This window comes from Struthio camelus, chromosome Z (genome assembly GCF_040807025.1).
Source record: "Struthio camelus isolate bStrCam1 chromosome Z, bStrCam1.hap1, whole genome shotgun sequence".
NCBI classification, from domain to species: domain Eukaryota; kingdom Metazoa; phylum Chordata; class Aves; order Struthioniformes; family Struthionidae; genus Struthio; species Struthio camelus.
In genome coordinates this window covers 10,357,453-10,641,738 of record NC_090982.1, presented here as the reverse complement: position 1 = coordinate 10,641,738, position 284,286 = coordinate 10,357,453, and the positions used below count along the sequence as shown (strand labels likewise).

The 284,286-nt window shown below is 46.6% G+C and overlaps 7 protein-coding genes across 20 annotated transcripts; 2 read left to right on the top strand and 5 right to left on the bottom strand.

The window, feature by feature from the left end:
• Positions 1-57,903: 57,903 nt before the first annotated feature.
• On the bottom strand, positions 57,904-118,537 carry LOC104144373 (neuronal acetylcholine receptor subunit alpha-7). Its single transcript, XM_068927437.1, has 10 exons — positions 118,151-118,537; positions 102,663-102,802; positions 87,393-87,437; positions 86,268-86,377; positions 83,749-83,828; positions 81,447-81,614; positions 78,798-78,992; positions 77,396-77,482; positions 63,701-63,810; positions 57,904-59,509 (listed from the first exon to the last, which is right to left on the bottom strand). Exons 1-10 carry the CDS (start codon positions 118,227-118,229, stop codon positions 58,985-58,987), a joined length of 1,539 nt encoding a protein of 512 aa, XP_068783538.1. The 5' UTR covers positions 118,230-118,537; the 3' UTR covers positions 57,904-58,984.
• Positions 118,538-132,130: 13,593 nt separating this feature from the next.
• Positions 132,131-189,488, bottom strand: CORO2A (coronin 2A). 9 transcript variants are annotated; one of them, XR_011137656.1, is made up of 12 exons: positions 189,324-189,488; positions 150,818-151,018; positions 145,578-145,694; positions 144,714-144,863; positions 143,556-143,735; positions 142,654-142,770; positions 140,875-140,979; positions 140,409-140,505; positions 138,412-138,524; positions 137,118-137,255; positions 136,595-136,866; positions 132,131-134,861 (listed from the first exon to the last, which is right to left on the bottom strand). XR_011137656.1 is itself a non-coding variant. In XM_068926793.1 (12 exons), exons 2-12 carry the CDS (start codon positions 151,016-151,018, stop codon positions 134,730-134,732), a joined length of 1,575 nt encoding a protein of 524 aa, XP_068782894.1. In that variant the 5' UTR covers positions 189,324-189,447; the 3' UTR covers positions 132,131-134,729. The 9 variants fall into 9 exon arrangements, 6 of the variants coding, with proteins under 6 accessions (XP_068782894.1, XP_068782893.1, XP_068782891.1 ...); XR_011137655.1 differs by lacking the exon at positions 189,324-189,488 and adding an exon at positions 189,079-189,170; XR_011137654.1 differs by lacking the exon at positions 189,324-189,488 and adding an exon at positions 188,510-188,885.
• A 6,796-nt stretch (positions 189,489-196,284) lies between these two features.
• Positions 196,285-218,317, bottom strand: TBC1D2 (TBC1 domain family member 2). 4 transcript variants are annotated; one of them, XM_068926785.1, is made up of 15 exons: positions 216,300-218,317; positions 215,381-215,514; positions 213,168-213,680; positions 212,353-212,485; positions 211,444-211,585; positions 209,166-209,302; positions 208,328-208,515; positions 206,805-207,191; positions 205,847-205,957; positions 203,889-204,076; positions 202,187-202,657; positions 200,939-201,059; positions 198,782-198,967; positions 197,999-198,120; positions 196,285-197,285 (listed from the first exon to the last, which is right to left on the bottom strand). In XM_068926785.1, exons 3-15 carry the CDS (start codon positions 213,576-213,578, stop codon positions 197,084-197,086), a joined length of 2,799 nt encoding a protein of 932 aa, XP_068782886.1. In that variant the 5' UTR covers positions 213,579-213,680; positions 215,381-215,514; positions 216,300-218,317; the 3' UTR covers positions 196,285-197,083. The 4 variants fall into 4 exon arrangements, with proteins under 4 accessions (XP_068782886.1, XP_068782888.1, XP_068782887.1 ...); XM_068926787.1 differs by having other exon boundaries at positions 213,168-213,606; positions 215,376-215,514; positions 216,300-216,775; XM_068926786.1 differs by having other exon boundaries at positions 213,168-213,606; positions 216,300-216,775.
• Positions 218,318-218,427: 110 nt separating this feature from the next.
• On the top strand, positions 218,428-251,959 carry ELP1 (elongator acetyltransferase complex subunit 1). Of its 2 annotated transcripts, none has more exons than XR_011138068.1 (36): positions 218,428-218,661; positions 220,134-220,286; positions 222,082-222,163; positions 224,030-224,110; positions 224,465-224,550; positions 225,768-225,867; positions 226,732-226,822; positions 227,336-227,459; positions 228,164-228,257; positions 228,693-228,923; positions 229,214-229,384; positions 230,008-230,107; positions 230,365-230,547; positions 231,340-231,446; positions 231,962-232,065; positions 232,887-232,940; positions 233,036-233,141; positions 233,823-233,938; positions 235,610-235,683; positions 236,351-236,429; positions 236,682-236,761; positions 237,680-237,820; positions 238,896-238,981; positions 239,601-239,749; positions 240,631-240,754; positions 241,188-241,285; positions 242,625-242,826; positions 244,138-244,199; positions 245,317-245,379; positions 245,504-245,564; positions 246,413-246,491; positions 247,265-247,376; positions 248,632-248,759; positions 249,168-249,322; positions 250,366-250,444; positions 251,819-251,959. XR_011138068.1 is itself a non-coding variant. In XM_068928831.1 (36 exons), the coding sequence occupies exons 1-36, from the start codon at positions 218,503-218,505 to the stop codon at positions 251,884-251,886; spliced, it is 4,017 nt and encodes a 1,338-aa protein (XP_068784932.1). In that variant the 5' UTR covers positions 218,429-218,502; the 3' UTR covers positions 251,887-251,959. The 2 variants fall into 2 exon arrangements, 1 of the variants encoding a protein (XP_068784932.1); XM_068928831.1 differs by having other exon boundaries at positions 218,429-218,661; positions 246,378-246,491.
• A 2,012-nt stretch (positions 251,960-253,971) lies between these two features.
• LOC104144366 (actin-like protein 7A) lies at positions 253,972-257,414 on the bottom strand. Its single transcript, XM_009675343.2, has one exon. The coding sequence runs from the start codon at positions 256,355-256,357 to the stop codon at positions 255,101-255,103; it is 1,257 nt and encodes a 418-aa protein (XP_009673638.1). The 5' UTR covers positions 256,358-257,414; the 3' UTR covers positions 253,972-255,100.
• A 295-nt stretch (positions 257,415-257,709) lies between these two features.
• On the bottom strand, positions 257,710-269,185 carry APTX (aprataxin). Of its 2 annotated transcripts, none has more exons than XM_068928833.1 (8): positions 269,072-269,185; positions 268,665-268,801; positions 267,654-267,700; positions 265,149-265,478; positions 263,508-263,567; positions 259,330-259,556; positions 258,367-258,470; positions 257,710-258,066 (listed from the first exon to the last, which is right to left on the bottom strand). In XM_068928833.1, the coding sequence occupies exons 2-8, from the start codon at positions 268,792-268,794 to the stop codon at positions 257,912-257,914; spliced, it is 1,053 nt and encodes a 350-aa protein (XP_068784934.1). In that variant the 5' UTR covers positions 268,795-268,801; positions 269,072-269,185; the 3' UTR covers positions 257,710-257,911. The 2 variants fall into 2 exon arrangements, with proteins under 2 accessions (XP_068784934.1, XP_068784933.1); XM_068928832.1 differs by having other exon boundaries at positions 268,926-269,096.
• Positions 269,186-273,998: 4,813 nt separating this feature from the next.
• On the top strand, positions 273,999-282,699 carry DNAJA1 (DnaJ heat shock protein family (Hsp40) member A1). The gene is made up of 8 exons (XM_068928689.1): positions 273,999-274,447; positions 274,734-274,911; positions 276,068-276,172; positions 276,290-276,517; positions 277,983-278,097; positions 279,996-280,111; positions 280,693-280,793; positions 281,414-282,699. The coding sequence occupies exons 1-8, from the start codon at positions 274,316-274,318 to the stop codon at positions 281,630-281,632; spliced, it is 1,194 nt and encodes a 397-aa protein (XP_068784790.1). The 5' UTR covers positions 273,999-274,315; the 3' UTR covers positions 281,633-282,699.
• The last annotated feature ends 1,587 nt before the right edge of the window (positions 282,700-284,286 follow it).

Below are 284,286 nucleotides of genomic sequence, written 5' to 3'. Positions count from 1 at the left end.
CAGGGCGAAGCCTGTCGGTGTGATGGAGGCGGAAAGAGGCTTGATCATCTCAGCTGGCTTACCATTGGTAGGGAAGTGATGCCGTTAATGCACTTTCCGCATCAGAAAGGGGATCTTGGCCAGCGGGGCTTGCAGGCTGGTGGCAGGATGCTACTTCACCTGCTCGCCAGGTCAAGGCTGAGGTGACCTGGCTCATAGCCTACGTGGGCAAACCGTTGGCTCAGAAGCAAAGAATCTAACCGCTGCCCAAAGAGCATTCAGCGTACTGTCTGTGAAGGGCTGCGCACTGTGGGGAAGGCGATTTGTCCGGCCTTGCCCGCTCGCCGACCAGAGGTGTGTGGCGTTTTCCTAGACAAGTCCGTCGCTGTTTTCTGTTCCAGGTGTCAAGTATCTGTTGCAGTAGATGGTTTCCCACTGTCAGGAATGCCAGGACCAGCACCTTCATACAGTCTTCTTCCTCTTCCCTGTGGTCTTCTTCCCAGGCGTAGCAGCTTGAAGCAAAAGCACTCTTAGGTCAAGCTGCTTCAGAAGAGCAGGCCCAAGTCCTTGAAAGTTAAAGAGAGCCCGGTGGGGCAAAAAGAACTTGGTGTTCTCTGCCAGGAAGGAGGCTGCACAGTGCCTCTCATGACTTCTTCCGCTTTGTTTTCCTTTTTTCTGCTTTCAGGAAAGAAGATCCTGTCTGAAACTTGGCAGGACTGGGCAATAAGCACAGGCAATTTGGTTAACAGGAAAAGACGGCTTGGAAATACCCAGGAGACACATTGCTTTTCCTCTGAAGACCTGTTAGGGCCTTTCTGCCCTCAATCTACCTGGCTTGGCATGGGAATGCCACAAGAATTTGATGTGCTCTCCGAGGAGAGAGGACGTGTCAAGCGCAGGAGCTGGAGGATGCTGAGGAAGGAGAGGGTGAGACATTTGCTGAGGGGAGAGAAAGGCAATGCTCTCGCTGAGGCATGTTAAGGAGAACAAGTCTGTAGAGGCCTCGGGAGACCTTAGGAGGTGGGTCTCTACAGAAAGGTGCAAGGCTGAAGAGGAAATACAGGCTGTGGGCCTGAGGGGTTGGAAGTCCCAGCACATGAAGGAAGCAGCAAAGGAAGCAGCAGGCAGAGGCTGGGAAAAGCAAGAGAAGACCGCTGCTTTTCCAAAGAAATGCTGAGGCAAGCAGGATGAAATGCCCGCGCTCGAGAATCCACTGCAGAGGCGAGGCACGTGGGGTGGGGGGAGAAGGTGCATGTGAAGAGAGCAGAGCAGGGCTGATGGATGTTCTGCTGCTGAGGAGAAGGCGCCAGGGCGAGGCTAGAGGGAGCGGAGAAGGTGGCAAAGCCTGCGGGAGCCCGCCGAGGAGGAGAAAGAGGCTGACCAAGAGAAAGTGCAGAAGCCCGACTGATGCGAGCCAAAGGAAGACGCCGCCGTTTGGGAAGAAGCAGTGAGAGGCACGGCAGAAGGAGGCGAGAGCAAGCGCCTGCCGCTCCCGTTTGCGACCTTGTCCGTAGGACAGACTGGAGTGTAACTCATGCTCTTGCAGCCCCTAGCCAGGAGGTGGCATGAGGAGCCCAGCAAGCATCTCTAGCTTCTAGGAGCTAGGAGCGTCTCTGTGCTGAAGGGGTCAGCCATGGCAGCCTGGAAGAGCCACGGAAAGGAAGCCCTTCGAGGTGGGCTGACTGAAGCGGCAGTAGAAGAGGCCCCTAGAGCTCACCTTGCACTTGCTGTCTTCAGAGAGCTAGACGAGGGAGGGAGGAGAGACTTGCGCATGGAGAAGTGCACTGCTGGCATCCAAACCACCAAGCGTCCTCCAGAGACTGCCAAAGGGTCACAAGTGGCCACACGGCTTGGCTCCTTCTCCAGTAGCTGTCATGTTCAGCTACTGCCTCCCGAAAGGCTCCAAGCTACTCCAAGCTCCGAAAGAATTCATTCTCCTCCTCAGAGGGATTTGTCCTCAAGAAATGGTGAGCTTTTGAAAGGGCACGTCCAGGGGACAAGGATCAGGCTGCGGCTGACCACTGAGGAGCAAGAGTGGCGGTAGGTGCCAGCCTGGGCTGAGCCCAGTCCTTGGAGTTCTCCCCAGAACTCCTGTCATGGGGCGAGAATCGGGCTGGCAGAAGACGGGAGAAGAAAACTGCTGGCAATGCAACGCAGCAAAGACTCTTTTGGCAACCTGGAAGAAGTGCTGCCTGGGCCAGGCTGCGGCTCTTTGCTTCGGTGCTCTTAGCAGAAGGGTGCGAAGGAGCAACTGCGGGCGAGGAAGGACAAGCGGGCCTGTCCCTGGGGGGCCCCTTGCCACAGGCTCCTGCCTGTTGCTTGGCAGCCAAGCTGGAGGCCGGCCGGCCGGCTCAACAAGGATTCACCTTGTCCTGCTCTGGCGAGGACATCCTTCTGCAGGGCCTGTTTTTCTCCTGTCCCGTCTCGGGGCTGGTGGGTGCTTTTGGCCACGGGCCCAGGGCAGCCAAGGGCCCTGCGTGCCCAGGTCACAAAGGCAGGCGGCTGTCACCGGGGCGCCCGCAGGCGCTGTCCCCGCCGCATGGCCGCCCCCACGGCAGTGCAGCCTCGGTCAGCGCGGGCTGCAGCAGCCCTGCTAGCATCCCTCAGCTCCCCACCTGGCAGAGCTACTGCTCCGCACGGCAGCCCTGCAACCCATTGCACCTCTGCAGCTCCACGGCTGCATGTCGGAGACAATGAGAGAGCAGAGCACTCAGGGCACTCTTGTGCTTCATGGCTGAACACCGACACGTCGGGCCAGTGTTGAACTGCCCAACACTGCACCTTCCCGAAGCTGCTCCTTAGCAGCATGCTTCTTGCTCTTGCTTGGCTCATACACATTGGCGGTCATCACCCCTCCACATGCAAAACCCGGAGGCTTGAACAGGCGCACCACAGGCTTACTGGCAGTAGGCAACAGCAGGGAGCTGATGCCGTTGTGCTGGCCCAGATGGCTACGGGGCTTGGGGAGTCCTCGTGCGAGGCGTTCAGGTTGCTGGGCCTTGAGAGGTCTCTGAGAAGCGAGCTCAGAACCAAGGGGAGCTTGTCGCCTGACTTGCCCCATGTGCCTTGCTCGTGCCTGCTGACCTGATGCTCTTGCCCAGCATGCTGCGCAAGAAGGCGGGCCTCGTCGGGTCCTGCTGCAGATGTTGAGCGTGAGCCAGCAAGGTGCCCTTGCAGCTCACAAGGCCAAGAGCCTGCGGGGCTGCCGGAGCAGCGGGGCAGTCAGCGCGTCGAGGCAGGTGACCCTTGCCCTCTGCTCAGCCCTGGGGAGGCCCCACCTGCACCGCTGCCCCCAGTGCTGCGCTCCCCAGCCCCAGAGAGATGGGGCCTTCCTGGAGGAAGTGCAGTGAAGGGCCCCCTCGTTCGAGGGCCTCGAGCATCTGTGCTAGCAGCAGAGGCCGAGAGAGCTTTGACTGCTCAGCCGGGAGAAGAGATGCTGCAGGAAGGGATTGTCCCCCTGGGTCTAAGTACCTGACGGGGGGACAGGAAAGAAGAGGGAGCCAGGCTCTCCTGCGAGGTGGAGTTAGGGCCAAACTTTCTCTCGAGCAGAAAAAGAAAGCTCGGACGTAGAAATTCCACATCCCCCAAAATCGGGGATCAGCTCCCTCGCGGCTCCACCACTTTGCCACAGACGTTGCTGTGAGCGTGGCTGACCAGCTGAAGAGCTTGCCCCGTGTGCTTGCGGAGGCTCCCTGCTTGGAGATGTTCAAAACCCAGCTGCACACGGCCCTGAGCAACCTGCTGCAGCTGAGCCTGCTTCCAGCTCCGGCTTGGACTCCGTGGTCTCCACAGGGGCCTGCCAGCCGCAGCAGTTCTGTGCTTTGGTGACTCTGCAAGCACGGCTTGCCTTGCCCAGGTTGCCCCAAGCCGCACAGAACTTGTTTGGCACTCCCCTGCGCTTCCCGACTTAGCCCCTAACTTGCTCTCGGGCAGAAAAGCCAGAAAGCTCAGACGCAGAAATTCCACATCCCCCAGAATCGGCGCCAGCTCCCTTGCGGCTCCACCACTTTGCCACAGGCTTTGCTCTGCACTGCAACAGTTGCTGTGTGGATGGGCCCAGGGCCCCAGGGCTACAGGAAATGCTCTGGTTGTTCTTGGAATCAGGAGGGCTAAGGCTCACAGAGTGTCCTCTCTCACACAAAAGGAAAAGGCCACAAACTCCACCCATCCAGCATCTCCTGCTGTGCTCCCTGACAACTGGCATCGTCTGCCAGGTGATGCTTGTGTGGCCAGGCAGAGCCCACTTCTGCTAGCTGAGGGGCCTCTCTGCCACTCAGAGGCGTAGGCATACCATTCGTTGCTTACGCTCAGCACTTTACGCCGCAATGGCTTTTGGCCTTCCAGCTGCCTCACCTTGCACCAAAGCTGCACTTCCCTGCTGCACCAGCACGGTGTCTTTATCTATTGGCCTTTGTTTGCCTCCGCACCTTCAGAGAACCTGGCTGCTGCAGGTGTCCTCCCAGAAAAGAGCAGCCTGGATGCGGCAACGGAGCCCACGAATAATGTGGCTCGCTCTTTCCTTTGGCGGGGCGCTCTAGCTAGTAATGGCCCACAGAAAAGGGCTGCTGTGCCCTCACTCAGTTCCCCTCCCGCAGACACTGTGCTAGAGGAGGGGCTGGCAGGCCTGGGGACTGGGGGAAGGAAGGCACCATGGGAAACCCCGTCTCCTGTGCTCGTCCTGTGCTGGTCACAGCCCAGAACTGTGTGAGTCTTTGTGCTTCAGTTGTGGAGCGGAAGACCTTTGCTGGAGCAGCGAGGCTTGATCATTTCGGGGTGATTCAGTGTACTCCAAGAGGGCTGCTGTGGCTGTTTGTGTGCATAGAGAGACTACGGAGCGCACTTTACGGTTTAATTCAGTGTTGAGGGATTTAATCGGCAATGTCGGTCATAGGACTAGAAAGCGGCCAAAAGGCCTCTTCCATTTGGACAGTCTCGGAAGCGTTTTCCAGCACTACTTTCCTGCCCCAGGGAAGCGCGTTGGGAAGGCGGTCAGTGATTTCCTCATGGGCTGCGAGGGGGCAGCCTCTCCCATGGCCGCATGGCAAGACTTACTAGAGGAGAACACGTTGGTCCTGCCTGCCAGAAGCAGAAGGATTGCTCTCTTCAAAGCTTCTTCTTTGCGCTTGTTCAGGTTTCTTTTAGTCTCCGTACTGGCCTCAGCCCTCTAGTCACACAGCCCCAGCCCCCGGCCGCACCCGGCTAACTCAGGAAGCTAGGTGGTCTTCCGATCCACTCCGCGATGAACAGCTACACCACCGGTCGCGTGCCTCAGCTGACCCAGCCGTTTCTCTCAAGCAACGACGGCCGCCCTCTGCTTCCCTTTGTGCTGAGAGGAGTTGGGCTTCCTTTGCAAGCGCTGTGCTCAGTCACTCCAGCCATTCTTCCCCCGCCATGCGGAGGACACGGCCCTGGCCTCCACTGCGGGCCTTCTTTCCTCAGACACCAATGGTACTAGGAGAAAAAGGTTTTGCAGCGCCCGTCTCCACAACAGCTGGCCTCTGTTGCACTACAGGCAGGTTGTCCACAAATGTTCTCGCTCAGTCCACAGTGTAATGTCAATCTTCATGGAAGCAATTCCCATGCAAAGCAGGCACAGCCGTTGAACCTGGCCGCTCGGTGCTACTCCTAAGTGTTGCTGGAGAGAAGAGAGAACGACGGGAGACCAGGGCCACAAGAAGAGGGCTACTCCTGCCCCCTCGTTATGGCTTTAGCGCTTTCTCACGCCTTGGCCAAAGGGCAACAGCGCTAGTCGGACGCTCTTTGCGTCTCACCTCAGGCCATTCCGCTTTCCACATGGCTTGCGGAACTTGGGAGAAAGCTTAGACTCCACGCGGGCAGTCGGACCGAATGCGACTGTTGCTTTTCTCGAGTGCGGCAAGCAGGCTAAGAAATGCCCAATGTTTCTGGGAAGGAAAACCAAAGCCCAATCCTTTGGTTAACAAACGGTCTCCAGAGAGCAGATTCTTTGTTCATCTCAGGAAGCCGTAAGGTCTCTTCTGCTAGTGAAGAAGCCACGCTGGCAGGTTGCCTCTGCGAGGTCTGCCCGGGTTCCTGCAAAGCTGGAGCGGTGATACCCGTCCTTCAGGTGATGCTTCCAGTGAGGAAAGAGGAGCTGCTGCCCCCTTTCCCTCTTTGCACGTCTTCTATCTTGCTGTGAAGAGTCGCCTCCCTTCGCCGCCGCCGGACGGCCACTCCTTGCCTTGGCTTGCTGGTGTCCACAAGTAGAGACCCACTTTTAAAGTCGCACACAACTCCTTCCTGTTCGTACTTGGAGCACCTCGCGAGCAGGCCATGCTCCCCTCCGGCCCCAGGAGCTCTCCTGCAGGCAGTCTCACAACATCACGAATCCTGAGTCCACGGCACAAAAATCAGGAGACTTCCCTGGGACTTCCCAGGGGAATCCTGGGACTTCCCAGGCCGGATTCCACACGGGCCTTCTCACCCGTTTCTGGTGATCCGCTGCTGCTTAACGAAAGCCGACGGCTGTTTCCACACCTTCTTCCGGCCCACACAGATTCCCACAGCCAATGCTGTGGTAAGCATAGTAGGGCCAGAAAGAGCTGGGAAGGTGAAGGGGAGAGGAACGGCAGGCATGGATTCCAGTCTGCCTCTCGCTGTCCGTAAGAAGGAAGCAAAACGTGGCGGTCAACAGGAGCGCTCACTCGCCTACTGGTGAGGTTGGGAAGAAACATGAGAGCCAAGGGTGGCTGCAGCAGCAGCTTAGCAAATACAGTTGTCAGCAAACAAACGAACGGCCTTGTCTCCTGAAAAAAAGCCCCAGCTGGTGTTTGCACAATTGCTTCGCAAGGGCCATGCCACTTGCTGCAGCTCGTCACATCCGAGCTGCAAAGCTGGGAGTTGCACAGGGCGGCGAACAGGTTCGACAGGAGGAGAGCGTCAAGGATGTGGCAAGCGACAGTTCAGCCAGCACAGCCAATGTGTTGCTGGCAGCTGCTTGTGGGGCCTACTGTGGGGTTTGGCCCGCGCTAGGCAGCAAGCTGCTGAGGGCGAAGAATCTTCCTGTGCTTTCTGCCTCCAAAGTTCCCGTGGAAGGTAGGCAAGGTCCGTTGGTAGCACTTGAACAGGAACCGTTCCGTCCCCAGGCCTGGGCCGAGCAAACTAAGCAGGCCTGCCCAGCTGAGCCGGCGCTGCTCAGCGTGCTGTTCCTTCTCATTCAGCCAGCCGCACACAGCTGTCTTCTCTGACCTGCGAGGAAGCCACCAGCTTTTGGTTTCCTGCTGCAGGCCAGGGCCTGCCCATGGCAGTAGCTTTCAGTCCCCACGAGGTTTATCTTCAAGACCCTCTTGTCCGCAAGGCGTCTACGCAGTGCCTTGGCCTCTTGTTCAACAGCCCTCTCTCTTGTGCGGCCGAGAAAGAGAGAGACCCTTGGGTCAAGAAATGGCCAAGCTGAGAGCCTCCAGAGAGTCGAGGCTCCGCTCCAATGAGCATCTGGGGAGGTGCCTATGACATTCCGCAGGGGAACACAGCTGGCTTGCCACAGGGCAATGTCTCTGCAGACAACAGGACCCTTGTCACTGCGGGGGTGGCGCTGCCCATCGACGACTGAGGCCCACGCCCACCCGAGCAATACGGGTACACAATACGGCTCGCTGGCTATGGCGAGCTTCTGGAAGTCGCGGGAGAGCAGATCGTCGCATGTGCTAAGCTGGCAGGGAAGTCCCGGGAAGTGAATTCAGCTCTGGAGATGGACATCAGCTGCCCTTCCTGGTCCCTACCCTTGAAGTACTGGAGGTGGGGTGAGGGGAGCTCAGCAAGCACGGTGACATGACTGACAGTGAACACAGCTCTCTGGTACAGCTCTTATGTTTCCATGACTCCAGACGCCAGCCAACAGAAGTTCTTTCAGGATCCAGTGGTGGGCCCCAACAGAGCAGCGGCGCGCACTTTTCACCATTCAGCTCCACAGTCCTGGCTCCCCCCCTCTCCCACCTTCCCTCTAGCGGGTCTGCCATCTCTTGGCTTTCCGTTGGCCGAGGGAACTGCACGCTGCCGGCTGCCGGCTGCCAGAGCGAACTAGCTTGGGCGACTCTGCTCCCATCCTGCTGGAGGTGCGCGCACGCCACTTCTCTTCTCGCATGAGCTCTGTGCTGGCACTTGCACCACCTGAGGCTGCGAATCAGCAATCCAAAGCAAGCTGGCTCTTCCAGGGCTCAGGGCGAAGCCTGTCGGTGTGATGGAGGCGGAAAGAGGCTTGATCATCTCAGCTGGCTTACCATTGGTAGGGAAGTGATGCCGTTAATGCACTTTCCGCATCAGAAAGGGGATCTTGGCCAGCGGGGCTTGCAGGCTGGTGGCAGGATGCTACTTCACCTGCTCGCCAGGTCAAGGCTGAGGTGACCTGGCTCATAGCCTACGTGGGCAAACCGTTGGCTCAGAAGCAAAGAATCTAACCGCTGCCCAAAGAGCATTCAGCGTACTGTCTGTGAAGCAGGGCTGCGCACTGTGGGGAAGGCGATTTGTCCGGCCTTGCCCGCTCGCCGACCAGAGGTGTGTGGCGTTTTCCTAGAAAAGTCCGTCGCTGTTTTCTGTTCCAGGTGTCAAGTATCTGTTGCAGTAGATGGTTTCCCACTGTCAGGAATGCCAGGACCAGCACCTTCATACAGTCTTCTTCCTCTTCCCTGTGGTCTTCTTCCCAGGCGTAGCAGCTTGAAGCAAAAGCACTCTTAGGTCAAGCTGCTTCAGAAGAGCAGGCCCAAGTCCTTGAAAGTTAAAGAGAGCCCGGTGGGGCAAAAAGAACTTGGTGTTCTCTGCCAGGAAGGAGGCTGCACAGTGCCTCTCATGACTTCTTCCGCTTTGTTTTCCTTTTTTCTGCTTTCAGGAAAGAAGATCCTGTCTGAAACTTGGCAGGACTGGGCAATAAGCACAGGCAATTTGGTTAACAGGAAAAGACGGCTTGGAAATACCCAGGAGACACATTGCTTTTCCTCTGAAGACCTGTTAGGGCCTTTCTGCCCTCAATCTACCTGGCTTGGCATGGGAATGCCACAAGAATTTGATGTGCTCTCCGAGGAGAGAGGACGTGTCAAGCGCAGGAGCTGGAGGATGCTGAGGAAGGAGAGGGTGAGACATTTGCTGAGGGGAGAGAAAGGCAATGCTCTCGCTGAGGCATGTTAAGGAGAACAAGTCTGTAGAGGCCTCGGGAGACCTTAGGAGGTGGGTCTCTACAGAAAGGTGCAAGGCTGAAGAGGAAATACAGGCTGTGGGCCTGAGGGGTTGGAAGTCCCAGCACATGAAGGAAGCAGCAAAGGAAGCAGCAGGCAGAGGCTGGGAAAAGCAAGAGAAGACCGCTGCTTTTCCAAAGAAATGCTGAGGCAAGCAGGATGAAATGCCCGCGCTCGAGAATCCGCTGCAGAGGCGAGGCACGTGGGGTGGGGGGAGAAGGTGCATGTGAAGAGAGCAGAGCAGGGCTGATGGATGTTCTGCTGCTGAGGAGAAGGCGCCGGGGCGAGGCTAGAGGGAGCGGAGAAGGTGGCAAAGCCTGCGGGAGCCCGCCGAGGAGGAGAAAGAGGCTGACCAAGAGAAAGTGCAGAAGCCCGACTGATGCGAGCCAAAGGAAGACGCCGCCGTTTGGGAAGAAGCAGTGAGAGGCACGGCAGAAGGAGGCGAGAGCAAGCGCCTGCCGCTCCCGTTTGCGACCTTGTCCGTAGGACAGACTGGAGTGTAACTCATGCTCTTGCAGCCCCTAGCCAGGAGGTGGCATGAGGAGCCCAGCAAGCATCTCTAGCTTCTAGGAGCTAGGAGCGTCTCTGTGCTGAAGGGGTCAGCCACGGCAGCCTGGAAGAGCCACGGAAAGGAAGCCCTTCGAGGTGGGCTGACTGAAGCGGCAGTAGAAGAGGCCCCTAGAGCTCACCTTGCACTTGCTGTCTTCAGAGAGCTAGGCGAGGGAGGGAGGAGAGACTTGCGCATGGAGAAGTGCACTGCTGGCATCCAAACCACCAAGCGTCCTCCAGAGACTGCCAAAGGGTCACAAGTGGCCACACGGCTTGGCTCCTTCTCCAGTAGCTGTCATGTTCAGCTACTGCCTCCCGAAAGGCTCCAAGCTACTCCAAGCTCCGAAAGAATTCATTCTCCTCCTCAGAGGGATTTGTCCTCAAGAAATGGTGAGCTTTTGAAAGGGCACGTCCAGGGGACAAGGATCAGGCTGCGGCTGACCACTGAGGAGCAAGAGTGGTGGTAGGTGCCAGCCTGGGCTGAGCCCAGTCCTTGGAGTTCTCCCCAGAACTCCTGTCATGGGGCGAGAATCGGGCTGGCAGAAGACGGGAGAAGAAAACTGCTGGCAATGCAACGCAGCAAAGACTCTTTTGGCAACCTGGAAGAAGTGCTGCCTGGGCCAGGCTGCGGCTCTTTGCTTCGGTGCTCTTAGCAGAAGGGTGCGAAGGAGCAACTGCGGGCGAGGAAGGACAAGCGGGCCTGTCCCTGGGGGGCCCCTTGCCACAGGCTCTTGCCTGTTGCTTGGCAGCCAAGCTGGAGGCCGGCCGGCCGGCTCAACAAGGATTCACCTTGTCCTGCTCTGGCGAGGACATCCTTCTGCAGGGCCTGTTTTTCTCCTGTCCCGTCTCGGGGCTGGTGGGTGCTTTTGGCCACGGGCCCAGGGCAGCCGAGGGCCCTGCGTGCCCAGGTCACAAAGGCAGGCGGCTGTCACCGGGGCGCCCGCAGGCGCTGTCCCCGCCGCATGGCCGCCCCCACGGCAGTGCAGCCTCGGTCAGCGCGGGCTGCAGCAGCCCTGCTAGCATCCCTCAGCTCCCCACCTGGCAGAGCTACTGCTCCGCACGGCAGCCCTGCAACCCATTGCACCTCTGCAGCTCCACGGCTGCATGTCAGAGACAATGAGAGAGCAGAGCACTCAGGGCACTCTTGTGCTTCATGGCTGAACACCGACACGTCGGGCCAGTGTTGAACTGCCCAACACTGCACCTTCCCGAAGCTGCTCCTTAGCAGCATGCTTCTTGCTCTTGCTTGGCTCATACACATTGGCGGTCATCACCCCTCCACATGCAAAACCCGGAGGCTTGAACAGGCGCACCACAGGCTTACTGGCAGTAGGCAACAGCAGGGAGCTGATGCCGTTGTGCTGGCCCAGATGGCTACGGGGCTTGGGGAGTCCTCGTGCGAGGCGTTCAGGTTGCTGGGCCTTGAGAGGTCTCTGAGAAGCGAGCTCAGAACCAAGGGGAGCTTGTCGCCTGACTTGCCCCATGTGCCTTGCTCGTGCCTGCTGACCTGATGCTCTTGCCCAGCATGCTGCGCAAGAAGGCGGGCCTCGTCGGGTCCTGCTGCAGATGTTGAGCGTGAGCCAGCAAGGTGCCCTTGCAGCTCACAAGGCCAAGAGCCTGCGGGGCTGCCGGAGCAGCGGGGCAGTCAGCGCGTCGAGGCAGGTGACCCTTGCCCTCTGCTCAGCCCTGGGGAGGCCCCACCTGCACCGCTGCCCCCAGTGCTGCGCTCCCCAGCCCCAGAGAGATGGGGCCTTCCTGGAGGAAGTGCAGTGAAGGGCCCCCTCGTTCGAGGGCCTCGAGCATCTGTGCTAGCAGCAGAGGCCGAGAGAGCTTTGACTGCTCAGCCGGGAGAAGAGATGCTGCAGGAAGGGATTGTCCCCCTGGGTCTAAGTACCTGACGGGGGGACAGGAAAGAAGAGGGAGCCAGGCTCTCCTGCGAGGTGGAGTTAGGGCCAAACTTTCTCTCGGGCAGAAAAAGAAAGCTCGGACGTAGAAATTCCACATCCCCCAAAATCGGGGATCAGCTCCCTCGCGGCTCCACCACTTTGCCACAGACGTTGCTGTGAGCGTGGCTGACCAGCTGAAGAGCTTGCCCCGTGTGCTTGCGGAGGCTCCCTGCTTGGAGATGTTCAAAACCCAGCTGCACACGGCCCTGAGCAACCTGCTGCAGCTGAGCCTGCTTCCAGCTCCGGCTTGGACTCCGTGGTCTCCACAGGGGCCTGCCAGCCGCAGCAGTTCTGTGCTTTGGTGACTCTGCAAGCACGGCTTGCCTTGCCCAGGTTGCCCCAAGCCGCACAGAACTTGTTTGGCACTCCCCTGCGCTTCCCGACTTAGCCCCTAACTTGCTCTCGGGCAGAAAAGCCAGAAAGCTCAGACGCAGAAATTCCACATCCCCCAGAATCGGCGCCAGCTCCCTTGCAGCTCCACCACTTTGCCACAGGCTTTGCTCTGCACTGCAACAGTTGCTGTGTGGATGGGCCCAGGGCCCCAGGGCTACAGGAAATGCTCTGGTTGTTCTTGGAATCAGGAGGGCTAAGGCTCACAGAGTGTCCTCTCTCACACAAAAGGAAAAGGCCACAAACTCCACCCATCCAGCATCTCCTGCTGTGCTCCCTGACAACTGGCATCGTCTGCCAGGTGATGCTTGTGTGGCCAGGCAGAGCCCACTTCTGCTAGCTGAGGGGCCTCTCTGCCACTCAGAGGCGTAGGCATACCATTCGTTGCTTACGCTCAGCACTTTACGCCGCAATGGCTTTTGGCCTTCCAGCTGCCTCACCTTGCACCAAAGCTGCACTTCCCTGCTGCAGCAGCACGGTGTCTTTATCTATTGGCCTTTGTTTGCCTCCGCACCTTCAGAGAACCTGGCTGCTGCAGGTGTCCTCCCAGAAAAGAGCAGCCTGGATGCGGCAACGGAGCCCACGAATAACGTGGCTCGCTCTTTCCTTTGGCGGGGCGCTCTAGCTAGTAATGGCCCACAGAAAAGGGCTGCTGTGCCCTCACTCAGTTCCCCTCCCGCAGACACTGTGCTAGAGGAGGGGCTGGCGGGCCTGGGGACTGGGGGAAGGAAGGCACCATGGGAAACCCCGTCTCCTGTGCTCGTCCTGTGCTGGTCACAGCCCAGAACTGTGTGAGTCTTTGTGCTTCAGTTGTGGAGCGGAAGACCTTTGCTGGAGCAGCGAGGCTTGATCATTTCGGGGTGATTCAGTGTACTCCAAGAGGGCTGCTGTGGCTGTTTGTGTGCATAGAGAGACTACGGAGCGCACTTTACGGTTTAATTCAGTGTTGAGGGATTTAGTCGGCAATGTCGGTCATAGGACTAGAAAGCGGCCAAAAGGCCTCTTCCATTTGGACAGTCTCGGAAGCGTTTTCAAGCACTACTTTCCTGCCCCAGGGAAGCGCGTTGGGAAGGCGGTCAGTGATTTCCTCATGGGCTGCGAGGGGGCAGCCTCTCCCATGGCCGCATGGCAAGACTTACTAGAGGAGAACACGTTGGTCCTGCCTGCCAGAAGCAGAAGGATTGCTCTCTTCAAAGCTTCTTCTTTGCGCTTGTTCAGGTTTCTTTTAGTCTCCGTACTGGCCTCAGCCCTCTAGTCACACAGCCCCAGCCCCCGGCCGCACCCGGCTAACTCAGGAAGGTAGGTGGTCTTCCGATCCACTCCGCGATGAACAGCTACACCACCGGTCGCGTGCCTCAGCTGACCCAGCCGTTTCTCTCAAGCAACGACGGCCGCCCTCTGCTTCCCTTTGTGCTGAGAGGAGTTGGGCTTCCTTTGCAAGCGCTGTGCTCAGTCACTCCAGCCATTCTTCCCCCGCCATGCGGAGGACACGGCCCTGGCCTCCACTGCGGGCCTTCTTTCCTCAGACACCAATGGTACTAGGAGAAAAAGGTTTTGCAGCGCCTGTCTCCACAACGGCTGGCCTCTGTTGCACTACAGGCAGGTTGTCCACAAATGTTCTCGCTCAGTCCACAGTGTAATGTCAATCTTCATGGAAGCAATTCCCATGCAAAGCAGGCACAGCCGTTGAACCTGGCCGCTCGGTGCTACTCCTAAGTGTTGCTGGAGAGAAGAGAGAACGACGGGAGACCAGGGCCACAAGAAGAGGGCTACTCCTGCCCCCTCGTTATGGCTTTAGCGCTTTCTCACGCCTTGGCCAAAGGGCAACAGCGCTAGTCGGACGCTCTTTGCGTTTCACCTCAGGCCATTCCGCTTTCCACACGGCTTGCGAAACTTGGGAGAAAGCTTAGACTCCACGCGGGCAGTCGGACCGAATGCGACTGTTGCTTTTCTCGAGTGCGGCAAGCAGGCTAAGAAATGCCCAATGTTTCTGGGAAGGAAAACCAAAGCCCAATCCTTTGGTTAACAAACGGTCTCCAGAGAGCAGATTCTTTGTTCATCTCAGGAAGCCGTAAGGTCTCTTCTGCTAGTGAAGAAGCCACGCTGGCAGGTTGCCTCTGCGAGGTCTGCCCAGGTTCCTGCAAAGCTGGAGCGGTGATACCCGTCCTTCAGGTGATGCTTCCGGTGAGGAAAGAGGAGCTGCTGCCCCCTTTCCCTCTTTGCACGTCTTCTATCTTGCTGTGAAGAGTCGCCTCCCTTCGCCACCGCCGGACGGCCACTCCTTGCCTTGTCTTGCTTTAGAGAGAAAGAATGAATTCTTTCGGAGCTTGGAGGTCTGCCTTTCGGGAGGCAGTAGCTGAACATGACAGCTACTGGAGAAGGAGCCAAGCCGTGTGGCCACTTGTGACCCTTTGGCAGTCTCTGGAGGACGCTTGGTGGTTTGGATGCCAGCAGTGCACTTCTCCATGCGCAAGTCTCTCCTCCCTCCCTCGCCTAGCTCTCTGAAGACAGCAAGTGCAAGGTGAGCTCTAGGGGCCTCTTCTACTGCCGCTTCAGTCAGCCCACCTCGAAGGGCTTCCTTTCCGTGGCTCTTCCAGGCTGCCGTGGCTGACCCCTTCAGCACAGAGACGCTCCTAGCTCCTAGAAGCTAGAGATGCTTGCTGGGCTCCTCATGCCACCTCCTGGCTAGGGGCTGCAAGAGCATGAGTTACACTCCAGTCTGTCCTACGGACAAGGTCGCAAACGGGAGCGGCAGGCGCTTGCTCTCGCCTCCTTCTGCCGTGCCTCTCACTGCTTCTTCCCAAACGGCGGCGTCTTCCTTTGGCTCGCATCAGTCGGGCTTCTGCACTTTCTCTTGGTCAGCCTCTTTCTCCTCCTCGGCGGGCTCCCGCAGGCTTTGCCACCTTCTCCGCTCCCTCTAGCCTCGCCCCGGCGCCTTCTCCTCAGCAGCAGAACATCCATCAGCCCTGCTCTGCTCTCTTCACATGCACCTTCTCCCCCCACCCCACGTGCCTCGCCTCTGCAGCGGATTCTCGAGCGCGGGCATTTCATCCTGCTTGCCTCAGCATTTCTTTGGAAAAGCAGCGGTCTTCTCTTGCTTTTCCCAGCCTCTGCCTGCTGCTTCCTTTGCTGCTTCCTTCATGTGCTGGGACTTCCAACCCCTCAGGCCCACAGCCTGTATTTCCTCTTCAGCCTTGCACCTTTCTGTAGAGCTCCTAAGGGCTTGCCTTAAAATTTTACTTTCAAATTTTGTAACCCAAAAAAAATGCAACTGCAGCAGAGACCGAAATATATACAGAACTGTAAACACCTACCTGAGCTAATAACTTCAATGTGAGTATTTCTGTGCATAGTCTTTGTTTAAATAACTTTGTATCTATTTCTCCACAGGATTAAAACCTTGCTTTATCTTTTGATATCAAGTTATTAAAGAATATTTTCTCCTGTCTGTGGACAGTGGTTCCTTCTTACACAACACAAGGTTTTTAGCCCTGTGATAATTTGTTTTGTTAACATGTCAACCATACTATAAAAAATGCAGAGGGGCTTTAGTAAATTAAAAATACAGAAAAGAGTAGGGGAAGGTATATGTTAAGGTATATTTATGTTTTAACAGCAACTTTTCTTTTCTTGCCACTTACCTTTTGACCTGCTTTCTGTTTCTAAAGATTCATCAAACATGGATCCTGCCTTTAAGCATTTTCTTAGGAAATTCACTTTTATTTCACATAGAAGAAGGTTTATTTGCTTTGGAGATTTTGATGTCCATTGCAATAAAAACTTCAGGTTCTGCATCAAATCTAACTTAGCAAATGCACACTACTTTCCTGAGATATAATATAGTATTGTCCCTTGAAGGTGTCTGGTCTCATCATTTTCGTCTGTCTTTATTAGAAGGACATGGAGGTCTTTTGATTCTGCTGATCCATATTACTGGATCGTTAACCTTTTTTTATATATTTTTAAGTATGAACAGCAGGGACCACTCCACCTGGTTTCTCCAAACTCCACCCGCTTTCTCCTTGTGCAGTCCATATTTTTAAACATATATAATAAAGGATATGTCCTAAGTATGTGTTCCTCACAGAAGAAGATGGAAGGAGATTGTCCTCAGTCAGCGTTATAACAGGACAAGACTCACGTCACTATATAAGGCCTATATTAGATCATTTGAAGTGCATTTCATTGCTTTAAATTCATACTACTGATTTTTAAAATGTGTCACTTACACCTTACTTTTTGGTATCACAGTATCAAATACATTTGTAACAATAACGTGGAATTAACAGAAGGTGTTAGTCTTTCATACGTAATCCCTGAAGCCCTCAGTTCATCACATAAATATGTTCTTAACTTTATACATACTTGTTAAACTGAAAATAATGGGACTGGTCATGTAGCTGTGTTTAAATATATATTGAACTTCCTTTCTGGATCTGTGCTCTAGTTTCTGTTCCGTTTGCACTTGCGAAGGTTGTCCTGTTCCTTCCCATAATCAGGGGAAAACCAGGTATGTCATAGTTACCTCATTATTTATATTATCTAGGTAGTAACAGTTAGCTAAATGTGATATTTTAGCATGTGCTTTTGTGGACTCCCTCCAAGAGGCTGAAGAAGACTTTGCTGCCTGAGACTTTGGCTATTTTAAGGTTTCAGGACACGTATAGTTTCTTGAAGATGCAGAACTTTTATCTCCCCCAGCTCATCTTTGTTTACCATATGGCTGAAAAGGGAAGTAGAGACTCAGACAGGACAAGAGCTGTTATAAGCCTCAATATAACGCAGGTCAGCCAAAGAGGCGTCAGCACCTTTAACCAGGTTCCCCCTGCCCCGAGAACCAAGCCGCTAACGTGGACGCTGAGGACATGGTCCCTCACCTTGCCTGAAGTACTCATCCCTCTGCCCCTTGAAGAGTCCAACTTTACTTGTCAGAGCAATGCCTTCGTGCCACTGAAGATGTGGAAAATAGGAGAGAGGCAAACCAGAATCTGGCTTTGTTTTCCTAGGAATGAGCAGGAGCTGCTGGAGCACTGGAGAAAATGAAGGAAGAGCAGTGGGCACAAGCGACAGAGCAGCCCACCAGAAATTCAAACCTTCTCCAGTGGTGTTGTGCACCTGGAGAAACCAGAGCATAAAGATCAGGTATTTCATCTCATTGTGTGCATCAGTGCTGATTAAAAAAGAGATGCTGTCCAATGGATACAGAAGTCTCAGTGTTATGCTACTTGCTTCTCAGGAAAACATCCTGGACAGTGAAGAACTCATCAACACACTGCTGGTATCAAAGGCAGGAAAAGTGCTTGCAGTTCCTTATTAGACACCAGAAGAAATGCGCCAAATGTAAATCTGTGCAGGATGTTGTCAATAGATTTTTGGTTTTATGTCTCACCAGAATAGAATTATCTTTTAAGTAGTATCCAGCTTTGGAAAATGTGGATTAATACTACTAGCCTAAACTACAGTAAAGCTATTTTTAAAAATTGAAATGAATTGCACACAGACTCTTCCCATCATTTATTTTATTAGTGTTTTCAAATCATTTTAATATTCAAGGTTTAAAAAATTTTGTTCTAGTGGTTGTTATTAAAACCACTATTTGTCAGTGGATGCAGAAGCTTATGATATGCAGCAAGACTGCTTTTCCTTGGAACAGAGAAAAGAAAAATCATCCAAAACATGTTAGAAAATAAAACACGTTTGATACTATCATTCTATCTAACTTGCCGTTTTACATTATCTGTTTATCTGTAGCAATGGTAAGATTTACTCTGTGGCCTCATTTGGCTTAGTAAGTATTATGCTTGCCATGCTTGTTCATAATTCGCTGTATTTTATTGGTCAAACAGGGCTTTTGTCAAAATAAGGACAAATGTGAAATTGTTGTGATGCTTGTCATATACAGCTACATTCTTTTTGTTGTAGGATTCTTACACTGACCTACCTCTTAATAGACCAAAGTCTGCATTATAAAATAGATCATCCCAATTAAGAAAGATAGATACCTAGTATGTGGTCTCCATATAACGAAGGGATCCCTAAGGAGGACCTTTCTGTTTCTCAGAAAATCCTTACACATTTATTTGCATACAGCTGTAAGCAAACTTCTCCATGGAAAGCATTCCTCAGCTGATATAACCTGGCATAATTCAATTAATATTTGCATTTCTAAAATCCTTGAGAAATTAGGATGCCTCCCTGCTGTGACAAAAAGCTTGAGATCTCCACACTGCTCAGAAAACAAAGTCTACAAGTTGTTTTGCTTGAATAACCACCATCATTTAATAATTTTCCAAACATTCTGAACACACTTTTCGCTTTTCTTTTTTCTAGTCAGAATTTTTAATCCAAAAGTCAGACTCAGTTTTCATGATCTTCTGGGAAAGTGTCTGTAGAATAAGTTTTACTCCTTTTTCTTGAGATTAACTTTGTGTGACTCTAAAGTCACAAAATGCTGCACAGTTCTCCTGTTTTTTTAAGTTTATATTATTATGTGATTGTATTATATTATTATATTATATTATTCTTCACTAAAGTACACAGAATCTAAGACCAGAAATATCCTTCAGTGTTGAGCTTCCTGTCTGTGGCAAACAGAACTGCTGTATAGCTCTTTGAAATGGTGTAATGTCCCTTCAGCATGAGATATCATCTACATATCACTGGAGAGGCATGACCCAGAGCAGCTATCCTTGCAGCCACTGGAGCCTTGACTGAAGGAAGTTTTCTTCCTTATTCCCAGTATTCAGTTTTCAGTTGCAAAATTGCTGATCAAAAATGCTGTTAAAAATGTTTTTTCTTTCAGGTTACATCAGGTGCCATTACAACAAGGCTGCAAGAGGCAGAAGAGGAAGAGAAAAACTACTAGTGAAAAATACTGACCTGTTGCTAATCAAGGATCTATCATGTACTCTGTAATTGCAAGTCTATCAGAGATAAATCCCATGAATCAGTTTTCTTTGAAGTATTTTAAGCAGGTTAGTTGAATATAGCTTTTAAGAAAATACCATTTTGTATCATCCATATATACCTAAAGTGCACTAAATATGATATTTATAAAGTATACACTTGCAGTTTAATACTCACAAACTAGGACATTGGTAGAAAAAACATGAGAAGTATTTCTCAAAAGATGGGATCAGTATGCACCTTTTGAATTTCCCCTGAAATGTAGACCAAAACTCATTTATTTTATACCCAATGGGAGCATTGATTCTATTTGTAAATATATTGCAAGGAATTCATAGAAATGATTAAAGTCATAAAAATATTTATGCGTTATTCCAAGTACACATTTGGTACTGAGTCTCACATTTATGTGGCAGAGAAAAATTGCCCCATTTCCAAAGGATACGTATATGTAGATTTCTTTTTAAGGTCAATGTACTTAAATAAATCTTAGAAAATAGGCTAGAAACTTGAGTGCACCTCCCTGTTCCACAGCAGGGTCAGCAATGCCTAGGTCTCTCCTTACAGACATTTGCTTAAGCTTTTATGTAAAATCTGCAGTGACAGAAATTCTGCACCATCTATTGCAATCCCTGATTAATATTCATCACTTTTTAAAATCAGGTCATTTATACTGTGAGGTGGCTGAATTTAAGCAGCCAAGGATCAAGCAATATTTAACTAAACCATCTTTCTCCAAGGTCACACAAGAACTCTTGTAGAAGAGACCAGAGCCTTCTCCTCTGATTATCCTGTGTTATACCTGGGACGCAGAAAGGACACAACTCTCGCTTGTGTGTGGCTCTAGCAGGGAGGTTCATGGATCTCTGCTCCTCTGCAGAGCGTTTCCCAGCATTTCACACCGTTTCTCTCTGATGTGATAGAAGGTCGTCACCATCAAAACAAAAATACACATACACAACGTTGCACCTGTCCCCATCATAGTAAAATGAGTTAATTTTCTTGTCATCTTGCCTTCTTAATGGTATTCTTATAAGAGTTTGGTGTCAAATGCACTGCTGCTTCTGCAGTGAGTAAGGGAGTCCCTAGTGGGAATTTGGGAGGGCATACACGATCTTTAGTTTAAACTGTTATCTATCATATGAAATCAAATGAGAACAGTGATTCTAGTCAGTCTATGACTACAGCCCAAAATGAGCCCAAAATTCTGCAATTATTAAGTTAATGAACTCATCTAAAACTCATCTGTTCTTCTTGCAGCTATTTAATAAAACTATCGAGACTTCTGAAAAGAATGATAATTTGGAGCAATGTTTGGCAGTACTGCTTAGTCAGACTCTGCACAACATACAGCAATGTTTCTCAAGGCCTTTTTGAGTGGCACAAGTTTGTGGATAGCTTCATGCTGTGCTCTGAAATTCTGCAGCAGAGAGGAGCCCTTACAGATGCAAAATGGAATTTGTTCCTCCAGAGATCTGCTGGATTCGATAAAATACCTTTACTGAAGTCAATTCTTGTCAAAGAAAACCATAAGAGATGAATATTAAAGATGTACAGTGATGCTTGTAGATAGGGGAAGGAGGTTGTTTTCTAGATTTTAGTCTTCAAAGTATTGATAGATGTGACCACAATTAACATTTTTCAAGATGTGGCATCCTCTAAGGTATGAGTGATCTTAAGCTATTTGCTATGTATTGGCCAGAGTCCAGGAAAGTATATTCAGATTAGTGCTTCAACGTGCCAGTGGAGTTTAAGAACATATTTATAGATAGGCTTAAATGGCCTCTTGAGCAGAGGTTAATTTAAGGATATGTTTAAATGCCTTTCTGAAATAGGGTGCCGTTCATCTTACTCCATGCTATTCATCCTATGGTGTGAATAACGTAATGCTGTTTGTTCTATAGCTCTTGTGTTTTGCCTGTTCAAAGTCACAAGTTTCTTGAGTTTTTCTTACCTCCTTCTCATAATTTCATTTTCCTCTACTCACTAGCAACATCCTGTTAAGCCGAATGTTCCATGCCTTGAAGACCCCATGTGCTTTATGTCCTATGACTTAGGAGAAGCACTCCCAGCTCTCAATGGAATTCAACAGGACATAATTTCCACACCTATTTTCATTAAATTAGGTAACAAGAGAAGTTAGAAGTTACATTGGAAAGACCCTTTTATGACTACCAATTCACTGTTTCAAAGTGGATTTTTTGTGCTGATACCGCTTCATTTCATTGAATCTATTCTTGCCATTTCAAAAACAGCAGCTCAGCATTTCTCTTCATTTGCTCCCCTTGGGTGGAAGGCTCTTGCTGCACACTTTGCTGGGAAACGCCGAGTGTCCTCTTCTGCCTCAAGAGGAGCGGTAATGAAAAGCAAGGGGAGGACTTCTTGCCTCCTGCCCCTTCCGATTCTTTCCTGTTCCTACTCTTCAACTCAGTCCCATAACAGTGTTTGTGGCCTGGACTGATGAAGCCTGCTGCAGTATGCTGTCCCCACACAGGATTTCCTGTAGCAGAAAGCAGAAAAGGGCCCTGAATCAGATGCCGATCTGATTCATATCTCCTTTAGATTACCGGGGAGCAAAACAAGTAAGCAAAAACTGAAAACGTAACAAAAGCTCCCAGGGACTCAAGGCTGACCATGTTTCAGAAGTCATGGTGAGGTGCTTTATGCAAGAAAAGGCATGTGTCCCCCTGTACTCCACCTGCTCTAGAACGGCAAGAATTCTCTTTGAGAGCAGACGTTTCTGGGTTCGGGCATAGGCAGCGCAAACACAGGCTCTCCGCAAGGCAGCTCAAACTGCGTGGAGAGGAAGGAAAGAACCAGCTTGAGGCTTCACAGCTCACCGCACACCGTACCAAGCGGTGTGCGTCTGTAGCGTATTTCCCGGCTATACTTTCTGTGCAGGGGCGTATCTGGGCTCTCTGCAGGTTCAGATGCTGCTAGTGCCATTTACAGTCTTTTGCTGTGAAGGCAGTGGGAATTTTGAGACTACTTAGACTGCTCTGTTGCCGTTTGGTCATGTGTTAAGGAAATGTTCTGACTTCTAGAAGCTGATACCAGTTTTTGGAAGTGGTCCTAGAGTAATGTTAATCTTCTTAGATTTAGTAGTTTGCAGAGAGCTCTTACTTCCGTTTGGGGATACAGGGAGGCAGCTGCTTCTAGACATCAAAAATTTTCAGATTAGTCCCCTAGGAGAATGATATTTCTTTTCATTAGTTAATTTTTATTATTTGTATCCTCATGAAAGAATAGGAGGGGTCTGATTGTGTCAGATATTGTACGAACAGCAATGGCCTGGAATTACGTCTAATGTGAAACACTTCTTTGTGCTTTTCCATCATATATATCACTGTATCTTTATATCTTCAGGTGGCATCTGCCCTTACTGAGTGTGTAATAGAGCATCTTGGATCACAGTTCATAGGGAAGCCCCCAGTTGACCTTGGAACCCTATTGCAGGACTTATCTTCCTCAGCTCTGCTAGAGTTTTTCTTAAACACAGGATGTGACCCAACAGGAGCTTTCTGGCAGTTTGTAAAAGAGCGAAGATATTCAGGGCAGTACGGATTATGCTGTCTCAGTGCACATGCCATTTGGCTACGCATGCCTGCATATTTGGGTAGTAAACTCCTTAGGCTTATTTGAAAAAAGAATTCCTGCAGGCCCTTTTGAAGTACCAGTCTCTTGTAGAACTATCTTTTTGCTGTTAAATTATGTAATAATTCATGCTGTGCGCTGTGCACAAAATCATTGCCCCATAAAAACTGGTGAGATTTTACTGTTGACTTAGATGAAGCTTGGTTTCAGCCTGTCTGCATAATATAACTGTAGATATACACTTCCTACTCCAGCTCATGTGTACTTTGTACGTCTTTATATTTGTATGAATAGTGAAAGTTTTCTAACCACACTTCTAAATAAACATATAAAAATTAGGCATTTGCCTAATGATGCCATAATGTCTGGCCTTTATATCAACATAGGCAAGAAGACGGTCTTATAGATTCAGCGGCGCTTAGCTGTTCAGAAAATTAAGTCATTTTCATTTGGGGTCTAAATATGACACTAAGAAAACTGATTTCAACACTCAACAATTTTCATCAATGTTTTTAAAAATAACAAATCCCAAAGCATCTACCATTTTAAAAGTGTCTGAATATTAAATTATACTTCAAACAAACACTTTATAAAATTTACTCTGTATTGCAGAGTGGGTTCAATTCTACCAGGGCAAGGCCAAGGACCTGTGGCAAAAAAGATGGTAAAGGATGCAGTAAAACTGGGAAAGTGGGTATTTCTGCAAAACTGTCACCTAATGGTTTCATGGATGTTAACTCTGGACGAGCTTGTAAAAAGTTTTACAGAGCCAGATATGTTATTTTCATGCTGCAGTACAATGTGTTTTCAAGAAGTTGGTGCCAGAACAGAGTTGTGCTTTTGTGTTTGTTATTTATACTAAGTAATGAAGAGAAAGATGCTTCAGAATTAAGAATTTGCTATTATTTGTTATATTATTATGCAAAATGCCTCCCAAGCTGTAGTGGCCTTTAGTTCCTTGCCATTTTTACCTTTCCTAAGGACTTACCACATCATGTGCCTGTGATTCTTTTATTAAAGAATAAATGATAAGACACTGAAACACTGGGAAGTTTCATCCTGTGTTAAAGATGGAGAACCGAAATACAGGAGGGCTTACTTCACAAATACCAAATTGTCATTTGTGCCAAATCCAGTCTTCTGCCAAAATTCATTCTTCACTACTGTAACAGGTGCTGTTTTGCTTCACAAGGTCACCCCAGTTACACATCCAAATCTCTGATTCTTTTACTATTACTTACAAAGTTTTGCACTCCCTTCAAATTTTTTTTTAACCTTCAGAGGCATCTGAAAGGGATGTCAGTATTCAAGCTGCAGTGATATAATTACATACAAAAGAAAGAATGCATATATATGCTACTTATACATACAGCCCCTAATTACTATCTTTGCTATTCTGACTAATTGTTTCCTGATTTTAAATTTAATTCCTATCTTCTCCCCTAAGTTTTCTATATTTCTTTCCATCCTTTGTTTTTTCCCCTGGAGCTTGAATCAATCCAAAGTGTCGTTTTAAAGTGCAGTTACAATACTGCTCATTCTGTCTTCCAGACCTCAAAGAGAGATATTACTGTATCTTGCTGAAGTACTCTAGTCATTTAATAAATTAAGTTTTGAAACACCGTATTGCTTAAAATTTGGTTAATTACTAAAGTGAACTTAACAAGAGAGCAATAAATATCCACACTAATTGCTTTTCAGATATTTCAGCTCATGAGAACTTTTGACTCTATTTAAGTTCAATGGCCTGAAAAATTGCCTGTCACTGCACTTCAAAACTTTGCCAAGGTAATCTGTCTGGCAAATCCAAAGCAAAATACAAAGCAAATTCATTATAGAATCTGCCAAATCAAATATTTACATTGTCTTTTCTAGTTAATACACTCTTGGATATTGATTTTATACACCGGAATGTTTGTGTCTTTGGTTCTTTTTCCTTTTTTTTTTTTTTTGGTAAGGCACAGCCTGTTCACTAAATACGGGAAAGGAATTAACTGACTGATAGCACTGCTGGCAGTGAAGACTTGAGGAATCCAAAATCCCAACAAGTCACAACATTTCCCAGATTCCGTGTCTCCTTTACGTGCTGGTACCAGTAAATACGGCTATTTAGCAGCCACCAGCATCCAGCCTATGGAGTGGAAGTGCATATTCTCAGGAAATGCAGAATAAACAAAGAGAATGACCTCTATCAGCCTTTGCTTTTCACAACCATGTACCACAGAATAAATTCCAAAGGCATAAAAATTACTAATAAATCCTTTTTCAAGTGCATCAGACGCCAGAGGCTGAAGGCATAGTCTAATAGTCATAAAAGAATAAAAGAAGAGATAAAGCCATGACAGAAAAAAAAAAATGCGTTTTTCACTTCTGTTTATGGTAGATAAACGCTGAGCAGTTCCCACCACGAAACCTCTTCTGCAGTTGTATGAGATGATCTGTCTTGAATGGTAATTTTGGCAGAAGTGATGTGGACAAAGCCCATGGGTGTATTTGACAGTCACAGGTAGCAAGGGTAGGATAGTATTCACTCAAATATTGTAGAGGAATTCAAGGATGAAATAACTGAACTACTCACTCTTGTGCTAACGGCTCACTTTGAACTGCCTTGGTATCAGCGATTTGATGTGTGGCAAGTGTAATTCCAATTTCTAAAAGGATTCGAGGGGAGCTCGGGGGAGCTACAGATCAGAGAGAATTTGAATAAATTATTCTAAGGAATGGAAGTAGTGGGAAAATGGGTAAATACGGTCTGGTGGGGAGGAGTCATGGCGGCTTTTATAAAGGGAGGTCGGGAGGGTTCTTTAAAAGAGTCAGCGGGTGGACAAGAGCAGTTGGACTGTAATTCAAAATAGTCGGCAAAGTCTTCCACCCAAGACCTATGGAGAAAGAAATTTTCCATTGAATAAGAGGGAATGTTTGCACTTGGCTGAAGGCTGGAAACCAAGGGCAGAAGTAAATGGTCAGTATTCACAGCGATGAGAGATCACTAGTGAAATCCCACGGATCTCTTCGCTGCGTTACGTGCTATTTAACACACCTGTAAATGTTCTGTAAAAGAGATAACCAATGAGGTCACGTTACTGAAGGTATTCAGAGAAGTTAAAACAAAAGTGAGCTGAAGAACTGCTGAAGAAGCTCATACTGTAAAATTCCAGGTGCAAATCTCTGTGGATAAAGAGATGCATGTGGGAAAATAAATCCTGACTTTAACTATAAAGCAATGTGATCTTAACTGCCGTGCATGAAAGAGATGTCAGTGTTGTGACGTACATTTCTGTGAAATGTCACATCTCTTACATCTTTTGTGGGAGATAATTGAATAGACTAGGACGCTTCATCATAGAAGAAATGGCTGAGAGGGCAATAACAGAGGTTTTCACGAGGAAATTAGGAAAATCATGAGAATCATAGGAGAAGTGGCGGACTGCCTGAAAGGAGGAATACTTTTCCCCCCAAAAATGGCATATGGACATCACATTAAGCTAGCAACTGGCAAATTCAAAACAAAAGACAATGAAAGTTCTTATCTCAAGACATCGTAAAGGCTAAAAGTATGCATGGCTTCAAAAAGCATTTGGACAAATTCCTGCATAAAAACCACCTCTTGTTTAGGAAATCATAAGCTACAAATCCTGGGAGCCTGGAAAAATATTCTGAGGAATGAACATTGTGTGATCTCCATGATATTTTACTCTTTCGTCACACTTTACGGCACATGCTTATCTTTGTAACCCTTATTATTTTAATCCAGATACTTGCCTCTCCTGGCTGGCCATTTTTTAGCCAAATATCAGAAACTGCTGCTTAACCAGCACTCGAAAATGGAATTGTATATCTAAATAACTCACTTAAATTGCAATATAGTGTACTCATTCTCCTTCCAGCTAATCCATTGCACAGTTATAGCCATTTTTGCAAGTCCTTTTTTTTATATTTTTCATTGTTAACGTTTTCATATTCATAGGTCACTAATATTTTTCATTTCCCCAAATTTTGGGGGGTATATAATCAGTGTGCTCATGTGACAAAAACTAAAGCTTCTTGTAAAAGAATTTCTTCCACATAAAAAATATAGTTTACATGCTGGCAAACTCTATCTATTAGCTTCACAGCACTGCAGCAAAAAAATAGAAAGCAGATTTAAGGATATAACTAGCAGTGTGGGCAGGGTTTTTCTGTTCGTTTGTTTTTGTTTTTTAATGTTGGCAATTAATGAATCTCCAAAAGGGCTTTGTGCAAACAGCAAACAAGTATTCACAGAAATGACAGCTAAATTTTTTGAAGAAAATATCCTTGACAAAAAAAACATGGAGAAAAATTACTTTTGGTGTTTACTTCTTTCATGCTGTCATCCAGGTATATCTGATGGTACTGGGGCACAAAGAAAGGAGACTGAAAAGCAATTACACAAAATAGTTGTTGTGTCTGTATAACATTTTAAGGATATTTATTTAATAACTATTTCATATTATTTTCTGTAAAGCTTATTTAGCCATTAATTTACAAGCATCAGAACTGTATTTAGTTGGTTACTGCAAAGCCTCTCCTCAGTTGGATCAATTGTGATTCATCAGAAAGGTCCATGCAAAACGTATCACTTGTTTGTTCCAACTTAAAGTTCATTTTTAGACTTCTGTTTCATATAAATTAGAGGAAGGTAAGTCTCTCTCCTGTTTTTGTCCGTACAAACATTTCATGCATGGAAAATGTCATTCCTGTATTTGCAAGCAGTTCAATGAATAACTTCATATTTCAAGTTTAAGCTTACAGATTGTGAGTGAACCTACAGTCATATATGCTTCTATGAGTATTCTGTTTTCATCTCAGTTGTTAGATGCATTGTATAAATAGAAATATAACTAATATCCCTTTAGTGACTCTGCAGTAAGTCACCACTTATTAAAATTTCTGTTAAAGCCAACAGGAGTTTTCTTGTGAGAGAATCAAATTGAATTTTACTAAGGTTCATCCTATCCTGGCAGGAATTTCCCTCTTAATCATTCTCATAGTTACAAAATTATATGTCTTAAGTGATGTAATAAAAGCTCACTAAACTAAAATACCAGTTTTAAGACAGAAAATAGATATTAAAAAACCCTGGCTGCAGCCTAAATTGTCTTCCTTCTTTCAAAACATTTCCCATTGCTTAACTCATTGGGCACTGAAACCTTTAAAAGCTTGAAGCAAAAATTATCTCCTTTCTGATTTTTTTTATTTTCTTAAAAAGAATGTTGCTGTCAGATTATTTATGAATGATTATTCATGAATTAATCTATTTTGAAAAAGTTGTATTATTTGATTTAGAGAAAAATTTTCAAAAAAGGTATTAGAAATTTTACAAAAAACAATTATTAAGAATCCTCAAGAATTATCTCAGCGTCCAATCCAAGAGACCAAAATTCATGCTTTAGCCTTTGATGTACAGGAGCAGGTAAAGATTTGAGGGTTCCAGAGAGCTGATGTATTTAAGCAGGTGTTGCAATTTTGCTCATGGTGAATCATTAGCTTCAGCTTTATCAAGGCTAAACGGGCGTGTGTAATTCAGAGAAATTTTTCTGAGCATCAGTCTTCAGCTTCTGCACGTAAAGAGACCATCATATATACCACTTTCTGGCTTAGGGGACAAAGCATAATCTAGCTTTTTTTCACTATATATTTTTAGAATTATAGCATGGAAACAAATACACAGAACAACTTGTTACATTTTACAAAAAATATGCAAGGAGAGGAAGAAGTTTGGACCTCTTGACTGGAGCATCTCCTTTGAATTTAATGACGGTGATATTGCACCTTACGGAGTTTAAACCTTTATTGTCAAGAAGGAGAGATACCCTGGGATGCCCTCACTTACATAACAGGTACAGTAGTGGCATGTTGGTGTCCATGATTATCTGTTTCTGGTATTTCTCAATAAACAAATGTTGTATAGGCCATATATATATTACATAAAATAGCTCAGAAGCTGTACGGCTCACTGGCTGTCGGTTACAGCTGTAAAATGCTGCAAAATTCGAACACTTTTGAGAAGGTTCCCAAACTTGGCCTATTATGGCAAACCAAGGGGGATGTGAGTGTTAGTAACTGATGGGGACTATTTCACTTAATTTTAGTCCACTACAGTTAAAGGTCTAGTCTGAGCTAATCCTCTAGGATCATCGTAAGATGAAGGAGAGGGAGAGGAAGAGGGAAAGACAGGTTCTCTGCAGGCACAAGTGTTATTTCATCTGTCTTAGACACCTATTTTTTGCCAGAGAAATCATCCTAGGGAGGTGTCCCTTCCACTCCACTGACTGAAAACAATTCTAGAGAACAGGGTACCAGAAGGTAGCTAACTTCCTGATGCCTAAAATGCAGGTGAGATAAATACCACTAACTCTCACTAATGGCTTACCTTTAAAACGGAAGCATCTAGTGAAATGACTGAGCTAATAAATGAAGGCTTAGGATTGTGATCACCGGAGATCGCAGAGCTGAAGATTAATGGGTGAAGACTATGTGGCTTTGAAATATTCTGTAGTTTTTTCAAAAGTTTCGTGTTTAAAACTCTCCATGCTGAGGAAGAAGACAAGCCTTCTAACCTAAAGAATCAAGTCAATGCTGATACACAGACTTCATACACAGAGCAGTTCAAGGCTCTTCCATGTTGCCTATCAACGCATATGTACTCCTGTTGAAGTCTGCTATTCAGAAATACCTATACAAAAAACCTCCTTAATTGCTCACTTTGACAGATAGTTATCCTTCAAATTACATCCTGCTCCGTCTTTTCCCAATAAGAAAAGCAAATTCCCAGTTTTCACCTTCAGCCACAAAACGGAACATCGCTTTCCACCTTACACTTGGGAGCTTTGATAGCCCACGTCTTTCAGTCACCTCCCAAGCTATTGTCCTCATCGAACTCCGTTAATATCTTGTTCACAGAGTGTGTTTACGACCTCCCAGTGGATCTGCTCCTTTCTGCTGTCACTGAAAGAGCCATCTTCTCAGTAGAACCTCAGACCTTTGCAGACCGCACAGCAGCAGTACCCCCTTACCCACTGCAGGTGGAGCAACCTACAGTCACCTCACTTCCTTTCCCCATTGCATTTTCTAGCAGTGAAGGCCACGTATCTGTGTGCCTCAACACTTCCTTTTCTGTAGTGGAGAAAATATTAAGTTTTGGGGTGTCCCCCATACCCCCAAGCAGCTATTCCTTGCTTATAGTTGTATAAGCAAGTAGCTATGTTCTAAGACAGAGTCAATGTAGAGATTGAACAATTTATTTCATTGTCTTTTCACGGTAGAAAAATGAGCTGTAACCACACAGTCAAATCTGGTGCCACAAGTCACTGAAGAAGGTGTTGATAGGGCGGCAGTAACTTCTGCAAAGTTATTACATTTCTTAGCTTTCTGAACACGTCTGCTTTAGAACTGGTAAGGCATTACTTCCCCTAGTTAGCATAGTCTTCATACCTGCCAACATTCACACCAACTTCAGCCTGCTCAAAATTGTACCACTAATGCACAAAATTTTTCTGTTAACACTCTCAGCTTTCACCTGTAAGAGCAATGACAAGAGAGCCTCATATCCCCAGGTGACCATAAGCTCTCTCATGTCATTCATGAAAGCTACAGAAGGCCTCAGTATTGACTTCAAGAATATATCATCATTTACTGTATCATCTACTGTAGCCCCATGTACTTCTGATATTACAGAATCACAGATTCACAGAATGGTTTAGGTTGGAAGGGACCTCTGGAGATCATCTAGTCCAACCCCCCTACTCATGCAGGGTCACCTAGGCCACTTTGCACAGGATTGCGTCCAGACGGCTTTTGAATACCTCCAAGGATAGAGGCTCCACAACCTCTCTGGGACTTGTGCCAGTGCTCTGTCACCCCACAGTCAAGAAGTTTCTCCTCAGGTTCAGATGGAACTGCCTGTGGTTCAGTTTCTGCCTGTCACTGGGCACCATGGAGAAGAGATTGGCCCCATCCTCTTGACACCCTCCCTTCAGATACTTATACACGTTGATCAGATCCCCCCTCAGTCTTCTCTTCTCCAGGCTGAACAGGCCCAGCTCTCACAGCCTTTCCTCCTATGAAAGATGTTTCAGTCCCCTCATCGTCTTGGTAGCCCTCCGCTGGACTCTCTCCAGTAGGGCCATGTCTTTCTTGTCCTGGGGAGCCCAGAACTGGACACAGGACTCCAGGGGAGGCCTCCCCAGGGCTGAGGAGAGGGGCAGGATCACCTCCCTCCACCTGCCGCCAACACTCTGCCTAATGCACCCCAGGGCACCCCATTGGCCTTCTTGGCCACCAGGGCACATTGCTGGCTTTTGGTTAACTTGTTGTCCACCAGCACTCCCAGGTCCTTCTCGGCAGAGCTGCTTTCCAGCAGGTCAACCCCCAGCCTGTACTGGTACCTGGGGTTATTCCTCCCTAGGTGCAGGACCCTGCACTTGCCTTTGTTGCACTTCAGGAGGTTCCTCTCCACCCAAATCTCCAGCCTGTCCAGGTCCCGCTGAATGGCAGGACAGTCTTCTGGTGTGTCAACCACTCCCCCCAGTTTAGTACCATCAGCAAACTTGCTGAGGGTGCACTCCTTGCCTTCATCCAGGTCATGGATGAATACGTTGAACAAGACTGGAGCCAGGACTGACCCCTGGGGGACACCACTAGCTACAGGCCTCCAACTAGACTCTGCCCCACTGACCACAACCCTCGGAGCTTGGCCATCCAGCCAGTTCTCAATCCACCTCACCATCCACTCATCTAACCCACACTTCCTGAGTTTACCTAGGAGGATGTGATGGGAGACAGTGTCCGAAGCCTTGCTGAAGTCCAGGTAGACAACATCCACTGCTCTCCCCTCATCTACCAAGCCAGTCCTTCCGTCATAGAAGGCTATCAGATTGGTCAGGCATGATTTCCCTTTGCTGAATCCATGCTGACTACTCCTGATCCCCTTCTTGCCCTCCAGAAGCTTAGTGAGGACCTCCAGGAGGAGCTGTTCCATCACCTTTCCAGGGATGGAGGTGAGGCTGACAGGCCTGTAGTGTCCTGGCTCCTCCTTCTTGCCCTTTTGGAAGACTGGGGTGACATTGGCTTTCTTCCAGTCCTCAGGCACCTCTCCTGATCTCCAGGACCTTTCCAAGATGATGGAGAGTGGCCTAGCGATAACATCCGCCAGCTCTCTCAGCACTCGCGGATGTATCCCATCAGGGCCCATGGATTTATGGATGTCAAGTTTGGACAAAAGATCTCTAACCTGATCCTCCTCCACCAAGGGAGAGTCTTTCTTTCTCCAGCCTTCCTCTCTTGTCCCCAGGGTCAGGAATTCCTGAGGACTGGCCTTAGCAGTGAAGACTGAAGCAAAGAAGGCATCATCGACGACTTCTTCCTGATCAAGTGGCCCGTAGTAAACTCCCACAGCCATGTGACCCATGCTAGCCTGCCCTTTAGTCCACACCCATAAGCTCTCAACTTGCTCTTCATCTACCCTTAGGCAGAGGTAGACACGTTCTAGTTGCTCCCTCACATAAAGGGCAACTCCACCACCTCGCCTTCTTGGCCTGTCTTTCCTACAAAGCACGCAGCCATCGATGACAGCATTTCCAGTCATGTGAGCTATCCCACCACGTCTCTGTAACTGCAATGAGATCATGGCCCTGTGACCACACACAGATCTCTAATTCTTCCAGCTTTTTCCCCAGATATGAACATTACTTTTTGTCTTACACATTCCTGACTAAGATGGATCTATTCTACCATTACATTTGTCTAGCTCTTTATGTTCATATTTGTATGCCTTTGGCAGGTGTGCCGTAGCATTAACAAACTGCAGCCTTCTGTCTGTGAATTTTCTCAGCAGGAGTGCATAGTGTGTTTAAGGTGTTCACAGCCCAGGACGAAACCCTTCATCCATTTCAAATTCCAGGAGTTCCACTGAGAACATTTTTAACAATTTTTGAATAGTCTGAGATGGTACCTTCCGTGAACAATAATTAGTGCTCATTATGATGCCTCCTGTATATTCAGAAACAGACATCTCAAAGCCTTCACCCCGTTCACCCCCAATTTTTTCCCACTTGAAAAAGACTGTAAAGCTGATGAGATATTTGACGCTGTTTCTTCCTCGATCTTCAGTGCATCTCCTGACATCGAACCTGGCCAAAGCTGTTCTGCCTTTTTATTTTAGTGAGCATTCCCGCAAACTCTTCCATTTATTGGAATCACCTATACCTCTTTTTAGCATTCTTGTTCCTAATTTCTCTCTCAGCTTTCATTATTCATAATTCATTCAAAATTATCCCTCCACTTGTTATTAATCAATTTGCCATTGGTTTACAGATTTTTTTTCTTAATACAAACCTCCTCTTTGCACTTTTATTTTTATTCACTGTGGAGCTTTGATGAGTGTGTAAAAGGATTTTTCCTCCTTTGTCAGTTATACAATTCACTGCAGGCTACATTGTTATCCACTGTTAAACTTCCTTTGACATAATTTTATAAGTTTTTGTTTATCACCTAGCGAGATAAAAGTTCACAAGCTCTTCTTTAACAGTGGAGAAAACAGTTAATCTTTTCACATTGCTGTTATTTGTTAACTTATAAAATAGCAAATGTGCTACCAAATCCTCTCTTTGGTACCATTCCTTCTAGTGCTGTAAAACTTTGCAGTAATTCATAGAGTCCTGGATCTCCCTGGATAATTATGTGGATTTCACTGTAGTCACGGTGGTGTGAACCTGTAGTAACACAGTTGTAGATAGTCTCCATGTCCAAGAATAGAGTAGTGAACTGTACACTCCTGGCTCTGTCAGATGGAGATAGTCAGAAAATCCCAAGCCAAAAGTGAATGTAATTGAAGTTTTAGAAATTTCAGGCTAGTTATGAGTTCCCTTTATGTTTCATTTGTTTTTACCATTCTGATTAGCTGTGATTAATAGATATTGGTCTGTGTTATTATCTATGCAGGAAACAAAACTGGTGGCTTGTGATAAGAGGAGAGTATTGTGTGGTATAAAGGAATTAAAAATATTTTATAAAGGGCATTTCTTCAAAATGGAGTTTACTATAAGAGACAGAAACACTGTTGCAAAGATTTAGGGCAATGCACGCTTATCTGATGAGTCAGAGCTTTTATTCTAATATGTCTCCTGGATTGCTGTTGAAATATGAAAACACTGTGCAAATCTTTTTTGTCATGTTTTATAGCTTTCTGTATAATCTTATATTTATCAGAATCTCTGTAATTTATCTCCCATATTCCATTGCACAGAAATTGCTTTTATCAAAACAAAAATACTTTACAAGGTAGATACAGGAATATGACACTTAAGGTTCTCTGTGTGCTCAGTCTTAAATATTTTATATTAGCTCCTTTCTGTGTACACTAAAAAATTATTCTGCAATACAAATGAAAAATAGGCACATTATTCTGAACTGTTTTGCCAAGCTGAAGTTTAAAACTCCTATAAATCAGCTGAAACAAAAACGAGAGCTTTCAAGCATCTCTCCTAAGTGAAATCTTTTTTGTTCTGCAAAGTGTACCTCAAAATACTCTGTCAATATGCATTATGAAGATATGTTCATTCATCAACATATGGTTGTTTGCAGATGGCTGATTTTAGTTTAATGCCAACAGTTCAAAGGTTACTTAAAAAGTGTGTGTGACCACATTCATGCAATCTTCACCCAAGCTCTGGCTGCTTTTCACATTCTTTATCACTATATTATAGAGGGTGTATGCAAGAATATTTGATTTTTCTAATGATTTTCTCTGTGCAGAATGAATTCTTACTTCATTTCAAATTTTGAATGGTAGCATTTTTCTTCTTTTCTTTTCCTTTCATTCTATCCTTTCACCTTCTGAAATATAACTTATAGCCTATCGTGTTACTTCGGTGTTCTGCAATCCCATCGCCTAAGATGCCGTAAGAGAAAAAGGACAGCGTTTGTTCTTAGGTAATACCCATGGATTTCAAAGATATGCTCCATCCATAAGAATGTAGACTCTGTTAATCTGCTTTTATGGTAAATGCCAGGCTCTGAAAATAGCAAAAGCCAGTAATGCCAGAAGGACCAGCGGCTGGGTGGAAAGGCAAGCGCAGGAGGCAGCAGAGCGCGAACTCCGAAGCAGCAGACGCGTCAGCCCTCAAAGACAAACTCTGCAAAGCGTTTGCTTATTCATTCGCTCTAAGCCGTATGAAGATTTTCTTGGCTTGGTTTTCATTCCACTTCTAGCACTGGTCTTAAAAATAGATTCACTCTATTAAATTTAGGAGACGTAGCACACTCTTAGCCTTCATCTACTCACTTCTTTATTAACTGTTCCTTTTTGCTTACTGCTGTGTCACAGACATTTGCACTTTGAGGTAAAATTCAGAGCAGTTTTAGTTTTTCTCTTTCCCCTGAAAACTTCCCTTCTTTTAACTTGGCAAGCTAAATGGAAATCTTTTTTGGCCTCTTTGACAGGCTCCTTTCAGGTACACATACGTATTTAAGCTGTGATGAATGAAGCATTAGTTTTATAAGCTTTATACATCTGCCATCTATAAATTTTATATACCTACTAGTAAAAAAACCAGTATTTCTGCATTGCATTTGAAATCTTTTTTTCTATGCTCATTATCTGATATTAGGACAAAAACAGTTAAAGAATTTTGATGATCACACTAAGCACCAGAGGTTGAAATTACAAGTATAAAGTGTGAGGAAAATTATTTGGTTTACATGTGCTGTTACTCTGTTTACTCAGCAAATTTAGCGTTTCTGCGTATGGATGGGTGAGATGTGTTGTCCATGCAGCTGGCTAATTAGGCAAAGGATATGCAGTATATTATGCACATATGCAGCTGCAGCAACGACCATAGTCAAATCAGGTATGTAATTGCCTATGTATGATGTTGAAAATTCAATATTTTCATTATTTTTACTGCTTGACACAGATACATTCTAGTGTTACTTTTTATTATTTATTACTTTAACAACTAAAAGGAACTGATTATGATACATAGACACTCCCATTTCAATGTGCATGACAGCAAAAATCATTCTATTCTAGATTCTAGAGACTAGAGATTTGGAAATATAAAATATTGCTTCTTTATGAATTATAACATACAGCATTAATATGTCAATACTGTAGATGAAATTAACTGTGGAGGGTGATTTACTGACAACTAGGGTCAGAGATGTCTGCATAGTCTTAAAGAGATTTCTTTTTGCCACAGACACATTGAAAGAGGACTATAAATATTCAAAATTGTGTAAATATATTTCAAAGTAAGGATGAATATCTTTTAGTTGGATGAAAAATCTGAGCAGAAGAATGTATTCAGTCTCTGGTATTATATTTGCCTACTGCAAGTATGAAGGATTGTATATTTTCATGAGTATTTTGGGTCATACACAGAAACACTAAACTTTCACTAGGGCTGACTTCATTCCATGCATGTAAAAAATATGCTCAAATTCAGTGCAAGTCTTTATAGATATTTATAGAGAAAACTCTTATTTCCCTCTCAGTGAGCAATTGTGGTAGTGTCTGCATTCCCACATACAAAGCTTTCTGATCGACAGGCAGAGCTGGAAGGAGGCACTCTTGAGTCAAGTTCTGCAATATTTAGTAACCTTTTATTGTAAATCTTGCTTGTAGATTCTTTTAACATCACTTTCTAAAGCATTTTCTGCATACAGCTAAACCAATCTCACTGTTTTATCTAATTCTTTCTTCATGTCAGGGATTGGAGGAGGAATAAGTGAGCCCTTTCCTTTTCAGTGATGGCAAATTTGGCTCACCTGCACTGTGGGATTGCATTTGTCAACTGGGGAGTGGAGAACCGGGACAAAAACCTTCATTTCAGATCGCACTGAGAATATCTCTTCTAGAAATCTCTCAAGGGTATGGGACTGGTGTGAAACTTCACTGATAATTTTACAGAGTAACTTTGCAGATCAGAGTGATCCTAGCTAGATTTGCTGCTGCAAGTTAGCAGATTTTTAGGCTTTAAAGATAGAGTACTAAAGAGATGACCATATATTATTATGCATTCTGCTCAGATCCTGGAGATCCTGCTAGATTTAGCACAACTGTAAAGATTTACATATTCCTGCAAGGTTCAAGAACTCCCTGAATCCTCCTGTCAGTTCAAAACACTCCTTAGGCTTGGCCAGCTTCAGAGAGCAATGATAGCTCTAGAGCATCAGGGACCCATGAAACACCAGCGTGATGTAAAACCCCCACATTCAACAGCCAGCTGAGGTGGATCCCGCTACCTAGGGTTGGCCAAAACATGAAAGCAGGACTTCTGGATCATGAAGGCTGCAGCTGGTTTTGGAAGAGCTGTAGTGCGTCCTACTGCAGCTCTCTACCCACCCCATGGCGATAGCTGCTAGCAGGAATGCCTGCTGCAGGGATGGGCCAGATACTTGGGTGCCAGTGGCTGAAACACTGCTGTTTGCTGCCAGGAGAGCCGATGCCTTTTTTTTTTTTTTTTTAATACTTCAGGCTTTAATAGTAGCACAGCTGTACTGGCACAACAGGTAAACAGTGGTGTGGGAGAGGTGAAGAAGAGGGAGAAAATGAGCTGTCAGAGATGATGGAGGTGGGAACTCCATCATCTGGTTTGGCTGCTGAAAGAAACCATGTCTCCTGAGAGGCAGAAGTTGCCCAGGGTGTCTGGATGGAGCAGGTTCAGACCCATGTCTCCAATGACATGGGCTGGCACCCTAAACACCCCTACCCACGCTTCAAAATATCCAGCTGTGACAGAGGCCTGACCTTTACTCCTGTATGTTTGTGTCCTCCATAATTCTTTCCTTCAGAAGAAAAAAAAAAACCCAAATTTTGTTTCAGCGTGCTGAATGTTCCCCAGAGGACAACATCAGACTCTGCTTGTCACCTCAACCATACGAGCTGTTTTGGTCACTGCAGGGTTGGCTGCTAAGGGGCTGAAAACTGGCGATTAAATGTCACATTGCCCGCCTTGTGCTTGATCTAAGCCACCAGGAGAGCCACCAAGCAAAAGGATCGTGGTCCTCCCCTACAAATCTGGAAGGCAGGCCAATAATTAAGATATTAGTTGAATCTTGTCAGGCTTTCAGCTCAGTAGCCAGGCTTTGGGAACCTTTTTTGTTCTTTTTACTTAGTGTATATTTTTTTCCAACTAAACAGTATCATAAGCCATATCTTGTATCCTTCTTTTGTTTTCACATTATTTCCTCAGGCAAAAAGTTGTTTTCCTTTCCAAAGCGTAAAAGGAGGAAGGAAATATTCTGCTTGTCTCAAAATCTCTTCTTCCTGAAATGCTAGCGTGTATTAATTTAATACATGTGAAAGTGATTTTTTTTGGCAATTTTTAAATGCTGCTAAGAGGAGGCTGTCAAAATCTGTTAAGGATCTGTTACTGCCTGTGAAAAAATTTGCTCCATATGCCTAGTTGTAAAGACCCTCCTGCAGATGTTTTCTTATAGTGAATTATGTATATCTTCAGATATTTTAAAGATAATCCATATTATAGACATGATACGTAATATGTATAGCCGATTCTTCGTTTTCACCCATTCAAGTCACAAGAACATATCTTACTATGTCTGTCATATATATATTTGTGTAACAGGTATATATTTTGTTTCTATGTCTGACGATTTGCAAGATTTTAAAGAATATATTGAAAATTTTACTCTGATTGATGATGCAGAAATGTCTGGAATGCAGAAAATGCCCATTTAGTATTTCAGGTTTGCATTTTTTTCATTAAATACTTCTCTACGCTATTCATGTTAAATGAATTATATTTTGTAGCTTAGATGGCAGATTTGATTAAACGATCACAGTTTGTTAAGCAGAAATAACAAGGAGGAAAGGCTATGCTAGTCATTAGGTTTAGCTTTTGCCACATGGCTATTGTGCAGAGGATTCCACGATGTTTTCTTTAACCTGTTTCCTAATAAATAGTATTTTAATTAATTGTTTACTATTACTTATAAAGTATACGTTATATACTATCATATACAGTATATGTTATATACTGACGTATATAATATCTGTGGTTTTGCACAAACCAATCATTTTTCATACGTGAATGGTCTTATACTTTCTGACAACACAAAGGAGTACTTTAAAGGAATACTAAGAAGCTGTTCAGATCCAAGCTCTCAATATTGTATTAGTTAAATCATGTTCATTTTTCCTAGAGGGACCCCAGTAATCCTCTAAAATCTTCTTAAGCAGGACATTTATAGCAGCTGAACCAAAATAATAGTATTATGTGCTTAGCGACATGGTAAATAAGTTTGAGGGTTTCAAAACAAACCTACCTATGTGTGTACAGGAAGGAAAATGCTTAAGGTTTTGGAGGAGAATTGCAATGATTTTGTTCAGTTCTTGACTGAGCCGCAGACCCCCTGGGTAGGCAGGGGCAAGTCATTTGAGCTCTTTTTGTCTTTGCTTCCTGTTTGCAGAATGGGAATGAAATGCTTCTTTCTTCTCTTCCTACACATCATCTACTCAATCTGAAAGCCCTTCAGGTTGCTAGTACAGTGCCAACCGCATAGGAAACTGACTCTGGCTGGTTTCTCAGGCTGCTTCTGCATGTGCAATAATGACCAACTGTAAGTTTAAAAGGACGTGTATGCCCATATTCCCTGTCTCATTTTAGAAAATCTGATCTACAAATCACACTTTTACCACTTAGTTGCCAGTTTCTACAATATTTCTAATTCTTTCCTTTTCGATTCTCAAACAATTAAACATCAAAACACATATCAATCCCTTTTAGAAGATGGTAGCAACTTCAGCTTTCGGAAAGCAGTTTTTGAACCTCATCAGTTTGCTTACATCATAACTCTCTGTTAAGGAAAAAAGTTTCCACTTGTGTCTGTAGTATAATATTAATTACCAACACTAGACTGCTATAGCAGTAAGCTCAAGTCCTAGTAGAATAAAGGAGGATATCACACCTCCTAGAAAACAGTGAAGGCAGATAAACTACACAATATTTAATAAGCTTTGGTCTTCAGGAATTGAAACAAGGATTTCATAACATCCAATACTAAGATAATTAAGGATTTCATAACATCCGATACTAAGATAATTGAGTAAAAGCATTAAAATTGTAACTGTTTTCCTTATGTTTAAAGTCTTATTCAGTAACACATGTAAGGAATTTAGTGGCGCATTTAGAAACATACTGAGAAGAATAAGCTTCTTTATGTAGGAAACATTGAAAATTATCTTTTGAAAGATTCACAAAAAAGTGATTAATAAACACTTTAACCCAACTTTAAACATTTATCTTGAATTTAAATAATATTTCTGGTCTAGAATTCCATGCAAACTAATTGGTGCTGTGCAGAATTAGAAAATATATACATTAATTACTGGGAACAAAATTTATGACATGTATTTATTTCTTGCAACTTTATTTTTGTACTAAGCACAATACTTAAAATGCATATTCCGTGGTCACTAGATCTTCTTCCATAGTACAATAACTGTGAGCAAGTTGAGAGTTAAAGCTGAATTAAATTTTGAAGTGAGCCATTTAAATAAGTCTGGTACTGGGAAGTATTTGCTGTGAAGAACAGGAAGAAAAGAAGACACTTGCGGTGGAAAGTGTTTTAAAGAATCCCTATTTTTCTATTCTCTCTCTCTATTCATCATAAAGAGACGAAATACTTCAATTACAACAGTGCATGAGGGGCAACCATGATCAGTACAAAGATCAGAAGAAAGCAGTGATGAAATTTTTCAAGGGCTTGCTAGCTTCCTGTCCAAAGTCCCTGTTATGACGTTGTTACTTATGTCATTCTTAGTGCTACTTTTCTATATGATAGTGATCAGTGGTTAAAGAGTAAAAATTGGTTCAGTCTTTAAAGAACCCACTTCTAGAAAAAATGTACTTGTGATGATGCCAGTTTTTCACAATGAAACAGTAAATACACATATAACTATATGTTAGCAGAAGCTTTTAATGCTCATTATTTGTTTCTATGTACTTTAAATACTAAAAAGGGAAAAAACTGATTATAATTGACAGCTAACTCATTGCACTTTTTGCATGAAGTATCTTTGGGCAAAAAAATTCTCATATATGCTTTTGAAAATCTTCCCAAAGGTATTTTGGCCAGTGAATGTAAATTGTGTAAGAGTAACCAAAATGGCCAGATGTTTTCTTTGCTTTTACTAAGCACTAACAACTACTATGCAGCATAAACATTTAGGAGTAACAATCTGGACCTCTAAGTAGCCATCACTGTTTAGGGCAATGATTAAAACTATGTTTTCGGAGCAAATTATAGATCTGAAAGCCTCTTCTGAAGTACCCTACACACAATGTTGTAAACAGGATATCTGACTAGGCAGGGTGGTGAAAACAGATGGGTGGGATAACGCAGCGTGGTGGTTCCTGTTGTCCCGTTGTGCTTGGAGGCGCGATATATTCAGCAACAGACCACAGCTCAGGAGAGGATCAGGAGGGTGTTCAAGCGCGTGTCACATTCAGTTCATTGAGTACCTACTCTGGGGATTTCCTCAGTTTGCTTAATCAGGAAAGTGTCTGATATACAAGAATAGGGTTCTTTGGAAAATCAAAATGAAATGAAAAATACGGTTAACTCAGGGCTGAACTGCCCTCTCTGGGGTCTACCTGAGATTTTCTGATCTCTTCTGAGGTCTATTAAGCACTTTTGGGTGGCCCTGCTGATTAGATGGAAAGAGAGAAGTGGGAGCTGACTCCTAGGGCCAGAGAGAACAAAGGACATTTTATGGCACACTGGTAAAAGCCTCAGTTCTGCGTTCAAGCAAGATGGGCAAAAACAGTGCTTGCAAAACTTCTCACTCAGTTCAGAGGGAGTGGATGCTGGCAAAGTGGAGGAACATTTTACCACTGTAATTCTGATTGCTGGATGAGCACATAAACTGATGTGAGATTTATGTATTTTAGATAAACTGAGTATTAAAATTTTCTCCTAGAAAAGAAATGAGTTAAAGGAACGTGTCATTTAAGCTGTACACCAAAGAAGAATGAAATTTCCCTTAGCGGAACAAAGGATGTACATTATTGGCTTCACCAGCATTTCGAAGGTGTTTAATTTGTTCCTGGTTTGTAATATGTTTGAAAGAGTGTAATCTTAATAGTTCAATGTTTTCTACTTAGAGTGTGTTGAAAAACACGGATGTCAAGACTTCTTTAGGAATCCTCCTCTCTCATAGCTGTCTTTTATTTTGAAAGGAAATCATTTATGCCAGTTCTCTAGTCAGTGAGCTGTTTTCATGCTTACAGTATAACATGTTCAATGAAGTATATATAGTATATATACTTATAGACTTCAATGAAGTCTAAGAACGGCCAGGTCATCCACTGATGTAAACTGATATAATCCCAAGAGCTGCCTGAAACAGGTTGAGAGATCCGGTTTGGGGTCTTTTGTCTGATTGTACGTACTCTGAGAGAGATCACTGCCTCTCAAGGGAGATTTTTCCTCCTCACAACAGTATAGTTCTGGGTAGTCCCACGAGCACCAGGTGGCTGCTGTATGCAGGGTCCTGCAAGCAGATAAAATCAAACAGTGCCATGCAGCAGCTGCTCCCAAAACTGCCTGGAAAAGAACACTGAATTTGTTCTAAAGCAGATATCCTAGCCCGTGTCAACCTGGACATTAATCAAACTGGGAAGCTTACAGTTTTCTAGTGAATGGACCCTTCCTTCCGTCCTTTCAAGAGGGACATCAGTGACCTGAGAGCACAGATAAATGTTTTTTGTAGTAAGTTAGTCATAAATCTTTCCGAAAAGTAAACAGGAAAACTGGAGCTTTCTTCAGAAAGTCTTTTCATCAAGGATGGCAAGGGATGACTAGACACTAACTGCTGTGCTTGGGCAGGAACAGTTTCAACAGTCTGTTTAAACTATTAAAAGTATGGCACTAAACCAGCTCATTTTGCATGAGGTGGCAGAGTGGGTGGAGGTGTCATGCTCCGAAGATAATTCAGCAAATCCTAGTTTTGAGCTGCAAATAATGACCTGTTAAATACGCTTATGCCCATTTGCCCTTCTTTGAAATGTTAATTGTTCCATTAAAACGTTATTTTAGGAATTCATACCACACCAAAAAGAAAATCTGAATTGTGAGCCAGCCATTTTAATTCACTTGAAGAGAAGTCCTCGGAGTATTTGAATATTTGTGTGTTGCTTTTAATATGGCTTTCAAATATATGGAAAATAAAACTGAATGTGGAAGACACTTTCATATTATTCGACCATTATACACAGCTTTCTGCTACCAGCAGTCATTTGAACTCATTCTCTTAGCACCTTCTGTGCCCGATTGCTATGTTGAAGAGGTCCTTTACCCAATCTCCGTGAGTGAACAAGCATTCAGTCTACCGCTTGCAAACCATGCCGCTGTCTTTTCATTTGTGCTTCGCAATGGCTCACTGGATGTTCCTGGTTAATTCTGCTAATGTGAGCTTGCACTGGGTCCATAAGCTGCTGTTGCAAATGGAAGATGAATATTTCTGGGCAAAACTGTAAATCAGATCCTATCTCACTTTTTGGTCCCGAGTGCTTGCAGCATTAGTTTAGACCTGAGGAAAGCAAGTGTTCTGCAGATAGTTCAAAACAAAGACATCTGCATTTAAGTGCTGAATGTGAATGTAGACATCTGAACTGAGGCTCCCCATTTGAAATCACTCTTTTAACACCCTTGAGGAAGAAAAGCAAGGACCTGCCTTTCACTCAAGATATGTGTAAGCTATGGTAGCTAGTCCTCCTTGATCTCAAGGCTGCTTTAGCTATGCTGTTTATAAACACGAAAGCGAGCGAGGTTTCATTATCTCCGTGTGATCAGAAGTAATCACAGAGAAGATGTGCCGTTAAGATTTCTTATAACTGAAAAGTATAGGTACCAACTAGCTGGTATTATGAGCTTAAGAGTTTCTCACTGTGCAAGTCACTTCTTTGTCCTTCCTTCACTCAGTAAGGAAAAGTGATGCTTGCAGTGTATTACTTTTGCTGAGATAAGGTCTGACTCTGCCTAGACTCTGCATAGACAGCACTGTCTCTCTTTACCTTGAATTTACCCTCTCCACTTTTGTAGCAGCCAAAAGCATCAAATCTGTGGATGTAGCACCTGTCTTCCACGCAAAACCTTTAGATGCAGCAGGGAGGAGTCAGCAGCTGTGGACTGCCCTTCCCTTTTCTGCAGGCCAGCAACGGCAGCACTGAAAAGCTGGGATCTACAGGTAATGGGGGAATCAGAGGTGAAGAAGATAGGTCCACATACAGTTCCTGTTTAGCCCAGCAGTCAGAGAAGATCCTGCTGAGAAAGCTGAGGAGCTTGAAATTACCTTGCTTGCTCCAGTGGGGTTTCTGCTTTTGTGCATACTGGGGACATCAGCTAGCAGCAAGAAAGATTTTTGTGAGCCTTGAAGACACCCTGGTGACACGTGCTAAACTTGCGAAGCTTCAGGTTTGCCTTCAAGGTCAGCAGGGAGCCCTTACAGTCTGGAGCCTGAGCTTTGTCTTTGTGCTTCTCTGAGACAGTACAGCTCAAGAGAGCCTACACAGGGTTTTCATTCCTTTAGCATCAGTTACTTTAGCTTGGAAAGGGACCGTCTGGACGGAATTTCTTGGCCATCTGACTGCTTTTTGACCCTCCACTCAGGTCAATTTTTTGCAAATTTCTTAGCTGTAGTTTTCTGGCATTGTCTATCATCGGATAGAAAGCTTATTGTTATTAATCAGTGTGTATCAGGCAGCTCTGGGGATGGGAGGGTCTGTCCACATCAGTACTTCACCAAGGGTCACCTTGGTAGAGTCTTTCTGAGTTACCGTTTTCATAATAAGTGCAAACATAGCAGCACACATGCCAGCACCAAGTCCTGCATTGCAGTCACAGAATAAATACAACCTCCTTGTGCAGTACCTTTCTGTGTTTATGATATGGGGAGGGGAATACCCCACCCAGCTAAAAAGAATTGAACCACCGCTGGTCTTCATTAGACTCACTCCTGGGAATATTTCATAAACTCAGTGAAAGGGTGAGCAGGATGGCTGAATGGGAAAAACAATTTAATCACAGCTCACCCTTTTTAGAGACATGTAGCTTCTTAATGGATTTTCCTGTCCGGAAAATTTCACCTTTCCTCCCCGAAAAATTTGCAGACACTTGGTGATACTGGCATCAAGCTTGGTTATGGATAAATTGTGATGTCAGCCAAAAGAGCTTATCACTGCCTCGATGGGTGCAGGGATTTGTGAGCCAAGAGAACCACCCAGTCCAACATTTGCTTCTAAATATTCAGTAGATGTGCCTCCATCCTTATGATGTTCACTGCGCAGCAGATTAAGGCTCTTCTGCCAGGTACCTGCCATCATCTTAGCTCTGCACTCAGGATAGTGCAGAGTCGGGAGTGAGATTTTCTCCAGATGCAGAGGAGAACGTCAGGAACACAACAGGGAGTTAGTTGCAACAGGGTTAATATGCTGAACCACAGAAAAGATGTAATAAATTATTTGCTCTCTACTCTTTAAAACTGGAGAACAGTATCACAGCATGGTGCAGGTAACGAACCCTGAGCCCCAAATAGGTGGCTGTGCAATTGGCCAAACCCCCGCTTTTACTTTTTATGTTTGGGAATTCCATTAGATAGACTTCAGCTGTGACATTTGGAAAAATATTTCAGCTAAGAGGGACTATACAGCCTGTCTGACAGCAAAATCCCTTGTCATTTTGCCAAGAACACTTTACTAATATGTGGTAGAAAGTAGAAAGTGCACAGTCACTGAACACAAAAAGCTAGAACTCGTTTGCGGTGCTCAGTCAGTGAGAGAAAATACAAGCTCTCTTGATGTGTCTGTGGGAAGGAAGCACATGCCCAAAATTAGTATCAAAAGTAATGACAAAAGTCACTATGTAGTATTTTTACATTAAAACCTGTATAAAATAACAAATAAAGCTGCTACTGCCTGAAACTGACCATCTGCAGTGCCTACTGCTTTTCTCTTTCAACAGCTACAGAAGAGAAGAAGTGGGCAGATGTGCAGCTGTTTTTCTGTTTAATCCAGTTTTGGAAGCTCAGTGACTCTTCCCTCATGCCCTGCATCCCAAGGAACTGCGCAACAGACACTTCTGCTGCCAAATAGGCCTCCTGCTTTCTCCCTTCTGGACTCTGCGAGGTTCACAGGGCTCTTCAGTGCTATGCAGAGGCTCACTATCTGCCATTTCCTTTTCTAAAAGCCCAGGTTTTAACTTGGCAGTCTTTGTTGCCCATGATGAAGTGCATCTAGCTGTTTCTCTCCATGTCAACTCATCCTCTGACGAATACCCCAACACCAAAAGTAAAGACCCTTTTATATATGAAAAGCATGTTGTTCTTATCCTCCAGAAGCAACCATTACAAAAAGTAGCTATGAATAAAGGGTGTGTGGTTCATTTTGATTCTGTGACAGCATTTTTAAAATATTTGAGTTTAGAGTACTCTGGAAGCATTCAAAAAAGCTATTACTGGTTTTTCAGTGATGTCACAGGAGATGGAGAAAATCTACAGTAGTTTTCTAAACAGCCAAGTTCCTGCTCTGTGGACCAACGGAATATATCCTTCTCTGAAGCTTTTAGGAGGCAGGGTAGAAGATCTTGTCCTCAGGATAGCCTTTGTAGATGTAAATATCCTGCTTTTCTTAGTTAAGGATAAGAGAATTTCATGCTGAACTTGATCCTTCTCAGCTATAGCTGCAGGAGTTGCTCAGAGATGTGAAGGCAGAGTTTGGCCCAGATTTGCTGCATAATCCTTTCTCGAAAGGTCATTTGGAATTAAGATGTAAAATTCACACAGCACAGCTGCTGAAAAGACTGATATTAGTCCTTACCATTATGTTAGTCAACTCTGTTTCTGGAAGCTTGGTTTCATTCTGCTGGTACTCTTCAAGGCGAAGGTACTTCATAGCAAGGCCACCATACTGCTGGGCAGGGGTAAAGATGGTGCTGAAGAATGACTCCTGTGGCACATTTGAAATACTGTAGCCACTACCTCCAAGCTGGAGCCTCCCAGGACTTTTAACTGTGTAGATTTATGAAATTAGGTCATTCTCCTGATCTGTCTGGGACTACTGGTCATATCCAGCACAACAGGTTTCCCTTTCTTTCTCAGTACTTAATGCCCTTTTCCTAGGTGTGCTATCTAGCCTGTTTCTGGAAGCAGCACTCTTTTTTCACTTGAAGTCGCTTTAGGAGCGTTATGAAGCCCTAAGCTTCATTTTAGCCTCCAGCTGCCCTCTTCATTCCCGCACGCAGCTCTTGCCTTTCAAACATCCCCTACTGAGAACCTGAAACTGGCAGTCTTTCTGCGGATGTTAAATCTGTGCTGGACTATGACGGCTGACTTAATCCTAAAGCACGCTCAGTTTAAGATCAGTAGCAGCATGGGTATAGCAGATAGTCTGCTAGGGCAGCAGCATCTAGTGACAGTATCTTCAAAGATAGCCAAGGGACTTTGAGAGACAGGGAGTTTCAAAAGTTTGGTTTGGAGCTGAGCAAGTACTTGAGATTTTCGGTGCTACATAGTCCTAAGATCTTGACTTCTTCTCAGGATGCTCTCCTCCCTACCGCTGATGTAGGAGCTTCTCTTTAGCCTCTTCCACTTTATTCTGCTTATTGTTATGTGCCTGCACTACTTAAGATCAGGCTCGCTTTTTGGCAATGAAAAATTCAGCAGTTTTTTACACATAATTATAAAGCTGGAGGCTTCCAGAACTAACCAAAAACTTTGTACCTCTTCAGTAATTTCCTAGCAAAGTCAAGGTGTTTTAGGATTCAGAATGCTAAGAAAAACAATGCTAGAAATGCTCTGGTCACATGCAAAACTGACTACATTAACCGTAAACATGTTCTGTATCCACAATACTTCCCAATACCTACCATGAGACCTGTTAATTCATCAAGGGCTATTACTTACAAAGCTATGGATGCAAACTTCAGCTAAGAAAACCCCTAAAATGCAGTTTAAAGGCATAGTCAGGTCACAGTGTCAATACTGAAACTGGACAGGGATTTGATACCGGGCTGGAGGTCACACAATGCACCTTGGCCTTTTAGAAATGTCTTCAGCTGGGCTGAACTTAGCCGTGAACTTCTAAGTTAAGAGAATAAGATTTAACTGGACTGTGTTAAACTTCATAAATAACATTCACAAAAATATGCAGGATTTTATCTTGGATCAAAAGAGGTTAGCCAAAGTCTTTCTGGATCTCTGATTTCCTTTTTCTATATGGATTTTTGACAGGTGAAAAGGGAAAAAAAAAAAAGGGTTGTATGGATTGTATGTGGAAACATATTTGTTTGCCACACAGTTACCAGGTCATGGTGCTACATGTCTGCATTGTTCTTCTGACGGGATACTTCTTTTTCGTTGCCCCCAGCTACTGAAAATTATATTAGAAAGTGAATAGCTAGTTTTCTGGATCATCCTTGTAGTGTAGCAGACTCTTCAGAGATGTGAAGTATATTTTGTACCACTGTTGTGCTGAAGAAAAAAAAAAAAGGGGAAACTTTAGCTTTTTGCATAGAAATTAAGAGGGGTCTTTTTACAGGAAAAATACACATTTGCAGCTTTTCCTATCCCTTTATCTTTGTTCTTCTTTCACCTTCCCTAGCTAAGACATGCAGCCAGCAGTAGTGTCACCCTTCAAGAAAGAAGAACCACCCACAGCAGCCAAGTCTCCTCTCATTGCCATGCAAGGATGCAAGAGAGCCTTGCCACATCCGTTTTCCTCTCCAGGAGAATCCCAGTTGTATTTGAACTAAACATCAGCAAGGAGAGAAAGTCTATGTAAATAGCTATATTTAGTTGCATCAGACCAAGTAGCCAAAGAGAGCTTGCAAGGAGCATGGTGATCGTTCTAGTCAATAAATATTGTTGAAAGCAATTTTTTTTATTGTTGTCTTTGTTTATTGCAGAGTAGCCTTGGTTATAGTCATACCTGAGAATTCCATATACCCATTTTTGTCACTAAAGATACAGGGATTGTTGTAACTGTGTGCAAAATGTTATGCTGCCAGAATTTCAGTACCTTTCATGCACTAATCTCAGCTAATTGTGATGACACAGTATAATCCTTGGCTTAGTCCGAGGATTGGTATTTAACTATCAGTTAAACAGAGAGATCTTGGTGCAGGTACACTTTATTTTGTACAATTATTCTTTTAGGCTAGGAGGACGTACAGCAGACAGGTCATTCCAGGCATATTTATCTGTCATATCCCTTCTTGAACAATTATGTGTGATCTCTGTCAAAAACAAGATAAAGGGCTAAATGGATTTTTGGTTTGACCTGATGTGCCAGTTTTGGGGTTTTAGTCATACGTGAAACCAGTTTTTCCTTCCCATGGCAATATCAAGTGCTGCAATACTTGTGCCCGATACAAATTTGAAATATCAGGACACTTCACAGATCATGAAGTTCTGAAAAATGTCACTTGGCAAAGTTGAAGTTCAGCATTTAATTCCACCTTGCATGTGTTGTCCCCAAGGAGCTGTAGTTCAATTTTTCATTCTATTATCCCAATTTTTCTGTGTAAGTTAGGAAAGACTAAGTTCCTATGATGAATCAGTGGTCTCGATTCTTGTCAGGTGCTTCGAAGTTTGTTTGGGTGCGTGTGTGCGTTGCATAGCATGAGGCGCACTAAGTGACAAAGCAATACTCGCTTTCTGACACCACAGCTCTCTTGGGAGTCCTCTTTATAGCACATTTTAATGTTAAACTCACAAAATTTGTTAGTTCAGCATACCAACCCAAATCAGTCAGAGTTAGACTGAGCTGCAATTATATTTGTGTTATTTTGTTTTGATTTACCTTGTGGAAATTTGAAAAGTTTGCATGAAATCAAAATAACTCTAATAGAGGGTACATTTTCAGAAATTTTCTTTTTCACAAAATAGCCATTTAGATGGAAAATTGTAAACTAACTTAACTGTAAAATTCAGCTTAGTTCTCTTTTAATTAGTGTTTAAAATATATATTTTTTATTATTTTTTTTAACTAGCAACTCCTCAAAATCATCCTCAAAAGTACAACCTGCAGATTCATGAGCTTCATTTTAGCTATAATGTCATCTCAGTATATCGAGACCAAGCACAGGTTACTGAAGCATTAAAAATGTGGCAGTTTGGACAAGAAAGCCCTATAGGTTTGCAGGCACTTTTGACATTTATTACTGACAGAAGAAAGAATCCCTATATTAAAAGTAATTTATTCTAAATAAAATAAAGCTGACAGTACTAATCAATTAAAAATACATTCTTAACTCCAGGTTGTGTGTTTTCTTTAGAGCTCATAAAAAACATGGAAGGTTTTTCATCACATTTTTTTCAACAAAAATAAAATTTAGAAACATTCTAAACAGGCTACTTTTAGGGTTTCCTTAGCCTTTGGCTCATTCTCTGTCCTGATGAAACTAAGTATTTCATGGCGAGCAGAAATTTTTCTGATATGTAACATTTTAGTCATGTTTTCCCTTTTGGATGTTCTTGTCAGTTGCCATCTCCTGCAGACAGCGTCCTGGTTCATGGTATGTTTATGGGTGCAAGTCGCTAGGCTTTTCAGAAGCACAGGGAAGTGTGCAGACAATTTCCAGTTTTAAGATCTGTTTTCCATGAAATGACTAGTTCTAAGTAAACAATTTTAGGGATCGAACTTCATGGCCACATGGCGAGTGCAGTGGGGCCTTATGCTTTTCCTTTAACACTGGGTTTAATGAAACTCCGCTGTGTGAAACCAAGTTAAAACTTCAGATCTCTTCTACATGAGCTCTACTGGGAGGCGCACATGGGTCTTGCCAGCAGTGCAGTGAAAAACAAGTGGAAATCCTGACTTTATTGGATGATAAAATAAAGCTTTATGATAGACAGGAGTGGATTTTTAAGTACAAATGAGTGTTAATGTGATATAATTTTCATGTAGTACTCAATGTAGTCCTTAGCATGGTCCTATGCACCACTTGCTTAAAAGGAGGGAAATGTTGTGAAAGTTGCTTTGAAGACGTGCTGAGAAGGGGAAGAGTTACAGTTACGTCTATGTGTATTATAAATCTGTACTTCATAGATCTCAGAAATCTCAGAGTGAAATACCTTAAATCCCGATTTCCTGTTTTCAGAAGCTACATAAAATATTACAAGGCAATATTAATTCGAGGGGGGATGGGGTGGCATGGATTTTCTAAGAAAGGGTGTTATATGTTGGCTTTTAACTGAAAAATAAATGATTCTTGCAGAAATAACTGATCATGCAGCTTTGCTTTATTTTATATTTATTTTATGCCATCATGTACTGTAGGCAGTAGAGGATACCGTGATTCCCAAGTGCTCCTTCCTTTTGTTATGTATATTCTATCATTGAATAGAATTCTATCACGGAGCGCAGCCAACAGAGGCAGCCAACAGAGGCAGCAGTTTGCGCAGCAGTGTCTGGGCTCTGCCTGGGCCTTTTGTGGGCCTTGTTGGAAGTTGTGCAGACTCTCTGGGGACCCCCGAGGAACTAGACGGTGCTTGCTGCTAGCAGGAAGGGAGAGCTGGGCAAGGACTCCTGCAGGGGACCTTGACTTAACTTCTCCTGGGAAGTTCTAGCCAGGTGGGGCTGCTGCTAACCAGCTCTCTGGGCTGGCCTGGTCAGAGGGAGTTGGGGCTTTTGTTTCAGGTGGCTCCTGACTGGGTGGGTCAAGCACCCTTGTGAGTCACTGCTAGGCAGAGGCCCATATAAGAGCCAGGCCTAGAGCGCAGCTCCCAGAGCACAGCCAACAGAGGCAGTGAACAGATGCAGCAGTTTGCGCAGAAGGGCGCCAGAAGGCAAAGAAGGCACTGCTCCATTTTGCACAGTGGTGTGTCCTTCCCCGGGGCATGGTCATGACACGCCGCAGAGCACGTTCCCCAGTGGCTGCGGGAGGTGCTGCATCGGTTGTGGCTGTGTCTGAGGCTTCAACCCAGACAGACCCTCAGACAGCAGATGCAGCTCTGCAGGTGTCAGGCTGCAGGGAGTGCCTGGGGCCTCTCCGTGGGGCCTGGGCTGACAGTCAGCTCTCCTGCATGAGGTGTGCTGTGGTTGACCAGTTGCGTCACCAGATAAAGGAGTTACAGGAGGAGGTTAGTAGGCTGCGTAGCATCCGAGAGGATGAGCAGGAGATTGACAGGGTATTCTCGGAGACTGTGCAGCTCCAGGAGTCCCCACCGCCCCACTGCAGCGGAGTTGTCAGAGGGCTCAGCACCGTGTGTAAAGGTGCATCATAACACTGTTGAAGAGGGCTGGAAGCTGGTGACCTCTCGTAGAAGGAGAAAGGCTCTTGCTCCTCCTCAGGAGTTGCCTGTGAAGAACAAGTTTAGCGCCCTCCAAGCTGAGGAGAGGCTGGGCATGGCTCCAAGGGAGGCAACTAGCCTGGCAGACCCTGTGCCGTGCAGGAACCCCCGGAACAAGCGGCGAGTGATTGTTGTGGGTGACTGCCTGCGGCAGGGGACAGAGGCACCTATCTGCCGACCTGACCTCTTGTCCAGAGAGGTTTTCTGCCTGCCAGGGGCTCGAATAAGAGATGTCGTGGAAAGACTGCCAAGGCTTGTCCACGCGTCGGGCTACTACCCTCTGCTGCTCTTCCATGTGGGTGCTAATGACACGAAAGGCAAACTGGAAACCATCAAACAGGACTTCAGAGCTCTGGGAATGGTGGTCAAGGGTCTGGGAGCCCAGGTCGTTTTCTCCTCAGTCTTGCCTGTGAGGGGAAAGGACAGGAGGAGGAGTAGACGAGTTTTCCAAGTTAACAACTGGCTGCGCCGCTGGGGTTGGCAACAGGGCTTTGGTTTCTATGACCATGGGACCCTGTTTGAAGATCAACAGCTGATGGGGAGCAATGGGATCCACCTTACCAAGCGCGGCACGCGTGTCTTTGCCAACAGATTGGCCAGCCTGGTAAGGAGGGCTTTAAACTAGGCAAGATGGGGGAATGGGAGTGGTATAGTGGCAGGAGAGTCAGTAAAACACCGCTCAAGTCAGGATGCCTCCAGCGGGTGCATTGAGCCAGGGGAGACAGCATGGAACATGGCTATGGAAAATCCTCTTGCACCTCTCCTGGGAAGCTTGCATGCTTGACCGGCTCTCTGAAATGCCTGTATACCAATGTACGCAGCATGGGGAATCAGCAGGAAGAGTTAGACATCTGTGTGCAGTCACAGGGCCATGATCTCACTGCAGTTCCAGAGACATGGTGGGATAGTTCACATAACTGGCATGCTGTCATGAATGGCTATGTGCTTTTTAGGAAAGACAGGCCAGGAAGGCGAGGTGGTGGGGTTGCTCTTTATGTGAGGGAGCAACTAGAATGTATGGAGCTCTGCCTCGGGGTGGATGAAGAGCACGTTGAGAGCCTATGGGTAAGGATTAAAGGGCAGGCTAACATGGGTGACACTGTTGTGGGGGTTTACTACAGGCCACCTGACCAGGAGGAAGTCGTCGATGAGGCCTTCTACAGACAGCTGGAAGTAGCCTCACGATCACAGGCCCTGGTTCTCATGGGAGACTTCAACCACCCTGACATCTGCTGGGAAGACAGCACAGCGAGGCACAAACAGTTGAGGAGGTTCCTGCAGAGCACTGATTATGATTTATTGACTCAGGTGGTGGAGACGCCAACAAGGAGAGGTGCAATGCAAGACCTTGTACTAACAAACAAAGAAGGTCTAGTTGGAGATGGGAAGGTTGGGGGCAGCCTTGGCTGCAGTGAGCATGAGATGGGGGAGTTCAGCATCCTACGAGGAGGGAGCAGGGCAATGAGTAGGATTGCAACCCTGGACTTCAGGAGAGCTAACTTTGGCCTCTTGAGGGATCTACTTAGGGGAATCTCATGGGGTAGGGCCCAAGAAGGAAGAGGGGTCCAAGAAAGCTGGTTAATATTCAAGCATCACCTCCTCCAGGCTCAAGATGGGTGCATCCCTCTGAGGAAGAAGTCCAGCAAAGCGGGCAGGAGACCTGCCTGGATGAGCAAGGAACTGCTGCCAAAACTCCAACAGAAGAAGGAAGTGTACAGAATGTGGAAAAGGGGACAGGCCTCTTGGGAGGAATACAGGGACGTTGTCAGAGTGTGCAGGCATGCGACAAGGAAGGCTAAGGCCCAGTTGGAATTCAATCTGGCAAGGGATGTCCAGGACAACAAGAAGGGCTTCTTCAAATACATCAAGAGCAAAAGGAAGCCTAGGGAAAACGTGGGCCCGCTGCTGAATGGGGCCGGTGCCGTGGTAACAAAGGATACAGAGAAGGCAGAGTTATTGAATGCTGCCTTTGCTTCAGTCTTCACTGCTAAGGCCAGTCCTCAGGAATTCCTGACCCCGGGGATAAGAGAGGAAGGCTGGAGAAAGAAAGACTCTCCCTTGGTGGAGGAGGATCAGGTTAGAGATCTTTTGTCTAAACTTGACATCCATAAATCCGTGGGCTCGGATGGGATGCACCCGCGAGTGCTGAGGGAGCTGGCGGATGTTATCGCTAGGCCACTCTCCATCCTCTTGGAAAGGTCCTGGAGATCAGGAGAGGTGCCTGAGGACTGGAAGAAAGCCAATGTCACCCCAGTCTTCCAAAAGGGCAAGAAGGAGGAGCCAGGACACTACAGGCCTGTCAGCCTCACCTCCATCCAGGGAAAGGTGATGGAACAGCTCCTCCTGGAGGTCCTCACTAAGCTTCTGGAGGGCAAGAAGGGGATCAGGAGTAGTCAGCATGGATTCAGCAAAGGGAAATCATGGCTGACCAATCTGATAGCCTTCTCTGACGGAAGGACTGGCTGGGTAGATGAGGGGAGAGCAGTGGATGTCGTCTTCCTGGACTTCAGCAAGGCTTCGGACACTGTCTCCCATCACATTCTCATAGGCAAGCTCAGGAAGTGTGGGCTAGACGAGTGGACGATGAGGTGGATTGAGACCTGGCTGGATGGCTGAGCTCAGAGGGTTGTGGTCAGTGGGGCAGAGTCAAGATGGAGGCCTGTAGCTAATGGTGTCCCCCAGGGGTCAGTCCTGGGTCCAGTCTTGTTCAACGTATTCATCCATGACCTGGATGAAGGCAAGGAGTGCACCCTCAGCAAGTTTGCTGATGATACTAAACTGGGGGGAGTGGTTGACACACCAGAAGACTGTCCTGCCATTCAGCGGGACCTGGACAGGCTGGAGATTTGGGTGGAGAGGAACCTCCTGAAGTGCAACAAAGGCAAGTGCAGGGTCCTGCACCTAGGGAGGAATAACCCCAGGTACCAGTACAGGCTGGGGGTTGACCTGCTGGAAAGCAGCTCTGCCGAGAAGGACCTGGGAGTGCTGGTGGACAACAAGTTAACCAAAAGCCAGCAATGTGCCCTTGTGGCCAAGAAGGCCAATGGGGTGCCCTGGGGTGCATTAGGCAGAGTGTTGGCAGCAGGTGGAGGGAGGTGATGCTGCCCCTCTCCTCAGCCCTGGGGAGGCCTCCCCTGGAGTCCTGTGTCCAGTTCTGGGCTCTCCAGGACAAGAGAGACATGGCCCTACTGGAGAGAGTCCAGCGGAGGGCTACCAAGACGATTAGAGGGCTGGAGCACCTCTCCTCTGAAGAAAGGCTGTGAGAGCTGGGCCTGTTCAGCCTGGAGAAGAGAAGACTGAGAGGTGATCTGATCAACGTGTATAAGTATCTGAAGGGAGGGTGTCAAGAGGATGGGGCCAATCTCTTCTCCATGGTGCCCAGTGACAGGCAGAAACTGAACCACAGGGAGTTCCATCTGAACCTGAGGAGAAACTTCTTGACTGTGGGGGTGACAGAGCACTGGCACAAGTCCCAGAGAGGTTGTGGAGCCTCTATCCTTGGAGGTATTCAAAAGCCGTCTGGACGCAATCCTGTGCAAAGTGGCCTAGGTGACCCTGCATGAGTAGGGGGGTTGGACTAGATGATCTCCAGAGGTCCCTTCCAACCTAAACCATTCTGTGAGTCTGTGAATAAAAGTCATGGTTGTACCTCGAAATGTTTGGTGTGCAATGTTAGTAAAAGGAGAAAACGTCACAAGTATGGTCATAAAATTTACTTCTCCTTTACTGAAGGATTCTGTGGACATATCTTCACTGACTATACTATGTATACATTCGTTGTTTGGCTATTGTGCAACCATGCAAATTATTTCAGCAAATTATTTTCTATATAAAGAGATACTACTAAAATCATACTGCTGTATTCCTATCCTTGGACTGAAATTTAGACCCTTCTTTCTCTGATAAATGGATTTAAAAAAAAGATACAACTCTCATACCAAATAACTATGCATCTAGGAAATGCTCATCTTTGAAAGTCTTCTTTCATGCAAACAATATCTCTTTTTAGAGTTTACCATGGGAATAACTGCTTCTTTTTTTCCCCTAGTTTTATGTCCTCCTTGTACACTATCATTGTATTTGCTTTTACCTTTGTTTAAACATTGGTCTTCCCAAAGTATTTTCTTTTTGTCAGACAAATCTATGTGGTGTGTCTTATAACTATATTTTAGTTAGGAAGGTCTTCACCAATTCTTTACATTAAGCAAAAATCTGCATGGGCAGGGTGCCGACGGCCCGTACTGAATATCTCCGTATGGGAGATCTGACATGTCTCCTGGGAAATACAGCGCTCCTCAGCAAGAGAACAAGTTCCAGGATCTTTACTAGGATGTTCACGTTGCCTGCAGAGGATAGGGTGACCATCACTCTTAACGTGACGTTTGTTTAAGCACCTGGATTTTGTAAAGGATATTGTGGGTTAGTTCATCATTGCCATTTGGCCCTTTCTGATTATTTGTAGAAACTTTCTCTCTTTTGGAATCATGCGAGACCTTGACAGATGCTGTGTGACACTAAGGGGTGGTGCAGCAAAAATCTGGGATTCAGTATATGTGAGATGATGCATCAGCCTTTCCAACCACGCCGCATTTCGCAGGACCTGAATGCGTGGGTGCTTCATTCTGCATTGCTCTGTCTGCACAGTGGCCACTTTTCCTCTTCCGCTCTAAACTAGCTCATTCCAGAAGTTTTGCGGTAGCAGTGGTATTACCTTCCAAAAGGCCGAGTGGCTACTGGCTGTCAAAGGGATCTGCCTCACGTTGCCAGTTGAACCAGTAACCAGAAAGCGGTTTCAGTCTACTACAGGGTTTTGTGAACTGCGTAGCACTAACACAGTTTGAGTCTTAGGATATTTCTTTAAGAGAGGACTCAAACGTTGGTGGCATAGCAGTATAAAATAGTAATTTATAAATGCAATTTTTTATTTTTGCTAGACATTATAAATTAAAATTGGATTGAGCTTATTTTTCCACTGTTGTTTCCGGACAATTTCTGTCATCCTTCTGATCCTAAGATTTATGCATCTCTGCTCCGCTTAAAAATACTCTCATACAATAACCGTGTTTCATGTAAAGAAACATGCTTCGCGTTAGGATGTTAAGTTATTGTGACTGGGTGCTTTAACATTAGCTTTTATCCTTTTATCCTGTCACTGGAGATTACTTTCAAAAATGGAGATTTTCAAGAAAAAATATTAATGATCCTTGAGCAAGTGTTCTAAAGGTCATAGAGCAGCCTGCATCACAAGCTGCAGAAACAAATGAATATTTAGACATTTACTACATCTGTTGGCCCCATAATCAAAGCAATAATTTACAGTGAGCACTTCAGCTGTATCCCAGGAGCAGAGCCTGCCGATTGCTAACCCAAGCCCCCAGACCTGCACTTCTGTTAAAAGTTTCTAATAGGCAAATTGCTCTTGAACTGCATCCTGCACCTCAGCAAGGCCAGCTCCGTGAGCAGAAGCAGTAAAATGGTCAAGGGACAGAAGCAGAGGTCCTGCCAGTTTTCGGCTTCTGGTTGCACGTGCCTCCTTCTAAAAGAAATAGTTGCATGATTATTGAGTCTGTGGGGCTACCGGCTTCACCATCACAAATGAAAATACTTTCCCATAAATAATAGTTCTATGATCTGCTTCTTCCCCTCTACCAGTGATGGTGGGAAGGATCCATCAAGGAAACATTGATTTTGGTACACTAACACTGACTGGAAGAAAATCAAGCTGGAAGTCAGTCAGAGAAGATAAGGTGCTGTTTTTTTCTTTTAGAAGACATTCAGAAATGTGCTGTGATACCCAGAGAGGAAAGATGGCTACCTCAGATCTGCTATAATCAGCTGGCAGAATAAAATCACACCAAGAAAGGTGTGATTTCCACTCACATAGCTAGCGGAAAGAAGGTGCTTTTTGCGAAAGATGCTTTTCTGATATTATCTTCAGGGAAGCTGCATAATAGGATTATTGTTTATTAATATATAGACATTACATTACTGCATCTGTAGACAACAGAATGATACAAATGGAGATTAAATATTGCTACATTACAATTTAGCAAAACAAAAATATTCTTTTACACAACTCTTTCAACCAAGCCACATTGAGCAACTTTGAAAGTGGACTGTAGTAACAGAATTTAGCAAAAAAAACCCTCAAAACAAAAAAGCGAAACCAAAAACAAAACAAAACAAAAAAAAACCACACTTCAGTGCTATAGTATAGGCTGTGGGCTCTAAATGTGGAATCTGACCCCAGTGAAATCAATGGCGATATTTCTACAGACTATGTGGAACCAAGATTTTTGCCCTAATTGCGCAGAATTTGTCAGTATTAGGTTGGCAGCTGCGATCCAAGAGATCAGAGATGTTCCAGATTAGGCAGGGTCACAAAATGACGGCAACAGTTAAGCAGCAGGAGAGCTAAGGAGGCGATGTTAACAGTATGTCTTAATGCCAGCTTGGAGAATTAATTTTCTTTCGTTCCACAACAACTACTGTTTCCTACATGAAAAAGAAAAAGTTACATTCTGGCAAAAATGCATTCTGTTAACTGAGAAAATGCATTCTGTACTGAGAAAACATTCCAGTCACTGCTAGCATGATGACAGATTGTTTTGTTAAGTGCAATACAGCATCGTAAGACTGTGAAGAGATATCTGTCAAATCTGAGACGTGAGTGTCATGGCCACATTAAACAAAAAAATAAAATAAAATAAATATACTGAAAACAATAAAGTACTGCAGAGGTTATAGTGAACAATATAACAATAGTTAAATGTTCACAGATGCTTTGTAGTGCACTGATACTAGTTAACCTGTAACAAATATATTGTATCTTGTCTATCTGCTTGTCACAAGATTGTGACATAATTACATGTAGAAGTGGTCTAGGAAATAAATAACAACATATATCTACAACAGGTATACTATTCAGTAATTATAGTCACTAACATGAGGAATAAATTAGGTCTTCAAACTAATTGCAGCTCCTTTTCTGTGTGTTAGCACATAAAAGCACACTTCTCTCTTTTGAGTTAAATTATCTAGCAAAATTACTGGCAACCTTTACTTCTAAAGTACCTTTCCCCTTACAATTTTCATCTCTAAAAGCCTCACGCAAAATCCTTTGAAACAGCTTCTATAAAATTTGGAGCAGACATGAGTATTGTGAACGTGCAGATGATGGCAAAAAGGGTAAATGCAACCAGGCACAATCTGTCTATAACAGCGGCTGCAAACTTCCACTCACTGCAGATTTCCTCCCCCTCATCCTGTTTTCTGAAGCGCGTTGCGATGAACTGGACCTCCTCCAGGATCTTCATGATCACTGGGAGGGTGTCCATGAAAGCTTTCTTCTGAGCGAGCTCGATGTCCTCTGGCAAGGGGCAAGTCATCTTTCCGCTCTTGCTGCCCAGATCATTGCTCTGGGGGCGGCAGCGTGGGCTCTCCATGCCGTGGTAGCTATAGATCAGGTTGCCGTTGCTGGACTGGTGCCCGGGCAGGATGTTCATCTCGGTGTTGTTGACGCTTGGAGGGTGCTTGGGATAGCTGTATTTGCAAGAGAGGGGCCTTATGTTTTCCCCGGGTTTTTTCATTCGCAAAAACCACGCGCACCAGTTCAGCAGGATGACACGGACCTGAAAGAGAGCGACCACAATACCAATAACGGGAAACCTCTGAGGGTTTTAATAGTTTCTGAAGAATTTGGTGGATCCCTGTAATCCTCCCTTATGTTCAGCTGGAAAGCGTGGCTGTTTGCTGTGTTCTCCAACTATCTGATTTCAAGTGGAGTTTTTCTGGATCTGGGCCCTTCCTCAAAATGACATTTTTCAGGCGTGTTTTGAACATAGAGATGTTCAATGCCCACTCAGCTTAGACCGCAAAGGAGATTTAAGATCTTCACTTTACAGAACGATTCTTGAACTCCTTATTTTGCAAATTATCCTGGATCCCTGTTGGCTGAGCAGAGGCCGCAAAGTTGGCTGCATTATTTTACAACCATTTCTCAGTTAATATGGAGAGAGATACACTTAAAGATTTTGGGGGCAAATGTTTAAATTATGCTGAAATAGGCTATAGGACAGACTAAGTGAAGTTTTTAGCATATACCCTTCCCCCGACCTCTGCTGTTTAAGTCTGTATGAACAGCCTTGTTTTTTAACTTAAAAGCTGTTGCAATTCTGTTTTAGTCCTGTGCTGAAGAGTCCAGGCACATATATATGTATAACACAGCAGGCCTTTTCTCAAAACAACAGCCGTTGATCAGTTAAATTGGGCAGTTCAAAATCTGAGTGTTGTTAATAACAGCTGTCATTTCCTCGTGCTCGGGTACAAAACTGCTCTGACAGTGGTGAGAGGTTTCTAACCTGCATATGGACATTCGTGGGGCAAATATTTCCTATTAAGGCTGTCAGATGAGGTAACTCAGGAGACTACATCCAGCATTTTTTCCCCTGGGAACTGATCTTCAGATCCCTTGTCCGAACTCTGAGCCTGCTAGATGTCTCAATTTTGGTACCGATTGCTTTGGAAGGGGGACAGCAGCAAACTAAATCAGTAAAAACTTATAATTGTAATCTTATAATTGTAAAGTCCTTCCTATAGTATGTATGCAGGGGCAGATATTTGCGAGGAGCTGGTGAGAGTCACTCTTGGAAGATAGGTGGCCCCTTCAAATACTTGCTCATTCTGGTTGCAGCCAAATAATCTGCCTTTCAAGAAAAAGCGGAATTGACCTCTGGTTTCACCCCTGTGTCCAGGACTGCCTGTATGATGCTGCCCCTATCACTTTGGCCCTGTATGCCTCAGGGCCAGCCTTTGTCCCTAAGGTGCTTTCAGATACAGGTTGAGTCATCTCCTGCCTTTGCACAGTGCAGATGTGCAGGTGGGGGAGTTACAGCTAGCACTTTGCGTGGCTGCTGTAATAACAAGCATAATTTTAGAAAGGAAGAGGCGCTAATTACCACAGCGGGGAGTAATAATAGTAAAACCCGAAAGCCCTGACTGGTGGAAGATGGTTATACAATTTTTAAGTTTTACAGTGCGCGTTCTTCTGGCTCGCAGCTCTGTGCCCTTTTCTCTGGGCCATTCTGCCTCACTCCCTCTAATGAATCTTTTATTCCTCACCCTGAAAAGCTATTTGCCTGAATTTCAAATTATTCTGCTTTCATCGGTGGCTTTAAATGTTTCATTATTTCCTCCATGGTCACCACAGACAAACACAAAACTATAATGTAGCAGGTTAAATAATCCATCCTGGATTTAATTGAACTTCCTTAATTAAAATGTCCTCTGACTGCATAGGGACACAATGATTTTGTATCATCATGAAACAATATAAAGGCTTTAACTGCTAACAATATTTCAACAGCGTCAGTGGCTAGGATAGAGAGAAATTCATTCTCCTGTGATGTGAAATTTCAAAATACTAGGCCAGGGAAACTTTCTTATTAGAAAATGTTAATACGTCTGCCCTGGGTCTTCAAGGAGATATAAGAGGAAAAGATCTATTCTGCAGAAATGTTACTTTTTCTTTCAAGATGGTGTGCTTATTCCTTGGAGATTTTACATTTATGATTTCAGATGCAGACAAGCCCATTCCCTACAGGCAGCTCAGTACGTGCAAGACAGCACTACAGCTTTTCATTTGTTTGGACTAATGCCATATTTCCTAGAAAGCATAGACATTTAGGCATCAGTCTCTTCCTGGCATGTCAATTAGTTGAGGTTATCTACAAACAGCCTGGGTGTAAGCCCCATGCCCACCAAGCGGCAAGGCTGAAGCTACTGCCCTCTTTGTGAGGAGATCCAGCTCCCCGGCAAACCTCTGTGCACCAGCCCAACGGCATCAGCCAGCCCAGGATTAACCTACATCCAAAGGGAAGCCTGAAAGCAAACAACCTGATGTAGGCACAGCAGAGGGCCGGAGGGCTTCTGCCTCTGCGTTGGAGCTGCTTGCAAGCAAAGCCCGTGCCTTCCCCTGGAACTCACTCCAGCAGCCAGTTCCATTGAAGGTGCAAAAAAATCCTATAACAATATCCAATTAATTAGGGCTAGAGCTTTGCCGTATGCTGATGTCTGACTCTGCCAGGGTGAGAAGTGTGGGGGAAGTGAGTAGTTAGAGGGAGATAAGCTGAGACTGGAGTTGCAGAGAACGAGTTTTGGGTAAGCAACTTCCTCCTCTCTGCAGACCATCTTAATAGGTTCCTGTTTTTATGCAGCAAAAAGTTATACAGAGGCCTCTGAAAAAAAAAGGTAAACAGGCCCTGAAAGAGATTGACAGGGAAAAAATTAAAATGGGTACTGTGCCATAAATCCTAATGAGCGAGCGATGGCCATGGCTTGCAGGGAACTTGCAAGCCATGTTGTGGCTTCTCTAGAAGTGGGCTGAGGCATGTACCTCTCCCAAACATATATGGGGAAATGGATGTTCTCCAGATCCCATGATTGCTCAACCTTTGTTTAATTTGTTGCTGCATCTTTTGCTATGGGTCTGTGGGATTCACTCACTTGGAGGAAAGTCCTCTTAGCTCTCCAGGATGGGGTGACAGTGCATTAGGTTGCCCCAAATCTTGCAGGAGCTCCAGGGAGCTCCAAATGACCAATATGCAAGAAGAAAGTCTTTTGTCCAATAGTTTTCAGATATGCCATTTCTATGTGCTGCTAAGGTGTGAGAGAGTGAGCAGAGAGTGAGCAACAAGCCAGGTCTGATAACTTGTTACAGAAGAACACAGTTCTTTGTCCTACAGAGCAGGTGATTCATGTGATAATGGGCTGGTTTCATGTGTCTGGTTAGGCCTAATGATAAATCTGGACATATTGTAGAAGCAGTTATAAAAGTCCTGTCTTAGCACGTAACATCCAGCTGTCACAGGGCTTTCCAGAACTGTTCTCTTTCCCAGGAAACTTCAAAAAGAATCCTGAAGGATTATTTCCTCCAATGTCTCATCATCATAGTGAAGTTTCCTTCGCAAAATAATTGAGATGGCCTCAGAGAGTCTCTTGATGAGCTGCAGGGAGCGAGAATTGACTGGCAGAGTCTGTGAGCGTATTTAACATGACCCATTCTGCCCAGGCTCCACAAAAGACAGAAGACACAGTACAATTTCCCAAGGGGCCATTATGCTGCTACATGCTCTATGCAGTTGGACATCTGAAGCATGTTTATCCAGACTGGTGTCCTCAAGTCTTGCTCACAGGGAGGTTCATCCAGAATTCCCCTGCTATGCTATCTTGAAACTAAGATGATCTTGAATTATGCTGCATTTTAAAAAGTAGTTATTAGGTATGCTTAATATCTACTTATCTTTTTTTTTAATTTACATTGACTCTGCAACTTCTTTCTAGAGAACGTAGATTAGAAAACAGTTATGTTTCTCAAGCTGATGTTGGTAGCTATGTGAAATTTCACCTCACTTCAAGATAATTACAGACAAACTGCCAGCAGAGACTAGTAGATGTTTGCTTAGTGCTTTGAAATGTCAAGTTTTATCAGTGCCAGTGACTGCTGGATAAAAAATCAAGGCTGTTGCCTTTGGGATCAGCATTTGCAAAGTGGGTGCAGAGTAAGATTGCCCTACAACAAGATTCAGCTGTTCCCTGGTTTAAGTTTAGAAAGAAAACCCAAATAATTTATGCTATTTTTAATGGAAACCCCAATTTAGTATATCTGTTCTCTCATGGCAGCAGCAAACACAATAGTGTCACACATACTGCCTGTAGGTGACACTTGACATTAATGGAGAACAACTTCTGCCCCTCATTAGTTCACTATGTATTTTAGATTTTTTTTAGTAGGTTGTGGAATATTTGCCACCAAAGCTGCTTACCCATCTGGGCATCTTTCCTGCTTGAGGGTCATGATGATGAAACTGTAAAACCAGCACTGTTACCACCACAGACAGACCAACGATCACCATGATGCTTGCGAAATATTGAGCTGCAATTGAAAGGAGGATTTGGTTAGAAGAGGAAGAAAAGAAAAGGTAAATAATTTTCCTCAGCTGGGCCCTGAAAGCAATACTGTGTCACATCCAAACAGCCTTTCCTCTGGTGGTCCACACTGTACACTGCGCACTGCACACTGCTTGAGGCCTTTGCGGCTTGCAGTGTGTCTGCTCAGCCCTCTCTCCTCCATCTCAGGGAGGGCTAGGACCACTGAAAGGATTATTTACTTGCTTTGCTTTTATTCCTGCTGCAGGAACGGCACGGTACCCATGGAGCTGATGAGACACGGTGCTCACATGGTACCAGTCCTGGGAGCCTCCTGGTGGTACCAGCAGTGCCGAAGGGACATGCTTTGTTTGTTGGGTCACTGGACCCCTTGGCAAAGTGTAACCGCGACACTGTCTCTTATCTGTTCTCCCCATCCCTGCCCACAAGAGGTTAGGCATCTTCGTCAGCACCCTCCTCAACCCTCAAGCCCACCTCCTCTGGGTCCTACGTGTGCTTTCGCCTTACTGCTAAATCTAAGCCTGGCCATTCATGACAGAAATCAAGATCCTTAAAGCCAGAGCTGGGACTTGAAACCAGTCTAAGTCCCAGCACAGCCTCCTCATGCTGGGAGTTAGGTTGAGGCGCTGGAGTGAAAAGAAGAAATGCCCACAAGGCTGACGACAGTTGAAGACTGCTGTGGGAAAATACTAGGGAGCATGACAGTTGGGCGATAGGGAGCAACGTGGGACAACACGTGACGCTGCCAGAGCTTGCAACCTCCTCCCATGCCTCCCCCACTCTCTGCCAAAGCTTGCAGGAAAAGTCAAGGATTTTAATAATGACTCCAAGGCAATTTTTGTACCAGGCTCAGTTTCCTAATAATGCTTTCCACTGCCTTAGCAGCAAAGAGCACGTCCATAATAATGAGGTACTGGGGCCTTCCTGAAACCAATGCTAGAATTGCTTCAAGAGGCAGGCATAGCTTTCCATGGCAAAATGAATTATGCAGCTGGACTAGAAGAATACTCCTGAGGGTGAGGTAAATTGAAAGGTCTCTATTACACTTACTCACGGAGGAATAAAGCCAACGGCAGTGCAGAAACAGAACAAACCACGAACTCAAGTTTCAGAGAAGGTGACTGATCTGACTCTGATATGCGTCATATAATAATGCACAGCTGTGTTGATATCACTAGAATAATAAGTGCTATAAATCACTAAATCCTGCAGTAAATTCTGTGCATTTGGATGCCACTAATAAGACTTCCAGGCCTGAAGTGACCAATTAAAATTGGCTAGGATTTTTCATAGAGCCTTGGAAAATTAGCCTCCTGGCTGAATTTGAAAAGAAGCTGGTGTTACCTGATTCTTGAAAATCCCAGCCAAGGATTATCTGAGGAATTCACGTTATTAATTTCTTGTCCTGTGATCCCAAGAACAGAGGTCAGGTAATTGCTGTGGAGGTCTGGATTAAACAGGGAAAACAGTTCTCTCAAGCAGAGACTTGTGGGGGGGACCTGTGATGCCATGAAGAAAGATGCTATCTGTTTCTGCCTGATGGTGGGAAAGGAAGAAATGGCAGAAAAATATTCTCCTCCTGCAGCTCTCAAGAGAGCTCTGGTGGGAAAGACTTTCATACTATCTCTCACGCACCTCCCCAAGAGCATGCCTTAATCTTCCTCCAGTCTACAGGCCTGGCATCTCTGTCCCTGGCAGTCTTTAGCCCTCACCCCAGCCAGATCAAACCCATCATTTGACAAAAGCTTCAAGGGTTGCAGCCCCTTGTCACCTCCAACACCTCCTCTGCCATAGCCACAACTCTCTCATCCTCCTCCAGCAGCCCTGTGGGCAGAGTTGCTGAGAGGATCAACCAGCAATGAACATAGACACCACTTTCCTCAGAGCTGTGGCACTGCTACCTCCACTACCTTGGCTCCACACCATCAATGAACTCCACTCCTGTGGAGTCTCTGCTGATGTTGCTGAGCATGGTTACAGGAGTAGAGACGCTAACCTAACAGATGTGAAACAGGGAGCAAGCAACGGAGTAAGAACTGAGCTTTAGCAGCTGCAGTCCAGCCATGGGACTATCCTCTTCCCCCCTAGTATTTTAGAGTCCATCCTAAATCTCACAGCGCAGGCGCAGTTAGGGCTTTGAAACTCCCAGGAAGTCTCTCTCCTGATGTGTATCTATCAGCAGTGGGCAAATGTGAACCCGATTCTGCAAAGAAGCTCAGCCCATTTCATTTAAACACCTGAAGGAGAATGCTCAATATCTGTCACTGGGCATATTGTTGTCTTATCTTACCCAGGAGCTCCTGGTTACCACGCTCTTTCCTAGGCTAAATGGCTCCATGTGGTGGCTTTAACAAAAGTCCCAGTCGCGGACAGTGTCAGCCCCCAGTCAAGGCGTAGCCAGCCCAGTGTGGGGTACGCTGGGAAGAGCGCGGGCCTGGGTGCTGGATGAGAGTTGCTCTGGGGCACAGCTGAAAATTGATCAACATACTCTGGAAGGAAACTGCTCTCATTTTCTCCCTCTGTCCTGGGTAGCTGCCACAGGGCAGGAAAAGAGACCAGGATACCAGCGTTTGGAGCCCCTGTATGCTCCTGCCTTGCACAACGATGTTCCCCAGGGACACAGAGGGCTGCACTGGTCACGATTAGCTGTTCTTGGTGTAATTTCAAAGCTGCATGCTGTTTCTTCAGCAGCCACATGTCAATGAAACAGCTGCTTCTTGCGCACAGGAGCGGATCTCTTTCAGACATGAGGTGTTTGCTCTTTTACTGTTGATTTTCTTCCCTTTCTTTGCCAGAGGAGACATGATGTAACATGCTACCTGGGCAGCTGCTTAAACATCTGGGAGCTGTCAGCCTCAGTCTCAGCACCATCAGAAGATGACCAGGTGCTGTTATCACGGCAGATATAGATCTAATACAGCCACAGAGACCCGCTAAGTCTTTTTAAATGGTAAGTGATGACAACAGCTGTTTATTCTTGCAGACATTCTCTGACATTATAGAGTAAAGCCTGTATCAAAAGGATGGCATTGACTTGCAAGCCAAAACTTGAGGAGCTTCCAGCACCAACTTAGGGTGTTCTCCAACATTACCCAACATCAGGGAAGCACCTTAAGTTTACTTTGGAGATGTTTTGGAAGATCTCCTGCTTGAGTGGAACTGGATTAACTTTAAGGACTGATTAATAAAATAAGGTAAATAAAACAGAAACCTTACGAAAGGCAAGAAGATCCCAGATGGATGCTTTGATTTGTTGAAATTATTACTGAACACTCGCAGGGAAGTCAGTGTATTATCCAAATTTATTAACCCAGTTAATCATGGAAAGGCAGAGCTTCCCCACTGTGGCAAGTTACAGTCCAAGTTTTATAATGTAGTGGTGGGGGAGGAAGGGGCATGTCTTACTCAGCTATTCATAGTGACTGAGCTGGATACATCCCACCGGAGTCTGTATTCCTTCTCTGTAAAAAGTGTCAGTTACTACAACTGAAATGCTAGAGTGGTTTACAGCTCCTACAACTCAGGTCATGTCAATCATTTGAGGTCAAATACCTCCATTTAACTGTCTGGAAATGGCAGAAGCGTCCCAGAACATGCACCAAATGAGTTGTGCATTGCTACACCTTCTGCAAAGGCTCCCAATTAAGAAGTTGCAGCCTGTGGAGGACTCAGGAGACCTCAGAGGCCAGCCCAAGGGCTTCCAGCCATTCTGTTTCTCTCCTCCTATGGCAGGGACCAGGGCTGGTGCTAAGCAGACGGTGCCTCAGTGCACAACAGCTGGTGCCAGGACCAGGGCACCAAAGGTGCAGGAGGGGATTCCCTTGCTAGCTGATTTACTGGGGTACACAGAGCGCAAAGAAACAAGGAAAAAGATGTGGGCAGGAATATGTTGTCCGTTACTGATAAGACCTGCCCTAGCTGGGCCACGCTGTGCCATCCATTATGTCTCGCTGATGTTAGAGAGCAAAGAGCGTCATCAAGTTCCTGAACTGTGAGCTGATGCCTCATAAACACAAAAAGTCTTCAGAGAGTGAGAAATCTAAGGATTACACTCTGTGTTTACCTTTTGGTTATGATACTTGAGGAGGGCACAGGAACAGTGTTTTCAAGCTCTTCTCCCAGATGCTTTTGAGGACCATCTCCCAGATGCTTTTGAGGACAAGGCATTTGAGAAAAAGAACAGCTGGAAGAAGCTGAGCAGAGGCCTGGAGTCAGCAAGGTGCCAGGCAGGAGCATCAAAGGGCAGAGTGAAGAGCACTCCGCAAAATCAAGAAGAGACAGAGAAAAATGAAAGGGCGGATGCTAGAGTGACAGCAGCTGAAGAGATACAGGCACATGACAGAAAATATAATGAGACATTCATCTGATTTTCTTTATCCAGTCAGAACCGCTAATGGCTTTTGCTCTTCACTTAAAACAGTCCGTAATTCTTGGAGGTGGTAAAGCACTATGCTGCTTCCTTGTCTCAGCAATTTGCAACTTTGTTTGCTCTATGGCTGAACTTCAAGAAATCACCCCAAGCACCTGGTGCAAACGTATTTGTTCACAGCTTAGAACCTTCTTCCTTACTCAAATAAAATATGCATGAAAAGAAGAGCAAGAAGGGGACAAGTGACAGTTCCTTGTATTCATGAGTCCCAAGTTCTGTTTTGGAAATGCTCTGTGAATACACCATTGTTCAGGTGTTCCACAGTTTCTGCAATGAAACACCTTTTAGAGCAAAATACAGGTTCTTGATCTAAAAGTGGTGGTACTGTTCTGAAGAGAGCTGGCAGGAGATAATGATTTGCACTGTTCTGGAGTTTACTTAGGCATATTTAAAAAAAAAAAAAAAAAAAAGCTTTGTTTTCTGCGCTGAATTACAGTGCATGATGGCAAATCCAAAATGGTTGAGTATTTCCCATATTCAACAGGACGCCTTGAAGTTCCAGGCCTGAAGAGTTTCTGCAGGAGAAACAAATCATCTGACTGGTTTGAAAGGTCTGAACACTTCCGTTTGCAATTTCGCTTATGGGCAGAAGCATGCCTTATCTGACACGACAAAGTACTCTGAAAGCAATATTTTCTCTGTGCGCTTACTGGGGCGGAGGGACAGCAGCCAGCTCTGAGCTTGTAGTCTTGGCCGCAAGCTGAAATCTGCCTGCTGCGGGTGCTCCTGGCTATTTGGCTGTGTGACTGTACTTTCTCTGCCATCTGGGTCCTGATCTGAAGGACCTGTGGTCTGCAGTGAGCTTTGGATCAAGAGGAGAGAAAGAAACAGCCAGTCAAGGTTTGCTAAGTAAACATTTTAGGGTCATTTCTGCACCCTTCTCTTGCAGTAGTGGGACTGCAAAAAATTGGAGGTGCAGTCAAGGTGGATGCAAGAGGGTGGACGGGGATCCCAAAGCCTGCGTCATGCTGCACGTCTAGAGGAGAAGCAAACCTGCCATTGACTAAGGCCAGGGGTTTAGTGGTGTTTCTTTAAGAATAAAACATCTAAAAGAAGCTATATCACCTAAGGCTGGAAGCAGCCAGGATCACGGAGGAGGAGAGAAGAGCAGGGACCTCTGCAACCCTTTTCATGCCATGCCATGTGGCCCAGAGTGCTTTTGCCCCTGACATGATATTGCAGGCAGGGGAATATGGGGGGAGGGATCAGTGTCAGTTACGCTTATAACTGCATTGCCTTGAATTTGCCAATGTCATCGCTTTGGTCATATCCGACTACAATAGGCAGTGGATTGATCTGATTTTCTGGAAAACAGGTTGATCTTTGGTAGGTAACTAAACATTACATTAGAAGTTGAACTTTTTTAAGGTGTTTAGTCTATGAGTCCAACCTTGCAGCCCATCCTGAGATACTGATCTTTGAAAACATGCCTACAGCAATGCAAGATTAATGATATCCTGGTGACTGTTTTATCAGGTACTGTTGGAAGTGCGTAAGCATGCTCACCAGTTGTATAATCTTAAGGAGGCCCTACTCAAAGGAAAATAGTGAAGGGGCAGAGTTACAGTTAGGAAACTGACTGGATCTGGGGAAACTTCCTTCCTAGTTACTTCTTAATGCGTGATTTGCTAACCGTAATCACAAGATTGCTTTCAAATGGAAAATACAGTTTAATGACACACATCAAGGATATGGAGACTGCAAACAGGGAGGCACATTGCTCTTTAAAAAAAATAATTCAGGCATATGTCTTTTGCCTAAGGAATGGATTGATTCTTTCTTCAGAGATGGTCATAAAACCATAAAACCAAAAATAGACTTGATTATCCAGTAATGTTTACATGAATCATGCTGTCTTGTTCAAAATAAAAAAGCCCGTGCAGTTTATGTCTGGATGCCTCAGATACATTACCTAAGCCTCTAGTTTGAATGGACAGAACAAGAACTTGTACAGAAGCTCTAATTGAAATTATATTATTGGTGTAATTTCAGTTTGGTCACTGAACTGGGACCGTTGCACACCCACATGGATCTTCCTCCTCATATAATGCCCTCAGTTGGTGCACAACTGTTAGGGGCAGGATATCTCCATGAAATTACTGGCTTTTTAAGTGAGAGATAAATCTGTGTGCAAGTGAATAGGCTTATAGAAATGTAGAAAGCAATGATTATCAGATACCTGAGTTGCATGACTTTAGGATTTCACCCAGTGATAATGCAGTCAGCCGAGTAATTTCAGGTGCATAACACATCTGGAGTTCTCTGCATTTCTGTATGTTTCTTCCTCATGTGATGAACTCCAGCTGTCTACCTACATCAGTTCTTGACAAAACCATTTTTTAAAGAGAGAAATTAAAAATAGATCAAATCATGAGTGCAGTCAGACACACTGCCCATGAGGCAGGATGAAGCCGTTCCCAGGCTGGGTAAGTTTAGGACACAGTTGCTGCTGTACAATCACGGTCTGAGAGCCTGTTCAGGAGCTACGCTCCAGAGCTTTCAGCGCCAGGAGGGACCTCCAGGGCCCAGCAGTAAAACAAGCCTTGCTCGTATAGTCAACTTGTGTTGAATTCTGGCCAGATCATTGTGTTTGTAGATGCCATGGGACATAAATACTCTTGATCCAAATGACTGAGCTGGTTTCTGTTGCTATGGGTGGTTAATTTTTTAAACACAAACAGAGGCATGCTTGCTCTGGTTCCCGGACTTTTCCTTTCTTTAGCCTCACAGATGAGTTTGCAGAAGGATCGCAGTGCCTTGTGTGGCACGTATGCATGCTGCTGAAAAGTGGGCTCTGGAAATTTCTTGTCCCCCCAAATAGGGGAAATCTCTGGAGAACAGGAGCAGAGGACAAATGCTGCCACCCAGACTCGTAGCTGTAACATTTCTTGGCACAGGAAGGGCCTGGCTCACTGGGGAGAAGAAAGCTCAAGCACATGTCACCCTGCAGTGTATTGGAGTGGCAGAGTCCCAGTGTTAAAAGGCACTGAGCAGAGCAGTGTGCCTTTGATTTCTAGGCCAGGCTTTGCCACTTGCTCTTTACAGATGAAAAAAAGCCTGCTTGTTGTTAACGTGTATTAACACAGCATCTATTGGGCTGCATAGAAAATGGGAGTCCATCTTGTGAGAGGCTGTACATGATGGGGGAAGAGAAAGTCTTCTCCAGGCAGCTCTATGAACAGAGAGACAGCAGAGGACCTGCCAAGGAAGGGAGGGAGGCATTTGGCGGAGAGGTTACAACAGGAAAAAGCAGGCGCCCTGCCCCGCTTGCTTCCCTGTGCTTACTTAGGCTGGAAAGTGCCTCATTTATTGTAAATATTAGCTGAGGTTATGAAGAACTAAGATACAGTTTGCCCATATCTTTGCAAATAGACCAGATATGAGAAGCCAGTTCTTTTCTTCATGTTATATCAGGGCAGCTTTCCTGTGCCCCCCTGAAGAGAGCAACTGCAAGCAGCAGCCCTGAGAATTTCTCATGTTCTCACAATTAAACAGTTAAAACTGAGGTCAAAAGGCCAGGAAAAGTAAGACATTCAGCATGTTAGGGACCAGTGTTGTTGGACTGGTACAAGCTGGCAGTGTTCATACAGGTCCAGGTGGCTGTGGATGCCCATTTAATTTTAAAAACCCAAATCCTAACAATACAAAGCAGATTTTTGAGAGTGTATGAGTCAGAGCATCTTTACTCCCACGCGCATAAAGACCAGCAACAGTGGCTTTTCCTACAGACCAACAGTTGATCTCTCCACATCAGGATCAAACTGCTTGCATCCTTTTAAACCACATGCTGTAGAAGATTCATGTATTCCTGTAACCTGGTGCTAGTTATGGCGATTCTCCAGGAACTGAACAAGCTGTCCAAGCGCCCACCCCTTTTTCCCTGAAGATTTTCAACTGGAAGAGAGATCCTGCTGAGGAGCTGCATTTATCACCTGGTATACTCCTTCTGGGATTGCCAGCAAGATCATTGTGGGAAGACTATTGTCTTCTGTGTGTTTCCCCGTTGGAGTAGGGAAAAGATTTTCAGAGCTCAGGGTCTGCCTATACCACATAGTCCAGTGCTGACTACTTTCTCAACAAGATCTATTTGGAATCCAGCAGCCAAATGGGAGAGCAGTCTTTCCCCGTTTGTTGGGCTAGTGCCTGGAGTGCAATTAGGAGTGGGGATTTAAACTGAGCATGCTCTGGGAGAGTGATTACAACCCGCATCTGAGTCAGGGAACAGTGGACAGCGGTGGAAAGAAAATGATGCAGGGAGGGCAGAGCAAGAAAGGTCTCAGAATGGCAGAACAGGATGGGGCAGAGGGGGAACCTCCAGAGTGTGGGCACAAATTCACACAGCCTGGGAAACAGGCAAGAGCAACTAGAGTCCCGTGCACAGTCACAAAAATTCAGCGTAACGGGGATAACTGAGACATGGAGGTAACCAGACACTCACACTGCTGGAGTCCTCTGATGGATAGGTACAAGCCTCTCAGGGAAGGCGAGGTGGATTGCCCTCTATGTGCAGGAGCAGTTCGTACGGGTGGGTATCTATGGGACAGGTGACAGCTGGTGGAGAGCTTGTGGGTTGGGGCCAGAGGAGAGGCCACTAAGGGTGACACTGTGATGGGAATGCATTACAGCTGATCATTGTGGGGAAGCGGATGGGGTCCTGTTTTGGGCAACTCAGGGATGCTTCTGTGTTGCAGACTTTAATTCTCATAGGAGACCTGGACTTCCCTGTTATCTGCTTAGACGGCAGCACAGTAGGATGCAAGGTGCCAGGAAGACTTCTAGAGAGTGTCAGGGATAGCTTCTGGATGGAGGAACAGGATGGGTCAACTAGAACTAGTGCACAGCTGAATCTGCTATTTACCAGCAAGGAGGAACTGGTTCGGAACACAGTAATGGGAGCTTGGGCTATAGTGACCATGAGATAGAGGAGTTCAAAATCCTGACGGGATCCAGGGAGGAAAGCAGCAGAGAATAGACCCTGGACTTCAAGTGAGAAGACTTCAAATTTTTCAGGAATTTGCTAGGTGGGATCCCATAGGAGGTGGCTCTGAAGGCTAAAGCAGCTCAGGGAAGCTGCCAGGGCTTTAAGGACAGCAGTCTCCAAGTGCAAGAAAGGTCTCTCTCAATACTCAGAGAAACAAGCAGACACATCAGGAGACCAGCATGGCTAAGCAGAGAACTCACAGTGGAGCTCCAATGCAAAAAAGCAGCATACGGGGGATGGGGGGGTAAGTAGGGATAGAACGCACTGGAGGAATTTAGAAACTTTGCCTGGGCATGCAGGTTGGTGTTAAGAAAGTTAAAGCTCAGCAGTTGAGATTGCTGAGGGACATGAAGGGCAAAAAGAAGAGCTGCTACGATAGCATCAAAAAACTCAAAAAGGAAAATACGGGCTCCTTGGTGAATGGGGTGTATGATTTAGTGAGAGCAGACAGAAATAAGGCTGAGGTACTCAGTACTTTCTTTGTCTCATTCTTCACTGTCAAGGTCTCATAGGTCTTTCTGTTTACAGAGAGAGTTCAAGGAGAAGGAGATCTACCAGCGGTGGATGAGGATTGAGTCAGGTAGTACTCATCAGATCTCAACCCATACAAGCCCATGGGATCAGACTGGCTGCACCATGGGTGCTGCTGCTGACGGGGCTGCTGGTATCCTTGCAAGGCCACGGAGATCAGGGAAGACACCTGACAGCTGGGGAAAGGCAGATGTTGTGCTCATCTTTGACGAAGGCCAAAGGAACAATCTAGGGAACTACTGGCAGGTCAGCCTCCCTTCGGTCCTTTGGAAAATCAGGGACCAAGTCCCTGGAGAACGTTTCTGGGCACTTACGTCAGAAGTTGGTAACTGGGAACAGTCAGCCAGAACTTACCAAGGGTAAATCAGGCCTGACCAACTTGATTGTCTTGCATGTTAAAATGAAAGGGGACAATGCCTTGGCTGGACATAACCCTGAGCAACCCAGTCTGACCCCATGGCTGACCCTGCTTTGGGCAGGATTTGGGTCTCTAGTCCTCCCCAGGTCCCTTCCCTTACGAAGCAGGAGCTCCCATTAAAGGGAGAATGCGAAGTTTCAGAGCATGCCAGCCTGGACTGCCTGGTTAAACAGCAGATCCCAGTCAAGGCTCAGTTTGCTTTTGGGCTGTAACAGGGGAGCATGAGGTGAGAGTAGCCAGGGAGTGTTTTAGACATGCCTTTTCTGAATAGCTCAGGTTAATCTCTCGGGTCTAACAGACTGTTCATGTATTAGAATTACTCTTTTCCAGCGTTTTACCGTATGAAATTTGTTTAATGAACAGATAAAAGGAACAGACAGTCTTTGACCTACATGACAACTTTGAAAGGTGCATTTCTAACATAGTTGACGTGCTCCAATTATTTAGGCATTATGAAAAAATTTGCAGTAATACAAGCTGCCAATAAGGCATATTTCATATACTAGTGGTAAGAAGAGAGTTCCTTATCATCCCCTTGATTTTGTGACCCAAAAATGATGAAAAGGTGTGAGAGGTCCTAATACTTGAGCCAACAGTCACCTGGAGGAGAGAACTTGACCCAATAGACTTCCCCACCACTCTGCTGATATTTGATGTCCACACATCCACACTGGATTAAATAGTAATTAGCTGAAACCTCTTATTACAGCATTAAAATCTGTAATGATACATAACTCTGCATAGCTGTTCTTGGTACAAATCTTTTTATCTCCTCTGGTAGGGGCCTCTATTAGGAGGAACTGGTCTACCTAAAGCTACTGCATTGGGCATAGGCAAGCATATCCCTTCACTAATTCCAGCTGGCTTTTGTTACATATTATGTGAAGCAAAATGATGTAGAGATCTGTCAGATGCTTTGTCTCTCCCCCCTACACACCAAGTTTCTCTAAAATTGTAGCTGCCGCTGCAGAGTCCTAGGTATTTGTACAGAAGGGGGCCTTCTTAGCTTTTTAGAGGCCCATGTGACAGGGCAAGAGTCATGCTGACTTTCAGTAAGGTACCCAGTTTATCTGGAGGCTGTCAGAAAGTCTTGCATATGGGCATGCTGCATAGCCCTGTGAGTCACCATCCCTCCCAACTGTTCGGTCTATCTAACTCCCCGAACTTAGATGATGATGTTGTCCGACTAAATTTCATTTTGCTCTTTTTATGGTATGTCTCATGCTAGGCTTTAGTTACACAGTGGTGAGGCACACCCTCCATCAGCACCTCGATACATTGTGGAATATTTTGCTTTATTCCTGCTATCCTTTGCATGTACCTCAGTCATGATTTGGACAAAAATATTGGCATCAGCTCGGGAGATAATATAATTAATTAGTTCCTAGGTCTTCCTATTATGTTCATACTTGCTTACTCTTTAAATCAGAAGAGGTTTACTTTCCCTACCTTGCTATGAGGTCAGGGAATTATGCTTACCCCAGTTCAAGTGCAGCCTCCCTTAGTCATGGTGAAAGAGACTGTCATTGGTGGCTTTGCCCCCACCAACACGACATGCTTATCAGTGCCTTCTCCCTTCAGAATACCCCAATACTAATTCAGGCTCTGCACCCAGCCTCACTTGCAAGCAACACGAAGGCCTCATACAGGCCTGTGCCTTTACTGATCACACCTCGCTGCCTGGACTTACTTCCCTCTCTCCCGTATTTAGCTGTCCCAGCTCTGATGGGTTTGTGTATGCGGCAGCTGCTGGCAGTCCAACCTGCCTCGATCCCTTCACTTCTCCCTATCTTTCTCAAATGGCAGTTTCAGAAATTTCGTGCGGCCGAGGCTGGAGTCCGTGATGCGCATAGCCCATGGGACCACAACCTGAGATCTCTCCTTGCTCCTGTCATGCCGCCGTGCGGAGCTGTGTATGTATCGCGCACAGAGGTGACCTTCCCCTTCTGTAGTTTGTGTCACACTGAACCTCAAAAACAACCTGTAACCAAGACCTTTGTCTTTGCTGTGCCCAGCAATGTTCATAATACCCAGCCAGCATCTTTGTGTGCCAGCTTATTGGTATGACAGCCCCATAACTTGCAAGCAATTTCTCCTGACGCCTCAGTCTGTCTTGTGGAACAAGAGTGAACCCCTCATCTGCCTCCTTATCTGACCATCCAGAACGAATGAACTAATGAAGCAGGTGATTAGTGCACTCTATCTTTCCCATATGACTTTGAGAAAAACATGTAATCCTTCACAGCTTCATTCCTTGTCTAGAAAAAAGGAAGAATGATACTTCTTCCAGCTCCTTCTCTACCCTTCCCATCCATGTCTGCCGTATCTGCTCAGTCTGCCAGCTTTCTGAGCCAAATACAATCTTTAACTGTATGGGTGTGTGTGTTCAGCACTTCGTATGATAAGCTTTCACCCGGAGCCTTCTGATACCACCGCTGTAATAATAAGAGAAAAAATCTACCATTCTGAGTCCAGGTCGGGTCTTTTAGATGCTTCCATGGCTACCTCCTAGGCTATAATAAAAAGGCTTATCTTTCTTGTACCATCTTCAGGGGTAGTCATAGTAGAAGTTACCAAGAAGATAATCTGGTCAATAACTTTCATCCAATGTTAAATGTTAAAAATGCACCACTGATGTATTTGAATTTTGACTGCACTCTTGAACAGCAGATAGGTAGACAGAAGAGAAGGAAAACTGGGCAGGGAGGAGGGAGATGCATAAAAGGAGGCAGGGCAGGTCATGTGGGCAAGGAAAGGGGAATTTTATCCAGCCAGAAGCACTGAGATTTTCGAAAGCTCTGTGTGGGACCTGCTCCATTCGAAGAGCTGTCAAAGCAACTTTACAGCCAGGTGCAATCAATCCAGAGCAAGAGATGAGTATTATTCCAGTCTCCAGTCTCCACTATCCATCAGGCCTATGCTCTGAAGGTGCCGGGCCTGGAGCTTTGCCATCTAAGCTTTTTTATATTAGTCCTGTGTCCCCTGCACCTTGCAGTTACCAGTTTATCTGATGTTTTCAAAGCCTCTTTACATCCCTAATGAGGGCTCTCTTCATATGCACAAACAGTGAAGGCCCAGACAAACATTTACTCCTGAGACTGCTGAAATGGAAAACTCTATTAAAAAAAAAAAAGATTCCATCCTCAAGTAGACTTTGCACAGCTCTTTGGGAGTATCATAGGGTATGCACAGAGCAAACCAATGCAACCTACCTATCAGTGGGACCGAGTCAGAAGTTGCAGGCATGATCTCAGCCACTAGCAGCATAAATACAGTCAGGGAAAGCAGGACAGTGATACCTGCAGGGAATGAGCACAGAAGGAAAGGATGAGGAACATGATCTCTGCTGATCCTCCTGTTGATGTCTGTGCTGATAAATATAGCCTTGTACTGATCTACAGCTAAGACAAATGCGTGATTTTGTGCTTGTCAACACAGATGAGAGCTTCTACCAAGCGAAAATATCTTTGGATGCATCTTAATCCACTCTTTCCCTTTGTCTGAGTTACTCCCAAAACCTTGTTCCTCTTAAAGTAGTGGAGAAGTCTTTGCTGCTGAATGAAATGAAGCCTGCAAAACTTGTGAACTATGCTGTCCTTGCAAAACTGGGCTCAAAGAAAGCCCAGACAGTTTTTAAGAGCTTGTAGAGACTTCACAGTCATAAGTAGTTTTTGTCTATTGCACATTGTATAATGTCGTCCGTATAGCTGTGAATTGATTTAAATGTAGCGCTCTGTTTATTTGCTCCCTCTGGAAAGACTGTTGCAAAACCTCGCTGTCCTGGTGCTGAGAAATCATCTTCCATTTCACAGCCTGCATGAACATTATCCCCTATTTTTTATGTCAGTATTGCCTTTTAGCTCAAATAATTCTTTTCTTTGCCTTCCCCTTATTTCTTACAGACAACAATCCTATTCCCCTTGGCTCTTGTTTTGCTTTGTGTAAGCCTGGCCACTCAATTCCTCCATTGTTCTACGGCTCCTCAGTGCACTTGTTCCCTTCTAAATGTCTTTGTCCTGATCAGTTTTGTGAACCATATGAAAATTAAGGTCTCACCTGGGCTGGTTTTGTGTGTTTCCAGCTTTCCCTTGTCTTCTGCTCTTGGAAGCACATATGATAGTAAATCACATCTAGTTCTTTGGCCGCCACTTTTTTGTTTTTATGGGGAACTCATGGCTTGCTGATGTGGGGGCTTGGGGGCATGGAAGATGAAAATCCAATGCCCGGTCACTGCTGCTCCTGACCCTTCAGAGAGCCACTCCACCTCTCTGTATCTTAGTATATCCTAGCTGAAAAACGGAGCTAATCAGCTGTGCAATGCGTTGAGATGCACTAAGCAAAAGAGCTGCAGGGGAGACACTGTTATCATTGCTGCCTGTGCCAGTGAAAAGTTTTGCCTCATCCCAGGATAAAATCAAAAGGATGATACCAGTAGAAGTACTTAGCATAGTATGTGTGAATGCCTTGCAGAAAGTTGTTGTTACCCTGCTTTCTGCAACTAAACAAGTGCTTCAGCTGTTCTTCCAGGAAAATCTTTTTTATCAAGCACCATGATGTATGTATTTGCATGTTAAGGGAAAGACTTAGGAAGGAAATGAACTTTTTAGCACTTACCTAAAGAAATCTTCTCTCCTGAATCAGCTGGCAAGAGGAAAACAAGCAATGCCAAGGCAGATATAAGAACGCAGGGAATCAGCAGGTTCAAGCCGTAGTAAAGTGTGCGTCGGCGCATGGTGACGGTGTATGTCACATCTGGATATGGTTCTTTACAGCATTCATAATACAGCTCGTTTCTCTTTCCCGGGACACCTGTAGAGAAGAGAGATCAGAGCAGAGGGGAGAGCTGCAGGACTCCCAGGTATCTCCTGGGAGGTAGGAAGGTTTATTGCACCTCTGACCATATTGGTCTCTCCCCAAAGCTGAAAGGACCTCCAGGGATCACATGGTCTATCCCTGGCCACAAACAGACCCAATCCTACAGAGGATGTTCCTGGCACAGGCAGCAGCAGCCGTCTTGGTGCTTTAGCGTCTTTCCCTTTAAGCCTCAGGCCAGCAATGGAGAGGCTGTGGAGGAAAATCAATGGAGGGAAAGGAGACAAGCTGAGCCCTGTCTTGGCCACTGAACCATTTGTTTCCTCACAGGGGAGCTAGTGTAGGGGTCTGACCATGCTACAACTACCTCCAGACAGTCTAGGTTCAAACCTTAGCAGGTAGCTTATGCAAGTGCTGAGGTTCAGGCTGAGGGAAGGGGAAGGGATTTCTCCACACCCCAACTTCTGTGGGATCTCTTACTGCTCTGTGGGATCTCTTCCAAACATCAAAGTAGGAGTGCATTGCAGTGTCTTGTGGCAACTGATAGGGGAGAAGAGAAACCCCTAAGGCAAAAGTAATTTTCTGACACCATGGCCAAGGATGAAAATGTGGTGGACAGGTTAAGGGGTAGAAGGGACAAAGTGGGTCTTTTTCCTCAACTTGATGTTGTTTGAAAGCTGAAATGCATCACTACTGGATTAAACCAGCTGTTGTAGCTCTTAGTCTGTCAATGTCTTCAGCAACTTCTGAGGCAGCTGTGCAAGATTCCTTCTGTTCCTAATCCCACTTCTGTGTTTTCTGAGGCTTATTTTCATGCCTTCTGAGTAATCAGAACCGGGCTTAGCCACAGAGGCTCATCTGGGCCAGAAGAACACCGTTCTGACCACCCCAATCCCAACAAGGAAAGATTTGTGAACAGTGGCCAAAGGATAATGCAGCAAAACATACCTTCTGCCTCCCTGCACTGAGGGAAGGGTGACAAAGGGCTGATGTCATATTCACGAGCCCATGCAGCAGATTTTCTGCAGGACAGGTGCCACTAATTGCTATTTTTCTGTCATTCTCTTATACAGTACTTGCAGAAAAAAGAAATACGATATGATGTCCATTTTCAAAAGGGGTGTCGAGTTAAGCTTAGGGTCTGTTACCTCTGAGGGTTAAGAGACATAGCTGTCCAACGCAGCTGTACTGTGGGGTTAGCCAAAATGACCAGGCTGCAGAAAATCCTGTTTGGCAAGGACATCTAAGACCATGCTAGGCAAGGATGGTGGCAGCACAGTAAATGTCAGGGGAAGACGGAAGAGCTCAGCATCTTGTACCTTTCCTGCCACCACTGCTTACCTCCTTTTTGTTTCTGTCCATATGACAGAAGATGCTATGGCGTGTATATTCTGGCAGGAACGTTAACAAATTCTCCATAAAAGACATGGCTGTGGCTGGCTTGCGGTGTTAACTATCACTATAGTTGCATGGACTAGCAAAGGCTCAGCTCTGTCCACGCCTTATCTCAGATGAAGGCATATAAATCACAGGCCAGTCTCTTCATCAGGTACACAAAGCTATTGGACAGAAATAGTTACTAGAAAGGAGTACATGAGAGCCAGTCCTGCTCTGAAATGGACTGACTTTTGAATGTCTTCCTGTGAAGTCCTTCAACATCTCAGGAAACTGAATACCAATTACACTTGTAATTTTATTATTTCTCAGATTCCCTGAATGATAAAGCCAATGTATTCAATTAGTCAGAGACTGTGTCTCCTTGACTACACATCTGGACTAGCAGATGAAAGGTCCTGCTTTCATGTTCTCTCTAGGGTGGTCTAAGTTCTGTCGTTTTCCATAGCACTGCTTCTGATGTACACTTACGTTAATGAGTTCGTAATAAGGCACTAGGATTTAGCTCTAAATGACTAATTCTGGGCATAGGATCCTCTTTTAAGAACATAGGTCTCTTCTGAAGTGCGGAAGAGAACGGCGATATCCTGAGCTGCAGTTATTTGAACTGATAGGCACTTTGATCTTTTTGTGGGCAAGAGGCATTCACTTCTCTAAAAGTTCATTCCAGTTTTGCTGAAATAGTGTTTTTTAAGCCAATCAATATTTGGCTGATGTGGTACAGTAGATGTGACATTATGTTCAGTGAGCTTGTATCAGACACAGATCCAAATTTAGTACTGACAAACTGCTCAAACACATCAGGACCAACAGATTCCTTTTACGTACAGGTTCCCTTTAGTTTCACGGTGCTGCAGAACACAGTGTTTTCAGACACATTTCAAGAATGTGTTTGAAAAATTGTCTCTGATCGGTGATTGGTTTTTTTTTGTTGACTGATACGTAAGAGCTTTTAACACCTATATTTCAAACTTCCCAATAGGATTGCTCGTCTCCGTATACTTGGGGTTTGCCTTTGAAAATTAGGCTACTGAAGTTTTTAGTCTGTCAATTTACCCACTAAATCCCATTCTCCATTTGAGATGTAGTTGGAAATATCAGCCTCAAGCATCTGCAGGTCAAGTAACCAACCGCTGTGGGTCCAGGAGCCAAACTTCAAATCACACTTCTGCACGTCAAAAGGGAACCAGCGGACGTCAATATAACACGTGCTCTTCAAAATGCCTGTGGATAGAAATAGATAGAATCAAATGTGTGCAGGGTGCAGTCCATCAAGGAGTCCATCAAACGAGGAGGACAGGGCAGGGGTACATAGTGCATGGGTGTCTCAGTGCTGTTGCTGGGAATACCTTGACGGGCTCTTTTAAAGGAGTTCTTCATTAAGCTTACCCAGTTTCTGGCGTGTACAAAAGCCCTGAGTTAGACCTATAAGCCCTTTGAACCATGTTTTTATGCTAAACCTTGCTCACTGGTGGCCTTTATCTTCTGTATGCTAATCTGGGCCTTTGTTTTTACTCTGACTGTGTCTGGTTCTCTCCCAGGCCTGCTGCTCCACAGCCTTCACCTCACCTCGCGTGCTCACCATGCCTTTCCAAGCTCAGAGGAGAGGCAGCTTCTGCTTCATCAGAACATCATCTCAGATGCCGAGCTGACCCTAGCTATTTGGAATAATTGTTTCTGCCTGCTCCCTAAAACACCTACTAATGTGAATCCCACTTTTGAGTCATCTAACTGAAGAGAGTTCCATGCTTTTCAGACAGTGCTCAGGCTGTGCCTTTTGAAAATGAAATCCCCAAAGCAGAGGTTCTTTACTATTGTCTCTGTCTGCTGTTGCAAAGGCTGAGGATGTTGTGGCATAACTGTGTGTGCATGATCATTTCTCTGCACACAGTGCTGCTCTGGGGTGCTCTTTATCCTGTTACACTCGGGTAGGTCTTCCTTCTGCTGTCATGGCCCTTTTTGGACTGGCTACGGGGAGTCTTTTCTCCTATTTTCTCCCACATCTTGGCTCTGTTCCCTTCCTTAACAACAGACTGCTGTCCCATTCTTGTGCTTCATCTCCACTCCTCCGCCTAGCCATGTGTACAGGAGCTCGTTTCTCTAATGGACAGCAACAGTAAGTATAGCCTGCTCTTGGAGTCAAGGGAAATAAAACTTTCATGAAGCTTTGGGAACACTCTCTTTCCCCCTCTATAGTATTTTGCAGCTTCTCAATTAATCTAGCTGCTTCTGAGAGCGTTTGGTGCTCTTAAGTGGGCTGATTATGAACATTTTCCTTCAAAAGTGGATTGGAGAAAATATTTTAGCAGCAGTTAAATCCCAGTAAGCAAAGATTTCCTGTGCTTTGCACAACAGATTTCCTTTACTCCTTATTCCTTAGCTTCTTCTCCCTTGGGATCTTAAGTAAGCAGTTCTCCACCACAGAGCTTGCAGCTCACTCTAAATGCAGTCTGCACACATAGTACTACTTCTCCTACTCTATCGGCAGAAAGACTAGCCAGGCACCAGATCTGCCTGCTATAGGCACTGTCTGAACGATCTACCTAAAGAGACCCTGGAGGGATGGCGAAAGCTCTGCCATGGTGAATGCCAACCTTTTCACGTTGCTATTGCTCCCTGGAGAATAGCCTTACCCACAGATCTGTCCCAGAGAAACCACACGGGTCCTTTAAGTGATCTCAGGAATAGGGATTACTAACAAACCTGTGGACATGCTTGGGGTTTGTCTGCCAACCTCTGCCTCATCTGCTTCATGCCGTGTTTCTTGTCCACTGAAGCAAGTGGCTGTGGGAATAGCCTGGATGTTTGCTAGTAGGTCCCAGCTGCTGGAACCCTACAAGAACTGGAGTCAGCCATATACCTGAAAAGCAGGCCAGACCCCCAGCATCTGGCCAACTCTGGAATGGCCTCAGTGCCTCTTTGCAAGAGTTACAGGCTCAGCCTAAGACTGCCATACACAGAGGGCTTTGCTGGGGAAGCAGTGCTGCTCCTGGGACACATCTTATAGTTACACCTCTCTTCACTCGCAGGAGAGAGCTAACTGGGTTGCACGTAAAGCCTCCCTCTGTTATAATGAGCCAGGAGAGTGCACACCGCCTTGCTTTAGATGGTACTTTCTCTAGGCTCTGAATGTTGGAAGCAAACTGCTCAGGAAAGATATTTATTCATTTATGAAGTGGAAATCTGCCACTAATAACAGACCTAAATTACTTCAGCAGATTTGTCCCATAATAGACGGCTGCAAAATTTCTGCATACAGACTGCTTCCAAATGCTTGGATTTCATTCATAAAGGAAAATTGTTTGTAATTATATAAAAATACACATTGATTTAAAGCAAACAAATATGCTTTGCATACCTGGAGGAATATATTGGCAGGATCCAGAGTAATTCACCAGTACATTTGTGTGAAATGTACCATCAAATCTTTCATCCGCGCTACAAGACAATGAGAACAAAACAAAACAAAGAAAGAGCCAACAGACAGATGAGTTCAGGTATAGTAACTGTCAACAGAACAATAATCTTCTGTTAGAATTTAATGTACAGGACGTCTGAATTAAGGGCTGTCGTACACCTAGCTAAATGGCCAACCCCCATCAGTAGCTCACTTTCTCATAGACGCTGTTGACATGTGCCTGGGTACGCTGGATGCTTGCCCTAACATCCTCAAAGAAAGGAAAGGCAGAGCTGGTGATGTCTCAGGGGAAGGGCAGAAGGGAAAGGAGCAGGGGTAGTGTCCCGGCAGGAGTCTCTAAAAACCAGGCAGCTGGGAGGATGCAGCTTTTCTGGGACTGCTGTCAGAATCAGGCAGTTCCCAGGGTAAATTAAGCTATTTGTTACCCAGGTCTGAAGGAACAGTCCTGCAGTCTTTCAGGAGGCACAGGGCCAGAGCTTTGCTTCAAGCAGTTGAATAAGGCACTGGCAAGAAGCTGTTTTGGATCTGGGGCTTATAGGGGAAGCCTGACTGAGACTGTAAGAGCAGAAACCAGTGAAAGGGACTGAGAAAAAAGATTTCTTTGGGATTCCAGCAATTCTGAGGAAAAGAAGCAGTCTTCAAGGGAGCAAGCCTGGGGGCTCGCTCCAGAGAGTCTCTTGGGAAGAAGTTACATGCATAGGGTTCCTACAGCCTGTGCAAAGGCTTTACACAGCAGCCCCTTGCTTATCACGGCGATATGCAGGTCTGTCATGTTGGAGCATGAGTCCATTGTGTTAGTGGGCACATCCTGTCTCACAGCCAGACACGAGTCCATCACACGGTTGGGCATAGATGCAGCCCATTCCTTGGGCTCCCGGCAGATGTCACACAGCAGCATGGAAAATTTGGATCCTTCGTTCCCCCTATGACCTGCTCTTTGCTCGTGTCTGAGGAGTTCCTGCACGTGACAGTTAACTGTCAGGAGATCTCTGCGGACTTGAAAAACAAAAAGAAATTACAAAAATACGGGAAAAAGAGCACATGATTCAAGATGAACATAAAAGAAACAGCACAGACAAATGGAGATAAAATAGAAAAAGCTGAGGTATTAACTAGCAATAGACATAAAGGGCAGCAGACTCAGTGGCATGAGTGCAGACCAGAATAGGTTAAAAAAGTGTGCATACAACAGACTCCCATTGGCATGACTGATGAAATTTACCGTGGAGTACTGAAGGAACTGGCCGAAATACTCTCTGAAGCATTAACAATTATCTGTGAGAGCTTGTGAAGAGTAGGAAAGAGCTCAGTGAACTAGAGACGATCAAAGAGAAATCAGATTTTCTTTTAAAGGGGGAAGTTATAGACAAACCAACCTAACTTCAAAGATAATAAGGTGATAACAGCTGGCATGGATTTGTCAGTGCATTTGGGCCAATTGCACCAAACCAATCTACTTTTCTGCTTTCTCAGGATGATTGACTTACTGATTAAGAGGAGGCAGAAGCCTCCCACATAATGTTCTTGTAAACAAACTAGAAAAGTATGGACCAGATTACATGCCTGCTGGTTAGAGGATGAACCTGGTGAGTTGTTATCATGGGCTCACAGTCAAACTGTGAGGAGTAAAGCTGGAGCAAAGAACAATCCTTATACAACTTCCAGGTGACTGCAAGTTTCCTTCAGACACCTTGGAGTGAGGGCTTGGAACAGAAAATGGACGTTGGTAATTTGGAGAGACCAACAGAATGAAATTCAGTCCAGATGACTGTGAAGTATTCCCCCTGAAATTGACAGAGATAGACAAATCTAAGAAAATCTAATAAGGCAGTAAGTCTGAAGGACAAGGTCTGGAGTTTATGATGGATCAAAAAAGAAGTCCAGAAATAAGGCATTAGTGAGAGTACAAGCAAAAAACCCTGCTTCAGGAATGCATTAAAGGGAATGTGTGGGTGGATGTGGAGATTACTACTATAACACTCCATTGCACACTGCAGAAGTCTTGGTTAGAGTGCTGCCTCCACTTTTGAGAAAAACACAAATTGGAGTGTTTAGAGGAGAACAGCAGTGATGGAAAGCGATTTAGAAAATGTGAGTGATGAGGGAAGCACAAAGAAATTGGGTTTGTTTAGTCCAGGCAGGAAGACTAAGGCAGAAACATGATAATAATCTTCCAGAAGAGGCACGGTAGTTGCAGGAAGAATATGGATTACTTGTTCTCTGTATCCACCGTGCAAATGGAAGGAAGACATCCACGAAATTGTAGCAAAGGAGGTTTAGTTTGGATATTAGAAGAAACTATTATCTGGCACTTGTCTTCTCTTTTTTGAATTGTTTCAAGAGAAGGAGGCAAAATCCCCAGGCAGCAAAAGCCCCAGAGTATTAGTGGAGCGTGGCTGATTTCCAGCATCGAGCGCTCTATTTCTACATCTCTGTTGGCTGTTGCATATCTTGCTTACCTGTTATACAGAAGAATATCTGGCACCCAAATCTGATCAGCTGGGAATCGCAAGTTCTGCACCCCCGGGTATTCATACTGATCCCAAGACAGGTAAACATCAACCCAGTACTGTGGGAAAATGCATGTATCAGATCATATGAGCTGGGAAAAATCTTCTAGCCTCTTTGGAATGCTAGGGGAACAGAACGGCTGTTGGTAATAGTAGTGCAGAAATGTGACAATAGTTATTACATATCTTACAGTGATAGGCTTTAATGATTAAAGAAGGCTGGCATATATCTTAAAGAATTCAGAGTCGTGACTGGATGTTGTGTGCCATTATATTGTCATTTACTGTCTAACCCCTCCTTCCTAAGACCCGAATACAGATATTTCAAACCTTTTCTTGATGGATTGGCAGAAACTCTGGCAGTAGGCTGGTAGGCAGCCTGGTTTGCAGTAGTTTGGGTATCATTAGACATGATACGGGGTACATAGACCACTGTCTGGCAATTTCTGATGAAAATAATTTAATTTGTTGCAAAGATCTGAGGATGGAGAGGGTTAATAACCACCTCACTGGGAGAGGTAGGCAAGAGGACTTTGTATCTCAAGGGATTGCTTCTGATTCCCTTTTCCCCCCACCTCAACACACACACACTTAGTTCAAGAAAGATGCAGGTACAAGTTGTGCGCTGAACGCTGTCACTTGCAGCAAATCTCTAAGGCAGGGCTATCAGGGAAACAGTCACCGGTGCTATAACCATAGCCAGCCTCTCCAAGAGACAGCACACACACAGGCTCTCTCCTGACAGTCCCATAATCCTACAGGATCGTCTGGATTCTGGATTTTTGTAGTAGAAAAGCTCATTTCTGTTGCAAATCCCAGCAGACAGCTGAGGAAGAAGCAGCCGGTTCTGCTGTGCCCATTAACATGTTGCAGCGTTTGGCTGCTAATGACAAGGCAGAATTAGCTCAGTCGTTCAAGTCTCCCACCAGATTTTTGCTCCAGAGCTGAGCAACTCGTGCTCAGGAGATCAGTTCATGCCTCTACAAGAGGAGACGATATCTGTAACCTTAAGGGGCTAGTGACAGACTTACTGTTAAGGAGGTTTTTCACTCTTTATTGACTCAGATTACTCACCATCTGCAGCCAAGCATTTGTGATCAACACCTGATTCTTCTCATCCTTTAAATAAAAAGGGGAAGGGGAGAGAAGAGAAAAAAAGATGATCCTCAAAATACAGTTCGATCACAGGTAGAAGCATTACTCTCTTGTTCCTTTCAAAACCCTGATTGTTGCAGAAAACGCATGCAAGCTTTGTGTAGTACACTGTGAGCTCAGTACAAAATCACTAAATTGCACTATATGGCCCAGACAATTATGGCTCTCTTTGACCCTTAAAACCTACAAAACTCTTGCATTTGTTGCAATTGAGCAACATCAGAAGTGAAAATAACAGATAATGGCTATTATTTTGCTGGAGACTCCTTCCCAAAGGCACAAGATTTTCCTTTTAAATAGGTGGGCAAAACAAGATGATTTCTACTACTATAAAGCATACAGTAATTGGAGAGCATTTACATTGTTTTTGCTACCACTGCAAAACAATAGCAAAAGGATACGGAAGGCCCTGTTCCTTTAGAGTCTTAGCATTACGTAACTTAGCTCATGCTGAAAAGGAAAGGCTGGCCTTGGGCAAAAGCAAATATAGGCAGCAGACCACAAACACCATCTGATGGGGGCTCATCGTTTCCTACTGATACATTGAAATAGACTACCGTCTTGGCCTCTGACACCTACTCTTTTTTAATTAGAGATAATCTTTATGTTCCATCCTTTTCTTCCTATTCTCCTCCATCCAAAGAGAAGCATCAGATACAGAGTTCACACAGAGAACAGAGGGATTGTTACATTACAAGGAGATCACTGAAGCGGAGAGTTGTATTTTAGCACCAGATAAAGCTGCTGTGAAACTCTGCAGTTAACACTGTGCGCTGCAGCAATCAAACCTCAGGCACCCACGCAAAAAAGTATCAGTGCAGGAAAGTGGAGTCATCAACGGGATGCAGTAGAGAACATTCATAACAGGAGTACAGTAAGAACCGCCAGGCAGAGAGCTTCACCGAGACATGACATGATGCACGAGCCTATTGAGTTTCTAAGCAGGATCTCTTCTGACTTCCTTGGGTCCAGACTTTCACCTGATGAAGTTGCTTTCCAGGTATATGGTGTTAACCCTGTCATGCTGGTGCCTAGCTGTAGGAACATCTGGTCCTCTGCAGTGTTTAAGGTGGGAGACACTGCGTTGTCAGCTCTGCAGAGCACCCTGGGCATGTAAGCACTGTGAAGTCATATTCAGAGGCAGCTGTCAAGTCCTGCAGATAGTTAGGGCTATCAAAGTCTCAGCCAAGTCCCAAACTAGCTCTTGAAAAAGTAGTATCTCCAGGAAGCTCTGTTTTGCTACTACTGCTGGTTCAGGCATCCACTTGAGCTTGGACATCAGCCTGCCTGTTGTATCTGTGAGCTCCATCCCTACTGGCCCCAACTCACGGCATGCCTCCATTTTTGGTGGTGTCTTCCTAGAGCTGGCTGATATTTGCTTGGCCCAGCAGCTCACTGGATTTGAGAGTTTAGAGACAGTCAAAGAGCTCCAGAGGCTCTCTCTGACACCCTGGTGCCTGCAGAGGCTAACTGAACTTACTGCAGACATGTAGAAAATAAGTGTATATGCGGTTGCCAGAGTCCTCTATGCAAAGCTGTATGTTACACCATTATTTCTCCTGCTCCCCTGGAGTCCACGCCACCTGTACTCTTCATTGGCACGCAACATCCAGAAAGCCTGGCCTGCACAACCACAACATAAACCGCATCCCTGAAAGTAATCTGGGCTTTTGGATTGGTCTGACCCTTAACTATGTTGCTTTTTGCAATATTCTTTGGTTAACAGAAGGAGTAAAGCCAGAACTGCCTAATTCACTTTGGAAAGATTACTGATCTGGTCGCCTCAAACTGCGTTCATGCTCTCCTCTCCCTCTCCCTCTCCAGCACTACCCCCATAGTAGAGATGCAAAACAGTTACCCATGAATCATCAGGGAAGATGCGAGCTGCTCAAAAGCAGACCGCCTTGTATCACACTCAGCTCCATCACTGGATGAGCGTTTTCTTTTTTGAGGCCTGTGGGTTTACTTCTTGCGCGTGCCATGCAGAAACCACTGTATGACTGCAAACTCCAAGGCTAATGCATGCATGAGGCTTGAGGTAAGCACCTAGTCCAACCACCCTGCTCAGACAGGGTCGCCTAGAGCACATTGCACAGGATTGTGTCCAGATGGCTTTTTGCATATCTGCAGGGAAGGAGACTCTACAACGTCTCTGGGCAACCTGTTCCAGTGCTCAGTCACCCTCACGGGAAAGATTTTCCTCATGTTCAGATGGGACTTCCTGTGCTTCAGTTTGTGCCCAGTGCCTCTCATCCTATCACTAGGCACTACTGAGAAGAGTCTGGTCCCATCCTCTCAACACCCCCCCTTCAGATACTTGTACCCATTGATCACATCCCCCCTCAGTCTTCTCTTCTCCAGGCTGCGGAGTCGCAGCTCTCCCAGCCTTTCTTCCTATGAGAGGTACTCTGATCCCTTTATCGTCCTAGTAGCCCTTTGCTGGACTAGTTCCAGGAGCTCAGTGTCTCTCCTGTACTTCCTGAGAGTCACACGGAGATCCATTAGTGTGCAACATACACCTGGAAGGCTAATGGCTTTCCTGCATGTGGAGAGACTTCTGGTCAGCAGCCTTTTACTCATGGCTCTGTTTTTCACCCACATAACCACTTTATACTTGATAGACTCCATGTCTGCAAAGAAAAACACCTAAGACTGACTTCTGCAGTTCACAAAGCAGTCGGCTGCCCTAACCTGCTCACCCATTACACTTCTGGGATCTCCTTGCTCTGACTCAGAAGCTAATGGTTCTGGTAACCAGCTCTCACTGCAAACAATGCATCAGCCACTTAAATGCATAACTTAAATGCACTATCTTAGGTACGCTTTGCCTCCTTGTCACAGGATTGCTATGCTCAGCCCCACCATGTTCGTCCTGCTTCTTAGGAATGTTTTGCAGTCGAAGGTGAACTTTTCTACTAGGGTTGCCACAGGTTTATCTGCGGTGTAGCCATGCTTTGCACGGTCTTTCTGCCTTGCCTTTTAATAACAGCAGTCAACAAGAGCACAAAGTCTAACCAGGGCTTTGGACTTCTTACATCTCTCTTAGCCTTGGGGGGAAAGAAATGTCACTTCAGGCTGCTTTCATGGCCATCCAGAGTCTATTCTCATCCTTGCCTTCAGGCTGCTGAGCTTTCAAAGGGAGTTGACTTTATGGACAGCAAGGCCCAGAAAATGTTATTTCTGTATTCAGTGCTGATCAACACACAGATGACAGCACAGATGCAGCCTGCTGGGACCTTCCTATTGCAAGGTGGAACAGAAAGTTCTCCCAGGAAGGATGTGAGTTTGCCTAGAGTGCCTGGTTTGCAGCAATAGCAAAGCCCACTTTATACTGTATTCTCCCAAGTCTGTGGGCTGTGCTAAAGACCTTTAGCATAGCTAAAGACGGTAAATATGAGATTGACAGAGAAGGAAATCCCTTGCCTTTTAGTGGAAGGGGCTTCTATGGGCGCAGGTGCTTATGGAGCCTCTCGTTTATGGAATTGTGGTGGTTTACTGAGCCGAATAGCTTTGCATCCTGTAAGGAAATGGTTTAGTCTGGAAGGGAGGGGGCTGGTGGTCCGACCTTTTCAGAGCTGCAGAGGAATCACAGTTCCCACTCTCTTCATCAGGAGCTGTGGGCCCTCAGCATCCCTGAGATACCTGGGCATGGCATCGGCAGCTTGCTAGGCAGCATTTATCTCTAACAGAAGTACTTTCAGACAACCTTGCGAGAAGGTCTGCCTTACGCAGTCCCAAGAAGTCACTGGTTGGTACTGCTTTGCCTAGATAAAAGCTAATTCTCATGGGAAGCACTGGAGGAGGTTCCCGCACTGTGTGTTCTGGGCTCATACGGGGGGGCTTAAGGATACCTTTCTTCCTAGGAGAAAGCTTGAATAATCACAGCACTGCTTTTTGTGTGCCAGTTCTCTGTCTCGCTTTGCTTCAGGATGATCTTCCTTCAGTGTTGGGCAGACTATCTCCATCGTGTTCTCTCACTGCAGTGCACAGCCATCCCCTTCAGGATCCCAGGTGAAGCTGGAGACTGGAGATGACAAGTTCCCCAGAGCCTCTTTCCCAGCACTCCTTTGGCAGTTCCCTCAGGCTGTAAATGTTCAGCTCAAAAAAATCAGTTTGCTGCTGGTTTTTACAAAAGCCGGAAAAGCTAGTGCTGTTGTCAGTAGGAAGTGCCACAGTTGTGCTCTAAATCCTTCCTTTCCTTATCTGGGTCACTTTCTCCCTTTTCTATCTCCATCCTCACCCTAGTTAATCCTCTGTGCTGGGCAGCTGCCTATTCTTATAGTCACCCTTGACCTACGGAAAGTGAGATACTTACTTGGGTTTGTTCCAGCTGAGAAGCCAGTGCACATGCTGGAACATGTGAATTTTTTTGTTTCGTTCTTTTTTCCCTACTGTCAACCCAAAGCTTACAATGTGCACAGGTCCACTTTGTTTTTGCACCAGGGTCTGTCAGGGACTATTCCTTTGTTAGGGCCGCCATTCAGATAAAATATGACTGCCCTTGGCCACATAAATATCTAGGTCCGTAATACATGGACAAAAAGAAACAAAGCCCTTGCTGGTTCAGTAGCCACATCGTATGGTAATGTGTCATCTCTGTAGCAAGGGACCTGCGAGCAGGTGGCTGACCAAAATCGTTAATCCTTGCCCTCTCGCAGAGCGATAGCCTTGGGAGCTGATTCAGTCATTGACTTACTGGAAGATATTCAACTGAAAAGTCCTAGACTGGACAGGTGACTATCAGAGGTCTCCAAAGGCCATCAGTGACTACTCTATTTTGCTTTTCTGTTTATTTGATTTTTTTACCTTACCAACATGCCTCAATATATAGGAGGGATGTGTCAAGGTTTCTGCCATGCAAGAGAGAGTTGCATTGACCTGGACATTTTCTCTCAGGAAATTTTGCTGGTAGAGACACCAGTCTCTGCAATGGATTTTGCTTAAGAAAATCAAAAGCAATTGGTGAGGCTTTCAAATGCTTGTAAGATCAGTCTGTGTCTGCAGCATGCAGTCCCTTCCTTTGCTGAAGCACCCAACAGGCCACAGCCTGAAGCTAATTAACTGAAGCAATTCCCTGACCCAAAGGACTTAAATAATTAGGGGGGACTCAGCTTTAATGCACTGTATGGTTGAGTACCTTAAAACCAGAACTCTTCAGAAAAAAATGGGTTGCCCTGGTAACAGCTAGTCAGCATAGCTGGACAGCCTTTACTTTTCAAGGGTCTGGTTAAATACAAATACTCATGTGTTTAAGGTTTGCCATCTGAAAGAGTCTAAAAAGTTGGAATGTGTGCTTCCATAGTAACATCAACTTTGAAGAGATACCTGATGTTAAAGCACTTCATCTCACTACCGTTAACAAAGCATCCTTAGGAAGAGGGTGGGAATGCGATGAGAGAGCCTAGAGACCAGCAAAGGGCCTGGGAAAGATACAGACACACACTGGAGCAGAAAAGAATAAACAAACATCCACTGATGTCTGTGGAGCATTTTTGTACCCCTTAGGACGGAAATGTGGAGGGGCTGGTTTGGTCAAGCCAGGGGGGTCTAGTTAAGAGCTCGCGGCTGAACACCATCTCCCTCCCACTTTTCACATTCGGATGCTTTGGGCTTTTTCTGCTATGAAGGGCTGTAGGCGTTTTCTCAAAATCACCTAAGGGTGGTCCACATTTACACAGCACAACCTGACTCTGGCCTCTGCACCGGGTCTCAGTGCAGAGGCTGCCAAGCTTGCCAGTTTGTGCCTCATCTCCCTTATCACCTGCTCTTCTCAATCTTCACTGGCACTGTTGTGAAAAAAGCCACATCATGCAGACTTGTTTCCTCCCTGCACACGTGACGTGACCATCAGCTACAGCACAGGGCTATGGGTGCCTGTCTCAGGACACAGTTTTTTTCCAGGGCACAGTTCCTCAGCAGTGTCTGCAGATCAAAGCTGATGTGAAGTGTGTCACGTTATAGTCTCCAGTGTTGGCTATGAGCCTTTTTGACCTCCAGCCCTTCACCAAAGACCTGCAAATTCAAGGGATCCCCTCTCCCCAAGCCAATACAAGGTCCTGGGGAGAGCTGTGAAGCCACCAGATTGTTCGGTTGCTTCATATAAGTTTGTCCAGGAAACCTCATAAGCTGGAGAAGAGGGCTCACACGGCTTTCCAGCACAGTGCTGCTCTCTAATCGACTGCTTGGGTGAACTGGCATGCACTCTTGGGGAAGGGGTATTAAGTCATAGTCCAAAACCACTTAGTCCTCTGTTAAAATCTCAAGAAAGTGCCAAGAGAAAATCTGTTGTGGAAGGAGGGAGGGAAGGCACGGCTGCCTCCAGAATCCCTGCCCGATGCTCTGGTGGTACCATGGGGAAGATCTGGATCCATAGGCACCACCACGAGAGCTCTCAAGATCCCATGAGGTTCCCCACGGTGACCTTGTCCTTCTCAATGTGTTATATCTTTGCTAGACTCCAGTGTTTTGAGTCAGGGTATTCTAGGCAACACAAACCATTCCGTGAATAAAGGAAGGGAAAAATACATTTTCATCCAAATTAAAAAATTCCAGTGACCTTTTCTTTGAGATACTGTAGTTGTTAGAGGCTCTGAAATTTGATAATGGAGTGTTACTTTTTTTCTGTTAGGACTGGCTAGGTTAAAAGGGCAGGAATGAGAGATGGAAAGAGAAGGAAAAGGTTTTCGCTTAGTAACTACTGCTGCAGTCTCAGAAATTATGCACAGAGAATATAGTGTTAAAATGCTAACCTTCCAGATGCTGAGAAGCTAAGAAATACCAGATTCAAGGTTGCCCAAACAACTTTCCGCAAGCGGTTGGCAACGGTCAGGCCAACCTGGCCAACCATGGTCAAGAGAAGTCTCTTGTTTCTGGGACCCTGCTGCCTTTGTGGCAGGAGGCTGTGCAAAGTGTCTCATGTCAACCAGCTGCATGCTTCTGCAAAGGACAGGTCTCCTTCCCTGCCACAGCCACCAAGCTCTGCAGCGAGGCCAGGAAAAGTTCACTCGAGATAAATCGCATTCCTTTGTACCTTGGAGAGCTGGTGTAACAAGTAGGAAGGACTCAGAAAATGCACTGAGCGAGTCCCATCCACTCTCTGCCCTGAGTTGGGCAGGAGCCGGTGGAAAAAGCAGTGGCTAAAAGGCAGGTAATTAAGACTTCATCATAGTGCTTCATGTTAGCATGTGGGCTAAGTAGTACTAAATGGGAAACCGTAAGTCCCATGATTCCCAACTTCATTGTGCTAGCGAACTCAAGTGTCATACTTTCAATGGGCTTAGTAGGACTGACATTTGAATAATGTCTGACACTTAGAAGGCAGCCAAAATAACAGTTCATGACTCAGCTAGCCTCAGCATCCCCATTTTTCAAGCTGCTTCCATAATAACGAAGGGGCCAATTGATTTAATTTTTTTCTTCTCACAATTCAAAATTGGGCACAGTAAGTGAGCTTTATGAGAGGGAGAGAGAGTTTAGGATTTAACTTTAGTGAATCTACTGATCTGTCAACCTTTCTGAAATTTTTCTGGTCAGAATTTTAATAACTACTTCTAGTGATCACTAGGTACTGATTTTCAGAATATAATAATGACTTTCAGCCTGATTCCCATCTCAGTTACTCCAGTTAGCATCGGTTCTAGTTTCAGTGAACTTGCTCTTGCTTTATAGCAGGATGAGGCTGCAATGCCTGGTAGAGAAAAACTTTCTGGAAAGAGAAACGTTTGGTTTCACAAGGAGAAACAGAGCGAGCATACCTTGCAAAGCCTACTCAGTAAACGCACAAATAAATGGGGAGAGGGGGAAGATACTTTTAGTCCAGAAGGGCTGAAACAGTCATGCTTTATAAATATATTTATAAATGCTTTATAATGCTTTATAAATACATAAAATACAGAATACCTGCTTAATGCTCCTCTCATTATTATGTCTCTTTCATATGCTTTGTGTGTTTCAATCTTAAGTGGTCAAGCTTGTGTTTTGGAAGTTATCTATGCAGAAAAGATTTGTACAGGATGTACTGTAAGGATTATGGTTTAATCTAGTGAATAGTGATGCTATATTGGGAATAATATGTGAATGGCTGCATATGTGTACTGGCATATTTATATTTGTTTCTCTGAATCACTTATGTGTTGACGTGGGTTTGCTGCATAACATCCAGTGCAGATATCTGGACACATGATGGTGCAGGGATGAGGGGTGGAGGAGTTGCGGGGGTGACCTAGCCGCGGTAAAGCCAGTTTGGGGATGAAACAGAGAATTGGAGCTAAAAATTTAACCCGAACTTATTGGTCAGTCAATTCACATGCAATGCCATCCCTAAAATGCCTATTCCCTAGAGAATAGGATTGTTTTGAGGGTGAATGTTATAAATAAACATATCCAGCAGCCGAAAGGTGCCTCTTGCCTTCAGCCACGCTATAAAAGAGAGCCCAGGCCTGCTCTGCATTAATGTTTCCCATAATGAAAAACCCATTTTCAGATGAACAGGCAGAGTTTCTTTCGGAAGTCACCTGGCTTCAACAGGACCCTTCTCTTACTCACTCTCTCTCTATCTCTCAGTAGTAATCTGGGGCTATGAGGGCTGTATCAGACAGCAGGTGCCATATGGCTCTTCCCCCTGCTTTTTTACCTTTCCCTTAAGCTCACATGCAAGGAGAGGACAGGCTTGTAGCACAGAGCCTACTGACCGGCAGCCCTCGGCTTTGGCAATTTTTGATCAAATCGTGCAAGCTCCAGCAAAGAGGCTGCTGCTCGCCAGCCCTCCCAGGCTGCGGTCGAGGGTGCTGCTAACCGAGCAGCACATCGCCTGGGAACCCAAGGGGGCAAACTGAGGTGTCTCTGATGAAGACAGCTGCCTGCTGTCAGAAACGGTTCCCCCTTGATCACGTCCTTAATGGAAAAAAAAAAAAAAAAACCTCAGAACTGAGCTGTAGTCTCTGATTTAGGGAAAAACAGCGCGAGCTAAAGCCTCAACCCAGCAGTCCGGTAAGTTCTCAGTAGAGAAGAAAAAAGCTGATGCGCTAGGTTAGACTGGCTAACCTTATAGTCTGCTTAAAACAGTAATGACTGAACCTGAGTGTTTAGGGCAAGTATGTGCAGATTTTTTTTTGCTGGATTCCCTATACAGCAACGTACAGACTTGTTTTTCAGGAGATAGATCAAATCTTTGCTCTTCATAGTCTCAGTCAACTCTTCCATGAGTTTGTCTTGAGTTTGTCTTGCCACTTTCCAAACCTTCAGGAGCTTTGCCACACCGTTGCAGCAAATTCTGCAGTTTAAATGGGATTGTTTGCAAGTATGTGATCACATGTGGGATAATCGCACCGTCAGTAGGATGTGCAATCATGTTACCCACTGCGCAATCAAAGCGAAACAGGGCTCACTGAATTTTCCAGTTGTAGCATTTGCCTTGGAGTTGCAGCTACAGTAAAATAATGTATTTTTGGCTTCTGGAAGTGCAAAATGAACAGCCGTGGGAGGCTGAGTTGGGGTGGGGGGGGTCTGGTATTCTTGTGGCTTCCTACTGGAAACTTGCAGGCCCCTTTTCTAGTCATGATTTCCTTCGAAGCAGTAAGAAATTCCCACAAAAGCACCTGAACAGCCATACTCTGTTACGTTCCTGGGCAGCCTTGGCATCTGCTGAGGTGCTTTCTGGATCAGCGGCAGCGGGGCAAGTGAACAGCAAGGAGAAAAGCGCTACCGGACTGAGCTGTGCGAGGGGAGAGGCACAAACCAGCCTCCTGAGGTGACTCTGCCTACACCTCCTCCATCTCGTGAGCAAATAAGACCAAAGGGACTTTCAAGCTCAGAGGCAGGTTTCATTAGAATTTAAACTGGAATAAATCTTTCTAAAGAGAATTCAAAGAGACTAGATAACAGAGGATAGAAATAGAAAGGGTTTATAAATGAATCTTCTCTCACCCACCGTGTCTCCGTAGGCAGGCTCTTGTTTCCTGGATCAATTCCTGTCCATTCAGGAGCTTTCTGGGTTGCAGTAAGCTCTGTGCAGTCTCCTCTTTACCCAGAGGAGCCTTTTGTTTGCGTCCTCTTGGACGCCTGCTCATGCCACCTTTTTGTTATGATTTTGTCAGGCTGATACTTCTCTCTTCCTCTCCCAGCTGTGCCCCCATCTCTCTCTTCTGCCTGCCCCCTTCTGCAGCCTTGGAGATGTCCCATCCCTGAGCAGACCCAGCTCCCGCACCCGAGGTGCTCCTGCTGCCGCTGGCGCTGAGGGACCCAGTGCCCAAATACTCTGCCTGGCTGACCGGTGCTCGACATCGGTGGCCACAGCTTCTGCTGAGGCGCTGTGCATGAAAGGCTCAGTGCCTGAGCTGCAGGGGATGTCACCTGTGCTTGGGCTCATAGCAAACCCTGAAGCCACCACCTCTGCCGAGCAGAGATGGCGTTGCCCTTGTCCCTGGACTTTGCAAGCACTCTGCGCACCAGGCTCCAGAGATCATACACTGAACGTGCTTGTTAGTGTATGATCTCTGCAAGACTGAAAATGCAGTAATTACTGGAAAGCTCAGTGGTGTGTCTGCTTTTGGAAAGGGCTTTTCAGGAATTTATTACCTCTGCAGCGTGGTGCAGTCCTCTTCTTAAAATTAGACTCTTTATTTAGAGGGATCTTTGAAAACGTGCGATAGACTTCCAGTCAGGCTGGGGTTTTATTCTTGATACTCTTCTGTAGGTTGGCTGGTTGGTTTCTTTTTCTCTTTGTAGATTTAAGCTTAAGGTTTGGGGAGGCATGTGGCCTAGAAAACTAATCACACTCTCTCCTGCAGAGAACCAAGTGCAGTAAGGCTGTTGTTGCAGTGGTATTGAGGCACTGACCCAAAGATAACAGTGAATAATATCCCTAAAAGAAGGAAAGCTGGAAAATAAAAACTGTATTTTTTTTAAGTTCCTCATTAGTGATTCTGCATAAAGGATGTAAACCCCTTCAGATAAGATCCCCTGCAAATGCCAGCAGGAGCAATCAAACCATCATTCACGATAACAAATCCTAGCAGGCTCCCATCACATTGAGCCAAGGAAAAATGGCCTGCTTTTCCTTTGCTGTAAAAAATGTCCATACCTCGTTGCTTAACTGCTCCAACCTGATAGCCTGGGGCAGCTCTTGGACAAAGCAAGAACAGGAGTCTCGTTCCTGGTGCTCTTGGGGGTGCTGCATGCTTGCTGGGGCCATCAGGGCTCGGTGGGGCTCTCTGGTAGCGATCACCAGACAAATCCCTGCTGAGGCAAGGGAAAGGCAGGGGGCAAACCCTAGCTGAAAACAGCCCTCAGCAACTGTATATGCATGAGGCAGCTGCAAATGAAGTTGCTGTTACACTTAGAGGACAAAGGGCAAACTCTATCAGGCGCTGCTGTGAGGTGGCTGCAATAAGCCATTTCTGCTCCCTGTGTCTCTGCTCCCATGGGCCACTCGGGTTCAGAAGGGGGATCGTTGTCTAGATACTTTCTTAAGGCATAGGTGGAAAAAAGCGTGCAGCTACACTTCTGTAATGGACTTTGTCTCTTGAAGCAAGTGTGTGGTGCACCTGGCGGGAGGTCTTGTGGCAGTTCAATGGGATGCAAATATCTCAGATATCTGGCAGAGCTGATCGTACTGGTCTCCTTTCTGCTCATTTCTTCCCTGAGTTTCCTGGAAGTGAGAGGCCTGTCTTGGCTCTGGTTGTGAATTAAGACCATTTTGGAAACAATTCTAACTCCAATGACAGGAATTCTGACAGTCGTCTTCGCTGGAGATATTCAAAACCCGTCTGGACGTGATCCTGGGAAATATGCTCTAGAGGACGCTGCTTGAGCAGGGAGGTTGGACTAGATGATCTCCAGAGGTCCCTTCCAACCTCATCCATTCTGTGATTCTGTGAATTCCTTTACCTGCCATTCTACTACCCTTTTTGCCTAGGGTCTATCTGACAAGCAGAGAACGTGTTCCTCAAAGCTTTAAGTGCAATAGCTGGCTTTGGGCACTACAAAGTAAAAAAGATCCCTTGCAAACAAATATATGCTGGTACCAGCAGGAAACCTGACTTAAGGAAGCCATGCTTGGAAACTCACTTTGAATGGAGGGGAGAAGAGGAGGTGGTATTTTAGGTCATGTCACTAGTTGTTACTATTTGTCAAACTACAGGCACCTCAGAGGTATCTTCCCACTCAATGAAGCAAAAAGAATCCAGAGTGTCATAAATGCTATTTTCTGCAGGCTGGCTGCAGAAGATGACTTTAGGTTTGATTACGTTATAAGAAAGTATGATTAGGAAACAGACTTCTTGGAGTCACTTCATGGAGCTTGTCCTAGTGTATGGTAAATATGCTTTCAGGCCTTGGCAAGAGTAAAGAGCGAGTTTCTGTGTGAAGAGAAAAGAGTGAGTCCCCCTGTGTAAGGAGGGTGCAGTTTTTTTCTTTAGGCTTTTCTTCTTCATATTTGTTCCTCTCACAGGGAAATAGTCCAGGCCCCACTTTCTCATGCCCGTTGTGGAGAGTACTTGTAAAACATTTCAATGAATCCAGCAGTAACGTTGTACAGTATCGCGTCTTCTTTAGACCTTAATATCTGTATTCCCCTCAGAGTGGCATTCTTTTTTCCTCCACTGGGGAGCGTGCCGCACAAAGTCCCGTCGGGCTGGGACCTTGCCTAGCACCCTGCACTGTTACAGTCCTGCAAGGAAACGCTCTCCTTGGTCCCACCAGGAAATATTCCCCTGGCTGCAAGACTTCCTGCAGTGCCGGGGAACGCTGTTAGCAATTCGTTCGCACATTGAACCACTGCCTTCATCATAACCCTTGCTTGTTCCTGTTTCTGATGAAGTTACAATCAGAAAAGTTGTGCCCAGCCTACACTTAGCTTGCAGATTGCTGCTCCTATTTCAGATCCGTGTCTGTCTGAAAATTTGTCCAGCTGGTTTCCCTCCCAGTCTGTCAGCTAAGAGAGATTACTGACTGCCAGCAGCACAGGCTCTAATGTCCTGAACAATGTTTCTGCTATTGGAGTTGGTGCATGGTGCACCTACCAGAATGGCAACAAGGAGAAAGGGCCAACGCAACACCTTGTGCAGAGGAGAGAGGAACATTCTCCCTCAGTTAGCCTCAAACTAAAATATTTCCCAGACCAGACAGTTGTCTAGGACACTACACTTCCCTTGTAAATGTGCCCACACGGCTCAGGAGACGCTGAGCAACCTGTGCTGGACTGGAAGTATCCCTGGTATGGACTCCTTGTAAAACTGTTGGTGTATGGCAGGAAGGAAGAAACTGTAGTTTAGCCCCTGTAGAGAGGATTTTCTGTCACTTTCTTGAAGAGAGAGGCACCTTTTTTTATGTGGTATAAGATACACAACCCAGGTTACTCCAGCTGGCTTTTAAAGACATCATGACTGCGGTATGCAAGCCCATGAGTCTGGAACGAGTCATTACGGCTTTGAGCTGATGAACATTTAGCACCTGTAGTGTGTGCAGAGATGGAGGGAAGCAAAGCATCGCTTCTGGTGCGTATGTCTATTTTGGTGACCTGTTTCCTACTCCGACTCATCAAAAGGGAATACAGAAATCAAATTCATTGGAACAGACAACCACGACGTAATGGAGGTGAAGAGCTTTAAAAAAACGTTGTCAGTTCAAAGGCAATATTTCACGCAGGAACACGAAAATTGAGCTGCAGTTCTATCATAGTATCCCTCAAAACACGTTATATGTAGCTCTTTTTGCCTCCTGATTGACTTTGTAAATGCATACTCCCATACCTAATGCTAAAAAGCCCTCTATACTACCCCAGCCCTCAAATTGCTGCACGAAAATGCCAGCAAAAAAGGAAAATGCCACGAGTTTTTACAAAGGCCTTTTGAGTTGAGATGCCTCTGCTAACCCTGGAGTCACCCGGTGAAATTTACCTAAAATTAGCTGGGGAGTTTCTTTGTTCTTTCATTCAAGTTAAGGAGTGTGAGCTCCTGCTATGAAGGTGAGTGACTTCAGTTAACGCTACTGACCTCCTCTCTCTTCCAGCTCCAAGCAATAGCTAACATTTCAAAGCAGAAAGCTTCTTATCCTGCTTGAGTGGCTGTTGCCTGCTGCCAGGAGAACCACAACTAGCTGGTCCTGCCACTCATGCTCATGTGGCATCTCTACCCAGTGCTAGGGGGCTGCACTTTCAGGGGCCAGCTTTCCCTTCTGGGGAGAGAGCCTGATCCCCTAGGGACTTTCAAAAAGATTGTGATTGTAGCAAATGTAAAACTTTGGGACCTCTGCCAAATTGGGTTGAAGCTATCCAAAAGCTTGAAAGTTATTCTGTCTCTTCCTTCTTCCCTCTTGACAGTGAGACTATATGGGAAAACAGCCTACACCACTGACTGCAAGAATGGTAGGATGGAGAAGGAAAGGGATACTGACATGTTCAGTAGTTTGTTTTATTGACAGGTATAGGTGGTCAAAGCTGTTCTTTCGGCTTGGTTTTTGTATGTACATGAATGAAGTGCTCTCTAAAGACAATGAGTTGTCATATAAAATCCTCTTCATGATGAAAAGGGGATCCTGGCTTCAGTCATTGTATTAAACTTTCCATGGGTCAGATCACCAGTTCTGCAAAAGCATGTTGCAAAGGGACATGGCGGTGTGCCTGAGGCGAGACAATCGGCGGTGTGTGCCTCCAGGTTTTGCTCTATGCGTGCTCTTGTGGTTCCTAACCTCATCACCAGGCAGGCTCCTTCAACCTCAGTGCATGGTAAAGATGTGATGGGTGAAGAGCACAACACTACTATAATGTCTAATGAAAAGCAGCAAATGCAGTGCTGTCAGCTCTGAAAACTGTACACGGTCTCCAGTTATTGCATCCTAGATGGTTCTGGGAATAACATGCCATTAATAATTTGTAGTAACCCATGGCTTCTAATTTATTGAAATGGTTTGGGTTTTTTTTTTTTTGTCTCTCTTTAAAATGAATGTAAAAGCTGCATAATTAATCTGCTTGCAGTTCACGTTGTATCAGAGGTGGCTTTGAGTTTAGAAGGATATTTACTCCTCCAAAGTGACAAAGCATGTACTCTAGCGCTTAGAGAGGATGCTTGGCTAAAGCCAGTCTGCTTTTATCTCTCATAGGCTGGCTAAGAGGAAATGTTTGGTCCTTACACCAGAGATCACATTAGTGACACTGGAAGGGTGCAATAGAGAACAGAACTGCCAGGGACTTACCACATCAATTATCTGCAGCAAAGAAAGCTGAAGCTCAACTACCACGGGTTGGGAGTCGTTCAGCACAGGTCGTTCAAGACGATTGTAGTTTTTCAGCAGCTCTCTGTACAAGCGTCTCTGGCTTTCACCCTGCTGAGACACTAGGGGAAAAGAAAGACAGTTAACATCTGTCATTCAGATGGTCACACAGTCCATGTTGTTTGTTTGCTTGAAAAATCTCTCTTAATATCTTTTTAGCTTGAAACTGGTTTCCCAAAAAGTAAGGATCTCTAATCCTGCTCATAGGGGTGTTAGACAGAGCTTTTCTGGCACGTGTCAGCCACACTGCGACTGACGCGCTCTTTAGAAAAAGCGGACCACTGAGTGTCATGTAGGAATAGCCTTCTGGGCTCCCAGTAAAAACCCCCCTCAGCTGGGAGCCTTCCTGCTGATGGTGCAGGGAGACACAGCTCTGAAGCCAAAGGACACCTTCCTGGAAAGTGGCCAGAGGGCCCTTTTTTAAAATATTTTTGATATTTTTTAATTTTAAAAAATTTTTTTAAAATTTTTAATTTTTAATTTTTTTTAATTTTTAATTTTTTTAAGTATGTAAAAATATTTACGTCCTCTGTCATAACTTTAGTACATGCTTTCTGCTGGCTCAGCAGACCCCTGCATCCCCCGTAAGGTCCTTCTGTGGGAAAGAAATCAGTGAAGATAACATCACATTGTCCTTTGGAAAGAGGGTCCATGCTCTCAGCCGACACGCTATCCTCTCCCTCTGCTGCACCACGTCACTTTCCTGTGCTTTAGGGAAGGGATGACCACCTGCACCACCTCTCATCCTTAGCACATACATCGTGTTCACCTTTAACCTCCCTTTTTAACAGTCTACCTCTGCTTTTACTATCAAAATATGCCCTTTGCCAGGCACTGGATGTCGCCAGTGCTGCTGGTAGCATCGCTGGCAGAGTGCAGTAACTCAGGCACCCCAGGGGGCTGACCAGGGAGATTTGGGCATAACGCTTTGCTGTGTACCCCAGGGAGCTGACTTTGCGCTGTGTGCTCCAGCCATGCTGTAACCAGGCCCCTTGCCCTGTTAAACGCTGTGAGCTGAAGAAACCCTGCACTAGATTTTTGCAGCTGGCTCTCCATCCGTTCTTCACTTCTCCTTTCTGCAGTGTGGTCCCGCTACTTGCTGACCTCTTGTATCTGCAATTGTTAACGTATCCCCGCTGATCTATTCTTAGCCTACTGAGCTGGTACCCATCGCCATATGTTTGTGTGCTCTTTGGTTTTGTTTACAAAATTGTGTAGATTCAGAAGTGGTGAAGCCTTGGGGTCTCCTGGCAAATTGCCATGGCAGCTGTTGGTGTTGCAAAGGCTTCATTTGTCTAATCAGCCTGTTAAAACCCCATTGCAGTAGCTCTGGAGCAGGAACAGAGATGGGCAACGGGTCAAAATTGTATTTTCATAAAGTTCTTTAAATCTTCAACTACTTAGTGTTTCATACTCCAGAGAGATTACAGCTTTTTATCCCTCTAATGCCTGTGCTAATGCTTTGTGACAGTACATCTCTGAGTGCTAAGTGGAGTGTTTGTTGGTGATGGGGAAGCCTGGGTCTCTTGGGAACAGCGACAGGATAAGCATTACTGCTGCCCACCCTGCAGCCACAAATCTAACCTCAGTCACCGGCACCGTAAGCTCAGTGGTCCCTGAGACAAAATTTTAAAATAGGCTGGAAGTTGGAAGTAATTTATTAAGCTTGCCAAATCAGTCTCTCAGACTGATCAGACTTTTGCGAGAGAGTCTTCATCTGCAAAGAACTGCTGGTGGGCATTAGGAGCGATGCTTGCTTGCTGCAGGCTGCTGAGTGACAGAGCGCCACTTATGACCCACAGCTTCATCCACTGTCCCCCTTATTGCCGAATTAGCTTTGAATCAGCAGAAAAAAGTACTATCTCATTAAAAATTCAGCGGAGAGTAGTGAATGTTGTTTCTCTCAACTTTAGTAAGGCTTTTGACGCTGTCTCCTGTAACACCTTCTTTGATAAACTGATGAAGCATGGGCTAGATAAACGGACAGTGAGGTGGAGTGAAAACTGAGCAGCTCCCAGGCTCAGAAGGTTGTGATCAGCGCCACAAAGTCCAGCCGGAGGCCAGGCACTGGGGATGTCTCCCAGGGAGACTGGGGCCAATACTGTTTAAAGCCTCATCAATGATCTGGATGAACGGACAGAGGGCTCCCTCAGTATGTTTACAGCTGATACAAAACTAGGGGGAGTGCCTGATACACCAGAGGGCTGCGCTGCCATTCAGAGGGACCTCAGCTGGCTGGAAAGACGGACAGAGAGGAACCTCATGCAGTTCAGCAAAGGGGAGCGCAGAGTCCTGCACCTAGGGCGAAGTAACCCCATGCACCAGTACTCGCTTGGGGCCAGCCTGGGAGTCCTGCTGGAAAACAAGTTCAACATGCACCAGCAACGTGGAGTCAAGGAAAAGAAGACCGATGGCATCCTGGGCTGTGTTAGGCAAAGCATTGCCATCAGGTGGAGGGAGGTGATCCTCCCCCTCTACTTAGCACTGGTGAGGCCTCACCTGGAGTGCTGTATCCAGTGCTGGGCTCCCCAGCACAGGACAGATATGGACATACCAGAGCAAGCACAGTGACAAGAGATGAAAATGATGAAGGGACTGGAGCATCCTTTATATGAGGAGAGGCTGAAAGAACTGGGACGGTTCAGTCTGGTGAAGAGAAAGCTAAAGGGGGAACTTCTCCGTGTTTATAAATGCTTAATGGTGTGATGGAAAGAAAATGGAACCAGACTCTTCTCAGTGATGCCTGGGACAAAAGGCAATGAGCATGAATCAAAACTCAAGAAATTCCACTTAAACATAGGGAAAAAGAAAGTTTTTTTACTGTATGCGTGATCAAACAGTGGAACAGGCTGTCCATGGAGGTTGTGTAGTCTCCACCCTGGAGATATTCAAAACCCAACTGGACACAATCCTGAGCAACTTGCTCATGCTCATCCTGTTTTGAGTATGGGGTTTGGACTGGGCAGTCTCTGGAGGTGCCTTGGATTGCCTTCCAACCTAAACCCATCTATGATTCTGTAAAAATTGTCTTTTGGTGATGTCTCCCAGCCTTATGCCATGGGAGTCACCCGAGTTCTGGTGCTTCTGAAAACTGGAGTCCCTGGTCTTGCAGTGGAGAGATTCATTAGCAATGACTTACTAAGGTCTGATAACTTGAATGTAAAGAGAAACTGAAAGAGAGAAGATGAAGAACCAGAGTCATCCCTGGCAGAACATTAACAGGGTGGAAACCCAATCCTGTAACTTTCCACTTGAACTAAAGAAATAGCTGACATTTAATACTAGATCTTTTTCTTGGATAATGGTTGTGAAGGTCGCAGCAGTGAAGGCCAGTCAGTAGGAACGGGTCTAGTCTGATACAGGTTTCTGACTAACGTTACCTTCCTCTGGCCGTGGGTGGTGATTGTTGCTGTACTCCTTTTGGACACATGGTACCACAAGGTGCATGAGCTGCTGACAGCAGAGAAAGCCTGGGGAAGGAGCTTTGCTCAGCATAACGCATGGCCAGTGTGGCTGTAGTAGTGTCAAGACAGCGGGCATCCTCAGAGTGTTTGTTTATAGCAAGCCTAAGAGGTAATGAGCATGTGTAAAAAGGACCTCATGTCAAAGAGGGGATGAGTGGGTGGACTTCCAAGCTCTGTTTCTAGTGGGAAGAATAGCAAGTATGGATGACATACTCTGCCTTGACGTGCACTGGATGCTAAAGGGCTTTACTTTGTGTAAAGGGCATCAAAGCCATCTGTGATTTGGAGCTGAAATAAAAAAATTAAAAAAAAAAAAAAAGCTGGAAATGAAGCAGACATTTCATTTTCTAGCAGGAAATGTAGTAAACCTCTAGAACAAGGGCTGCTCCACCCCGAAGTCCTCATATCAGGGATGCTGGATGTCTTTCTTCAGAATTTGCTTAAACCAAAAAGCTGCTGGGCTGGATAAGGGGTGATTAGGTGAAATGCAATGGCTTGAGATAGGCAAAGCATCAGGTCCCTCTAGCTTTACTCTCTGATTAACCTGAGTGGTGGCTTCCCTAAACTGCTCCTACAGTTTGCAGGCAACTGGAAGGCACGAGGCCAATTAATTAATCCACAGCAGGAAAGGGGTCCCCAGATAGCTACCACTTTAGTCATATGAGATTACGGGAGCTTTTTTGTACTGAAAGTTTTTTCAGTTCAAACCTTATATTCTTTCTAAAATACTTTACAGTTACACATATGCATGCTATCAGGTCTCTGAACTGTAAAACGTGTTTTTGTTCCTCTTCCCTCCTCAAAAACAATTCCTAGAATCATTTTGCGTAAAGCAGTACAGATTGCAGTGCAAATCAGCAGCATATTCCTTTTCCAGCATATTGCTACTTTTGAACATTTTTTTCCTTTTCATAAACTTCATAAAACTTCCTCAACTCCTGTGATATCATTTTTGTGGTGTTATTCACTCCCCTTATGCAGATACTTTACCACATTTATGTATTTTTTTTCTCTCTCTGCACTGTTCTTGTGCCACATTCCTCCTCACCCTCTTTTCTTTTTTATTACTGTTTTCTAAAAGAAATTGAGGGGAGTTCTGGCCTAGTATGACTGGAACATTTACACGGCAAAAAGCATGAGGAAAACTTTTGAGTATCAGAGCTGTCTAACTCCTAGAGCTTCATATATTTTCCTAAAAGCCTGCAGGCTTTTATGAAGTAGCTAGCCCTCTATTATTTACTTCCTGCTTAGTTTATTACTGAACTCTCAGATTGTAGTTATTTCTTTGGGAATGCATATGGAATGATCACAGAAGGATAAACAGTATATGCAATGATCAATCATAGGGGGAAGTAATAGGGGTAATATCATTGAAAATGCAAGTTATTTCACGGGAAACTTCATCAGCACAAACAGTTGAAATCGCAATATCTCTTACCAAAATATGGCATGCTTTACTGCTTTGGTAGCTATAAAAAAGCATTCACCTTAGTTGTATATTTTGCAGATTTCTGAGAATGTAAAGCGTATCACTGCCATATGTCACTTAATCCCCAAAGACATGGATGTGTCCCACCTGCTTTTGTTCTTATGTGCAGGTTGTTACTTTTATCTGTGACTGCAAACGCATTATTTATTTCAACGTCATTAGCTTTAACACGCATGCCATCATATTAGGGGAAGAGTATTCAGGCAGGAAACAATGGCACTGCAATAGCTGCCTCAACTCTCTATGTGGGTAGCACATGAATGTGTTTGTGTGGTGTGTAGATGAATACTTCTCTCATTTAAAAGCTCCTTTTAATCTATTTACCTTCTACATAATCTTTGAATCTAATCTTTGACTCTCAATACGCAAATTGTTTCTGTCCTACGCTCAAAACTCATTAGATACCCAGAGGAATGTAAGAAATGCCATGTTTTCCTAGGCAAAAAGGACCTAATCTTCCTGATACTGGCCATTTCTGTTTTATTACACCAGTTAAAGGACTGCCAGTAGAAATGGGTATTGAAGGGTATGTGATGAAAGGTTTCAACTCAGAGATTTGAGGCACATGACAACATGCTGAAAAGAGAATACAGGCCGTTACAGAACGAAAGAATGGATTATTTCTTTGGTGGCCCTGCTGGCTTGGTGCAGATGTTTTAAGGGCTAGGATACACGTGTGAGGTGAAGAGACGTGCATTAAGCTACCACTCATTTTGGCTTACCTCTCCAATATACGGTAGTTATCTAAATTGCTTCATTGCTCTGGATCAGAAAGAAGAGAGGAAAAAATCTGCATTTTTAGTGCAATGCTTTTTTTCTTTAGCTCCATACAACACAAGTGTAAGTGCCACAGTACTAGATGTACAGCAGCACGGGAGCAGGAGATGGAGCATGGGAGAGGAGGGGGACTCACCTAGCCAAGACATGTTTCAGCAACCCCTGCCAGCCATCCTGGGATTTGAAGGGAGGATCAGTAAATGAAACAGCACAGGCCACACAATCAAGCATAGTTCTCCTAGGTAATACACTTTAGTCACAGACTTGCTTTTACTAGCTAGAAAAAACCATTTCTTTCTTCACAAGTCACCAGTGAGGGACCTTGCCTCAAAACCCTTGCCTCCGTGCGATGTTCCTGAAGCAGTGGTGATAGCGTTGAACAAATCCGGGTGATGCAGATGACAGCTCAGAGTGGAAATGCTTCAAACAACCATGTCACAGGAACGAGCCACCCATTGTGTCCAAAGGTGTTGCGGTGATTTTTTTTTCCCCTCCACTTCATGACAGTCAGTTGCAGTGCTGGTTGTCCCAGAGCTGGCTGCTTGCTGAGTGATGCATTTATGTCTCTGGAAGGGCAGCCTTGTCTGCCTGCAAGTTGCTCTGCATAGCAATCCTCAGTAACAACAGTACTGAGAATGAAATAGACAACACCATCGGTGGTACCTCTTGCCCTCTCTGGTGTCACCTGAGCCCTGGCTGTTGCCTGTGAGCAAGGTCAGAGAGCCGAGCCGGCAGCAGGGTAAGGCACTAATGGTCAGGTGAACATGGACCTGCACATGTAGAGGGAGTTCCAAATTTTGTCTATCCTTTGTCAGAAACTCATGATGACGTAGATGACATGACGACGTTAGATGACGTAAAATATGGTATAAGAGCCCTAAGTGAAGGGTATGTGGTTCCCTGATGGAAACCTTGCCTGCATCTTGACCAGCTGCTCATTTCTCCTCTTTTTCAGTGCTGAGTACCTGCTGTGGGAAATGTGAATAGACACCTTCCCAAGACCTGAAACGGTTTCCTGCTTAGGGAGCAAAACTTACATTAAACACCTCTAAACCAGATTCAGCCCTGATATAAGTAGCACCACTGAGCTTCCCCGAGCCTGGCCTAACATGTTGTCAGCCTGCATGGCAGGCTATCTGCCTGCTGCCAGGGGAATTGTCTAAGAAGTCTGTGGCTGTGGTAGTCTAGATCTTCAATGACAAGGTCTGAGCACAGGCATTAAAATTCCCAGCAAGGAGTCTGAATTTATTTCACTCTGAAAATGGGAGCTGCTTTTAAGATAGTCTTGATGAGTGAAATTGATGGCTCTGAGCAAATTAGACTTGTGGCTAGTCAAACAAGTGTCTGCAAAGACCTGACCTAGGGTGCTTGCAATCGTAAGAAGTGCTTCGTTTTGGCTTATTCAGCCCGGATTTGCTTAGGCACATATCTGGTGGCTAAATATTGGCTGTACCATGAGGTAAGGGCTTTTTTTTTCCCCCAATTTCTGAATGTTACAGGGTCTCGGTGATACCTCAGTCCTTGTTAGCTTTGATCTGTCCCTTTTTTCAGGATACCAGAAGCAAATATCTTTTCTTCAGGTACAAGCTTTGAGTCCTCGTTTTGCTGGAATCCATGCGGGCAGGAAATATATGACTTTCTTTGCTGTACTCTGCCAGCCAAGCCTGTACTGACCGATTGACTCTGACCCTGACCAAGAGGAGAAGTGAACCACAGTGAAAATAAGGTTCTTTCAGGCAGTGGAGGAACTTGATTTTGACTTGACTTTATCTTTAAAGCTTTGGTAACTCCACTATGACAGTGCTGTTTGCACTGCCAGTGCAAACAAAACAAAATTGATTCCCCAAGTGTCCAGGTGGAGTACAACCGTCATCTTCTGATTCGGGAGCAGATGTCTGCACGTGTGGGAAGTTTGCTGCTGTAAGAGATCAGAACGAGCCCAAGAAGTGAAAAGTGGCCCCATGCTGTCTGGCCTGCCCTCTTGCATGCCCTCCTGTCCCCAAAAGGCTGGTGACTTTACTGACTGGCAGCCAGCTTAGCCCCTGAACAAAACACTGCTGCAGAGGGCGTTCTGCAGAGGGTGTGCTGCAAGGTAGTGACGTGGCTTCGTTAGAAAGGCAGGTCTTTTGCCTTGAAGTGACCAGCTATCCGGCAGAGTTGAAGGATAGAAAGGGAGAAAACCTCATTCAATGCAGAAATATAAATCCTGAGCTTTGAAAGCCTGCTGGGAGAACCTAGCTGTAATCCCCATTCACATAGATATTCCAGGTAGCTTTGCATACATTAACCAAGCTATGTAGACTGGAGTGGCTACTAGTTAGCATTTGTGAGGCACTTTAACTTTGGGCTGTGATATCAGCCAGAAGGTCCCAATGGAGATCAGACCCCCTTTGTACAGGTGCTTGGTGGGAAGGTGCTGCAAACTGAAACGGGGAAGAGCAACTGCACGGCAACTTAATCTGTAGGAATGAACCCAAGAACCAGTATCAAGTCTGTGGAAAAGCTGGGAAGGAGCTTGGATTGGCGAGGAGGGGAAGGGTCTGCTTTCTGGGTTGTTTCTGAGGACCTTACAGATTTCAATAAGTAATCGTGAAAGCATCATGAGTAATTCTTTCTAGTCCTAGCCTTGGCTGGACTTGGGGGTTACTGAAAATTTCCTAGATATCCTGTGGCTCCTTCAACCCAAAATCTGCTGCAGTGGAGCGAATCTGTAGCAGTGAGAGATGATTTTAGCTGTGCGATTTGGCAAGCCCTCTGCTTTGTTTACAAGTTGTGCTTGCTGGGATCCAAAGGCAAACCTGACTTTGTCTCTCTAGGAATTCATAGGTACATTTTGACCTTGGAGAGGGGTTTTTTTTTTAATTAGCTTTCTATCCAGCTGCAGTGGAACTGAGCCCTTGTAATACCCGTGAATTGTCATGACGGCTGTGCAATGTATTTGGCTCATAGCATGTGCCTTTAAGCTCCTCCTGTCCTGCCTGGAGGACTACCTTCGGGGCTGCCTAGGAGCCTCTGACCTCCTGAAATGCCTAGGCACTTTTATCAATGGTGTATGATGCTTGTACGAGAATGGGTCTAATTCAAAGGTGCTGCCTGTTTGCCAGCTCTGAAACTCTCAGCTTGAAACTGACAACTGCAAACCACCTGACAACTATTTCTTTCAATTTTTTATTTCCTCTTCCTATTGTTACAGCTGCTCCTCCTTGGGCTAGATTTGAGTGTGCTGATGACTTTTCTAAAGTGGCACAATATTCAGGGGGAAATAATCTGTCCTCTGACATGCCGTGTTTCACCACCCTGCAGGTTCAAGATGAGGAATTCACTCTCCAAAAAGGGCACAATGTGGCTCAGAATTATAGAATGAATTTTCTGGAATTCAATGTGATCCCCTACATTAGGCTGTTTTTTTTCCCCCTAAACCTTCTGACTCAGAGGAGATGAAAACATTAAGCAGCAACTTCCTTTACAGCCAGCCTATGTTTAGCCCCATTGAGCCCCACCACTTCTGGAGTCCTCTGTCCAGCTGGGGCTCCTCAGGGCAGCACAAGGCAGACACTGTCCCGTGGAGCAAGTCCAGCAGAGACCACCAAGATAGGGAGAGGGCTGGAGCATGGTATGTCCAAGGAGAGGCGGACAGAAATGCTTCTGGTTTTAGCCTGGGGATGAGAAGGTGAAGGGCAACTTCCCTGGCTCTCTCCAGCTCCCATGTGAGAGGGCACTGAGAAGATGGAGCCAGACTCTTCCAGGAGGTGCACATGGACAGCACCAAATGGACAGAAGTCACCGCACGGGACATTGCCAGGAGACCAAAGGAGAGCTTGTCTCCCAGGAGGGTGCTCACTGCCAGAAAGAGGGACTCAGCAAGGCTGTGGCATCTCCACTGCTGGAGACCTTCCCGTCTCACTGCACAAGGAACAACCTAACTTGAGCTCCCCCTGCTGTGAGCAGGGGGGTTGGACCACGTGACCTCTGGAGGTCCTTTGCAGCTGAATTATTCTACAAGTCTATATGTCTATATAGATTCGATCCTCTCTCACCCCAGCTGCCACAGATGTCTCCTTTGCAATTTACCACTTTAGTTTCTCTCTTGACATTGTGGGGATCAAAGTGACCGGTGACTCTTTCCCACATAGTCACAGCTGAACTTCAGGGAAGACAGTGTGCAGTCTTGTCAAGCCCACCTGCAAACTGGGGCTTTAGGCTGTTGTTTGAGTAGCAGTAGACTTTCCAGGTGTTGCTGTATTAGCTTCAAAAGCACCTGCTATTAATAATTCCCATGGGGAATTTGGTCAAAGGAAGCAGGCAGAGGTGTCTCTTATCCTAGAGGATGGCACAGAAAGGAAAGCTTGACATCTCTCTCAGGGAATCAGGTGAGAAGGTTGGGCTCCTCACCATCCTCAAAGGGAAATGAGCTCTCCTTAAAGTCTACCCTTCCCTGTAAATCCTTTGTCCAAATCCAGTCTGTATTAAGGAGAGAAGTGAGAACTGATAACTGACCTGTCCTCACTCAGCTTTCTGGAAGGTGATAAGGACTGCAGATACCCATTTCAGCACTGCGGTCACCACAGTCTCTGCAGCCGAATAAGGCCAGCTCATAGCAAGTAATCCAGCTAACTACAGGTTATCTTTCCATTGCAACCTACTGGCTTAGTTATGAGCCCTAAGTGGAAAGATAATGTTATTTCCAAACACACCATCTGATTCTGGTCTCTGCCTTGTCATCTACTGCTTTCCTCAATGCAGAAAGTACTTAATAAGCATCACTTTTTCTGCAAGCCAGATTTGCTCCAAACCAGCAACAGCCTCCAGTCTACCTATTTTATTCCCATGTCCATTACTCTTTTCTCTCTTCCTCAACTGGATTATACAGTGTCTCTGTGTAGTGACCATCCTCTGATAACCATGCTAGGAGTTGCGCGAACGTTTCAGATCTACTTTAAATGCATCCTAGTGTTGGGGAGACATTATCTCTCCCTCCATGCTTCTGGAGGGACAAGAGGGACATGTTCTGTTCAGACAAACAAATGAAAAATTTGTGCTAGTCCTTGGTTCAGGATGTGCAGTGAAACTGAAAGGGTTTGGGGTACTTAAGTCCCCTTGCAACCACAGCCATCATATTTAGATGGAAATATCCCCTGCTGTGTGATTGAAGTAGCCACACTCTCAGGTTCTGGGAAAAGTCACTTCACCACGCAGGCACAAGAAGCGAACAAGCTGTTCGTTGTTCCCTCTGCACCGTGGGGACATTAAATGCCTCTTTCATTGCTTGGAAAAGTTTGCAGCTGCTGACAAAATCATGCAATATGCTACTGCCATCACTAACTCATCCTCTTCCCTCATCTCTTAGGCAAACAGACCAGAGGGAGAAAAAAAGGTCTGCAGCTGTCCTTAAAACACTGAATCTTGTACCTGAAATGGGAACTTCTGCTCTCAGACTGTCAGATGGGCCCCATGCTGAGGCTGGGCTGAAGGCTCCTCAGGCACTACCTGGCATTGTCCCAAATATCACCTGAATATTACTTTCCTGTGTAATGTTACCTTTGTGGACTCTTAAACTCAGAGCACTATTCCAGTAAGTGAATATATAGTCAGGGCCCAGGTGCTTTTCCTGGATCCTCTCAGTCTTTCTAGTGAAATTTGGAAACAGCTAACACAGAAAGATGAAGCCCGGATCACAGTCAGCTACTGCGCATGCAAATAGCTCTAACTTTCTTGGAGCCTGGCGACTTCTCACAAACACGACTCAGGCCAGTCCTAGAGTTTCACCTGTGCCTACAGTAATGCAAAGCAGTAAATGCAGATGTAAGATTAGTGAGTTGACATGAAGAACATAAAGTCTGCTTCACTGAACTGAAAAGTCAATCTCAAGAGGCACACATGCACAGCAACTTACTGCGGCAGACAGTAACTCGCAGGAAATCATCTCAAGAGACTTGCCTAAGACTCTGCCTGCCCATCTTAAAGGTGTTGACCCATGCCTCTGGTCTGGTGCTCTTGATCACCAGAGCACCAGTCCTATATGTGGACTTGTGCTGTGACCAGTCACATTCAGCCCTGTCCATGGGATCCTGCGGCTCTGTGACCCCTGAGCAGGCACCCAGCATTGCTCGCTGGAGTGACCAGACTCTGGTGCGCGTGCTCTCAGGGGTTATAGTGATGGCTATAATGGGAGTTAACAGTAATTTCTCCTCTCTGCAAGGTGCATGTGTGGCATCTTTTTAAACAATATAGAAGAAGTTATCTACTTGTTCAAGCAAAGACCTTTCTTTTATCTTTCTATTTTAGACTTTTTGCAGATACTTTGTAATCCTGTAAACTCTGTTATCACCTCAGTAACTCAGAGGATCTGGGGAACTGGCATTAGTATGCCCTTCAGTCTTCAAATTAAGGGTGCGAAAAACTCTAAATGATCTCACTTTTATACCTGCTTCTCGTCTGGTAACATGCGTGAGGTCCAAAGGTAGAGCTCTTCCACTGACCAACTGAATTCACACGATTTTACATGGTACTCTGCTAAGGCACAGGACTTCTAGCATCTGTCAGACTGGGTTTCTTTGGACTAAACCGGTTTGCTCTACACAGTTCAGTGCAATTACATCAGTCCTACCCAGTTAAGTCTCAAAGTTTAGGCTCCATGTATTTAAATACCAGCTTTGATTCTTCCCTCTACAGAGATCCCTAAACCCCTGTTACCTCAGTCTAACTAGCTCACACTAAACAAATTGCAGCCTGGCAGCAGAATTGGGCTTTTCAAGACTGTCTTGCCAATGGTATTGCAAGCACCTGCTTGCATGGAAGTGAACCAAGGACAACATCCCAGTGAAGATTTGCTCTTAGAGGTGACCAGTTGTGGTCTAAGGTGATCAACAGGGCTGGGTAAAGTCCGCAGAGCTGTAGAAACCAGGAAATGAGCATGGCATAGGAGTTCAACCCTGCGCTGTGAATGAGCCAAAGACAAGCTGTTTTGCACAGGCTGAAGGAAACCACGCCAGGCTGAGCTACTTCATCGCTTACAGCTGTTAGCTGGCTAGCTCGCTTGCAGCCTCCTTGGCTGCGGGATCTGCCCCGTACTGCTTAGCTCTTCCCTTCCCAGAGGAGCCGCAGCAGGGGAGCTCTGCCCTTCCCTTGTCTTTGCGTGGCTCGGATGTTAGGCTGCACAGAGCAAAGAAACCAAGAGGTCTGAAGATATCTGAAGTCGTTTCCCAAGGCAAAACACCACACTGGTACTGCCTCTTGTGCTGGCGCAGGAACCTGCCTGAACGAGCGGATGTGGGGGCAGAGGGACGGTTGTTCTCGCCGTTCAGGGGTGCTGCAAATGTAATTCTCAGATTTGCTGTTCAGTGTAGAGAGTATTGGCTCATTGGGGAAATAGCTGGGCCTAAATACACTTGATTTGTAGCTCAGTTTAATTCTTCTTTCCCTGTGGCAAAGTGAAGGTTTGACTTCCCCGCCCCCCCCCCCTTAAATATAGAGGAATAATTTCTGCAGTGCCCTATTAGCTCCTCTTCCTTCTCACTTACAGCTTCTCCAAGGAGCCTGGGAAGTACTAGGTGTCGTCAAATTTGCCTTCCTGACACTGCTGTGCTTCAGGCCCGCCTATGTTTCACCTCAACTTTGGTCCTGTAGGTTAAGCTGGTGAGTAGTCTTGGTGCCAGGTAGCTATGAGGAGCGGTTGTTTGCCACGACTGGCAGCCCAGGACGGTGCTTGGCTGGAGCTGGCATTAGGACGTGTTTGGGAAGGAGGGCTGCAGTGCCCTGGCAAGAAGGGGATGTCTGCCAGGGCTCCCCACCATGGTGCAAGTGGAGCTGGCATGAGGCTGTCAAAGTAAAAAGTTGTAAAAGGACTAAAAAAAGTGATGCAGGGACATTATTTCTTTTCTCTCTCTTCTTGCTTATTTCCCACCCTGCTCCCCTGCAGCAGCCTCCCTGTCAAATGGCCTTGGAGGAGATCTCAGTAGGTAAGAAATTGTTATGAGTTCTGCTGGAGCGAGGCAGCACCGTGTGAGGGTGATGTTGGTTACGATGGACTCGCTGTGACTTCCACTCATGGGTGCAGCAGGTGATCCTGGGGGAGTTTATTCACAGCGTGCTGTCAGAAAGGCTCTGCTACTGATAATTTGCTAATATCGTCTTTGTTTTTGTCTCTCCTCACCCCTTGTCCAGTCCTTGGGGCTTTTCTTTTTTTTCTTTTTTTAAAAAGAAAAAATCCTCTATGCCTAGAAAAGGGGGCAAATACAGACCATCCTGATCAGAGATCCATTTTGGTGTGCTGGCAGCTGCCTGTAAAAGTGCATGCTTATAAACAGCTGGTAAAAGCACCTAATAACAAACTGTCTGAATTATTTATAAAAGCACTTTGTGTCTTCACAAGCTGTTCAGAAAAACTGAGCATGCCCCTTGATGAATTAGTGATTACACCGTATTTGAAAGGCAGTATTTTAATCACTCCGAGTGGGACTGCACACAAACTGAGTTATGTCATAACTAGCTGCTATCACCTGGCTGTCAGTTCAGCTCCTGGAGGAGCACAGAGATGTCTTACAAAGATAGCAAAGCTCTTGATTATGGGAAGTGGGGGAACCCTTCTCTGCAATACCGGTGCCGCTCTAGGCAGCTGAAAAGTGAAGGTGCAGTAGTGAAAGGTGAGGATGTTTTGCAGATTCAGATGAACTGACGAGGTGCAAGGTATATGGGTGCAAGGGACACGTATGGTCCAGCGCAACATCACATAGACATTAGCTTCCTGTGCCCCTGGGCTTCTGGAATATGTGGACCACGTTACACTCTCTGCTTTAAAGAGACAACCCTCATTTCTCTATGCAGAAATTGTGAGTAACAGGACATAGTCCTACACATCTGGAATACTCAATTTTAGAACTCAGAGTTACGGAGCACAAGCATGTTTCATATAAAAATCTGACCTTTATAGGGAGCAATAAAAGCACACTTTGTGCAGGATCCTGAATATCATTCAGGATTGTTGCAATATCAACTTCTCTTCTCATTTAAAAATTCTTTATTAGCTTTGCAATCTTCCATGTTTTGGAAGGATCATACAGTTCCTGCCTTTGTTTGTAACACACTGCAACTTCAGGATATACACCTGGTCACAGTGACACCTTAGACTACAAGACTACAATAATTTACATTATTCTGCAGGTACAAGTCTTACAGAATGATGCTGAGAAAGTAAAGAGTTAAGATTTTTCTTCTGGTCATATTTTCTTAGTAGAAAAACACCATTTCAGCCCCACATCTACAAGGCTCTAATAGCCAGCCTGTCCAGCCAGTAGTTATAATTTCTCATACCTAAAAAAGCACTGGTAAGGTAAATCTCTAAAGGAGAGCAAGAACATTTTCCTCTTGAAAATCATTCAATACATTTCTACCATTTCAATACATTTCTGAAAGTGAAAATAGCTCTTTTCATTAAAAAAATACACCTTTTCCCTTCTTAAGAGGAGAAGGTTCTCAGTAGCATAAAATCCAAAGACTTAGTCAAACTGTTTACTAAACTCCCCTTAACTTGAGTGGGACCAGGACGGGACTCTGACAGAGTTTAAAGGACACACAGAGGTAAATCTCTCTAAAAACACAGCAGGGGGTGGAAGTTTGGCCGGGGTTTTGTGAAAAAGAAAAAAAAGGAAAAAAAAAAAAAAGACAACCACAGCTGAACTTACCTTTAAAGAAAGACAGGAACAAGGATGCCCAGAGATACAGTCCAGAATAAACAAATCCCAAACACTTCCCTGCGAGCATTGTCAGAGCAGACCGGCTGCCCCTCCGGAGCAGAGGCTGAAGCAGGACCAAGTCTTGGAGGCAGCCCGCGGTGACTGATGGATTTGGCAATTACAGTAATAAGGCATTTAGCCAGCTTCCCGCTGGGTGAGAGAAGTGCATTTGCTCATGTGCTTGTCTAGATCCCAGGAGCAAAATCAGCTCAGTGCCAGGTGTGTAAACCCCAGCTACTTTGCTGGGGACTCACATGCCCAGGCACCCCAAGCCTTTCCTAGTGCAGCTGCAAAAGCCAGGGGTCCCCGCAGGCAGCCGCCTGCCTGCGCCCGGGGAGGGCAGCCGTGTCGCCGGGAGATGCTCTCCGCATCCCGCCACCGCCGCTGCCGGCCCGGCTGCCGCACTCACTGCCTGCGCGCGGCTGCCCCCAGAGCCGCTGCCCAGCACAGGGTGATGTGTCTTGGCTCTGCTCCCTGCCCCCTCGGCTGCCCCACCACTACTTTTTCCCAGGGAGGTTTGCATGCATGGGGTGGGGGTCTCCAAGGTAGCCCCCACTTCCTGCTCCACTTCATTTAATTCATTTAACAGCCAGGCAAAAGAAAGGTGAGGGAAAGGCTTGAATGCTTTGCACTGCATGCACTCTTTTGGCTTTTTTTTGCTCTTTTGCCCCTCTTTCACGCTCATCCACTTCTCTTTCTTTGAATAGCACGGCCAGGACAAAGCTGGCACTTGTAACTCTCAGAGATGTTTTACCACTCTGTGGTCTCTGTGTGTGTGTGTGTGTGTGTGTGTGTGCGTGTGTGTGTGTGTGTGTGTGTGTGTGTGTGTCTGTGTGTGTGTGCGTGTCTTGCACCTTTCTGCCCACTTTAAGCGATACCAGCTGGGCTGTGTGGCTGGGGCTGAGATCTTTCCCCCAGAGCTGGGGCAGTGAGTTACTCCTGAGTGCGCTGACCCAGTCCCTCTTGTCCCCCTGCAAGCGGAGAAAGGTGCCACAAATCTCCCCCGTCCTTAGTTCTTTCACTGGCAGTGACAGGATGATCCTGGTGAAGTGGTTGCCAGGCTGAATTAGCTGCCATGCCTGTTAAATCAAATTCTGGGTTGTGTTACTTTTGAAGTGGAGATAGAAGGGTAGAGGGTTAATTTTTCTGTGCTTCCTTTTGCTTAGGTGAAATGAACTGGTTCACCCTCATATGTAGCTGGCAATTGGCACTCTGGCTCCCTTCTTTCTGCCCTGATGCCTCCTTAAGGAAATTCCGCATTGACACCTCCCAGCACTACAGCTCACTCTCTTTGAGCAGGTCTTGGTAGGACATGATCAGGAAGAAGTCATCAATGAGGCCTTCTACAGACAGCTGGAAGTAGCCTCACGATCACAGGCCCTGGTTCTCATGGGAGACTTCAACCACCCTGACATCTGCTGGGAAGACAGCACAGCTAGGCACAAACAGTTGAGGAGGTTCCTGCAGAGCACTGATTATGATTTATTGACTCAGGCGGTGGAGACGCCAACAAGGAGAGGTGCAATGCTAGACCTTGTATTAACAAACAAAGAAGGTCTAGTTGGAGATGGGAAGGTTGGGGGCAGCCTTGGCTGCAGTGACCATGAGATGGGGGAGTTGAGGATCCTACGAGGAGGGAGCAGGGCAATGAGTAGGATTGCAACCCTGGACTTCAGGAGAGCTAACTTTGGCCTCTTGAGGGACCTACTTAGGGGAATCTCATGGGGTAGGGCCCAAGAAGGAAGAGGGGTCCAAGAAAGCTGGTTAATATTCAAGCATCACCTCCTCCAGGCTCAAGATGGGTGCATCCCTCTGAGGAAGAAGTCCAGCAAAGCGGGCAGGAGACCTGCCTGGATGAGCAAGGAACTGCTGCCAAAACTCCAGCAGAAGAAGGAAGTACACAGAATGTGGAAAAGGGGACAGGCCTCTTGGGAGGAATACAGGGACGTTGTCAGAGTGTGCAGGCATGCGACAAGGAAGGCTAAGGCCCAATTTGAATTAAATCTGGCAAGGGATGTCAAGGACAACAAGAAGGGCTTCTTCAAATACATCAATAGCAAAAGGAAGCCTAGGGAAAACGTGGGCCCGCTGCTGAATGGGGTGGGTGCCCTGGTAACAAAGGATATAGAGAAGGCAGAGTTATTGAATGCTGCCTTTGCTTCAGTCTTCACTGCTAAGGCCAGCCCTCAGGAATTCCTGACCCCGGGGATAAGAGAGGAAGTCTGGAGAAAGGAAGACTCTCCCTTGGTGGAGGAGGATCAGGTTAGAGATCTTTTGTCCAAACTTGACATCCATAAATCCATGGGCCCCGATGGGATGCACCCACGAGTGCTGAGGGAGCTGGCGGATGTTATCGCTAGGCCACTCTCCATCCTCTTGGAAAGGTCCTGGAGATCAGGAGAGGTGCCTGAGGACTGGAAGAAAGCCAATGTCACACCAGTCTTCCAAAAGGGCAAGAAGGAGGAGCCAGGACACTACAGGCCTGTCAGCCTCACCTCCCTCCCTGGAAAGGTGATGAAACAGCTCCTCCTGGAGGTCCTCACTAAGCTTCTGGAGGGCAAGAAGGGGATCAGGAGTAGTCAGCATGGATTCAGCAAAGGGAAATCATGCCTGACCAATCTGATTGATAGCCTTCTATGACGGAAGGACTGGCTGGGTAGATGAGGGGAGAGCAGTGGATGTTGTCTACCTGGACTTCAGCAAGGCTTCGGACACTGTCTCCCATCACATTCTCATAGGCAAGCTCAGGAAGTGTGGGCTAGATGAGTGGGCGGTGAGGTGGATTGAGACCTGGCTGGATGGCCAAGCTCCGAGGGTTGTGGTCAGTGGTGTAGAGTCAAGATGGAGGCCTGTGGCTAGTGGTGTCCCCCCAGGGGTCAGTCCTGGGTCCAGTCTTGTTCAACGTATTCATCCATGACCTGGATGAAGGCAAGGAGTGCACCCTCAGCAAGTTTGCTGATGGTACTAAACTGGGGGGAGAGGCTAACACACCAGAAGACTGTCCTGCCATTCAGCGGGACCTGGACAGGCTGGAGATTTGGGTGGAGAGGAACCTTCTGAAGTTCAACAAGGCCAAGTGCAGGGTCCTGCACCTAGGGAGGAATAACCTCATGCACCAGTACAGGCTGGGGACCGACCTGCTGGAAAGTAGCTCTGCCGAGAAGAACCTGGGAGTGCTGGTGGACAACAAGTTAACCAAAAGCCAACAATGTGCCCTGGTGGCCAAGAAGGCCAATGGGGTGCCCTGGGGTGCATTAGGCAGAGTGTTGCCAGCAGGTGGAGGGAGGTGATGCTGCCCCTCTCCTCAGCCCTGGGGAGGCCTCCCCTGGAGTCCTGTGTCCAGTTCTGGGCTCCCCAGGACAAGAGAGACATGGCACTACTGGAGAGAGTCCAGCGGAGGGCTACAAAGAGGATCAGGGGACTGGAGCATGTCTCGTAGGAGGAAAGGCTGTGAGAGCTGGGCCTGTTCAGCCTGGAGAAGAGAAGACTGAGAGGTGATCTGATCAACATGTATAAGTATCTGAAGGGAGGGTGTCAAGAGGATGGGGCCAGACTCTTCTCCATGGTGCCCAGTGACAGGACAAGAGGCAATGGGCAGAAACTGAAACACAGGGAGGTCCATCTGAACATGAGGAAAAACTTCTTGACTGTGGGGGTGACAGAGCATTGGAACAGGTTGCCCAGAGAGGTAGTGGAGTCTCCTTCGCTGGAGATATTCAGAACCCGTCCGGATGTGATCCTGGGCAATATGCTCTAGAGGACCCCGCATGAGCAGGGAGGTTGGACTAGATGATCTCCAGAGGTCCCTTCTAACCTAAACCATTCTGTGATTCTATGATTCTGTGACATTTCCGTTGGGCAATCTTTGATTGCCCATAAATGTAGACAACAGGAACCTGCAAGGCTTCTCTTCTTAGGGGGCCTAGGAAAAATGACCCCAGGTAGTGCAAACAGCGCCATGCTGGCACTGAGCAACGTGCACCAAGCTCAGCATCATGGGGTGGGGTTTGGCTCTGTGGAGAAATTACAGGTCTTGCTGGAGAACAAGCTGATGATAACTGGTAGGATATCCTAATGATTAACGCAGGCCACAGGAAGGAGCACAGGGCCTGAGAGAACAATAGCAGGATTCAGACATTTCTCTGGTCATACAATCACAGCACCCTGAGGGCTGGCAGGGACCTCCGGAGGTGACCCAGTCCAACCCTCTGCTCAAAGCACCCACATAACTATCGTGGTGTGAAGAACAGCCTCTTTCCAAAACCCATTTTGGCTACAGCTGCACCACTAAGGGATCCACTGTGTGTTGTGTGCCAAAGTCTATAGCCAGGAGAGCTGTTTATAGTTGGTCTTCCCGCAACCTTCCAAAGCAGGCATGCCTGCCATGCTGTTTTTCCCATTTAATTTTTGAACAGCTTGCCTCTGTCCCTGACACTTACAGGAGAGAAGTGCAGTAGAGAGAGAAGGAACAGCTGCTTTAAATGGTAGACTGGGGGGTTAACTCTGCAGCAACCATAACTAAAGATTGTTGTTCTCCTTTCTGTAGAGGCATTTTGATGATTGCTTTTGTACTGAGGATAATTGCGTCTTCCTCTTAGAAAACACTCCTAAAATGTGAGATGCACTGCAGAGTTCTGAAAAGTTCAAGCCTTCAGATGGCGCATGCTTTTTTTCAGGCTACTGACAAAGGGGATTTTGATGACAAGGAGAAGGGTCTGACATTATTATTGCTATTAGTGTCTTTCCAGTACAGTAAAGAATGTTCCTGATGCTCTTTATGACGCCTATGTGAAAATGTCCTTACTCTAAAGAAGTTACAGGCTAAATATGCCAGGCAGGGTAATTGTTGCTTGGCAATTCATAGATTCATAGACTGTGGCCAGAGTCAACTGACCCAAATGGTCAAGTCACATAAGGTGGCAGACCAGGGCAAAGGAGATCTGGTGAGAGCTTTGAGATACATACAGCTATTTCCTCCTCGCTGACTCTCCGTGTCCCGACCAGTCTAAACTTTCCCTTCATTCCCGCTCTCCGTTTTGCTGTTTTGCTAAGAATAGGTTGAGCATGGCAGCTGCCTGGTGTATGGTTGCCTCCAGGCTACACGCTATAGTGTTCATTGAGAGAGGAGGGAGGTACTGTTAGCTTAATGTCTGTACTAAAACCCCTCTCTCTGTTACCATTTCTTGGTTTGGAGCGTGCCAGAAGCCTTGCATATCACAGTCGGGAATAGGCTATCTGACCATGCTCATCCCCTAGTCAGGCCTATGACCTCCTGCCCACTAGGAAAGGTGCATACAGGCACAGCCGTAGTAGGAAAACCTCTTGAGTACAGCATACCTAGGCAAGATTTCAGCTCCTGAAAGAGCTAAGGGATCGTGTTCATGCTGGCACACAGCTACCTCCAGTAGCACTTTTGAGACTCTTGACGCTGATGCAAAAAATATGACTGAGCGGTTTGTTGTTCTGCAGGCAAAATTTCAAATGCTGCCAAGGGCAAGAAACGAAGACGAAGAGAGAGGACAGCAAAGAGTCAGAAGATGTGAATAGCTTCCTTGAGTTTTGAAGAGTCCTCTCTCTCAGTGAACAGTTTCTGCATTTCCCAGGAGGAGAAATGGGCCCATATCCGATGGTCTGATGTGTGGGCAGGGCCAGACTGTTAACTCTCATTCTGACAGGATTTGCAGCCAGCAAAATATCCTAGCCTGGAAATCTAGGCAGACATTATGCATCTGGGTAGAGGTGACATGTGGGATTCTCAGCTACATCAGGCAAAAGCTGCTGAGCATCTGGAGAAAGTTCTGGGTTAGGATGTATGCTCCTTGGCAGTTCTCATTTAACAGCCCAAAATTAACAAAGGGCCAGTCTGCAAGTGCTTACATTTATTAACAGCAGCATTGTAAAGAGTCCTAAAGAACAAGAATCAAGCTCCTATTTACCTGAAGGAGGGAAAGCTCTGATGACATTATGTCCTGCATTCAGGGCACAATCAATGTGCAGAGCCTCTACCTCTGAACTGCCTCCAGGGCGGAAGAGCAGGCGAGTGCCTTCTGCACACGTAAGAGAATCCAAAGTACACCAGATTTAGCTCAATTTGAATTCATCACCTAAACCGTTCTTCAGAGCTGAGCCTCTGAGACCTCCTCACTGAGAAGCTGCTGTCTCTAGCATCCTAACACCACAGGTATCACATGCGACCTGTTGGGACCCACGTCAGAGCTGGAATTGTGCAGGCGTTAGGACAGTTCCTGCCAGGCCTGAATGCTTCTGCAGAGATCCAGACAACTGCTTTCTGGTCACTGCAGTCCCCTCTGTCACGCTGTGGGTGAAGCTGAAGCCAGAGGTTACATGGAGGATGGATGAGGTCGTAGTTGCAGAGCTAAATCCTGCTCTGACAGGTGCTGTAGAAAAAGATAATCAGGGGAGGACTGCTGGTGCAAAGACACACAAAAATTGAAACCTATACATATTAACATGGACAGCAAGTTGAAAGGGCAAACAAACAACTGATAGTCCAAAGATGATGATCTGTACTCTGAGAAGCAGCTCGGATCCAAACAGATGAAAGCAAATAATGTGATATGCTCCGGAGGGATTTGCTGAGAAGCTCTTATGAAAGGAATCAAAGCACACATTCCCAGGGCAAGGGGCACTCTGCTCAAAGGAGACAAAACTCAGAAAGCTCACAATTGAATTAAAAAATATACAATCAAATAGTGACCTTGGGATGGGGGCAGCTCAAGACAAAGGAGCACACTGTGCTCTAATTTTCAGGGAACGATTAAACAAGCAAACTCCAAACAGAGAGCTATAATAAGGTTAAAAAAAAGGTAAAGATACTTTCATAATGGTATGGAGGATGCATCATGGCAGGTATTGAGATAGCTCACAGCCTGCACAAAAAGAGCTACTGTTGTTAGGAGAGAAACTCCCAATCAAACGAAACTTAGAGATTACAGCCGGGAAATAAGCAGCATGAAGTGTCAGTCACGTACAGCTATTTAGTGCGACTGCTGGGGGAGCTGATGGCACATGCTGTAAAGATTGGGCTGGGGAGGAGTAACACAAATGTCAACATTTGGGAATGCTGTATGCTGATGTCAGAGACGGCAAGCATATGCTCTTCTAGCAGGCCAACCCCTCCACTGCCTGGGCTGTGCTCTCCATCACTCATTTGGCAGTTGGGGCTGAGCAGTGTGTGGTGATAATGATTTAGGACCAGTTCGGTAAAGGGACTGACATTTTGCACTGAAGAATTTTGCATATTGATGCACATCACTTGTGGGGACTTCTTCAATGCATAGACATAAATTTTACTGCACTGAGCACAGCTTTGCACAGCAATGAACAGCCGGTGGCACTGGCACAAGCTTAGCAGTGGGCTGTGCACTTACTCCCAAAAAGCGCTGAGCTCTTTCTCTAGCTACATTTCCGGAGGAGCTGTCAGTGTTGACCCTATGCAGAGCCTTCCCACTTATTTATGAAGAAGTAACAAAAGAGATTCGTTTCCAGGGAATCACATTTTTCCTTCCTGGAGAAGTGCTTCCTAGAAAAGGAAGATCTTGGCACGATGACATCAGCAGTGTGTATTTGTAAAAATAAATGTCGTGTTTTAATAAACAGTTTTATCTATTTGGTCTTAGTTAGGTGGATTACAACATTACCAGCTTAGTAGGCCATGCAGAAAGTTGTCATAAAAACACAAATGAAAAGTCGAAGGTCATACTCATTGATCCTAAACTCACCATTGGTCCTCTCAGAGTCCATTGCATAGCAAAATCCAAAGGACATCTCAGTAGAACTAGGTGTCATTAATTGCTTCCTGATGACTCAGCCCTAGGTATTTTGCCCAATACAGATTTGGGTTCTACTTCCTTGGTGGGTTTTTGGTGTAAGCACATTGAAGAGTATTGTTCGTGTTAACCAGCCTTGCGGTCAGGAACTTCAGGATCTTCCTCCCCCTTCTGCATGGAGTTCAGTTCAGACACATTCCTGTCATTTCCTTTGCCTGCGAGCTTTTACTCTAAAAGACACATTAATGTGTCCTGCTCCTCAGTTCTAAGTAGTTTCAGCAGTCTGGATAATCTGTTAGATGCAAGATGGAAAGATAAATGAATAGACCAAATGAAGGGATGATGGAGCTGATGAAAGACTGTTGGGTCTCCATACAAGCATCTCCAAAGGCCATAAGCAGAAGACCGTATCTTGACTGATTCCTGGAGTTAACTGCCTCTTTTGAAGCATAGTCACTTGCTTTGACAGCCCCTGTTCATTTTTAGTCATTATTTCTACATACCACTAATACATCCAGCACAAGCCAAACTCAAAAAGTCTGTGAAGTGCTAGACCAGGACAGGGGAAGAGAGCAGCTCTGCCTGCAGGTATGTGCACTAGATGGGCAGCCTTGGCTATTCATAAGACTATTTAAAATCAAGTTACAACATGTAGGAGACTTTCTACTCAGGCAACAGTACCATAGCAGGACTAACGATGCACTCTGGACACAGGCCTTATACATACCGGCATCCCCTCTTAAGGACAAAACTAATGTCTGGTAGGCCAGACCCAGAGAGAGATGAAGACCAACTTCTTTACCACACGATGGCAAATCAGGCAGGTTTTTGAAGGATTACATGAAAAAAAAGTAATGACTCAGAAATTACATCTTTGGCCCAATGGATCATAGCGTGCTTTTGAATCTCATCAATATCTGGAGAGAAGGAACTCCTTTGCCATGTGAGATGCTCAGCAGGTCTAATGCTGCTAATGGAGTTACATGAAAAAGGCTTTTGCTACTTCAGGAGAGAACCCTAGCTCTCTTTATTCATCCAGTTGAGACTCGAGAAGTATACTTGGCTCAGCTTTGGTCAAGGTCAAATTTATTTTCTCCTAATCTCACCATTGACCTTGGAGCTGCCAAATGGGGTGGATGGTGTAAATTTGCAGCACATCCCCGCCTAGGGAGGCTGGGAGATGACTCCTGCTAGGTGGCACGCATCTGTGATTTATTTCCACACTTAGGGTATTTTGCCAGAATAATAGCTTGAGTTGTCAAAAAGCTATGCTCTAAGCTATTCCGAGCTGATTTATTCTCTTGTTTTGATCTTGGGCTTCCTCTTCTATTCCCTTATCAATAACTACACATCCCTGGACAGAAGACCAAGCATTTAATCAGCAGCCTTGGGCTATACACACGTCTGAGGGGCAACCACAGTAACATGAGAGGTCTCACCAATGCACGGAGATATCAGATCTGATCCTGGAGTGTTTACAGCTTGAAAAAAAAGACAGCCATGGCTGGTCCCTGCAGGAGGAAGAGGAACAGCCTCTGCACTTTCCTGACCCAGGGCTAGGTGCTTCCAGACCACAAAGGATTATTCGCCTTCTAGGTTTAGCACCACCACATGTCACGTCTTCATCCTGCGCTCCAGGCCTCTGCTTCTCAAGGGGCAGGGGGTGTATCAGGGAATCATCTGCTTGCAGGGCTCAGGGGGGACTGGCAAGAGGCAGGAAAGATACTCCACACTTTGTAGGAGCTGCAAATACAGACAGTCCTGTTGGGGCTACTGAAAACGTGCAGGGGAACAAGGACTGGTTTTCTTCAGTAAGGTCACAGTGTGCTTTTCAGTCAGAAATGGTTTTGCACTTGGCAAGAAAACCACATGGCAGAGTTGCAACCAGCCCCTTCCTTCGCCTAGCACCGGTCTTTTTTCCAGAAAAGCTACACGTATAAGCACTCTTAAAGCAATGCCAAAACGTGTCTCCCAACCTCTTTGCCAAGGAGGAGACAACCCCTTGCCCTCTACCCACCCCTTGTTACCCACAGGAGGTAGCCACAAAGAGCACTGCCTGCTTGCAGCTGCTCCCGCCTTGGCTCCCCAGGGATTTCTCAGGGTATTGAGGTGCGGAGCTGGGTGACCAAGCACCCTGCAATGTCCAGTTTCCTGCTGCCCTCACCTCCTGGCAGCCACTCTCCTGGGCTGTGGTCTCCCTTCCCGTGCAATGCAGGCGCTGAACTGATATGGGGAACTGGATCTTCCTTCCACATCCCAGAATATTGTGCCCACTTTTCATTTTGCATTCATCAGCTCTGAGGAATTAGGTGGATGGGGTATTCCAAAATACCCCATCTGAAATACCCCAGTCTGATTCCCAAAAGAGGCTTGGATTTTGCAGGGGAAATATCAAGCCCCTGCAACAGCGTGCACAACAGGAAAATTGCAGAGAGCTGCCCAGCGAAGCCCTTGGTCTGCAGATGATCTCCAACACGGGTATAGGTGGCGAGCAGTGACAGTTTTGTCCATGGAAATCCAACCATTCAGTCCTAGTGGAGCAACCAAAACTTGCCACCCCAAAAGCTCAGTTGTTTCAGTTCCTTTCACCAGAGCTCTTCCTGAAGCAGTTGTGACAAAGCAGCAAGGCTCAAGCCAAGCTCAGCTGAGGTTTCCACACAAGATATTTGAAAGACTATAGCTATCCATATAGAAAATGCCCCTTTCAAGCAGCACTGATGGGGACAAATCCCATGCCGGCCCAAGAGAAGCTGCTCAACAGTGACTAACCTGGCTCTTTGGCAGTGGTTTGTTACGGCCTTTTCCATTAATCACTAGTTGGCAGCTACAGCTAGTCTCCATGCAGCCAGCCTGCCCAGAGCTTCATCATAACATTTGTACAGGAGTGTGTATTTCAGTAGAGGAAGGCGAAACACAAAAGGCAGCTCCTGCCAAAGCCTACACTATCAGCTTGGTGGCTGGGGCACATGCAGGGAGATCTTTGTCTCCTCCAAGCATTGTTTTCTGAGGAGACCTGAGGAGGATGTTAGACAAGAAGTGGAAAGGCAGCATGACAGGAAGGATCAAGAGGCAAAAGGTCAAGGGGGAACTGACAACCCGAGGCCCATAGGCAAAGGAATCAGCCATATGCTGCTGGCAGCATCCAAACTGAGGTGGCAGCCACCCTCAGGGTGAGCGTGGCCGCACAGCCCCCACCTGGAGACCCCCCAAGGAGTTTCAACATAAAGGTATTTATATGGGGGAACCCACATGAACTTCATGATTTCCCACAACAGACTGGGGTCCCCACTGGCATCAGGAAGATCTGAGCACTGGAGTCCCGCCTGACTTTCCCTCCGAGACCACCAAAACAAAGCCATCTCCTTTCAGCCCATCTGATTTCAAATTCACAACTAGACAACAAGGTGTCAAATTGAAACTACCAACACTTGGCCAGGCAATTGTGATCATCTTCAGACCCAGTGTCCCCGGAGAAGGCATGTTTCAGAAAGTATTTAAACCTCAAAAAGCCATGGATGCAGATGGCATTGCTAATGCAAACATCCCATAGGTGGCTGAGGGCGTTACTGGAGAAGTTCTGGCAAGGATAAATGCTCTGGAGGGCTTTGTTGGCCCTTTGAAAAAGGCTCTACTGGAGCTCAGGGAAAGATTCTTCTCCAGGAGTCTGACAAGAGCACAGTCTCCAGAGGGTTTCCATTAAGATCATCCTGCAGACACTGGGGTCACAGCTACCCAAGACCGTCTTCCTTGTTTTGGACAACTTGCCCCAGGTAGTGCTACCTGCTATGTCCAGTAAATGGACCTCCTAAGACCAGGAGTCAGGAGATAGAAGGAAAGATGAAGTCTCTGTCAGGGGAGAGGCAGTCGAAAAACCAGAGCCATCTCTAGATCGTCCGTCCCCAGGTTTCTCTTCCTGTGGCTGAAAACAGCCAATAGGACGGCTGAAGGTGTGATGGTCCATTTGGAGTCTTTTGTAGCCTTGCATTTTGATGATGATTTTCAAGGCACATTTTCTAAAGAACTGTAACTCCCAGCAGAAAATCTTCCCGTTTCACTGCAGCTGCCTTGCTTTAGCTCTCCTGCAGCCAGGGACGGTAACTGCACCGATGGGTCCCTGCAGGCATTTGAGGGCCAAAGGCCAGATTCTACTGCTCAAACCCAGATGCCTGCACTGCAGCCATCCCAGGCACTTTCTCCCAGAGGTGAGGCAAACCCCAGGGTTACAACAGATGGCCTCCAGCAAGCAGCTTCCCAGGTGCAAAAGCTCAGTTTGGAGCTGAACACCTACAGCCAGCTTGCCATGAGAGAAGCTCTGGAGGCCCTCAGGCAGAGTGCCAATAAAGACCCTAGCCCAAGGGAAACTCCCCTGCTGCCTGAGATCTCCAGAGACAAAGGTGGGGAAAGGCAAGTGGTCAAAGTTCAGCAAAAGCCTTGTCAGCAAAACCAGGCAGAAAGCACCTCAGAGCTGCTGCTGGGAAGCAGCAGTCAGAAAATCCCTGATGTGGAAACAGAGGTGCCAGAGGGAACAGAAAGGCCAGCAAAGGAGTACAGAGAAGCTGACCTCAGGGAAATTTCTCATCAGTGAGTGCCCCTGGGACAGGTCTGGGCTCAGGGAAGAGGCTATAACTGGAAAACCAAAGGCCACCTTGTCTTTCTTCAACTCTCCTTTAGTCGTCCAAGTAGGGTAGTCCCCTAGAAGCAAGCTCTCTGGGGACCGGCTGCAGACCTCTTCCTCTGGAGAGTCACAGCCCCAAGTGGGGGCTGCAGCAGAGTGGGAGAGCATTCCCCAAGCATTCACCATCAATGGCAGGCACCTCTCCTCCCTCCCACAGGAGGGCAAAGATGAGTGCTTGACTTGGACCTTCTGCCCATCTAAAGACCCAGAGAGCAGGAAGCCACCAGCAGAAGGCTTCCCCGGGGGAGGTATCCCAGGGAGCTTTCCCAGAGCTGATGCTCCCAGGCCAGGGACACTGAGGACACATTGCAGCAGCCCCCTCCGCCCCCACCTCTCACTGCTCCCTGTGCAGACTGGGAGCTCTTTCTCTCCCTCCTGGCCCTGGTACCCACAGGCCATGATGAACAGACTGTTCCTGGCGTTGCCCATCTCAGTATCTCTAAGCACAGCTGAAACCAGGGGTATATGTCTCCTTGTACAATACAGACAGGAGAGACACCCCACCGTGTGTGTATTATCCAGTCACTTGCCAGGTGTGTCACATCACATCAGACTATGACCACCACTTTCCTGTCTGCTTCTTCAGACTCTTCCCAACTTCACACCTGTGCTCAGGCCCCGCTTTGTGCTGGCCAAGGGCAGTGTATCAGCATGCAGCTAGTCCTGACGCAAGAAACCACGGATCTGGCTCTGTTTGCAGAGGCAACCTACTCCTTGCACCAGGTTCAGGACATGGAGGACACTGAGTCAGAGATCCTTCTCAGCAGAGACGCCTGCTTAGCCTAAGCAGTGATCAGTTACCTTCCTTGAGAGAATCCATTTCCCACATAAGCATTGGCCTGGGCAAAATTCCCAGCAAATGAGTTCTTCTTTTAACAAACACTGTGCCTGTGCCTGCACATCACCCCCAGCTTCCTTGGCACAGCGACAGAGATTCATGTTCTAAAACACTCTCCAGAAGACAGGACTGCATGGGAAAATGTGCTCCAGGGCCGGCCAGGTATGTCTGAAAGCCATCTCAAACCCTGGCATGGGGGCACATGAGATGATCCCAACCTGTTCACACCTGGAGCCATAGCTGCTCTTGACTCGTCCACAACCGCTTGGGACGCATCAAGAAGCCCCACTGGGTCCTCAACTGGGATCACCCGTTGTCTCCCACTGCCTGGAGGGTCTCTGCAAAGAGGTAACGCAGCAGCCAAAAGGCTTGAAATGGTCACCTCCTTCTAGGACCAGGGGCAGATAGAAAAGATTCAGAGAAGAGAGGCCCACATGCATAACGCTGTGTATGACCTGGTGCTGACCAACATAAGGCCATAGCTTCCCAAAAGGAAAGGAAACAAGGGATGATAGTTCTTCCTGAGCTTGCACAGCTCCTTGACCTTCTCATTTGGCTTAATTCTTAGTTACTTCAAAAAGAATTACAGTTTTTAAAAAACAACATTCCTGCATCTATCAAAAAAGTAAAACTCTAAACAGATATTTATTATTCAGTTACATTTGGTTTTCATTGCACAAATTCGGTTTTTATCCCCATTTTTTCACTTTTTTTTTTTTTTTTACAAAGACTTTTTTTTTTACAAGGACTTTAAGAAATTGCTGAAGTGATCAAGTAAGTCTATTTAGGCACTGTTCATTAACACACAAATCCATTTTCTCCACTTTTTTTCCTCTCTCTAAAAGATTTATGGTTACATTTCAGCTCCAAATTGAAACACGTTTCAAAGTCTACTCTTATACAGGCATGCCATCTAAAAGAAAAGGTTCTACTGAAGTTCTGATTAAGTAGTCTTTGCCCCTTTAAAGGTTGCCAGCAAAGCCTAAATGAAAGCAACTTCTATTCTGTAAATCAACAAAACTCTAAGCTGAGAGCCACGGTGGCTGAGCAGTTTCTACGCTATCCAGAGCACGAACAAAGAAACAATTTGCAAGAGAACATAAAAATCCCTTGGGAAAAAAACTGCTTTATCTTGGAAATAATTTAAATAATTTATTCTGTATGAAAAATAAGCAAAAACAAGGCAGTGCAGAAAACACATATGGTGTCAGGGAAACTGCCATATCGCATGGACTGCTGAGGTTGTGTCAAATGATCTGATAAGGATCCCTTGAAAACCAAAGAGTGTTTCTGTCACATCACTGTGGCTACACTCTGTGATAATGGCTTTGAAGTTTGAAGCTGACGGCCTGTTTGACATAGCTAAAAAAATCACAGGCTTCTCAATTTCTTTCTTACTCATCTATTCCTATCGGTGAGAAAGCCTGACCACTACTGGCCTTGTAAGATTCATGCACTGCTTTAAAGCTTTGTATCTGGGGAGAGCTGCTTTTGCAGGTAACTCTGTATGGCAGAGTGATCCCACGGTTCAGGAAAGTCCATTTTGAAATGAGCTGAAGTTTGTTTCAACAACAACTTTGCTATTAATATATTACTATCCCCTTATTTTTTACAAAAAAAGCGAAGCGTTAAATAAGTGACTGGTGCTAAATGGCTTTTCCTGAATGACTATCCCCTCTCTGTAGTGTCACAGAGAACTCGTTTAGAAGGAAACAAAAATGTGACCTTTTAGCACCCAAATATGCTGTTGCTACGTAGAAATGCACGATACAGACATTTTTGAAAGCTGGGTGAAGTCTCTGCAGTAGAGCAAAAGGCATGCTGAAGTCTTTCTGTGATTCTCATATACGAGCGTTTAGCGCTCATGAGCTCACTGCTGGCTACCGCTTTCAGCAGTAACCAGATAGGAATCTGGCACGAGCACAGGCAGTGCACAGCTCTTAGTCCCCTTGCTAAGAAGCCCTCTTTGGAGGGGCTTCAGTCTACACAGATTATTTTAAGCCTCTTGGAAAACATCAGGCTTCAGAGAAACCTACATGCATCGCAACAGATTTGTATAGATAGAGGTTAAACAGTGGTTGCTTGTTCTGCTGGGTTAGGACATCTCTGTGACCTCGGCATTTAGGGCTGCAAGCACTCTCCCCTCGTGTCATGTCCCTACCCCCGGGCAAGGCAGCATGCTGGAAAGCCGGGCACTGACAAGCATGGCCACAGGGCAGCGGGAAGAGACGCCGATATCTGGGCCTGAAGGAAGGAGCAGCCGTGGGCACAAGGACGTGCCATAACCCAACACCCAGGGAGGGTTGTTCGGGGCTGTCCCCTGGTCCTGCGGTGGGTAGCACCGTTGCTGAGGGCTGCAGCGGGCAGGGGATCCAACATCCCTCCTGCTGCTTTTAACCCTTCCCAGCAACCCTCCTACAGCTCCCTGGGCCAAGACTGTGCAGCTTTTGCTGTTATCCCCATGTGCCTGACGAGCGCCGCAGGGCCACCGCCAGGGGTGACCACAGCTGGGCTTTGGCAGAAGGAGAAGAGCTCTGTCGGGAAACAAGGCCACTGACTTGGAGGACCCGGAGACCGCTGCTGCGCCTGCAGCTTCTCCAGTGGGAACCAGCCCAGTAAAGCAGGGCCTCCAAAAAGACCGACTCTCCTTTTATCACCAAAAGTGCTGGGGAGAATGACCCCCAGCACTAGGCTGGGGCAGTCAGGGCTTTGCCCAAACACGTGCAAGGTCGGGTGATGAGGCAAGAAGGGTGCGTGAGGACCGCTTTGGAGCCAGAGCTGCTGCCGAAGCTCAGCTGCAGGGTCGTCTTGCAGGGCAGGCAGACAGTGGCCACGGGAGCTGTGTTCCTGGGTCTAGGGATGGGGGAAAAAAGCTGCGTCCACTCCTCCATCCTCACAGATGGGCAGTAAAACAGGTTGTGGTCCTCGAGCTTATCTGGTGGCTTCCTCAGGACCAGAAAAGCAAGATTTTGCAAAGTCTCCACTACCATTAACACTTGAGCTTCCGACATGAGTGGACAGGCAAGCAAAAGGGAGCCTGAAGAAGTGCAGCAAGTCTGTCAGTAACTGCCTGCTGATGATTGGGGAAATGTGACCACCGTGAGCCAGGAAAGCACTGCTGCCTGAAACATAAGTCTTGCCGCAGCAAAAAAACTAAAAAGAGTCTCCGCAGGAACTGGAGTCAGCTGCAGTTGCCAGCGGTACAAGGGCTGCAGGCCACTGCCCTCAGTACCTGCGTGCGTCCTTGCAGACGTTTCTGAGCTCCAGCTCCAGCTGTTTAATTTGGACATCTCTCTGGTTTACCAGCTCACGTAGTCTCCGGATTTCTTCCTGTTGTCGGTAAAACATCTGCAAGAGCTGTAACAAAAGTCACACTTTATTTCCCTGGCACTGAGAAAACACAGACTTATCCTGTCAAACACAACCAGTCCTGTCACATCACTTCTGGAAGGAGCAGCCTCTAAAGGAGGATCTTCCTCTAACAGGCTGGCCACCAGCACTGCTCCTACTGACCGCTAGCTTGGGCTGCACATGGGGGTCTTTCTCAACACCATTCGGTAAAGCCACATCCCTCAACCCAGCAGAAAGGAACAGGGAAAAGGGTCTTCATGCCACTGATGGCTCAGAGACTGGACACACAAAATCCAAAGCCTGAATTCCTTAGTCTGCCACATCCCCCACTGTGACCTTGGGCAAGTCTCTTTGTCTCTTAGGGCCTCCTTTTTCCTTCTGATCATGCTTTCTCCTCTCCAGCTGGGACTGGTACAGCCTTTCACTGTGTGGGCTCCACAAGGGCCCCATTCCTGCTCCTGTAACCTCCAGGGGCAGACTTAGAAACACACAGAAAAAGATCCTTCTTCACATCATAAGAAATGCAGCAGTGGAAACTCTTGCCCCATGAAAGTTGTACATGCCAAAGTTTTGCACAGCTGAAAAATAGGCCTGAGCAAGGCTATGGGAAGTAAATCCTTTCAGGGCTCCTAAACGCAAACAAGCTGCCAGTAACTCAAAAACATCCCTGATCTCCGAACGACTGGGTGCTTGCACACTACCACAGAGATCTACCACTGTACACTTCACGTATTGTATAGGGCAGATTGGCCATGGCTGAAGACAGACCACGAACCTTTGCTGGAAGACAGACCTGCCCGGGCCTTTGCTGGAGCCATTCCCAGGAGCAGGTGCTGATCAGCAGCCAGGCCTCGATGGCACTGCACTGCCAAGGTGTGCCCCAGTGGTGGGCTGGTGAGGCAGGGGCAGGGCCAGCCCCTCTCCCACTCCAGGAGCCCACAATACGGTTTTGCAATTCAGACCAGCCACTCCAGAGAGCCAGCCCAGCAGGCAGTATTGCTCTCAGAGCTGACTGCCTCCTCCATGGACTCCACCTTGCTTAGGTGTTGGATGATTGGAAAGAGGGAAAAAGGAGATGCAGAAGCACCATATGCTGAGGGAGCAGGGTGCACACAGCCCCTTCCAGAGGGTCCATCCTGCCTCACCCGGCTCTTTGAGTGCTGTTCACGTAGAAGGTTGCATTGCATAAACTCTCATCTCCTCCAGAAACTGGAGGTCACAAGAACCAACTTGTCCCCAGCCAGCAATCAGGCAGGTCTGTGGCACAAGAACGCCTAACAAGTGGGAATATCGAGTCCTCTCTCCTTTTCCAGAGCCCCTCAGATGGGACGCTGCTGGTTCCCACAGCAGAATATTTCTGTTTTCCTTGTGGTAGCAAGGGCATAAAGAATTTGTACAATTGCAAGGAATGAAGAGCTCACACTGTCACAGGGGCACATGTAAGAAGGCACAGCCTGACTCTGACACAGCAAGTCTTTCCACTTCCATGCCCTCTGCTGATGGTGAAGATAATGACATCGCTCCACCTTTGAGAGGTAGGGCTCACTCATGGAGGGAACCTGAAGATGTGTGTTGGAAGTGCAGGCCTCAGAGCTGGGGGGCTCTGAGCCCTGCAACTGCCCAGGCTCTGCAACACAAACCCTTCCCAGATCCTGACACTTTACGAATGGCATCTTTTGGCCAGCTGCCTCTGGATATCCTCCCACAGCTCCAGCCCTTCACCCCAGACATTTTCACACCTCATTTTCGGTTTTTGGTGGTGGACACTCAAATATGTCAAAGCCATTGGACAAGCGCATTTGCTCTTTTTTCAGCAATATCTCTTCCTCTTTTAGCTGGTTCCTGCTGTCTCGAATCTCGCTCCGCTTCTGCTTCTCCTCCAGTGGCATCCTTCCTGCCCAATCGCAGTTTTGGCTTAGGGCTGTAGTTTTCTGGAGTGGCTCCGGCTCAAGAAACTGCGGTAAGGAATTCACAGCTCCAGAGCCTGGTCTCAAGGATACCAGCAGAGGCCCTACAACGGGAGGCAGGTGGCTGGTTAGCACTCACAGACCACACTCAGAAATCAGCAGTAAGCAACGCATTCAAACAATCTGCAGGGATAAATATGAAAGCACTTGACGGGAGAGGTTTCCAGAGTTCACAGTGGGGACTGTTTTAGCCACCCAATTATTTTGCTTTATAGCTATAATTTTTATGTGTGTCATTTTCCTCACTTCCTACCTCTCTGGCAGTTAACAGGCCAGAGAGCCAGTGGCAGCTTACCCAAGCCCCGGGGAGCTGAAGGGCTGGGCTGCTCTCCATGTGCTGACCTTTGTTAACTCCGTTCAGCCACTCTTGTGCTGTCAGCGCTGGCTGCGCTCCAGTAGTCAAGGGGTAGATGTCTTCCTGGTATGACTCCGACTGCAAGCAAACAGGAAGTCCAGAGTCATTACTTCAGCCCCTGGGTACAGCGAGGTTTGGCACTGTGCCTAAAGGGACCATACCTGCACAAGGCAGAGAAGGTCACTCGTTCCTACTTCTGGGCAGGGAGGGTGTCACGAGCACTCATCAGCATGGATACAGACTCTTCTCACCCGCCCTGAGCCTTCCTCCTCCTCACTCAAATCATTGCTTGGAAGCACAAAATCATAAGGTGGCTTGAGGGAAACTGGCCAAGGAGATAACTTTGGAGGAACCTGCACGACTGGTGGTTGCAACAAGCCTTGGTTCTGCTTAGGGTACTCACACCTTCCAACACTTCTGGAAGAGCAGGGCGCACTGCTGACATTTCTGATGTACATCTGTTCATACAGCCATGTGGTGGCTACCTTGGCTGGCTACATATTCACGACCTGGGACATAGGGACTGCTGGAGTCGGAAGCTATTGTGACTGTGATTAGCTGTGGCCAAATCTACGCAGAGCTCACAGACACAACATACAGACCTGTCTTGCTTAGCAAGACACCAGGCTATCCAACCCTGGCTCTCCGGCCACACCAGCTCAGAGCCTGCTGAGACTTCCTTCTACAGCACTCACAATGCAGTGGATCATGTTTTACACACTGCAGAACAACTGCCTGTTGGGCAGATGTCTCCTGGGCCCACTGGGTACAGAGGGGGACGCACGCCGTTCCTTCTTCCCCAGGGAAATTTTTCTTCCTTCCTCAAGGAGCAATTCATGTGTCACTTAACATTGCCCCCAAACTCCTATCTCCTTTTTGTCATTGCGACAAACAGATACCACTGACCGAGGAGGTTTACAGCCAGCCAGTTGTCGACCTAGCAGTCAGAGAGATCACCAGTCACATGCAGGCAGAGCAGTCTGATAAGCATGTCTTACATAGGAGAACTGGCCACGGTAGAGCCATAACTTCTGAGTTACACAGCCAGGACTCACTGGCAGGGCTGCTCCACAAGTTGCTCCACAAGCTGCCCAGCTCTGTCCCTCAGCCCAGGAAAGAGAAAGTCCCTCGTTCTACCTGCTCTCCTGACCCCCAGGAGTCACAGAGAGAAGACACTGCCCTCTTGTTCAGCAATATCTGTCCCAGAAACAGGTGTGACGTGAGGGTAACTCACCCGTCGAGGCACAATCATGGAGATGGGCTGAACCAGACTTTTAGTTGGGATCAGCTTGTAGAAACGGAAAATCTCACAGGCAGAAACTTCAAGGCCTCTCTTTGGCATTATTCCTGACGGGAGAGCACAAGAAAAATGGGGCACAAATCTTCCTAGGAAAGTTAATGTCATCCACAAGGGAAAAAAGTGCCACCAAACAACAGGAGGAGTCACAGTGTCAGCTCCATGGCAGGATGGTCTAAAATCTCTACCCCAAACTGGCTCAGCAGAACAAATCAACAGCTGAGAGTCAATCATTTATTTCTGTCAGACCACATGGTTATGCACAGTGTCTGTGTTTCCCATGTTAAGCCTCAGGATCCTTATTTATTTTCATAACCTGCAAATAGAGTGACCAGTACTGAGCAGAACAGGTAGGTGATGCCACAGGATTTAATCATCAGGATCAGTGGGAAGGGATTTCCAGATACCTAGACAACACCAGAATAGCTGTACTGGCCAGAGCAAAGGTTCGTCCAGTTCATCATCCTATCCCCAACAGCGGCTCAAAGCAGGATTCAGTATGAGAGTGTGAAAATCTGCTCTTTCAGACAACAGCCATTTGTGGTGATTCAGGAACAAGCCGAGCCAGACATGGTGTCTAAGTAGTCAGTACCCTCAGTAGCTTTCTCTCCTACGAGCTGGTGCACTCAAAATCCTCAAAGCATGTCAACTGCCTTAATAAAAGATACTGCCTCTCCTTACAAAACTTGCTTCACTGAGTCCTGCAGAAGCTCCGCTTAGTACTAATACCAAACAATTTCATTAAACAGTAGATTCTACATGAAAGACTTGCTCCTTATGTCAATGCGTTCAGCCAAATGTGACTCTAAAGTCCATTCCTCTACCTTGTACTTTTTTTTTCTTGGCAGTATTGGGAAAGAAGATATTCTGCAGGAAATTTAGCAATATTTTTGATCAGCTCAGCAAATTGCATCAGTAGATTTGATACACTCAGGCCTTTTAAAAGCACTTGTACAATTCCATTTAATGGAATAATTAAAAAAAAAAAAAAACTATGAGAACACAAAATCACGGCACTGTATATTGGATGGATTAAAAAACCTGACTAAAGGAGAGATCTTCCAGTTCAGCTGTAAATGATTTACTTCCTTCCAATAACAATTTTCTGGAGAGGTCCTGCAAGCAAAAAATCCAGGACAGTGGCTGCTAAACATCTGTATGCTTAGCAATCTGTCAATATCCTGGAAGAATGTGAATGTCTACAGCTAGTATGGACGGGTAGCAAATTATCCTAAAAATACATCAGTCTACAGAGAAATTTCACTTACAGGATAAACAGGAGAAGGTTCAAGGAAGAACCACCAAAAGGGTCTGAAGGCTGAAAGCCAATTCTGTAGTTTTAATAGGTTGGGGTAGAATGCAGGCAGGTTAATGAGCAATGGTCTCCAAAGGAGGACAGGTGACCTAATCACAGCAGGTCCATCTCTAACTGGGAAATGCCCATGTGGGAAAAGTTAGGCAAAAGATAAGAGCAGAGGCATAAAGATATGGGGCACTCATCACGCACTGAGAAATGCCAGAGTGGGAACAGTATCAACATTATCAACGGAGTTCAGTGCTGTAAATGTGGGGACAGATTCCCTACACTACATTACAGGGAACACTCTGCACCTCTAAATCCAGACAAGGCTCCCCTCCACCTTGGCCACCTTGACCACCTTGACAGGAGATGCAAGAGTTAAGCTGCCAGCCCATGCTCGGCCAACCGGAAGAGACCTAGCCAGGCTGTGACCCTGTCGTACCACCTGGGATATATAGGTGAGCTGGGCCAAGCCAACAGTGGTGCACACATAAAACTGAATGGACATGGCAATCGGACCCACTGTCTTTTATACAGAGCACACAGTATTTCAAATAGTTCTGGACTCAGACAGCCACTAAGATAAAGAAGCCACCACCCCGCCGTGACACTAAACGTACACGCTGCCACTCACCAATTCCCTTCTGTGGTAAAGGAGAACGATATTCCATCAGGTAGTTCAGGTATGGTTTCTCAGGGCTTATCTCATAGTACCGTATATTTCCATCACCCTAAGCGCAAAAAGAACGCACATCATAAGCTAGGCTCTGCTGCTCGGCACGAGGGTCTGAGAAGAGTCCCTGGCCCCAAAAGCTATGCAAGGTCATAAACGGGAGTGCTTCCTGCCAAAATATTTACCTCCAAACTCCTATGCGGGGAAGTTGGGGCTCTACGGTGTACCCCCCCGTGGTAAACATGGCATGCCTGCAGTAGAATATGTGGCCTGATTCTGTAGGACCCTCAGGCCCCATCCCATCCACCCTTCACCTTAGGTTAAATTGCCTCAGGAGCACCTTTGACTTCACCCTGAGTGAGCTGGGTGACGCAATGGAGGCTGAGAGAAGAATCGGACAGGCCAGCATTCACTGGCCTGTACTTACCTTTCCCACAACGTAAAGCATGTGTGTGTCTGAGTCGTAGAAAGGAAACAGGATCCCCGAGGAGCCATCCAGATCCTCCTCCATTAAAGGCACAGAAAGGTCATTCTGGGCAGGACACAGGAAAAACAAACCGCTGGAATTGCGTGCCCGTGACCTCAAATCAGGCATATGACATGAACGCCCATCGGAGGAGCAGATGTGATGACCCCAAGCCATAGACAGTTGTCCTGAGCAGAGTGCCATGCAGACTTCTGCACGCCTCTGGAGGTGGGAGATAGGTTGCTCTGTCCCTGGCTCCCTGCTGCTCCCCTGACTCTTGACAGAGGACGTCAGTTTCTGCCTCAAAATCTCAGGCACCTGGTGACATTTCAGGGGTAGATGCAATGAGAAAGGTGGCTTCTACACGAAGGCCATACGGGCCAGCACTCTCACATGGAGAGGCCTTCAGGATATGTGTGCGTTGCACGCTGAATGTCAAATTCCCCCATCATCTCTAATACCTCCACAATAGCACACCATCCACCCTAAGAGCAACAGTGGTCTCCACTAGCTGAGAGGCCTCCACACTATGTAATGGGAAGACACCCATTGCAAGGGGAAAAGCCACCACAGACCTTATGTGGGTAGAGCTGGTAAGAAGATGGTGTCCCTGCTGCATACTCAAGGCTGGCAAGTCTTGTGCAAAGCTAGCCCTGCACTGCTGAAGGGAGCAATGCAGGGAAGACCAACAGGGCAGAGCACAGCAACTCAAAGACAAGTCTGGCCAATGTCACATAAATATGCGTCGAGTGCAGGCTTAACACATACTTTGTTCTGCAGAACTGCCCAGCCACAGACTGCAGATAGCCAGAGCTTCTGTTTAGATGTGACAATGACATGGGCAGATGTGGTCCTCAGGCAGGTGCCTGCTGGGCAAGTACCGCGCCAGTGCCTGTCTCTAAGGAGGCTCACCGGCCTTCCCACTACGCTTTCAAACTAATTAACTAACTAAGAGAGGCGAGCTCCCTTGGCAGCTCTGAAGGTAGCGAGACCCTGATGCGAGATCCTTGTGCCAGAGCGCTGCTCAGCTTTAGAGAAAGCCTTCAGACAGCAGCACAGTGCCACTGCCTCTCACCTCCGCAGACATGGTATGTCCAAGCACAGCCCAAGAGCAAATCAGAGACCTGGTCTACCAGCTTTGTCTAGTACAAAGGACACCTGTGCAGCAAAGAGACAGAAGACTGTGCTGCAGCGCAGCTGACACAAAGGGACAAAGTGAGATAGTGACACAGGGAAAGACTTTCACCGCCTATGAAACTTCACAGCTAGTAGAGGACAGCAGGGTCTCATTGGTTTAGCAGCCATCATGATAAGAGATCATGTCCTGCAGGTGGCTGTTAAGAGCTACCCACTATTCTAGTGTAAAGAATCATCAGAAATAAACAGATCTCCTCCTCCCTTCAGGTCGTCACCTGAGTAGGCTGTCTCCAGAGCTCACTTCTTTCCCAGTGCCAATGACAAATGCCTGCTTTTAACTGAGAACTACACTGATCACCCAAAAGTCCTTTGAATCATTTCTTCCTGTAGTTAGCACAGCATTCTCTTTGCTGCAGTGGATTTCTAGGCTTAAAGTTTTGAGCATCGTAGCAGTAAAATCTATCCCCCTTAAGTGTTCAACAGGCCCCTTCTGAATTGCTTTTATAGACCAATTCTTGGGTATTTGGCAGGTAGAAAAGTTAAAGTGACAGCAAAAGAGAGAAAACTGAAACTGGTTAAGTTAGGATTGCTCGTCCAACTCACTTGATCCCATAATGCAATCTGCCTATTATTCCACCGAGATGTTCCAGTAGAGAGCAGCTTTTTCATGTTTCCAAGAAACAAGACTTTATTGACTCTGTGAGACTTGTAGCTGGCTTCCTATAGAGAGACAAGGCACATCACCTGAATACAAGAAAGTATGTTCCCTTCCTGCAGTAAAAAATTGCATGAGAAATCATACCATGGCAAGAAACCACTTTCCACCATTCATGAAGCTTATCGGGGACGGCTAAGGCACACTGGGCCATCTTTGTAAAGGTACATCTCATGTTACGTGAGAGCTCTAAACTTTGGTCACATCCAGATGGTCTGCTCAGCCTAGTTCAACTAGTGAGCAAGATTTCACGAGGATCTGAGAAAGGTGGCTTAAACTCTTCAGAGACTTTCCAAAAAACCCAGTCATTCTCTCTAACTAGTGATTTACAAAAGGGCAATCCCAGTTAGGACTCTCTCAGTACACAGATCTGTGCAAATACCTACAAAAGTAATCATGTGCAGCTTACCAGCAGACACAAAGTACAGAAAATACCAAAAACCCTGGCAGCAGGACAAACACACACTTGCATCCACCTGTCCACCTGATCTCTACCCAGCCATCCCAAGGCATCCCACAGAAGTATCTGGAGCACTGCAGCAGAGAGCTATTAAAACAGTGCACTTCAAGAAGGGTTTCAGAGAGCAAAGGGTTTGGTAGCAGGAGGCAGAAACCCTGTTTTCAACAGTGGCAGCAAGTGTCTTATGAAGTGGAAGGCAATACCACCATCTGGTGCCTTGAGCAATGCTAGTCACAGATGTGTCTTTATTAATGGCAGTGAGCCTACGCAGAAGAGGAAACACACCCCAAGTGAGATAAGTTGGACCACAAACCTCTGAATCCAACCTACTTGTAGGATTACTCCTGCACGAGGGTCTATCAGACGTATATTTCTGTCCCGGCAGGCCGTGGCAAGGAGACTGCCGTCTGTGTTGAACGACATGGAGAGGATCACATCTTTGTGAGCGTCGAGGATCTTCACCGGGTTCGAGAGGACAGCCTCCTTGGTGTCGAGGTTCCAGATCATTATCTGGGGCAAAGGAACAAACAATCAGCCCTTTGCTAACTGAACAAGTAGGGATTTCATGTACCCTCTTTTCTACATGTACGGGTCATGTATGAATGGTTGTTCTCCAGCATTTTCAATCATTCCTGGTACCTTACAGCAATATATTAGGGACATGGCATCTGCCCAGCAGGTCTAATAATCTCATGTCCTTTGCGACCAGATTTTATATAGAAAAATGGCCAGTATCAGTGCAGATATTTACATGAACACAAGAACAAAGCCACAGGAAAGTGCATGGCCTTGGATATTGCCCCATTAAAGAAGAGCAGGCTAGACTGAAGTTCATCAGAAGACTGGAAAATTAGCAAGCCTTTCGGGAACTTGTCACAATGTCCCTTCGCCACCGAGATCACTTAGGGAATTTCTCCCTGAGAAATTCCAGGCTTCTGTACTTTTTAGAATTCTCTTACAGCTTGAAATTAAAAAAAAAAAAAATTCAAAACACCTTGCCAAACAGAACAGCCTATGCCTTGTCCTGGACAGAATTTTCTCACTATCTTACCATCTGGAAAGATTTGTTTAATCAAACCACAAACTTCTCAGCACGCTTTGTCCCATGTAATGAGTGCAACAGGGTCTCCTGGGAATGACATCTCCCAGCGTGGCACAGCACAGAGAGCAGGTTGCAACTACTCAGAGACGAATCGATCCCTCCCTCCTGGGAACTGTCTGCAGTCAAGTGAAGAGCAGAAAACTTTATGAGAGTTCCCACACTGCCTTCATCCTTTGTCTGCTGCAGGAGAACATCTGGCACAGGAACTATACCCATCTGGTACAGGAGTACAGGGACTCATCTGAGGGGACCTTCTTACAAAAGGGAAGTAGAAGACTACAAGGAACATAGGACACCATCTTCCTTCGGACAGACGCTGTGACTCCCCACTCACCTGCACACAGAGCCAAGCCCAGAGGGGAGGGCTCCACAAAGAAGAGACCTACCTTGTAGTCATAGCCGGAGCTGAAGAGGATATTACTGGCAGTGGGATGCCACTCAATGAGGCCTACTCTTCGCACGTGCCCAAGAAGTTCCTTCTTCGGACTGGTGATGTTTTTTGTTAGCAAGTGCTTGGGGATGTCCCAGATTTTAATCTGAATGGCATAAGATGGGTCTCTGTGAGATCCCTGAGAAAGGAACTTACTTGGGACTTACTAATAACAAGTCATCCTTTTGGTAGAGGACAAACGTTCTTTATTGAAAAAATATCAGAATTTACACGGGCCTGAAGACTCCTCTATACCCTCCATCTCTAGGCAGCAGTTCCACCACCTTCTTTTAGCTCAGCAATCAAACCCTTGCCTCTGGACCAGCAGCTCACAAAATCACACTTGCAGTTCAGCAAATCACAAAAAAGCTATCCTGAAGGGGATGAACTAAGCCACAGATTTTACAGACACCAAACCACGTCACCTCCGCTTTTTCACCTTGTTTCCTCACAAAATTTGAACAGGAATAGGAAATCTGAAATAAAGCAGAAGTCATCCTGCCCACACTACATGGTAGAAGAGCTCAGAACTCCTCTGTTTCTCCATTATAGATTCACATGCCATCTTTCTCATGAAAATACACCCAAAAAGACTGAAGCCCCAACAAAAACAGATCTTCCTCCTCCCACTGATTTTAGTATTCATTATGGCATCATCTGAAAGGGTTGTCACTTCAAGAGAAAGACAGAAACTGACTTTCTTTTAAGTCTGTGCGCGTTTCCAAGTTTCTTGCTTGGGCCTTTAGGTTTCTCTCTTATTTCTTTCCCCCAAAAGCACATTATCCAGGTAATAACAAAGAATATAAACTGCAAAGCTTACAGTGGCATCTTCTGAACATGAAGCTATTACGAAGTCATTGAACGGGTTCCACTTGATGTCCAGAACATTCCCTTTGTGCCCACATATTCTGGGATAATGTGGGTCGAGCTTGCCCGTCTGGAAAAGACAAATATCATCAAACCCAAGGTGAAGCGTGAAATTACGGGACATTTTCAAGTCACACCTGAGCTGGCTCTGGCTCCAGAGGGAAACCTCTTTCTGCTTTGTATGTCCCAAACGCCCCGGGTGATCCCTGTCTGTTGAACATCGGTTTCGCTGTCCCTGAAAGGCGAGTCTTGATGATATCACTGATAAGAAAGGTGCTGCTCAGGCCCTTCTAAACACACACAGCTATTAAGAAATCTGTATAGATGCAGCAGTGCAGACTGCTGAGGGAAGAAGATATTATTTCGTTCAGATACCAAATGGAAACTTAGAAGGGAAATACTTAGGAAAGTCTTGAATCCTCCACATTTTTTAAAGATTTTGTGGGGGAAAAAAATGAAAATCTCTTATTTCCTTCTTGATAACACATTTCTTAAGAGCACGACAAAAAATTGTTTTTCACTTGGCCTTTTTGAACCTCCTCAACTAGCATTTATTTTATTTTTAAGCAGAATGACATTTTGAAACACAAATTACAAACCCAGTTTTTCTCTCAGCAACCTAACTGTTTCATGCTTGATGCTTTTCAAATCCTGTTACTCACCAGATTCCATCCGCATTCAGGACCCTCAAAAAAAATGCTAGATTTGGGCAGCACATCAATGGATAAAAAAATCATCCTTAAAGTGCATTATGGAGTAGTGAGAACCTTGCACCACTTGGGGGCTGTGTTGAATCAGGATAAACTCGACTGCAAACAGCCCAGCTCCCATTAAGTCTTTGTTATAGAGTAAAGTCCGTAGATGGATTACATTTTAGAAAGAGTGCTGAGGATCTGGTTAACTTTGGAAAAGCACTTGCTTCTTCCTAGCAGGAGCAGGAGGAGGTCGTTGGGGGCGCCAAGAAACACCTTCTCTCCCCAGACTCGTGTCCAGGAGCAAAGGTCAGTCACCCCAGGACTAGGCAAGCTGGTCAGGGTGGCCTCTCTACTTTTATCCTACCTAGAAGAACCACAAACCAAAATAAACACAACTTACAGCCTCTTCAGGAAAGCAGGGACTTCTGCGACTGTACTCCCCATACCTCTCTAGAGATAGGCCTTACAAAGGGAGGGAAATCAGTGTTGAGCCGAACCTGAACGAGGCTAGGATTTCATTCCCAGCCTTGAACTCCTGCCAACTGGAAGGTTTTGAGTGTTGAACAGAACACGATGTATAACAATTCTGGCTCTACTGGAAAGTTTGCTGCACAGACCAGGACTAACGTGCTTTTTAACTGGAGAGCCAGAGGGCTTTGAAATGTAAAAGACTGTGTTTTTTCAGACTACAGTCTAAAAAAAATCACCTTTATAACAGGGACAATACAAAGTGACTGGAGAAGACAGAAGAAAGATAAAAGAGCTTTGATAATCAAGGTTCCCCTACCCGCTGTGTCCTTTTGCTGGCAAGTTCTTGCTTCAGGGCTTAGTTTCAACCTGGCAAGTCAATGGGCTAGGCAGCTACCTCTGCTGGATCCCTTGATCCCCATGGGAACAATGTCACCTCGCAGACCTGGCGCTGGATCTCCTCCCTGCCCCATCCATCCAACGGACTCTCAGGCTGCTCTGCTGCACCCTCCCACCCTGCTGAGCCCTGTCTGCCTGCCCCATCCTCTCCTACCCCTACAGCCACAGCAGGCTCCGCCAACCCCAAGAAAAGGAGAGTTGCAGTCCCACCTGCCACTTCCACCTGATGCAGTGTAACCCAGCGGCCTTGGGACACAGCAGAGCCCACAGGAAAAAACTGCTCACAAACATGTATGACAGATACTGTTGGTCTCAGATGCATATCTGCACGTAGAAACCAAGCTCTCCATGTGCTGGGGGAAATATCATTCCATAACGCCAAAACTATTTTACCAAGCAGATGTGCTATTCTTCAGGCAGGGGTACCTGACATTTCAGGGTTATCTGCAGAGCTGGAGAACAAGTTTAATTTTTCAATCGCTTGTTTTCTAAGCTCAGAGCATTTTTGAAAAGTAGAAGATATGGTAGCCAAAAACGGAGTTTTTCATGAAAACCACTCCAATTGGGACAGCTGCTAAAGTTTTCCAGAATATATGGGAAAGATTATCTATATGGGGTAGATTATCATGCGATAAGTCATCCTCAGTTCTCAGATGTTCTCCAAAGGGCGCTAACAGCCCTTGTCACAGAATCATATAGTAGCTGCGACTGGCAGGCACCTCTGGAGATCACCTGGTCCAACTCCTCTTCTCAAACAGGGTCCCTGACAGCAGGCTGCCTAGGGCTGTGCCCAGTCGGGTTTTGAACATCTCTAAGGATGGAGACTCCACATCATTTCTAGGCAACCTGTTCCAGGGTTCAACCACCTTTGCAGTGAAAAAGTGTTTGCTTAGGCTCAGTCAGAATTACCTGTGTTTCAGTTTGTGCCCATTGTCACCGGGCACCACTGAGAAGAGTCTGGCTCCGTACCCAGCATTCACAAATCAGCTCAGTTAGGTAGAGCCCGAGGGGTCATCGTAGGTTTTGTTTTACAGTCATTACCCTCTGAGAGAAGGGAGCAGGGATTCGGTCACATATATCTCCCCATCTTTCAGGACTTTCCTCTCGTTTTGCTGTCCCTTTGTCTTACTCTTCAAAGCAGTACCAAACAAGTCTGCTCACGGGAGAAGGAAAACAGAAGGCCATCTTCTTTCAGAGGAAGGCCACAGAATTCTCCTCTGAGTCAAGATCTTTCCTTGCTTGGCATGTGCTGCATGCACATCCCCAAGCATGCCTATCAGTCGCTAATCTACACCCAGAAGGCCACGATGTGGGAAAGTAGCTCCTCCCCCAGTTAGGCTCACTTAGCCTGTGCGTCTTAGGACTCAGAAGATTTATAAATGTGTTCAGTCTGTTCTGGGCACCAGACAGCTGCTGCGCCCGCAGCCTGTCCTGGTCAGAAACACTGCCGTTCCACCCAGTCCCCTTCAATGGCACATTCTTCCGGAGGACATAACTGACTTTTCCTGCAGCAGGAGACCATTTACCAAGCAGTTCTCGGCTAATTGCACTTCGGTCTGAATGCAAACGTGTGCACATTTAGGCCTGCTGAAAAGAAAGTATCTACAACAGAGACACCTTTTCCTTGTGCGGAGCCCTGCTGATCCCCACCCCAACCCCATCCTGCAGCTCTCAGAAAGAGAGGAAGAATGGTGCAGAAGGCAAGAAACCACATCTCTTCAAGGAGGAACAAGAGCGCTCGATTTCCATGACTCAGCAGGAGAGGAACACGACAAACAAGCAGGGAGGCAGTGTTAAACAGAGCAAAGTTCAGCCTGCACTCGAGCACATCTGGAGGCGGGCAGCCCCTCCGCAAGCACGTACAAAATGGACACGGAAAGACATCAAAGCAGCGAGAACAGTCTGTCCAAGCAGTTGTTCATCACTCCTGGAGCATGCATTATAATACGGACCTCCCTGTCCTGACCACCAGCTTATTCCCTTGCTCCAGAGGAAGCAAGTGACTGGTGCTTATGTGGAATACGTGTTTTCTGCCACAAGCGGGCCCTCGGCTTGCAGTGGCTGGCGAGGGCTGGAATCAGCGTGAATAGCAGCACTCACGTTCGATGTGTGTGGGATGCCCCGCAAAGGTGCAACCATTTGTAAGGGTTAAAACCCTGGCTTGCTTCAGCTGAATGTTAAATCCCTGGCTCTCAGGCTTTTCCTCCATACTGCAGCATATTTGGGATGTGGCTGTTCCCTGGAAATCCAGTCAGAAACTACCACGGATCAGCTGCTAATTACAGGAACGCAATGGTATCTCAGTCACATATCTCCAGACTGGGCTGCACACCAGCGCCCTCATTTGTCTTTTTTTCCCAGCCTGATGAGACCTGACCTCCAAAGACTCTACTCACATGAAAGCAATTTCACATTTTCATGTATGTATTTTACTTATTCTTTTCTGTACCTTTTTTAGTTGTAATATGCCTTTGACTTCTGCAAGCAGCATTCCGGATCTGGGGGGAGTACTTAAGCAGGTGTTAATAATGGAAAAATAGTTACTAAAGAAGAGCTGAGCTGAGAAGAGGTGAGAAGACAGAAGAACTAAGAGCAAGCAGTGCAAGCATCCTCAGTTCACTTTGCTAACACTTTGAGAGCTGGGTCCCACCCTACGTCCCACAGTCACCAGCTGCCTGCACATAGATGCAGCTCTATGATAAAGACAAGTTCTTCAGCCTCAGCAGATCGCGGTCGAGGGGGCAGAAGTGACTCAGTCAAGCAAAACAGGGTAGTGGTTAATTTCAGAGAGAACGTCTCTGAACAGCACCAGTAGTGAATGAGCTGAATAAACAAAAGTCTAGAAGGGCTGGGAACTGTACTAGGTTCTTCAAGCATAGCCAGTTCGCTTTCATCCTTAGCAAATATATACTGAAAAAGAAGCATTACAATAACACCATCAATTAACTTTTAATTAAAGACTGAACTTTTGCCTTTCATCTGTTCTGCCCTGATTCCAGGGAGCTCATAATCTTATACTGAAGCTAATCTACTTTAGTGCACGCTTCTTAAACTTTCAGAAGCAATAAATATCAGAGAACCAGCTTCTCCCTTTCCCAAGATCCCTAAGTTATCATAACCCACAAGCACGGTATTTATTTCTGAAAGGGGAAGTTTTTCCATCATCAGTGCTTGCAGCTTAAGAGCTTCATTGTCTGACAACTGCGTCTCTTCTGTTCTTTCACCAAGCAGAAGGTAGTCAGAACAAAACACACAGTATTTGCCTTTGGTGACAGCTGGAGCCATGCAACTAAAGCACCTTTTCGGTTTTTGCCCTCTGCATCTAATAATTGCTTTTTGATTTGTAATTTCTCCCAGGAGTCAAACATCGGAACAACACAATTCCTACCAATTATACGAGGGAAGTTCAGATACAAAGTGAAAGTAGTTGTTCAAAACCCGTAAGCAGCTATGTAAGATATGTGGGTAAGAAGCACGTGCCGGGAACCTGAGGTCCGTTCCATGCATTTTGCAATTCAGGTGAGGGCATTAGCCAAATACCCTCTTTGGGATCTACACATGTATGCAAAGCCCAGCTCCCCTCAACACCGCGGTCTGCTCAAGGCAGCCAGACCCCGTGCGCCACACTCACCTGATGAACGGGGATCACGAGGAAGGCCCCACCTCCAGCGCACTCGGTCACCACCGCGATGAAGTGGGGGTTGACGGCGCAGAAGTGGTTGTCGTGGACGCTGAGGGTGATGGGCACGCAGTCGTAGCATTTGTCCTTGCTGGCGGCCTTGCCGTAGACGTGCCGGAACTTGGAGCTGCGGTACAGGGGGTGCCAGGACATCTGCGAGGGGGAGGCACAAGCACGGCACTGTGAGGACCACCTTGCCCTTCCCAAGGTCAGCCCGGGCACCGGTGGCCAAGCATTGCTCGCAGACCCTCGTTCCCCTCTCCCCTGCACGGGCTCACCCTCCTCTCATCCCTGCTCTCTTGTCACCACCCACGTTCTCCCCTTCTCATCTTCTCCCTTTCTACCGGACCTCTGTCTGTGCACTCGTTGCTGTTCATCTTGCAGAGATGAGAGCAAAAGGGAAAGAAGACAGCTCTGTCCATTGCCCACCTGCTGCTCCCAGCTGGGACACGCGCCAGCAGTCCGCATCACTGGGACAGGGCCATATGGCAACAAGCTTAAGATGAGGAAGAGCTCTCCTGCCATAGAGCTGAAGCAGCATAAAAGATAAAATGCCTCGGGGGAGGAAAGGCTGAGAGATGGTGAGTGAACAAGCCAGTCTGGACATACATTTCACTGAGCCCTCAGGTGGCTTAGGCCCAAAGAGGAGTCTAAATTTTGTTCATATGAAGAGAAAAAAGAAGTTCAACAAATCATACGAGTAGTTACAGTCATCTGTGTTTTTTCCCCACTAATAATGACATTCTGCATGTCTGGTTTATAATCACACCACAGCCCTCTGACAAACAGCGCTTTAAATGGTAATTAAATGAGATACACAAAATACGCTTAACACAAGAATCACTTCCCAAGGAACACGGAAGCTTTATGGAATTGACACCACTGATTTCAAATCGGAAACCATCAGTGTTGGACAGAAAAGGTAATTCAGACTATTAACTCTCACTCTTCCCATAAGACTCAAACAGTGAGAGCTGCATGGAAGGCACTGTGATGTGACCACACTGCCCAAAGGAAAGGATGTGCAGAACGGGCAAAAAAGTTACGTGAAACACCACCTCACAGAATCGGTTGGGAGGAAGGGCAAAGACTAGGACAGTGCTTGGTTTTGCCCCATATTGGTCCATCTGAAGTGCACTTGGTGAACAGTACTATTAGTGATGCTGGATCTGAAAACAGTGATACTCCAGTTTGACAGGAAACCCAGTCAGGCAGTATCTCACACCACTCCCTCATACGGATAAGCTCTTGCAGAAAAATCTACATATAGTGGCAGAAAGCCAGATACAGCATCATCATTCAGCTCCACTTGACAAGAAGGAGACTAAGCAGTTCGAAAGCAAAATGTCCGTGTTTCTGGCACAACATTTCAAATTGACACTGCCTTTCCCCCAAGAGGAGGCTGGCTATTAAACCCTACGAATCTCTATTTCTTCATCCTGGGGAGCTGAAAAGAAGATTTACAGGCACCCAACAACCAAAGATCCATCAAGCTCACATCCCACATTGCACTGGAAGATGTTGGACTGAATAATACAAGTCCTGTCTTCCTCCCAACGCTCTAGGACAGCTCTGAGCAAACCCTACCTTGAACAAATACTCGTACCTGCAAAAAAAATCACTCCAGGCACATCACAGGTTGCTTTTACACTGCCTTTTGTCACTCATTTTCACCCGGGCATGTTTTACCTGTGTTAACCCTTCATTCTTCCATAAATTGATTACATCTCTTGTGCAGAAATCGTTAGGTGCAAAAGATCTCTGATACAGTGACCGCTACCTACCCCAAACAAAGACAAAGAAATGCAAGGTTATTCCAAAAAGAAAGCAGTGATCTTGGGAAATCAATCTTAGATGGATGGATGTTCACAGCCAAAAGGAAACTGGCTATCTTCCCAGACAGCCCCAGAGGTGCACAGCTTCCAAACAGCTTCATGCTCATATCGTAGTTAAGTTTACTCACACTGAAAAAAGTCACCATATTGTTTGGGTGAAGCAAGTGACTTCTAACAGCAGGAGCACAAGTTTTCCAACAGGAAATTTTTGCCTGGCTCCAAGGAACGTCTAGCTAAGCCACTCTTCAGGTAGGAGAGAGTTTATGTTCTGGAGGTACTAGGGTTCTCTGCAACAGGCATCTCAATTCAGAAAGCAGTCACCACATGTAAAGAAAAACTTCATTTTGGCGATATCATTCATAAGAAGAGCAGGAACAAACTGCAGGATGCTGAGGTCCCATGCAGACTACCTGTAACATTTCAATGGTAAGCAAGCATAAAAGGAATTAAATGCACATGTTTGGAGTAAACGTAGGAATAGATAACTCTCTCTCACCTCAATTTGTAAAGTTAAGGCTAAGCTGTCACAGGAACGGACTTCAAAACACCTACAAATCTCCTAAAGGATAGGAGGGTAGGATATGACCAGAAATTCCAGACAATTGGCAAAGACAGTCCCAGTGGAACAGTGTCCCTCTGACAATACCACTCCAGTCAGAGTAGAAAGCTCAGCATTAAAAGAAAAAATATTGGAAGGAATATGAAGAAAACCCATTTGAATAGGTGCGGCCTCAGCAGATTGCATCTGGTATAAGGGGAGAGGTTGATCCAAAACAAAGCAGACGTGGATATTAGGAAAAACTTGTTTGGGAGGTGTGTGGTGCAGCTCTAAAATAGGTCACCAGGGCAGGAGTGGGGCAAGAGTGGAAGTCCCAATCCCTGGAAATCTCCACTGACATCCCCATCACTTGGCTAGACAATGCCACAGCCTCCCTGATCCAGCTCTAAGCAGGAGCCTGGACTGGGGACTAGAGACCCCTGTCAATCAGCAGTCCTAGGATTCATGTAAGCAAAATAAGAATAAAATAGTCATGCTCAGATGAAATTCAGGCAAGTGGGTGAAAACAAAATGCAGAAAGCATGAGTGTGCTGCAAAGGCCCTGTTCAAGACTGGGAGAGTACTTGAACAGAAATGTCTCAGTATCTTCGCACACGCAAGCCACTGCCTATGAATCCACCTGGGACTTTGCCTAGAGAGAAAGATCTGTGATCCACACAAACTATTACACGTAAAATCCCAAAATATGTTACTTAAGCAATGATGTGGCCACAGCACGAGGAGATTTACATGACTTACCTGCAGACCAAGGGCAGGGTGTGAATTTCCAGGGTATGAGAAATGCATATCCCGTGCCTGATGGGACAAGACCATGTTCTGAGGGACTCTGGAAGTTCATCCAGTTGCTCCTAGACACCAAAAGGCCTGGGAGCAACATATCCATCCCTTTGGGTAGCACAGAGAAGTGCAGCCAAGGAAACAACAACATGGATCCAAGCTCTCTACATGTATGGGGAAAAAACAAGGACTCCAGTCAACCTCTAGCATGGACTCCCCTGTGAGGAAGGTGGAGGGCACCAAGGACATGGTGCCCTCACACCATACTGAAACCCTATGACTTACAACTGAAGAAGCTCACACCTTCGCCAGAGAAATTAAGCAGGGGTTTTGAGAAAACGAAATGCCTTTGAAACTCGGGGCAACTCAAGAACCTGCTCAGGAGCAGGAGCTTTAATACAACCAAAGCTCAAGACAGAAACTCTGCACAGTCCTGTGCAGGTAAAGGAGTGGTGTCTAAGCTAAAGCAGTGCCCCAGAATTATCCACAGGGCCTCACAATAACACAGAAATGGAGTTAGCTCCAAGAGGTACTGCCCAGGAGGTACTCAAGATGGGGAAAAGAGGACAGAAATAAACAGGTAGAGTCTGGGATAACTGTCATGGTAAGGAAGACAGCACCGATCACTTAGGTAAAAGGCGGGAAAGGAAAGGTATATGAAAGCAACAGTTTCTACAGCGAACATGATGAGACGTTCAAAAAATAGTCTTGTTTTGTTGTCTTCAAATTATTCTGGTGGAAAGGGCCTGTAAAAGCTTGAACTTATGCAATGCCTTCTCCTCCACTGAATAGACTGTTCAAAATGCGACCATCAAAGATCCAAAGGCATGCTGAGTACACCCAGGGCTGGGATTTGCATACACTGTACTGAGGGTCACTGAACATAGAAGGTTCATTTTAGGTGACTGTAAGACACAGAGGCAGCACCGGTCCGAAGAAAAGGCCCGGTGAAAGTCCTTAGAAGGACGAAAGACGTTTAGAATTGCAACCAGGAAATCTGTATCTTGTTATTCAATTCTTTCCTTTGCAGCAAAGCCACATACAACAGAAAGCAGCATACAGAAGAATTCTGGAGGCTTGATATAAGAACTGGCAAGAGTTTCATTTGAGTGCTGAAAACTCCTCCTGTGACCCAAAAGAAGTACCGACACATGCAGAGGGCATCTCCAAGAGCACTCTTGGAATGAGGGTGGCTGCAGAGGGAAGCGACATCCTGCATGCCCATAAAGCTACAGGCCTGTGTACAGGAATTGTCCCAAACCCCTGCAGAGACCGAGTCCACTTCCCAGTCTCTGTATGTACAGTTTGTATGCCACAAGCCCTGAAGCAGATAAGTTGTGGTTCCTCAGCAGGAGACCAACTTCCAGCTGGCTGTTAACGAGAACAGCATAGCCAGGGCTCTGACAGATCTCAGCTATTAGGCCGCGCAAACTCTGGAGCCTGCAAGAAGATGTTCACAGGCGGAAGAGAGCAGCACTCCCAGAAGTTCTCCATCAGAGCTGCCAACACACCATATGCTTTGTACGTATAAATTCAGGTCCAACACTGAATGTGTTGTATAAGTGGGTGTATAAGTACTGAAGGGACTACAAAGATACTTGTCCCCCAACAGGTCCTCAGTGCAGACTGCCTTCATCCAGCCTGCCCAGATATATCCTTCCACTGATGTCAAGGTGGCATAGGAACCAGTCACAGGCCACTGAAGGCCCGTTTCCATCAACAGTCCTGGTCCAGGCTCTTTGCTCAGCTACTGCAGCAAGATAGAAGAGGCCTCGGTCTATAGCTACAGTCATTTTCCCTGCTTTTCTCTTAAAGTAGCAGCTGCTCCAGTCACATTTTCTCCTCCTCCTCCTTATTCCATCTTCTGGTTGGTTCATCTATTTCCCTTCTCGTGCTTCTTGAGCCCCTCTGCTGTCCCTTCTGTTAGACACAATACCATATTTCTTCCTGCAGAGACACTCTGGACAGACTTCCATTTTGCGTCATTTTGGACTGGCTAGAGGGAAGAGATGCAGCTCGGCTCCTTCCTCTCAGCCGGGAGAGCAGAGAGCATCAAAATAAAGGCACAGCTGGGCAGGAAATGGCTGTGGCCAGACAAAGGGAGAAAGCATGGTTTTCTCAACATCTCCCATCCAAGTCTCAGAGAACTTTTTCCAGTGGGCTGGCAAAGAGCAGGACTCCCCTCCTTACACAGACGCCAGAGAAGGTAGCTCTGCAAATGCTGAGTGGGAGAGGAGTGTCTTGTCAGCTCACAAGGTGCAAGGAGATCTCAACCTCCAGTGTATCTTTTGCTCCTAGAAGGGTCTGTAGTGAGGCCCGAAGCATCATGCCACATTGCAATGCAAAAGAGCAGGATGTTATTTCTGAACCCTACTGGGAGGAGACACCTGAAGAGCCAAGTAGTAGCCCAGATACAGAAGCTGGGAAGAGCTGGGCTGAGCAAAACACTTCTTTACAGCGCTGTATTTAAGTAGCTCTCAAATATCTGTTTTGGAAGAACAACACAATGTTATCTATCTCCTGCATTCCTGTACCAGGCAGAGATAAGCGGACTTTCCTCTTTTATACTCTGCTCCTGCAAGATCGTCACCTAGCCAAAACAGCTTCCTCACAACAAAGATATCACTTGGTAGCTCAGCTACTCCTGCAAGGTGACCTCTATCACTGAGGCTTGAAAAGCCTATGCCAAACTGAATAAAGAAAAAGCACGGATTTGATCCCACTTGAACAATGCAAATAATTCAGATCCAAACTGGGCACCAGCACAGGCATTTGCCAGCCAGCCCCAACTGCACCTAAAAGCAGGATTATTTCTAAACCTACACTACTGTGCAAATGTGAACAATTACTGTGATAGTCACAGCTATTTTTCTAAGTGAACACAACACACATGCGCATTTACCTCGCATAGGAAATTCCTTGGAATGGGCAAACCGGCGAGGACAGATTCAGAGACAGGGCAACTCATCAGCTTGGATTCAAGTCATTCTAACTCAGGGCCTGCCACAACACCATGGGTAATACAGACAATCCCTCTCCACGTCAAAGGTTCACTTCAATCACCAGAGATGCCTTCCTGCTCTACTACTTGGCTGTCCATCACTGGATCAAAGGCAGCAATGGGAGAATGCAGATAAGAGCAGGATGGAGCAAAGTAGCATACCTAGCAGCCAGATCAGGTGCTACCTGAAACTGCAACCAGTTTAACCGCCCAGCCCTTCCCCATCCACCCTCATCAATCACATTCCCTGTAGCCATAAGTGGAGCTCCATCCTGTATGAGCCTAGCTGCACAATCCCCATCTCTATCTCCAGATAACTGAGTTCCCACAGTGCACCAAAAGATGGTCAGGCCTCATCAGGCTCACAGACTTCCAGGCGCAGCTGGTGCTGCCCAGTTAGCTCACCAGCAGCATTCCCCACCATCCACTCCTCGAAGGAAAGACCACTCTGAATCCTCTCCTATCTTGGGTTAAGTCCTGCAGCAGAGCAGCCCCCACTCACCCTATTAGGGTCTTTGAGCTCCCCAGATGTCCCCACGCTTCATTTTGACAGATTTCACATCAAACTGATCCCTCTAGGCCCCATCAAGCAGATAGTTTTCCCCACTCATTTCTTGCTCCATATCCCACCCTTGCACAAGAAGGAAGGTCCTCTCACTGCTAGGGGCCAAGGAGTCCCAGGGAGCTCATCACAACTGACTCTAGGGGCCAGTGGGAGCTGCAAAATCCTCCCTGGAACAGCAGGCACCGGTGCGCTCATGGGATCCCCCAGCTCAGGCTTTTCTGTGGCAAGTGGGAGACCCTGGTGTATGTGTATGCTCTCCTGGCTCTTCCCAAGCTCCTGCTGAAGCTCTGGCTGCACTTTCCCCCTCCCTCTCCCCATTCAAGGCTCCACCAAGTTGCAGAACCCTCTCACCAACCTCCTCCTGGCCCTACTCACACTGACTCGCACTTCAACATGAAGAGGGAGCTGAACGCAGAGATCCTGGCAATAGCAGGGCTGTGTCTGGTCCCTCCTTTGCTCACAGCTCCAGGCAGAGCCCCTGGGCATTCCTCAGCTCCCTAGGCCCATTCCCACGTGGTGGAATCCTGCTGGGAGGCTCTGCTCACCGTCCCCTGCAGGGTCCTTCTTTCCCACTCTTAAAACTTTCATTCCCACCTTTGCTTTCAGTTTTGGCCACCCACAATTATTTGGTTTTCTTCCAGGTTTCCTCTCCTTTACTGCCATCCCTAGTGCAGAAGAATAGCAGAGACACGAGGCAAAAGAGGTGACCAGGAAGAAAAAACAAACAAACAAAAAAGCAATTCCCTTCCTCTGAATACTCTTCTAGTGCTTAATCATTAACAACTCAAGGACTTCCCAAGTCACAGAAGGGAATTCGCAACCCTTGTATTTTGTAACCCTTGGGGCTCTCTGTGCCATGAGCTGGTCCATTCTTCCCTCGAACCTGTCCAAACTTCTGGTGCCCACAGGACCCTGGGGTGAGGAGTTGCACTGGTTACCTAGGTAGTCAGCTTTATCAAGGTAAACATCAACTCCACAACCAAACTGAAGTCCCCTTAGTCCTCTATCCAGTACAATGTGCCACTAGTAGAAGTTCTCTGAGCACCTAGCAAGATAATTATGTCCCAAAAATAGAACTGTTCTCACACATATCAAAGAGGGATGGCTGACAAAGAGTGTGTAAATTTAGGAAATACATTTTCATAGGCCCCATCTCTTAGCGCTAACTTTTTGCTGTATAAAGTCTCACAAATAACGTCATATAAAATAACACTTTATTGGTGTTATAAACCAATCAATTTCTGCACAAAGGCATTCAAAGCAGGCAGAGATCCTAACTTACGATTATCAAGTCCAAAACAAGAAAATGATACCACCGTTTGCATTCAAATCAGTAATATGTCTCAGCCACAAAACTCCCCAGAGCTCAGTTTAACCGCGATGTGCTGGTAAATATACTCCACCTTTGAACGTCTGCCATAAGCTATGTTTGCTTAAGCCTTCAAGATGGTGACTGAGGTGAAAAACATGCAGAACTTCCTATACTAAAGGACTTCACCCCCCTCAAATCACATATTTTCACCTGCTCTGTGCTAGTAAAAACAAGCTGCACTCTAACAGGAACAAAACAGAGACACATAGAGCTGACTTTACAGGAATTATGACAAATGAGATGTGATGAAAGTGGCCCTATGGACCACAGGAAACATCATGGATCAGATCTGAGGTTCCTCCTCACCTTTAGACAACTCCCATGCAGGCAGAGTAGTTCATCAACAATTTTCCTCGGCTAGTATTTGAAACGCAGTAAGCCAAAGAGGGGACACAGTCTGCTGGGCCATATATATACAGACAAGGAAGAACTGGTCAGGGATGTGAAGGTCAGGGTCAACCTTCAGGTCACTGACCATGAGACGGCGGAGGTCAGGATCCTGAGAGGAAGGATGAAGACAAAAAGCAGGATGACAGTCCTGGACTTCAGGAGAGCAGAATTTGGCCTCTCTGAGTTCTGCTTGGGAGAAGCCAACGGGATACAGTTGTGGAGGGAAGAGGGCTTGTTGATTTTCACGGATAACCTCCTCCAACCTCAACAACAGTCCACCCCAACAAGCAGGAAATCAAAGGGAACAGGAGGCCTGCATGGAAGAACAACGAGTTCCTGACTAAATTCCAACATAAAAAGGAAGGTGGAAGAAGGGATACAGGAATATAGATGGAATAGAGAGACGCTGTCCAAGCTGGCAGGCACAGGCTTAGGAAAGGTAAAGACCACCTGCAGCTGAATATGGCCACAGATATGAGAAGCCAATAAGGCAGGCTTCTGCAGGTACAGCAGCAGCCAAAAGAAGACAAGGGAAAATGTGGGTCCACTGAGGAATGGGAATGGGGCCCTGGTCACAGCGGACATGAAGAAGACTGAGGTACTCAATGCCTTCTTTGCCTCCATCTTTACAGGTAAGACTATGCTTCAGCAACCCCAGGTCCCTGAGACCAGAAGGAAAGTCCAGGGCAAGGAACACTTGCCCTTGGTGGAGGAAGATCAGGTTAGGCACCATTTAAACAAACTGGACATACACAAGTCCGGTGGCCCTGACAGGATACATCCACAGCTGCAGAGGGTGCTAGTCCATGTCTCCATAAGGCGTCTCTCATTTATCTTTGAAAGGTCACGGTGATCAGAGGAGGTTCCTGAGGACCAGAGCAAAACAATGCCTCTCCTATCTTCAAGAAGGCCAAGAAGGAGTATCTGGGAAACTACAGGCCAGTGAGCCTCACATCAATCCCTGGGAAGGCCACGGAAGAAAACCTCTAGGAAGCCATTTCCAAACATATGAAGGGCAAGCAGGTGATTGGGAGTAGTCAGCATGAATTCATGAAGAGGAAATCATGTCTTATAAACTTGATAGCCCTCTACAATTATGGCTGGGTGGATGACAGAAGAGCAGTGGGTGTGGTTTCTGTTTACTTTAGTAAGGCTTTTGACACTCTCTCCTGTAACAACCTCACTTTAAAAAAATATATATAGGCTAGATAAACAGATAGTGAAGGGGACTGAAAACTGGACAACTCCCAGACTCAGAGGGTTGTGATCAGCAGCACAAAGTCAAGCTGGCGGCCAGTCACTAGCGGTGTTCACCGGGGTTTGATACTGGGGCCAATACTGTTTACCATTTTCATGAATGACCTTGACAATGGGACAGAGTCCACTCTCAGCAAGTCTGCAGATGATACAAAACCTGAAGGAGTGCTTGATACACCAGACAGCTGTGCTGCCATTCAGAAAGACCTCGACAGGCTGGAGAATTGCGCTGAGAGGAATCACAGAAAGCTCAACAAAGGAAACTGTAAAGTTCTGCACCTGGGGAGGAATAACCACAGACTGGGGGCCAACTGCCTGGAGAGCTGCTTTGCAGAGAAGGACCTGCAGGTGCTGATGGACACCAAGCTGACCATAAGCCAATAACGCACCTTTGTGGCAAAGAAAGCCAACAGCCTCCTGGGCTGCACCAGGAAGGGCATAGCCAGCAGGTCAAGGGAGGCAATTCCTCCCATCTTTTCAGTGCGGGTGAGGCCACATCTGGGTCCAGTGCTGGGATCCCCAGTACTAGAGAGACACGGATTTACTGGAGCAAGTCCAGCAAAGGCCCATGAAGATGATTAAGAGACTGGAGCATCTGATACAAGAAGAAGCTGAGAGACCTGGGACTGTTCAGCCTAGAGAAAAGGTCATGGAAGGTCTTATACCATGGGGGTATAAATACCTGACGGGGGGTGTAAATAAGATGGAGCCAGACTTTTCTTAGTGGTGCCCAGTGACAGGACAAGAGGCAACAGGCACACATCAAAGCAGAAGACATTTATTTTAAGCTTGCTGAAAGTTTTTTTACCATGAGGGTGGTCAAACACTGGAACAGGTTGCCCAGAGAAGTTGTAGAGTCTCCATCCTTGGAAATATTTAAAACCCAACCGGATATAGCCTTGGGCAATCTGCTCATGCTGACCGTCCTTTGAGCAGGGGGGGGGCTGCACTAGACAATCTCCAGAGGCGCTTGTCTCTTCAGTCATTTGGTGATTCCGTGATTTTAGGGCCTTTGAACCTCTGTTATGTCTGCTGCACCGCCCTGAAAATGCAGTTGGCAACATGCCAAGATGCACACTCATCTGATGCGGACTTTCAGCCCAATAAACCTTGAGCTTGCCCAGCACTCTCAGCTCTTCTGTCTGCTCCTATGACAGGGAGTGGTAGCAACGTATTTCTTTCCCATTCCATGAGAACCACTGTTTGGAGGAGCAGTCACTTTCCAAACCCTCTCAAGGCAGCAAATAGCATCACATAAAAGAGAAGACAGGGAGAAAAAGGGGGAAAATATGCTAACATTTTGTCAAGGAGACGGGAACACTTTTCCATTGCAAAAACCTGCATTACCACCCACCAAAAAAAGTGTTACATTCATGCATTTTAGAAAGCCTAAAAATGAAATGTTGGCATAGCCCCACAGCAATATGCTTGCCCTGCATGTACTGTGGGACTAATGTGGTTGTCTCTCCCACTGCACTGGAGGGCTAGCCCCAAAGTAGAGAGGGCCTCTGTCCTCTGCCCAGCTATGTCTGAGCAGGGTGATCCAGCATGGGCAGAGCCTAAGGTCCAGCAAATCCTGCTTGGCCAATACATGACACTGTTTTCCCCTCACTCAGCTCTTAAAGACCAAATCCTGGGACCCTGTGGACATCATTCCCACCTCTCGCACCAAAGAATATTAACAAGATTTTTTTTTCTGAAGCAGCCAAGAGGTATTGGAGAAGGATGTAGAGATCTCTGCAAGCATTTCTCAGATCTTGGCTCACCAGGTTGGAGCAGATGAACACCACAAGCTTGTTGGGGCTGGAAAATTCTTCCTAGGCGGCTTCTGTCTGCTAAGCAGTGCAGTCCTAGCACTGGGAGCATCAACATTTCATTAAACAACCAACAATATTACATACGAAAGAGTAACATGCATCCATTTGCTTCACAGTTCTTCACCACTGGCATAGAGGAGGCAGCTCCTATGCCTTTTTCCCAGAAGGATAATGCAATTGCAAATGACATAGCAAGGACATTCTGCTAATTTGAGAAGATCCACTGAAGACTCTCTTAACAGGCATTTCTGGCTGCTTGGTTCTGAGCTGAAAGGAGAAGAACACAGCATGAACTGCCTTAAGAGAAAAACCCGATTCATACGGAGAACCTCATCTGCATAGCAGAACAACCTTCATTCAAGCCGGTATCAAAGAGTAAAAGGATCCTCATCTCTTGCCCAAGGTCCAGAGCACAGCCGGAATGAGGCAGAGAAAGTCAAACTACAGCTGCAACTTCTCACATCTGCAAAGAACAGGTGTCCTGCTAGAATCCAAGCAACCTGACTGTGAAAGCTTTGTCTGGTCCACTCCCTTGTAAGCAGTAGAGATTGGGGCCACTGGCCCAGCACAGTGAGGCCCTGAGAGTAACCAGATAAACCTCTGCAGATGTCTCCAATGCGCAGCACGGTGTATAAGCTTTAGTGAAACACTGGGCTGCAACTGGTCCTAGTGTCTCTGGGTATAGGCAGGTTAAATCACTGATGCAGCAAGTACAGTCACCAACAGCTCATGCAAGGAGGATCAAAAGGGAACAAACCTAGAAATGATCTGTAAGTCTGCTGCTTTACAACATCTTCTCTTGGCTTTTTTGATTTATTTTTTTTTAAGACACAAAGTCGTACTGTCCTTGGGTCAGCAGAGGGATCTGATACATTAAGAGAAGCCAATGAAGCTGGAGCCGTTCTCAGCCAGGTGCTCAGAGCAGGTAGGGTGTCTGTTCCAAGTGTAAAGGTGCTCGGAAAACCATTGGGATTTCTGAGGACCTCAAACACATGACTACTCAGTCCTTTTGTGCTTCTCAGACTTGAAGGTGGAAACACTTACGCGACCTCTGAGGAGCAGAGAGTTAAAGAGAGTGGATCCATCTTTAACATCAAAGTTAGCTTTTCATGACTCATCTGTGAAATTTCACTGCAACAGTCTGAGCTCCTTGCTGAGGGCATGAGCTCCTAACGAGGGCTGGGAAGTCCAGGGATGTCTGCAGCACTGAGGAGCAGTCTTGTGAGGTGAATGTTGAGCTACTCTAGGCGTATACACCGCCATCCAGGAAACTGTGGATGAAACAAATGGGCATACGCATGTCCAGTTGACTGCACATGCGCTACTCTGTAGGCCAGCATGTTCCCACCTACCCACTTATCCCAAGCAGACAGACCTGCCTGCATTGTACATGAAATTTGAGAATTGTGGATGAATTTCTCTTGCTCATAGATAAAATAACCAGGTGAGAAAGGAAATCACATTTGAGGAAACCCCAACACATGGTCTAGCCCTAAATGAGAGCACCTTCTCTTCTTGTGCGCAGCATTTTGTGAAAGACTCATAGCTGCTAGGTCGACCCTAGTGGTGTGGAAACTCAAGACACTGGCAGCATTTTATCCTGCTTTTTACTCTCTTTACTGCCAGCAGCTGGAAGGCTTACAGACTAAGAAGTTATTTCCCTTGTACCTTGAGGAATGCCCGGAAGAAGACTGACGGACGCTAATCTCCTGGAAATACCAGCTCTGAGGTGTGGCTCCACACTGCTATGAGCTGAGCTCTCCAAGCAAACACTCCTGGCCTAGTTGTGTGCTGCTATTTGTCAGTCCCCTCCATGAGCTGCTTTCACTTGCTCAAAGAGCAGAAAATTCAGCTGGGGAAAAAAACAAAAAACATAACCCGTCTGAGTGGACTCAGCTCACAAAAGTATCTGACGTGAGCCAGGTGGGAGGCAAAGGGATTGGGTGGGAACACCTCGTGACTGGGAGCAGGAGTCTCTGCAGCAATGAGATCAGATCAGCTAGCTCACCCAGGGAACCACAGCCTCATTGTGCGGAGCCAGGAGGTGAGATAATATTATAGATTAGCCTCCAGTCCAGAAAAGGAGAAGTAGATGCCAACTGAACCTTTCCTCATTCACCCATGAACATGCGTACACGTCCCCAGCAGCACTGGGAGCACCCTCGCAGGCAGTGCTGCAAAGAAGCAGAGCCAGCAAGAATTCGGACTACCTCAAGATCAAATGCCAGATGCATATGTAACCTGACCGAGAAGCGCGGGGACAGGAAATCCCACTTAGCAGGCCCAGCACTTACATTATACACTGTTCAGTACATGCCAGCCTTCTGCTCCTTCCTAGTCCCAAGGGGCTGGCAAACTCCAAAGCACTTACCATCTGCTGCCCAGCATGTCCTATTCTGTCACACGCACAAAATGCAACAGCGGATCTCCGCTGTGAGAGAGGGGAGGTGAAACCAGAAGATGTGGGAGTCAGAACCTCACTCTACTCAACTGCTGGCTGTCAGGAAGAGTCCTCATTTTCCAATTCCAAGGCAAGCAAAGCAAAACTATCAGTTACCAGGTCCCATCTATCAAAGAAAAGCCTTGAGTTATGTGCACCTAAGTATTTCAGAAGTAGAGTGTTTCCTCTGCTCTCCAACCCGATTCAGCAATTTGCTTAGTGTGGGTGACAATTTTCCTTTGAGTTTGCGTGAGAGGAAAGGTTGAACACTCCTGTCATTTATGACCTTTATGGTTTCTATATATTTTCTGTCACTCCCAGGCATGTTCTCTGCTCTGAGTATGCAAGCGGGAGGAAAGGTAGGCTGGCTCTCCGCTGAAATACTTAACGGTAGCATCAGCTGTCAGCATCTGTATTTGCAGGACAGAAACATGAGGCCTGTGACATGCAACAAATGCGCAGAGAGGATGAGCCCTGGACTGAGTGTTCATGCCCCGCTCCCCCAGCCTGAACTGGAACTTTGGTTCAGCTTGTGTTTCCAAGCGTCAACAAGACAAATACCAGACAAAAGACTTCAGCTCTGGGCATTACACTTCAGAAAAGGCGCCACAAAATCAGAGGAGAATTCCTTGGAGAGTAGTAAGGACCAATAATCAAAGAATTGTGACTTGATAAGAAATATGAAAAACTTCAGAGAGCAGATGATAGAGGGAAGCCATGATAATAAGCTTCCAACATGGAAAAAGTTACTGCTTGAGAGGATTTGAATCATCTGGTTTTCATGTCTAGTAGGAACAGAGAGTTAAAAATTACGTGCTTTAACTGTATTAGGGAAATCTCCAACTAGGCAGTAGTAAAACTTCCTAATAGTCACAACAGCAGAAGAGAGGAAGGCATGAATCTCCATCAATGGAGACTCCCAAACAGATCAGATGAAAACTAGCAACAACAACACAACTACAGCTGATCCTGTTCTGGATAGGAGACAGACTAATAGAGCTGGAAGAGTAAAATCTCATAATATTGTGATTTCATGTGCAGCAAGCCTGCTATGTTCAGAACGCGACAGAATTACACCCACCCAGTGCTGGCTTCACTACGTCCTAAACTGGCACAATTCTGTTGTATGTTGAGGAAGTCCTTGCCCAGCTATCCCTCCACTCTTCAGCGCATGGGCAGAACACTCAGCATCTTAATTTTAAGCTATTTAAAATAAAACAGTCTTAACATCCATGACAAAATAGCTGAATTAGATATAGCTACCGCAGAGCAACCTGTTTCATTACAGTACCAAGAGTCATGCTGCAAGCCAAGCTGTCCAACAACAGGCATCGCTCCTACCGATAGCGTGTCAGAGCAGGTCATTTTGGACATCTTACTGTACGGGGTCAGTATTAACAGTGGTATATGGTAGACGAAAGAGAAAAGTTTAATTGGAGTTCATTTGTTTGATTTAGCATTTGAGTTGAAACTTTCTCTATCATCCTTTTAAAAACAAGGAGGCCCCATTTGCCTCAGATTTAACCTTGACAACTGTATGGGAAAAAGGTTGGATAGGGTGAAGACACCATCTAGATGCAGAGCTGAAGATGCTGCCAAAAGGGGTCTGGCATGATCACACCTTCAGAAGCATAGGTCAGAAAACGTCTTTGAAAAGAAGGGAAGTAGAGGCACCAAAGCATTCAAAGAGGAACAAAACAGCATCCAGAGCACTTAGAGGAGAGGATCAAGGCCAGAAGGAACACGAAATTTCTCCTCTTCACTGGGCCACCTCCAAGTGGAAAATTTTTCAAGCTAACCAGGCTGGAAACCACTTCTGAGGCTCGTGGAAAAGATGTCCAAGACCACTGGCTGAGATTTTTTCAGAACAATTCAGCCTGAAGTTGCGCTAATGTTGGAAGCCACTGGGCACACGAAATGTTTTAGGTAGCTGGGCCCAGAAATTCCTCCTAGGTCCTTGGGGTGGTTTCCAAGGCCTCAGGACACAAAAAAAGCTTTTCCTGAACCAGGTGAGACACATAACTGGGAAAGGGTGTTGCTGCTGCTAACGAGATGTTATCTCTGATCTGCCTGTCTGGGCTCAAAGCATTACGTCGTCGTTGCTAGGAGAAGGCACTCGGAGTTTGTTTCTATTACCCACACCCAAACCCCACAGGCTTTTCAAGCTCTTCCGCCCTCCTCTTCCAAAATGCCCACCAGTTTCCACTCTCCCTTAGCCCAGAGCCCACAACCAGCAAGGGATACAGGCATTTGAAACTACTGTTGGGCAGAAAGTAGACACGGAAACCCCAATCTGTGATTCCTGCCATTTCGCTTATCCCACAAGTTATCTCACCTCCCCGCACGGCACCTCGCTGTACCAGCCGACGCACATCCCCGGGCATCAGAGCTGGCTCCTCATGTGCCCCCAGAGTCCTAGCGTCTTTCTCCGGCTCAACGGGGCACTGGACTTGGACAAGTCCCCCCTCCGAGCTCATTCCACCCCACCGCGCACAGCACACGGAGGCCAGCAGCACCCAGGAAGAGTCCAACATGACATGAGTCCTTTGCCCCTTCCCTCTCCTCACAGGCGTTTTAACAAGCTTCATCCAAAGCCAAACCCGTATAAGCACAAGATCACTGTAGGTAGAGCAGCCTTCCTAGCCTCTCATGAGCACTGCTTGGAAGTATCCAAGGAGATTGCCACAAGAGATGGATATTTCTGAGTCCTTAAAAATAAGCAGACTGAAACGGGCACAAGGAGTCACAAATGAAAGACAGGCTCCAGAGAAGGCACACGTCTCCTTCTCAGCCCTGTATCAGCATTTCTTAAAATAAAATATTTATGTGCATTCAGCTCCAGGTGACAAACCAAACAAAGCAAGAACCACTGGCCTTCTCAAAAATCTGCCTAGGCCCCTTATTTCCTCTGCCCCCCTCTCTCCTGATTTCTTTGTCTCGGTTTCATTCCCCTTATCCTTCTTCTCCCCGGCCAAATCCTCTCTCCTCCCTTCCCTGCCCTTTTCTTCTATATAGCTTATCCTCTTAAAATTCACCACACCCCATGCAAAAATGAATAATGTAACTTGCTGCCAAAAGACAAGAAGAATCACTCTGAGAGACTCAAAAAGCCCCTTTGACTGTCCTGTTTCTGCCAATGGCAATTAAATAATGCTTACAGCCAGCTAACATGAGCAGGAGACACACAAAGTCAGCTTCAATACTATACACTTTCTACACCACGCTGAATACTAAGCCGGGCACAGGAAATAGGAAAGCAATTCCCATTCCAAGTACCCAGGGCTTGTAGAAAGGAAGCAGTTAAATATATACTTTTAAATAGATAATATATCATGAAATACTGCTGGTTTTCTGCCTGACTGCCTCTTACATGCTCTGTAAATTTCATGACGTGATTCCATACAGAGCACACTGTACAAAAAGGGCAGCCCAGACGTAATCACTCTCCGCTCCCTCTGCTGTCCCCAAAATAGATTTCTTTTGAAGCAAGAAGATGTCTGCTACCTGCTTACAAGCCCAGCTGGGGCAACCTTTGCACAAGCCTGTGATCTTGGTTTCAGGGCCTCCACTTTAAAGAGTCTAATTGACCTTTCTTCTGAAAAGAGAGGCATGTTCTTGCTGAATCTAGGTTTAGAAACTGAGGCTCTGGACCAGCAGAGGACCAGCTGTGGAACACGCTTCTCCCAAACTTTCTTCTCCTACCTAACCTGCACCGGGGCACAGCCAGCGAACTGTACAGTACAGGCATCAAGTCAGCAGGGCCAATTTTTTTATATCTTCTGTAGAAAACGTCTGTCCCCTGGATGCTGCTTGCTAGCAAGACACACACAGAAGCACATTTCACTGAGAAACAGCTATTAGCAGCCAGCTAACACAAATTACAGGTCCTTCCTGCTACAGTGGGCAGTTTTGGCAATGACAAAAGACGGATTCTACAAACATCAGATCATTATATTTATTTTAAGTGTTACAACCAACACTTCTCCCACACGGCAAAGATCTCTCTCCCCGAGAGCCAGTACTGCAGGACATGTGCTCCTGCCCCTGCAGTTAAACAAAAGCATTCAAAGTGACAGACACTGGGGAAACAGCATGCACAGGAACTTCTCAGTTCCAGATGGCTTTAAAACTGTCAGCTTCCTACTGCTCCACATGCAATGCTCACCCCTTCTTCTAGCCTTACACAGAGAAAATGCTGTCCGCTGCAATCCTGATGGGAGCACAGCGATCACAAAACAAGCAGTGAAGGAGGTACCTGCTTGTTGTGCTAGTCTGAAGGAGCAAATTTCTAGACACAAGCAAACAGTGCTGGGTGTCAGTTCCCACTGCACACGTCCTTGTTTGTCACCCACCAGCTTTCATGTGAAAAGGGCTCAGGCAGAAACAGCAGCGTGGGCAAACCTGCCTCTCTTGCTAAAACAAGTATTGTAACAAAGCACAATTTTCTGCAAGTAGCATACACTCTTCCCAGAAAGGTTTTGTAAGACTGAAGAGAATTCCTCACGTGAGCATGGATCAGTCAGCCCTTTGGAGGCTCAGCTCCTTAGTTGGGTGATGCCAACTAAGCAGGATCTGGTTCACTGACTGTTCACCCAAATTGTTGGATTTGTGACCTGACTTCATCCTATAAGCAGCTCCTGCTCCCCCCGATGAAGGTCTTTGTCACAAATTCTCTTCTCTCCTGTCCGCTCCGGCTCAGTGTCGCCTCATTATAAGCTCCTCCCAAGAGATTCTACATCATTAAACTAAAGCCAAATCATCACCTTAGGCTCAAACAGGCAAGCCAGTCATGCTGTCCCTAGAACATTTTAAGCGCTCATTGTCCCAGTGTGTGAAAGGATCTGGCTAAGGCTTTGCGAAATATATCTATGTCAGGATGAGGGAAAAATGGCTAAGAACTGTCACAGAGAGCACAGAGATGAAAAATTAACATAGTATTTTAACCCCAACAACAGCCACCAGTGGATACCGGTACTGCGTATGCCATCTTCCAGTCCTCTGGCTCTGAGGACCCAGCTCACTGGCATTCAGAAAGCAGTCTGCAAGAAGATGCAAACGTCACGGCAGATTTCCAGCATTTCAGCTCCTTTCTTAAAGGAAATGTAAACTTTTCGCCCAGAGCAGGCAGAAAGCCCAAGTGCCACTGCAGCTCTCTTCTGGCTCGGAAAGTAGATCTATGCACAAATGAGAAAACTTCTTGCAAACGATAAAAAAGGCAGTTAAGACAGCTATCTCCTTGCAGGTACCTTGGAGACGTTCAAAGATACGATATAAGGAGTGAAAGGAGTTCAAAGTTGCAGGCAAACGAAGAAAATTATAGATAGACACTCATGAATATAAGCAGATTTCATACCAGAGAGGCCAAATAAGGAGGTGAGGAACAATTTCTAAATGGCACAAAAACTAGTAAATCCTTTCTCAAGCACACCAGAAGCAGGACTTTCAAGGATAACCTCCTCCAGCCTCAGCAACAGTCCATCCCAACAAGCAGGAAATCAAACAAAGGGGACAAGAGGCCTGAATGGGTGAACAAGGAGTTCCTGTATACGTATACATATAACTATGTATATATAACTATTATATAGCTTTTCCTTACTTTCAAAATTAAATCTCCTTTTGCGCAACTGATGTCCCTTATTTCTTATCCTGTTCATCCACATCACAGAAAAAATGCCATTTGCTTCCTCCTGCAGCAAGCTTTCCTGCGCCATCGATAAATAGCTCTTCACTCTTCTCCAAATTAAACTTCATTCTTCCTATGTCAGCCATATTTTCCCAATAACTGTCAATTTGCCCTCCTCGCTTCCGCTCTCTCCAGCTGATCTGACTTTTTTTGTGCACCCACAACTTGCGTACTCTTGTATACGAACATGGGTGAAAAGATGTTTCCTTTATAATTTACCCACTGTTCTCCTGTTAATATGCAGTTTCTTGCCACAACATGTCACTGGGTCATGTTCAGCCTGCAACGCACTCCAGTCCCTGGACAATTTTCTGCAGAGCTGCATTTGGGCCAGATTGTTCTCCATCCTGTACTGGTGCAGCTGATTGTGTCGTCTTAAGTTCAGAACCTGTCAAAACCAAACTGCATCCTGTTTTTCCCATGCCATTTGTCCAGCTCATCAAGGTCATTTCAAACCGGAGTCCTGTCCTCCTGTAGGCTTCCTGCTCCTCCTAGGTTCCTGTTTATTCTTTACTCCTTTGTCGTAACTGGTAATATAAACACTGAATAGCACCAGACAACAGGGAGACCCCCTACACAACTTTTCTTAAGAAATTCTCACTTCTAGGTAATTAATTGCTCGAAAGGACACCCTCATGCGCTCACATAAGCTCACCTGTATAGTTCCCTCACCCGATTTACATTCACCTTACCATAAGTAGGTGTAACCTAGTGCGTTTTCCCTTGTCTTGATCAGGTAATACAGCACTGAAAGCTTTCCTAAAGTCAAGACAAATGACGCCTTCTCCCCTGTCCATCAGGCTCACTGCCCTTCTTAAGAGGAAATCAGAGTGGGTTGACATGGTTGTATCTGCCATGTTCACTCGGTCTCATCCACCTTCTCATCTCTTCTGGATCTTTCACATTTTACTACTGTCTGGTATTCTCTTTCTGAAGAAAGCTTACATTTTCTTTCATCTAGAGTTCAGGAACCTGCCCCATCCTCTACAGACTTCTCAAAGACAACTTGCTAATTGCTTTGAGTTTCTTTTGGGCAATTCTTTATGCATCCTCAGAGAAATGCTGTAAGTCAGCGCTGATTGGTGTCCCCATGCATCAGCCAAAAGCATTGCCTAACCTCATCACCCAACTGATGTCCAAATTCTCACTCTTTCATTCTGTTGTTGCAGAGGAATTTAGCCTGGTTTGGGACGAGCTCTGCTATTATCCTTCCAAGAAACTAGTATGTTTACAAGCTGTCCCCCTGCCAGCTGAACATGAACTGGCTAAGGTGACTGCCAAGCTCACCAAAGTTAAGTTGCTAGGTAGCAAGTCACTGGCTAAGCAATGAGCACCAGCCCACAGGGATTTGCCGGCATGTGGGATAGAAGGCTGCTTGTTGTTCATAGCAGCACATCAGGGGTGCAAGTTCTCTGCAATCTCCAAGCTTTATTTCTCAGGAGACTGTGTTTTGGAAACAGTTTCTCTCAATGCACGAGACTCAAGGTCCAGCAGATCCAGACAGACCACCTATCCGTATCATAAGCAGTGTCCAGACACCAGGTTATTCACACAAAGTTATATCTGCAGCTGTGTCTGGAGATCTGGAGCAGCAGCCAGGAGTCTGAGTGGCCAAATTAAAATCCAGTAAGCCAGTATGCCCCCCTGTCATAACATACCTTCTCAGCTAGAGAAAACCTCGCCACGTCTACCGTGGGAAGTCAGACTGGCAGCTCCGTACATCCCAGTAGCTACCTGTAGAACAGACTGCGTTACACCCCTGCCTACAGAGGGTTTTACTCAGCACACTAACAAATGCCCTTATGTAGACATGCTTATCTAGGGGCAAAAAGGGGTTGAAAAGCGTCTTCACCTTCTCCACCAGGGTAAGTGACCCTTTTGGATCAGTTCTGCACACCAAGATTGAGTCTAACCTGACCAGCAACACTGGTGTGACTGTATTAATTTAAATGCTTTAGCTTCTATTGAAAAAGTATTCCCACATACATAGACCTGGAAATCCCAATGGTAGTAGCAGGATAAGTAAAGTGGTTGAACATGTTTTACAGAACATGGAAAGCAACAGTTCTACAAATCCAGAGAGCAATTACAGATCATACATTTCTTCTCTGTGGATGCCACGATCAATCCCACTTTCTTTTTTTTCCCTGTAGACAAAGCTCTTTAATTTCAAAATAGAAATTGTCTATTTCTGTGCAGGAAAAGACAGGGCGGTGGGGGAATAGCTCTAAAAGCAGATTCTCTTCAAAAGTGGAAAATGCATAGCTGCCAATTTGATTGCTTTTGCAAGCAATCTATCACTTGTTCAGCATGTCTGACTGCTACCCTTTGTGAGACATTTCCCTGCATCCAGCAGTGTGCTTGGAGCAAGGGCCTATGTACAGAACAGCTACACCATATGGCCCTGCTGGTCTGCACTAGGCAGTTCATTTGCCCCACCGTGTGCATTTGCTGCAACCGTGCTACAAGCTGGCATGCTGGCTCCTCCACTTATCCAGGTAACATTTTTTCACTAATCTGACTGCTTTAAGGCTCTGCAGTATACATTTTTGAGATGTTATATTTTAAAAACCCACCCACAGGTTTCCATCCTCAGTATTTTAAACTGTACTGTGAGATTGTCTTCAAAAAGGTACCTCTGCAGGCAAACTGCAAAATGCCAGTGTTATCTACAGTTTGTGAGACTCAGACATTTAGAGCAGTCTCCTGCTTTTCTCAGACGTTTTATCTTTATTTGTATTGAGCTACTGCTCCAAGATGCAATCAGGGCCCTCAGAGCTCCGTCGCCAGCCATCACCCTACTGAGTCAGGTGCTGAATAAACACAGACCTTTTTGTTTCTGGTCCAGTTTTTCTCAATGCTGCCACACAAAACGGTTTGTGAGCTGCAGAGCATGAGCTCAACTCCCTTCAAAGCTGCAGCCGGTCTTGCAGACACATCGGTGAGCGAGCCGGTCACATAGCACTTGACACACCTTGCTGTCCAAATTCCACTTGTGGTGTGTGAGAGCACTTAGCAAAGAGGAATTATCAGAAAGAAATATCTTTGCATCCAAAGTCTATCAGACATTAGGATTATGCAGTAACCAGAGCTTTAAGTGCCTTATCACTCCAAACAATACTACAAGCTTGGGGTTTACAGATTTACTGCTACAAGAGTAATAAATGCTACAGATACTTTTCACCTCTTTGCTGGTTTCACCTACCACAGGGCAAACCCCTGCCTGGCAGTTTCGTCTTCTACAACCGCAGACTGAGATATCCCGGAGGATCCTCTGTCCCGGAGCACGGCACTCTGAACCCTGCACTGGGTCCTCCCACGGCCGCCCGCAAGCAGCGCTGCACAAGCTGCCTCCTGGGACCCTGCTGCCGCTGGGTGCTGCAGCATCCAAGCGCACCCATGGGAATCTTCACGGATAAAAAAAAACTACTGGATATGCATTAAGAGAGAACCCTGGGTGGGACACAGTTGCAGCGGACCCGTTGCAGCAAACCGCCTGTAGGCATGTGTGGCTCACCGCAGGCACTTCAGCCCTTTGTGGGAAGCAGTGTAAGTTTTGCACGACAAGAGAACTAAGCTACAGATGAAGTCTCATGAACAAGGCCAGTCCAGCAAGCCATTTTACAAGAAGAATGCATTCAAAACTTTTTTTCAGATGGGAATTGTTTACAAACAAGAAAGCAGATGGATAGCCATTAGCTAAGTGACCTCACATTCCTTGATTTGCTTTATCAATCTCAGTATTCAGAAAACAAGGTTAAGAGTAGCCCAGGCTCTCCAGTGAATCAACAAAACCACTCAAAGGACTGTACCACTTCTCACAGCCTCCAGGCTGTATATTAGCTTTCAGCAAAGGTATCTACCACATGAATAATGCAGATTGTCTCCCAGAGCATCTGTACTCCAATCAATCCACAGTAGCAAATAAAAACCTCCCACAGTAGCAAATAAAAACCCTTCAGCATGCCGTTCTGTCAGGCAGCAGGACCTTTTTACAGCTGCTCAGAGGCACACTCCAGGAAAAATAACCCTATCTGCTACCAAAGCTGGAAGCCTTTTAAATCCGCCAGCTGGGAACCAGGCCTCTGGGCCAGCTCCTGCAATGCGTCTAGATTTTATCAATGGCCTTTCATTGCCTTTTGTTCTTAAAGGATCCACACCCACCACTATGCAGCTCAGATTCAGGGTTCAGTGCACTTTAAAAACAGGCATGCGCCCCACTGCACCCTGCAGCCTGCCTGCCCCAAGTGCCTCTCCTCCCAAGAGACGGGGCAGGTAACTCCAGCAGCCCTAGCACCCTCTCACACTGCACCCAACAAGGAGCTGCACCACCTTCAATAAAGCAGCCTCATAATGCAAGCGCCCTTCCCCAAAGCAGGAGCTTTGGGCAAAGAACCTCCTGTCTTATCCGCATGTGCAAACCTCTGGATTTTCACAGGCAAAGCGGGTGACAGAAAGCAGCGTTTTGGAGTAAAGGAGGCAGAGGGTCGCTCACAGTGCGCTGAGCTCGGTGCTGTCTGTAGTCATTAGCACCAGTATGAACATTAGCCCTCTGCAGAAGCAATGCCTTCTCCCATGGAGTCTGCAGGGAGCTGCGGGCCTGCTAATGTCAGCTCATTGCAGTAGTCCAGCCTGCAGCCGAGTGATGGCACAAGAGAGGACTTACTGTCGGTGCTGATGGATAAAGATCTGTGGAGATTGTTGTGGATTAAAATAACTACACCCAGCAAGATCACTGGGGTACTCAGAGGAGACTATGCTCTGGATGCTCTTGCCTTTCTTCAGAAACTCCATCTCTAAATAACCCTGCAAATTAGCAGTTCTCCAGCGTTGTGAAGATACTTAAATATAATGCCCTGGAAACCTCGTTCTGAAAAACCATCTCTGACCGTTGCAGACTTTGCACAAACACAAAAGACGTGAAGCAGAGGGTGAAGGAGTTACTCAAGAAGGAAATGAATTAATTTCCTCATTCACAATACAGCAAGGCCTAAATCCTTGCCTTGCTAGGTTCAGCCCCACTGAACACAACCATCCAAGCAAGAACAGACCCTCTTGCACACTTGTTTTCAGCACAAGCAGGCCAAGGGAAGATGTAAACTGTCATGCACATCCCTGGGAGGAAGCATGTCAACGTTTCCCAACGTTTCCCCAACGTTTCCCAGCTCAAAAGTTACACAGGGCTGTTGGGGCAATTCTGTCGGATGCTCCCACGCAGAAGGGCTCCATGGGACACAACTTGACGACTGGTGAGACAGGAGTCCCTCAGCAACAAGGCCTGGCCATCAGCTGATGCAGATATCATCTGCTTGGACTACAAGCAGAAGTGGATTCCAGTACTTTTGTCCCCAAAAATTTCCTCTTGAGCCAGGGAACGCAAGCATTTCATAGACACTTGGCCTGTACTGAACAGCAAGACTCCATTAACACTCTGCGACATCCGAGGCAATCCTGTGCCCCACAAATGCCCAGTTACCAGCTGGTACCACATCATCTCAGGGAATCTTTCTAGCAAGTGGCCACAAAGCAGGCCAGCAAAAGCCAAGGACAAGCCAAAGCCCCTGTTATGGAAATAAAACTCAGCAAAATGTACATTGAGCAAATTGTATTTACTGTGGCAGATACACCAAATATTATGAACCTCAAAATAATTTTAAGCATCTATGTTCAGGGCTGGGTTATGGCTACCAGGAATGAAACAAAACAGCTCTCCATAATACAAGGTGGAGACAGTGAAATCCAGAGAGTGACCTTCCTGATTAGGCCCTCCTCCAGCATTTGTACGGAATCAAAGCAGAAACCACACTGGTCTCCTTGGGGCAGGGAGAAACATGTAACAGGGTCGAGAATGAAAACCCTCGCTGGCAGTATTGCTGCTTTCCCATTGTCCAGTATCGCTCCATGGTTGCGCTCTTCTGTCATGCCAGCACAGCAGGGAGATGGACAAGGGAGCAGATGTGGCTCACAAAAATAGCTCAGCCAGGTTATTTTTAAATGGATCATTTCAGCACAACTAAAGGCAAAGGCCAGGACCAAGCAGTAAAGGGAAGAGAAAAACTGGCTGAAACCACAGCCTCAGGCAGCTACCAAGATGCTACCTCAAGAAAGCTCAGATCCTCCTGTCATCAGACTTAATGAGTAACACAAGGCTGTATTTTGAGTGGGATCCTCTTCAACATGTACCGTGAAGTCATATCAGGAAGGCTGAACTGCAACCTGTCCTTCATTCTACTCTTGGGGTCATTTCCAAGCCTTAGACTGGATCTTTACATTGAGCCATCCTTAGAAGCCCTTCCTACTGTCCAGGAAAAAGTCAGAGAAGCAAAAGCAAAGTGATAGCAATCAAGGATTCAGAATCATAGAAAACTTGTGTCTGGAAGGCAGTTCTGGAGGTGTCTAATCCTATCTTTAGCCCCAAGCAAGGCTCACTACAAAGGTAAGTCAGGTTGCTCAGGACCTGGTCTAGCTCTTTGGAAGATCTCCAAGGATGGAGATGCAACAGCCTCTCTGGGAAACCTGTCTGCCTGCAATCTTGCAGAGATGGCCCGGGGTGTAGCTGGCCTCCTGCGACACAAGGATGCCCAGATGGCTCCGGTTCAACTTGCTGCCCACCAGGACCACAGGCCCTTTGCTACAGAGCTGTGCTCCAGCCAGTCAACCCCAGCCTGCACCACTATAGGGAGCTGATGCAAATCATGGGCAGAACTTGACATTTATCTTTGCTGAACTTCATGAGGGACTCTTTCCTCAGAGGCCACAGATAAGCAGAAAGCAGGCTGCTGATCCTCCAGGTCACTTAGGAAGCCCTGGGGCTGGGAAATGCCCATGGAGGGTCTATTGCCACCTCTTGGGAGTTCCTTGCAGTGGCCACAGGCGAGCATCCCATGAGCAACAGCAATGATCCACCCCAAAGCTAGGAGCCTGAGGCATCTGTGGCACTGTGCCCGTTACTCCACTATCAGTGGAGCCTGGAGCTCCACTTCCTGGAGGTTCACACCTCTCTTACTCAGGCACAGGGAGTGAAATACCACCTGGCTGCATGCAAGTTCCCCCAGGCCACAGGTGAAGTTGTTTCATGCATAGTGCTAAGCCAACAGCAACCAGAAATCACGTTGAAGGAAGTGGTCCGCCCTCCATAGGATGTGAAGAGACTTGCTCAGTCAATCCAAAGTCCTTTTGGGTGTCCCAGGGAGGGACCCAGAGGGCGGTCTGAGTTTGATGCCACATTCAGTAGCAACACCCTTTTCTAGCACTTCAGCCTTCCCCTTCCCTATGTGTCCCATGCCTGCAGTGAGTGGTGCCCCTGCTCTGCCAGCTCTGACAATAAGAAAGATGATTCATTGAGAACACAAATGGCTTCAGTTAACAAGGCCCTGAAGAAATACAGAAGTGGGTCAGTGGGGTGACAGGCTGGCAAATCTCAGAAGCATCCCGAAACTCAACATAGCTTCATGGTGTTTATCAGAGCTCCCAGGAAGGGCGGCATGAACCTGACCGAAGCAGAGAACGGGGACTCCGCCCTGGCTTCTTAGAAGGGGGTGCCTCTCCTTCCCCTGGTTCACTTCCAGCTTTCCAAGATAGCCTACGTACCCTGACAGAAAGATAAAACTGAGTGCCTGCTTTCTGCAGAGACAATAACCTCTTTCACTTTGCTGGTTACCTGGGCAGCAAAGAAAATATTATTGCTTATCAACTTCCTTGTAAGTACTAATGTAATTCTGAATTGAAAGAGAGGGCAAATTCCACCTTCTAGAGTGGCAAGAACCGGTTCTGTTATGAAAGAAAAACAAATACAACAAACTTGGTTCAAAAAACAAATCTCAAAGCCCCCCAAAAACTCAGTATAAAAAAGAAAGTGGTGAAATGCACAGGCTTCAAGAGACATTGAGGCATTCCTTCACAGAAGGGCAGCCTTGAAAAACTCATTATCCAACCCTTTGCAAGCTCAGTAGTTTCTCCCGAGGTCAGAACACCACGGTTTCGCTCTTCAGTTTCACAGCAGTAAGTTTCCCACCGTTCATGGCCAGGGCAGCTTCCAAATTCCTGGCACTGAGTTTCAGTTCCCCACTGAACGGATGCAATATGATATAGTTGGGTCTCCGTAACCTGCCATGCTGTTTGGGAAGGCAGGGCCCCTTGGCACTTTCCTTATCCTGAGGTAAAGAAGCTCTGCAGAGCTAAGCATGCCTGCAAACATCTGTGGCAGACTGTCAGGTACTTCTGTGGAAAGTTTGTCTCCAAAATTATCTCTGCTAAAGGCTACAGTTCGGAAAGATTTTCTTGCAGTGAAGCTGAATGTCACCAGTTTTAGGGGTTTGGCCACTTTTATGGAACTCCAAACCCTTGGTTTGTTGCCTACAGGCGTCCAGGTGGGGTCCGCTGTGGTGGTTAGAGGGCTCCCCAAACCTCTGCTGCCTAGCCAAAGAGCTGTGGGTGCCACCAGGACCTGCGCAGGTTAGGGAACCAGAATTAGCCAATGGGATGGTCACGCAGTGGATAGACACCAAGTGCAGATGTCTACGCGGTTCTGGAAGGCTTGGAGGCTGCTGGCTTCACTTCAGCATTTGAAAATACAGCCCCATCTTCTAATGTGATGAGATCTAACGTAACCACATTCCTGCGTGGCTGAGGGTTTGTGCATCACTAGTCCACAGGTGAAGATGCCTGCAGGGCATGATGAGATTCCTGCCAGCAGGACCAAGCCTGGCCTTGGGGTCTCCTCTCCAAAACCATCTGGAGAAACAGAGTTGGTTGACCGGGTGAAATGGAAACTGCTACCAAGCCCGGACACTAACTGGGCAAGAAAGCACAGCACAGATGCAAGGACCTCCCCTTTGGAGGTCTCCAGCCCCATCTCACAGCAAGACTGGCCACAGTACTAAATCAGGGCAATTACGGAGTCTCCAAAAACCCAAAGAATGACCTGTCCCAGGGCTGCACCACCCTCCTGGTGAAAAAAGCTTTCCCTGATGTCTGACCTAGTTCTCTCAAGCTGAAACTTAAGTCCTTTTCTTTCTTGCTACCTTACCTGGCCCTGCCAAAAAGGAATTTGGCTCTGTAACTGCCCTTTCAGTAGCTGTAGGCTGCTATTAGCAAATCAGTTTGGCAGCAACAGACACAGGTATCTACTAACACAGACTAGAAAAAAACCCAGGGTGGATCCCAGCAGTGAGCCTAGAACAAAGAGAAATGGCCCCTGCCACTCTGGCAAAGATGACAGCAGGGCCATTTCTCTCTGAAAGGCAGGCAATATCAGAGGTGTTCTTCAAAGCCCAGACATGCAGAATTCTTTCACCTTACTTACAGCATCATCTGCATAGGAAAAAAAAAAACATTTATGGGCCCATACAAAGGGAAGGTGGAGAGCTCTCCCACCTATATGCGGTGCTGTGGAATTGCTTTGTAATTCCAATTAAGGCTTTTCTCTTAGACAGGCTACTTAAATCAAAATTGACATCTCTGTTCTCTGGAAAACTCCTAACTCACTTAGGAGCTCTCTGATAGTGAGTCTCACTATCTGATGCATGACAAACCAGCAAGAGATTGTGAGGAAGGCAGATGTTACAGATGCAAAAGCCACTACTTTCTTCTGCCAGGTCACAAATTTGAACACCAGTCCACCCTGTAGAGCAAATATAGCAGGCCCAGGCTCTTTTCAGTTCTTACTCTGGCTTTGGTTGATGCTGGTTAAGCGGACAACTTCCTACGCTTTCCCTGCAAGACAAATGAGAGATTCGGTATCCATTCACTCCTCCACTGGGCTTGGCAAATGCACCATCCCAGAGAAACCTGTGGCATTACTCACAAACCGATCCATCAGTGCAGGTGCAGGACTACTATACTATTCAGACTAGGGGCACACTTTTGAAGCGAATCTCCTAATCACTGCCATTTACTAGGCTCCAGTTTACATTGCAAAGCAGTCTTGGAGCACACAGACAGGATTCCTTCTAGACGAAGCTAAACACGCTCCAGGATCACAACCCCATGCATTCCACCTGCTAATGGGACCAGCTGGGTCAAATTAAAACCTTCAAAATGCCTGTGGATGTTCAGTCCCGGCACCACCTGTTTCACTCCACAGATCCACTTTTCTTGCGCTGTAGGTGTGGCTACAGCTAACGCAGAGGTGACCTAGGTGACATTTTCAGCGTTTACAACAACCAAATGATCACAACACTGATCAGAAAGTCAAGTGATATCTTCCACTCCTCTTCTGAGAAATGCTGGAATAACCCTGATTGTAAATGTATAGCTTGTTTTTAAAGAGAAAGTTTCCCAAATATATAGTCCTGGTATCCCAATCCCAGCCTGCTTGGCTCTTCATCTGAGCCTTGCTCTAGGACCCAGCTCCCCCTCTTCACAATCCAGCCTGCCTGTTCTTCTTCCACTCTGCCTGCCTGGGCATGGCCAAGAGGCAGAGACAGTGGAAGAGGCAATCTCTCCACTCTTGAGCAGCCAATGGACATGAAACTCTCTTGTATGAATTTGGGTGCCTGGGACTGACAATTTAAAAAGCTAAAACTGGAGACAAGTGAGGAAACTGTGTCTGGAGAGGACACTGTACCAATGTAATGTCCCCTTCCTGCAGTCCTTCAGGCTGAGGAGCACCTCTGGCAGATTTGCTACAACCCGTCCGAATTCCCCATCTGCAGGTCCCCTCACCCTCCCTCTACCACTGTTACTTTCCAAGACAAACACCATTCCTCCAGCTGAGTCGATATCCATGCCTACAATCTGATTTTTTTCCTCTATCTTTGACTCAGCTTATGGCCACCTGTGCCTTAGGGATTTTTTGAGCTCTGCTTTCTCTTCAGCCAGCCCTAATGGACTTGTTGCCTGTAGGTTCATCCGACTTCTTTTCTTTAGCCACATCCTCAACGTCCTGCATCAATGATCTGCATCCTTCCAAACCCCTACAACAGAGCCTGACTTGCAAGACAGGCAGAAACAAGAGCAGAAGCACTGCTGTATTTTTTAGTATGTAAAATACAAGCTGTCATGAAGCCATGGAAAAGTTCATGTTGCAAGTCATGCAGTCAAGACAGAATAGGTGGGACACTGGAAAACTCTTCTGGAATATACAAAACCTTACCTAAAATAAGACTTTAGTTTCACTGGTTTCTTAAAATCAGAAGTGAGCAAAGATAGAGAAATTGTGACTTTACCTCCCTCTTGACTTATCGAAAAGATCTGCCGCCAATTAAACTTAAGAACTTCTCTTCCACTAACAGCCTTACAGAGGGCTGAGCACCAAACCCAAGCTCACAACAGTAAGAGATTCCCTAAAGTAACAGCAAGAGACGTTTACTGAAACCTCAAGGACGACCACGATATTCTTGAGGACGTCCTTTGTGATGGAGCGGACCCATAATACAGATCATCGCTGTGTATGAAAGTTCAGGATCATCGCCATTCATTCAAGTCTCATGCTCACCAATAAACCAAGAAAGAAAAATGGGAGATGGGGAGTAAGGTTTCCAGGTAGACTTTGGCTATGGGTTGTCTGGGTTTAACTCCTTGACTCTCTTCCTTAACTCTTCGTCTCCTAATAGCATTATCAGGCTTTCGCCTCTACTGTGGTCATAGAGTCACAGTCAAATTTAGGCTAGGAGGGACCTGTGAGGGCCTCTAGCCAAGACTCCTGCTCAAAACGGGGTCAGCTTCAAAGTTAGATCAGGTTGCTCAGGGCCTTGTCCATGTCACTTCTGAAAATCTTCACAGAGGGAGATGCACAGTCAAGTGAACTGTCTTGCTGAGTCTCTGTCTAGTTAATATCTGTGACCTCCATATGCAGTCAACACACACCAGCCGAGCAGGAGGGTATCTGTCCTACATAATGCTCTATCTCTATGAGGACTAAGCACTTAACACTGCCTCTCTGGTCACAGGATCTCCAGCCAACGCAGTCAGTGGAGTCCATCTCCTCTCACAGGAGACATCTCTCCAGGACTCCTGGCAGTTGCCATTTGGCTAATGGCAAGCTGAGGGACATCATCTACTTCCAGAGAACATTGCTCTCTGCGCTGGATGACTTCATTTAGGAGATCATCCCGCTTGATTTTAAAGTTTCTAGCAATGGGTTGGCCACCACCATGCTGGGAAGTTATTCCAATGATTGCTCCTCCATGCTGCTGAAAACACAACCACCTCATTATTTTGCCAAGTAACAAGTTCTGCTTACGTGTATTGGATCGTGGTCATCTGTGTCAACCAAACTAAATAACTGTTATCTGAAAAGATACAACAGGATTTGGATTTTTCAACTCCACAGGAACCCTGGTCACACCAAAACACAACCTGGACTCCAGGAAAGATGAAAATCTGAGCTGCTATTTATGAGATCTCAGAGTGGATTTGCTTGCTTCAATAATTTGTTTGTATAAAAGGGTGCATCACAGCCATGGTTCATAGCAGTATGTATGCCCATAGACCTTAATGTATGGCATGGTGGGGCACGAATCTTGAATAGATACAAGGCGCCATAAAGTCAAGCCCGTCAGTCCCCAGCTAAGCCTTTAAATGAGTGCTGTGTTTTTTTAAAAAGTGAGGCACCTAGTTCCTACTGATTTCTGTGGAAGCCGTTGGATGCTAGACTATCATTTGCAAAATTAATCTTTTCAGGCACCAATTGCTGAAATCAAGGCCTTAGTAAATTCGAACAGAAAAATGAGGTATGCAGCTGTGACCACAGGCCGGAGGGGTCCGAACAAAGACTCCGATCCTCCCTTACTGTAAGGTAGAGTGCCTCCATATGTAGGAGAAGATGAATGTTATGGCAGCAGGACCTTGGAGTAACGCCCCTCAGATTTTGTTTTTGTTCCTGTGTGTGTGTATTTTGGTATTCAAACTACATTACAGAAAATAGCAGAGAGAAAAATTAATGGGAACTAATTACATTAAGTAGATGATAGCAAGGCAATCTTTGACTTCTTCTATTTGTCTCTTGCAATTACAGACCTGTCTGGATTTTCTGTGCCTATTATCCTGCAATCTTGTTCCCAGCACAGGCTGCTTTTAGGGACCAGATCCAACAGATGACACTAAAGGATGAAAAGGAAGACTGGTCTTTCCTAGCATCTTTCACATTACCATATTTCCCAATAACTTCATTATGGGGTTCCTTAGAAAGAAGTGCTGCAGCTATGCTGGCAGGTCAGGCCAAATGGTAGCTACACTCTTCTATGGCTAAAGGTTTAATATTTTTCCAAGATTTATGTAACCTAGCTCAGGGCAAACAACGCGAAACACTAGTTTAAATAATTGAAGGATCCAGCTTTATTTTAATAATTCAGGATGTGCGTCTGACACAGTCAGAACCTCACAAATAACCACGTGGAAGGCGGCTGAAAGCTGAAGAGCAGCTGCAGACCCAAACCTTTGGCAGTCCGAAAAGGAAAACCCCACAGATATTTGATGGGAAAAGAGGTACTGTGCTACTGAGAAGGGTAAAAAAGCAATTGCTGGACTCATTGTGACAGCCCAGATCGCCTACATGACAATGACACCGAATGGTATTCACGAGAATACCACCCGTTCAGGGGTCTTTTTGGCAGAGGGGAAAACATGCTATGCACAAAGCCTTCCTGGCTAAATTCCCCCCAGGCTAAGCTGGAGCAAGGCAGGCTGCTCTCAGAAGAGACGAGATTTCAGAGCCCAGTCCCCTCCTCTCGGCTCCTGCCTGCGGCTTTTTCTCTGACTATCACTTCTCCACTTCCAGCACAAGCTGGAGTCGCAAGGCTTGGTCTCGTATTTGGTTTCGCTAGTGTCATCATGACCTCGTCTAACCTCTTTCCCCCAGGAGGAGCTCTCCTTCAGAGTTGCCTCCTATCCTGCTTAAGCACTGCTCCCAGAGCTGCAAGGGGAAGAACATGGTGGAGTTTGGCCTCTCCTGCTTTCCTGGCAGTTATCTAATCAGTTTCCATGGACTTTGTCTCAAGCTCAGTCATGAAGATACCATAAAGATGGGGAGTTTCTGCTGCTTTTTTTCTTCCTTATCATTTTCCTCCATGACTTTATCCCACACAAAGGAAGAGGCAGTGCAGCCACTCATGCACAGTACATCCTCTTTGCAGGTGGGAGCTTCCGTGCTTCCTGGGCCGTGATAAAGACTCACTAACCCACTAGACTGGAAAAAAACCCTTTGCACAAACCAGAACCCAGAGAAATGCTCCGAAGAGAGAGGCAAAGGGATGCCAAACTTTGGGCGTTGCTCTGGAAAATGTGAAACTGTGTGAATGAAGCAGGGAGCAGGAAAATAGGGAAAGAGAGAACAGGGGTTGGAGCCGTGCGCTGTCAGTGGTCCTGCTGCGGGCAGCCGCACATCTCTCAGCTTTAGGAAGAGCTTGACTTGGCTCAGGGTAGGAAAATCCCATTCATGCATTTCAAAGTGCTTTGGAAAGAGTAAGCAGCAGAAGCATTACCCTAACACAGGACTGCAGGGTATTTCCAGAATGGAGACTTGCTGGCCAGCAGAGGGGAAATCCCTGGAAATACTAGGCCAGTTTGGCTTCTCCTGCAAGCCAGAATAACCACAAGTGTATCATGCCCCCTCAGCCCATCCAGCCTCCTGGAGGATCGAAAGGTCTTTCCTGTTTCTTCTGCAGAGATGCAGAAGGCCCGTCAGTATAATTGCTACGTGCTGCAGGCTGCTTGCCTCAAGCAGCTTTCTCCAGCCAGAGCAGCTTTATGTGTACTTAACAGGAGAGAAGCCAGGTGACTATTGCATGTGAAACAGCACACCGTGCTCTCGTCATGGGAGCAGGACACCAGACGGTCTGCTGTCCCGTTTTGCATCGAGAGACAGCTAACACCTGCTATTTCAAAGAGCAGCCCCCGTCCAGCCTCCCAAGGGACGGCCCTGCAGCTCCTGCTAGGTCTGAACAGGAGTTTTAGCACAGCTAGCCTTAGTGGTTCTCCAGCTCCTCCAACACACCGTCTGGTGAACGGCAGTATTGGGTACTGTTTTTATTACCAATAAACAGTGCTACTATTTATTAAGGGCAGACCTGAATACTCCGATAAAGTGGGTTTTTTTTCTTTGAAGCAAACAGTTCAAGCAAACTTTCTTGGAGAGGGTCGATGTCCAAGAGTGGAGGAGTGGGTCTGGCCATTGATTAGCAGGATTGTGCTGGGGTTCCCTTGCCCCAAGGCACAACAGCAGGCAGGGAACTGCCTATTCGGGGACAGCCTCCCTCCACCGGTCTTCTTCACAAAAGATTTGCTTCATATCACGTCAGAACCCACCCTCCAACGGTTTCCCCACTAAAATCCCTGCTGTTTGAAATTAGGGTGGGATGGAGGCATTGTGCCACATAGTCCATGCGGACCAAGGAATATAAAAACAGCAGAGGCTGTGAACCGACCACAACATCTGAGGAGTTTGCAATGTCACGCGGAGCACAAAATCTATGTTAGTTTCCCCCTAAGCCAGTTGCACCTCCCTGCAAAGCTTCTGGAGATTTACCCAAAGCCTTCAAGTCTCTCACTAAAACCTCCAGGCTGCCTGGGTACCTCTCGCTCACAGCACATAGACCTGCTCCATAGTAAATGTACTCCCCCAATGCTCAGACAACGAAGAAATATGCACAGCATCCAGGCATCCGGCACCTCGGATATCCTACAGACAAGTTCAATGTGCCGCTCGCACAGGCACCACAAACCAGCTCCAGAAACCAGCAGCCTGGCCAGTGCCAACCCACCCAGAAACAGACTCACTAGAAAACCTCAGGAAGCAGATCACAGAGGCAGGCAGCCCAAAATGCACTCATTGTCCAGATACTAAAAAACTTAACAAACGCAGAAAGGTTGAAAAAATCATCCACTTATTGAAATGTGCTCCCAAAAATCTGGTCACAGGGCACAGATAAACACATTCGAGAGACAGGCAGAAATTACCCACTGGCACAGACAGCGAGAAACCCAGCACATCTCCAGGTACCCTGACATCACGTTACTGAACTGGCAACAGGAAATCCCAACCTGCTACATACATAACCAGCAATCAGTCTGATCCACAGGTCTAAAGCGAGGAAAGTCCCGGCTGATTTGCGAGGCAGCCTGACGCAGCCGGCCGCGCAGAGGGCTGTGCCTCCCCTCTCCCCCGGCAAAAGCTTCCTGCACGCACAAGACCAGCACGCTCATGCCGAATTGCTTCACCTCTAAGGAAGGGAGGTTAGGAGAAGCCGAAGGCAGAGCCAGGGCTGGACGGAAGAACTGCCTGGCTCTGCATCCAGACATCGTTAGCGCCTGGCTCTCGAGCTTCCCTGGGCTAAGGCAGCTCTTCACAGGTGAGGGGGTTGGATTTGTTGCTATGGCCTAATAGAGCAAATGAACTTTAAATAATTTGCATTGATGGAGATACAGCTTGCCTGCAATAATGCTAATTCCACAAAGACAACTCCAGTGCAGATTAAAATACTTGTTTTTTCCCCAGTCTCTAAGAAGCAATCAGCAGCCCCCCACCCTGCCTCTTGAAGCATTGCTCTAGAGTTTCCTGAGATGCTAACATCCAAACAGGAACTCCCTGCCCGTCTCCTTCAGTTATCCCCTATCTCTGATCAAACCATGAAGGACCAGAGGGCACAGCGAGTGGGAGAACAAAAGGAACAGGGATATACCGGCTGCTCCTTTGTTAACCCACCAGGCAGCCTGCATTTTGAAGTTTAAAAGACAGCCAACATCCAACTTCTCTCCTGTGTTCTGCAATTTCTCCACAGAGTTCATTTCCCTTGAGCACCCAGGAGGCCAGAAGAGATTAAGCCTGTTTAGGCAAATTTTAGAGGGGTTGCAGCAAGCACGGTGCTTCGTTAGGAACCGCTAGTGAGAGGAGGACTGGGAACGACTGGGATGCTGCAGGGCTGTTTGTCCCTACTCCAGAGCAAGACAGGGAGGGCACCACTCCCTGCCGGGTGAACAACAACACAGAGCAAGGCTCTGCATATGGCTGGCTTTCCCAGGCTATCAGGGACTTGTTTATAAAGCACCGTAATCATCGCACATCCCCTCGCAACGACCTGCCTAGCCCTGGAGACGCAGGGTCAAAGCCAGGTGCACAGGAAGAAGCAATACGCCAAAGCTGTGCTGCTGAAGGTCAAATCCTTTCAAGGGCTTGCCTTGCAACCAGGGTACCCCTCGGCCAGAGAACACGGCCCAGATGTCCCTTAGGTGGCTGTCACCATGCTCTGTGCAAGATGCGACCTGCCTTGGCATCAAGCAGCCAAAATCCCCACGCCTGCGGCACAAGGGGGCCAAATGTAATCATTCCCTCATCCCCCTCCACACATACATTATGTTTCTCTCTATATCATAAGCAAAGTTACACAGACGTTAAAACTGTGCCACTTGTTGAACCAGCAAGCAGGGCTGACAGGAGGAAGTACCGGCTTTCCAGAGAGGCAGCATCCTGCTGACTCCAATCTGTCTCGAGCCAGCATGAACCCATGTTGCTCTGTGCATCTGCTATGCACCTCTGAGTTGAAAACAACTCTAAGCAGATGCCCCAGAAGCCAGTGAGCTCCAGCCAAGGGTTGGCTTTTTCAGTCTGTAACACTCCGCATAAAAGATCACCCTGCAGTTACCTACAGTAAAAACTCTGTACCATGACGTAGCTGGAAAGTGAAATTCCTGCCCAGGGGAAACATATAGTACTCCAACCATCAGCTATGTCCTGCCACAATGGGGAAAGCACCTATAGATGCCCGCACGACTTAGGGAGCAGAGCACAGGATGCTTCCCTCCCACATCGCTCCCACCAGCACTATCGCACATCTCTGTAGCTGGAGCTCTTAAGCTTCCAGAACAGTGTTTCCCTGACAGCTGCAGATTCAAAAATCGTGGAAGGGTTAACACATCCTCCCCTCCTCTGGGGAAAGCAGAAAGTCTGCTTTCTGGGCTTGGTGGGAAGGCAAGGGGGGCGCAGGGACCTCCATCTCTGTGCAAAACCTTACCCTGGCTGCACAAAGCAGGGTGGGGCCCTGCGGAGCATCACGCGTCCTACTCGCCCACCCAGCAGACGGTCCAGGTACCAGGCAAACGGGGCCTTTCCAGGACGGTGGGAGAGGCGGTCTGCCTGCCATCATCCCCTGGAGAGGTGCCTCCACGGCCCAAACATCCCTGCTGCTCTGTCCGGGATGTCGGACTGGACTGCTTGCAGAGAAAAGGCAGTTCAGCTGGGCCGTGGGCCGGGGTGCCCGGGGCGGCGTGGGGCGAGCTTTTCCCTCCCGACGGCGCCAGGCGGGGAAGGCGCAGGGAGGGCACGGCCGCTGCTCAGCGGGCAGCGGGGCATGGCCACGGCTAACGCCACCCGCAACCACTGCCACCCCCACGGGTGACCTCCTCCCCGCCACACCGGCTGCGGCAGGTGCCCGAGCTACACCACCCCCGGCGCAAAGCGCCCCCTCCTCTCCTCCACCCACCCACCCACCCGCGCGTGTTGTCCCCCGCCCCACGCGTGTCGCGGACGGAGGCAGCGGGGCCGGTCCCCCCTCCTCTCCCACCCGGGACCGAGGTCTCCTACCTCGGCGGCGGGTCGGCGCGCCCGGCCGGCGGCGCTCAGGGCGTGCACAAGGGAGCCGAGCCGAGCCGAGCCGAGCCGAGCCGGCTCCGCCCCGCCCCGCCCAGCCGCGCCCCGACAGTCGCGATAGTCGCGACACGCCCCCACCCCCCCCACTCCACCCCCGCAGGTTATCCATGCGAGGATCCCGCTGCGCGGACGCGCGGACGCGCGGACACGCGGACACGGACCCCGGCACCGGCACCCACCAGGGCGGCGGCGGCGGGGGAGAGGTCCCCGCCGGCGGTGGTGAGGTTCCCGGTCGCCGCCCTCCTGCCGACGAGCCCAAAGGAGCTGCCGGCTCGGTTTCCGACGGCTAAAAATGCACGGCGATTCGGGAAACATCGGGTGGCGCTTTGAGGCTCGTCTTGCTGCGAGCAGGAGAATGTGCTGGAGACCTCCAGAGGTCCCTTCCAGCATAACCGCTCCCTGAAGCAGGTCTGTCAGGGGAGTGCTGCTGCCGACCATGCGTACGGGGCCGTTCTCTGTCATGGAAAGCGGGGTGTTCACTTTCCTGCTTTTTAGGGGGAGTCCTCATGTAACTGGAGCAAAACGTCTCCTTTCCCTAGGCATCTCTGACCCAGCTCGCTCTGGGGTAGGTGCCCACAGCCCCCTAACACTGCGACCGCAACAGGTAGGTCCTACTGGAGGAGTTGGGTATATCTTCCTAGGAGATCATCCCGACAGTGTCAAGACTTTGCCATCATCTGCCTAGTGCGCTGCCCCAAGACCCTGCCGTAGTTCATACGGCTATGCCAGCATGTTTCTGTATCTTAGGCACACCGCGCTCTGCTGTGTACTGCTCCTTGAATGCTGCCCGCACCTGTGTGACCTTTATGAGTGTGCCAGCCTTAGCTAGCAGCTGCTGCCTTGCTCTGCCGTCCCTGGCAGGTGGAGATCTGCTGGCTCATGTGAGCCTAAAGCTTCATATATGCCCAATGGCTCCAGAGACCTTCCTGTGCTTGCAAAATTCACACTCTCTCTGGGGTGAGTTGGTTTCTTGGCACACTAGAAGCCCCCCTAGTACCCTGGATGAGGAACACGGCAAGTAGGTGGCAAAGCCCAAGATCAGTCAAAAGGGCAATGAGACTTGTTTAGCCAGGTTACCCACCCAACTAACATCTCAGGTCCTGTCTGAATAGAGCCTCAGAAACAGCTGGCTTTTCTCCACATCTTAGTGCCCCTAATCACAGGTTGGCCGTGGCAGCTCCAGGCTGAGACGGGGCATGACAACACTGCGAGACTGGGTGTCCACCACAGATGAGATGCTGCAGTTCAGGTGCATCTACACTGATTCTGCCGTGGCAAGACAGGAGCCCACCAGTGCCTTGGGGCAGCTGAAGTCCTTTACGGGAGGAAGAGCAATCCCACCTAATCCTTTGAGGGAGCTGAGCAGAATTTCAGAATTAACCATCGATGCCCAAGAGTGATCTCCGTGCTTGCTGCCAGCTTCCAGGCTGGGACAATCCAGGAGACTGAGGCAGTCACGCAGAGAAACTGCTGCTGAGAAGCACTGCCCATGAATGGAGCACAGGAAACAAGCCAGCTGCTGACACCAAGCCATGGTGCTTGTGTAGGAGCTGTATTCGGCTTGCCCTGCATACAGGCAATGGGAAGGCATCTGAAACTCCTTTGCACCCTCACCAGTATGTGCTCGTGTCTTCAACACAGGAGAAATAGCAGGTGCAGAGATGCACATCACCGCCAGTGCTTCCATTCAGAACACTGTGGCCTCACACCTGGATGTGGCTGGAGAAGATTGCTCCCCAGGGCTGACAGGAGGACAAAGATGTCTTTGCTTGGGGTTCTGGGTGGGACACCTCCCTCCAGACTGCAGCCCTGTCTGCTGTAGTTATCTCTAGCTCTGCTAGTCTTTAGGATTTTCTAGAGGAGTAATTACAGAGAAATAGGTGATGCATGAGTGCTGTTCCTCAGACCTTTTGTAGATGTTGGCCCTGGAACAAAGTGAACTGCTGCCCGTTCTGCTTTGCTTTCTTTAAGTTTGGATGACTGGGACTCTTGGTGTCTGTACTGGGGTGTCCTTGACAACTGGGATGAATCCTACCCTTTGGCTTTCCTTTCCTGGGACTGCTCGGCTGGCGATCCAACAGCAAGGGCCTGGCTGAGCAACTGCTGGTGGCAGCCTGTGTCCACAGAGCAGGCTTGGAACAAGAAACCCTCCAGGGTGACCCTGCGGCACTGTTCCCCAGCACAACTCTCCTAACCTGATTTGGCAGCATGACTAGCCCCATCCACAGAGCACCCTCACACAGCACTTGTTGTGCTCTCTAAAGATAGCCTCCAGCAGCCCCAAAGAAAATGCTGTTGTTTGCTCTTTCTGTTGCAATCCAAAAGCAAAAGTTGGAGCAATGTGCCCTGGAGCTCTCTCTTGCCTCATATCCCTAAGCATCAGAAATCAGGCTAAAAGCAGGGTAATGTGATCGTTAGGCTTCTACCCACAGATTGTCCAAAATTAATGACAGGTGAAAGAACACCACAACAGCCAGAAGAGCTCGTATGAAAGGGAGCTTGACAACAGCATGTTGTTCACCATTGTAGGTCCACTGATAGCTAGAAATGACACATAGCAGTACAGCCTGCTGCAAGCAGCCACAAAGAAGAGAGCTGGAAACCATTGTGGCTGCTCTGCATTGCAGGAGCTACCTCAGCGTAGTCATGTGCGTGTTATCCATATGGCTGCACCCCATACGTAGCTGGGTGCAGTTCCCATGGAGCAGGGTCCTGCCTTGTAGGGCTCAGTTGCAGAAGCAGATGAAAAGAGACAGAAGAGAAACTGCTTTCTGCGTGGTGATGCCTCCCATAACCCTAGGATGCCAGGCCCTGTGGCCATAGCCAGTTTGCAGAGGAAGTATCATCAAGCAGGCATACTCTTAAGGCTGTGCTATGCTAGCACATGGCCCAGTACATCTGCCCTGAAGAGAAGCTGCTGCAGCAAGCATCATACAGTGCATGATCCCAGCCTGCTGAGGAGAAGGGGCCTGACGTGCCTGGCTGTGGTTGGTTTGGATGGAGCCCTTCTTGGGTCACTTGTAGTAGTGGTATACGTATACCTCCCAAAGGCTGGCTGGGGTCAGATTAGACTGCCACTTGGAGGAAGCCTCTATTTAGTTATACCCAATTACTGTCACATTTAATGAGAATGTCCTTAGTTTTGCCATAGTTATTTCCAGCCCTTCAGATTTCAAGATTGCTGACTGTGTAATGTGTGCAGTGGCAGGTGGTAAGAGGTAGGGCAGAAGCTGGGCCCTCTCAATGCTGGCCAGCTTTAGAGACATTTAAAACACTGTTGCGATAACAGGGTCAAAACTGGAAGTCTTTCCAGAGTTTATGGCATTGGCATTCCCCCTTCATGTGCAAGGGTTTCCATCATGTTGAAAATATTAAATTATTGGAAGCTAAAGCAAAAAATGACAGCTGGTTTTAATTTCCTTTTGTAATTTTTCCTCCCTGCAAAATGTTACAGTACTTTTGTGCTAACAGAATCACTTTAAAAAGAAAAATTAAGGCATAACTTTAAGTAGGGGACTCTGATGTTGAGCCTGTATTACTTTTTCTGAAGGGACTTTGAAATGTACTGGGAGTCCTCTGTGTGGCTATGTCAACTTGTACTTTGCCTGAAGTCTCCAAGCTTCCTGCCAGCTTGGCACCAGAATGTGGCAAAGAGGTTTGTATTACAAAAATTAAACTTACAACCAGAGCAGATATTGATCCACCAGCTGGAATCTCAGTGCCAACCTTTGCACCTGGCAGGAAGCCATTGGTTAATAAGAGCAAGAAATCAGGACTTTTTATCACTGGTGCTGGACTGTGCGTCCAAAGTGAACATCTGGCTGCAGCGGGATAGGGGACCCCTCATCCCAAATGTGCTTGCTACAGTTAGTACTTTTGTCTTCCACTTGCTAATGTGGTGTGCTGTTTTCCTCTTTGACAAGCTGCTAAGCCTGAGCAGAAAGTGCGTGAGGGTATTCTCACGCTTTTGTTTCTAAGTGCAGCCCACAGCCTCTCACTGAACTGAGAGGGGGTGGAGGGGGTTAAATTGCCTCAGCGCTGCCACTATGGCACTGGTGTACCCTAGAAAGCCATTTGCCTTTTTGCACCTGAAATTTCCCTGGGCAAAACAGAGCTAACGTTCTGCAGAGAGCTCTTAACACCAGAGAATCAGGCAGATAGCTTTGGCTCAGAGGCTGGCATCTCCCTGAAGCAAGGTGATAAATAAGGCCTTAATAAGTCCGCCATGGAGGCAGCAGGTTGGCAGTGAGTGAGGAAAAGCTCAGTTTGTGGGACAGCTCCTGCTGCAGGGGGTTGTCCACCCCATCGTGGTCAATGCCTGGTCAATCAGCACTTCAGCTCTGTCCTTCCCCCTCGGCACTGGAAGAGAAGCCAGAGCCTGTGATAAACATTAACCCAACACACAGGCAACCTCTCCGGAAATGCCTCTTTCTGGGGCTGCATGACAGGACACAGGAGTGCAGAGAGCGGCTTTGCTGTGCACCAGCATTTTTGCATGCAAGGGCTTAGCGGCAGGATATGGAGGTAATGACGGTTATTGGTTAGTGGTTAAAAAGGTCCTTCGAGCCCAATATCCAATGTCAGCACGGGGTGAAAGCCAATACCCAAGGAAGTCCCCCAGCCTTTATCAGTTTGCAGCTCAATGCAAACTTGTCAGCCCTCCATGAATTTGTCCCCTCAAGACTATGCAAACTCCTGGCATCCCCAATGTCCTGCAGCAAGGCAATCCACAGATTAACTGCATATTCTGGAAAAAAAATAAGCAACCCCTCCCCCCCCCACAAATAAACCGTCCTCTTCAGTGTCAGGGCTGGGATCCCGCAGCTCAGATTAACGCAGAGAGAAGGCTTTATTTAAAAAGCAATGTCATGCATGCAGCAAAACTGACCAAGGGTTTATTCTGTGATGGAAAGCGGAAAGACACCCCTTCTTTTCACAGGTGCCACCACAGGGAGAGAGAGTTACCCCTCTGCAGCCAGGTCAAACTCTACTTTCCAACAACATGTAGTTGGCTATTGCAACACAAGATGTCCTTGTGCTCTTCTGGCCAGGGTAACCTCTGCTCAAAATACCCTCAGCACTGACTGATGCTCACTGCAGTTCCTGCAGAGGCCCAAGTGACCTGCATGGGGCCAAGCTAATCCCTGGCCCTGTCTCACATCTTATGACATGAGCTCAGGGCTTTCTAAGAGCTCCAAAGTTTGTGGAGCAGAAGGTAAATAGAGAAGGTCCCCAAGGACATGATAACTTGGCTCTAGTGTGCAGGTTTGCACTGGATATTCCTGTATCTACCACAGCTTAGGCAAGAACCATCACAAGTGATTGGAGGGCTGTATGGCCAGAGGAATGGCCGTCAGTAAATAGACATGTGGAGCAAAACAATTACTGCTGGCCAATGTGCTGGCCAATTCCTGCACAGAAAATAACCATCTAACAACCCTGAAATGTCCTTCCCTCCTCACTTGGATTGAAAATTATTTTCAGAACTTCCCATCAGGGACAACCTCCACTTGAAAAGCTCAGTGCCTAGGTTTTCTTTAGAAAAGCTTCATTTATTTTTAACAGGTGATTATATAACACATCTAGATGAGTGTATATTTATACACTGCCTTGGTATGTCAGACTATGGGCTGGTCTGAGAATGCATGTTTAAAATTACTTTTTTAAAAACAAAAGGATAGGATGGAAGGAAAGAATTTTAGCTGTTGCAAAGGCTGTAGGAAAAAATATACTTCAAAAGTATACTTCTAATTTCCATCATCTTGCTTTAAAAAATAATGCTTTTCAAAGGTCTGCAACAGGAACAAAAAGCTGTATATGTATGCACACATGCACATTATAGTAAGAGTAAATTAGGTTAGCAGTATCATCTTTAACAGAATGTTCTGCCTTTTGGGCTTCTCTACTTTTTAACACCAGCAGTTTTTCTGAGACAAAGTGGTAAGCCTCCAGTGACGTTTTCTTCTTTTCCTACACTTTCAGTGTGTGCAGCTCTCAATGACAGGCACAGGATTTACTTTGCTCTTGCCCATCTAGCCTTGTGCAGAGAGGAGTTTCTACTCCTCCCAAAGCCTCATTTCAAATTCAATTACATCTATACAGTCTGTTCGGCCTCTGGAAGTCTCAACTCAAATTTCCTTGATTCTTTGAAACTGCCTGATTTGCCAGGTCCTAAGGCAGAGCTCAGGCAGACCACGCATCTCAGGTGACCAGTAGGCAGCACTGTATCCACTGGGTCTGTGATTTCAGCTACAGTCTACCTGGCTGAGAACAGCATGGACTGCGAATGTTCCTCTTCTCTTCCTTTGCAAGCACAGATGACTTTATACCGCAGGTGGTTTAAAGAGCACCAGCCAGGAGGTATAACTGACTGAGTGGGCTCTGGTTTCAAGCCCAATCTAAAAACGTAGAGCAGAGGCCTCCCTTACAGTGGGAGCTGCTGCGTGCTCCAAGTGTCAGCGCTGCAGGCACACGTGGAACAAAGCACTGCTCCGTAGGACAGTGGGGCAGCAGAACCTGGCACCATGCTGGGGAAAAGACACTGTATTTCTCTGGAGCACTCAGCCCTGGCTGGGTCTGGGGATAAGTGAGCTGCAGGTAGGGCAACCCTCCCTCCAGCCCATGGAACAGGGAGGGCAGGCCTGGGAGGTAGAGGAGACGGATATCCAATCCCACCGTCAGAAGTAGGCAGGTCCCAGGAACATTAACAGTTGTTCTAAAGAACCTGAAGCTACATTTTGTGATCTAGTCCAGGCGGTTCAGGTCCACCCTCACGCTGCCATAATCTATGGGTTAGAGCACTTTCAGCACTGGAAACTTCAGAAATAGCAAAAAGAAAAGCATGGTTCCTTCAGAACTACAGGAAAATAAAATCGGGCCAAACAAGACATCCTCCCTCCCATGAGGATTATGAATGGGAGACAGAAACAGGGACATCAATGCAGAAACCCAGCACAGCGACAGCGACAGCATAACTGAGAGGCAGACAGAGAAGGCCATACACTGACCCTGGCCAAGTGTGAAGCGGTCAGAAGACCCAGGCATCACCATTAGCCAAAGTCCCCAGAACAGAGGCCCTGCCCTCTCTGGAGCGAACTCACCTCTGCATGGCGCAGGGCTGCCAGGGTCAAGCAAACCCACAGGTGGCTCTGCTAGAAGCTAAACAAAGAGGACAGGTAGCTCTGAGCATTTCCCAGCCCCACAGGGAGACAACACCTAGCGCTCCCTGGCACAGGGACCAGCCACCCATGGATTCCCACAGGAAACAAAATGAATTGGAGAGGCAACTCCTCCCTCCCACAACCCATTTAATTTGTCCCATCCTGAGTTTCACAGACATCTTCCGGTTCCTGGGCCTCCCTCTGGGCCCAGTGTCACCTGAAGAATATGGCATGACTCAGACAGTAACTTCAGTGTTAAACACAGTGTCCTGGCAGACTAGCCAAAAAAGGCACCACGCATTCAAAAAGCAGGCTCTCCCCCTAACCAGTTCAGAAGCTTTAGGCACCATTAAGTGCATGCTCTTGGTTCAATATTTCTAATGATTTTACCTGTACATAAAGATCTCTTTCAAGCCTCCGTTAGAAAAGGTGTAAAAGCCCTGCCTGGCACGCCAAGTCATTTGCACCATGTGAACCTCTGACACAGCACCACAATTAATGCTTCCTATGGGTCTTCAGCTGGAATCCTGAACTGCACAGGACAACACGTGCTGGGTAGGGGAAGTGTGGGAGAGGATAAAACTCTCTGAGACCTTCCGATCCATCACAAAGCCTGGCTTGGTCCCCAAGTGGTCCCATACCTATCTATAGCCTTGCTTCCAGGGACAGATGAACTCCTGCTGTGATCACCTCCCCCCATCTGCTTCTTCTGTTACAGACAGTTGCTGTTGGAGACCTTCTGGGAGGTGAGAGAGGAGCGATGAGGAACTCCCTTTTGGCTAAATTTCTTCTTCCTCTTCACTAACAACTTCCTCCAGGTCCTGAGGACCCTGCTGTGCTCTCTCTTTTACATAGGCTGCCTTGATCTGTTCCAGCTCACACAGCTCTGTCTCCATCTCTTCCCTGTGCATTGTCCGCCGGTTCCTCAGCAGTTTCATGGGGAAGGGATTTAAGTCATTGAAAGCGATGTTCATCAGCTTCCTAAGATGGAAAAGACAGGTCTGGTGAATCCATTTACTAGCAGAGCTGGTACCAAATACCCAAGTGTTTTATGGGAGCACAGTTTCCCAGACCGTTCCACTCCAGTGCTGCTTGCTGTTCCCTACCCCAGGATGCTGCAAAGCATGATCTCAGATTGCAGATCTCTGAGCTCAAAAGTCACCAAGCAGCAGAGGCAGAAAGGAACCATAGGCAATTCCTTCTTACACTAAACACTGGCCCAAGCAGCACTTAGAACAGCCTTATGCCACACCACCTTCTAATAACAGGGACATTGGAGCACAGAGATCACCCGTCTGCCAGGAGATGGAGGATTGCAAGCCAATTCTGATGGCCTCATGGGTAGGAAGATTCCCTACATCCAACTTCCTCTCAAGTACATGTTGCCATTAAAGCCCGTGAGAGGTGCTATGTTCCCACATTCCCCGAGGGCTACGGCCGAGAGAAATCCAACAAAAGGCAGTACAAGCCCCAGCTGCTGCAAAAAGGAAGCTGGCCCAGATCCTGTGGCCCGCTCTGCTGCAGCATGCCTTTGTCCAAGACAAACAGGCTTTAAGTAACAGCATGAAGGGAACGTCAAGAAGAGGCATGTTAGCCCTCTGTTACAGGGTTGGTGACAGGTCTCTTTAGGCTGACATAACACACAGGCAAGGATAGTCCAGGGATGGGGATCTGTCTCCAACCCACTGTCCTACCTGCCATCCACGATCATCCTCGTGAAAAAACGTAGGTACTGGTAGATCTCCACATTGTCGTGAATTCTTAGAATTTCCTCCTCATTGTATTTAAAAATCGCAAGAGCATAGCGGAAAATCACCTGGAGGATTGAAAGGCCTTTGAGTGGGCAAAGTATTCGGCAGTGGAGGGACCAGGCCCTCTTGATGTAAAACATGGGGGGGGGAGGGCACATCACCGCACTACAAGCTGCATGTAGGGCCCCTCGCGCTGTCCATAGGCTGCTCTAGTGCAGGCCTAAAAAAGCACAGAGCTGATCGCAAGGGAATGACCCTCAGAAAGCTGTTTTGCAACCCCAGAGCATAGCAAATCCCCCACAAGGACCATACAGGGTTTCCACAAGGTTCTTCCAGCTCTCCATATGCACAGGATCAATGTGAGACTCACACTTTTTGGGTAAGGCTAACTCCCCGCCCATCTTCTGTTCCCTGCATCTTTCACACTGAGGTGCACATGGGTTGCAGAGCAGAAGACACCATTGCCTGTCACAGAGCTGTTTCACAGCAGGAGTCCATGCTAAATGGTGCCAGACAGCAGGCACACTGTCAGGGACTATGTCTGCCCGCAGGCAGCAAGAACACAGACAGCACAGAGGACTGTGGGATATCGAGGCACCCCACTGAACAGGACAGAACAAGAGGCTCACCACCATGCCTCTTGGATGCGTGTGCATGCCCGTCACCCCTGGCGTCATGTCACAGGGCTGATGCGCATGGGAGGAAGGCCTAGACTTAGGTTTGTACCTTAGTTCCCTCATACAAGAAGGCATCCCACACTCGCAGGAGGATGTCGCTGACCAAGCTGTCCACAAACGCCACCAGAAACCAATTGAAAGTGATGAGGGAGACATCAATCCGGTACTGCTCAAAATGAGCCATGAGGCGAGGCAGCTTCTCTGACAGGAAGTCTTTGAAGACTCTCTGATCTACCTAAAGTTGACAAAGAAGAGAACAATGAAGCATCTGGCAAGAACAATCCTGGTGTTGGAGGAGAGGAGTGGTGCAACAGAAGAGTGGCCCATCCATACCACAGCACTCGCTGGTGCTGCCTTCCTCCTAAAGACATCCTTGGAAGGCCAGAGGATCACTTGTCTCCCAACACTTCAAAAGAATTGAGCACTGCCCTTGTACACCACAGTAGTGCAGGCCGTGGAGCTGAAACAGGGCCAAGATACAAGCAGAGATACGTTCCTCTCACATAGAGGATCGTGTTCCTTCCCAGCCTCAAAGTCAAGACAGAAAATGCTGCCGCACCTCCCCACATCAGTCTTACTGGGATTTTTTGCAATGTCAGAAGTATCCATATGAATGACAGGGACAAAAAGCATGCCCAGGTCAGAATAGCTGCATGTGGCCCAACAGAGCAAACATCTAGGATCCTTCCGTGAGTCAGCAAGCAGGAGCTAATCTTCTCACCTAGCTTCTCCTTGAGGGCTGAGCACTGCCTGTGCTTCACCTCTCGATGCATGGGCCAAGACAAGAGAGCGCCTTTGGCTGGGTGCTTGACTCGGGCTTCATCTCAAGGAGGCTGTGGTTTCATGAGGGGAAACGCTGAGGAGCAAGACCAGGGTTAGTGCCTTTTCCCTACACTGCATAACTACCGCCCCAGCTCTGACAGCCTGTTTAGCTGTGGCACTGCTGTACAAGCCAGATGAGGTGATGTTTTTGGTCTTTAAAACCTGTGAGAGCTAAACCGTAATTCTCTCAGCCAGCTTGGAGCTTTGACTTGATCAAGTCAAACCCTCAAAGTATTTACCATTTTCTCCCTGGCCATCACTATATGCCAAGTATCGAGCATTGCTTTCTTAATCCACTGCTAACACTACCTGCTCCAGATCACTGCACCAAAGACATTTTGCTGTCTGCACAGGGATTTGGCTGCCTCCCAGGTCTCTGTGAGTTGATCGGTCCACCAGCTTTCTGAATCCCTCTGCTAACACTACCTGCTCCAGATCACTGCACCAAAGACATTTTGCTGTCTGCACAGGGATTTGGCTGCCTCCCAGGTCTCTGTGAGTTGATCGGTCCACCAGCACACCGCTGTCCCAGTAAACATTAGTCAACCCATTCAGCGGTCCAGTCATCTATTCTGAGCCCAGAACTGTAACCCTTTTCTCTATGAAAGCACTACACGCAGTAAAGACACCAAAGTCATGGGCAGGCACAGCAGACTGGGCGCTGCTGGGTGGCAGTAGCACGGCACACCATTACAATTCCACTGAACTGTATGGAATTTATCTTGGTTTTGTGCTAACTTGAGAGGACATGGACTATCCAGTCTAAGACAATACCCCTTGAAAACTATGAAATACAGTGAGTTAGCACTAGGAGGGTGACTTTTCTCATAGAACAACATTCTACCTCAGATGGCCAGAGGGCTTTGTGATCTGTGGACAACCCTAAAACCAGAAGGAATTCTGCATTTGATCATGAACTGAGGCAAAAGCAATGAATAAAAAAGTCTCAGTATTTTCTTCCATCTGCCCATGACACTCTAGAGTTGAGGTGTAGTTTCTAAAGAGATGCCTGAACGGCTCCAGACTAGTCCTGGTTCATGCTTGGTTCTACACGCTGTACATTTCAGGGTTTGTCATTTCACCTCTACTGGGCCCTCCTCGCAAGGCATAACTGTGCAATTAACGTACAAGTTCCTTCTGACTAACCTGACCCTCAAGTGATAGTTCAGTAGTGGTCCTCTAGTGCTGGGGATCAATTTTGCTGCTCTTATCTACCCAACAACTGCATACTCTAGAGTCCCCCACATCTTGACAATGGGAAGGACTGCAAGGTGAAGTCACCTGCCCTGTGAGAAATCAGACGCACTGCAAGCTGACTGCTTTTAAACCTTTAGTGTAAATCACTGCATCAAAGTCCAAGCAGATGTGAGGGTGCCTGGCTCACCTGTGATGTTATCAGTGTGTTGCTGTAATAGTCTGCAGGCATTAGGTTCTCCACAATGTGGACTAGGCACCAGAATGCACTTTCCTCATCTTCCAGCACCAGGAGGGCAACAGCTGCCAATCTGTGACAAACAAAACATGATGAGGCAATGACACTGCAGGAGCAGACACAAGCCAACAAAGGGACTTGGCAAGTCTCTAGCTCCAGAAGTGTCCAAAATATCATGTGTGGCAATATCATCTGGTCAGAGAGGCAGGTAATCTATTCTGCAGGTTTCTGAAGGAACCAAGGGGCTGTAATTTTCTTTCCTGTGAGCCACTAATGTCTGTCAGCAACCAAGAAGCATCACATGCAGAGGTGATAGTCTGGCTGTGACAAAGCAAGGTTGCCGAGCTGAATCTGCTGCAGTTAGCTAAACGTGCTGCTTTTGGCTATTTCAATATGGGAAAGAGCTCACTCTGTGATAGTCCATTTCACGTGACATCGGTCACCTCCTTCCCACCCATCCTTCTACACACTTCTTCAGCTCTGACTGGCTGAAGCCAGACTGAAAGGCTAAAATCTAACGTTAAGGACTCTCTAAAGTGGAAAACGTCTTTCTGAAGCCCATCCAAAGAGTAACAGGAATAGCCTACACAGACTTTCCTCAGGTGAAAATGTGCAACCAGAATTTCCTTTCCTGACGCTAGTGCCCAGTGACACTTCTCCTTTGGTTGCACACTCCTGAGAAGTGTGGTTTCATCTTTTCTGTAGTTTCCTTTGGGAAGTGGGAGAAGCGTTTAGATCCCCCAACCTTCTCTTCTCCAGGAAGAACAAGCCCAGTTTCCTCAGCCTCTCCTAATATGTCATGTGCTCCAACTCCTCCATCTCTAACACTTCCCAACATTTCCTTCTGCGCAAAAAGTAGAATCGCCAGGATGTTCTTCTCCTGAGCATATTAAAACTTGGAAATTTGGCTCTAGCCTCATGTTGTTGTTTTGGGACTGCCTCACCCCACCTTCCATAGCTATTCCCTCCTATCCTTTACATATGAGGATGCTGAATAAGTTCATCCTGCTGCTTCCTTAATCCCAGCAACACTGGGTGGAAAAAAAAAAAAATCAAAGGCAGAAGTCTGCAAGAAAGCACCTAGAGATAGGGCAGATCTTTAGAGACAGGAGCCTAGGCTGTGATTCGAGCAATTCCAGAGTGTATGTCCACACCTTCTCAGTGCCATCCTGTGCAGAAGCAGCTCACTTGGTTCCTCACCTGTTCAGTCCCTGGCAGTATCCAATAGCAGGATTGTGCCAGGAGAAAGCCAGCAGCACCCTCCGGAGCTTGGGGATGAGCGGGGAGGTAGGAGAGGAAAAATGTTTGTTGTTGGTCAGTGTGCGGGGCAGGTCAAGCTCAATCTGCCGGCAAGCTGGGTGCTCGGTGCTCTCACTCTGCCTTAATAACTGCTGGTAGTGGTCAGGGGGGTGGCTGCAGTGTCGGCTGACAATCCACCTCCAGACCCGCTGGCGATGCTCCACAGGGATGCCGCTTCGGATCAGGCTCTTCAACTCCGCAGAGGGGCTCAGCTCTCCAACACTATTCCACCTGTCACGGAGAGGCTTCTCCACTACCTCCTGGCTCCGCAGGTTGTTGGATTTTATCTCCAAGGCTTGGATTTTGGCCAGAAGTTTCCAGTCCTCAACTTCATATTCAGGCACAGTCATAAATCCATACTCATCGTACTCACTGGAGGGTTACAAGGCAGAGGTTAGTTCAAAGGTCAGTTCTGGTACCTGTATCTAGGATAACTCGCTGCTTGGCGCCAGGTCGACCAGAGCCTCCCGCTGTGCTCCTGTCACCCACACCACAGCTCAGGTACTCCTCCTTTGCTTCTCCAGCAGCCATTTGTGAGAGCCTGCCTATTACCTCCGAGCCTTGAGGACAAATGGGAGCCTGCAGCAAAGCTGTAGATGCACTGACTCAAGCATGACTTTGTTCTGAGCTACAGTATGACCTCATCAGTCCCTCTCTCATCCAGTCTGCTCTCTTAACCTCATAAGGAGTGACTTGCTCTACCTGCGTACTTTCTCCCAAGCCTGACCCAGTACAGAGACAGTTCTGTAGGAAGGGATTGCAAAGACTTTGGGGCTTCAGTCCAAAGGATAGAGACCCACAGTCCCTTTTGATGTCCCCCTGTACAGACTGAAAACTTCCTACTAATCAGAAAACTCCAGGAGTGCTGACAGCAAGGTTCACTGAGGGTTTATGCATCACCAGTCCATGAGCTGGCATGCCTGCAAGACATGACTAGATTCTTGCCAGTGACAGCAAGCCTGGTCTTGGGGTCTCAACTCCAAAGCTACTCAGAGAAGTTGGTGGTCTGATCAATCAGGTAAATGGAAACCACTACAGAGTTGGGACGCTAACTTGAGCAGGAAAGCACAAACACAAATGCAAGGATAGAGTCTATGGCACCCCAGCCGGGCTGGTGACAGGGCCCCTTGGAGGTCTCCAGCCTTGCTCCCTACTCACCACACAATCATTTCCAGCACTAGATCAGGGCAACCATGGCTTTGTATGGCTCAGTCTAGATAACGCCAAGCACTAGAGATCCCTCTCACCTGCCAGGTGACCTCTCCCAGAGTGGCACCACCCTCTATGGGAGCAGTTTATCCTAATGTCCAGTGTAAACCTCCCAGGCACTCGGTGGCTGTTGTCTCTTGTTACACTTTCTGCCACTGCTAAGAAGAGTTTGGCTGTCATATTTAACTGCCCCTTCCAGCAACAATATGTTGCTATCAGATACTCAACAGTCTCCTCTCCAGCAGACTAAACCAGCTCCCTTCACCTCTTCTCATAGCTTCTGGCTTCAAGTCCCTGCTCTAGAAATGCCCCTGGTTCTTTCGTGCCCGCACATTCCCCTCCACTGCTAGACTCCTAAAAAAGGAGGAAATGTCCACATGCTCTTGTCAATTACCTTACAGGGTTCAGGTTAAGACCTTCTTCTGCTCCTTCCTTCACATCCCACTGGAGTGCTTCCTGGATGAGGTTCCTCACCAACTCAGCATGGGAGCTGGGCAGGAGAGGCACAGCCTCCTGCAGCTTCCGCAAGACCATCAGGTATTTGCTCTCCATCTTGCAGTTTTGGGCTTGCAGGCAAGCGCACTGATGAAGAAACGAGGGAAAGAGCTGGCTCACTGATGCCTCCATTGCCACTGCACCCAACTGAACTCCCGCACCAGACCACAGCATCCAGGCCTGAGGACTCCCACTGCTCTGAATGACACGTCGCTGGTCCTAGGGCTGCTGACCTCAGAGCCCCCAGGAGCCCTGGTCTGCATCCAAAGTGAACACCCCTGAACAGCAAGGCCCCGGAAAGCACATCTAACAGTTTTGTACAGCATGGCGAATTGCAGCCATGAACAAACCACCCTGGATTAAGGCCACTGAGCAAACAAACTGCAGCAGTGAGCACGCAACAGAAGTTGCTTAGTGAGTGGGAAAACTACTACAGCATCACGTACATTAGCTACTACATTGCAATAGTGAGTGGCCATATCTCAGCCAGCACAAATGAATGGCTGTCGTTCCAACTGAGTTCTCTGCAGGCTTTTCCCCTGCCCCTCAGACAAGTTCTCTACCCCATGCTGAGCTCTATCCTGCCTAAACACATTGCTGCAGGGACAGAGCTGGGATCATGCCATTTCCAGGACACACAGTAGCACCAAGACAACATGGACAAATGCCTCTCGGCAACACTCATCCTACGGTCCTTGTATACAACACTTCTCAAGCGCAGGAGGCCCCACAGAGTTCAAGCAGAGCCCTCTGCTAGTGCCCCTGTCACCACCACACTCTTGGGCTACCCAAAGGAAGTAACAAAGCAGTGGGAAGGATTATAATCCCCACTCCACAACTGGGGCATTGCAGCCACACAGGTGATAGGACTCACCCAGCGACTCACAGGAAGCACAATGAAGTCTCCTGCTCAGTGTGAAGCAACAGTTGGAAACAAAAGCAAAAGAGAAATCACAGAAGGTATTAGGCTGCATATGGAGGGGACAAAAAGGAGCGTGGGATACTGTAGTGCTACCACGTTAGTCAGGGTTTTGCCTCACATTTAGCACGTTTATCTAATTAGTTCCCTTCTGAAGATTACAGCAGCTGTGCGCTCAGAGAAGGACAGTAAGTACAGCTGGGAGTATAGAAGGTTTCAGAGGACTAGGAAGCAAAGATATGTAAGAACTGCAGTAATACTTCAGAAACAGCAATTTGCCCTGGTCCAGAATCCAGAACTGTAGCGATATCCCCTGAAATCCAGGAGGGACAACCCAAGGAAAACCCACAGAATGAATGCCAGCACACACCACCAACCTAGGGAAGTGTTTCGGGACCAGAAAGTAGCACACCTCAGGACAAAGATTAGACAAGTTTGAGGGTACCCAGGTTATGCACACTTACAAAGTTAGAAATAACAGCAGAGCATAATAAAACATATGAACTGTGAACTAGATGCAGAGCCTGTGAGTGCTGCCACCTGATAGTGGCAGGCCTGGTAGAGAAACCTACACCGGACGGAGCCAGGGCTCAAATCAGCCTGGCAGCTCCTAGGAAACATTTCTGATTCCCTAAGCCATAGTGTTGCTATTTTACTTTTATCCAAACCCGCAGCTGACATCCAGAAGGTTGGGGTTTGTTTCACCATCCCTAAGACCGAGTTTTTCAGGTATTTTAGTTTTACTGAAGAATGAAAATTTTCATATCTAATTTGGGAACAGCGTATTGCAGAGAAAGGGACAAAGTGAAGAACAATTTTGGGAAGAAAGCTTTTTCCTAGTGTGTTTCAGATCAAAGCCCTTTTCACTCCCTGCTTGGAAAGTATTACATCGGTAACGTTCAGCTCCTTCCAAAGAAAAAAGAGTCATTGTGCCTCACCTTCATCAGAAGTGCTTTCTCATTCTCAGCAACACTAGTCCAGAGTCGAGTAACCTGGTGGATCTCCGAGTTCAGAAACTGGTTCTGGGTTTTGTATGCATCAATATCATCCTGCCACAAAGCAGAACAGTCCCATAAGAGGAGTTCTTCAGAGGCTTGGAATCCCCTTCCAGTTCAGATTTTAAATTCCAAGAGGCATGTCAGGCATGGAGTGCGTTATGGACAAGAAAATATCTCAGCAATTTCACGTTCTGGGGAGAAGGCATGTCTCCCCAGGACAAATACTGCCTCCGAAGGAAGTCAAAGCACAACACTAAATGTGGCACGCATAGAGAAGATAAGTGGAATATGTTTCGTGCAGCTCTTATACACACTTAGAAAACACAGCGAGATGCTATATGTATTTATAAAGCTACAAAAGCACCTAAATAACATGAAAAAATATTTATGTTTTGTTCTATTTTCTAAGATCTGATGTGAATCTCAGCCCCACAGCTGGCAGTAAACTCTCTCCCATAACACAACAAGCGGCTCCTCTGGCAATTCTCCCCCTCATGCTAGTTGTCCATTATAACTGTGCATATGGTGGCAGCAAAACAGGCTGGATTTGAAAGAAACATGGTGTGCTGGGAAACTGTTTACAAGTGGGAAGCACAGGAACAGAGACAGACAAGGCAGCAAGTGAGACTGCAGCTGTGAAACAAAACAAGAGTGAACAGAGGCACTGAATGATGAGACTGAGTCAAACAAAACAGACCCTGGGCTAAAGCTGATACTGTCCTAGATGCTTTTCAGCACCCCATTGGTATCAGGCCAGCCCCTTCCAGCCTACCCTTGATTTGGAGACACATGGCACAACTAGCAGAAACACGTTCCATGCTTCCCAGAAGGAACACCCTCTCACTGAACCACAGAGTACAGAAATGGGAGCCGAGTGACCTGTGCCATCTCCACACACCTTCAAGTGCTCAATTTCCTCCTGCTGTTTATACAACGTTTCTACGGTGATAGCGTTGGTTTCCTGCAGGGGATCAGAGAGCTCTCGGGCCATCTGCTCCGTCAAGGCCATGATGACTTGCTGTTTGGCATGGTTCTTTTCCATCAAAAGCTGCACGTGCTCTTTGAGTTCCTGGATGTGGCTCTCTCTCATGATCACCGTCTGCTCCAGTTCTTTCTTTTCTTTCTCAAGAGCTTCCAACCGAGTGGTTAGATCTGCAATTTGCCTCACTTTGTGGCGCACCAGCTCCAGTCTGTCCTTATCCTCTGCTGCAGTGAGGTACATGCTGGACACTCGCTTCTCCTGTTGGGCTGCCTCCAGAGCTTTGTGGAGAAGTTTAACCAGCTCCTGGGAAGGGAACACAAAGCTATCACATCACAGTGCTGCGCAGGACACTGGCAATACAGACTCCACTGACGGTAAGTGAAAGAAAACAGCTGAAGATCCTCCGGATCTAGACACTGACTCCTTTCAGAAGCAAAACTGAATCACTGCGCTTACCTGCTAGAGAAGCTTTGCTGTCAGAGCTGGCCCTGCTAGAGAAGCTCTGCAGCAGGCAATACGTGCCTAACTTAACCTTAGGCAGATTGCTAATGGGGGAGCTGCTGCTCACACTGCCTGACTTCTGGCTTTCTACAGTCATCTGTCCTGTGAGGCGAGCAGAGATCAAAGAATCTGGAGATCTGATCAGCAGTATGGCAGAATGGGAGGGAGGGGAATCTACATGCATCTCTCTGCGCTACCAGTTAGAAACTGTTGTATCCTTTTTAACTTTCCCTCTGCCAGACTCCTTCCTCGCTCCATCCCACACGAAAGCATAACAACTTGCCCCAGCACCAGGCTGCTCATTTAATCTCAGCCATTTAAGGGAGCAAAACCAGAATGCAACTGATTACCCTTCCTGGGGCCCGGATCTCCTGTTTCTTCTGCTGGAAGAGTTACCCTCATGATTATTGGGGAGCCTTCCATTGCTATATGCTTCCAGAGAAAAACAGCACCATTCAGGAGAGATAGCCCTTGCAGGGAACAGTGTGAGGCTTCTGCAGTCAAATCATCTCTTAATGGTGGAGCACTGTTCAGAAACGCATGATCTGCTGCAACTAGCATAACTCAAACAGATATTTCTGACAGCATCGCTGTAACAGCCCGGGAGGGTGCACTTAAGCCACCCTCCGAGTAGTAGAGTTGCTCCAGCATGAAACTTGCACTTGGATTTGCTCTTCCTCCCTCTTCCAGCCTGTCTGCTGGATGTGCTTCCTAGCAACAGCCGAAGCAAACTTTCCATTCTCCCTTGCGCTGCACACAGTCAGGCAGGACAGCTCCATGTACAATGCGGTAACACCAGGGGCTTCAACTGCCATTCCCCCTGCCCTAGTGAGTGCCTGCTAAGCACTTCTCAGCCTAACAGCAAAGTCTAGGGAGTCCCTGTGAGCAGTTTCAAGGTCCTGTCCTTAGAAGCAGCAGGTTCCCCAGGCCACACTCACCTTTTGTGACTTGACTTCTTCTGTGAGTGTCAGGATCTGTTGCTGCAGGACGCCCACTTTATCCATTGGGCTCCTCTCCCGGTGCAACTCTTCAGCCAAGCCTGGGAAACCACTGTTCATCCACTTGGCTTTCCTAGCCCAGTTCAACCTGGGCTCTGTCCTCCCATCCTCTGGAGTTCCCTGCTTAACTGAACAGGAGAAGGGTGATTTACACAGAACTGGGTTGCTACTATGGACTCCTGTGTCTTCCTGGGGGGGGGGGGGCGCTCACAACACCTCAGCCTAGGAGGCTGGCACACAGGACAAGGAAAACTGACCTGCTGGGATCCACAGGGCTAGAGCATAGACAGTAAGGAATAACCGCAAGTACCCCCAGAATACACAAGGTTGTGGTATTTTATGGCAACTGTCTACCCACCCTGCAACCCACCTATGTGTCTTACACCCAGCAAACGCAAATTACCATCAGTGGAGAGCAGAGGCTGAACCCAGCAGCTCCACCGCATGCTGGGTTGGAAAGAAAGGGTTGAAGAGGAGGTGACTGTGCATCAATTTAACTTCTACTTCAAAGAAATACCAGTATGGGCTGGCACCTTGGGTGCCATTTTTCCCTCTGCTGGAGGTTCTAGAGATAGGAGACATGACAGATCCAGCCTGAAGCAGAGTCCAAAGTGTCATTTCTGTCTAAGCAACAAAGGAAGGGACCCTGAGACAACATGATAAGGTTTTTCATGTCCCAAGAGGACTTGCCACCTCCTCTCTCCTTTTCCTGCTACGCCTCATGCCCCGCTAGAAGGGTTTCTACTCAGAACACCTCACACAGAGCGCTCATAGGCACCTTCACACCCTGCCTCCATCTCTGCCTCTTGCTCTTCATCCAGGTTCTCAGGATGCTCCTGGAATTCATCAAAACTAAAGACATTCCCATTGTTCCCCCAGAGCTGCTTGGAGCCACAGATATTGTAGACTGTGTTTCTGAAACAACAAGAAATCAAAGACAGCCTAGTGAATAGGAGAAGTCATGATCACTGCAGACAGCAACTTCAGACTACTCAGTGCCTCACTGAACTTTCTGCTTTGCCAGGGGTCTGTGCTCAGTGGACTAGGACTATCTGTGCATTGTTTCTCAGTAGAAGAAAATTCCCCACCCCTCCTCCCAAAACCCATCTCTTCTAGGTGCTAAGAAACTGAACTGTTCATTGAATTGTTGGAGTTGAGAGGAGCAAGGTCTTCACTGGTATAAACCAAGAAGGTGCCACAAAATCAGCACCAGCGTAGAAATGTGAATCAGCTGGTGATCTTCCCACCGGTCCTTGGGCCCTGACATGAAGATACCAAGTTGGACAGAGGCCTCAAAGGTAACAGCAGATCAGCCAGTCAGCCACACTCCTTTCCTCCCTTTCCTTAGGTCACTGCTGAAATCCTTAGGTACCAACAAAAGCCCAGCTCTCTACAACACAGTCAAAACTGCCACAATGATCACACGTGAAGCCACCACACGTCCTGTACCCTGCATCACATGCCACAACAAGCTCAGTAGACTTTGATGCAGTAGAGAGATTCAGGAACAGAACTACAATCAGACCCAGAATCAGGAAAGGAGTGTAGCTGATTAGAATCAGTCCATCACAGACTTTTACAGCTGCTGCTTTCACATATTATCAGGATCATGTAGAACCACCAATATGTGAGTGTTTTCTGCACAACTTCTACAAGAAAGCAAGACTGTTGCCTATTTCTCTTCAAGTCTTTTCCCTTCCCCTCTAGCATCCTCTATCAGCTAAAAGAAAACAAGCCCCTTGTTTTGATTTCTGGAAAAGGCTTGTTGTCAGCTACTTCCTGACTGTAAACAATGCTGGTGTTTAGATATTGTTCTCCTGTTCCCTTGTTACTGCGGGACTCTGCAGCGGAAAAGGAGCCATTTCTGACCGCAGGGAACCTACTGGCTCACGAAATCAGCAGACCTCCATTCCCTGTAGTCTGCAGTGGGCAGTCAGCCAACGCACCTTTCCTCCCTTTCACCACCACATGCTACACCGCCTTTCCTTTGAGGCGGCAGCAACTCAGGGATCAGAAGAACTTAATGAGAATCCAACAAATTACACTCATGAAAACCCAATCATGACAGTGATAGAGCCTTCACATATGTTCACAGATCCAGGTGTGCCGTACAATTTGAAAGTGAAGAGGCAAATGTTATTCAAGCTGGCAAAAGAAAGGCTAAAGAGGAGATACGGTTATAGTGTCTTTAAACAAAGCGAGGAGCAGGAGGAGGAAAGAATGCATAGCCTGCAAGATAATACACCTGGCTGTGATCCTCTTCAGTCCCTTGCAGGATCTTTCTTCCTATCATCAGCCCAAAGCCTAAGCAGTGGCGGTACAAAACAAGAAAATAACACTCCTCCAAAAGCATGTGACCGGTACCAGGCTACCATACCTGTGACCACTTACATGCCTAAGAGTTATATGTAAATAACTGCCTGGGATAGATGTAAGGAGATACTAACTGGGGTAGTCTTTGTGCAACTGAAACTGATAAAGTCTTGTAAGTTGTGACCCCAGTCATGTCAAACGTTACAAGTGCCCAGAGGGTACCATCGGAGTCAGTGAGGCTGTTCAGATGCTTGAAGCTCAGCTCTTAGCATAATAAGTAGTGTAGTATCAGGGCTAAAGGCCCTTGTGCCTGGAGTGTCTGCTTTGTGGAGTGCACTACGTTCAAGGTCCTTTGAAACCAGTGGAAAGAGTTAACGGACTTCTACCACTAGCCTGCAGAGTACACCTGAACCTGTCCACGTGCCCTTCTAAAAGTGATGTGCAGCCACACCATAGTATGCATGCAGATCACCACCGGTATTGAAGAAAGCTTAACCAAGCTCTAGGCCTGCTGCTAGGATCTTTGCCAAGGGGGCTAGATGATGTGAAATAGATTGAAACAGGGGAACATGACAGAGCTTCCTGTAGGAAGTTTACATTCACGTGGAATAACCTCCATACAGCCGCATGGTTCTTCCACCTAGGCAAATGTCTCATTTCACACAACACAAATGACAGGAGAGGAAGGCACAAAGTGGCAGGCTAACATGTCAGCTGCACTGCAGTTCACCTTGTGTACTTACTGTATCTCTGTCCAGGGATGCTTAAGGGAGATGTTCTGCAAAGCAGTAGATGTCTGGGGTGCAGGCAAAGAGGCTGCTTTTAAACCCACCGCTTCTGTTGGTGTCTTGACTGGAGGCAGAAAGTCTTCACTGTCGACAACATCTACATAAAAATGAACCAGGACACAAAAGCAAGTGAGCAACACAGACTTCCATTGGATTTAGGCTACTTCCTATGACTTAGAAGCCACATTTCCTTACAGGTCGAAGTTCAGCGTACAATGGGCCAGGTGGAACAATGACAGCAGATCAGGTTTTCTTATTTCTGGGTCAAATTACAGAAGGTTCTATGTACAAATGCGTTCATCTCTTCAGGAACAGTGCAGTGACTGCAACCATTTGCGTGTTACAATGACTAAATCTAAACTTTAACCTCCTAAAGGAAGAAGGAAGAGAGCTGTTGCTGCTCCTATCCCTGCTTCCCAAGCAGTTTCTGAGAGTTTTAATGTGTATATCACACTCCCACAAACAGATTTTATGGACGTATTATTGCCTACCATAGTGGAATGCCAAGATAATCAGAACTTTAGTTAAAGAAGCCACTTCTTAGGGGGTTTTTGTTTGTTTCAAAGAAAACGTGCACCTGGCCGTAGCTCAACAGGCAGATACCCCATCCGTACCATGCACTGAACCACCACTGTGCGTACTCACATTTCTAGGAACGTACATCCCCACGAAATAACTTGTTTGCAGTAAGCTTCGCAGGCCTGGCATCCATAATAAAGCCAGAAGTTCCACGTATCAATACCTACACTGATAACTGGCACCTGCATTAAAAATCCTGGCCAGTACCTCTGCCCGCTTACTGATGAGGTACACCATGCATGACTGGGGGCTGAAAGCAAAAGAAAGGCTGACATAGGCACCTACTTGTTCTGCCAAGCAGTGGTTCATTCACAAGCTGGAAGCTGCCCACAGGAAATCTACTCTGAGCATTGCAAAATTCCCAGCGTCTCAATTGTAGCTGCTGCAGCCAGTACATCATTGCCTGTTTGCTGATTGCCTAACATAACACAAAACAGGAAGGAGAAGGAGGGAGATCTCATCAGCACAAGACACGTCCCGAAGGGCTGATCATAACTCTGCTGCCCCAGTCAGCAGAAATAAAGGCCCAGCTGTGTCATGCCTATGCTGTATCTTCTGATCCTAACTCTGATTTGGGAGAGTAGAGTAAATCTTCAGCGTGGTCTTCAGTCACAGGACCTCAGTGGGCAGCTGACCTGATCTTAACATTTTTGTGGTTTACTATACAGCATAGGCATGACAGGATTAAAATGCTCCAAGGCTAAGAGAAAATGGCAGGATTACTTTAGCTGAGAATCACTCATGGAGCCTTCTTAACAGATACTTTCAGAGATAAATACCTAGCAAAGGTTCCTGCGGGAGCAATCATTTGATAAAGGGAAACTCAGTTCTGTTCAGCAAGGCACATGCGGATTGCAGGACTCCTGCATTATTTTAATTCAGCACCCAATTCAGCTTTTAATCCCACTGTGTTAAAAAACAATCTTTTCACAGCAAGTGGCGTTCCTGTCTTGAAAGCAGTGCAAGCAAGTTAGGGCCAAAAGGTAACAGCCAAGCCTGGCACTGAAGTGAAAGTCAAGCAGAGTTATCTTAGCAGAGACTTGTCCACCCTAACTGAGAATGTTTCATAACAGCTCCCAAAAGAAGATGTTGCCCCTTACCTTCAAAGTAAAAACTCTGTTTGGTGTTCTGATCTCAAAAATCCCTTCCCCGTTTTCTAACTTGCAGTCAAGGCTGGCATTGGAGAGATCAATAGTCCCCAAAGGGTTGACATCCTGTGCAGTTCTGAAGTATGCTAAGTGACATTTGTTTTCATCGTAAAAGAACCAGCGAGACTTCCAAGTCTTGATTGGCCCCTTGATGCCCAGTTTATTTAAATAGCCACAGAGTTTTTTTCTGGGTTTTTCTCTACTGGCTTTCAGCTGTACAGTTTCCAGTTCTTCAGGAGCGGACAGCATGTCTTTCTCTTTTGCTGAGGCTCCATTGCTGCTGTTACTGTCCAGATCTGACTCTGCTAACTTGCTTGGAATTCCATCCAGGGGACATGTTACACTTTCTGGTCCTTTTTTCATCTCTTCTGGGAAATATTTATATGCAGAACTGAAATGAAGCAGGAAACTCACTAGGCAAACGAGTAACAGCAGATCCCAACTATACTATCACTACTGCAGAACCTGCAGCAAACAAAAAATGAGGAATAAGTTCAGGCCTGGCATATGACTAAAACCATTCAAACTTTCAAACTTTCCCAGCCACTATCACTGCTCTGGTCATCACTCCATCCCTTCCTGGGCTCAGATGACGTCTATACATCTGTTTTCTTCCTTTTTTATTCCTAAATCAGGTTGACTAGCAGCCAAGGAGCAATACTACATCCTTTTGGTTGACAAATAAATATACTCTGTGCTCGTACTGAATAAATAGCAACAACTGGGGCATTTGAAGCCATAGTCAACAAATAACAGTTGCAGAAAAACACAGCAAGGCAATAAGCTCTGTAGGCTTACAGATTTGAGATCTGAATATCCTCACAGTTGCCCCACGTGTGCAGCTAATATTTTAAACCATGTTCCCTGCAGAAAAATCAAGCCTAATGCAGCATCCTAATAAATCGTTTATGTCAGTTGAAGACTGCTGTTGAAAGTCTGCATCCTATCTGACACGGCTCCATCCAGCAGGCCTCATCTGATGGGTTATGCACCAGAGAAAGGAACTCTGTGATCCTTGCAAATGATAGACTTGGTTGCTCAATGACCAAGGTCCTCTGCTGGTTCATAATGTACAAAATGTATAAGAGAGTCACAGGAAAACACGGCTGGAATGGTGTGTAGAGGTCTCTAGTCCAATACCCTACTCAGAGAAGGGGCCACCTTCAAAGTTAGATCAGGCTGCTCTGGGCCGCATTCAGTTGAACTTTGAGCATCGCCAAGGATGGAGATCTTGGGCACCTGTTTAAGTGCTTAATCATACAGCAGGCATGATGTTTTACTCAGAGCTGCCACCAGTGACCCCAGTGACCCTTATATTTAAAAAAAAAAAAAAAACCTAACAACTTCCCAGACAAATACCTATGACCGATTTTTTTTTTTAAAGTAAAATGATGGATTAAATCTCAGTAAATGAAAAGACTGCCAGAGCCATCAGTTCTGACACTAATATAATCAAATAAATTGTGCCAATGATAAGTCAGTGAGGATCAAACTGCAGCCACAAAACCATTTAACAAGATAGCCAGCGGTGTGAGGACAACAGGTGAATGAATGGAGAATAATACAGCTGAGATTACATGAGCACACAGACATGCTGCCCTACCTCCCACTTTTAGGAACAATCTATCATCATGACTGAAAGAACATTTACGTTTCCTAGTAATGGGGCTGGCTGAGCCCCATCAACTTTATGGCTGCCTCAGTCTGTTCCCCAAGTGCTTTTTAGAGAACTATAGACAACGCTCCCTTTTTTGGAAAGATACTGAATTTCCTCTAGTCTGTTCCTCTGAAACCCGTCCATCCCGCTGCCAAAAACATTCACAAATGCCAGGAACAGATACATTCCATGGAGATGCAGCTTCAGCCAAACTTCTGAAGCACCCAGAAGCTTCATTTCCAAGTTAATTTTGTCCTGCACAAAGGAACTATCACTGGGGGAAGGAGCAGTCTCCAGTCTCCCTAACAGACCCTGGGGCTTTCATGGCAATATCAGCAGAAGATATGCTCCCATACTTCTCTACCCAAAGACCCCAGCACACATCCACCACCTGCCACAGCATGACAATCAAAGAACCATTTGGATTCAAGAACCAAGTTATAAGAAGAGATCACGTTCGAACTGCACTGCAAAGTATTCTAGAGGAGATCTCCTTCAGTTACCTCACCTCCTTCAGAGGAGCGGAGACACACCGCCGCAGACACCGACAGCCAGGCAACCACAGCCTTGGAAAACAACCCAACAGCAATACAACAGGGGCTTCTGCCTCAGGCTTCCCTAGATCCAGCTGCTGTTGGGGAACTGTTTGAAGTAGATATTCAAGCAAAAGCAGTGCTGGTACAGGTTTAACAATGAAAAAGGGAAGACGGGGATGGCTAGCATGAGGGCAGTCCCCATGCCCACCCCTCCCCCCGTCCCTGGCGCTACAGAGGAGCCTCCCAGCCCAGCCATACCCACTGGGATGGTGGAGCCTGGCACAGTGCTGCACTGCCAGCACCAGGGGACACTGGCACCACTGTGTGCCTCGCCTGGGTCAGGGGACTTCAGTGCCAGGCTGGGCAGAGGGGCGCCAGGCTGGAGAATGCGGAACCCACAGTGTGTGTGTGGGCAGGCTGGAGGACAAGGGAATCACAGCCTCTGGCTGGTCGGGGGCATAGGAGACCCATGGACCCCAGCTAGAGGGGGGGGGATTAGGAGAGACCCACAGCCCCCTGAGTGGGGGCGGGCATGGGGGACCCACACACTCCTACTAGGGAGTTTTGCAGACACAGTCTCCTGACTGGGGGGCATGGGGGATCCAAACACTCTTACTGGAGGGTAATGAGGACCCACAGCCCTGTGCCGGGGAGGGGGGGGGGGGACATGGGGGACCCACAGCCTCCTGACTAGGGGCTTATGGGGACTCACAGCCCCTGACTGGGGAGGGGGGCATGGAGGACCCACACACCCTTACTGGGGGGTAATGGGGACATATAGCCCCCTGACTAGGGGGGTTATGGGGCCCCTCAGCCCTCGGCTGGGGCAGGGGGAGGGTGGTACGGGGCAGCCCCAGCGCCCAGTTGGAGGGAAAAGCGGGGGAGAGGTACCTGCTCCGGCTGCTCGGCCGCAGGGCGCCGGGGACCAACCGACCGTTGCCGCTGCCTCCCAGCGCTTCCTGGCACCGCGGTGCTGCCGAGCCAGGCGGGGCGGAGCGGGGCCGGGCAGGGGCCGAGGCTGAGACCGAGCCCTGCCCCAGCCGGGGGGCCCGGCGGCGGACCGTGGAGCCGCTGGAGGCAGGCGGGAGGAGCTCAGCCGTGCCCGGTGCCCTGCAGCCCACGATGTGTAGCACAGCAAGTCCGTGAAAGTCAACTGCAGTGCTGGGGGTGGGGAGGGGGAAAGGAGCCACTGCCGCAGCGCGACTTAAAAAGCCCAGAGCAGTGCAGGTCAAAGCAAGGAGGGGTGCGATAAAAGGCAGCGAAATCACGAGGGCTGCGGATGTGGAACCGCTGTCTGCCAAATCCCGCAACAAGGGAACCACAGGCGTCTGATGATGCGAGAAGAAATCAGCTAAAACAACTAAGAGAAAATTTGTCACCAAGTAAAAAAAAAAAAACAACAGTGCAACCTGCTGCCGTGGGAAATCGCAGGCAGGTGGGATCAGCCAAAAGGTCTAGCCCACAAGAGGCACTGCAGGGAGCGGGCAGGGGCAGCCCCGCTGCCCTAACCCAGCAGTGCCCTGCTGGGACAGAACCAGACCATGGGCAAAGGGCTGCGGCCATGGCCAGGCTCCTGCACCCTAAACTGCCTCTCCAGCTGCCAGCACTGCTAGGCAGTGCTGGGCTGGACGGAGGCTGCTCTGGCCTGAGAAGGCAGTGCTGGTGTCCTCCCCCCAGGAGAAGGCATCTACCTGAGCTTCTCAGCATAGCAGCAATAGTTAAGTCTTGATGACATGACTGACTCTTCTCTGTTGGTCTCAAAATAAAACCCTTCTGCATATTACTGAGCTCAGCCAGGGTAACACCTAAGCAGCAGCAGGTCAAGCTGCCCCAATGGACTGTGGCCCATCCTGCCACTGGGCTAAGTTCCCAAATTGTTAGTGCTCACAGAGCTAGGCACAGCATACGAACTCGGCACGCCATTTCTATGGGCAAAAACGGTTTGTCCCACTGTTGCAGGTGCCACATCAGAAGGCTGTTAGCCTACATCAGTGCTGATGGAGTCCAGCCCCACTACCTGAAAGGGGAAGCTGCTATGGCTATGGGTGCGCTTGAAGAAGGACCTTCTCCTCCCCACAGCTGGGCCTGTCCCCCCCCCATCACAGCTCTAGGGAGAGGAAGGACTGCACAGCTTCCAAGAAAATGGTCAGGATGAGGCAGTGTTGGCTTATACTAACAAACAAAACAGGCAGAATCAGTGAAGCGTTGGCTTATATCAACATAAGCTGCCCTAGAAGCACTTACAGCCTCATTTGCAGCTCCCCACCGGGTTTATACCAGAGTGCCTGTAAAATAACCATCCTGCCTCCTGATGCCACATGTTACATACACCTCTTTTGGCACTGGAGCATGTAGTCATGTTGGTAACTGATGAGCAGGCTGAAAGTCAGGTGTTGGCTTTGTCACGCCCACAGCAACCCAAGGCACCTTCGCAACCCCGGGCAGCTTCCTGATGCAGGGCGCTGTGCGCCTGCCACCGGGCGACTCATGCAGGCAAAGGGGAAAGCCGGTGTGCGGCTAGCACCAAGCAGCCAGCGGCAGAAACTCGCTGCCCGTGAGGGCCCCCTACTCTCCGCGCAGGCAGCCCTGCACCAGGCCGCTGCTTGTGTCGCTGCAGGCCCGTGCGGAGGGGAAGCGCGCTGGCAGACGAGGGAGGCCCCGGGGCCGGCGCGGGGGGCACCAAGCCGCGCTGCCACCCTCAAGGCACACCGGCAAACGCCGCCTAACACTCCTGGCACCTCCGGAGGCAGCGTTTTGCTGCCGCAGTCCCCTCCCCTCTCGCAAAAGCAACGCTTTTTACGCCTCCAGGAACCCCGTGAACGCGCCGGGGCGAGGCAGCGAAGCGAGGCCGCGACCTAGGCCCGGCCACCGCCAACCGCCGCCAACCGCCGCCAACCGCCGCCGCCAACGGCCCCGCGCATGCGCCGACCGCGCATGGCGCCTGCGCCTGCGCCGCCGCCTCCGCCCGGCGCATGCGCCGCCCGCGGAGGGCGCCTGCGCCGCCGGCCCGCGCATGCGTGCGCGGTGCCCGCCGGCCCGCCGCGGAGAAAATGGCGGCGCGGTGACAGGCTGCCCTCCATCACGGCCCGCGACCATGAGGAACCTGCGGCTGCTGCGCGCCACCAGGCGCTGCCCTGCCCGCGCCGCTGCCGTCCCCGGCACTCCGCAGTGCTTCTGCCTCGGCGCCGAGCCCGGCACCGTCCTCCTGGGCTCCCAGCACGGTCTCCTGGAGCTAGGCCCTGGCGCGCAGCCGGTGAGGGCCTCGGTGGGCTATCCGCCCGTTGCGAGGCTTGAATAAAACGCGGAGTGGAGCGAGACCGGCGTTTCCCTGGGGGCAGAGCTGTTAACGGGTCGTAGTGCCTGTTTCTCCTGCCGCGACACGGTGGGAGATGGTCGTGCCTGTCGCGGACAGCGTTTGGGTCTCTGTGGGTGGGAGCTCCTTGATGTCTCCCCGGGAGCTCACTGCAGGGTGGGCCGTCGCAGCCCCCCGACAGCCCCAGCCCCTCCTAGCAGGGTTTTGTGGGGCTCGGGGGCTTCTTGCTGCTCCCGCGTTTTCTAGGAGATTGGTTGTTCAGGCTGTGCTGTGGGCTGGCTGGTAGAACTGATTTGCTGTTTCTGAACCACAAAACTTACCCTCCCCCCCCCCCAGAGTGTGTATTTGTTGCAGGTCATTCCCATGATTTAGTCTCCAGCGTGACCCAGCAAACAGTTGCGTGAGGATCACAATTCTCAGGATCACAATTCATAGGACGAAAGCAAACAAGCAAAGAGATGAAAAAGAATTCAAGGGGCAGTTTTAGAAACAGCATTCCTCACTAGGGAGGAAGATACTGTTGAGCTATGCTCTGAATTTGTTTTAGAGCTGAATTGCTGTGTTTTATCTAGAGACGGACTACGTAACTGTGAGGCACGTGAATTCCTTTGACATGGTTCAGATCTACAGCTAGCTGATAGCAGAGCAGTTCACTTTCCTGGGACCTCATTTTTAAAGAATGGTGTTTTCCAAAAGCCTACGCTGTCTGTGTGCTTGCTTGTCCTATCAACTTCTAAATTATTTTAGAATTTAAAAAAAAAAAAAGAGGCTTCTGTAAAATTGCTAAATGTGTCACTTCCTTTGCTTCATGGGTTTACTAGCTATTTCAGACTAGTGTTTTTCCCCTGCTGCTTTGCTGTGTAAAACGCTCACTCAAGTAAGCGAAGGAGAACTGTTTCAGCTACAACTTTGAAACCTATCTCTTTCTTGTTTTGCTATACCTGAATGCACATAGGAGTGTGTTTTTCATTTGAATTTGTTAATAAAGTCTCATTATAAAGGCTGAATAACCCTTTAAAAATGTTGGGCCGCTTAAGTAGCTGTCCACACGTGTTAAAGTGTTTGCAGTGCATGGGTAAGTACGCAGAGGGGTTTGGTAGATGGTTGGCAAGGTAAATCAGAAGTCATAGTATTACTATATACTGTTTGCTACCTTATGTTAGTTTTCTTGTTGTCTAGCCTTTTTAGCATATGACGACCTTCCCAGTTCCCTATGGATGAATGAGATGTGTCCTTGCACATCAGCTCTTTCATGGTACTATCCATGTGCTCGCTTCTGCCGTGCAGTGCTTTTTGTTTCTTTTGTTTGTGCTGTAGGATGGGATATGCCTACTGCTGGTTTTCTGGCACGTTTACAAAAAGCTAACTGAGTTGATATGCAGTTAATAAATCATTGGCCTTTCTGTGTTAAGGTGACCAGAGAAGTTTCCTTAATTGCGGAGGGTTTTATGCCAGAGGATGGAAGCGGTGGCATCATAGGCCTTGAAGATCTTCCAGAGCAGGAATGTGTGTGTGTGGCTACAGCAGCTGGAGACATCCTACTGTGCAATCTCAGCACAAAGGAGGTAAGCTGGCAGGGAAGGGGAGAACGGTACGGAGGGGTTTCAAAGGAAAGAATGATTCTTTTAATTTCTTCTGGGGCCAGTTGCATGTTTATTATATCTTGGCTGTGGTTGGTCTCCGTTCTCATCTGGGCAGATGGGCTGATTTCTCTTGCTGTCCTGGGCAAAACATATACTTCATAAAATAATTGGAATCCAAGTTGCCTGCCTGCAGCCCTCATACTAGATGTTTGCTCTGGGAGCTGTTGGCACACACCTAGCAGCAAGGGATGCGCTGGATGAAGAGTCCTGCAGGAACAAGATGTTGCTGAGAGTAGATACGGAGAAAAGCAAAACATGCATAAGTTGTAGTTTAGCTACCTTTTAATTGTCAGTTGTTTCGGTTATCAGTCAATACAGAACTTTGTGTTGGCATATGGATTTAACTGAAGAGAGGAGAAATTGTTGTATGCTGTGATTTGAAGAACATTTGGGGAAAAAAAAAGACAGGAAGGGGAAAGCAAAATACCTTAGCTGAGTAAGTATGGCAGGAAATGAGATGATGCTTTTCTGTTCCTTGCTGAGCACCAGGTTTATTCAATCTTCAGAAAAATCCGTTATCAGCACCACAGCACTCTCTGATGTCTGCGTCAGCCCCCGCGCCTGACGCTCCCCAAGTATTGGCCCAACAGTGCCGTCATAGGTAGGCACGAGATAACAGCAGTCAGTGTGGGCTAGCTGTCAGATTGTAGTTATTTGCAACTCACCAAAATTGATTCTTACTTTGTTCAGATTCTTGGTTTGATTTGTCAATACCACTTAAATGTAAGATCAGACTGTGTCTGAAAAGTATGCTCTGTGATGTGGCTTAGTGCACGTTGCGGGAGAATTAGAGATTAACAAAAGATGTGATGTGTGAGACTATGTTCTTGCTCTAGTACGTAGATCAGAGTCGGGGTTTAACCTCAGATCCTTTATTTCAAGGCTTTTTGAGTCACTTCCTCATCTTTAAATTTGTATCCTCTTGGGGCGGATTGGGCACCAGGAAACAGCCCTGAAGGTTACTCAGCATGTTCTGAAATTTCTTACCCGTGGGAGGTGGTCATTCTGCACGCTGGTGCCCGGGTTTCCACTCCGTATACCTGAAGAGATTGGGACACCTGGGCTTAATTCTCTGAACAGTGCCATCTTGCTGCTTATTACAATTGCCTTCTGCCATGCCCTTCTGCAAATCAGGGTAGTGATGCATGGCAGAGGTTCTCTGCCCATTGCTGTTGCTTAGGTACACATGACAGCACAGTAGTCTTTGAGTAATCTTGATTTTTCAAAGACTTCTTTGAAGCAAGTGCAACTCTATATAATTTCAAAGTTCAGCCTGCACAAGAAGCTTGTGGGATCAGAGCTTGAATGGATATTACATCCATTAACTACACGTGGTAGCTCTCCAGGCAACAGGAGAGCTACATGTTTTGTCCTGTAAAAGTGATTGCCTGATTGGATCTGTGGTTGCATTGGTAATATCGGTATAGGGATTGCACATCCTAACCTAAGACTGATAGGTGCAAAGTAAAGCTCTTGAAAAGCTGGATGTGGCAGGAAACATTGATCTTGTGATTGCCTGGGCTGTCATATATGGACATTATGGAACCTTCTTTAGTTAGAAACGTTTCTTCAGTTTCATTCAACGTACAGGGTAAAATCTGACTTGTGATTTTCCTAAGCATAAAAGGATTTCCCTGACTTGATGATGGGTGGATTTCATGGTGAGATATTGCTGCACTGATGTTCCTGCTCATTTGTGATCTCATTTCTCTTGTAGGTGGAATGTGTTGGCAGTGTGGACAGTGGTCTGAGCACCATGAGCTGGAGTCCTGATCAAGAGCTTGTTCTGCTTGTAACAGGTACCAACAGCAGTCTATAAGCTATTTGCCTTTAGAAGTGAACTTACGCTGGCTAAAATGTAAAATACAGTTAATTTTAGGAAAGGGACTTCAAGATTGAAGATGCATCAGTCTTTCAGATCTTCCAAGGAAGTATAATTTGATCTTGCCTCTAAGAAATGGGGACTCACATGTTTTATCCCCAGGTGGTTTCTTAGTAACAAAAATTCCTTCTTGTCCTTTTTTTCACCTTTACTACAGATAGCTTTCCCCTAGAAAATAAATTTAGCCTCAAGTAAAGCAGCATCACAGAATCACTGAAGTTAGAAGACGCCTCTAGAGATCATCTAGTCCGCCACCGCCGCTGCCCCCTCACCCCCTGCCCGCTAAAAGCAGGATCAACTAAGGCAGACTGCTCGGGGTGTGTCCAATCAGGTTTTAAATATCTCCAAGGATGGAGACGCCACAACCTCTTGGGTCAACTTATTCCTCTGTTAAACGGCTCTCGTGGTGAAAAAGCTATATGTAAATGGAATCCCTTGTGCTTTTTTTGTGCCCATTGCCTCTCATCCTGTAACCAGGCACAACTGAGAAGAGTTTGGCTCCCTCCTCCTTTGTTGCCTCCAGTCAGGTATTTGTACGTACTGATTAACCTCCTCTCCCCACGCCACCAGAGCCTTCTCTCCTCCTGGCTCAACAGTCCCGGCTCTCTCAGCTGCATCCCCTGTGACGCAAGCTCCAGTTCCTTTGTAGTCTTCGTGGCCCCTCACTGCATTCACTCCGATATGTCCCCGTCTCTCCTATACTGCAGAGCCCAGCACTGCACACAGCACTCCAGGTGAGGCTTCACCAGTGCTGAGTAGAAGGGAAGGATTGCCTCCTTCGTCCTGCTGGCATTGCTCTTCCTAATGCAGCCCAGGAGGCTGTTGGCCTCCTTTGCTGCAAAAGCACATGGCTTGGCACCTGTTAAACTCATTGTCCACCAGGACCCTCAGGGCCTTTTTTGCCAAGCTGCTCCCCGGCCAGTCAGCCTGCGTCCTGTGCTGGTGCATGGTGTTATTCCTCCCCAGGTGCAGGACTTTGCGTTACCCTCTGACGTTTATAAGATTTCTGTCTGCCCGTTTCTCCATCCTGTTGAGGACCCTCTGAATGGCAGCGCAGCCCTCGGATATATCAGTTATTTGTCTCCGTTTTGTATCGTCAGCAAACTTGCTGAGGGTGCCCCGTGTACCAGTCCAGGTCATTAATTAAGATGTTAAACAGCGTTAACCCCTAGAGTATGCTGCTGTTAACTGGCCGCCAGCGGGACTTCATGCCACTGATCACAACTTTCTGAGCCTGGTGATTCAGCCAATTTCCAGTCTACCTCACTGACCACTTATCTAGCCCATACTTCATCTTTTTGTCAGCATGTTATGGGAGACAGTGTCGAAAGCCTTGCTAAAGTTGAGATAAACAACATTCATTGCTCTCCCCTCATCCGCCATGCCAGCCATCTCACTGTAGAATGCTATTATATTGGTCAAGCGTGCTCTCCATGATGATTACTCCTAATCATCATCTTATCCTTAATATGTTAAGAGCAGCATTTAAGAAATTCCAGGTAGTATTTTGAAAATGGAAAGGTCCTCCTAAGGTTAGGCCAAGAAGTTCTGTTTTGAAGAGAGAGACTGGAAAGTGTTGTTCTGTTACGCTCTTAGAAGCTTGTGGTTTGGCTTTGTGAGATTTTTCTGCTTCGAAGGATGTGTTCTCCTTTATGTCATATTATCATTAGAAATATTTCTATCTTAACATCCACGTCAGAACAGTAGGACAATACAGGAAAAAGGGTGTTTTTTCACCTACTGGAGATACCGTTACTAGTATTGTTTCTTGTCTACCCTGCAGGTCAGCAAACGCTCATTATGATGACAAGGGATTTTGAACCCATTACGGAGAAGCAAATCCACCAGGATGATTTTGGGGAAGGTGAGAACTTGCACTGAAATAAAGTTGCTCAAACTGATTGCATTGGTATGTTATAAACATGTGTTAAGTATAGAAATGGAGCTTGAGCATTTAGTAAACCCCAGGGGGCATTGTAGACTGTAAAGCGGCTGGGCAGCTGAAATGGAATGCCAATGTTTTAACGGTCATCAGAAATCCAAGCAAGTCCTCTGTGCTGGAGGACTTCCTGGGCTATGTAAATTTCCTGTGGCCTTTCCGAATTAAATCTGGATGGAAGATGTGGGTGGCTTGTCTTGGTGGCTGTGCTTGTGTTCACTACATTGCATAGAATAGCTCTGTAACAATCTTCCACTGCCGTGATTATTTTTTCCTCAGAAAAGTTTGTTGCTCTTGGCTGGGGTAAAAAGGAGACACAGTTCCATGGATCAGAGGGAAAACAGGCAGCTCATCGCAAGCAAACGGTATTGTGCTGGTTTTCTTATGTTGCGCCATGCTCCCCGGAGGGGAAACTTCTGTAAAGTGAGTTTCTCTTCTTTCCTGCGGTGTCAATTTTCTACCACCTTTCGTAGCAGTTGGCCCATATGCCTGTCTTTTCCTCAGACTCCTTCTGGGTTTGTTTTCCTGTCTAAAGCCCAGCATTTTTATCCTCCTCCTAATTCAGGACAGCAGTGGGAGTACGTAACGACTTTTTCATGTGGATCTTTATGCAAAGAGATGTGTGAGCATTAGTCCTTGCTAAGGTGGAGTCACCCTTAAATCAGTAGAGCAGATTCTTCTGAATTTGGGTACTGTATACCAAACCATTACTATGGCCGGGAGCTGTAAGGTATGCAGCATGCATTTCAGCTGAGAAGAGGAGAAATAGCAGTGCGCTGAGCATCCCGGGGGCATTATGGCCCAGCAAAGGCAGGGCTCGGCCAGGTACGTGGCTGAGGACAATCACCGTCCTCCTTTGTTTCTCCTGCTGCTGGCAACCTGCAAGAGGTTAAGTATTTGGGCTGCTGAGCGTCCCCAATCACGTGCTCCCCAGTTGTGCGTGCGCCTGCACACTTCAGCTCTTTACTCCTTTGTCTGACACTTTTTTGTTTGGGTGTTATTTTCTGCTCGTTTAATTTGGGTAAAAGTTAGTTAGCTAACAAACTCCACTGCTGGATTTTCCTTCTTGTGTTTTTAACTTTTTTTAAAGCTAGACCACCTTTATTGCTCTGGGAGTGAAAATGTGAGGAGAAGATATCCCCCAAGCAAAGACTGTCCTGCTGAAACCTCTGTCTGCCGTGGAGACCGTCCAGATAGCATGCTTTTCTCTACGTCCAAGCGTTTGTGACTGCAGGCACCAGTCGTGAACAAATCCTGGTTCAGCTTTGTGTTGTGTCCAGTCTGTGCACGGCTCGTCTGTAAGCAGAGAGCTTGGTGGAGGAGAAAGATAGTGTGTGATCATGTGAATAGGCAGCCATATACACATGGAGGAGAAAGAGACTGAATTCACAGACAGTTTAATTTCTAGCATTTCTTAACAGAAACATTCTGAGTAAGGAATTTTTGTCTTTGTACCCTTAACGTTTTTTTTTAATGGCTTTACTTCATGACAAGGCTTTTGAAAGACAAAGTGAGCTCTATATAAACTAATCCAGCAGTTGTCTTTCAAACTTTGATGCAGCTCGCTTCTGTGCGATTTCAGGAAGTGCCACCTACTTCAGCCTGGGATGATGGCAGGCCTCGGGTGACTTGGAGAGGAGATGGGCAGTTTGTTGCAGTGAGTGCTGTCTGTCCAGAGACAGGTATGGGACCAAAATGCTTCGAAATATCAACGCGTGTAAGAGGCCTCTTAAGTGGAAACTAGGCAAGGCAAGAGCTAGCTGTCGTATATGGTCTCTTGGTCACTTGAAACTAGAGAGCTGAACTAGTTACGTGCTCTGTCCTCTCCCAAAGCAAACATGTTAAAAACACAGTCTTTTGAACACGTTCTTGAACTTTCTGACCTGTTTTTTTCACCAGTTTGGAATCATTGCTCAGGTCACTTTGTAAGCACAGGGTGGGTTTCTCTACTGAGCTCCCAGTGCCAAATGGAAGGATCTTTTTGGGTGTCCCAAGAGATACTGTCCCTCTTACCAGCAATTTAGGCTTATGGATTTTTGTTTGGGTACTGATAATGTTTTGCCCTAAATTTTGCCCTCAAACCAAAGGGTGACGAGCATAAGGTTTTGGTTTTTTTTTCTCCTAAGACTGTAGTTGGTGTTTTCCATGATTCGTCTTACCGCACAGTTTAAGTGCGTTTGATGAGCTTGTTGAACTGTACCAAAGATCAACTGTCCAAACATTTTGAGTTTTGCCCTTCAGTACCTCAGATTAAGGGGAATTTTTGTTCATAGGAAGATTTTAACACTTCACCTGGGAGAAGCGGAGAGGGAAATGGCCACCACTGAGCTATATCCGATTGGAAGTCCTGCTCAAGTTGCTGTAGTCACTCTGTTACTTTGGGAAGACTGCCTGAGACAGGCAGTTGTGGCGTGCAAGAGAAGTCTCCTTTCTATGCCTGTGCTCCAGAATTTGCTCTCCTTGATGTCTTCAGCCCTCTGAAAATGGGAAGAGTCTTTTTCTGGTGCTTTCTTACGCTCTTGTCTCCCTGCTTCTCAAACCTGTAGGTGCTCGGAAGATCCGAGTATGGAACAGAGAACTTGTGCTGCAGTCAACAAGTGAGCCTATCTCAGGATTAGAACAAGCACTGGCCTGGAAGTGAGTAGCAAGCAGTCTGTATGCTGGCAGCAGGTTGCTGCTTTGTAATGCCTGGCCACAGTCTTTCTTCAGCATTCATTTCATTTTCCTATTTATTTTTTTTTTTTTATTTTTCCCCAAACTGGAAGAAAACTTTCTTTTGATCCAGCATGAGCAAGAGTAGAACCTTGGGCCCTGAAAAACATAATACTTGCATTATGTTTGGGGGGGAGAAGTGATAGATTCCTTGCGTAGTCACGGTGTCACCCATTTGGGGGCTCGACTATATAAGAGGAACAGAGCTAGTTGCTTTGCCTGTGCTGATGCTTCCCTGCTAATCTGAGAGTAACAAGCCCTGAGAAACATTTGTGCAGCACCCATGACTTTGAGCAGTCCTGAAGAAAATAGGTGGTGTGCTGCTTCTTTTCTTCCTGTCTCTTGTGTGTGAAAGTTTTGTCTCTGGAGAAAGTTGGAGTTGATTCTTGTTTAAAATGACAGTATGAGCAGGCACTTCTCATGTGATTCTGTTTTAAGGCCGTCTGGAAGCTTGATAGCATCCACGCAAGAAAAACCCAACAGACACGATGTTGTTTTCTTGGAAAAGAATGGACTTCTTCATGGAGAGTTCACCCTCCCCTTCCAGAAAGGGCAGGTCAAAGTAAGTGTGTCTTGTCGTTGTCAGTTAGAACGCAATGGAAAGGAGAGCTACATCTTTCTCCACGTTCTCCAGAAACTTCTAGGACGAAGTCTTTCGCTTAATGCTTAGTGCCGGTCCTTGTGAAAAAGCTGATCTTTGCTTTCAGGCCTGAAAAGAGAGTGCGGAAGAAGCCCATGGAGGAGAAGCAATATCCTTTGCAAGCTGTAATACAGAGAAAAAGGGGGATTTGTAGAGATGCTTCTGGCTGCTTTACACCTATTAGGCAAAAACTTCACAGCTGCTGCCCAGGGTGTCGGCTGGTGCAGGAGTGAGGTGAAATACTCAGATCATTCCAAATAATGTGAGAGAGAAGATAATGCTAGTGTGTTGTTTTAGCTTCTGCCTTCGGATGCTGAGAGATCTTTTGGCAGATGCTTTGTCGGTGCCAAGGAAAGCAAAGGGAACTGTGCTGTCATGTCTGTCCTTGTAGCACCTCTTCAGCTGTGTAGAACCTCTGAGAGGGGTCCTGCTTGACTCAGTTTATCAGGAGCTTTGACAGTACATGGATGCTTTGTCAGCTCATTAACCCTTACTCCTTACACTGTTGAAAAGTAAGAAGCAACTCAGGTCTTGCTAACCAAGCTGGAGCATGCCCACCCTGTGCAGAGGCACGAATACGAGTAAGACTCTTGTGTTTTTTGTTTTTGTTTTTTTTTTTAATGCAGGTTAATGAACTGCTTTGGAATGCGGATTCTACGATCCTGGCTGTATGGCTGGAAGACCTTAAGAAGGATGAGAACTGCAAACCAAACAGTTATGGTGAGAGCGCTGAGTGAGGCTTTGGCTCTCACTCTTGTCTGAGAACATGGTCAGCAATGGTATTCCTTGGCAAGTTAGGAGATGTGGAGAACTTTGCCTACAGCTTGGAGCCCCTCTGTGCAGCTCAGGAATGACTGCTAGTTCAGCTGGCGCTAAAAGCATCTTCTAGGCTGACTTACCTGGAAGTAGTATTAATAGAAAGCTGGAGGTATGATCCTTTCCTAAAACACTCATGCCCTTCCCGCGGCAGAGAACTGAGGGAATTCTAAGGCTTTGACTTTTCTGAGCAAAATTTACAGTTGAGGTTTACCTTGGGCTTCTTGTATGAATGTTATTTCCATTGCACTTGATGCACTCCAAGAAAGCAATGGCAGTGGGAAGAGTGTGAGATGGGTCTCAAGCAGCAGTCTGTGGTAACCGTTTATTTTGCTATAGTTCAGCTGTGGACCACGGGAAACTATCACTGGTACCTGAAGCAAAGTCTGCATTTTGGCAACTTGGAGAAAAATCAGTTGGTATCCCTGCTGTGGGACCCAGTGATCCCGTATAGACTGCACGTCCTCTGCCAGGGTTGGCTCTACCTCTCCTATGACTGGCATTGGACCACCGACCACGGGATGGGGGAGAATAGCCAGCACGTGGCAAATGTGGCCGTCATAGACGGAGGTAAGCATTGGGGCCGCTTTGGAGCGCTAGAATCAGAGGAGGTGCTGCAGCCCTTTGGATGCAGCCTGGCTGGGGCTGCTGTGGTTCTTCTGTACCTCCTGTTTCTACAAAGCTGTTAATGAGCGGGACCAGGGAATCGGTGGAAACTTCAGAGGTGGTTTAATGGAATTGCCAGCTAGGGGCACGGCACCTGTCTTCTAGTCTGGTGTTGCTCCTGCTTTCAGTAAACAGTCTAACAAGAGCCTCACAGCTGGACGGGGCTACAATTTAGCTTCTCTTTTCTTCCACAGACAAAGTGCTTGTCACAGCGTTCCAGCATGCTGTGGTGCCCCCACCCATGTGTACCTATCAGCTGCAGTTCACGCAGGCGGTGAATCAGATTGCATTTCACACAGATCCTGAGCACAGTGGAGACATGGCTGTCCTGGATGCTGATAACAGGATCTCCTTATATAGATACGGTGAGAGAACGTTGCACTATGTTGTTAGAAGAAACCTGCTCTCCTGCGAGCAGTAGCAAGGGGGGACTAATGTGGTGCTGGTCATGAGCTTTTAGTAGTCAAGAGCCACACATACATGGTTCAGAGAGAGATCTCAACTCTGTCCTCATTATCCGCAGCAGCTTGGGTGGCGCAGGATCACCTTGGTGGTGAGTTAACTTTTTGAGAAGGTAGTGTCCAGCGGTTGGCTGTATGCTGCTGCTGGTGACATCCGTCTGCCTGGTTCCCATTTGAATGTAGTGCAGCAGGTGGCATCTTGTGTAATCTGTTCTACTGGCCTGGCTGCTGACTGATGTTGGAAGCGTCTGGGATTAGTCTATCTGAGCCACCCAGCACTGTCCAGAGCACTTGTTTATATGGCATAACATTCAGTATGCAGCAGGACCAGAGGCTGTCACTGTTGTCTTTGGGTTTTGTACTAGGACATTGTGAAGTAGTTACGTTCCTCAGTGTAAGCGTTAATGAGGGTTAGACAGCGGTTTTATGTGTATTATAACATTCGTAGTAGCCTCCTGTAGCCATGGAATGAAGGTGCAAGGGGTTAGCAGGATCTCTAAGCTCTGTTTTTTTTCTGTTTTTGCCAGGACAGAGCACAATGAAGGACCCCACTGTAAGGGTAGGAGCTGTAGGTGGAAATGGATTTAAAGCAGCTGTGGAAACACCATACCTGGATAAAACATACAGGTAATACAGAACTAGATCAATGGGGATGTGAGGGTACCTGGCTAGATGGTTTGGAGGTCGCTGCTCTGGCTGCGATCAGTGCTAAGGACTGGGTAACTTGATGGGCAGCACGGTGCTCTTTCTCCTGAGGAGTGTGCTGTGTGCGTAGCCAGGCTGTGCCTAGGAAGATCTTGGCCTTCTTCAGAGGACCAAGGTTCTGGGGTAGCCTGCAGAAATCAGGTTATTTTTCTTTCTGTGTCTCTCTTACTATGTGACAGAGTTGATCTGGGCAGCAACACCAATGAGTTGATGAATCCCTTGGGGCTCCGATTTCTCACCTGGCTGCCAGACAGCAGCTTTCTGGTGGTTGGTCAAGATCAACATACTGCTCAGTCAGTCCTTTACCATCTGACTGCAGCGCCTCCTGTGGCTGGAGCTGAAGAGCAATGCCTGGATTTACGGTACTAGACAAATCTGTCTATCGTTGGTGGGGTCTGAGAGACCCTCCATACTGCGCTTGGGTGGAATTAAATCTCTCACATGTGCAGCCTGGAGGTTGAGGAGTTGGCCCTTTTCCTGCAGGATATCCAAAACAGCTCGTGAAGCTGGCTACTGGACAGTATCTTCCTAATGCCCGTATCCAGCCTGATGAGAGGTGGTATGCTAACATGCCTGTATCAGTATAGGATATCTCTGTTCCTCTGTCTGAATTGCAGGCCCTCAGGGGACTGAATTCCTCTTTCCCCTTTCTTTTCTCTCTTCCCATTATCAAGGTCCAGAGGGGACTATTGTGCTTGTTACTCCTATTCCCCTCAACACCTGCCCGGCTTTGTGGCAGCAGTTGAACTAAAACCAGAGCGCAAAAGGAAGCCACCTGGGCTTCGTTCCACTGAATCTGCTTGCCAGAGGGATCCTGAGAGTCCCTTTCTAATGCACTCAAACAGTGGAGACAGGCTGATTTGCACCTGAACTATAGAGCAAGAAAAGTGAGCTTTGCAGAGTGCTGTAACTATGTGGATAGTGACTAGCACAGTTAGGCCATATGCCTGTTGGCTCAGGTTGCTGATGCTCTGTGATGCCAATATCAGTTTACAGAGGTGTGAAAATAGTTTGGAAGAGACCTTTACAGCAACAAGGTATTTGTCCGTGCTAGAGATGTGCACCCTTCCACCTAGCTCCGGGAAGTGCAGAGCCTGGGTGTTCTATATGTGTCCTGTCCTCTGATGTTCTGTGTCTTCTGTGCCTTGTCCCAGGTTGTCTGTGTCAGTAGATGGAGAAGTGATCAGCCTGTGCTGCAGCCCAGTGACCAAAACTGTAGCTCTACAGCTGGCTGATGGTCAGATCCTGAAGTACCTCTGGGGTGAGCTGATCCCTGTTCAGATCCTTGGGCTAGGATATAGTTGTTACAGATTTCTCAAAAGGTTTAACAAGTTGATTTTGCTTTCAGGGACGTGGGTGGCTCTTGGTGGTATCTGATGCTGTCTTTCATGTTCTCTTTGCTCCCAGAAACAGGTTAAAATAAGTGATTTGTTTCTGAAAGGAGTTAGTGTTGAAGCAAATGATCGCTCTGACTTTGTGCTTTGAAAAGAAGATGGCTGATTTGGTGCTTTCAGAAGTGCTGACCGACTGCCAGGTCCTTGACACTTCTTTCTTGTTCCACAGTGGAATAAAGGTGCTGCTGAGCCCACAGAAACTACCGCCTTCTCTTCTGCTGTGCGCTGGCTGGACTTCTGTGTCAGCATTCCCTCCTCTCTCTGTCAGATATAGCTTCTGCAAGTGCACCTTGCTGCAGTTTCCTTGGGATATGTGTCTTGGGGGTGTCATTTCTGGAGCTTTGACTGGCTAGAAAACAGTTTGATCTTCTTTGCTCTTTAGAGGCTTCTACTCCAGTCCTTGAGCCTTGGCAGACCAGCAGTGGCTCTGCTGTTCGGTTCCCTCATCCTTGTGTGCAGACTTCCCTCACCAGGATCAGTGCAGAAGTAAGTAAGATTCTGAGCAGTTTCAATTCCTAACAGTCCCTCTGTCAAATATCCTCTCTGATCTTCTGTCCAGGGTCCGGTGATGCTTCTTAACTGCTTTCTCCATAAAGACCTGTGCGGAGCTAAGAGCTTATCTTTCCTTGTCTTGTAGAGCATTTGTGATTGCTTGTGGTTAACAGCCAGTCTCCCCTTCCTATTAATGCTGTGAATTATGTGATTGAAGAGTGAGGAATTTCAAACGTAAAGTCCCCAGCAGCCACTGCCCTGCCCTGTGTGTAAATAGCATTCCGTTCTATTTTATGTGAAATCACCCCCTTAGCAAATAGAGCTGAGCTGAGTTACAACAGATCTCCTATTCCTACTGTTTCCTGTTTAGGATGTTTTTTTGATAGTTACAACAGCTCTAAGAAATTACTAGCTATTGTGCCAGTAGTTGCACGATTTCTTTCCTTCAGTCTGCACCCAGGTACATACGATATGGAGCTGCTCTGCTCTTTACTGGTGCTCTTCCTCTGGTGCTCTGGAGCCAATGCCGTTAAATAAAAAAACGGTGATATGGCATGGCATGGCTGTTCTGCTACTGCACAGTTGCTGCGACGGGGTGGGTGAAACTGGTGTCCAGGCATGAGTGTTTAAAGACACTGAAGGAAGAAGCGCTCCTGGTACAGAGACTGGATGACTTCCTGTCCAGCTTCTCTAAGTAAATCACATGAGGTGCTCAGTACCTTATCATAAGGCACTTCAGTCTAATGGTAATCAGCTGGGGGACATTGGAGGCTGTAACACTGACAGCTTCTAATTGTTGTCCTTTTCCTTTACAGGAGGTGATCTTAGGCCTTACAGATCGATTCCGACTTTTTATTGACGACACGGAGGTACCAAAATGTGTGCCCCTTACTACGTCCCTTTTTCCTTTGCCAGTTTTTACTGTCCTGCTCTGCACAGTGATAACTTAATCATCTTTCTGCAGGTAGCTTCCAACATCACCTCATTTGCAACGTACAATGAGTTTTTGTTGGTGACAACCAACTCCCACACCTGTCAGTGCTTCTGCTTAAAGGAGATGTCAGTGAAAGGTAAATGCTAGCTCTGACTTCCTGCTGCTGGCAGCTTGAAGCCATTGTCTTGGAACTACAGCATGTCCCCCTTTTTTACTTCCAAACCTGCTGCACTGAGGTCACTTAGAGCAACTGCTTAAGAGAGAGAAGAGGGAGGCTGCCCTCGAAAGACTCGCAGAGAGCAAGGAGCACAGGAGACTGGCTTTGTATGCCATGTGCTCTTCCCAGGATTTGTCACCCAGTTGTTGTCCCTTTGTCTGTTTTCAACAGTATAGCTCTGCGTTCGCTCCCTTCCCTTCACATCCAAAACCAAGAAAAGGCTCTGTGCTCTTTGACGGTGAAGAGTAGAGAAGGGGTCCAAGTATGAGCAGTTTCTGGTGGTACCTGGCCCCAAGAGATATGGGGAACTTGGGAAAGGCAGGATAACACGTTACTGGTCCAGTACCCTTTTCAGTGCACCTGTCATCTGGTCTCGAACTTTAAGTTCGTGAGGCAGAGAGGACGTGTTTCTGCTTTGTGTCGAGCTGTGCTGAGGGGTCCTCATCTTATCTGGAACAGTTGAGTGTCATTGTTGTGTCATTCTTGAGTGAATTAGGGTATCAGAGCTGCTGTACATCCAGCAGGACCTTGCAGAGCCACTCAGTAAAGCCCGACTGCGCTGGAGCGTGTGCCCTGTGTGCTGATAACTGTTGTCTTCAGCCCTTCAGGCTGGCCTGAGCAACACTGCTGTGCCCAACAATGAGACCCTACGCAATGTGGAGCGAGGCTCCCGTATCATCACGGTTGTGCCTCGGGACACCAAGGTCATTCTGCAGGTCAGTGCTCTGCCCGTGTCTGGTGAGGTCTGCTCTCAGGGGTGCAGAGAAGTTGTCTCAGCAGGCAGCTGGACAAGCTGCAAACAATTTGTGCAGTGCTACGTAGCTGCTGTCCTGTCCTGCTGCAGAACGCCACAAATCTCCAGCTGTCTGGAATGATTTGAGTGCGTGTCAGGGAGTTAAGAGGTTCAGCACAGGCAGCTGGATGTGGACAGAACTGGGGAGGGATGTTCACATTCCTGTTAGCTGAGGTAACTTAGTGCTGTGTTGACACCACTCCCTTTGGATCTCTTGTGTGTGCTAACAGCCCTTCATTAGCCTTAGCACCAAGTTAGTCTAAAGTTTGGAGCGCTCTGCTCGCTGTTGAGAACCAGCAGAGGCTCTTAGAACAGAGGATTTCATTCGGAAGGCATCTCTGGATGCCTGTAGTCCAGCATCCTCCTCAAAGCAGGGCTAACCTGCAGGCTAGATCTGGTTGTTCTGAGCTCTGTCCAGTTGAATGTTTTCAAGGATGGAAATTTCCCGCCACTACCACCCTCATTCTTGTAGAAAGGAATTTTTTCTTTTGTCCAACCAGAATATCCCTTTTTGCAACTTGTAGTTGTGCCCCTTGTCCTTTCCCCATGCATTTCTGAGAAGTCTAGTTTTGTTGGCTCCAGCCCTTGCTTGGCAGTTCACCCTATTAAAGGACGCCTCCTCAGCGTTCTCCAAATTGAACAAGTCCAGTTTCCTTCTCATTTTGTGTGTCAGGTGCTCCAGCTCCCGGCCATCTTATCTTAATGGTCCTTTGCTGGATTTGCTCCAGTTCCCCCTTCAGTTTTTGTAGGGGTAATGCTGAATAAGCCACAGAAGGAACTGTCAGAACTCAAAGAGTTGTTAAAGTTGATCCCTGCCTCACTCAAAGACATTTCTTCTCTTCTCTTACTGAGAGAATTTAAAAAAAAAAAAAAAAAAAAAAGTGACCTTGTAGGGGAGAGAAATGTTCAAGTTGGTAATAAGCTGATGTAAAACTGCCAGCATGATTATCCAGGTAGCTTACCTCTTTCTGGAGTTTAGCTTTGCTAGAAAAACAGCATAGACTTTTTTTTTTTTTTTTTGGCCTGTTTTGGGCTTCTCTAAGCATTCCCAGCTCACCCATACCCTAGACTTCCTACCAGTATCCAGCTGCCCTTTCAGAAAGGCCAGAAACTATCCCAGTGAGCCAGTGAGTAACAGACTAGCAGGAGCAGAGTTAAGTTTTCAGATAGATGCCTCCCACCTGTTATAATTTGCCCGTGCAGTTTGGAATGTCCTGTAGTGTCTTGGGTCACAGGAAGCAAATTCTTCAGAGGCTGGATTTCTCCTCTTAGTATGAGGAGGTTTCATGCCTCCGGAATTCCTCTGCCTGAAGGAAGTCTCTGCTTTTAATTCTGTTTCCCTTTTAGTCTTCCTATCCCAACCCATGAGGCCTTTAGATTTCACAGCCTTCTGAGGAAGGAATGTTTCTGAGCTGAGAGAATATTCAAATATTGCTCCTAGAGTCATTGAAACTGCGTGCACTTTGAAGTGAACAGAGAGCCCCGTGCGCCCACCGGTAACAGACAAGTCTGGAAGAGTTGGCCTGTTCTCACTTTGCCTTAAACATAGATAAAGTAACTACTGTGAACTAGTTGCTTGAACCTTGTGTTGTAGATGCCAAGAGGGAATCTGGAGACTGTTCACCACCGAGCTCTGGTTCTTGCCCAAATTAGGAAGTGGCTGAACAGGTAAGCGGCACTGGGGTATTTTGGTCTTCCATTCCCCACTGTGAGCCATTTAGAGGCGGCTGACCTGGTTTTGTTGTGCTGAGGCCTTCCTTGAGAAGGCAGGGAGACCAGACCCAAAGCGACAGACGTTTCAGTGAGAATGAAAACTATTCCTGAGGCTACCAGCTGGAAGTACAGCTTTCCGCAGTCCTGACTGACTAACACTTTGCCCCTGAAGGGCTTACGTGTGGGCTAGGACTGGGTGGGCAGGAGAAATACCTTAGTGTGCTCCCTTCTCTGGACATCTAGGTCACTTCATGAGGTAGCTTGCTATTTTTCATGTTTTATTTATCATTTTTACATTGAAGTTTTCTGAAATGGAAGTTGGTCGATTAGACTCAAATGTAGTGAGGTTTTTTTTTTTAATTGTTTTGGTTTGCTTTTTTTGAGTGCAAGGCGCATCTCTCTATCTCAGATAATGCAGTCTGCTCGCCTGTCCCACCTCAGGGGCTGGGAACGGACAGGACTGACCCTGCACATCTTGTCTGGAAGGCAATTTACATGGCTTGTTGCCTAGCCAGTTATTCGCCTCCCACTGTGTCTGTGCTTTCCTCTAAAGAGTTGCCTTTATATATGGATATTGCACCTATGCAGTATATAAACTGTCCTGCTTAACTCATTCCCTCAGGCTTATGTTCAGGGAAGCGTTTCAGTGTATGAGGAAGCTGAGAATCAACCTCAATCTTCTGTATGATCACAATCCCAAGGCAAGTATGCCCAACTCTGATGCGCCCTTTTCTATATCCGTCTAGCCTGGAATCCATTGGCATTTAGCAGCGGGCTCAAAAGAGTAAGCAGTGCTGAGAGTTCTGCTTTCAGCAGGGATGACGGCTCTGCACTGCTGCACCTTCATGCAAGCAGACTGCATTTGGCATTTCTTTCATCTTGCTCGTCTTTAAACGTGCTATGCTTACTTTACTAGTTTAGAGTAACAGTAGTAATACTTTTGTTCATTTCAGGTATTTCTGGAAAATGTAGAAACCTTTATCAAACAAATAGATTCTGTGAATTACATCAACTTGTTTTTCACTGAACTGAAGTGAGTATAATTCCGCAAATGGGAATATGCGTATAACCAGTGGCCGTGGATTATTTTGCCCGCATATTACCAGCCCTCTGGTGTGGATGCAAGGACTCGGCCAGAAATCTGACATGATGGGTCATAAACACCCCAGTAAGCTCAGTAGTTTCAGGGACAGTCACTGTGTCTTGTTGGGGAATTCCAGCTTGCAGGCATTCAGTAGAATTTGCCAGCAAAGGATCAGCATCTGATTGCTGTGATTTTTTTTTTTTTTTCTTCAGGTTGCTGTACAAGGCTAAATGTGAATAGAGAAGGTTTTGCACCCTCATAAGGAAGAGCAGGAAGAGAGCATTGCCTCTCTGAAATCTGAAGCCTAGATAATTGCTTAAATTCCCAAATCAGGCACCCTGAACTGTTTTTTCTCAAAGGTTTAATGACCTTAATGACCTAATGAGGCTTTAAGCCATTGGTCACTTCAGGGTTTCTCAGGCTTGCTGAATTGAACGCTTGTTGGACAGCTGGGGCTGTCCCTCAGTTTCTCTTCTTTATTTTCAGTTTGGACCTTAAATTTTGGTATAGAAGTACAAGCCAATGGCTTAATTTTCAGAAGTGTTCTCTATGTGGCATATGAATTTATTGGAAGGCAGTTGAATCTTGAAAATCTTGCCTTCTGGTTTTTTTGTTCGCAGCTGTAATAGTGTTCTAACAATTTTTTTTCTTGTGCCTCTTTTGACTGAGAATCAGTTGGGAGGAATGAGAGACCAAGTTGGAGAGCCTCCTGGCTCTGTTAGGCAGCATGACAGGTTGCCTCTCTGCACTGAATGAGCATATGAGCTATTTTATTGTGTAGTTAATTTTTGTGTGTATGCGTCCTTTGCTTTGTGCTGGGTTATATGATGGACTATGCTTGTATTCATAGTATTTGTTTTTATTTAGAGAAGAAGATTTCACAAAGAGCATGTACCCATCTCTGAATGGTAGCAGTAATGCTCAGCTGCAGCAGCATCCTGATCAGAAAAAAGTGAACCTTGTATGTGATGTAATGAGAGCTGCCATGGAACGCATTGACCCTCAGAAGTGAGTATTTTCTTCCCATAGGTGAAGGAACAGTTGCAGGGACTTCTAGTAGGTCATTTATAGAAAAGCAAGACTGTCCTTAGTGTCGGCTATTTCACCTCAGATCCTCTGAGGTGAGCCTGCGCTCTGGTAAACTCATATAGCATATATTCTGTGTTCTGAGGATGCTTTCCTGAAAAGCACAACAATTAACGATTGCAGAGGCAGCAAAACTTTTCCCGTAAGAGTTGGAGAGGTGGGGCTGCTTACAAGGATTTAAGAAATACTGCACGCATTTTAAAATGGCAAGGTCAGTCTTTGTGGCACGGGGGAGAGAGAGGCATGAGCAAGATCATCGGGGGGAGATGCTGGCTTTTTAGAGGAGATAACCTCTCTGAAAAATTTCACATGCTTCATCTGAGATTGGATTACCTTTGTAAACCTGGTGTGAACATTCTTGCTACCTCTTTCTGAATAGCTACCTTCTTATTGCCATCTTCCTTGGATGAATCAAGGTTAGTCAAAGGCAGAGGGTGGGAAAATAGGGTAATAGCAGTGGTTAGTGAAATACAGTATTAAACTGTGTGCAACTTTACATCTGAAACGGTGGACAGAGAAGCAACCAAGAGTGGAGCGTGGCTGCTGAATCCTAATAACGTTAGACGCTTTCCACTGAACAATTACGAAAAATAAGGCATCCCCTTAGCTAGGACAATTATTTTAAAATAGGATGCATGAAACAGAACTTCTAGGAGTTTTTCTCTTTAGAAAGAAGACTATTTTCACGCAAAATTTGATCTGGAAAAAGGATTTTACCTAGCTAGCGGAGCTTTTAGAGGAGCTCTCTGCATCATGCTCGCTGGCATGGTAAAAAAAGCTCACTGTACTCAAAGCACACCTCCAATCTTGTGACATGTTTGAGGAAACATGCTGAGCAGAATTTTCTTTTTGGTGGTATTCTGTTCTCTTCTTCTCTACCCTGTTTTGTTGTTGGGGGGGGGGGAGGGGGAACTTGAGTACTTTTGCTGTGATAAAATAGGAATAAACAAAGTCTCTCTGCCATCTCACTTTCTTTTACGTCTTCCATTTTCTTCAGATACTGCCTATCAATACTGACAGCCCATGTAAAGAAAAGTCCTCCAGAACTGGAAATTGCTCTCCAGAAAGTTCATGATCTTCGAGGTGTGGTATCAGGAACCTAGAAGTGTTGAAAATGGATGATCCTCTGTGATAGAGTTTCTAGGAGCTTTCACTGTTAGCATGGTTTATTCTGAAAACTATTTTAAGGTGGTGGTTTGTGGAGCCAGTCAGAAAACAAAAAATATGCTTGAAACTAGCTGTATGATAATGGAACAGCAGCAGATCAGTTTATACGTAAGTTACCTGTTTGCCCTCAGCTCATCCTGTGCTCTAGATACATCAGCAAATAGCCCTGGATTTGAGCTGTTTTCTCCTTCAGGACTCAATTTCTCCCAGCCGGGTATAGGAGGTTCCTATTCTAGCTCCTGATATCTCCAGCTGGCAAGTTCCACTTTTATCCTGCCCTGATACTTCTGGCTTGTCACTGCTGCACACTTCACAAGTTGTTGTTCTTGGGGCAGTTCTTGAAGATGCTGGATGCCTGGAGAGTCTCGGCAAACAACCCAAGCAAAGTAACCCCTCCTGCTGAATGGAATGAGCTATTAAGTTTGGTCCTAATGCGGTGTTAAGAAGGTGTTTGACAGTGCAATCCCTCCCTCGGAGAGGCATTCCACTGCTGTTGTTGGTATAACTGATCTTCTGTTTCTCTCTTTCATTACAGAGAGCATTTCTCCAGATGCCACAGCTGTGAGTGCAGAGGAAGCACTGAAATACCTGCTTTTCCTTGTGGATGTCAATGAATTGTATGATTATTCCCTGGGGACATACGATTTTGATTTAGTCGTCATGGTGGCAGAAAAGTCGCAAAAGGTCTTGGCTAATAGTTACAACAAATACTTTTGCTGCTTGCCCAAAGGTTCTGTGTAGTCTGTGGATGAGTCCGCTTGTTTTATTAGGCACAGCTCCCTGCCCGGGCAGGGTTCACGATACCCAGAAAACCCATGTCTGCTTGGAATGATGTTGGGAAGCTGGCATGCCTCCGCATCCCTTAGCGCTTCCTGAGTGCAGCTTAGGGAACTCACTCATGCTCAGGGTGAAGTAGGGCTACTCTTGAGCAGCGCTGCAAACGGTCCTAGCAAAAGGACTAAAATGGACTGTGATCCAGAGCATTATAGCTGTGTGCCTTTGGGTCCTCTGTTCTGTGCTCTTTAGGGTTTTGCTTAGTTGGATGGTGGCCGTGATAGAATGTGTATTTTCCAGCAGGTTTGATTTGAAATTTCTCTATAGAAATGCCAAGTCAGCCTTAGGATCAAATTTATACAGGTCCTCATAGTTTCCTCATGTTGCATGAGAGCCTGCTGGCCATAAAATAAAATACCATATTTGTGTTAGCAGGAATATGTTTGTCGTGACTTTTCATGACCTGTCGTGACAAAATTGATTAGCTTTGCAGCTGCAGATATATAGGAAGTAGCAGCTAATAGAAAGCAGTATTTGATAAGTGAATAATGTTGATACTTGAATTTAAAATATCACCAGCCATTAGATACTGCTGAAGTCCACATGGAAGCTTGTTAATTAGTCATTCCTGGCAAAAGTACCTATGCAGAATTGATCCTTTAGAATGACTTATATTTTAACAAAAGTGTCTTTCTAGTGTATCATTGTATAATGATTGCAGATATGGGACTGTCAACAGAAAAAGGATGTTATCAGATGAGCTCAACTGCAGTTTTTATTATTCTTGACAGGATCCGAAAGAATACTTACCCTTCTTAAATACCCTCCGGAAAATGGAAACTAATTATCAGCGATACACAATAGACAGACACTTGAAAAGATATACAAAAGCTCTCGGGCACCTCAGCAAATGTGGTAAGTGTCCTGCAAGTGCAGCATCTCTAAGGAGAAATTCTGTAGTGGAGCGTTTCTGTGATGTAGAGTATTTTGGGGTAAAATAGCTGAAGAAGGAGCTCCTGTTAGCCTATGGTTAACTATATTCTGCTCCATGTTTTTTTTTTTAGTGTAGGTAGGAGCAAGGAGAGAGATGGGAGATCGTGAAGTACGAGTCTTGTTTTGTTCTGAGTGTGGATGCCTTGTCAGCAGTTTCTGTTGTTGGCAAAAGTGAAGCAAGCCTTGAGGAAGTGAATCCCTTGCTTTATTTAGAGATGTGGAGTAGGTGCTTTTGTGCTGTTGCACGCAAGTACCTCTAGTTGCTGCTTAATGTGATGAACTCAGGCTGGCTAGGAAGCCTGAGAACCATGTGTATTCTTATTTGTCACTACAGAAAAATAAATTCTTTCCACAGGTCCTGAACACTTCTCTGAATTTCTGAACTTGGTGAAGGATCAGAATCAGTACTATGAAGCCTTAAAGCTGTACCCACCTAGCAGCCAGGAGTACAGGGTGTGTGAGCCACGGGATCCTGCAGTGTGCTGAACAAGCTTTAAATTCTCTTATGCGTGCGTATGCATGCCCATCCGCAGCACCTTGAGTGAGGGCAGGAATGAGACAGCAGCTGCTTACATTCAAGCTCTGCAAGGCCTTGGTATTCCTCTGTGGCCTGAGACCTTTCTCCAGGATATTAGCTGGAATGACCTTCAGCGCTGAGCTTATGAGGCCTGGTCGTCCAACGAGCGGTTATTTTTGTTTTGATCCCATGACCAGGAGAGTACTTGGTAGTGTAGTTTGTGCTCCCTTATCTTGCGATGTGCTGGAGACATCCCAGTTATCACAGAAAGACTTCTCTTTCTCTCTTGACCTCTTGTGATACCAGCTTTCTGTCTGGCCCTTGCGGGTTGTATGGGGGCATCTGGTTACCTTAGACTGTAGAATCCCTTGTTAATTTCAGTATTGGTGAAACAATTTCTTTAGTTTACGCCAGGCTAAAGTAAAACGTAAATGAAAGCATTTAATTCTGATGTTGTAAATGTGTAATGCACAGGTCACTGTAAAAGAAGTAGATGAAGAAATAAGAGGGAAAATAAATTCAGTCTGTTTGGAATTAGGTGATACCAGAAAGGACTTTCTTCCTGAAGTAAAGCTATTCCTGTCTGGCTTATTGGGAGTCTGTCTTTATTCATTCTATATTTTTCTGGTCAAATCCATCAGCCCCTTCTTGATGGAGCCTGTGAGCTTTGAATAGCCCTGTAGCAGCTCAGTCTGTTGCTCCATGGCAGCCTGTGCCTATCTGATTGCAGGGCCTGCTTCCTTCCTTGTGCCAGTGTTTGACTCCTGGGATATGTTGGTTCAGGAAGACTTTCTAACAAAAATCCCTCATTTGCGTGGAGGGAACGGATTGGTTTCCTGCACTCAAATGGGTGCTGGGGAGGAGCAGACCTTCACAGCCAGAGGCTGGGGAGCACAGACTGCTACCTGCACTTAAGCCTGTTAGCATAGGCTGCTGTGGAACTGTAACAGGCGCGCTCTGCCTCTGCAGGAGATGAAAACATCACTTTGGTAAAAAGGTGTCAAGTACAGAAGATAGGACTTTGCCCAACCTTTGGCTCAGAGAGTTAGGTACTTCCTCCTGTCTCTTGCTTTAGCTCTGTGTAAAACGTTTCTGTGGTCGTTAACACTTGGTTTGGTATAGAGCTTGAAATGGGCTAGGGACATTCTGCACGGAGGTTCCTCTTGGGGGGAAAAGAAGACTTGGGCTGAGGGGCGCTTTTATTTTTCCTATGGACAAATGCTGCTAACTCCCCAGCTAATCTTTTCTTTCCTCTGTTTTGTCCCTGTTTTGCAGGATATCAGCGATGCCTATGGGGATTACTTGAATCAGAAGCAGCTATACGAACAGGCTGCATTGATATTTGCTCGTGCTGGCATCTTTGCAAAAGCACTTGACTCCTTCCTGAGCAGTGGCAGCTGGCAGCAAGCCCTGTGCATGGCCTCACGGCTTGGTTACACAGAAGACAAGCTGGCCAGTCTGGCACGGAGCATGGCAGGTACGCCTTGATAAGAGGAAAGTGTGCAAAAAGTCAGGAAAATCAGCAAAACTGGCTACTGTTATCTTTGGTTCAGTGTGATTTTTTTTTTTTTCCCTTCAGCTTCTATAAGAACCTCAATCTTTAGCAATGTTTTTCTTAGAGGGAGAAAAAAGGGCCCATGTTGCCCAAAGGGTTGTGTAATTGCTCATCACTTGCCTTAGGAGCTGAGCTGGTGGGTACCCATGACTTGCCAAGTTAGTTGTGGCCTTCGTTGCCCCATACTGCCTTGTTCTTGCCGTGTTCTTTGCAGCCAGTGTCTTCATGTTTTCTTCTTAAAGCTTGCTAGAAGCCAGAGCCAGCTGGTACCTGTAAGACTAAGTGCAGGATAAAAGGTATCCTACTACAGGATAAAAGATGGCTCATCTCAAAGAGCTTGCCCACTAGGACACAGTGGGCCACGTGCATGAGATGCTTGTCGTGGACCTGGCTCATATTTCTACAAAGGAAATGGAGCGTCTTCCTGGTTTTAGCCTTACTCAGAGGCAGATTTTTACAAAGCCCACTTTAAGCCAGGTGAATATGGCTCCTGGAAATGTTGTCTTCCAGATTTGGGTATTCCAGTATCTTGTTTTGCTGTTACTTAATGCACTGTGGATCCTTCATATCTAACGGAAGGCATATAGTTCACTTTTTATGTTAACGCTCTTGCCTTTAACACCTTTCCTATGGCCCATCTTAAATAATAACTGTAACTTAGCAAGATGAACAGATACAGACCCTCTTGGATAGCAGTGCTTTGCTCTGGCAGTTTTGTATTTGTTTTTCTCGCCCTATGTATTGTTATTTCTCTTATACGGCATCCTAACAGACAAGCCAGTGCCAAAGGTTGTCCAGGCTTTCAGGGAGACTACAAGGCTTGAAGCCCTCAGGCTTAATGTTTACTGTCCGTACCACAGAGAGCAGGGAACAAACTGCTCCCAGCAGACAGCAAGACTGTGATACACTGAAGCTTCCAGGAGAAATTTGCTTTCTACTTCCTGCCCGCCTCCACTTAAGAGATTCCCTCTTCACTGTTTCTGTCTCAGAGTGTGAGGGGGAGGTTCTTCAGCTGGCCTTGAGGGAGGTGCATCAGCAATTTCACAGGCAACTGGCTGATAATGTTAGAGGTTAATGGAATTCTTGGCTTTGGGCAGCCCTCCTCTTTAGTAGGAAGACGGAGTAAGTGTGTGAGCAGGTAGAAAGTGCCTCAGTGAGTGGGACTTAGCAGTACTTTTTTTTTTGGCATAAAAGCCAAGTATTCCTGAAAAGCTGGTCTGCCTTTCCTTGTAGGAAAACTAGTTGAACAGAGGAAGCACGCAGAGGCAGCCCTACTCCTGGAGCAGTACACTCAGGTAATGTAATCACCCTCCTGTCTGTGTTACTGTCCCAGCAATATCCACTGTCCAAGCCAAGCCATCCATGTTCTCTGTTCTCCTGAGCCGCGTGTGACTGAGTAGGGACTTGCCCTCCATGAGTGCTGATCACAGAACAGTCTGTGCAGTCAGCCCCCCTGGGGAGGGCAGAGCCAACCCAGGCAACGCAGTGAGCAGGGAGTTGCTGAATGCTGTGTCCTTGAGTTGCCAAACCCACGTGGCTGCCTCCGCTTTGGTCTGAAAAGCTTTTGTACCAGAGAGATGAAGCATGAGTTCTGGAACAAGGAAGATGTAGGTCCGTGGCCCCTTAGCCACACAGTAGACAGGTGACTTTGCTATGTTTTTTTAGGGGCTGATGTGTGTTGCATGAGCAGATATTGAAAAATGGGCCGCTGACACTGTATCCTTGGATGAAGGGAGCCAGAGGAAGGCTAATTCAAAGCCACTTTGGAGAACAGTGCTGTGAATTGCTATAGCCATGCTTTGCACCGGAGATAGTTTTACTCGGGGATTTTGTAATGCCTTGCCTTATATTTGCATGTGCTTGCCTTTGGGCTTGTGATATGTGCCAGGCAAGTGGTCTCTGCTCAAAGGACAGATGCTAACCCTTGGAAGCTATGCAGAAGTAGGACAAGAGGACAGGCAGACCTGTTTGGCTCCTGATGGTCTTTGAAGAGACCTTGTAACTGGCCACTTAGAAGTTGAAGACGAGAGTACTTCCCAGAAAGACACACTTGCTGTGATTTTTGTTGTGGATTAGACCCAAACTGCAAACTCAGAGTAGCTAGTTTCATGTTTCTTGGTTCTGGGCCACACAATGAGCTTATCTTCTTGCCGTCCCTGTGAAGATCCTGTGCGTGGCCAGGGCTATGTTTTTGTACAGAAGTTTTGAGCACCAGGGGAGAGGGAAGGGGAGAAGTAGTAATTTCTTGTTTTTAATGTCAGCGCTTAAAAAGTGCCTGGCACAGTAGGGTTTTTCTGTGCTGACTGGGATACTGCTGTGTAGGAGTGTTCACGTGGATAGATGCTGCTTGAATGTCTATTGTCAGCATCAGTAGAAGGTAATAAACAGCGCATGGTTGCCGTTTCCTTCCAGGACTATGAAGAGGCTGTTCTCCTGCTCTTAGAAGGGGCTCTCTGGGAAGAGGCTTTGAGGCTGGTAAGACATTTCAGAGTAAGAAAACCAGAGTGAAAAGATTTTTTGGAGTGCAGGAGTAGGGGGATAGGTTCTGAGTTACGTCCTTAAATAACTCTGTTTCCCTTTTCTGCTCTTTGTTATCCAGATTCACAAGTATGGCAGATTGGATATCTTGGAAACCAACTTCAAACCTGCTCTCCGGGAAGGTGAGACTGCACAAGAATCTGATATTTCTTTGTGCTGTAGAGTAGGAAGGAGATCGTTACTGGGGCTATAGGAACCTGCAGCACTCCACTACTGGAAGCTGTGTGGAAGGCTCCTTTCATTCTGCCTAACTGATGCTGAGTGGTTAGCCGCATTTGGCTCTACTCAGTCCAGCCTGAAACGCTGCAGTGTTACGGGCGCTTTTTAGTTTTTTTTGAGCTCCTTTTGAGTTTTTCCAGGACTCTCAATCACAGTCTGCAATGAGATTTATGTTTACAAGTCTGTGAACAAGCAGGACCGTCCTTATTCCAGAGCAAATGTGTGGCTGCAGAGCTGTGTGCTGTCCTAGAAGCTTTTATGAGAATTTGTTTTTAAGGATGATTTGATACCTATATTCCCTCCTCACTCCAGAAAGGCTGGTTGGGTGCTATCGGAGATTTTCGTCTCTGTGAGCGCCTTGCACTGCGGCTAGAAGGCTCTATGAATTGAAGGAGGGGGTTCTTTCGCCTGAGCCTACTAAAATGTAAAGAGACTGGCCACAGAGCTTTCTGTTCTTCCTGGGTCACGAATAACCTGTTGTTCTGTAGGTGCTTCTTTGGTACATTAGTTCAGTCTGCATCTGGGTGCGTCTTGTTTGATGGCTCCTGTATTACAAGCTTTGAATTTCCTTATACTCAAGAGTTCTTTCATGTTCTTTGCACCTGAAATTCTTGAAGGACTGCGCAGAACACTTAAACTTGTGTAGAAATGTTCTTCTAGTTCTCTTGTAAAGATGTTCGTGTTCTTCTCTTGGACGTGATTCTCTCCTTGAGCAGCTCAGAAAAGTCAGCTGATGTTCCTAAATTCTCAGAAAGCAGCATTCATTCGCCATAAGAGTCGACTGCAAGTTGTGCGAGAGCTGAAGGAGAGGGCTTATGAGAACCTGCAAGGTTGGTATAGAAGTGCATATGATTTTCTCCAGCATAAGTAGCTGTGATCATCTTTTTCTTTGTGATTTCCGTTTGTGCTATGGATCTGTGCTCTCTTCTAGCTCCAGTGGTATCCTTGGAACCTGCTGTAGGTTTTTAGAATGGGTATTTTTCCTATTTAGCTTGGGGGGTAGGATGCAGGAAACAACAGGAGACAGCATTCTTCTCTCCCTCCATCCCTACCTTGTACTTGGAGTGTGACTATTCGACTTGGGTCGTTCTGTGAAGACAGCTGTATTTTCAGGGCTGTCTCCTGTCACAGTTTTCACAGGATCAGAGCGTTAAATGCACCCGAAAGCTCTTCAGAACGAGATAACGTTGTTTCTGCAGTGCCAGCTTGGTCACGTCAGGTAGTGCTAAGCACATCCTATGTGCCGTGTACCCACTAGGCATGTTCACCTGCCAGCTTACACAGCCTTGGGGAAGTTTTCTGAAAGCAGAACGCTCTCATGGTGCAGATCTGCTGCACTGCGATTCTGTCTTCCCTCTTAATTTTGCTGGTTAATAATCACAATACCCAGCAGGGCAAAGGAGCTGCATCCTTCTCACAGTTGTTGTTTCTTCTCCTGTGTGCTGGCTGAGCTTGACTGAGAGCCATGAGGCTCACGAGTGCCGTCAGGTAAAAAGACTCTATCCAAGCTTCTGCTCTAACAAGCTACATAGATTACCCATACAGAAAACTGAATAACTGTGGTCTCTTTCCGTACTATGACACTCGTTAATGTGTTTTGCAGATTATGAAACGCCAAATTGCCCAGAATTGGATCTGATCTCTGAAACCAGCAGTGTTGTGACAGCCAGTGACATGAACAGCAAATATTCGCATAGCAATTCAAGAATATCAGCGTAGGTATCTGCCTGCAAATTAGGTGTTGGCTGCCCTGACCTCAGCCCTTGTTTTGGAGGGCAGCTTGCTCGTGCTTGGCATGGTCCTCTTAGCAGCTGTGCATGCTTTGACGCTAGCTTTAATTACAGTCATTTTGTGGTTAATTTGGCTGTTATTGGGAGGGAGAGAGCAAAAAATGCCAGAATCTAGTAGTGCAGCAGGAACTGAGAGCCCACTTGAGGACTGTGGGCACAGATTCTGGGCAGGAGCTGGCTTTGTAGGTGTCAGGCACGTTGTCAGAGCAGCTCACCGTAGGAGGCTTGACACCGAATGTGGGCATAGTTCCTCAAACGTTAACTGTTTGTGCGCAAGGCTTGTGCTCTTCGTCCTACGTTTTCCATTTGATAGGTGGGTGTTGTTACTAAGCCTCATACTGTTGTTTTCCCACCCCCAGTCGTCTGTGTTGCTTCTGAGCGCTCTTTGGAATGCGAGCTGCAGTGTGATGTGGGGTGTGTGGTTGTGTTACAGGCTGGGATGGTTTGCAGGAGTGCTTCTGAACTCCTTATCTGAAGCATCTAGCCAAGATACAGCTGTGGAAAAAGTATGGGCTTTTTAGGGCACTTTCTGTAGTCCAGATGAAAGAGGAAGAGAATGTAACCTTTGTATTCAGCATGCCTGGGTCAGAGGTGCACAGAATCACCTCAGGACTAGGCAGGTAATACTCGCCTCTGCATTGAAGTTGCTTTGCAACAACTGGCAGGAGCTGAGCCGCATTAGTGCGCAGCTTGTAGAGACAGCAGAAATGAAAACATGCACAGCTGAGCACACACCCTGGCACCCAACTGTTTTAGGTGGAGGTCTGCTTTGCCTGCTAGTGACCATTGTCAAACAATTTACCTTATTTTGTGCTTTAGACAATGTTTAGCCCTTACTGGAACACAGAGCAGTCCTGTTTGTAGCAGATGGATTGTAGGACAACTTCCCAGCCCAGCTACTGACTTTGTGTCCCACAAAGTTTATTGGTTGAGCACCGTTGAAAACATTCACATAGGATATATCAGTTTACGTGCTGCCCCCTCTTACCGGGGATGGTAAGGACTTGAGAAACAGTGTTAGAGTGAAAGCTGAGATATACACTGCCAGACCAGGAGAGCTAGCTCCACAGATGAGGTGGCTTCCTGCACAAGCTTCTTGCACCCTGTTGACTTTCCTTTAAATCTGCCATGTTACAGTTAGATCTGGTGTGTGCAGTAAAATAAGCATCCTTTTTTCCAGGCGATCCTCAAAAAACCGGCGCAAGGCTGAGCGCAAGAGGTACAGCCTGAAGGAGGGAAGCCCCTATGAAGATGTGGCCCTTCTGGAAGCCCTGGGAGAAAATGTCCGTGCTGTTGACACTCTAAAGGGTAAGACACTTGATCATCTTAATCCAGTTTCTAGCTTATAAGCAAGTGGAAGCAGTGTGCTCCCATCAAGAGATGGGTAGGCTGGGAAGATAAACTGCCTGGCCCATCTGTCGTTCCGTCTGTGATGGACTTTGATTTAGTTCATCTGTGCTTGTACTGCAAGAAGCACCTAGCAGTGTGAACTCTCAAAGTTTTTGGTCTTGGGAACAGACGAGTGAGGCATTGTCAATGCACTGACTGAAGTTTGCCTCACGTTTGTACTCGAGTATTGTAGGTGCTGGGTGGGAACAGAGGACTGCAGTTCTAATTCTGTGCTCCCCTTCTTCTGCCTTGACACCAGAATGCAGCTATTTATTTAGTACACTCATCTTAATTCCCACTGCCTGGGCTTTGTGTTCCCTCTTGCAGGAGACATACATGTCCTTCTGAAGCAGCTTGTGCTGTTTGGTTATGATGAGCAGGCTGGGGAACTGCAGCGAGTCCTGGAAGAGGTTTTGCACCTGATGGAGACCTCAATCCCAGAAATCTGGAGTCCAGAGCTGCAGCAGAGCTCTCTCAACCCGGTCCGTGCTTGTCCACAATACCCTTGGTGCCTGCCATACAATCCCAAATGTTAGCCACATTTGGCATTCTTCAGGAGATAATCCCAAATCTTTCCCTGGCTTTCCAGATATGACCTGTTCTGCAGAGGTCAAATAGATGTTCTGCAATGCATTATAAGAGCAGTGCACTTCTGAATTGATGTGCACTAGTTATGTATAAAGAGGCATAGCCTGTTATGTCTGTTGGGCTGAATTGCTACATTGGACATGATCAGTTTTCATAAAGCTTGTGTCATGTTCTAGTGGCAATTTCTTCTTGTAAGCCCTGTCTTAAGCAATTTGTAAAACACGGGAATATTGTTTTCTTTCTTAGGACTAATGGCTGAAGTGTTAGTGTCTACTGAAATAATGGTTATCCGTCCTGATGCCATGAGCTGAAAAGCTAACAGGCTCATTTACGACTACCAGGACCACATCAAATTTAGTCTGAACCACTGTAATTTACAGTGTATCTTGCAAAAAGGAGATGGGTTGTGAAGCTCCTAGGCTTCAGTTTGACATGGAACTAGGAAATCATAAGCGTTGCACTAGTTCCCTGAGTAATTTTTTTTTTTCTGATCAGTAGTTTCTGAGCTTTCAAGGTGAGCACAAGATATTCCCCAGTATGTTGTCCATAACTCCTGATCAGCAGGCATTTAAGGGCAGATTCAAACCTTTGCATGTGATAGGGAGCTGAAGCTCTTCAATGAACTTAAAATATCACTGACCTTGTAATAGAAGTATTCTTGCCGATTTATGCCACTTAATGTGCTGTGAAGGAGCTTATGTTGGGATGAGGGTCTAGCTTCTGAGCTGAGCAGCTGTCCCAACGCAGCTCTCTCTTTCTGCCTGTTTAGCTTTTCTGAGAGTTGACTAGGCTGTGATCCCACATTCCTGGCCGTTCGAACTGTGAGCTCTCCTGCAGCCAGCTGCAGGAGACTGGTACCAGAAATTTTATTTGTAGGCATCCCTGCTCTCACCTTGTTTTGTGCGGGTTGGAACATGTATGCTGCTTCCTCTTACAGGTCATGGGACCGAATTCAACTGCAAACAGCATTATGGCTGCCTATCAGCAGAAGAAGATGGTGGCTCCTGTTGTACAAGGTTAGTTTAGGCTCTCAGTTGGATGTGGGTGTTAGAAATGTAAATGTGGCCAGTGCAATCAGGCTTGAGGTTCACCAAGCGTTGCTAGTTGCCAAAAGTTGTAGAATATCTTCGGTTGTAGGAGTTTCTCGCTTTTCATTATGGTGTCCCCTCCTTCCTCCGGCAAGCAAGTTGCCTTCTGAAGAAACTTTCATTTTATTTGTCCTGAATTCTTGTGCTAAAACTGTTGTCTGAAATGTGTTCCCGGCTTCCTATGTCTGTAGGCTGCCTTTTGTAAGAGATTTGGAAGCTCTGTGGATAGAACTGGTGTTTTCTTAGGAATGTGTTAGGGAATTCCTCTTGTAACTTACTACTTTGGTAGCCAGGCCAGGCTTTTGACCCAGTCAGGCTATGGTGCTTTGCTGTCCTGGAGCCTTTGCAGCTCATGCAAATACGGGGCAGCTGGGACTGCTCCCATTGCTCTTCCATCTTCCCCCCTCCCTCTGGCCCTATAGAACTGCATTGAAAAGAAATCCTCTAACAAGCCACTAGATGCGGCCCCTCCATTGCTGTTTGTCTAGGCTAGCTTCAAAGAAGGAAAACCCCGTGCCTCTTATTCACGCTTCACAGAGCCAAGTGGCTGTTGTACGTGTTAGCACAACAGACATGTCCTAGCAACTGGCGAGTGAACTGGGTTCTGCTGTCTGCCATTGGTTGTTGCCTTTCTGTTCTGAATGATATCACTTTATGGAAGGGGGATTGTTTTGGGGTCTGGTTTGCTTTGGCCTAGAGAACATCTGACTGACAAATCTGTAAGACCCAGTTTGACCTTCTAGGCTGACTTTACTGAGCTGGTGGTCTAATAAAACGCTTCCCCTGTGTAAGGAAAGGTGAGATGGAAGGGTTGAGAAGATGAATGAGAAACCTTGCAGGTATCACTCACGTAAGGAGGGAGGGAGGGAAGGTGCAGGCAAGTCAGGTAGAAGGAAACTCATGGGTTTTTTTGTTTTGGAGGGTTTGTTTGGCTTCAATGGCTTGTCTAGTAGAGATGTTTCCTTTGCCTCATTACAGAATTAGAAGTAACGCTAAATGGTAGAACTTAACTTCTTTTGATCTGGGTGGTTTCCAGCAAATTTTCTTAGGTTCAGAAGACAAGAAAGTCATGAGTTTAACATGATTGAAGGCCCCAGAGACTGACTGCTGTAAGCAGTCCTGCTGGGCATTCTTCAATGCAGGCAGGTGATCAGTGGCTAGAGAGAAATGCTTTGTGTCTGAGACTTCTCAGCCTCCTTGGATGTAAAGGAGAGTACAGGGCAAACTTGCTAGCGGGTAACACCTGAAGAAGCCATATCACCATTATCGTCTGTGCTCACTCTTGTCCTATTTGCCTTTCAGATCCAGAATTACTCATTCCACCAAAACTCAGTAAAAATCTCCAGTGGAAACTCCATCTTCTCCAGTAATTAAAAGCCAAGGATTCCCAGTGGACTCTGAAATGTAGCTTTTAATTTAATTTCATTACATCTTTACAGAAACCATTGTTGTCCCGGCCTTAGTGATACATTCTTCTTAGGGTTGTGCAAGTGTATAGTCCCTTCATCTTGCTAACAGGGGCAGCCACTCATATGCCACTGCACAGATGATTGTGAGGTTGGTAAATAACAGGATGTGCAGCTCTGAACACTGCTGCCTGAATCCACCCTCTACCACCGCTGTTTCCTCCTTTGTGGATGAAGCGGCTCCGCCACTGCCATATGGGCAATACTTTCTCTGTCATCACTCCCTCCTGCAGGTAGTACTTGGCCTGAGTACAGGTCCTCATTAGCATGAGGACAAATCCCATTTTAAGCTGTTCAGCCAGGCTTAAGGAACTCAGCAGTAAATCTGTACTAATTCAAATTGCTGTAGTGGCTATACAAATGAACACTGGGTCTGCTGTCCTGAGTTATGTTATCTCTTCAAGTTGGCTGTTTGCAATAGCAGATTTTCACCAAAATCTTTTTGTTACATTGGAGTAAATTTTGCTGCACTGACTGCAGCTACTCTCCTGGAAATGGTGTCCATTTGCACTAGGAAGATCTTGGGTACATAAGAACATGAGCAAAGGTGGGGGTGGGGGGGGGAGAATAGGTGTGCGTGTCACACACTGCTGGATAACACTACCCAAATAAATTTGATCTTAAAGCAAAAATACAGCTAATGTTGCTGCATGGCACTGGCAGCTCAGCTGTTTGTACTCTGTGCTATTAGGAAATTGTTTCACCTGGAAAGTGATCTGACCTCACACCTGAGAATTAGTTTTTTTACCCCAGAATACTTCTATGACCTGACTTGGTAAGTAACAGCAGCAGTCCTGGGAGCCGAGGAAGGGGACGAGTTCTGGAGGTGAGGCTGGAACACTTTCAGTGGCCTCAGCCTTCATTCATGCCAGATAATTTTGACCTGACAGCTGTTGTGTTCAATGCAAACCTCTTCAGTTACATACCATGGAAAAATGCCAGCACAAATGAACTATTTCCTGTCTCTTTCAGGTAACTGTAATGTGCACAGCCATGACCTGTGTCGCTATTACATGGCATTATGCATGTATACAGCCCTGCTAAAGCATTGTTTTCTTGGTGACATGCATGGTGACTGTGTTGCCCATCAGTAGCACTGGGATGGCCACATGTGCCTGCACTGTATCTGCTGTGCTGCCTTGGGGTTGTTGAAGTGGTAAAACTATCCAATATCAGTGCCACATGAAGCACAGAATCTTATTTCCCAGTCTGACTTAGATGGCCTATTTTGCAGTGCTGCAGGACATGGCTTAAGCCTGTTGTCAAGTACTGTGGTTAAAACGGAGAGAGGTTCTCCAAGAATACAGCCTTGAGAAAGCAAAACACATGAAGTGCTGCCCAGGCCTGAGTGTTTTACTGTACCTGAGTCTGCAAAATGGTAGTAGCACCTTGTCCAAAAGGAAAGGTGGAAGCCATCTCACAGATCTGATGAAAGGAGTGGCAGGGTGCGGTCCCTTCTAGGCTATGGCCCCCTCCCTGCAACTGGAATGTGACACTGACATTCCCGATTCCTGACACTCCTAAATCTGTTGCCAGGAAATGTTCAGGTCTTGCGCAGCCTTATGTATTTTTTTAGAAAGGAGTTCAGTCTTTAAGAAATGGTAAAACTACTGCAGGCTTTGTGAGACTTTATGCTCATACCTAAACACTCCATTTCCTTTAATGTGTTTATCTTGGTTCTTCCGCTTCTCCATCATGGTGATGGTCAAAAGGGAAGAGCCTCTGGTCTTAGATGTGTTTTCTTTTTCTCCCATCAAGGATAAATAAGTTGAAATCTTTTTGCCTTCCCAATGGAAGACTAGACTTCTAAGTCACTCATCTTGTAATTCATCTCTGAACTCCATTGTCTCCCCCCAGCTCCCTTTGTTGTGAGTGAACTTTGACAAGTCAGCAGTAGAGCGGGAACCAGCACCTGGTGTCAGTATGTGTCAGGGTCCAGTGCTGTTGGAGCGGATTCTTTTAGATATTCCACACATGTAGGGTGTAATGCTCACAATCAAGTTTACTTAATCGACTATGCTTGATGTTAGATGGGATTTTCATTGAGCAGAGTGATTTAGCAATATACGGAAATCGCTACTTAGCAGAATATAGCAATTGCAATATACAGTTACATCACAATGGAAATGTGATTCCCATTTCTGATCTCTATAATATGTTCGCTGTCACAGTGCTGGGCACCCCCAGTTGCTGGGAAGAAATATGTGGATTGAAACCAGTTGGAGCTGTCTTCTGCTGCTGCTGTCTTCAGAGTTCTTTTTTCAGTTGTTTCAGTTTTTATACTCTGTGTTGATCCAAGTCATCTTCCCCCACCCCATGCTGGCCTGACTAACTCAGGAAGACGTTCATACTCTTTTGAGTAAGTCAAAAAAAAAAAAAAATTTACACAACTGATTGAACCACTCAACTGATATAGTCCTTAATCTCCACACAAAGGGCACCAGAGGTGGTCTGTGTCTTAGATAAATTCAGCTTTCTTTGCAGCAGCTGTGGACAGTCACTCCTTATATTCTTTCTGAGCTTCATTCATAAGCACCTCACCCTTGCCCATCTCCTGTGAGCCTTCTTCCATTGCAGGGGCTTCATTGTGGGTCACTGTGAGCCTACAGCGGGGTAGTCCTGCGTCCTGCTTTTCCACTTAGCAACCAGTTTACTTTCACGTAACTTCTTGCTATGATGCTCCTTGGCTTTCTCAGAGGTGCATTTCACCTTGAAAGATGCTCTGCATTAGCTGCTGTCTTGACAGAGACATTGAATTTGCTTTTTAAGTTCTGAGGAGGCTCTTGCAAATGGATGTAGTTCTCAGTAACAGAGGTAAGCCACTAAGGCAAAAACATGCATTTAGCTTAAGAAATGCCCCAATTCCTAAGCAGATGTGGCTGTATGGAAGTCTGATTCTCTCGTTAGAGTGAAATCTATTCCCCTGCTAAGTGCTGTCCAGCTTTATTAAACAAAAAAGATAAAAACCAATTGCAGGCGCAATAGTGTGAGCACAACATAGCTGCGGCAGAAGTCTCTTAATGTATTTTAATAATAGCAAGAGGGGTGTTCTTGGTACCTGAATCAAGCCCTTTGTCAACATTAGTCTTTCTAAGGATGTGCTTAACCAGTGTCATTCTCAGAAGCACTTCTTAAAGATGCAGGCAGGACCATGTTCTTCGTATTCCCTCCTGTAAACCCAGAGCTGCTGGAAGGATTGGAGCGAGGCCAAAATAGACCCACCAATCCAGACGGAAGACTTCCTTTGAGGGGATGCAGCTATGCTGAGGTGGTCATTTGGGCATAGCCAGATCAGTTCGCTCTGGAAGCGGTCAGCAAAACCAGCCATCATAGTGCTGCCTCCACACAGCAGGATGTTCCCCACCAATCTTCTCTTGAGGTCAGAGTCGCACTTCTTGAAATAGGTCACTGTCAGTTGTGAAAGCCCTGGCTCCTGCGAGCAAAGCAAGGCTGGGTTGAAGAGTGCTTCAGCACACAGGAACCTCTCCTTGCCTATGGTGATGAGGTGTCCATCTGGCAGCTCATAATCAATTTGTTGTTTCCTAACAGGCAAACTCAAGTCCTGCTCAAGATCCAGAGAGGTGTAACAACACTTTTCCTTAAGGTCTTCTATTATACTTAGCTGATCTTCCGTGAACCTCTTTCCAGACTCATTTAGTAGCTTCATGAGATAACGTGTGATGTCCAAGCCAGCATACTCTACCCTCCCAGTGATGCTAGGCATGATATAACCTTCATAGATAGGAACCACGCATGAAACACCATGGCCACTTTCCACCACGAGAGCTGAGGTTCTTCCATAAGAGTACATGGATAACCGAGACTGGTAGGCAATGTGAATGGCAGGCACGCAAAAGCCTTCAAACAGCATCTCGGCATATTTCTCCCTGTTAGTGGTGGGACTCAGGGGAGGGTCTGACACCAGAACAGCATGGTCCTCTGGCTGAATCTTCATCGCTGTGTGGAAAATGTACTCCCAAGTGTCTTGGACGCAGTTCCAGTCCACCACTATACCATGTCTTAGCGGGTTGATAAGCTCTAAAGGTACACTGGTGGTCTGAAGCTCTCTGCCAACAAAGGTTTCTTTTCGCTTGTTCCCAGTCTTAGCAGTCTCCTGTATTTGCTTGCCAACTGTTGACGAAATTACGTGGGAAGGCCAGGGGTCCCCCGCAAAGCCAAACTTAGAGTATCCTGTGCCAAGGTCTATGACTATGGCTCTAGTTTCCTTCACTGCCTTGAGGTGTCCCTTGGCCACTGAGGCTTGACTGTCCCCTTTAGGCTTTGAAGGGGTTGTGGCTGGTGCTGCCTTTCTTACAGGCTTTCCTCGTACAGTTGTGATTGCCTTACAGCTAGCGATGGACATGCCTCTTACCATTACCCTTCCACCATGCTACCTAGGACAAAGGCAAGTGGCAGTTGCAGCACTAGAGGCTTGGCTGATGTCACTGATTTATGACATCAGACACAGGCTTGCTCCTCAGGCCAGCAGAGGGTTTTCAGAAGCTAGTGTTCTGCATGCAAGTTTGTGACAGCACAGACTTTCAGACAGCTGAGCACTGCTTCCTGTAGAGACGGGTTGCAGATACTCTTGTGCTTCTCTTTGACTTGGTCTGAGACATATTAAAAGATATGACACCTGTCCAGTGTGCTGCAGAGAATCCATGCTCCATGCAGATGGAGCATAAACCATGTGTTTAACTGTGAAGCAGCATGGATTTTTCTCTGGCCTGTCTCTCTACCACGCAAAGAAACCAGAGGCTGCAGTGAATCGTTCCTGTTGTTTGAATATTAACACTACTTCACCTCTGGGGACAAGTTAACCCCTGCTCACCTCTTATGACCAGCTTTGCTGCCTTCCCACTCCCCCAGAGTAATACTGCAGTGTTTTTTCTTGCATAGCAAGAGCTCTGGGTGTTCTCTTGCTCAAAGCCACTTCACCCAGATGGCATCTAACATAACAAGTCTAAGATGGGTTTAGCAGGACATTGAGCCCTACAGACTGATTCTGGACCCAGAAGAGACCTATTTTTGTTACCAGTGATCTGCTGCCTATCCGGCAGTTCATGACAGCAGTCAGGTAAGATGCTCATCAGAAGCCTGGATGTGGAGAAAGAGAAGCATTAGGCCACAATACGGTTTCTGTATCAAGCTCAACATGCCCAGCCATGCAGCTGCAAACCTTGGTAATACATTGCTCTGGGGGGGCAGCAAAGCTGGTTCTTGCAAATTTTTATACATATTTATACACACACAGACATTCAATACATTTTTGTACAGGAAGAAATTAGGTCTGCCACTCTTAAACCATGAATAGTGACTGCTGCACCACCAGCAAAGGGCCTATGCCTGCTCCACAGCTAAGGGAAATTTCAGCAGCACCAAACTCTGTCAAGTAGGGCTGTGTTAGTGTTGTGGGGATATGTTGTATTTGATGCTCTTTCCAGACCACTATATTCCCATCACGGTTTTGCTGTCAGCCACACCACTCTGTTACAGCATCACTCAAGACATATTTCAGTGGTAGGCACAGGCCTCCAGAGAAAAAACTTCCCCAGTTACAGTTTGTTTCTTCCAATTCTGTAGTCAAACTGAAGCCTGAAAAAAAAAAAAAAAGCATCTAGGCTTCTGAATTAAAATAAATCCTTCTACCCAAAGAAAACACTTCTTGAAAACTTCTTCTCGCCGTACAGACAAGTGTGGGTATGTCACAATAAAACTCCAGACATGTTTTCAATTTAAGAAGTTGATTCATTTGTTTTTCTTTACACTATTATAAAGATAACATGCTGCTGCTTTCAGGCTACATTTTGCCCATATTACATTTGTCATTCCAGTTAACAGAGATACCCACGCCCACTCATTAGCATTTCTACGTCTTTGTCTTAACCTAAAATCTGAACGCAGATTCTAGGACAAGTTTTCTGCAAAGTCATTTTGGGTAATGCTTCCCAAGATGTGCCTTTAACTCTGGCATAGTAGATAGATGTTGTTTGCAAAGGTGACATCTGAGGGGCAATCTGAGAAGTTCAGAGGTGTGTTCTTTCACCGTTACTTTCCCATTGCTTCTTACCATCTCTATCACATCTGAAATAAGAGAGAGGAGGTATGGTGACCGTGTAGTACCACGAAATGCATTTAGCATCTGTGTATGCTCCTTTACACGACAGCATGTCATTTCTGGTCTTTAATGTAAAGCAGTCCCAACATTTAGTTGACTTTTACCTAGTGCTATTCCCCACTATGTGAAATTAAATGAAACCTTTCAATTACTGAAATACAATTTATGGCTTACACATTTTGTTTTGGAAAAAAACCCAAAGCCAAATCCCACAAGCATGATTGTATGTTACTTTTTAATAGTTTTATACTTTTTTAAATCATTACCTTCGGAGTTTATGAAGTATTCTGTAGTAAAAGAGTTCCAGTGCTTTTTTGTTTTCAGGGCAGGGGAATCAAAATCCTGGCTGATGACATGCAAATGCAGCTGACTGAAACGATGCATTGTTTAGAAAAGAAAGAAAAATAATGCTTGAGGTTCTTACGCAGTATTATCGGTTGCAGACTCTATTATAATAGAGTCTGACTGCCTCATGGGCCAGTCTTATTTCTTATGTTTGCTCCACAATCCTGCTACAGAAGGAACCCATTCTGTGCTTTGAAAGCAGTGTCCTCTGCTTAGTGCTCCATCTAATTGTAAGCAGTCAAGATCATTACTGTGCATAACGCACTTGCCCCCAAGGATAGTCCACTTTCCAGAAAGACGGTAACAGTAGTGTTAATAAACCAAAGGATTACAATCGGTAGAGTTCCTGAATGGGACTTTGTATCAGCAACTCAGGGCTAAGTCCAAGAACTGGAAAAAGGCTTAGGAATATAGGCTGCAATACCTAGATACTCTACAGGCATTTGGGCACTGTAATCCCTGGACTCGTTGATATACGAGACTCAAATCCTTGCTCAGGATCAAGCAGGGCAGGGCTTAAGAGTCACTCTCCCTTCCTAGCTCAGGTTTCTGAGGGGGGATGCGTCCTAGCCCCAGGTTGTTTGCAGTGCCACCTCTTTCACTTGTACTGGACCACAGGCATACTGCGACGCCATCTACAGGAACCCCAAAGGCATTTCCCACTTAACTAAGAAGCCTGCTTAGTCCGTCAGCATGTAAGCCGTTGTAAATGCGCAGCTGCATCTAAAGGACTTGGACACCAAGCTGGTTTTAAGGTTTAGGAGGATTGGCTGTGCTACAGCAACATCAAATCGCCTTGAAGATTTGGCCCCAGATCTGTATATCCAGAAGAATGGGTTCTGGATAGCTGAGTTCTACCACCTGATGACTCATTTAGGTCTTACCTCATACTCGGGATCGCATGGTAACCCAGCCTGAACTCCAAAGTCTCTCTAGCAGGGCACTGCTCAATCATTTTTTCCCCAACTGCATGCATATGTTCCAGGAGTTCAAGATGCTCCCTTGTGATTGACTGTAGGCTTGAAATGGAGTCCCATGGTAAGATGAGCCAGTGGTAACGTGCTTTGGGATATTTATCTTTGATGACTACAGTCTTTTCATCTTTGTAAACCTATCAAAAAGAGAAATAGATTATTTACTGATTGGAAGTTAAATGTCTTATTCTGATAAGCACCATATTCAGTGGATTTTGAAGCATTATCCATCTGGATCTATTGTGGCTGCAAGAGTCCCTGAACACACAGAATTGGGAACACCCTCTATGGCTGATGATGGCGATGGCATCAAGACCGCAATCACTCTACTGAAATTTGCCCTCCTCTGAACCACACAAAGTTGAAGTACAAAGGTTCCAAGGAAGCATGCAGATCCCCGAAAACCCCTGCCCTGGCATGCTTAGTGGTTTCTCTTTTCCCTCCATAAGGGAAATCAGAAGGTCCACCTATCCCAATGAACTGTGTTTAACAGCAGCCAATACTGATATAAGACTAGAAAAGCTGTTTACAGTTAAAAGGTATTCTGTAGGACACAGTTTATGCGTATGTTCCAATGAGCATTTATCCATGCTCTACTGTGAAGACTGGTTAGCGTTTCACCTTGTAGCATTCAGGGTACACTCTTGGCTTCTCCTGTTGGCAGCTGAAACTACTAAACGACAAGCCAATGCCAGCAAAAGGCATATTCTTACGGCAGTCCATCTTAAAATTCAGCCGGGGTTAGCAGTGCAGAAGAGACTTATCCAGCACTGAAAAGGAGCCAGAGTACTTGGCACACAAGACTCCACAATAATCATGTGAGCCCAGGAGGGCTCTGGTCATCTGGCTTGGAGAAGGCAAAGGCAGCAGTTGGTTCAACACAGACCTCTTAGTTTATCTTAGGACAAACCCGCTGTGAAAATCTTTAGAGGTACTAATGCCAGAGCCAAGTGATTCAATAGGATCCAGGCAGCAACGGGATCTAGATTAGGTAAAGGCTCACAAAAGGCACTCAAGTAAATAGCACCTTTCCCACAGCAGGCAAAGCCACTGCCATGCAGGTCAGAATATGCAAAAGGAGGATTTAATTGGAGGCATAGCAATTTAAAAAGCCAGGAATGGTTACTACACAGGAAGAAATATCAAGAAGCAGAGCGTTCCAATTCAAGGAGATTTTCAGCTTGATTTAAGTTGGTCCTGCATGTGCTCCCTTTTCCATACGATGGACCAGACGGGTGTGGAGAGATATTCCAGCATCCTTCTTTAAACACTGCAAGAAAAAAAAGCTTTCTATTCTTAGATAGAAAGGAATAACTTAACTATTGCTACAGACTGCTGTGCTACTGCTGTGAAGTCTCTGGAAAAAAAAAGAAAAAGACTAGTGAGGTCTATGAAACTCTACTTCCATCAGGCTTCCATGAAGCTTTGCAGTCATTGAAACAAAAATCTTGTTGCTACGTTCAGTATAGAGCACACAGGAATGCACTGGATTGACTCATGCTTTGAAGATTCCTGGAGTGAAACACAAGTCTCAAAGGTACTCCAAATAACGTGCACAGTGCTATAGACTTCCAGCAGCATTGCACAGACAGAAAACATTTGCCTCTGAGCACTTGCAGTTCATGCTAGCCAGTGTCCTACTTGGTAGGATCACCAAAAGAAAGGAGAGTAGATTTCTGCCATCCTGCTGTCCTTGCCTTGTTTTCATTTTGCTTTGCATTCTGCAAGAATTTGATGGAGCTCATCATGAGAGTCAGTAGCAAAACAAGTGGGGAGCAGCAGCGCCAGTCTGTCAATGGTGATTAAAATCTGTCAGGTTCTGAAACAGAAACTATGTGCTGTGTATGTGATTTCTTAGCAGCACGTCTACTATTGAGAAATGGAAGATTTCCTTCTCATCTTTGCTAATTATTTGCATAGGTTTATATACAGAACTGAGCAGTCTTGTTCTACAGGAAAGACTACTAAAATTTTATCAGCACACAAATTATAAGACCGACTCTTTCAGCAGCAAGACTAGTTCATGGTGTTGTATTTTTACATATATACATTAATGTCTGCATATGCAGCCAGTGGGAATAGAATCAAGGCAATTGTGACAAGCCATTCCTAAAAAAAAAATAAAATAAAATAAAAAGAAAGCCTGCCTGCTCTTTAATATTGATTAAAAAGGAAAGGAGTTCTATTGTGCATTGAGGTCGTAACCACACCTAATAAAGCCAACGCTAAGTCACAAATAGTTATTCATATTCCAGATTATCTCTTAACTCAAGAAAGCACTGTCTTGGAAAGCGCAATGTGAACTTCCATTTAAAGGATGAAGATTAAGCCTCATGTTTAAAAGGTTAAGTCAGCACTTCAAAAGTTTTAGCATCCCTCAGAGAAAGAGGCATTCGAAATGGCTGGCATTGCTTGGATAATGGACATTCAGTTCTCCTAAAACTCTATACAGTCCAACACTTTAGACTTGGATAAAAAAACAAAACGTGAAATTTGGAAACACTCATTTCCTGTCAAGGAAAGTATTTTCACCCTGAGAACGTTCAATGCTTTTGAGAAGTCCAGTGAGGCTGTAGGATCTTCACCCTTGGAGATCATCCCAACTCAAATGAAAAAGGGCTGGGGCCATCTGATCTAGTCCAAGCGGTCATATTGGGTGAGCTGCACAGATCTCTTCCAACTGAAATTATTTTGTGATTTCAAGAACCAAGAGTCACGTGTTCCTGTAATATCTGTCCTCCCAGACACTGTGGATTGCTGAGAAGTGCAAAGGAGAAAAACAACAACAACAGCACCACACTTCTCTAATGCTAAGATGGCCTCCTAGGAGAGTCACTCATCCCAAAGCCAAGCTCTAACGATTCTGGCCTCGCTCTGCCACACAGTGGGGAGACAGTGAAAACACAGAAAGACAATCTTTTTTTTTTCCTCCAGGTACATCTTCAACTTCTTTCAACTAACCAGGCTAAAGACGGTCTAGTCATACAGAAAGATGCATCTTTATGTAAGACTGCTGGGGAAACAAGTAGCCATACTCCTTTCTCTTTTCCCAGACTGGTGGGATATGAGTGAAATTCCTTCTTTTCACCTATTTACAAACATCTGGAATGTAAACTTGGTTTTGAAAAGTATTTGGTACTAGATTCCCCTCTTTTCCATCAGCCTTTAAAGTAACTTGTCTCTCTCAAGATAAATACTCCAGCATTCGTGCTCTCTGATGGAAAGCATTCTCCCTATTCTGGGATTAAGCTATAAAGCTTGTATTGAGCAGAAGCGGGCTATATACTAGTCATAACTTAAAAATAAAATTAAAGTAGCTTTTACTCATAGATAGAGGAGATGCTCTCAGATCGCACTAGTGAGAAAGAGTTGTGGAAGAGTTCTGAGATGTATACACTAGAACTACAAAAACAGAAATCTGACAGCTCCTGCTTCTTGAGTACAACCTCTCAGAAAGCAGGTAGCGGACAAAAACACAGCTAAAGGGGAAGTGTTATGCAGCTAAAGTAAAACAGAGAGGTAGAGGGAGGGAGATGCATTTGTACTATCCGCAGAAGCTTAGCAGAAAACACCCAAGAATTCCTGTAGACACAAGGAAACAGGGTGGAGCAGGAGCCAGCGGTCACATCCTGTCAGCTAGCTCACAGGTTTTCCTGAGTTAAGAGTTCACTGGGAACCAGGAAACTGAATCACTCTCAGAAACAAGATAAAGCTGACTGCTGGAAAAAAGAAAATGAGCTTCCGCTACTTGCTCAGCTTCAGTCTACGCCATCCTTCTAGACAGTTTCCCCAAAAAAACAAAGGAACCATACTGTTCATCTGCTCTCCCAAAAACCTTTTCCAAATCTGTTGGCTAAATCTGACAGAGTTGAGAGCTCAAGGATAATGAAGTTCTGACATTTTGTCAAGTCAGCACAGTAGAGATTTCCAAATGCATGCTACCACAGGGAAAGATGCAACTACAATTCAACCCTTATGCAGCAGCCAGCTGGTTAATTAGATCAAAATATGCTGCAAAAGGAAGAAAGAAAGCTCGTTTCACTTTGTTAAAAGGAAATTTCTATAAGCTACATGTGTACAATTCCTACCTGCATTTTTGGATCTTGCATGGAGCTCTTTAGACCCTGACTCCAGTGTCCTGAATGTTCCTAAGACAATACAGAAGGAAAAGCATTTTTAGGAGATAATTAAGAATCTAATGACATTTAAAAGCATTCAGTTAAATACTTCCATTGGAATTATAACAACAAAATAATAGCTGAATGACAACTGATTTTTTTTTTTGTTTAAGAACATATGCCCTCTGATCTCCCCCTCAAAGCTACTGATACAGATTCTTAACAAGATACTGGTTAAGATTCAAAGTAAATCTTTCAAATGTTGGAAAATGTTATCAACAGGGAGTTCTAGATCTGTCTGAATTTTGTACCTTGTTCACATATGTTATGACATAGACCTTGAATATTGTTACTGATGCCAGAACATTTTACTACAAAACTTGTTGCTTCATGGATCACAGGGGCCAAAGGAACTACGCAGATCTGCATTTACACTCCCATCACGCACAGCACAGAACAAAGAAACACTGTTGCAGAGTCTGGCCCTACTCCAAGATCTTTCAGTAGCGTGCAAGACACGAGTGGCTTGTATGGAAAATTAAAGCACAGGTCGATCAAGCCAATACCAGCAGATCTCTTAACTGTGAATTTCTTGGTTAATTAACAGCTAATGGAAGATACATGAGTGTATTTGCTAAAACAGACAACATTTTTCGGCTCAGAACACTTCACAGGCATTGCCAAAGATGATCCACACCGTATTCACGTAGAGGAAATGTTCAAATATTACTCTTGTGCAGAGAAAGAAAGAGGAAAGTATAAGCCAGCCAACACTTTGAACCTTCTTCTCTCTACTTACACTACCACAAATCCGGCCCTAATACAACTAGCCTGAGGCTGCAAATGAAGTAAGCGGTAAACCTGAGACTAGAATTTGGTCCTACTGGGTTGCATTTCTGTGGTGTCTCCTGCAGCAACCACACATTTAGTTCCAAAAGCCCTGAGTGCTCATCGCTCTTTTTGATTGTCATGTCACCCCAGCTGAAGACCCCCCTTTCAGATATTTTTAGCTAGTAACACCCATTAAGGTAAACCTGGTTCAACCATGAGGAATGACGAAAGAGGGCAGAAAAGAGGAGGGGAAAAAAAAAAAAAAAAAGGAAATGTTCCATTATGTGTGTAAGCTTTTAGAAAACCACTGCTTTATTTGTAAACACAGTAGATTTCATCTCCAGTGGTGGCACAGAATCCTCATGGGACCCCAGCTAAGCTGAGCGCACATGGACTGCCTTTCTTGCAGAAAGTGCAGCAGGTACCAGAGATCAGATCCACGCTTACTACCTGCAGACCTCTTCACGCACGTATCAGCTCAGCAATCATGCTGATTCCAGCAGGAGCCTGTGAAGGACTCAAGCCACATTAGTGATTTCGTGGAAGATACACTCAGGTTAGAAGGGCGCCCAGGTAACTTTCTTAAGATCTGTGTGGCGTCAGGAGCAGAGTCTTTGCCTTAGCACATGTCAGCTCATGATGCTCTGAATACTTTGCGGATCTGCGTTCACCTGACAAGTTTCCCCATAGGTAGTTCCACAAAAATAAAAGGCCAACACTCTCTGCTGGAGAAGACAGCCCTAGGAGAACCAGTAGAAGTATTAATCCTAAAACACTTACCTTTTTGCTGGAAGTCCCCTCATTTGAGGATACATTGGAACTGCTCAGTTTGCGATCTGCAGAACTACCTGGTGTATCCACTGCCTTTGTCTTCATATTTTTTTTGGGCACATTTTCTTCATCACTATTTTTGCGGGAGTCTTCACACGGCCTCTTCTCAGCTTGCGTTTTCGCCGCTACTACTGCAGCAGTTTTCCCCGATTCTTCAGAGAATTGCACCGTGTAGGGGTAGAGTTTGTTCACAATATGCAGAACTTGGCCTGGCCTCATTGTTACTTCTTTATCCTTGCCAATATGCACTAAATCAACACTAGTTGGGTTAACCCCTATCTTTGGTGGGGGAAAAAAAAGAAAAAAGAAAAAAAAAGAGCAGAGGATATTATAACTGCAATCACCAGCAGCTAACACTATGTCGTCCTGACACATCACTATCCTGCAAAGTAGAAGTGTTTTGTATCCACTCCATACCCCTCCTGACGCTGACCCACTCTAAAGGATCTGGGAAGTTAGAAGCTGGAGGCACCTCAACTGCTGGCACACAACCCTCAGAGGCACGGTGTCCCAGGGACTGAGCAGCACAGGTGGCTACAGAGTTACAAGATGACCTATGCCTCACTGCTCCCTCCCCAAAAAACAAACAAACAAAAAAACCAAACATGTACTAAATAACTGCTAAAACAATAAGAGTTTTAATAACAATTACTGTTTTATCAGTAACAGCAGTTTTAACAATTATTTCAGTCCACCCCCCGAAGGTTAACCAATTTCCAATTGTTTTATTTTCTCTTTCTGCTCCTTTCTTCTACATTTTGCTTTTTCGTTTCTCCTAAATGCTGTCCCATCAGCACGCCCATCTCCAAACACATGGGACTACTCTTTTGACTCATTTCGAGAGAGAAAGAAATCCAGGCTCCTGACAGCTAGCTCACTAAGAACAGCTCATTGCCAACACTTTCAACATACTTCCTCTTGCACTGGGGGGGGGGGGGGGGGAGAGGGGGGGGAAGGGGACACTGGACAAAAACAGTCTAGAGAGGTCCCCTAGAGGAGTCCACTCTGAAGAAACCAGAGATCAGATTCACGCTCGTCTTTTCTTCTTTTTCAATTCATATCTGATAACTCTTCCCCAGCCCACATAAGACTATGTTTAAACAGAGCTGGTGACAATACTTTGTTTCTTTCAAGAGAGGCTAAAGCTCCCTGCCCACCCCAGCATGTGTAAGTATGACACCTGCAGTGCCTGCTTAAGCAGATACATTTTGGTCATGAGAGCGACCCTATGGAAGTATGGAGTCTCCGGCTTCAGCAAAATGCTTTTGGTTAATGTTTATACATGGTACACACTGTAGGAAGCCAGATGATGCTTGTGACTGACGGACTCTGACACAAAGTCTTTCTTCAGCTTTGTCACTGCAGTACCTGCATGTTTCACCAGATGGTACTGTGCATCTCATCAGCTGATACTGCCTGTGACAAATCCCAGATTCCAGCCATGATCTTTTCGGTCTATAACCGGTAAAGTTTCACTCACACTAAGTACATTTCCATTCCCCGTGATCAATATGTTATTTAACAGCTGATCACTGGAACACTGTGTGCCACACACCAAACACGGGAAGCAGCTCTAGAAAACGTGCTAACTGCCACCACCAGGGGGTACTCCCTGGCCTAAGATTCCAGTAACATCATATTCAAACGGCTGTTAAGGCTGATTTCTGTGAAATCGTATCTAAGAGTTTCTTGTAGAATTCATCCGAAACCAGCGGGGCCAAGTACTTGCTGAGCTCTTGGGACATTTTGATGGAAGACGTTATTCATCAGTAGACAGATGCGTGGTCTGCCTGGATGCTGATGCTGTGGGCACACATACACGCCTCAGCACTCGAAGCCAGAGAATTTTCCCTTCCTGACACCTCAGATATGTATGAGGACCACAACACGAGAGCGTAGGCCTGAGTCCTCCCAATTAATAACTTTAGAATGCCTTCAGTGCTGTTTCAAACCCCTTCGCTCCCTAGAGGTGACCACAATTTTGACAGTTCTCAAAGGTTTTTGTTTTGATGTCTAATAGAGCCTAGTCTCATCAGTGCAGTAAGAACCATTCTGACCTTAAATGAAGGGCTGCCTCAGCTTTAGAAACGCAAGGCTTAGGAGGAAAGTCAGTAAGTTAACCTCTTGATTAGGGCAAGCACATTGAAGTCTCCAAAACATACTCCCTGGAGGAAGAAAAGCCTGAGTATTCAAGGCAGTGTTCCCTAATGCTGCAGCTCTGGCTCTCTGAGACGCAAGTATGTCTAGAAGGAGCACCGCAGCCTTTGCACTGAGGTACACAGATGAAAGAGAGCCCTTCTGAGGACTACCTGGCATGCTCACCTTGATCACAGAACAGCTTGAGGCCGTTCAGGCTGTGTGATCAGAACCATCACTTGCAGCATTTGTGGAGTGTAAGGGTAACGACCACCTCAGTAAGTATCAGAAATATTGTACATCCATTTGAAAACATACCTGTTTGACTGTGACATAACCCTCATTACAATCTGCTTTTAATTGTACTGGAAAAAAAAAAAGAAAGAAAAAGCATCATAAAACTATGTAAATAAGAAGGCCTGAAAGGCAGAGAACAGGCCTGCATTTTAAGCTTGTGTTACCTTCTGAGGAAGATTTTATGAGTACTTTTAGAAGAAGACTTTTGCCATGTTGTCTCAGTGTTTCCAGGATCACTGGTAATATGGGACTAGCCCATACGACTGAGTCACACCTGCATATTTCATATGGATCAGCAAAAATTGCATCAGAATAAAGGGGAACTCTATTGAAAAATTTTACAAGTTCTTGCTATTCCCATCAGCGCTCTGTCACAATATGGCAGGGAAAAGGGCTGTGTCCAGAATGGAAGTATAAGGCGGGGAAGGTGGAAAGCAGGGGGCATTTTACAGATCAAGATGTGATTTCTCCCAATGCGTTTATGAAATTCCAGTTTATGAAATCCCATTATAAATCAGTTGGTGGAAGTCAGGGCAGGACTAGCACCACTTGCCAAGTGAGAGCAAGGGCAATTGAACAGGACTATGGACCTGGGGACTCACGTTAGGGCTCGATACGTTAGTTTACAAAGATCAACTTCTTATCTTTGTTTCAGTAAGAAGGCCATGTTTCTTCAGATTTGTCAGAACCCAGAGGTCTTCCTAAGTGCTTGTAAGAAACTCAGTGGCTTTAGGAATCATGCAGCTCTGTGTATCATACTGAGACAAGAGATCAACAGCCAATGGATGCAGGAATAAGCCTACAGGAACCCCACTCAGATTTCAAGGAAGAACTACCAACTCCATTTCAACACTGCACAGAGCAGGCTTACAAGTAAGGCCAAAAAAGTGTTTCCGTGGCTTCACTGCCATTTAGCTGAGCAAAAAAATGAGGTTTATCGATCTGCATGACCCTATCGTGAGTGCTGCACTTGTCTTTTCACATGCTTGACAACTACCAGACTGGGAAAGCAGGACTCGTGCTCAGTCTTACCTTGCTGCCGGGAACACTTCTTATCTGTTATTCCAGTCTCGGGGCCACGTCCAACCACCACCGCTCCCAAGTGGGGCAGCCTGATTCGCGGACGGCATTGCTCTCTGGCCACCAGCCAGCACACGTGCATCACCGCCCTAGGGAGCGAGATAAACAGCACGTTAGTGACCGGCGGCTGCCCAGCAGGCTGGCTGCCGCCGGGGCGAGGGGCGTCCGGCAGGGCCTCCGACCAGCCTGCCGTCCCGAGACACTCCTGCTAACCGGGATCGCTTTTCGGAAAGTCAAGGCAAAGCCTCGCGGCCCGCCGTCCGGCCTACGCGCCGCCGTCGCCACCGCGGGCCCCGCCGGGCCTAGGCCGGGCCAGGCCAGGCCGCGTCCCCATGGCAACGCCGGCCCGCGCCCCTTACCGCGCGCCGCACCGCGCCGCGCCACGCCCCGTACCGCACCGCCGGCAGCGCAACGCGGCACGCCCAGCCAATCAGCTCCCGCCTCGCGGCTCACGTGACCTCAAGCCGCCCTCTGGCGCCAGCGCGGCGGCGCTATCAGCGTGCCCCGTGACCGGAAGGAGGGGCGTGCGCAGGCGCGCTGAGCCAGCGCGGGCTGGGGAGGCGCGGCGCGCAGGCGCGCTAAGCCAGCGCGGGCTGGGGCGGCGCGGCGAGGCGCAGGCGCAGCGTGGTGCGGTACGGCGCAGGCGCAGTGGGCAAGGCTGTGTGCCGGCGGGGCTGCGGCGACCGGACCGGCCGCCAGGGGGCGCCGCAGGGCGCTGCTGCGGGGCGGCCGAGCGCGGCGGCGGGAGCGGCGGGCGCCGTGCGCGCCCCTGCGCGAGGACGCGCGTGCCTTAGTTGCCGCTCTTTGGCTAAATATTCCGATTAAACCTCGTATTATCCTTAAAAACGGGCGCGGGCAGGCGGCCGTACCGAGGTCTGGCCAGCGCCGGCTGCAGGCGGCCGGAGCGCGATGCGAGCAGGCCCGGTTGGGGCAAAGGAGAGCCCCGCAGCGCAGCCCGAAGGGGGACCGGGCCCAGGGACCTTCCCCGGCGATCTGGGGGACGTTATCTGGATGTCCCACCTCAGCTGGAATATCAACTCAAAAGCAACGGTTGGGGAAGGAAAAATTAAAAAAAAAAAAAGAGGAAAGGAAAAAATCAGGATTTGCATTGTAGGCGCTTGTTCCGATACACATGAAATGGCAGTGGGAATGTTTTGACAAGATAGAGGAGTTGCAAAGGATTGGTAAGATACGGGAAAAACCAGTGCGGGTATCCCAGCGGTGGGAAGGAGCACGCTGCTGGCCCTGCCATCCAGGGCAGGGTAGGCAGTGAGTTGATGGTAAGCAACAGGTTCCAGGCAAAGTGTGGTGTCCCGCTTGGCGTGGGACCATCAGCTGCGATCAAAGCAAAGGGGCCGCCAGCATCCAGGACAACTGCAGGCCATTGTGGAAACTTAGTGGCAAAAAAAGCAGTGGAGAGACTAGCGCAATGGCTACCATGAGAGCGTGTCAAATAATCCAACAGGGCAGAAGCTCTCGTCCCATTAAGGGGGGGGCCCTCCAGCAGGAGAACCTGTGCAAGTGTCAGCGAGCTGCACTTGTAACGCTGGTAGTCATTAGGCTTCAGGGCAGCCAGCGCAGGTATCAGCTGGCCGGTTGGGGTCTCTGGCTGGGGTCTGTGGGGACTTCACCAGGGATCTTGCGTGCCTGTAAACGCTACGGGGAAGCAACTGCACAGCTCCGCTAGATGGCTGGGGTCTTTCGTGCGAGGAGGGGGCCTCACCAGAGATACAGCATGCACATAAACTTAACCACTACACTTAAACCTCGCATCACGGCCAGGGTCCAACCCTTGGCCAAATTATAAACTAGCTTGAAGCTGACCAAGGGTTCACAAAAAAACAAAAAGGGAGCAGCAGCTGGGGGGGCGGGGGGGGGGAGCTGGATTTGCCTGGCTCCTGAAGTCCTTGCTGCTCAGCTGCTCTATGTCGACTCAGCTGTGAGCATTCCCAAATCCTCAAGGACACAGCTCTGTGTGAGGAGATGGGGATTTATCCTTTTGCAAATGTACCCACAGTGTTATCACTGAAGGAGTATATTCAGGAACACGCCAACAACTTAACCAGCAAACTGTACTGGTCATAGAGTAGGCAAAGGGCCAGGAAAACAGGCTAACACCAAAGCCTGTATACTCTTGTTCCCTGGAAGCTGGAAAAACAGTTACATAAATTGCAAAAGGATTTCCTCACTTGAAAGGAAAAATCAGCCTGTATGATGGGGCAAGATATCAAAACTACCCCGTTTGGTTGAAAACCATACCTTTGGGAGGAAAAAGGTACAAATCTTAACTTTGTTACCCGATCAAAGAAAATAACACCTATCACTCACAGGGTGAGCGCAGAAAGAAAATGAAGTGATAAAGCCTCTGCTCACTTGCAGGAACAGTGAACAGAGACGGAAGGGTTAAATGTTTGAAGGTTGGAAGTCAAAGCTATTGGAGAAATGATAGCTGATGCCTGCCGTCCTGCTGCAGAGGCTAATCACAAGAATGTGAGAAACAGATAAGAGCCCTAGAAACACATTTGCAGAACAAGAAGAGGCCTATAATACAAAGAGCCAGCATCTTTGACTGCCAGCACCATTACAAGAAACCAGAAGCGGCTGGAAAATGCTTCAATATGTACTAAAAAATTCTGATCATAAAGAAAAATGAATATAAAGAGACAGTTCAAACTTAAGTAATAGATGGATGTAAATAATCTTAAGAGAAATGGTTTCAGTAGTTACAGTTAAAGCCAAACTGTAATAGCCTGATGGCCTTGGTAGGTCTTTTTGTTTTGTTTTATAAGGTCATCCATTGAAGAACAACTTGAACAGAAACAGCCAGACCTAAAGATAAAATTGTTCATTTCAGCAATGTGTGGGGTTTTTTTTAAACCAAGTGTGTAAGTAATGGAATGAACCTAGGAACCAGAGTAGAAGTAATATTAAAGGAAGATGGCATAGAAACGTATTAGAGAGTACTCATATCTGCCTGGTAACCAAGCTTAACAGCTGTATTCTAGTGTTTCTAAAAGTTAACCCGATATGATCTGAAATAATCTGTCAACACCTTCCCTTAAAAGGAAAAGAAAGAAAGGATAGTAAAATTATGCCTAACATCCCTGGATCTGTAAGTGTGAAGCTGTCTGTTTATTATCAGTAAGACAGGAGAGATGGAGGAAAGCAAAAAGGAAAAAAGGGTTGTGACCGATTATATCTGAAGCTCCTACGAAGGAAAATATTCCAGCCTGTGGAACAAAGATAATTATTAATCTTTGTTATTAATCATCCAAGGTTATGAATAATCAAATTAATTACCAAGGTGATGAATAACTGAATACCATCACAAGCCTATTTTACCTATAAGAAAAAAAATGTTGGAATAGTGCCTTTAAGACTGCAGGGCTGCCACACAGGAAAACACATCCAATTGTAATGTTGTTTATGCTAATTGTGTAAAGTATTGCCTAAATCTATGTGGTTACATACAGTGTACCACTTGCTGATTAGAACAGCCTATTTGGGGACTGACTCACCCTTTCAAGAACACCTGTGAGGCAAGAGCAGACCTTGCTGCGGCACAGCCTTATCAGTGAACACTCAGTCGCTGAGATTGAGCTGAGAGATGGCCATCTGTAGGGCCAGGTACCAAACTCAGGGGGTTTGAGATATTGCTGGATAGTCATCATATTGACCACACTGGACCCATTACAAAAGGTCAACCCAATTCAAGGGGTGGAAAACCCTACCCAAATCCAACCAAAGCCTACCTAAAAGCACTGTTCCAGATGAAGTTACGATTAAGCAGTAAAACCCTTAACTCTAGATCTCAAGTCCTGTGCAGTCAGTTATAGCAGGTAAGTGCACTAATAAATCAGACCACAGGTTCCATAGGCAAAGTATTTCCTGCCAAAAATACCTCTGCCTCCTTGTATACAGCTGACAGCTTGTCATGAGTCATGGTAAATAATGTCAACATTTGAAGGGGAACTGGCAACCCTGGAGAGCCTTTATTGGATGGCATTGACCTTAAATATCATTCAATCAACTGATTAAAAACTGAAAAGCAGGACAATGTCATAGAACTACAAGCGCTACATCAGAATCAACTCTTTATCCAGACTGCCAGGCAAATAGCTAATGCAGCTCCTGCCCAGTGGCTGGAAATCTGCGGTAGTTTTAGCTCCAGTGACACTGCTCTTCTACACCTATTCTCTCACCCAGTGTTTGTTTCACTTCTCACTGCCCTTTCATTATTAACTGCAGTAAACACTTTGTAAGAATCTTTCTAGTAGTCAAAAGGTTACTGGTGTAACCTGCAATTTACAGTATCTTTTGAAAGAGTCAACTGTATGTGCATCAAGGGGTGGAGTGTAGGAATCCTAATTGGAATGCTACTCTACATCAAGAAGCGTAGCGATCCACGCAACAGTTAACCTGAGTAGGCACAAGGCTATGCTGTGCTGCACGTACCCCTTGGCCGCAGGATGAACTGACATGGCTAATTGTAACCGAGGCAGCTGTAGGCAGCTCACACTTGGCACCAGCGATCACACCACCTGCAAGTCCTTATCTAAAAATGAAGCACCATGGTCTCATGTGAACATCCTCTTGCTGGACAGTGGGAATGGTGAATAGAACTGTTTTCTTCTAAGAAAATCCTGAAAGAGCTCCAGGGACCAAAACGCTGGTGAACCTCAGCATGGCCAGCGTGCCTTGTCCTAACAGAGAGATCCATCCAATGCTGTATCATCCTGGGGTTCCCAGCATCAGAAGGGATGCAAGATTCTGCTGCCACTCTTCTATTCCACTCGTATCTTTGAATAATCTGATTAAACATCCTATCACACCCGAAGACTGGCGTGACCATTCCTTCTTGCTGAGAGCTAGAAAGAACTTGGCACCTACGTGGCGCGCGTCAGGGCGCGGGAGGCGTTCAGCGCGGGAGGCGCAGCGCGGAGCCCCGATTCAAGAGCTCGCTAGGGAATCTGAATTTTGGATTCAAAGCTGCAGTGCCGGTTCTTCACGGCCAGCGATAACCTCCTGAGCAATGTCAGAAGCATTTAAGCTCACGCCTCTCCCGCCGCTGCCGCCGTCGCGTTCCCCTCCCCCCCCCCCGCCTCTCCCTCAGGCAGGGCGCGAGGCCCGGCGGGCGCCGTTACGGCCGTTGCGGCGCAGGCGCGGTGACACCCCCCCGGGGCATGCCGGGAGCTGTAGTCCGCAGGCGGTGCCGGGAGCATGCGCAGCGCCTCCAGCGGCCTGGAGGCGGTGCATGCTGGGAGTGGCGGCAGTGGGCGGGCCGAAGCGCTGGCCGGGCAGCGTGGCCTGTCGCGGCCATATGGGGAGCGGTGATTGGCCGGCCGGCCTGCACCTCCCCCTCTCATTGGCTGGCCTCCCTTTGAACCCCCCTCCCTCCCGGCGGCAACCGGCGGGGCGGGATTTCCGGGGGGGAGGGGGGGGTGTCGCGCCGGCTTAAAAGTCCCCGGATGCGGAGACCGGCTCGGAACTTTCCAGAAAAGTCGGGAGCCGGGTGAGGAGGAGGCGGAGGCGGCGCCGCCGAGAGCGGGAGCACCCGCTGCTGAGGGGGGGAGCGGAGCGGAGCGTCCCCGCAGGCCGCCGCCATGGTGAAGGAGACTACGTACTACGATGTGCTGGGCGTGAAGCCCAACGCCTCGGCCGAGGAGCTGAAGAAGGCCTACCGCAAACTGGCGCTCAAGTACCACCCGGACAAGAACCCCAACGAGGGCGAGAAGGTCGGCGGCGGGCGGCTCTGCTTGGGGGCCCGGCGGGGAGGTGGCGGCCCCCGAGGGAGGGGGGAATCTCTGTGACAGCAGGGGTGGAGGGGGAGGGGGAGGGGGTTGTGCTGTGGGGCTGACATGGAGGATGGGGGCGTGGGGGGGGGGCAGGGAAGCACCGTCTGGGGAGGGTTTGGCTGGCGTGAGAGGGCCCTGCTGGGGAGGGTGCTGGCCAGGCTGGTGGTTGGAGAGGAGGGGGGGGTTAAGTTCAGAGTGTGTGGGGCATGACACGTGTCTCTCACAGTTCAAGCAGATCTCCCAGGCTTATGAGGTACTGTCTGACCCAAAGAAGAGAGACCTGTATGACAAAGGCGGCGAGCAGGCCATCAAAGAGGGTGGCTCTGGTAGTAGCTTCGGGTCACCCATGGACATATTTGATATGTTCTTTGGCGGTGGTGGGAGGATGCAGAGGGAGAGACGAGGTAATGTGCCTTCTTCTGACGCTTTCCCGGACTTTACAGTATGATTGCTGTGGTAGAGAAGACTGCAGGCCCTTGGGTGAATGCTGTGGATATAAGGCTATAAATAACGTTTAGAAAAAAGTTAGGGGTGTGTTCTGAAAATCAGATAATGCCTGAAAAAAGCCTGAAAGATGGGCAGGAGCTTGAAATGAGCAGGAAGAGGCCATTCAGTTCATACAGTGGTAGTTTGATCTCTTATGCATTCTGCTGTGTTAATATCTAACCAGATTTCATGTTTGAAAAATCTGTATTGAAACATAAGCCCAACTTCTAATATACTGTCCCATTTCCAATGCAGTTTGTATCTTAAAATGTTTGGTAGCTGACGTACCATAAGCATACTGCCCAAATGCAAATGTTAAAGTGGTCTTTAGTTGAAGGTAACTACAGCTGTTTCCCTGTGATGCTCATTGGAGCTGGTGTGAAGCTGCAGTAAAAATCCACTCAAAGTGCAGGTTAAACATCCTGACAAAGACTTTAATCATAATTAAACTGTTCCAGAATCATGCTGATGAAATCAGTTCCCTTCGTGATAAAGGGAAGGAAAAAAGTGCTTGTATCGAGACATTGCAGCTTTCTTTGGTGACAAGTTCTGCCTTACTAGGAATGCTTTGATATACTTTACAAAATTAATCCTGCAGTAAGTAAAGTTCTAATTGATTCCTGACGGTAAAAATCTAGTTACTCAATTCAGTTTCCAGAAATCCCCTGGGGAGAGGGAAGTAGTACTTTGCAGGCTGTGGGCAGTGTCTCCTGCTTCCTTGTAGCTGTACAGACGTTTAGTCGCGTTGAATAAAACTAAAATCTTGCATCTAACGCTTAAATCTGAGTTTTCTCACGTTTTATTTCTATTATTGCTTGCACTTTCAGGGAAAAATCTTCTCCCTCTAACAGAGAAACATTCCTGGCAAGGTCATTAGAATTGTTACCTAATCGTAGCCTTAAATAGGAAAGGGCTATTGACTAATAGCAAAACAAGATAAAGCTAGATGAAGAAAGATGTTAGAGCTTGTAAAGACTTGTTTTAATGTAACTCGAGCATAGTGACAGGAGAGATTTTCCGTTATGTGGAGACTGTACTTTCAGATGTGAGTAAATGCGCTTTTTTCTTTTACAGGCAAAAATGTTGTCCATCAGTTGTCAGTAAGTTTAGAGGACATGTACAATGGTGCAACAAGGAAACTAGCTTTGCAGAAGAATGTTATCTGTGATAAATGTGAAGGTAACTCTGACACTGTCTCTACACATTAGTTACTTCTGAAACTGCAAGTGAATTTTTTCCTGTCTGATTTCTTCTGGCAGTGCATAACACTCCGTCTCCCATTTTCACTGTTACCAGGTCGCGGTGGTAAGAAGGGTGCAGTAGAATGCTGTCCTAATTGCAGAGGCACAGGCATGCAAATCAGAATTCACCAGATTGGGCCAGGAATGGTGCAACAAATCCAGTCTGTCTGCATGGAGTGTCAGGGGCACGGGGAACGTATCAGCCCCAAGGACCGGTGTAAGAGCTGCAATGGCAGAAAAATTGTTAGGGAGAAGAAGATACTAGAAGTTCACATTGACAAAGGTGAGAGGGTTGTAATATGTTGAAGTACTAAATTTGAATATACTGGCACTGACTTTGCAGCACTAAACCAGAATCTTTAGTAAATGCACGGTGTTGATTTGGTATTACGATGAGTAACACTGCTGAATGCGCATTAAGAAAAGTAACCCGTTGCTATCTTTAAAAAGTGGGAGACTTGTTTTTAGGGAAAGGTGATTATTTCTGTTTGTGTTTGATTTCTGGACACATAACTAAGAATGAGTTCCAAAACTTGTAGCGTGGTAAGCAGTGAATTGTTTTTGTCTAGTGCAGCTTCGTAAGGAAAAATATTGATCAGTTAACTAGACTGATGAAATAAAACACAGATGTGGTGTTTGTTGGTTCAGCATGCCTAGTGAGTTTTGTCTTGTTGGGAAACCCTGCAGACTCCGATCACTTCTACTGTGCTTCAGTATGAAGGGGAACCAGGTCTGCTATAGCAATAGGATGCAAAGACAGTGCTAAGCCTGTAATGCTTAGTTCTAAGTTTGCTCTGCAACCCTGACAATGTTGCTCAGTGCAGGTGTTCTTTGTTGGGCAAAATGTAATTCCATATGTAAACCCTCACAGTGATGAGGTAATGTGAACTGTTGAATGACAAGTGCATCTTTTGAGTAGGCTGCTCAGAAGTTGGAGAAGTGTCGGGAATGGTAGGGCTTCTAAGTCAGAACATGCTGGCATGCACATGGCTTGCTTCAGATTTGCACCTGATTATCATCTGTAACTGTTTTACATGTGTGTATATATAAGCGCACCTTATGTAACGCCTGTTTTCAGTTGTGTTCTTTTTTCCCCAGAAGGAAAAATCCTACAGTAATGTTATATTCCTACTGAACTGCAAATTTATAGTTGTCATTTTAAAAAAATGAAAATGACTGAAGAAAGCTAAATCTTTCTGTTGTAGGTTAGTAGACGCCACAAGCTAGCGTGAGGCAGCTAGAAATGATGGTACAGTGATTTCTGTGTAGGTGAAATGTTTTTAATTGCTGATTACATTCCTAGGAAGAGTGCTTCTTGCCCTCTGCGGGCACTGAGATCATGTTTCATAAGTAGCTCTGCTACAGGTACTTTTAAAAACTTCAGAAGCTGATTGGTCATTTATTCTCAAAGCAAGCGTTGAATGCAGTGTTGTTTCTATGTTGTCTTTGTAGCGCTTGTGCATGCGATAGAAGCTGTTTTGATAATGTTTCCCTCAAGGATTTTATCTTGGCAGGTGGCTGTTTTGAACTACAATTAAGCTAAATGGTCATGAGACATAGCTCAGGTTGGCAGCACTAAAATCGTTTGGACGTGTGAGTTGATTAAAAACATGTAATGCTATGAGAGAAGGTCTTGATGTTCCAGTCCCAAGATCTAGCGATCTCTAGTATCAGCTTGTGCTTATTAAAGTAGTTCATATTGCTACTTTTAGTTCAAAAGGCTGATATGAATGTGTTTTCTGCAATAGGAATGAAGGATGGTCAGAAAATAACATTCCATGGTGAAGGGGACCAAGAGCCAGGATTAGAGCCAGGGGACATTATTATTGTCTTGGATCAAAAAGATCACTCTACATTTACAAGGTAAAAACTCTGTAAGTCTTTTCTTTTTACCTTTTTTGATGCTTCTCCACAAGCTTCCTTGGTGACTAGTGGCTTTTTAGTTACTGGAAACATGAGTAGGTAGGATCATATAGGTAGAATCTGTGAATTTTTGGTGGTCAAAGGAATATTGAGTTATGCAGGAGAGCACAAAGTACTTTCGTGAGCCTTTGCAGTGGAGGAGGACAGAAAGCAAACGGAAAGGAGTTGGTTATTGAGAGTTTACAAACCTCAGTATTTGAAGAACTGCTACGTATTTTGTTTAGTAGCTGTGAATATCTGCAAAAGTTGTCCTCAAGATTCCTTGTTGTTTCTAGGGTAGTCTTCCATCACTTAACTCAGAAAATTGATCTTTTAGTGTAGGCAGCTGGTTATTGCTCCTTTAGTTGCAGGACAGGAGGGGCTTCCAGTGGTTCACTTTTCCTAGGGGATCCTGTTTATGGCAGACTTCTGCATATAGCATGCTCCTTCCTGATGAAAGTCAAGTTGGTCTATCTGCTGGCAAAAGTGGTTCTCCCCCATTCATTCCTCACCTGAGTGAACTGGGTAGGGTAATCAGTCCAGTCTATTATTTGGGAAGGCAGAAGTAAACTGAGCAGCATCAACCATGTCTCAAGTATTTTGTGTTACCTAACAGTACTACTTGCAAACTTTCTTGTTTCAAGTTACTGTTTGTGGAATTAGTCTGTACAGTATCTTCTTTTTTGATTAAAAACACTAGCCACCTAACAGAAGTTTCTTATGTAGCACTTGATGTCTCACTCTTTCTGTTTAGAACAGTAACAAGGAGGTCATTTGGTTTGGGAAGACATTTGTCTCTTGGAAGGGACATGTCTGTCAACAGTTGATCCCTTTGGTTGTCTTTAGTACAAATGACAAACCAAAAGTTCTTAAACATGTAGCTGGTCTGAATGACTGTCCTATGTGGTGTTGAACTCTGGAAGTTGTTGCCAAACCTCTGTGCTGAAGAGCGTTGAGCTCACAGGTTAAAGAATCAGTTCTGACCACTTTTGATAAGTTTAATGAGTTGGTTTTCTTCTTTCTGCTGAAACCACTTACTGAATCAGCTGTGCCAAAGAGTTGATTTAGACCGTACTTTTGCATGGTACCTGGGACTTGAAGTTGTAACTTCACTGGTTTATTACTGTCCATCTTCCTGCCTGCTGCCATCAGCTCCGCTGTCTTTAGCTTTCCCTTGATATTTTTGGTCCTGTGGGGTTATGCTGAGGTCATGCTACTTCTGGGACAGAGGGAATGTTTCCCCTCTCCCTTAAGAGTCTAAAATTATCTTTCCAGGCAAGTCTCCTTCCAGAGATGTTTAAAATAGGGTGAATGAGGTAGCTTTGGTTTTTTTAATAGGCTTGAGGTTTTCTCAGCCCCTGGACTTAACAGCCCATACAGTCACCGCTTGCACTGTCTTACTGAAGTCAGAATGAGCAGTTAAACAATTACATCATCTGTTCTAGGTATTTCTTGGTGTTCTCTAGAAGGTGGTTTCACAGTAACCCATCACTTTGAGTTGCCATCACCTGTTCAGTCTTCTCTGGGAGGTTGAGATGAACTTTCCCGTAAGTGGGAAGGCGCAATGAAATGAAACAATGCAATTGAGCTTTACTCTTTTTATTTAAATAAATAATAAATACATAATTTTCAAAAAACTTCTACACTTAGCTGGGTTTGCTCAGTAATGGCTCTCAGCAAGGGTGTTATTCCTGTAATTGCTGCCTTCTGGTGCTACGTCAATATTTGGTAATCTTTAATTGCTCATGCTTCTTAATATGCCACCTTTATTTTCCCTGGGTATGGTCCCATTTTCCCTGGGTATGGTCCTTTTACTGCTTCCTCTTCTCTGTGACTGTTTTTGTTTGGTTCTGCCTTAGACAAGATGAAGACCTTCTTTTGTCCATGGATATACAACTGGTTGAAGCACTATGTGGCTTTCAAAAACCTATCACAACGCTGGACAATAGAACTATAATTATTACCTCCCATCCTGGTAAGTGTTGGTTTGCTTTCTGCCAAATGTCCCTGCATCCAGCAGATGTAAACGGGAAAGTAGACAAGTCTGCTTAAGAGAACAGAAGCAACTGACCAACTTTACACAAGAGATGTGCTGGTACCAACTATTTTTTCCTAGTCTTTGCAGTACGATTTTTTAACAAATAGGGATTTTGGATAGCGGTCAGCATTAGCTAACTCTTTCTTTGCGTGATATAGTAACAGACCTTACCTCATGGACATACTTATATCCTGAGGATACCTCATGAGAATTGAAGGCCGTGGGTCTCTGAAAACTACTTTTTCAGCCTTGGAACTGATGGAGCACTTAACATATTTGTAAGTATGCTTCCTTTGGGAAGCATAACAAGGTTTAAAGAACGTAATGTCGATATCAACCTGGTCTGCTACTCAGAAGTTACCAGGCAGCAAGTTCCTAACAGACTACTGTGTATTAGTGTATCTGTCTAAACACACTGTAGAAGGCTACATGAATACATACTGAAGGGAGTTAAAGTTAAAGCTGCTAGTGCTACCTGTGTGAATCCTCCTGCTTTTTTTTCCTTTTGACTTTTTTAGGCCAGGTTGTGAAGCATGGTGCTATTAAGTGTGTGTTGAATGAAGGTATGCCCATTTATCGCAGACCGTATGAAAAAGGACGTCTGATCATAGAGTTCAGGGTAAGTGGATCAACTTAATAGTGTGGCATTTCCTCATCACTGAATATCCTACATCTATCTGAATATCTGACAACAGTCAGAAAACCTAATCTGACAAACAGGATTACCTAATCTGACAAACAGGATTATAGGCTAGACCAAAGCAAAAGCTTCCCAAGTATCTCTGTACTGAAAATGCATTAAGTACCAGAAGAATTTCTTGGATACCTTGTGAACTTCCATTTGCTTGACGTGTTTAGTTTCTGTCATCTTGGGAGGAGTAGGCTGGAAAACACTCTTCTCTGGAGAGAAGCTTGTGGGAGCTGTGGCAGCAGGCTTTGTCTGCCACAGTTTTAGGGGAGATTCAAGCGTGTCTCTAGTGTTGGGATGTACCGCAGTTTTGCTTCTAGGGGGATTCCAGATAATGTCCTGAGGCAGAACAAATCCTGAATAAAACTTAGCTAAGTTGCCAGATCTGGTGGAAGTTAACTTTTTGCTGACACAGTGAGTTAAATCCAATGATGAAGAAATAGCAAAGTCATCTGTGATAAAGCTGACTTTGGCAAAAAATTAACCGTAGTGGGATGGAGAAAGGTCAGGAAGTTCAGGAAAACTACAGTAACTGCAGCTTTTGATTTCAGGTGAACTTTCCAGAGAGTGGCTTCCTCTCCTCAGATAAGCTGTCTTTGCTGGAAAAACTGCTACCAACCAGGCAGGAGATAGAAGAAACTGAGGAAATGGAACAAGTGGATTTAGTGGACTTTGATCCATCGCAAAAAAGGAAACACCACTATAATGGAGAAGCCTATGAAGATGATGAGCATCACCCTAGAGGTGGTGTTCAATGCCAGACATCATAAAAGGGCCAGTGAATAACTTGTGATGCTTGTTTTGTATGCATTAGTGGATGAGTGAAGGACTACAAGCAGTTCACCCTCACTTCCTGCTATTTGTTGTTTATTCAGCCATAGCTGTTTCTAAAAGCATAAAGAAATAAACTAAGTAATTAAACTGACTTTGCAATTTGTATAAAGCTCCAGGATGAAAGCTCAGATGAAGCTGATTGCACTTCACCCCTGCCTGTTGGTCAAGAAAACTCCCTTCCCTGCTTGTCTTTATTTCAAGCCTTGTAATTCCTGTACGTGTGCAATTGCCCAGGCTTAGACTAAGATTCTGTGGTGGTCTTTTTGGTATTTTAGATCTTATACTCTGTTAATAAAGTATGCACAAGTACTTACAATTCATGGTAAGATATAGTTACATTTTGTACTAATTAGGATAACTTGTTAATGTTTTGGGCTCGTACTGATGTTTATCAAGTAATGACTGGCTCTAATGCAACCACCTAACAAGAACCTGACAAGGATGTGGCTGGTCTTCACAGGCCCATTAAAGTCATGCAGTTCACCAGCTGTCTCAAGTTACTGCACTTAAGGTCAAATAGTCTGTTCCTTGGCTGGCTTTGGTCCTGATCCCTGAGCTAGATGTGAAGCTTTGTTTTGTCACTGACTGCTGCTTGGTTGCTGTTCCAACACCATGCTCTGTATAAAGCTGGTGGGTACTTGGCTGCTGCAGGAGCTTCTCTCACTGCTCTGCAGGACTAAAAACCTCCAGGGCCTGTTGAATCAGTGTGCTGTTTGGAATCTGGTCAGCTTGCTGACATGTGAAGCTTGACTTCCACCTTGATTACTGAAATTACATACCCTTAAGTGGTATGTTAATGAAGGCAGGAGCAGCCCTGCTGTTGGGAGTACATGAGCCTGTGGAGAAAAGAACCATAGATGTCAGTGAATGCAAGCAACTGATACATCTAGGCTGTTGTGAAATTCATGTATTGTGTGTGTTATTTTAAGCTGACTCTTGAAAAATTCTGTATGAATGTTCTAATTATTGTAGATGAAACATTTCCAATATAATTACAAAATTGTTCATTGCCTCTTTTCTTAGACCGGATGTTGGTTTAAAGAAGTTTCTCCCCCCAGCCCCCTTGCATTTTAGACTACTATTCACAGAAAAATCCTAGCCAAAAAAAAAAAAAGGCTGAGAAGACAGGTTCAGATTTAACCTCCAATATGGTAGTTTAGTCTTGTACTACCATCTGTCTTGGGATGCAGCATCTGCTTCTGTATTACTCTGAAGCAAAGGTGTCGTGAGGAGAGCTGTCTTCATTTTTTTGGGTTGGGAATAGCTGGTACAATGGCAGTGTATGTGCTGTAATTTGAGTATCTGAAGTTGGGGGAACTCAGACTAGAAACAATCTCTTGGGGTAGGCTTGTTTAGCTAGCTCATGTCATGAGTGGTATGGGCTTCATTTTATGAAGACAGTATTGAAATGGCTCTTGTGTCTCAAATATTCCTTTTAAGAAGCCTACAGATTGGAGACTGTATGATTCACCTACATCTTTTTTCATTCTCTGTTGTCACAGCAGAAATGGAATTCTGTAGGCCAGGCTCTGTTCCAGATTAAACTTGGATGAGCTCATGAGTCAGCTATACACATGGGACCGGAAAGGAGCCTTTGCTCCATCAGTGGGACAGTCAGGTTGATGGAAGGGAAGGAACAAGGTAATCCTGTTTCTAGCACAAGGGCTACAACTTTTGCAGAAACATCATCTTCAGATAAAACACTAAGCGCTCGACTGTGATCATTTTCAGTTCAGTAAGCACCCTGCATGTGAAAGCCCATTAAGGTTATAGGCCATGTCAGTGTTCAGTTTCCCTTTTTTCTAAGTCAGCCACTGGCAAAGCTCCATGCAGTGACTTGAGGATCACTACTGGATGTTATTTTGCTATAGATGGTTGTGTAGTAGATTAAAAACCATTCCACAACCTTTTGCTTCCCAGGGGTGTTTTGGTTCCTTTCGCCCCACCCGTAGCTGCATCAGCCCAGGTGAGGTAATATTTCTGTTGTTGCCTTCCTTTCAAGAACATGATGACTAATTCCTGCTCAATGCTAGATGATACCACAGGTAGAGGATGGGCCAGGTCAAGCTTGGAGGAGGGTGGCTCACCAGATGCCTCCATGAGTCCTGGCAGTGCAGCCCAGGAGCTGATGCTACTGCTAATGCCGGAAGAGCAACAGAAGCAGCAGTGGTTTATCATGCTGCTTGGAAACCATAGAATCACGAAAGTCTTGAGGTTGGAAGGGGCCTTTCAAGATCTAGTTCAATCCCCCTGTTCAAGCAGGGTGACCTAGAGCAGGTTGCCCAGGACTGCCCAGACAGCTTTTGAATATCTCCACAGGTGGAGACTCCACAACCTCACTGGACAACCTGTTCCAGTGCTCAGTCACCCTCACAGTAAGGAAGTTTTTCCTCATGTTCAGATGGAACTGCCTGTATTTCTGTTTGTGCTCATGGCCTCTCATCCTGCCGTTGGGCACCAGTGAGAAGAGTCTAGCCCTATCCCCGTGACACCCTCCCTTCAGATAACTTACACGCATTGATCAGATCCCCCTCCCAGTCTTCTCTTCTCCAGGCTGAACAGGCCCAGCTCCCTCAGTCTTTCCTCCTAG

Coding starts and splice junctions, on each gene's coding strand:
- LOC104144373 (XM_068927437.1), bottom strand. CDS start 118,229: ATGCTCGCAGGGAAGTGTTTGGGATTTGTTTATTCTGGACTGTATCTC. Junction 102,803..118,150: donor GTTCCTGTCTTTCTTTAAAG/GTAAGTTCAGCT, acceptor CTTTTCCCCTAG/TGTCTCAGCAGGGTGAAAGC. Junction 59,510..63,700: donor CAGGAAAGATGCCCAGATGG/GTAAGCAGCTTT, acceptor GCTCTCTTTCAG/GTCCGTGTCATCCTGCTGAA.
- CORO2A (XM_068926790.1), bottom strand. CDS start 188,641: ATGATGGCAGGCAGACCGCCTCTCCCACCGTCCTGGAAAGGCCCCGTT. Junction 151,019..188,509: donor CCCTGCTTTGTGCAGCCAGG/GTAAGGTTTTGC, acceptor TCCCCCTCGCAG/ATGTCCTGGCACCCCCTGTA. Junction 145,695..150,817: donor TCGTGATCCCCGTTCATCAG/GTGAGTGTGGCG, acceptor TGTCTTTTCCAG/ACGGGCAAGCTCGACCCACA.
- TBC1D2 (XM_068926785.1), bottom strand. CDS start 213,578: ATGAAAAAAGGACCAGAAAGTGTAACATGTCCCCTGGATGGAATTCCA. Junction 211,586..212,352: donor ACCACTGCTTGGCAGAACAA/GTAGGTGCCTAT, acceptor ATTTTTATGTAG/ATGTTGTCGACAGTGAAGAC. Junction 198,121..198,781: donor TCTTGTATGAGGGAACTAAG/GTACAAACCTAA, acceptor TCAATCCTCCAG/GTGATTTTCCGCTATGCTCT.
- ELP1 (XM_068928831.1), top strand. CDS start 218,503: ATGAGGAACCTGCGGCTGCTGCGCGCCACCAGGCGCTGCCCTGCCCGC. Junction 230,108..230,364: donor TACCTGGATAAAACATACAG/GTAATACAGAAC, acceptor ACTATGTGACAG/AGTTGATCTGGGCAGCAACA. Junction 237,821..238,895: donor GAACGCATTGACCCTCAGAA/GTGAGTATTTTC, acceptor CATTTTCTTCAG/ATACTGCCTATCAATACTGA.
- LOC104144366 (XM_009675343.2), bottom strand. CDS start 256,357: ATGGTAAGAGGCATGTCCATCGCTAGCTGTAAGGCAATCACAACTGTA.
- APTX (XM_068928833.1), bottom strand. CDS start 268,794: ATGCACGTGTGCTGGCTGGTGGCCAGAGAGCAATGCCGTCCGCGAATC. Junction 263,568..265,148: donor AGGGGACTTCCAGCAAAAAG/GTAAGTGTTTTA, acceptor GTATTGTCTTAG/GAACATTCAGGACACTGGAG. Junction 258,471..259,329: donor CATGCGATCCCGAGTATGAG/GTAAGACCTAAA, acceptor GCATCGTTTCAG/TCAGCTGCATTTGCATGTCA.
- DNAJA1 (XM_068928689.1), top strand. CDS start 274,316: ATGGTGAAGGAGACTACGTACTACGATGTGCTGGGCGTGAAGCCCAAC. Junction 274,448..274,733: donor ACCCCAACGAGGGCGAGAAG/GTCGGCGGCGGG, acceptor TGTCTCTCACAG/TTCAAGCAGATCTCCCAGGC. Junction 274,912..276,067: donor GATGCAGAGGGAGAGACGAG/GTAATGTGCCTT, acceptor TTTCTTTTACAG/GCAAAAATGTTGTCCATCAG.